The sequence below is a fragment of the Cynocephalus volans genome, chromosome 8 (genome assembly GCF_027409185.1).
Source record: "Cynocephalus volans isolate mCynVol1 chromosome 8, mCynVol1.pri, whole genome shotgun sequence".
In the NCBI taxonomy this organism is placed as follows: Eukaryota; Metazoa; Chordata; class Mammalia; order Dermoptera; family Cynocephalidae; genus Cynocephalus; species Cynocephalus volans.
The window spans coordinates 57,754,195-58,008,016 of NC_084467.1; the positions used below are offsets into that span (position 1 = coordinate 57,754,195).

The 253,822-nt window shown below is 41.1% G+C and overlaps 2 protein-coding genes and 2 pseudogenes across 5 annotated transcripts; 2 read left to right on the top strand and 2 right to left on the bottom strand.

The window, feature by feature from the left end:
• Positions 1-7,174: 7,174 nt before the first annotated feature.
• SERBP1 (SERPINE1 mRNA binding protein 1) lies at positions 7,175-23,095 on the bottom strand. Of its 4 annotated transcripts, none has more exons than XM_063106937.1 (8): positions 22,675-23,095; positions 18,752-18,902; positions 17,848-17,988; positions 17,650-17,721; positions 17,042-17,116; positions 14,003-14,180; positions 10,496-10,669; positions 7,175-9,326 (listed from the first exon to the last, which is right to left on the bottom strand). In XM_063106937.1, exons 1-8 carry the CDS (start codon positions 22,985-22,987, stop codon positions 9,270-9,272), a joined length of 1,161 nt encoding a protein of 386 aa, XP_062963007.1. In that variant the 5' UTR covers positions 22,988-23,095; the 3' UTR covers positions 7,175-9,269. The 4 variants fall into 4 exon arrangements, with proteins under 4 accessions (XP_062963007.1, XP_062963005.1, XP_062963006.1 ...); XM_063106935.1 differs by having other exon boundaries at positions 17,042-17,161; XM_063106936.1 differs by having other exon boundaries at positions 17,650-17,739.
• On the top strand, positions 21,904-85,022 carry LOC134384162 (large ribosomal subunit protein eL34-like; annotated as a pseudogene).
• A 9,404-nt stretch (positions 85,023-94,426) lies between these two features.
• LOC134384163 (protein YAE1 homolog) lies at positions 94,427-234,441 on the bottom strand (annotated as a pseudogene).
• Positions 234,442-234,523: 82 nt separating this feature from the next.
• On the top strand, positions 234,524-237,670 carry GADD45A (growth arrest and DNA damage inducible alpha). The gene is made up of 4 exons (XM_063105130.1): positions 234,524-234,856; positions 235,362-235,463; positions 235,711-235,948; positions 237,011-237,670. Exons 1-4 carry the CDS (start codon positions 234,813-234,815, stop codon positions 237,122-237,124), a joined length of 498 nt encoding a protein of 165 aa, XP_062961200.1. The 5' UTR covers positions 234,524-234,812; the 3' UTR covers positions 237,125-237,670.
• The last annotated feature ends 16,152 nt before the right edge of the window (positions 237,671-253,822 follow it).

The following is a 253,822-nucleotide window of genomic DNA, read 5'->3' on the forward strand; positions in this document are numbered from 1 at the left end:
TAGCAATGTAGCCTAAACTGAATGAAGGATTCCAGCAAAGCGGGGGGGGGGGGGGGGATTGGTCTTAAATGCCCTTCAGTAGGGAACTAGTTAAATCATGATATATTTGTACAATGAAACACTAAATTTCAAAGAATCTAAGACTCAACCAGTTTTAAGACACCCTACTATTTTATGTTCTAAGTAGAAAAAATTCTAATTAAACTGTAATATGCCATCAATTTCTATGATGCACATTTTTTTTTTTCACATTTTTAATATGCCTGAAACTGGAATGGATCTTAGAATTGATAAAAAGCATACTATACAGTCTTTTTAAAAAAGCATAACAATATTTGACATGGAAATGATCAGGCTAAATGGAATGATCTTACTATTACAAATCAATGCAAAAAAAAAATCTGAAAGAATATGCACTGAAGCACTAACAGTAGTTATCTCTTAGCCATTGGTTGTTTTTTTCTAAATATATTTTTGCATTCTTTTAATCACAAATATTCATTGCTCTTGTAATTGGATAGTCAATTAAATATTCCAATTTCTGTCCAAAAACCTTGGACAGTGGGTCTAGAGACAGACACTATTGACTACTTTCTTTGTGGCCCATGTTTCTTTCCACCTTTTGTGCCTGGCGCTTTCATTGACCCTTAATACTCCTGTCAGATGGTAGAAAAGGCAAAGTAGATGACAAAACCAGATGAGGTGGGGTCAGGGATGTTAAGGTCATAACTAAGGTAATGGATCTTTGAAATTCAGAGTTTATATAACATGCCAATTTTTGCCAAATCCCCATTCTAATAGAAATTGTTAATAATGATCAATAACATCTAACGCAGTACCTAGTGCATGCAGCTTTCAAGAGTTGACTCAGTTCTTACCCCCACCAGGTAAGGGAGGTGTTATTGCCATCCAACAGCTGAAGAAACTGAGATACAAAAGTTAAGTAACTTAACAGAAGTCACACAACTAATACCTGATACTAGACAGTGGGGTTTTGGAGCTTAACTTTTTTTTTTTTTTTAAAGATGACCGGTAAGGGGATCTTAACCCTTGACTTGGTGTTATAAGCACCACGTTCTCCCAAGTGAGTCACGGTCTGGCCCCTAGATACTCCATAATTCTATACAGATGACTTCTACAAATTTACATTAGGGTTCTGACTGTAGTTGATTATAATTGTGATTCTATAAAAATCTTTGAAGTCTACAAAAATCTTTGAAACAAATTCAGGCCAAAAAAGTTATTTTTACTAGGCAACCAAAACTAGTATTTCTATACTTCTCAAGTTCTAGTTCATTCTTAATTCTCGAGCAATCAGCCTAAAAACCTAAAGTTTAAAAAGAAATAAAACCAGGACGAAACTGGCACTCCCAAATTTGCTAACTTATCTACTCTAATAATACAAGACACAGGTAGGCCACAGAAGAGGAAATATCACTGCCAAGAAAGTATTATTTTAAGGAAACTGATAAATGGGGTATTTAAAGCTATAAATAACATTATGCCTTTTAAACACAAAAGTAATCAAAGAATATTATGCTTTGCCCTCTTAAAATAGCTATACCTTCACCCAATTTACCTACTGATTTTTTCTAAACATAAAGGCTATTTCTTAAGCAAAAAAGAATTAGGGCTGCATTCGACTCAATTTGTTGCTTGTATGAGTTGCTGAAACATTAATAAATGCCTTCCTTCATTCTGTGGTAATTAACTGCATACTCTGCAAGTAGTCATTTCTTGTTCTATTTAAAATGGTCTTATTCCAAAGTTGGTTCCTCTGAAACTCCACATCTCTAAGGAACAAACCTATTATGTACTGTCATGGGGTCCCTTTATGTCAATTCAGGCCACTTTTCAATATCCACAACTTTAAGAAATTCTTCCATTAAGAGACCCGGGCTTTGCCTATGCAAAAGAATGTCAAATGAGGTTCAAAATACCTTCCTTTTCCAATTTCTGGCATTTCGCCACCTATAGATAATAGGTGTAAGTATAGAAAACACTATAAAGGCTACTATAAGATTGTCACAAAGAATAAACCGCTCTCAAAGGTCCTGAATTTTAACTGGGAAGACAGGAACATTCACCCCCAGGGCATCGCACTAGTTCAAAAAAACTGTAAAAAAAAACACCTTAAAAATTGGATGAAAGTTAGTAACAAAACAAAAAACACTTGTTCCTTTATTAAAGAAAATCTCAATTCACTTGCTGAAATGGCAACTACATATCTCCCTACATATTAGCTCTAAGAATGTGGCCTTCATAACCTAAGGGCATCTTTCTTGGATGGCCCAAACCAGAAGACTCCCCTTATCCCCAAATCTCTCTAAGTGAAAATAGGACTTCCCAAGATTTCATTAAGAAACAGAAATCTTGGGCCGGCCTGTGGCTCACTCGGGAGAGTGCGGTGCTGATAACACCAGGGCCACGGGTTCGGATCCCATATAGGGATGGCCGGTTGGCTCACTGGGTGAGCGTGGTGCTGACAACACCAAGTCAAGGGTTAAGATCCCCTTACCGGTCATCTTTAAAAAAAAAAAAAAGAAAGAAACAGAAATCTTAACTTTATTCTGTCACAAAGGGAGTAAAAGACCATTTGCCACCTTTTCAAAACACTGTAAAAGATAATTGTTTCCTAAGTTTCTTCTCCACCTCTCATACTGCAACTCAATTTGACTGGATTCCTTTGCATTCCTGTAAACACTCAGACAACTCCTTTTAGTCTGTCTATGGCAGGGTAATTTTCAGAGCAGCTGCAGAGAAAGCTTTAAAAAAAAATCATATCAACTTTTGACCTGCTTGTAATAGATTAAAATAATTTATAAGGATAATCAAGTCCGTAAGTTATTTCTCCAGCTAAAGATGCAATCTTCAAATCAATTCAAAACTTTTTCCCTAAAAATCTGCAGTTATTTTTAAAGTTTAATAACCCAAAGTAGTAAGAGACTGATGATCATATAAAAAGAAAACATCCATGCTCTCCTGTAACTGGGAAGTGCTGGTAAAGTTCTTCAAGCAAGTTTATTGGCAATTTTCTCTTAATAAACTTTGTCCATTTTTCCTGAAGAGAAGTTCTTTCTCAGATGTTGTTTCTAAGTGACTTCACTTTGCATTACATAGCATCCAAAGTCTATCTTTACTTCAGTCAACATGACTTCCAGCTCTAGCACTGGACTCAAGATGCAGGGGGTCAGTCCAATTGTTAATAGGATATTGATATACAATGACTAAGTGCCACTCAATTTTCAAGGTATTCTGTAAAGAACAAAATACGGTGGAGTGAGGCACACACACTATACCTGCTAGGTATATTGATTTTTCCCCGTGACTAGTACCCAGTGAACATCTGCCTTAAAAATAGGCTTATCCGGGCCGACCCTGTGGCTAACTCAGGAGAGCGCGGCGCTGGGAGCGCCGAGGCCGCAGGTTCAGATGCTATATAGGGATGGCCGGTGCGCTCATTGGCTGAGCGAGGTGCAGGCGACACCAAGCCAAGGGTTCCGGTCCTTGTCGGTCCCCCCCCTCCAAAAAAAAAAAAAAAATTAGGCTTATCCAATCCAGGATTCCCATATATTCTTCAGAAGCTCCTAATTTAGAGTTAAGCACCTGGGGCTGGCCAGTTAGCTCAGTTAGTTAGAGCATCGTGTTGTAACACCAAGGTTGAGGGTTCGGATCCCCATACTGGCCTGCCACCAAAAAAAAAAAGACTTAAGCACCTACGTAAAGCCTTGGCGAACATGTAAGGAGTATACAACAAAACTTGGAAAACAAAATCAAGTTGAAACCGAGTATCTGTAGTTTTTAAGGAAACGTTCTTCCTTTAAAAAAAGAAAAAAGTGAATGTTTCACTGGAAATTCTGAATTCCCAAAGAGAATACACAAATAAACCAACTGCCTATTAATAAACAGAAGGCTATCTGTATTTAGTTCACCAGTCAACGTGGCTTAAATATGTTCAACCATTTTCTGGAGAAAAACAAAGACCACTCATCATCTTTGATGTATTTAGTCAATTTCTTTCCAAAACAACCTTGGCAGTCTGAGCCCTTTGACAAACATGTCAAACATGTCTAAACATGTGCTTATCCAAGTACTATCAGAGCACAGTTGCCAAATGAAGCAAGAATTCAACATGCAAAGTTCCAAAAATAAAACAAAAATTTTCTCGGGCATTATTCATTGGCTAACATTTTAGTCCCAATTCAACAAAATTCTAGGCGAATGTCAAGAACCAAGTTAACCTGGACTACTTTATGCAGAATCTTCATTCTAGGCATATGAAAATGAATGCTATTTCTTCAAATTAGAAATCTTCTTAGGTCCTAAAATCCAAAAATGAAATCAGCTACAATGGCAATCATGGTATCAGTGCAAACCAATACAACTGTCCAAAGATAAGCTACTTCCTATTTTCTCTGCTAATACAATGTCAAAATCCTGAATATAAGCCCTTCATTTTCCACATTTCCATACCAGTAACACAACTATTTATAAATAAATATGAAGCCACCACAAGTCAGTTCAGTGCAATTGTCTGATTGCCTGGTATGAATCAATCACCTAAATGAATTTTTTAAAGTCTGTAACGAATCAGAATTTCCAGATATAAAGTTATCACTAGGTTTCTTTTTTGTTTGTTTGTTTGTTTTTGGCAGCTGGCGGGTGCAGGGACCAGGGTATCTTTTATACACTTTCCATGCACAAGGCTTAAGAGTACCCAAACAGGCACAATAGGAAATGCCACACCCTCCCAAATGGGCAGCAAAGGGGACAAGTCTTGCTGATTTAAAACACTAGGTACCTACATACCTCAAATACATAATTTGGTAAGTTATTTTCTAACTTATGTGGGCCATTCCTCACCTTTTCTTTCCACTTAGAAGTGACCAATTAACTCCCAGTTATTTAGTACATAAGTAATCAATAGCACAAATAAAGCTAAATTCTGCCCAAATGGGTATTCTAAACTCCAAGAAATGCAGTCCACAGAAGCCATTCCTTCCTTCCCCAGCTGAACCTATGGAGTTAAAACAGTCATTTGTTTTCTTACCCATATAAAATGTTCAGAATTCTCATCTCATGGAAAGATCAATTAGCACAACAGAAAGAGCTTAGCAATAAGTGATTTGAGAAGTGCCATTAAATGTGTAACAAAAAACTATAATCATGGCATTAAGATTACTTTTATAGCAGACTTATACTTTCCTTAACAACTTTCAAGAAATCCAAGTTGCAAGCTACATAATCTTTCGTAAAAATAACAAAACCAGCTTTAACAAGCTACCAAATATCCTGCCTTTATTCTGACAGAGGTAAAAAGTTTAAAATTACATCTCATTTTACAACTTTCTGTGGGGTATGATGATTTAATTTGTACCTAGAACTTTTTAATTTAAAATAACTCCTATGTCTACCTGGGAGTGATAAGCTTAGATCAGAGGTCAGCAAACATTTTCTGTAAAGCACCAGATGTTTTAGGCCTTGTGGGGTACCCTAGATTCTTTGAGTTTCTTGCTTTTAACCCTTTAAAAACGTGAAAACCCATTCATAGGTCAAACATAAAAATAGGTTACAGGCTGAAATGTGCTGACCCTAGCTTATATATAGCACTTTGACACTTATTTCCAATATAGTACTTAAGCTATGGCCAATACCTTGATGGCTTCAATAATTTGTCTTTATACCCTAATCAGTTTCTGAAATTAAGTGTCTCATGTTTAGGTTACAATCTTGCTGTCGCATATTCTTGGATTTATTAAATTCTTCAGCCTGAAAGATCTATTTCAATAACTTCTCATATAACCTCCAAATTTGAGTTTAACCATCAAGTATATTCTCAAATTGTGAGAAACATACCCACGGTATAAGATAACCCCAGGGTGTGGCAAAGCACAAAGTAATTGAACCTAAATTTCTGAAAGCTGCCACTTAATATTCATCTCAAAAAAACCCAACAACTCATTTCGCAAGTGATGTCAATAAATTTCATTAATTACTAGGGTCTGGAAGTTTGACTGAGTATCATTTTACTAACTTGTTACTAGATATACAGTGCAAAGCATACTAGTTATCAAGTTTATGGGCTTTTTGAGTTAACTCAGAGATCTGGTTTAAGTGTTCAGACTCTAAAAACTTATTTACATATTAATCTCAGTATAACAAACATTTCGGTTAGAATCTATTTCCTAAGCATTTACTTTTTTTTAGAAAATGGAATTGCATGCACCTGACAGTCTTAGAATTTGCTCTACCAGTTAATTTGACTGGTAGATGGGCTACATACCCATTAATATATCTGCATCTTACCTTTAAAATCAACATCAGTTAGGTTCTAGCAGCTTCACATTTATTTATTTAAAATCTTTTAATACCTGTTGGTTCCTTCTACATGCTAGTGCTCTTAAGGATGTACTTCTAAAATCCCATATACAATATCTAGACTCTGTATGCAGCCCCCTATGTTTTTCTATTTCAATAAAACCATCTCTGGCAATTAAAAAGTTAACATAATCAGAATTAATGAGTAATATTCTCCCTCCAAACCCATACCAAAAATAAACCCTAAGTAGATTTACAATTGTGGAGATAGGTGTGTCCTGCTTCCATCTTTAAAATTAAACTGAGTAAATGAACTAGATGTATAGTACCTAGTGATATTTAAAAATCTTTCCTAACTCCACAGGGCTTAAGATAGTATTTAACTAGCAAAGAAGCCGCATGCCCAATTACTTTAATGCAAGCTGTAAATGTCTCAAAAATTTCAGCTCTAGAATCATTTCCATTTTAAAGCATCAAGATAAAAGTTCACTAAAACATCAGCCACCACTGTTTTAGGGATCTGTATCCATTAAGAGATTTATTTTCTCTTTCTCTTTAGAGTATTATACCTAGTTAATAAAAATGGCACTCTGTATGATTAACTTTCACCCTCAAAAAGTGATCAGCTAAGAGAAATGTCAATTGTCACATCCTTGAGATTCATATTTTTGTAGGAGTTTAACTTTCCCAATTATAATACTTAAGGTAGGTATCCCTTCCAAATGTGATTCAACAGCCTAGTTTATCAAAAACCCCACATAAAATTGAGTTTAAAAAGTAAATTTAAAAATTAAATATGAGCATTATCTTGGGTATGTACACACAGGTCAGAAACCAGGAAACACATGACAATGAATGGGCTCCTATTTGATTGTTTTGATTTTTAAGAAGTGAGCATGAAAATAAATCTTTATTTTCAGTTATTACCCACCAATAAGAGAAAGTTAGGTTCACAGTTTTAGCTCTCGACACAAAGTGAACTAGGAGGCAAATTTACATCCATCAGATACAACTAATGGACCAACTTTTTAAAGTTCAGGCTACCTTGAAAGCTTGCAACATATCAGATATTGCTGTGTATTCTCTGATGACAGCAATGGCTGACACTAAGCAGAACTTGTGAAGTGTTTTTAATAGGTGTTTTTTGTAATATGTTGCTGGAAACCAAGAGGTTTATAAATATGTTACACGTTCAGAAATGAGATACTTGAAAGTCTAAACACACTGATTAAGGAGTGCATATGTTGCAATCTCAAGAGGGGTCAACAATCCATATGGACTAAATTAATACTTGCCTCTGGGTAGCAGATATGTTTGTAAATATAAAATTAGACATTAGCACCAGTGCAGAACATGCCCCGCATCATAAGATCCAAAACACCAGCACAAGTTTATCCATCATTAAAAAACAATTACCTCCTTCCTAAAATATCAGACTTGCAGGTAACTAGATTAATAAATCTAATCCAAATGAATAACTCCTATACTATATAATTTCTTTCAGAATTATATGTGAGAACCAATCAGCTAAACAGCAGACATATTTAAGATTACCAATATTTTTTAAAACTGGGCATTACCATACATAGGTAGAAACTTACTGAAAACTGAGACAAAAGATCTTCAAAACTTTAAATAAAATTCCCTTCCTGTTTATCAATAAATGTGCCAGAATTAAAAAAAAAATCCTAGAAAACCTGTTTATTGATCATTCTCTCCATGTACGTTTTAATAAGTGGTGCTGCTCCCATTTAAGGAATCCATTACTAACCTAATTTTCTAATAGAGGTAAGAGATACTTATCACCTGTAAACATTCATCTATCAACTTAAGACCAACTAATAGCAATATAGGAAATTAAGAAACATTAATATTTTTGGTTTATATTTCATGGATGGTGCTGCTGTTCCAGCCTTATAAAGTAAAGCTGTCTGCTTTTCAAATTTCAAAAATTAAAATACCCGCCCCCCCATCTCACCATACTAACCAGTGCCCTTTGGTTTAGGACAAGAAAAGGTTAAAGGGTTGTTGATTATGGATGTACCATTTTGATTTTGAGAACTTCACACACAAATCATACCAAGTGGCCAGACACTTATTTTTACAGAACAGTTTAAATATTACGAACTAGCCAAGTCAACTAAACAACTTTCACAAATTGGTGTTTAGTTTGGCTTATAAATGGGAAAGTCACACATTTAAAAGTAAATGTAGTTGAAATTGTGAATCAGGTATAATTTGAACCTAATGAACCATGCAGGAAGGAGCAAGGGTTAATAAACCAATGTGCTTTGAATTTGTTCAAGTACTGATATTTCTGAATATAAAGATTTAGCATATATAACAGCTATCATGAGAAGTGAAAAAAGACTTTTCCCCAAAAATGAAAATATTAAAACTAAGTTAAAATACATAAAGTAGTTAGTATTCCACGCAGCATAAAATTCAACAAATCAAAGTTTACATGTCCCAGGTTGAACATGTGTGAAAATGCAAAGCAAGTATTAAAACCGATATTATGTCCAATATTTAAAACCAGTTTGTAATTGGGGGAACATCTAAATCCTTAATTAAAAAACACAAATGAAGTGAAAGCTTTAAACTGGTACACACTGTTCACACCTATATTTCAAGTTTGGAAATGCATATTTGCAAGCAGCAATACAAAAGTATTCATGAAGAACGCATAATCTCTGAAAATTATGAAAACATCCCTGCTACCAATACATTTCTAAATACAAAACTGACTACCATATTTGTTACTTCTGTGTAGCGAGAGAAGTTCATTTTCAAAACAGATAAAATTCAGTCTTTAGGTGTGAATGGTATGAATGACAGTCTTTTTTTTTTTTTTTTTTTTTAAATTTCTTAGTCGTTTGGGATCCTTAAGCATGCAAAAGCTTTGAACAGGAGGGTCCACAAAGGAACCAGGGTTGTCTTATGGCATCCAGTTAAGCCAGAGCTGGGAATGCCTCTGGGTCATCAACATCAGGAGCAGAAGCACTTGACTGAAAAAGAAAACAAACCACAATTAAATACAATTCTCAAATTTTGAAATACATTGCTGTGTCTATTTAGGTATGGAACTCTAAAAAATCTTGACCTTAAAATACCAAATATATCAAAGCTTTTAGTTAAAAGGCAAAATTATGTATCAGAATAGGACTACAGATACACAACAATGGCATTAAAAAAAAGTAATGTCAAAGGAAGAAACAAAGTATCACTACATTATCACAGATGAACATCATAAAATCTACAATACAAAGTTACTACTATAATCAAACCCTGACAGACTCTATTAAGCAAGAGGGTCCACAAATTTGTGTACTACGTCTTACAAATTCAGAAGGACATTATGGTTGTTTCCAAGCTGGACCATAAGAAACAAATGAAATAACCCAAAAGTTACTTCTAATACTTTAATACAAGGGTAATTCAAAAATCTCATGGAAAAACAGAACAAAAAGATAATACAAATCTTTCCATGAACTTTTTGCAGTACCCTCATATTCAGTCATCAGAAGCAAAGACTTTGACATCAGACAGATACAAATTCAAATTTATCAATTATTTGGGCATCTATCAAAACATTTAATTAAGAACTTGTTTAGTACCACACACTATGCAGAGCATTGAAGAAATTACAGAAAGTAGGACAAACACGAATCCCAGCTATTACAGAAGTCTAGTATAAAGAAATCAAGAAAAAAGGTTACTAATAATCCCGTGAGTGTCACACAAAGGTTATGTTAAGATGAGACCTAGAAAAGCAGTGAGGAACAAAGTAAAGGGAACACTTTGGTTATTTCAGGTAGACCTCAGCCAGCAAAGGCTGAGTTGAGTTGATTCCCTGTACCTGAATTTCCTTATCTGTAAAGACAGGGATGCCACCACAGTAACAATTAAATGACGTTAAGTACACAATATGCCTAGCACAGCACCACAGCCAGCACTTCGTAAGAATTTAATAAAGTGTAGTAATGTAAGTCTATTGACAGCACTATTCAAAAAGTCATTTAAATACTTTAAACAAAAATATAACCTACAATGTAGTTTCTTTAAGGCACAGCTACTTTTTCTTCTACTTTTCATGTCCGTAAAAAGGACCTAGCCTGTGATTTATCAGAAGAGGCCCTTGAATTACTTAAAGGGGAAAAAGAGATCTTAAAATAACCTTATCAGTCCTGCTGCCACGGTTTGGACGTCCACCACGTCCACGTCCACCTCGTCCTCCCCTGCCACCACGTCCTGGGCGGCCAAGGTCTCCAAAATTGATCTCCAACTGAGACGTTATATCATTTGCTGGCTTCCGGAAATGATGGTCCATAACCGAATCTTCAGCATGAGCCTAAAAATTTAAGTGAAGGCCATTGAATAACAGAAAAATAATGCTGCAAAATTTCTAAATAATGACCTTTCTCCTAAAAAGGCCAAAAATCCAAGCTGTTCTTTGTGTGAACAAATATATCAACACCTCTACAGGTAATAAGCAAGCTATGCGCTCAGCTATAGTGATCTTGGAGTAAGAATTCCCTTCACTTTTCTCTACCTCAAATTTCTCTCGCTTTAAATTGCAGGTTATTATCAGCAGTCCTTGATTAAAGGTATGTAATCACAATCGACTCAAAAGGCTGGTCTCCAACCCAGACCTACTGAATCAATCTTTGGCAGTGAAATCTGGGTAAATTCATTTTAAATGCCCTTCTATTAGGATTCCTATGTGAATCCCTAATGAAGACCTTTGGATACAAAACATTTAACGTTTCTACTAGTGATAATACTGAATCTTTTTTACAAGTTATAAAGAACTTGTACTCTGGGGAAAACACATTATGTGTAGATTTCTCAGATGGTGTTTCTGTTCATATACAACTGTTATGTTCTTCCACATAAACTGGTGAGCTACAAATTCAAGTGAAATATTACAAACTCTACACAAGAGGGGAACCTTGAAAAGCTATGTACAAACAAAACCATGCCTTAAGTGTACCAAAGAAATTTCTGAAAACTGAAGTCATCATGTTTATGAAATCCAGACCCTCTTTTGTATTTATGTATAAGCTAAATGACCCAGTGGGGGCAGTGGGTGAGGGGGTAGGGCAGCATGGGTGTGGTGGTGGAGTGAGTGGGACAAAAAGCCACCACAGAATTTTGTGCTGATTCATGACTGATGATTTCTTTTATGTTTGGGATGAACAGGTTTTTAGTCTTCTACTTGGAATCTCTTCTTATACTACCTCAAAGTACATTTTTCTTTTTCTAAATACATGTAAAATCCTTTTTTCTGGAGATAATGAACATCTGGTTCTTTCTAATCAATTTGTATTATTATAGCTGTTAATCACCTTAAAGAACAAGTGCATTCTTGTGTTTGTATTCATGTTTTCACCTGTTTCATCATCTCATACCCAAATTAAATATTATCCCTTTGTGTCATGCCAACCCACTTCAAAGGCAATGGAAGGTTCTTCTAATATTAACTTTGAAGGAGCCTAGAAACATAAATAAATGTAAATCCACAAAACCACTAACAAACTAAAATCAATTATACATACTAACTGTCTAATTTTTAAATGTTTGCTATTTCAAACCAACAATATCAATTCATTATTAGAAGTTGTTGCAAATTTCTAGAGCACAGAAGCAAAAAAGCATTAAGTTGATGCACTACTGAAATACCTGAAAGGTGTGACTACTGTAAGTAAGATGACGTATGGATATTCTATCACCACTAATCTTTACGGCAACTACAAGGATAAATTTGCAATAAAAAAAAATTTTCTAGAGCATCTAGAGAATAATGAGGAAATAAGGAGCTCTCAATCTCATCTCTGTCAATAACACAGTTACTCAGTTCTCCATTCCTAAAGAATGTTAAATTTCTTCTTTCCCCTACCTCATATTTGTTGTGAGGATGAAGATAAGCAAAAGTAAAAGGGTCCTTAAAATGTATATATACACACACAACAAACCTGAAGACCTAAATATTCAAATAAGGCCATATATATATGCCAATAAGGCCGGATTTAACCAAGCCTCCATAACACAAAGGCACAGTAACTGTAAGGTCCCAAACATATAAAAAGTGGTTTGGTAATAAATATGTCCCAGTTTCGACATTATTCATAAGCAATTTCACATTTAATAATTTTCAAAAATTTCTACTCATATACATTACCCTGTATAATGGTTATTTCTAAAAAGCTCAGTGTAGGATGATATTTAAAACTGGGATACCCAACCTGATGTCTATAAAAAGTATAGAGACTTCAGGGCATTAATGAATCCCCTGAAACTGCAACTACAATTTTATGTGTGTATGAATTCTATTCTGGGAAAAAAACTCTAGCCAGGACCCCAAAGTCACAAATAATTGTCTTAGGGAGCCTAAGTAAATCTTTTTTATATTAACCTAGCCAGCTGATAATCAGAGTTCAAATAAACAATCTCCCCAAGATGAACTTTCATGGTTGAATCAGGAATTCTATTTTGTTTTACTCAACCACACTAACAACTTTACCTACAAGAACTAAAAAACCAAAAAATTAACAAAAAAACAAGTTTTCTAATAAAGCAAATACTTTTCTCTATAGAATCTGACACGACAATGTCCTCATTTACTATTATGAAGTAACTGTTAAAAATAATCTGTTCTCTAAGCCTAGAAAAACATTTAAAGTGTATCTTCCATTTTATTTTAAAATGTTTCCAAGTTTGTTTCACAGAAACTTTTTGTTTAGAAAATTGAAATGCATTAAGATCTTATTGAATCTTTTCATTACAGGTTGCCTACATAACATTTTAATTTAACTTTACCCAAGAATGATAGAATTTGTACTCTGGATTCCTGACACAACCCTATATGACATGCAGAAATCAAACATAAATGTCAAAAGGTTGAAGAAAGCTAATAGAGACAGAGGATTTAAAAGAAGATATAAAACTTGTCTGGCTAATATTACCATTAAAATCTCATACTTTCATAAGCCCTAATAGGATGTAGCACTGGGACATTCCTCTAAGAACATGCCCCAAGGTTTAAACAGAAGCTACCAAATCAAAAGTTACCAACATAACTTCCTCAAATATTTTCATTAGTTTTCATGATTCCTAAGTAAAGAAAACCCTTAAATTAATTCTTTGGTCTTTACAAGGCATCAGGTAAAGAAGGATACTATCATTTACTGAGAGTCTTGACCATTATACTCCTATAATGGCATAAACAGTTTCAAAAGATGAATACTAAATAAAGCCACTTATACACTAGCTTAAACCTTCATATGGAACATTTCATATAACAACATTTCAACCTAATACAGCAGTCTTTTAAAAATTTCCACTTAGGTAAGATTTCAAAAAATACAACCACAACTTTTCAAAATACCAAATTTCTAAAACACTAATAATTCTATGATATACCATTGACTAACACCTTTTTTAAAAAAAGAAACAATATACCACATTAAATATAATTACAAATTGATCAAAACACTAAATTTCTTGGAATATATGGTATTGAAGTTTATTTTCCCTTTCAAGCAAGTTATCTGCCCTATGATCCTAAGTAAAGCTTTATTTTATAAACAGAATATAACGTAAGTGAAATTTTAAAATATATATATAAATACAACAAGTCACATCTGAACAAAACGTTTTCAAATACCACAAAACTTAATTTTACCTCTTCACTCTTTGATTTATGAAGAACAAATCCCTTCTTCCACTGCCCATCAGCACCTTCATTTGGTTTTCGGATATTAAATTCTACTTTTGCCCGGTCCTTATTTTGAATAGCCTTCCACTCATCCAAAGTCATCTCTTTTGGACCCTCTTCCTTTACCTCTTCAACTTCGTTCTCCCTGTGAAAAGACGTTTAAGTTTTATACCTGGTAGACGGCTGGTATAATTTACATAAAAATATTTCAAACTTATGATTATAAATAAGGAAGTTAATCTTAGATGATTGGTAATCTTACAGAGAAAAAAACATTATCCAAAAATGATGGTATCATAGTATTCTGTAACCCAATGGCTAACATGCAACTTGATAGAGGTCACAAATTTAGTGCTTGTTGATTAGTGGAAGTACAGATAACTGTGGAATATAGAATTTATCTTCATAAATTCTTAAATGATCATTTATCAGTAATACAATCTTGAATTGGTCTTACTAATCCTAAAATACACATTTCTTAAGATCACACTAGTTTGTTTTTAGGTGATTAAAATCCTTGGCTTGTCTTTTCCTAAAACACACATCTTTAATTTCCATAATTTCTCACAGTATATAACTCACGGTAACATATATGAAGGAGGGCTGGCTCAGTTGGTTAGAATGCAGCCTTGCAACACCAAGGTCATGGGTTCAGATCCCTGAATCAGCCACAAAACAAAAACCCACCACATATATGAAGGTAATCATCTAGGATGCCTCTGGTTTCCTATTCTGGAATATAAAAGAACTGTTCCTTTATTCTAGCATATAAGGCAAAGCAAAACAAAAGCCAATTTTCTATAAATCCTAAAATCTCTATGCTCCAACTTTCAAACCAAACTATACATGAACAGGAGACTGAGGTTTCACTAGTAATAAAATTGTTGACAAAACAAACTGGCTTCAATATTTAATACCAAATTAGTTATTTCCAAATATAATTCTCAAGTTATAACTATTGAATATCCTTCTCCTTTTTACAGAAACAAAGCACAGGCATAGGAAACCATTATTTTAGTCTGATCTCAATTTCCAATTGTTACCAAACAAATCATTTGCTATTTTCGGTGCTCTCCTTCTTTCCAAAGATAGCAGGTGATTAAGTTAGCTTTAGAGCTCAAGTATCTCCCTTGACGCTGCCCTTTACTGTCTGACAAATCCTACCTTAAAATGTCCTACAGCAAGTTTACATTGAACTGACCAGGATCTTGGGTATCAAGTCCAACTTTGGCAGCTTACAGTTGAGAAAACTAAGGATCTAAAAAAGGTTCTAGTTACTAATAAGTTATGACACGGACAGGAATAGAATTTAGCATACCTTTTATCACATCATTTTTAAATCACATCATGAAGCCATTACAACTACCTTTAAGGGTTGCTGTAAGGATCAAATGAGAACCAAACAGAAGCTCTTGGGAACTATATATAAGGGAGTTAATCAAAGTCAGCCAGAGCTGTGCTTCTTAAATTCATATTTCCACATGTAAGATATAATACTATGCTCAGATTCTCCCCTGTTCTGGAATAAGACTAGATAGAGACTGCTCCAATGTGATCATCATCATCTCCTTTATACCAAATATCCCATTTCGTTCCTGTGTCCAGAGCTAAGGATTTGCCTCAAATACCCTGTCAAGACACCATTCCCTTTTGGCAAACAGTTATAATCTTTGCAACTCACTCTGCAAGTGATTCAAACATGGGCTCATCATTAAAGGAACAGCTATGTCAAGCACTGTGGGGTACTTAAAACTTAGGATCACAAAGAATTCATTTATTTTATCAATCACGATTTCATTGTTTACCACACAAAATTATGATTCCATGTAGTCTAATATAAATGAATTTACGTTACCCTAAGTGCAAAACATCACCTAACACCATGTATTTTTATCTACTTCCTCCAACAGTGAATCATTTATCATTATCCCAACAAATCCATGATCTCCCATCATTAACAGTGAAGTTCACTACAAGAGCAATTCTTTCTGGAGAAAAGGAAGATTAGAAAAGAATATCCCCCCTCCCTGATTGATCTGAATATGTTCCAGTTAAGAAGCACTGCTCTAAATAATCTGTAATCCAAGACTTTAAACCACAATACTAAAACAAATGACTGGCATATAACTTATGCTTGGGTGGATGGCAAGTACAGACAGGCATTAATATTTCTACCAGCTTAACTTGAATCTTTAAAACAACCCACCCAACGTTCAAAAAACCAAAATCTTCAAAACCAAGTCCTTTGCCTAAACTCAGAAAATGAACATGATTAGAAAAGCTAGTGAACTAATAGCACACTCTGATCTTTGCTCTCCGCATATATTTTAAAACAGGCCAGTAATGCTATGTTCCAAATTCTATGCTGATTTAAAAAAAAAACTTAGAGGTGAAATTTTAAAATGGTCACATTTTCTAGCCATAAACTATCTCAGAATAAAATTTGTACAATGTAAAATGTCAAAATTACTTTCAACTATGAGTTCTAAATACAAGTTCTCTTATTCCAACCATTTGTTCTAATTTTTAAAAACCCCCAACTTCAGCTTCTATTTCCCACCTACTTGATGTCTTACGATAAGACAGCTATCACTAGAATTACCCATTATAACTTCTCTAATAAATCAGGTAATTAGGTCAAATGCATAGCTCTTTATTTCTACTCTCTATTCTCAAGTTACAATAGGTCATGTTTGTGGTTAGGGCTAATAATAGGTTTTACTAAACTATGAGTATTCCTTAACTTTCTAAGATGTATGACAATGGTAAAATGGGTAATCAAACAGAAATAATCACATCAAAATAGTCCATTTTCAAACCATTAGAACCAAATGTATACATGTGTAAAGCTCTCTTCTAAGTACTATTTGAAAAATGGGAGTATAATGAAAGTCTGTCATGTAAAAAGCCATCAAATACCAGCATTAAACCTATAGGTTATCTTACTGGTAAAATCCAAACTGCTTTCAATGCTGGAGCATTACTACTACACACAAAACCACTCACTTATTTTCAGTGTCTGCCACTGGATGTTCTTCACCTTCAGGTGTTTCCTCAGTCACATTTGATTGATCCAAGTCACTGCAATTATAAGATATTTGTTTCTGAATGTATTTGGGGGACTCTCTAAAGAAAGAAAGAAAAAGAAAGGCAACCAGGTCCATTTACATGTAGCTGAAGGGTTCATCCTATGAAAATATCAGAAGACCTCACATTCTCTAAATGTCTTTTACTACTAAATCTACTCCCCAGTAGAACTCTAAGAGAAAACAATGTTATCTACTGGTTAAGTCATTTCATATACTTAAAAAGTAACTGGACAGGGCAGTTAGCTCTAAAACAAAACTTTACTGGCTTATCAAATTTTTTAATGACCAGAATGTCAATAGCTAGAATAGGAACTATTAAAGACACAAACTGAAGTTAAAAAAAAAGGACATTTGATACAATATAAACACAAACTTATCCCATTAGACATTATCTTGTAAAATAGTAGCTCTGAGATAGTATTCATTCTTGTCTCAGGGAAAAGTAAAATTTAACAGATGAAACTCTAGTAAGATATAGGACCAATTTTACTAAAATTATTTATTTAAAAAAATCAGAATACCAACGTTAATTCATCTTTGACAGTTCCCCAGTTGTGAGATCCGCTACCACCGCGTTTGTCCTCATGCTTCAGGCCACTGTAATGTGAAAAAGAACTAACAAAACTGAGTTAACATAATACTCTTTAGTTCTAGAAATTCAAATTTTGTTTTTTATTAAATAAATACATTAAAGTATAAAAAGTAAAAACCAATAAGACTTACGATCTATCACTTCCACTATGCCTATCAAATTCACGTTTGCCACGAGAATCAAATCCATCTCCTCGGCCCATTCCACGTCCACGGCCTCCTCGACCTCTTCCAAGACCACCGCGGCCTCGGATAGGCCGGTCAATAATCGGTCTACAATACAAAAAAATTGTACTTCTGTTTTTTCTGGAAAAATGAATAAGGAAAATGCACTCAAAGGCTCAACAATACAGAACACGTTTACTAGCTCTTAATCCAACAGTTAAATACATCCTTAAGAAAATTCAAAATAGTCTATTTTTAAATACATAAAGGAAAACAGAACTAGGAAGCGTCCCCAAACAAGAAAATTACTTTGGTATTCCCTAAAATGTTACTACTAGTGCATATACTTTCTCATTGTTATTAACTGCACATTATAATCCAGTAAAACTGCTCTTCACCAGTATACTTCAAAATGAAAATAAACACACCACAGTGAGTAATCTGTTTTGTTATAATCAATTAACCAACAGTATTTTCCTTTTAACTCAACACCTGTGGAGAGCAAGGAAAAGAAACTCACCACCAGTTCAACTGAAGTATTTCATTACAAGAGATCTAAGTTTGAACTGTTACCCAAAGATCTAAATACATTTAGATGTTTCTCTGAAAAACTGAGAGAAGTAATCAACCACACTGCTGCCTAGCAATTATAAGCTGAGCATCCCTTATCTGATGCTTGGGACCAGAAGTGTTTCAGATTTTGAAAAATATGCAGAATACATACTGGTTGAGCATTTCTAATTCGAAAATCCAAAATGCTCCAATGAGTATGCCCACTTAACAGCTTAACGTTAAGATGTGACTCTATAAACTGACATAACATGAAGAAACTTTTCTCTTTGAGGAAGAAAAAAAAAAAAAAACACTTTACCTATCAACTGAAAATTCGCCTCCTTCACCCTTTTCTTCAAGCGGCTTTTCGAATCTTCGTTCACGAGGTGGTCGTCTTTCTGGTCTTCTATCAATTATTTTTCCTTCACCCTGAAGCTGTTGATCAGGTCTTCTTCCAACGCGTCTTATTCCTAAAATGATAAATAACCCGCATAAGCAAGTTATTTTTGCAACACAAAAAGTTTACACCATCAAACACAACAACAAAAAAGTTACTCTTCTTTCAGTCCAATAACTAGCACTTCCTGTTGAAAAAGGCAAACAGTGGGCATCCCTAACATGTAACAAAGTACTTCAGGGAAATTCTTAGACAACTTCTACTTTAGCTTGCCAAATTATCCCCCCACCCCCCCAAGGCATTCTCTATACCTAACCTGAAAGTCATTTGGGCAGCCATTATATTCCTCTCACTTTTCAAGATATCAGTCTCTTAAATTTTTTTTTATTTAAAGAAATTTTAGGCAAGTGATACATTTTAGCTTTAATAATACCAAAGAAAATAATACCAGTAGCCATTCATAAATAACCAAGCAAATCAACACACTGACTAGATAGGGCCTCTCAAAAAAAGAGTAAAGGTCACGCTATTTTAGTCTATATAATCTGAAGAAAAAATGCAATAGAGTAAAAAGACGCATAATTCTATGAAATCACAAATCTGAAAGGAAAACAAATGGCATTTAGATTGCTAGAGAATTTCCCTACAGTTTAAAATAGCCATTTAACCAGAAAAAAAAGTACTATCTCCCTCTATTACGGTTTTAAAATATATAACATATAAATGTACATTATGTGTACATACACATCTACATTCACATTCCCCCACATATAACTTTCAAATAATACTGTTATGTAACCACTAGGAAATAGTCCAGTTATTTATTGTTACGGATGGAGACAGCCTTTTTGTTAGTTTGTCCTTACAAGTATCTTTGTTTTCAAAGAATCTTTAAAAAGCACACACACGCAAAGGACCCCTTTTAAACAATATATAAACAATAGGAAACTAAGTGATTTATGAAGCATTTATTCATTTCCCCCCTTATTACTTTTTTCCTATTAATGTCTAAGCCCACAAAAGGCAACCAATATGAATTATTGTTGGCCTTAAGGAGAAACAGATCGATGGTTAAATTCATGACTATAAGATTTCAGGTGTGCTGTAATTTCCACACCACAATTTCTGACAAAGTCAAACAGCAGCTGAGGAATTGGTTTTACAAGATCTTAAGTTGCTTCACTCTGCTTCTTTCTAAGAAAGTGGAACACCATCAGGACACACCCAATTATTCAGTTGCCTGTAATCTCTTTACTAAAATTTTAAGGTTCACTCTCAGTAAACTCTCAGGATAGACCACAAATGTTAGACTTTACAATAAGACATTTAAATAAATTTCATCAGTGGTATACCGTATTGGGGTGGAGCTATAGAACAAGTCCTTTTAATGACATCCAAGCCAAACACACCCAAATGAACAAAGGCTTGCTTCTCCACCCAATATTCAACATCAGGCTTACAGAAAAACAAACAAACAAACAAACAAACAAACAAACAAACAAACCCCTTACTAAATAAACTCACCTAATGAGAAATGATTGATAGCTTAAAAATGCAAGCTTCTTTTTGATATACTTATCTGTACTTGCAAGCTTAATAACTGTATTAAATTCCTCCAGGCTTTAATTATTAAAAAAAAGAAACAAACAAAAAACCCCTTAGTCTATACTCTGACATTCTGCTAAGTCAATTCTCAAGTTCTTCAAATGGACAAAAGATAAGTTATAATGTTAATTTATATAACAAACATTAAGTTCCTATCAGAATTATGTCTAGCGTTGTGTCAGGACCAATTCTCAAAAGCACAGAACACATGATCAGGGTAACAATCCTTCCCACTCTTAAGGGGCAACGGACTTTGTTTATAGCCAACGCACATAACACTGACTGACAGGTGGTAGGATCTCAAAACGAGTATTTTTCGTTCAACATTTTTTCTACAAAAGCTTATGTTTTATGCAACTTAATAGTAGTCCGAAATACTGACCTAAGGGAAATGTTGACAGCTAACACGGAACAGGTTTCCCAAGGAAAGAATGACTTAAAAAACTAAAACCTGAAAAACTTAGTCCTGGTTATAAATTCATGAAACAATTCCCTACATTTATAACTTAAGACACTAGTTTCCTGCAAGATCTAATTTCATAGATGGGCTTCATGATCAAAACAAAAGAGGCATTTAAACCATGCTTCATGCTTTGAACATCCGAAATGAGTGAACACACCTACCTGGCACATTTCATATTTGTGCTTTAAACTCAACATTTTCATATACTTTTTTTGGATTAGTGTGACCAAGGAGGTAAACTTGAGCACAGTTTAAATAATTACACAGGCCAGTGTTCCTTAACACAAGAATTAAATCATTTGTTCAATAGTGCTAGATTGCCATAAAGCTTAATTGGCTGAATAAATACTTGGCCTAAGTGATGTATACATGCTTTCTAATGCTCCAATTGTGCTTTTCCCCAACCTATAATTTTAACACATAAATTAATTCCTTTGTTTTATTCATCACCTATATCCTAGGTTCTCCATTCCAAGCCTCACAAAAGTCCTCAAAAAATAAATAATTCCTAAACCAAAACCCAACACAAATAAATTGTTTTTATTTTTAAAACTGGTTGAATTGTACAGAATTCAACTACAGCTAATGAGAAACAACTCCTTTCAGAAGCACGTGGCAATAAGGGGTAATTTCAACTTTCAACACATACAAACAACTTTAAAGATTTAGAGCTTTAGGCCCTACACCTACTTGCTATTTATTTATTGATCATGCACGCTTTTTCTTACCCCCAATTGTTTTGCTACATTTCAGCCACAATAAACCAATGAGTGAGAATGCAAAAATCAAAACAACTCTATGAAATACACAGTACCCTGGAAGCAACTATTAACTGCCAGTGAAATCCTGACCAGGTTTCACACACACGTGGAGAGAAAGCTGCAGGCTCTAAAGAGCTCTACAGCGGCTAACGTTGTGACAGCCTCTGCACTCTCATCACCCACGAGGCCCAGGCCAGGCCACACCATATGAAACACTGAATTTGGGAAGTCGGGAGAAAGGACCGTGGTACGAGGGCGATCCCAGGCTTTCCCGCAATAACCAGTCTTCATTCAGAATTCCCGCTTCTGCTTCCTCGAGTATAGCCAAATTCCTCTGCTTCCCAACAGCTTAACTCACTCCAGCAAGTTATAACATTATAATAGCTGAGGGCAGCAATAAAGCACATGTGGCACCCCAAAACAGCAGCTTACTCCACAATTTCTGATAACCTCGAACACAGAAGCAGCTTGAGTGTAAATTCCCACCCCCAGATTTTCACTGGGGTACTCCGCGACACGGTGGGACAAGATGGCAGGACAGAAGCCCAATACAGACAACAGCACCCCAAAGGAGCACGCTGAGGAAGGGCTCTGCGCAGGAAGAAGCTGTGGATCCCAAGCTTCTCCGTAACTACGAAATGCTTCGGTAAGTGACTGGCTTCCCCGCACCTCAGTCCATGCGCTCGCCCGCCCAGGAAACCGGCGGGAAGGCAACAGCCTCCCAGGACGCCGAGCACGCTCGAGGGGCAGCTCGTCTCCTCACCACGCTCCTCCGCTCAGAACCTGAGGCGGGAAGGGGGTGGCTCCGGGAACCCTGCAGGCGGAGGCTTGAACTTGGGGCTACCATGCTCCCAGCACCTTCGCAGGACCTGGTTTTTGTCGCGTGGGGGAAACGTGAGGAAATCGGCGGCCACGTCTCCCGCGGACGCTCGGAGCTCCAGAAACAAGTGGCAGCGCAAGTCCCCTCTCGCCTTCCCTCCATCTCGGGTCTCCCCCACCTCCTACCCCAGCTTTACCTTCTTTCTTAAGCGCCACGGGCGGTTGCGTCTCCTCTTTCTTGTCAACCACGCCAACGCTGGGAGGCAGCGGGTTCTTGCGGTCTTTCTGGGACTCCTTACGCAGCTGTTTGCCCGCCGCGTTGGAGTTGGTCTGGGCCGCGGCCTGAGCTGCGCTCTTGGCCCCAGAGCCCCCAACGCCGCCCCCGCCGGTTTCTTTTTTCTTGTTCTCTGCTGCCTTCAGTACCTCAAAGGGGTCCGATTCGTCGTCAAATAACTGGTCGAATCGATTGGTGACCACGCAGCCGAAGCCTTCCTGTAAGTGCCCAGGCATGATGGTGGCTCGGCGGCGCGTTCCTCCACGGATTGCAGCGGGCCGCGCCGAGCCAAGAGCGCCTGCTTCAGCTCTTCCCACAAGATGGCCGGGCCGAAAGAGGGGGGCCGTCTTCTCTTCCGGCGCCAGGCACACATCCGGGAGCGCCTTGAGCCGCACGGCACCATGGGGTACGTAGGCCAGAGTCGTTTCTCCTGAGGTGGCTTCCTGCGCCAGGACTACAATTCCCAGAAGGCATCGCGCAACAACTGTTCGCGCGCGTCTAAGAGGCGGGACCTCACGGAGGGAGAGAAGCGTGCGAGCTGAAGGAGGGGAAGCGTGGTGGTGGGCGGAGTCCTGCCACCTGTTCGTACCACCCTTAAACTCTCTAGGTCTTCAGCTGCCCTGAAACCAGGAAAACGTCACTACGTGTTTTGCTCGCGAAAGTGTGCTTTGGTTTCACTCACCCGGCCTCCGGCCCAGGGGTAACTTTTCCCCACCTCTCTGAGAGGGTCAAGGCCACAAACTTCCGGGGGTGTGGGGGAGTGTGTTGTTGAGATGGCTTGCCGGCCGCCGGTAGGCTGGACCGGGTCTGTTCCAAGTCCCTAGCTGCTCAGCTGCTGGAGTTGTCCTCCTGAACCCTTCAGACCGAGTCGGGGCTCTTCTGTTTAATGTGAGGCGGAAGACACTTCCTCTGGCGGGGACATGAACTCGAGGAGCAGAACTAACCAAAAAGACAAGTTGAACTATCCACATGAGAAAGTTGCGCGCCTTTCCAGAGCAAGAAATGCCGTGTTGTGATGGGTGCTGTAAGAGCTGTTAACTCCTGACGGTGCAGCACTAGACACTGGGCAAGCCTCCAAAAAGCACTGTTTGTAGGAACACTTTCTAGAATCATTTAAATTAATTGTGCATCATTGTCCGGCAAGCCAAGGCTTAGGTGGATGTGATTTGTTAGTAAAATGTGCCCAAGAAATAACATTTTAGAGCATTTTGAGTATATGTGCTGGAAGGTGCAGCGAGAGGAGGAAAGTATGTCAGCAAATTAATTTAGTTATGACAAAGCATTGATAGTAATTGAGCTTATTAAAGTTCATGAAGGTATTACAGTTGTCAGTGCATATTCAAGCTCATTTAGTAACACGATAAGTGTTTATATCATAATTTTTAAATCTTTTTCCATTAATACAAAATACTTGTATAATAGAAAAATGCATCCTTACGTGGCAGGTGCTATGAATAACTTTCATCTCAACAACATCTTGTTAGGTAAGTAGTTTCCCTTTTTCACACATGATGAAACCATTTCAGAGGTGAAATGACTTACCAAGTTCACACATCTGTAAGTGCTAGTGCCAAGCATTAATCCAGTCTTCTAACTACACTATGAGTCTGTTGACATTCTTTAATCCAGACTGACCTGATAGAACTCAGACAATTATTAAATTTCCAATACTTAATAAGATTTAAACATTGTTGCATGTCGGTCAGGGTATGTAACATGGCTGAATGTAATCCTATCAATTTTTGTGCTGATTTGAAATCAATTAATTAAAGGGAAAATAGAAGATGGAATCATATTATGGGCATGTGGCAATAAGCCTCCTGGTTTTCTTATTTATCCTTCCCCACTCCTCAAAATCACTTATTTCCCTGTTGCCTTAGTACCCCTCAACACCACCACCCCCATCTCACCCTCCCTTCCACAAGCTCTGCCTCTTGTGGCTCCTACAGAGACAAGGAGCTTTTGACCATACTCTTCCCATCTTTTGAAAATAGCTGAAGAGTCTCTTCCAGGGACAGCTTCTAGAGGTACTCAGAATGGTCCAGCGTCTGCCATACTGTCATAGACTTTCCTGCAATACAACTTCTAACAAAACTAGACTGTCCTGAACCCCTGGAAATAGAATCATTTACCCTTCTACCAAGAAGGTTGGGAAAGCACCAAAATCTGCATGTGGCATATGTTCAGGCAGATTTTGAGGGATTCGTGCTGTGAGACCTAAAGTATAGAAGGTTGTCTAAAACAAAAAAACAAGTCAGCAGGGCCTGTGGTGGCTCCATGTGTGCTAAATGTGTCCGCAACAGGATCAAGTGTGCTTTCCTTATTGAGGAGCAGAAAATCATTGTGAAACTGTTGAAGGTACAAGCACAGAATCAGAAAGCTAAATTAAAAAATGAAGTTTTTTGAGAAATAAAAAAATCAAAAGGCAAAAAAAAAATAGCTGAACTTTAAGGAGGAAAATGAAGCACAAAGAGATTGAATAATTTACCCACTTCTACCACATTCTGGGGAGTGGGGAGGGACTGTTAGTCATTTTTCTGTTCCATTACAGATCTCTGGTTTCCTCAAACAGGTCTTCATGACCACCAAGCATTGTTACAATACGAATATTTGAAGATAAGCTACACGTAGGGGAATTGTCTGGTTATGAATTTATGAAGTTCATTTATGCTTCTCAGAGAAATTACATACTAAGGTAACATCCCTGTACTGGCAAAGCCTCCAAAAAAAGAGTTATTCCACAGTGTAACACTGGATTTAGGGCTCAGATGGTTAGAATGCAATGTTATAACACTAAGGTCAAAGGTTCAGACCCCCTACCAGCCAGCTGCAAAAAAAAAAAAAAAAAAAAGATAAAAATGTTATGAATAAACATTTGAGGAAAGGGGGTAGAATCTTGCAAACACTTCTAATTTCCTTCTTCCCCTTTCTTCTTTTCTGGAATTTTGGCTAATTCAGAAAAGTTTTAAAGCCCATTTGTAAAGTATACAAATAAAGCTCAAAATGACATCTCGCAATCAATTGTTACAACTATTTTCACTAATGTTTCCTGTATCCTAAGAAATTAAAATAGTCTTTAGAAATACTAAAAAGTTTCTGCTACTCTTAGTAGAAAAAAATGGCCAAATAAACCTCACAGGAGGAAGAGAGGAGGTTTCCTGGTAGACTCTGTTATTCAAATTAAAGGCATGATTTGTAAAAGCAACAAGTCTGTCCCAGGATACCACTGATTAAATATGTGACCTAAAATAACAGCTCTCTGTAGCAATACTTGAATCACATCTTATTCTCCGAGTAATACTCATGCAACTTGCTTTATCCATAGGAGGACTCTCTAAAGAGTTTTCTACCAATAAATGCTGAAAACTACTCAAATACTTTGACTAAATATCCAGTATAGTTGGCTAATGTTAATGAAAGTGAGAAACAGAATATTATACATCCTTCATGTCCCTATTTGTTTTTAAGATGCTACTATTCAATTCTCAGCCACATTACAACCTGTTTTCACCCATTTCTTAATAATCTCTGTGCCCTGTTACTAACTGTTGCTATAAATAATCATAATAACTAACAATTAAGGTAGTGCTAGACATTGTGCTAAGTACCTTACATGTATTATTTCCTTTAATCCTCAGAATAACATTATGAAGTAAATAATAATACTACCTCCAGCCACCTTTCACAAATAAGGAAACTGAGGTTAAGTGCCTCTCCCAAATTCACATTGACTGAAAGAGTCCAGGCAGGGTGATCTTAGAGCCTGGGCACCCAACTACCAGTATTATACTTGTGAGAGACATGGCAGAGAAAAAAGTTCTTCACCCTTACATTGCTACCACATGTAGCAAAATGAAACTCTTGTTCCCTTATAACATGCTGGAGACACTAGATATGGGCATGACATAAATGTAAATAAGAGACTCTAATTTTTAGCTTATTTTTAATTTATAATGCATTTTAAAAATAAAACCAATAAAGGAGGTTTTTGTGAAGAAAAGGGCAAATCCTCTATGTCTGGGGATGAAATATTAAGTATGATATTACAGGTCTAGGCTCTTGCTAAAGTTAGAATATCAAAGTTAAAAATAGAAATATTGCACTCCCTATGTTGCCACCTCAAACTTACTTTGAAGGCTGAGTCTGGATTTCAGACTTTTCCTTTTTTCCCCTATATTATGCTCTTTAAAAAAAACAAAAACAAAAACAGAAAAACAGCTTTATTGGGATATAATTCATATGCCATTTAATTTACCCATCTAAAAGGTACTTGTCAATGGTTTTTAGTATATTCACAGAGGTGTGCAACCATCGTTACTATCTAATTTTAGAAAATTTTTATCACCCCAAAAAGAAATCTGTACCCATTAGCATTCGCTCCTCATTCCCTCCTCCCCCAGCCCAAGGCAACCAGTAATCTACTTTCTGTCACATAGATTTGCCTATTCTGGACATTTCATATAAATGGAATTGTACAATGTGTGGTCTTTTGTGACTGGCATTTTCACTTATAGTATTTCCAAGGTTCATGTGTGTTGTAGTATGTATCAGTGCTCCTTTTTATGACTGAATAATATTTCATTGTGTGGATAAACTACATTTTATTTATTCATTCATTAGTTGATGGAAATTTGGGTTCTTTCTACTTTTTGGCTATCATGAATAATGATGTTATGAATATTTGTGTGGAAATATGTTTTAAATTCTAGAAATGGGATTGCTGGGTCATATACCAACTCTATGTTTAACGTATTGAAGATGGCCAAACCATTTAACAATCCCACCAACAATTATGAGGGTTTCAATTTATCCACATCCTCACCAATGCTTGTTATTGTCTCTCTTTTTGATTATAGTCAGCTTACTGGGTATGAAGCGGTATCTCCTTGTGATATTTAATTTGCATTCCCCTAATGGCTAATGATGTGGAGCATCTTTTCACATGCTTATTGGCCATTTTTATATCTTCTTTGGAAAAATGTCTGTTCAGATCCTTTGTCTTTTTTAAATTGGTACATTTATCTTTTTAATTACTGCATTGTAAGAGTTCTCCATATATTCTAGATACAAGTCCCTTTTCAGATATATGATTTGCAAGTATTTTCTCCCATTTTGTGGGCTGACTTTTCACTTTCTTGATGGTATCCTTTGCAGCATAAAAGTTTTTAATTTGATGAGACCTTAATGATGAAGTCCAATTTATCTACTTTTCTTTTGTCATGTGCACTTCCGTTGGCATATCTAACAAGGCTTTGCCTAACTCATGGTCACAAAGATTTACTTTTGTGTTTTCTAAAAGTTTTATATATATATATTTTTATAGTTGTTAGGTTTTAGGTCTTATGATTAGGCCACGACCTATTTAAAATTAATTTTTGTGTTCAGAGTATTCTCCTTTTTAATCTAAATTAATTCTGAATATGTCCAACCCCCCAAAAAATTAAAAGAGAGAAAGAAGATATCATTATTTTTCATCTTATTCTTCTTTTTAAAACATTTTATTTTGGACATTACAGTAAATAACAAGTTTTTAGGTTTATATACATCCACTGATGAAAACATACTTCACAGTTACTTATTTATCTATACATTCTAATAATAAACATTTACCTCAACTATTTATTGAACATCCACCAGTGTGTTTTTTGCACTGTTCTGAGCCCTGAGTATTCTGTGGTGAAAAAAAAACAAGTAAGGCCTCTGTTTTCATAGAGTTTGTATGCTGGCAGAGAGAAGCAAAGTGTAAACAAGTAAATACAAGTAAATCAGATCATTTTTAGAGAGTAATAAGTACTATGACACTGTGATGTGAATAGGGGACAACTTTTTTTAATTGTATCATCACAAAGCTTTCTGTGCTAAGGCCTGAATCATGAGAAGAAACCAGCCTTGCAGAGATTTGAAGAAAAAGCAGAAGTAACAGCAAGCAAGAGAGCATGAGGTAGGAAGGAACTTACAGGTTCCAATACAAAAGACAGAAACAAAAATCTCTGTGCATCAGTAGCTAAATAAGCATGAAGTTGGGGAGGTGAGCTGGAAGACAGATCCTGTAATGAATGCAAAGGTAATTAAGTCTGTGTGTGCTTTCAAGTTGCTTCTAGTTTTTTGTTTAAAGAAGGATCCTTCTACGGAAAATGTGGTACATCTACACAATGGAATACTACTCAGCCATAAAAACGAATGAAATACTACCATTTGCAACAACATGGATGGACCTCGAGAGAATTATATTAAGTGAAACAAGTCAGGCACAGAAAGAGAAATACCACGTGTTCTCACTTATCGGTGGGAGCTAAAAATTAATATATAAATTCACACACACACATACACACATACACACACAAACCGGGGCGGGGGGAAGAAGATATAACAACCACAATTATTTGAAGTTGATACAACAAACAAACAGAAAGGACATGGTTGGGGGGGAGGGGGGGAGGGAGAAGGGAGGGAGGTTTTGGTGATGGGGAGCATTAATCAGCTACAATGTATATCGACAAAATAAAATTAAAAAAAAAAAAAAAAAAAAAAAAGAAAAATTTTAAATTATGTTTGAAAAAACTTAAGTATGTAAATCTGTCTTTTCAGCTATAAAATTTTCTAAAATCTAAATACAGATCAAGCATTTATGTTGAAAATTTAAAAAAAAAATAAATAAATAAAAAAATAAAGAAGGATCCTTCAATTAATATGGTAATCAAGTTTGAAATTTAAACAAGAAACTATAATCAAAACTCTCATTTATTATTTCTAAAAGAGGCAAAATCACCACATTCTTGAAGCTTTAACCAGATTCCTTAGGTATTGAGAGGGCAAAGGTGTTTCTATTTGATCCAATGGGAGCTCAAACATTGCTTTTTTACTAAGGTAAGAGTTTCCTCTCCATACTAACTGTTCTTGGCTTCCGTGAAGTGGATTAGAGGCAATGATACCAAACAAAGATTGTCATCTGAAGCCGCCTTCATGACAATGTCATATTATTTATGAGGAGCTACCACAGAGCTGAGACAAATCATGTTCAGATAGTGTCCCTAGAACTGAAAATTGAAAGAGATAATTAATTGTAATCACAATGCTCAGCCATAGTAAGCACTTAATAAATGGTAGGCATTATCTCAATAGCACTGACTAATCTTCAGAGATATTGCTCTTGTTTGCTGGCTGGAATCGCTCAGATTTTTACTGCTTCCAGAGGGTAAAAGGGCAAAAAAGATGGAGCCTCCATGGCTGACATTCACAGTGAGGATTATCTGTACAAACTTTGGAGTAAATTGTGTGTGTGTGCAGAGATCTCAGGTCAGGCAGAGATACAGGAGTGAGGACTATAAGGTCTTGCTGCCCATACCACAGCTGAGAGTTTCTCCCTTTAGTGCCAACTTTGTAGAGACTGGGTTTGAGTTTATTAAGGGTATTTCTTTGTACGTTTTAATTTTATTTTATTTTTGGCTGCTGGCCAGTTTGGGGATCTGATCTCTTATCCTTGGTGTTATAAAACCACATTCTAACCAACTGAGCTAACGAGCCAGCCTTCTGTACATTTTAATCGGGTCTCTGACTTCCTAGAAATTGCATGCAAAATTTGTGCATATTTCCAGCATAGAATTTACTTTCATCAGATCATCAGAAGTATCTAAAAGCATCAAGTCTACCAAGACAAAAAGTTCATTAGGGTTGTGTAGGGCTGTAGAGGGGTAGTGAGAAAGAATGGCCAGTGATGGCTAATGGGTATAGGGGTTTTTTTAGGGGTGACGAAAATGTTCTAAAATTAGATTGTAGTGATGGTTACACAACTCTATGAATATATTAAAAAACATTCAACTGTACACTTCAAATGGGTGAATTATATGGTATGTGAATAATATTTCAATCAAGTTTTTTAAAAATAAAAAGCATTTAAGACATTCAGATGACTAAGAATCACCACTGTCTGGTGTGAACCTCTGATGATGTCTTACTTTCTAATCCCAGAATACTCACAACTATTATGTACTGAGTGCTTACTATGTGCCAGGCACTGTACTAGGCATTAATATACTATTAATATAATTAATAGTATATTATTAATCCTAAGAAACTGATGGAGGATTATTGTCCACACTAAACATGAAACCAACAAATTGTAGAGAATAGATTTGAATTCAATTATATGGAGCTCCAAAAACTCATATTCTATCCATTATGCTGTTAGTTTGTAAACTTTTCCAACAAAGTACTGGTAATGGCTAGAAGGATACAATTTTTGAAGGCAGTGTACTGCCTTTGATCCCACTGTAATCAGTCATTATGTTCTAATAGTTCTTCTTCCTGTTATTTCCCAAACATCTCCTCTTCTCCATGCCAGCACTCCAATGCAGGCCTTCATTTCTCACCAGGAGTATTACTGTATCTGGAGCCCTGACTTCAGATCTCATCTGGTCTGAATTATCTGATTGTATCATTCGCAGAGGTAAAGCTTTCCATGGCTTCCCACTACATATAAGGATAAAGTCCAAAATTCTCTGCAAAGAACCACAAGCCTTTGAAAAGCCAGTGCCATTTTCTTTCCAGCTTCTTCATCCTCTTTCTACCGCTGCCTGTGCACCCTAACCCTCAAGCCATGCGGGACTGCTCACTCTACCCCTTCCTGCTTCTGCATGTGCCCTGTGCACATGCACATGCCCCATGCCCTTTACATACCTTACAATTCACATTCTGTTCTGTAGTGCATGTGGCCAATTCCTTCCCATCCATCAGGTCTCACTTTGGGTTCGCTTCCTGTGAGAAGTCTCTTCTGAACCCCAAACATCCCTGCCCCTTATGCTCAAATATTACCCCCTTCTACCCCAGTTGTAGAATTTATCACACTGCATTGTCATTGTTTCGTTATTTACCTCTTCTAGTAGTTTGTAAATATTTGTGGTAGTGGGGAGGGGTTATTTAGCTGTTACACCCCCAGTGCCTAGTGCTTATCACATAAAAGTATCTATTGAAGGATTGAATGTGCTCTGTGTTTACCACTAGCTTACACCTCCTTTTGGTTCCTGTGCCTGGTGTATTTCTGTTTCCTAAATATTTGTTCAATGATACTTCATGCTTATTGAGCATTTAGTACGAGCCAGGCACTGTTTTAAATGGTTCATATGGATTAACTCATTTAAAACTCATCATTTTAAATGTTATCAGGGTTATAATCATTTTACATATGGGACCAGAGGCACAGAAAGGTTAAATAAAAAGCTGTATGACCTTGAGCAAGTAATTGGCAAAGCTACAATTCAAACAAAGCAGTCTGGTTCCAGTGTCTGCACTCCTAACACTATGCCATATTGTCCATGTGTCCGTAAGTGCTTGTCAAATAAGAGAATGAATAAATAGAATCCTTTCCAACTTCTACAGGAGTAGAAGCCCTGAGCCTATTTAAGGAGAGAGGATAGAAGATACATTAGGAACTGGAATGTGCTTAAGTTCTCATATGATTAATATCATAGATTTCATTGGGAATGGTTGAGATACTGTGAGAACTTCAGGTATATTACAGGCAGTGTAAGCAATTGTGAGTTGACTGTTCATTCTGGGAGGTGGCAGAGTCTGGTTTTGATCCGCAGGCAGTGCGAACTTGGCTCTACCATGCTGTTATGGAATAAAGACTCTCTATCAAACCATCACCCCACTTCATAGCTCTGTCACCTAGGGCACATTTCTTAACTTCTCTAAGTCTCAGTTTTCTTATCTGTTAAATAGGAATATAATTATTAGGGATCTCTTAGGACCATGAGGATTCAATGGGTTAATGTGTACAACACTTAAAACAGAGCAGAGCATGTAGTTAAGTGCTCAAAAAAAAAATAAGAAGGAAAACATTTTTCCCTTTGGGGAGAGGAACCAGAGCCAAATGAACATATCAGTGGTTTGCCAGTACCTTTTCCAAATGAGTAGAAGAGAAAAGAGAAAGTTCCAAACTTAAGCCAATTCTGCTACTTTTCAGCAAGTTCGGGGGTTCAATGTTAGGAAAGAGAAAGCCATTGTAAACATTTGCAGAAAGGAAATGTTGGGGACACAACACAAATAAACAATAACCTTAGGGATTCTTCACAGCTCATTAAAAGGTGCCTGACCATATATATATATATATATATATATATACTCAGAGAACACCTCCCTTTTGAGGAATTTAAGCAGCTTTTGAAATTAGAACCTTTCTAGCTCAAGCGCATTCTGAATTCTGTGAACAATTTTAAGGGCTCTGTTTCCTTCTTTCCCTCAATCATCTTTTTCCCCTCCTTTCTCTTCTAGCTATAAACTTTCCCTCACAAACAACTTTTGTAAATGCACTAGTAAAATCCCTGAGTTCCTTTTTGTTTATTTTGAGAGGAAACAGTTAAGAATGAAAGTAAGAGAAAACAGAAATACTCAGACCCCCTGGCTGCCTGCCAGGAAAAATGCCAAATGTCAGAAGCCTTGCTGAAATCGACCCAGCCACATGCTGGATGAGACATCCCACCACAAGATAACCCTCCACAAGATAAGCCTCCACGGGAATTCACATGAACAGCCTGAAAAGCGAGGCTTTAGGAACTCTTTCCCAACAAGGTTCTACAATGAGGCTTGATGGTAAAATATTAGGGCCTTAAGCTCCCAAATCAGTCACTACACAAGAACCTGGGATCTCAGGTCACATGTAAAGGATTCAGAAATGTGATGCTTCATCTATCTAGGAGGCCATATATCACAATGGGGATGCAACAGGCCCTGGGGCCAGAGAGTACTCAGTTTGGATCCTGAGGGCCCACTACTTACCACTTTGGTGATTTTGCCCAAATTGCTTATTCTCAGCAAGCTACTATTTCTCGTCTTTAAAATTAGAAACAAAACAATACCCACCTCACAGAGTTGTGGTGAGAATTAAAAATTTCTAACCCATTTAAGTACCCTGCTCAGTAAATGTTAGTTACCACTACTACTAGTTTTGCCAGCCCTTGACATCTACACGCAGAAACCAACACCTCATACTACAGCTTCCAGTACAGAGGCTTCTGGACCATGCCACTCATAGGTTGTGTCTATAACACTGTCACCCCAGAGAATCTGGGTAGGTTTGATATCTGAACCATGAGTTTCCAGGGCAAAAGAAACTTAAAAGAGAATAACCTGAATCAAAGACAAGTGATATACAGTACTTATTTACAACAGTACCTAACATCTTTTGAGCACCTAACACATTATCCCACTTAATCATCACAATAGCCCCTATGGGAGTATCATTCGTCCTACTTTATAATGAAACTGAGGCTCTCAGAGGCTTACCTACCTGGTAAGTGATAGAGCTGGGATTTATTCCTAGGATTATCAAACTCCAAACCTTCTTCTTTTTCATCTCCACTATAAGGTCTTGGAGCTGAAATATTCAAGATTTAGCAGTGTACTCTAGAAAAGCTCATTGTTTTTACTGGACATGAACCTATGGCAAGAGCTTAAAAAGTAATTCCTCCCAGTACCCCCTGGCCCCAATTTGAGGTTTTGAGGTCAGAGTTCTCCTTAAGCACACTTCTCATAGACACATGCTTGGTTTGAAGAGATTCTAAGCAAAACCTGTTTTTAATTATACTAGAAAGAAACCAAAAGACAGGGCTGAAACCCTGAAGCTGTCTTGTCTATCCACACATGGTAATGAATGCCTACCAACACAGCAGAGCTTGCAAGGAAGCCTGAGAGAGCCAGAGCACCCAATCAGAGCAATGACATGTCCCAAATACTCCTGTAGCAGAAAGTATTTTGCAAAGATGAACAAAATTATGTCTCATCCCACATGCTCTTCTGCAATGTGATCTTGCAACTCTCCCAGAAAGAGGTGGAGTCTCTGTAAGTATGTGTGGTAATGCATATGTTAGCTTGATTTAGCCCTTCCACAATGTATAGCTATTTCAAAACAACATGTTGGATGAGATAAATATATACAATTTTTGTTTGTCAATTGATAAAAAGGTGGCGTCTAATTCTCTTAGCCTTGAATCTGGGCTGGTCATGACTTGCTGGTACAATAGAATGTGTTGCAAGTGACATTCTGGGTCTTCTGAGGCAAGGTCACAGAAAACATGTCAGCTTCTACTTGGGTTTCTTGGACTCACTTCTGAGATACTCTCTCTGAGAGGCCTAAGCCACACAGACAAGTCATGTGTGGAGACTACCAGTGACACCTCAGTGGAGCTCCCAGTTGACAGCCAGCATCAGCCACCAGACTTGTGAATGAGGTGCTTGGATGACTACAGCCTCAGCCAAGGACAAGCTCCATAATTTGCAGGGCCCAGTGCAAAATGAAAATTCAGGGCTCCACATTCAAAAAGTATTAAGATTTTTGTAAGAAACAGTAGACCATTGAACCGAGCATGCAGCCCTTCTAAGCATGGGCCCTGTGTGGCTGCACAAGTCACAGGCCATGAAGCCAGCCCTGGCCCTAGTAGACTCTGACTGCAACAAGTTGAGAGACCCCAAGTGAGAACTTCCCAGCTGAGCCTAGTCATCCATGGAACCATGAGACACAAGGATAAACTGTTATTTTAATTCACGATTAAATTTTGAATATTAAGTTTTTTTTAATTTTGGGGGTGGTTTTTTTTGCAGTAATAGATAATCAGAACATTCTCACAAAACAGCTGCAGGTGGCCCCAACCAGAAAAATGCTATAAGTGGCAAGTTTATGAAAAGACCCTCTGCTCAGATATACACAAGGGGGTTGATTTTACACAATGAAACACACAAATCCCAGATCCAGGTGTTAGGCTTCCATGGGACAGGGCAGATTATCATTTGGGCAGACCCTGGGAGAAGAAGGCAGATATCATACCTTCCTCAGAAACAGCTGAAGGAAGAAACACTACCATTAAATACAGAAGTCAAACAAAACATAAAGTGATACTCCATATTAGATTTATTGGATCAATCGACAGAAATTAAAAATGAGGTGAGTAAAGCACTTTGGTTGTTTCTCTGAGGCCTCAGGGAGAAGGAAAAAGATTCCTGGGAATGCACAAAAGGTGAAGAAGTTGGGTTCTACAAACTACAGTTTAGTTACTTCAGTGTGCGTCCTGGGCTAGACTCTGGAACAGCACGTTAAAGGAATAGTTAATGAAATACTATAAGAGGAAGAATGGATCACTAGGATCCCACATGGATGCGTTAGGAATGAATCATTGTAGATACAGGGCTTGGCACGAAGTAGGCATTCAATAAATACTTGCTCCGTGAATTAATCGTATTTCTTTCTTTAATAGAGTTACTATACATTTCAAAAGGAATTCAAGGCATTTAGCACAGTATTTCATGAATTCCTTGAGGAAAAGAGAGAAACATGTGGGTCACAGGGTAGTTCAGTTTGGAAATTTGTAACTGATTCAACAATCAGTTACAAATGCTTTGTAAAAGTCAGAAGGAATAGACACCCTGGCCTATCTATGGATTTTGATGTTATTGTTCTGCCATTTGCTAGCAGTAAGACCTTGGGCAAGAGTCATAACCTCTCTCAACCACAACACATATGGAATAGACACGAAGTAGTTAAACAGAAAACCTGAGGTCAGTTGGCTACATTCAGCCCCCAGAGAACCAGGGCAGGTGGTTCCTTTGCCAGGGAGACAATTACAGTGAAAAGCAGGAAACAACCAAAGAGGAAAAGGTTTTTGAGTAAGTGGGAGTGTTCCGGGCAGTGCTTGCCCCAGGAGATAGCCTTTTCTTGGACAGACTTTAGACACAGAGGCCCTAACAGCCTGTCCTTGTACCACAGGTCAGAGCAGAGTCACTGACTTCTAGAGCCTTTGGAGGGATTTTGACTGAAGGAAGAGTCATGGCTCCTGCTCTATTACTGCTAGGTCCAGAAACAAAACATCAATAATATAAATTAGCAACAGAAATATGAAATGCAGGGAATACCCATGCTTGAAGGACCCAACATGGCGCAGCTTCAGAGACTAAGACTTCTGTGCAGTTGGCAGATCAGCATTAAAACAGGAAAGCACATAGTCCAGGAGTAGCCAGGAGGCCTGACACAGGACTACCAGGAGGGCCTTGTGGCCTGGACCTCCCATTCAAAGCCCTCTTTGTAGACTTCTGACTTATCTCCAAATGAGGTTATATATTTGTCTGTCCTAGAGATATATTTACAGAATTGAAAAAAAGTCATGTTCATTATGCAGTTTTAAACTTATGTTCCATTAGTGGACCACACCACCTGTAATGTGTTATCGATTAATATTTTTAATAATATTAATTATTTATTGATTAATTTAATAATATTATTAAATATTACATAATATTATTTAATAAAATAATCCTGTAATTATTTTGTGCATAGCACATATATGGTGCTTTTATCATATGTTAGCAGACCTGTTACTAAAAACCACTTAACGTAAGCATTACCTAAATTTTTTGTAACCTTATTTTAGCATTTAAAAAATACACTAAGATTCTCCAAATCCATACATGGCCTGGGCTTCTCTCAGCTTCTGAGTAGATGAAAGCCAGGCTTAGAATCATGACAGTGAAAGGAGATGATTCAGGCCAAGACACCATAGGTGTCCCTGGCTGAATTTCTCCAGAATCAGAAATATGAGGTGGGGATGCTGGCCCAGCTTCGTGAGTAACCATTTGTGTGTCTGGAGACTCTTACTCTATGGACATCAGTTTTCATCATTTAAAAAGGGGAAGACATTGGACTTAATGATCTCTAAGTTAATTTTTTCTTTAGCATTTTTATGCAGCTATGAATTCCTGAGATGAGAGAAAGATAGTCCTCAATTTCTTATCCAAAACCTTTGAGGCCAGAAGTTTTCAGAACTCAGAATTTTTCGGATTTAAGAAAGATAATAGGTGCATATAAAGTATATTATAAAACACTCCAATGAGGTATAGAGCAGATTTGTAATCATAATCAAATATTATTTCTGCAGTGAAACATGAATATTCATACTAAGTGGGAAATAAAGACTATATATAGCCACATAACATGTGAGCTCAGTTCAGGTTTTGCTACTAAATGAATTCAGGTCAGGTTAGGTCTTGCCAAGGAATGAGTTACAAAACAAAACAAAACAAAACAAAACATCACCAGCTTCCAGTTTTTAGAAATGTTCAAAGATTTCTGAGTTATGCAATTAACTCCAGTACCACTTTAAAGGTATGCCTTCTATTAAATGAAATTTATGCATGCCTAAATGTGTTTTAATTAATATTTACAAACAGTGAATTGTTCATGTTAGAGTGTGCCTTGCCCTTTGCTGCTTCTTCATTGATCATTTCTGTTTGTCTGTTTATTTGTATAAAGTCCCAAGGTAAGAGAAGCCCTTCAGATATGGAAAAAGAAAGGTAATTGGGAATTGCAAAATTAATTTTCCATGTACAAGGATACCACATTATTTTTAAATATCAAAACACCAGTGTACTTGGTGTATTTTTTTAAAACCCCAAATTTATTTAGAACTTGAAATTGAATTTGTTTTTTGAGATGTATCCAAAGAATTATACACACTGAGTTAAATCTCAAGTTGAACAAAGTTGTCTATTTAAAAAACGTTCTGACCACATCCCTCCCTTGTTTAAAAACTCTTCCAAAGTTTGTTAGTTTTGTTTTAAATTTCCATTTCCTAGGTTTCCAGAGAGCTTTGGCAGCTTTTTAAATGTGTATTAGGCATTTGTATTTCTCCCAGAGCCTGTTTCTGTCTCAGGGAGTCCTTTTAGAATGCAGGATGGGGGGCAAGAGGGTGGGTGGTAGGTAGATGGGTGAACAGAAAGGGAATGTGTTTGGCTTTGGCAGTGGTTGAGGGGGTGGGGTGAAAGGGATTACACAAGGAGGTGAGGAAGAAAATAGAGAGTTGGGGAGGAAAGTGTCAGGTCTAATTTCTGTCATTCCCGTAGAGCCTGACCACTTTTCTTTCTTTAGGGCTGCCTTCCTTCAACACTCCTGCCCTTTTGTCTTCCAGAGTCAGATTTATTTTCTCAAGCCTTGACTCTACCACAGACTTAGGATAACTTATTTAAATCATGATCTTCTTCCCCAGGTACAAGCATCCTACCTGGAGAGAATAAAGCTTCAAGAGGAGAGAATGCTCAGTCCTGGACCCTAGCCTTTTCCCACATGGAAGAGCATCTGAGGACAAAGTGTAGAAGACAGGGGTGACATACCTTGACCAAGTATGAAGATAGCAATCTTGTCATTTTGCCCTGGTGTTGCAATCCCTGTGATCTAGACTCAAGAACTGGCATTTGTCATCAATAGCCTAGTAGACCAAATAGAAGCCCAGTAGGTAAATAACCCAGTCTCTGACTCTTTTCACTAATTTATACAGATAAAGAGCATGAGCTTTGAAACCAGGCTGAGATAACTTGGAGTAGATATTAGGTCTCTGAGACTTTGTTTTCTCATCTATAAAATGTGGGTTTAAAATACCTGCTGGTAGTAAATTGGTAAGTGGTAGAGATAAAGAGTGTAAGGTGCCTAATACAGTGGAGATGTATATTAAGTGTTTACTGAATGTTATGTCCTTTCTGTTTGTAGCAACTTGTGGCACCAGCAAAGTGTTGGAGAGATTATAGAAGTTAGACAAAGGAGGGCAGAGAGCTCAGGCCCCTGAAAGCACAGGTCTCCTTAGCCAGACCTGAAAAGGAAGTTGACTGAGGTAACTTTTTTAGACATGAAAGGTGTTGGAAGGGGAGAAAAGGACAATTTACTAGAGTCTAATCATTTTCTCCAGTTTATCTGACACTTTAGACACAGCCCTTTCCTTTATCTCATTTCTGTTGCCTTCAAGACTCTTCTGACAGAAACGAGTCACAGCAATAAAGTATGATCTTTGTGATCTTCCCAGGAGGCATGAGGTCAGTGGTTAGCAATCAGGCTACAATCAGAGAGACTTTCCAATTCCAGCTCTGTCACTTATTGTGTGACCATGGGCACATCTCAGAACCTTCATCTGATCATCAGTAAAATAGTATAGTCTTATCTAGCTCATAGGCTATTAATTCACTCACAAATATTTTTTTGAGCACCCATCATATGCCAGGCACTGTGTTAGATGTTGGGAATAGACAGTTAACAAAACGAAATCCTACCATTACAGACCTGGCATTCTAATGGGAGAGACAGAGAATAAACCAAGAAATGTAAATATGCCAGATGGTGACTAGTATGCTATTGAGAAAAACAAAACCAGGTAAAAGCTCTGGAAGTGAAGGAGCAGGCACTCTTTTATATAGGTTGGTCTGAATAGCCTCCATAGTTGGGTGTCCTTTGAGTAGAGACTGAAGAAATTAGAGTGTTCCATGTTGTTATGAGATTGAAATGAGACAATGTAGGTGAACTCTTAACACAGTGCCTGGAACACACTAGATGCTGTATCAATGTTAGCTTTTGATATTAATATGAGGGTACTTCAAAAATTCATGGAAAGATTTGTATTATCTTTTAATTCTATTTTTCCACAAACTTTTTGAAGTATCCTCAAACAGAAGGTATTGCACTACAGAGAAGGCTACAGAGAGGCAAAAATCTTTCTAGTTCCACCTAAGACACTCCTAAAGGATCCTTAGTCATTGTGAAAGAGAGGGGTGATGGCTCAGGGGACTTCATACACATTACAGTTTGTTGCTGGCAATAAAATGCCAATTCTATGAGCCAAAATACTTCTGTGGGAGTGGGATGTTTTAATCCAGCAGAAAAGAGAGTGGGAAAAAGATGCTCCTTAGTAGAGTCTTCTGATTTACATTCTCTGTAACAAATATTCCCAACTCTGAAGTTGGCATGTGCATTGAACTATTCCCCATCATCAACAATAATAATGACGATGATGACATTAATTATGCTGTTTATAGGCTTGTAAATGCTTCTCTTCCAAAGATCTCAAATGTTTTATGAACATGACCTAATTCACCCTCACAACTTCCCCAAAGACAGGTCTAGCCCCATTTAATAGATGAGGAAACTGAGGCATAAAGAAGCTAAGTAACTCCTTCAAGGTCAAGCAATTGCCTAGACAACTCTAGACTTTAATTTTCAGGTCAGCTCCTTTTCTGCCTGCCTCTTGTCTCTCTTGATCTCAGAGATGACAAGATGGATGCAATGAGAGGAAGCTGTGATGTTAGATATTGAATTGCCCACCCCCTGCTCATGACATAGTAATCAGTAAATGCTGGTTTTTAAAAAAAGCTCTTTGAGAAGGGGCTTCTTTAGTGCTACCAAAATATTAACTAGCCAGCACAACTCTCTGCTCTCTGATAGCCACCTCATAGTTATAAGTTAAAATGGTGTAAACAAATACGAACCTTGCATGGTGAGAGAGGCCTAGTTTGGAAATATGCATACACTGAATTACACATATTTTGGTTTTTCTCTGTGAAAATAAACAGGAGCATAGCAAGGGAACTCATTTTTGTTGATCACCTTCTGTAGGTTAGCCCTTTTGCATACTTTATATGTTATTTTATCCTCACAACTAATTATTGCAGAAAAGATGATTAATTATACTTTAGGAAAAAAAATTAGAAAACAAGGTATTCAAAAAGTTAAGTCATTTATCTAATGCCACATAGCTAGTAAATGGCAAAGATGGGATTCAACCCTGCATCTATCTGATATTCAAGTCTTGACATCTTCCAAAAGGCCAAACAGCTAATTTATATTGCATTGCTCAAACTACCTGCAGTCTGATGATGTAGTGTGAGTCATTGATGACCCATTTCCTTCTTTCCATGAAATACTAGCAAAAGAATATCATCAGGTGAAATTTGAATAATTAAATTTTGCTATTTTTAAATCTTCCTCTTAAAAAGTTAACAGGTTGGTATATGCAGCTAAGATTTTGAATTTTGGAAGTTCCATTTGGATTTTAATTATCTAGTCTGTCTCTTTGCTCAACAGCATGGATAACTGGTAGTTTTCTAGATAAAAATTTCAGTGTACCTTTTTTTCCACTATGAAGGTGACAGCAGGTATCTCTGGAGACCTGAGGAAGGACTGAAATCTGGCCTCTATGACATCAAGATCTTCTCAGGTGATATCTTGTAGATGAATGGTATAGACTTCAGGAAAAAACTTCACCTATAACTCAATCATTCATATTATTCAAACTGGTAAAATTATGACACCAGTAGATAAGTTTTGTATATATAAACAATACCTAAGGCAAGCATGAAAAAGTTGTACAAGGAGATATACTCAAAAACACTATAGATAAATAAAAATGGAATTATCAAAAATGTTTGAGTAACTCATGGGAAGACTTGAAAAAGAAAATAGAGAAGTGAAAGCATAGAGAACAAAGTGAAAACAAAAATAAAATGGCAAACTTAAGATCTGACATATCATTGATTACATTAAATGAAAATGGTCTAAGTATACCAATCAATACAGATATTGGAAGAGTGAATTAAGAACAAGATCCAACAAAATGTTGTTTATAAGAAACTTATTTCAAATATAATGATATAGGCAGTTCAGAGTTAAAGGATAAAAATAGATATATCATGCAAACATTAATCAAAAGAAAGCATGAGTAGTGATACTAATATCAGATAAAGTAGACTGTAGCACACAAAAAAATTACCAAAGAGAGAAAGGGACAATATATAATGATAAAAGGAACACTACACGTGGAGGACATAGCAATCCTAAATGTGTATTCATCAAGCAACAGAGCTGCAAAATACATAAAGCAAAAACTGGTAAAACTGAAAAGAGAAATAGACAAATTTACAATTACAGTTAAAGACTTCAATACACCTCTCTCAATGATTGATAGAACAAGTAGACAAAAATTAGCAAGGATCTAGAGCTCAGCAACACCATCAACCAACAGGATCTAATCAACATTTATAGAATATTCCACGCCACAACAACAGAATACTCATGCTTTCTTTTTCAAGTGTCCATGGATCATATACCCAGATGGACCATATCTTGGGCCATAAGAAAATCTAACAAATTCAAAAGGAATGAAATTATACAGAGTTTGTTCTCCAACCACATGAAATCAAATTAGAATAACAGAAGCATAACAGAAAAATCCCCAAACACTTAAAAACAAAACAACATCCATATAAATAATTTCTGGGGCAAAAAGGAAATCCCAAGAGAAATTTTAAAAAACATTGAAATAAATGGAAGTACAGTATATCAAAATTTGTGGGATACAACTAAATCAGTGTTTGGAAGTACTCCTTCTGTTCTCTGAATTCTCCAGCACTTTGCAAGTTCCTTTAGCAAAACACCAACTTTCTGTTTTAAAATATTCCTTCTACATCTTTCTTCTTTCTTAGATTATGAGTGGACATCTTACTTATTTTTCTATGCCAGCATCTGGTTCAGTGCTTAGTAAAAGTTATTTAAACAAATAAATGACTGGACAGAGCAAGCTACTTAACTGAATGGAATTGAGGCCAAACCAATTCCTGCATGGAGTGGAAAGTGTTTATGGTGATCCAGAGCAAGGTACTTGGGCCCTTACACAGTGGGGACAACTGGCACAGGCACAATTCTGAGCAGTTGCCTGGTTTGTCTCACAGGACAGCCTTCTTGGATATATAGGTGCCAAATGTGGCATCTGCCAGTAAACAATGAAAGTAGAGAAAATTAAACATACATAATACTTTATCTCTGTCCTCAGTGAAAATAATCTTTTTAGTTAATTGAATCAGATCCAGACCTTTCCTCATTCCCCTGCCTCAACTCTCCAGCTTTTCCCATGCCTTCCTCCTTTCTCTGCTCTATTTATAGAACCATAAAATCTGAATGCAGAAAGACCATAAAGGTTATCTAGTGTAGCTTCTCATTCAATGACTGAATACCCTGTAGTCAGTACGGGGCTGAGCTGAAAATTTTTCTCAGAACTGACTCAACTCAGAACCCTCTGAGATCACTGGTATAAATCAAAATATATGGCATAAGCTCAGTAACTGAGGAAATGACCTAAGAGAGTCTGTGAACCCCCAAAGCAAATGTTTCTATGAAACACGTAGAAGCACTTTTATTCTTGAAAACATAGCTACTCAAAAGTTGGAAACATGCTAAAAGGTAAGTGTGCTAAAATCTGTCTCACGGGCTGGTTCTATTCCTAGAGAACTAAAAGTATGATAAAATCCCTAAGTATATGTAGTCTTGACCACATATTTCTAGGATTCTGTAGATGTATTTTATTTTTAATTCTTTTTTTTTGGAAGCTGGCCAATATGGAGATCCGAACCTTTGACCTCAATGTTATAACACGGCACTCTAACCCACTAAGATAACCAGCCTGCCCCTGTAGATGTATTTAAATCCTGTATTTTTTTCCTTCACAATTGATAATGCAGTCAATTGGCTGACATATCCAATATGTTGCACAGTTATATTTTTCAATGGGAATGAGTAAATGGCTCTCTAGTTTTTTATACATATGTCTCTCTCATGAGTTTAGTAAATTAGTCTCTTAGGGTCTGATCATCTCTTGGTGTACTTGTAATTCAATTTACAAGCCTTCAAATGGGATAACCTTTCCTGGAAATCTGGTGACTATATCCAGGTGATGCCACACTCTGGTAAACTCTCTAGATGGTCAGCCACCTCACCTTGCTTAAGTAACATATGACTTTATCCCAGGCTTTTCCATTCAGATGGCAACATGTTAACAATAGGTCATATTGCCTACCCGTGGCTCCTGAATATGGAGAAAACATGGTATTCACAAGGTTGCCCTTTCTTAGTGGTCTTTGGTGGGTGTCTTTAGAATGCTAAAACTTACCACTTTTTCCTTTTCTTCTTATTGATCCTCATTCTACTCCTTGGAGCTATGCTGAGAAAACTTAAGCTTTGGTTTAAGTAATCCAACGTTAAAAACCTAAAATGGCAAACTAAAATGAAATGAAATAACCGTGTATCAACAGCAATAACATTGTCTTTGCACTTTTATTTTTCTTTTGTGATAATTAAAAAGTACAAAAAGTACAGGTACATCAATGATTCACTCCCATCAAAAACCTCACCAGAGGGAACATCCCAGGGAGTCAGAACCTCAGGGAGCTAGAGCTGTGAGTCAGCGGCTATTCCCCTCCCCCTCTGAAGTCAGCAGGCTTAGCCTCACCAGCCTCATTCAAGAGCATAGCAACTGGCATTATTACAGTCTACTTAGTAACTCTGCTACTTGTCAGGATTCTGCACTGAGAAAGGGAAAGACCAGTGGGACCTGTTTGTCAACGTCCTTACACTAGAATTTTCTTGGTTTTATACACAACAATGAGTATCAGCAACATTAAATAGTGGCAAGAGCGACAGGATCAAAAGTTTGACTCTTGGCCTGATGCAATTATTAGATGATGTATCACCAAAGTCAGCTGGCAAAGTCACAATCCTAACTTAGAAACAAGCTGTCTCTTGTCTTAGCCTTACAGTGTATGTTTGGCTCAAGCTACAACCCCAAACATTTTGTTGAAGTTGATTTTACATCATTAGAGAGTGTTTAAACCTTGAGATGGTTATGGGCAAGCTTACAGAAAATGTGGATTCCAGAGCTAAAATGTTCCAAGCATCTTCTTGGAGGTGATGATTGAAAACAATAGGTTCCTCAAATAGGTGAGTCAGTCTCCTCTACATCTGAATTTTCTCTCTCCCTCTTAGCTTTTAATTCCTGTTGAGATGCTAAAGCAGTCTGAGTTTGGAATACTAAATAGCACTCCTGTGAGGCTAACTGTAGACTTTTAAGTATTTTTAACTGTTGCTGCTAGAATTATGGTAATAATTGACACACGATGACCTTCTAACAGACTGAAAATTTTTCCCAGTTCTGTCCCTTGGCATTCATCCCCTGGGCTCTTCCATGACACACTTTCTTCCCAGTCATCCAGGCTGAAAGACTGGGACTAACTTTCTTCACCTTCCTGTTTTCCCAACATCCTGTTGATTTTACTTTGAAACATTTTTTGTATCTGCTCCCTCCTCTCCAACCCAACTATCAGTACTCTTTACCTCCAAGCTAAAAAGGACATCAACTATTCACAGTTGCTATCTCTGGGTGAAAGACTAAGAGGCACTTCTACATTTTTAGGTACACATTTATGTAGTCTTTGAAACTTTAACATGAATTGCTTTTGTAATCAGAAAAAAAAAATATTTAAAAAAGGACATGGGAGAGGGATATGTTAATCAAAAAGTCCTCTATTTAAAAAAAAAAAAAAGAAAGGCCTTATTGATGTGATGGGACAAGGAGGGGATAGGAACATTTGAGAACAAAAACATTTCTGTAAGTTTTTAACATGTAACATAACCCAGAACCAAACTTTAGTTCCTGTAGTGTCTAAAGCAGCACAACTGTCTTCTATAAATAGAAAAACTCAGTTTGAATTCTTATACTTGTACAATATCATCTGACAGACACGATGGAAAAGTCATGTTAGAGAGGACTGAGAGCAAGAAAGAGGAGTGAGGAATGAGGGAAAGAGAGGAAAGTCCTAAACCACTCCTAATACAAATTAATTTTTAAAGAGACATGTCAGACATATGTAATAGGAACCATCATTTTTCCATGACTTACTGGTTGAACTCACAGGTTTACCATCACCAAGGAGAGCCAGCAGGCCCCCCTGACTACTCCCCTTTCACATGTCACAGGTGCTATTTATTTAGCTAGTTGCTGAGATGCCTGTCCCAGGAGTCCAGCCCCAAGGAGGCCTTGTGTGCTTTGTGACACGCTCTACTAAAGCTGGACAATTTTCAAGAGCTGCTACTAGTTTTTAAGAAGAAATGCTAACAGGGCAAGGGAGAGGACAACACAGAGACCCCTTGGGAAAAAGAGTTTTCATCTGGTCTCCTCACGTCCCAGTGGACCGAGGCTGGAAATGTACCGCACCAGCTTCTCACAAGTCCAGAGCCTGAAGGCTGAGAGGATTCACACTGTAGTCTTTGGGCTGCAAGACAGTCTCCTCTTGGTTCATCTGCCCCAAAATTAGTGATTGTGGGGACTCTGGGATAAAGCCACAGGCTTGTGTTTACTTCTGTGGTCAAATGAGTGGCTGAGGTATGAAGAAGGTTCTGGAAGCCTTTACCAGGCATGCCTTCACTAATGAGTGCCTGCTTCAGCAAGAGCACATGGATTATATTTATAATGAGCAAAGAACTAAGAAAACAAGATACATTCAATAAATGCCTGTTGAATGACTAGTAGAACATGGTGGTTAAAAGCACAGGCTGTGGAGGCAACATCACTGGTATTCAAGTCCTACTTAGCTGTTTGACTGTTGTAAAATGTAAGTTTTTTAAGTAAGAATACTTGGTTTCTAGTCTAGACTACAGTTTAATAACTGTGTGCAAATCACTTACCTTATCTAAGTCTCAGTTTTCTCATCCATAAAGTGGGATAATTATACCTGCCTTGTCTACATTACAAAGTTGTCAGTGGGATCAAATGAGACAATGTCAAAAAAGCCCTTTATAAATTAGAATATACTATACAAATGCAAGCTATTATTATGGTTAATTCTAGTGACTAATAAATAATAAACAGGTGGAACCAACAATCCCATTGTCAACAACCTAAATCTTACAGAGCAATTTCCGAATTCCACCCACTCTACCTTCTAGGCACTTCCACCTACTTCCTACTATGAGTTTAGTAAAAGGTAAGAGAAAGAGTACCACAATAATTTTCCTAATTAACTTTCTCAATCAGAACCCTGGGAAGATGTAGTCAAAAGAAAAGAGGAATGTGCAGTGGAGTGTGTCCTGTTTCTTTTAGATCAGTTCTTTATTCCCCTAAGTATTTTTCATTTTGCTTGTTTGTTTCAGTGCTCTGGGTCTGAGTTTATTTTCATGCTGTCATATGGGCATACTTCAGCAGGCTAAGGTTCTGGTCTCCATTTTGCCACAGTTGGCTACATGAGCATGCATGAGCTACATTTCTCTCCACCCCTTCACTTTTTCCTATCTATAAATCAGGGATTAAGGTAGATGACCCATGGGTCCCTTCCAATTCTAAGAGTCTGTAATTCTTTTGGAATTGGGTTCCCTGACCCCTCTGTCCACTCCAGTCAACTTTTCTCAACCTTTTTGGTAGTGGGCGTGTGTGATTTATGCTGGGATGAGATTAAGAGCAAAAGAAAAAGTCATGAACACAGTAATCACCAGAGGTGCCTTCTCTCCGCATCCCCTTCCCGTCCCCTCTGTGGCTGGTCTCTGGAGTGGATTAAAAAGGCCCATTTTTAAAGAGGTGGAAGCCAGCGCTGGAAGGTTGGAATGAATTTGAACTGAGAAACTGGATTAGATCCTCAGCCCCATTTATATTTTCTGCAACTTTGAGCAAGCTAATTAGCTTGACTATCAGTTTCCTCATCTTTAAAATGGGGCCAGCACCTGCCTTATCTATTTTATGGGCTGTAGTTAGGAATAAAAGAAATCACTTAATGTAAACGTGCTTTGTCGTCATTATTTACAACAACAACAGAGGTTAACTCTGGAATTTGAGAGTATAACAGAGCACTTAGACTTATGCAGACTAAAAACCAAAAATAGAATTACAGTTGCACAGAGCCTAGAATAAAAGCATTACAAGCTGCCTATCCATCCTTCCCTTAAGCAAATTCTTCCCAGGACCATTGTGTTGAGTTAGTTGTTGAACATTCTCATTCTCATATGATTCAGACTTGCTTTCTTCAAAATGCCTCAGATGTCTAACACATAGCTACCACTGTATTTAGAAACCTCAAAGCAGAGCTGTGGAATTTGGAACTGTTTCCTGCGGCTGAGCTCCATAGGTACAGACACAACTGCCAGCTACCTCTCATTGCAAATCAGCTTGAGCCAATTTCACAGACAGCCATAGGCTGAATATAGGCCAGAAGCAGGGTTCAAGTTGGCTCGGTGAGCCAGCTCACATACTTAAAGAGGACTAGTTTGGACAAGTCACTTTGCCACTTAGCATGATTACCCTTAATGGACCGTCTACCTGGAGGAAGAGAACCACTTGTGAGATTCTGTGAACATATTGTCCTCTTCTCACTCCACACTCTCTCACCTGGCTGATCTCGTCCATTCCCAATCTTTTCTTATGACTTCTAAATCTCTGTCCTCAACCTGGATGTTCCACCTGAGGTCTCAGCTACCATCTGTTGACTGATTGTCTCACTTAGATGTCCCACTGGCATCTCCAACTCAACAGGTTCCAGATTGATGTTCTCACCCACACATCCACAAACCAGCTTTTCCCCTCCTTTAGGTGCTTTCTCTCCAGTGATGGCTGTCCTGCTGAATGACACTTCATCCACCCAACTGTCTAAACAAAGGGATGGTCCCTGATATTTCCCTCCCACAGCAATCTTTCACCAAGCCCTAGCAGTTCTATTTCCTAAATATCTCTGGAATTCATCTACTTCTCTCCATCCCTGCTGCCACTAAGCCAAATTCAGGCCGTGATTATCTTTCACATGAATTATTGCAGGAGCCTTCCAACTGTTATTTCTTACTTCTTTTCCTGTCCACTGCCCCCCGTCCCCCTTCCATGTTCCACAAGAGAGAAGTTTGGAAGTCTGCGAGTCTGATCGTGCCACTCGTTCCCCTGCCTAAATGTTTAAATAGCCTCCGAGTGCTCAGAAAGAAAAACTCAAGCTCCTTGAAACAGTTTTGCAGGCCCTCAGTGATCTGGCCAAGCTTACATCTCCAGACTCATCTCTCACCACTCCTTCCCTTCATCCATGTTCTGGTTTAGGAACTGTCAATCCTGGCTGCACATTAAAGTCACCTGGGAAGACTTTAAAACATACCCAAGTCTGGGCTGTATCCAAGACCCATGAAATCGGAATCTCTGGCAGTGGAGCCATACCAGGCTGTTCTTAGTTCCTGTGGAGTGCCATGCACTCTCATCCTTTGACCTTTGTGCATGTTCTTGGCTTTGCCTGAAATACTTTCCTTTAACCTCGCTTCCCCTCCTGCCAGTTGGCTGACTCATTCATCCTTCAAGCCTTAACTAGGGCATCATATCCTCTAAGAAGCCCTCCCCAAGACTTGTGTTCCAGGTCTGGGTTAAATGTCCTCTCCCACGTGCTTCTAGAGGGAGCACTCTGCACCCTCCCTTCTTGCAGCAGCACTGTCATATGGCATCCTTGTCTGTCCACTCTGCTAGACTTTAAGCTCTATGAGAGCAGGCCTGGGCCTGCCGTGCTCACCCCTGTATCCCCAGCATCTAGCACAGTGGCGCATAGTATGTGCTCAGAGTATTTGAGGAAATAGTTAATTTTATAGTCACCCTGGTTACCCCAGACTTGACAATCCCTGTAGTAGCAAGGTATCTAGTCATATCCGTTTCTCAGTTCCTTTACTAATTCATTCATTCACTCATTCATAAGTTCTTCTAACAAATACTTGAAAATCTGGTATGTGATAGGTGCTAGTCATCCTGAAATAAATCTGGAGTTTCTTGAATAAAAAATTCCCCACTGTTGGAGCCTGAGACATATCTGAGAAGAGGTGAAGAGAGGTTTCACAACCCTAGTGTGCCTGGATCACAGAACCACAGCCAGAAGACCTAGACAGCTTCCTCTGTTTGTGTTTCCCTCCCCCTCTTCCTTACAGGGAACTAGGCCAGGAATTACTATCATTTCCAAGGATTGCTTCTCTGGATACCTGAGACCTTGAACAAGAAAGGCTAAAAAAATCAAGAAATTATAATAAACCCTGAGTTGATGACCCAAAATGGCAGAAACTGGCTTCTTAAGCATGAATAAGTAAAAGCACAGATGAACATCATCCCAACCCACCCTGTTCAGGGAGCCTCTGTCCTGTCCCCCTCCCTCAACAGCATTAAAGGCCCACCCATGGACACCAGACAGCCAGAGCCCTGAGACCCTAGGTTGATTAGTGTGTAGGGTTCCCAGGGAGCCTGGAAAGCTCTCAGCTGTTCTCCAACCTACACCGAGCTGGTTCTGTCTATCAGAATTCTGTACCACCACCAAGAAGATCTGGCAAGATCCCAACTTCACCTCATATGAATGAACCAAGGAAAGTAAAACTAGCCAAATGGGAGTGAAAGACACGAGAAGAAGAAAGGGCAGGAGGCAGAGGCAAAGAAGAAACTTTAATTATAATAGTGGTATTAATAAGACTGGCTAACATTTATTTATTGAGCACTTATAGTGTGGTAGGCATTGGGTTGAACTCATTAATCCTCACAAAAGCCCTCAAATCCTGGTCACTGCTGTGACTGCAAACCAGTGTTCTTCGCCATGATGCAAAAAATCTGTGCAGGGACTCAAATTGAGAGAAAGCTAATTGCTTGGGGATTTGGGAACAGCTGAATGATTGGATTGCCTACTTTAGTAGAGGTGGGGTAAAAGAGGCTTAGAAGATATGGAGGTTTTGAGGAGAACAGAGTGATTCCAAGCTGGGGATGGTTGAGTGGGAGTCCCAGAGTATGGTGATGAAGGCTAGAACATGGCTATGCTGTTCCTGGTGTGGAAGGGAGATAGGAAGACCTCAGGTGTCATCAAAGTAAATGGTGAAGTCATCAATGATGGCAGGTGGGGAAGAGTAGGGAGGTAAGAGTTTTATTCTTTCATCCACAATAGGATTTGAGTTCTATGTGTGAGGCTATACTCTACACTCTGTGGATACAGTAGTGAACAGGACAAAAAAGGCTGTGTGCTCATGGATCTCATGTCCTGCAGGAGTGACAAACAATAATCAATGAGCAAGTACACAAGAAAAATGCCGGAAAGTGGTTAAGTGCTGATGAATGATAGGGTGGGGTTTTTAGATTGGGTAGTTCAGGAAGGCCTCCTTGAGAAGGTGACATTCAAGAAGGAGTCAGTCGTGCAAACATCAGGAGGAAGAGCATCTCAAACACAGAGAACAGCTGGCGCAGAGGCCCTTTGTAAGAACAAGGCTGGCAGGAAGAACAAGGCCGGGGCAGGTGGAAAAAAATGAACAGCCAGAGCGTGGCATGCAATGAGTCTGAGATGTGGGCAAGGACTGGATCACGTGAGACCTTATTGTCCACAGTTTGTCATGTGGATTTTAGTTTAGGGACAAAGGGAAGCTGTGAAGGGTTTTAATTAGAGGAGAGATGAACTGATGTGTGTGTGTGTGTATGTATGTATGTATATGTCTATAAAAGTTATCCTAACTGTGGAGTGGCAGTGGATGAGAGAGGGGAAACAGGGCCCCCAGCAGAAATAAACTTTCTTTCACAAGCAGTTGTTGGGTTTTGTTTTGTTTTGTTTTTTCAGATCTTGAAGTAGAATGCATTTCCAAGGGTCAACTCCCAAGGTCAAGAGTAATCTGAGGAGTCGGTCTGCTCCCTGTGGTTGTTTGTGAGGAAGTCAAAGAGAGGCACAGACCAAACCTCTTATTATAAAGGAGAGGGTGTGCGTGTTTTTCCATTCTGCTGAAAAACAGACAACAAAAGGAGAAATGCATTTATTTGAATCTCTTTATGCAGAGGATGTGCCACCTACTGTCCCCCTCCCAAGGTACCTGAAACCCCTTGCCCAGTATTTTTATCCTTCTAATGGTTTGACAGATTAATTCCTGCCTAATTTCCTAAGCTGATTTCCCGAGGGCTCTGGCTTTGGGAGGCCCCTTTCCTGTCATAAGAACCAGCTGACTGACTTCACTTTCCTTTCCTGCCCCCCTTGGCTGGGGCAATGGGAGTGGGTGTGACTTTTCTGGCTTCACCACTCTCTGACCAGGCTGCATATTGTTCCTCTGCAGTCTCTGTTCCTCCTGCTTCTTTGGTGTCCAGATTCCTCATTTTCACCAGATTTCATCTGGACACCATGCTGGGGGGGTGGCCAGGCCTGGGCTTCCCAGATAGCTGCTGCCCTGGCTTCCCAAGCCCGGGGCAGTGGACACAGACTGTGCCTGGTCCCAGCCATGGTTCCATAAATAATCTGCCATGAAGTTGCCAGCAGAAAATGTGGATGATTCAGGGCAGGGAACCAGCCTTTCCTGACTCTTTCTTTAGTTCTGGTTGCTGTGACACTGTACCAAAGGATGCCATGCCAGAGTGGCTCGTGCCGAGTGATGACATACATGTCCCCAGCTCTGCACTAAGATCTCTATAGGCCCATTCCACAAGATGCTTACAATCTTCCTACAGAGAAGGGATTGTTGTGTTCTTTCTAGAGAGGAGGCTTTGTGGTGTTTAGTAACTCATCTGCCTGAAGTAATAGAGATGGAATTCTAACCCAGGTAGTCAGGCTCCAAAGTCTCAAAAGGCTGAATCATGACTTGCCTGTCAAGGCTTTAAACCTTCATATGTCAACCAGTATGCATTCAATCTCAAGATAAACTGATGGAGTTTATTTTCAGGATCACAATTACAAAAATTCCTACCATAGACTCCACTATCCATGCTAATATTCTTTCTCAGTATTGGACCTGGGAACATGTGGAGGAGGTTCTGATTGATGTTGTCCAATCCAAGGTCCCAAATTTTTCCCAAACTGTCTTGTTTTCTCAATTAATGGACTGTTAAGTGCCACGTGTGAAAATGTTAATGTTTGGAATTATCGATATAATGTTGTCAATACTTAACTGTTCTTTCCAGATTTTTTTGCATCAAATATGTATTTATTTTACAATAAAGAAGGAAGGAAGAGTAAGGGGGAAATGTGGGGAATAAGAGAATAATGGAATAGGAGGGAAAAAAGAAAAAGAAAAGAAATTGTTTAGACTTGATTCTAGCCATCCAAGCCAATAAGTTCCTTGTGCAGAGGATCTCACTGCAGGCACATAGACCATCCCTAGACCTGAATTCTTCCATTGTGGTCAGCATGCTGGAACAGACACAGAGCTCAGCACAGATGGTGGGTTGAGTTAAGTGGTCCAGGATACACAAGGAGTGTCAATATTAGGCCGCTTTGGATTACATGAAGTTAAGAGTCCCACAAGTTTATTCCCTTCTGAAGTGTGAGATCATTTTTAATGATACTCAGATTTTAGAGGCTTGAGAGGAAAACTGATGTTATGATTCAATGCAGTTCTTGAGGAAACACATGGAATTTTTTGGCCACATGTTCTTGGCTTTTTGGTTCATTTGGCATATCTCCATGCTAAATTTAAATGCAGATGACATACCAAATTATTATATATGCAGAAATTCACCTTCCAGGAACTTATGTTCCTCATCTGGAAAAATGAGGGTGGTAGACCAGATGCTCCCTAAATAGCTTTCCAACACTTGTGTTCTCTGGTTTATGTATTTTGAGCATTGTATTTCACTTTTTGTTTACAACAAACTGAAAAGAGTAAAAAAGGATAATAACCAGCCTCCAATTTCCCAACCATGTCACAGTTGACATATAAATCGAATGTCTAAAGGCTTATGTTACCTTGGACTAACAAAAAGGGTGAGTCAGCATTCTGAGAAGATACTTGGATTGTAGCCTTCTGTATAAGGCCCGAGCCTAGGCATTTGCAACAATGGCCCCATCTCACAGTAAAAAGGATTATTCCATGCCTTTTGAGTGTGTACATGAGAAGGAATGAAAGTAAGGTATTAAACTAAAACCAACTATGGTATTTAAGCAGTTCTAACTTTTTGTTTTCACCCAGAATGCATGTTTTCTTTTTCTTTAAAAAAATTTTCTTTTCAAATAAATATTTTTTATTGTGGAATTGACAGTTTATACTTGTATAAATTTATGGGGTACAAAGTGATGTTATGATTTATGAATACAATATGGAATAATTAATTCAAAGTAATCATATCATCATTGTAATCATCTAGAGGCTAAAGAGAAATCAAATATCTACATCTATCTGGGAAAAAGAAAATTTGGCTTTATCTACTCTCTCTAATGTAGTCTTTCTTATAGATAGAGTAAAAGTAGTAACAAACCGCAGAAGGAAAAAGTGCCATTTAAAGACAGGCAGGCTGTTACTCTGAAAGCAGTGCCATGGGATTACATTGCAAGCGGCTAATCGTGCTGAGGTCAGTCTATGCCCTGTAATAATGTTGCAGGATCAGATGGCAGGAATAAGGAATGCCATGCTCTAGGGTAAAGCAGATCATCTAGAACTGTCTTATTTTCCCCACCCATGTTTGCTCTTGCATATGCTACCAGATTTTTTTTTTTTTTTCCACAAGTATCCCAGTGTGTTGTTCTGAAATGGGTCAGGTAGATAGCATGGCTACAAGAATGAGTTATTTTCTTTGCCTCCAGTATAGTTTGAGAAGAAAATGTGCACCACACACAATTCTGTGGCATACTTTACAAAGTATTTTAGCTGAAGAATAACACTTTGGGTTGTTTTTCCCAGATTAGATATCCCCAGCCCTGACCTTCAACTTTGTACCAGCATCGGCCCCATGGGACACAGATAGGGACCCAATCAAAATGGCAGCCTAAGCCCTCATTTGCAATGACCACTGTAGTTAATGAGAGCCAGGGTATGGGTGAGGGTAACGTAGTGATGATTTCCACAATTGCAACTCTCCCCAGGGTCAAAAACCATTTTAGCTGCTGTGATTGCTGGTCTTCTTGCTTTATAGTTTTGTTTTGTTTTATTTTATCATTACACAATGTAAACATTTTTTGTGGCCTTTTACCAATTTCTCCCTAACTCCCCCTCCCCTCCTCTTTTTCCACCTTTGGTATTCTCAGTTTTGTTCTCTCCTTCTGAGAGTTCAAGTAATTATTGTGATTGTTGTATCTTTCTTCTTTTTTCAGCTCCCAATTATGAGTAAGGATATGAGGTAATTGTCTTTCTGTGCCTGACTTATTTCACTTAACATAATTTTCTCTAAGTTCATCCATGTTTCTGTGAATGGCAGAATTTCATTCCCTTTTATGGCTGAGTAGTATTCCAGTGTGCATATATATCACATTTTCCTTATCCAGTAGTCCACTGATGGACATTTAGGTTGGTTCCCCTTCTTAGCTATTGTAAATAGAACTGCGATAAACATGGGAATGCAGGTATCCCTTTGACATGATGATTTTCATTCCTTTGGGCACATCTAGCAGTGGAATTGCTGTATGGTATGGCAGTTCTATCTGTAGTTGTTTGAGGAGCCTCCATAGTGTTTTCCATAACAGCTGCACTAATCTGCAGTCCCACCAACAATGTAGGATAGTTCCCCTTTCTCCGCATCCTTGCCAGCATTTCTTATCCTCTGTCTTTTTGATAATGGCCAGTCTAACTGGTATGAGATGATATCTCAGTGTGGTTTTGATTTGCATTTCCTTGATGCTGCATGATGCTGAACATTTTTTAATGTGTCTGTTGGCCATCTTTTTTGTGTCCTCTAATTTCTTTCAGCAGTGATTTGTAGTTCTCATTATAGAGATCTTTCCCTTCCTTGGTTAAAATGATTCCTAGGTATTTTATTTTTTTGGTGGCTATTGTAAATGGGCTTGCTTTCTTGATTTCTTTTTCTGCTAGTTCATTATTGGAGTATAAAAAAGCTACTGATTTTTGCGTGTTGATTTTGTATCCTACGGTTTTACTGAAATTGTTTATCAGCTCTACAAGTTTTTGGTAGAGTCCTTAGGTTTTTCTATATGTATAGATCATGTCACCTGCAAACATGGACAGTTTGACCTCATCTTTTCCAATCTGGATGCCCTTTATTTCTCTTGCCTGATTACTCTGGTTGGTACTTCCAATATTATGTTAAATAGGAATGGTGAGAGTGGGCATCCTTGTCTTGTTCTCATTCTTAAGGGAAAAGCTTTCAGCTTTCCTCATTCAGGATGATGTTGGTGGTAGGTTTGTCATATATATCTTTTATTGTGTTGAAATACTTTCTTTCTATACCTAATTTGCTAAGAGTCTTTATCATCAAGGAATGTTGAATTTTGTCAAATGCCTTTTTTGCATCTGAAATAATCATGTGGTTCTTGTTCTTGCTTTTACTGATGTGGTGTATCACATTTATTGATTTGTGTATGTTGAACTATCCTTTTATCCCTGGGATGAATCCTGTTTGATCATGGCATATAATTTTTTGATGTGTTGCTGTATTCTGATTGCTAATATTTTGTTGTTATGTTCATCAGAGATATTGGCCTGTAGTCTTCTTTTATTGTTGTATCTCTGTCTGGTTTTGGTATCAGAGTATTTCTGGCCTCATAGAATGAGTTTGAGAGAATGGCTTCTGTTTCAATTTTTTGGAATAGATTCAAGAGAATTGGTATTAATTCCTCTTTAAAGGTCTGGTAGAATTCAGCAATAAAGCCATCCAGTCCTGAACTTTTCTTTTTTGGGAGACTGCTGATTACTGCTTCAATCTTGTTGTTTGTTATTGGTCTGTTCAGGTTTTCTATTTCTTCTTGGTTCAGTCTTAGTAGTCTGTATGTGTCCAAAAATTTATCAGTTTCCTCCAGGTTTTCAAATTCATTGGCATATAGTTGTTTATAATAGTCTGTAATGATTCTTTGTATTTCTGTGGTATCAGTTGTAATGCTTCCTTTTTCATTTCTAATTTTTGTCATTTAGGTCTTTTTGCCTTTTTTAGTTAGCCTAGCTAATAATGGTTTGTCTATTTTGTTTATCTTCTCAAAAAAAACCAGCTTTTGTTTCATTGATTTTTTGGTACTGTTCTTGGGGACTCTATTTATTTAGTTCTGCTCTGATCTTAATTATTTCTTTCCATCTACTAATTTGAGGATTTGATTGTTCTTGTTTTTATAGGTCTTTGAGGTATAACATTAGTTTGCTTATTTGAAATCTTTCTAGTCTTTTGATGTAAGCATTTATTGTAGTAAACTTCCCTCTTAGTACAGCTTTTGCAATATCCTATAGGCTTTGGCATGATGTGTCTTTATTTTCATTAGTTTCAAGAAATTTTTGGATTTCCTATTTAATTTCTTCTTGGACCATAGGTCTTTCAGGAAGTTGTTGTTTAATTTCCATGTGTTTGTAGTTTTCTGAGCTTTGCTTGTTATTGATTTCTAGTGTCAATCCATTGTGCTGTGAAAAGATATTTGAAATGATTTCAATTTTTAAAAATTTGTTGAGACTTGATTTGTGATCTAACATGTGGTCTATCCTTGAAAATGTCCCATGTGCTGATGAGAAGAATGTATGTTCTGTAGTTGTTAAATGAAATGTTCTATAGATATCTGCCAGGTCCAGTTGGTCTAAAGTATAGTTTAAATACTATGTTTCTCTGTTGATTTGTTACCTAGACAACCTGTTCACTGTTGACAAAGAGGTGTTCAGTTCCCCAGCTATTATCGTATTGTGGTCTTTCTCTTTCTTTAGGTCTAATAGTGTTTGCTTTACATATATGGGTGCTCTGGTGTTGGGTGCATATATATTTAAGATTGTTATGTCTTCTTGTTGGATAGACTCTTTTATCATTATACAGTGGCCTTCTTTGTCTCTTTTTATGGTTTTGGTTTAAAGTCTATTTTATCTGATATAAGAATAGTTACTCTTGCTCACTTTTGGTTTCCATTTGTGTGGTAGAATTTTTCAATCTTTTCATTATTATTCTGTGTGTGTCTCTACAGATGAGGTGAGTCCCTAGAAAAAAGCCAATAATTGGTTCAAGGCTTTCAAACCAATCAGTCACTCTGTGTCTTTTGAATGGGGAATTTAACCCATTTACATTCAGGGTTGTTATTAAAAGGTATTGTCTTACACCTGGCTTTTATTGATTTTTGTTTGGATGTTTTAAATATCTTTTGTTCCTTTTTTTCCTTATATTGTTTGTCTTTGATGTTGTTGGTTTTTTTGTGGTGGTAAGATTTCATTTGCATTTTTCTCATTTGCATTTTTTTTGTAACAGTGGGTTTTGTCCTTTCTTGTGTATTCATAGTAGTGATTATTGGTTTTTGGATTCCAGATGCAGGAATCCATTGAGGACTTCTTGTAGGGTTGATTGTGTGTTGGTGAACTCCCACAGTTTTTGTTTGTCTGGAAAATATACTAGTTCTCCCTCATTTCCTATGGAGAGCCTTGCTGGGTATAGTATTCCTGGCTGGGAGTTTTTTTCTTTTAGTATTTTGAATATATCATCCCATTTTCTTATGGCCTGTAGAGTTTCTGTTGATAAGTCTGCTGTTACTCTGATAGGGGCTCTCTTATAGGTGACTTGATGCTTTTCTACTGCTTCTTTTAAGCTTTGCCTTTGAGCTTTGCCAGTTTGACTGTAATGTGTCTTAGGGAGAATCTTTTTGGGTTGAATCTGTTTGAGGATCTTTGAACCTCCTGGATCTGAAGTTCCTGTTTCTCTCTATACCTGGTAATCTTTATATTGTTATTTCATTGAGTAGTTTTTCCATGCCTTTTCCTGTTTCCTCTCCTTCTGGAACACCCATGATTTGAATGGTTGTGTGCTTAAGGTTGTCTGCTAGCTCTCTTACATTTTCTTCATTTTTTAAAAATTCTTTTTTCCTTTTTTTTTTGTCTGCCTGGGTTATTTGAAAAGACTATCTTCAAGATCAGAAATTCTTTCTTCTGCTTGTTCTAGCCTGCTGCTTAAGCTCTTGTTTGCATTTTTTATTTCACTGAGTGAACCTTTCACATTCTTTTCTAAGATATTAATCTCTTTGTAAATTTCCTCCTTCAGATCCTGTATTCTTTTTCTCATTTCATTTCATTGTATAACTGAGTCTTCTCCTATCTCAGTGATTTTCCTTGAGGTTGTTGCTCAGAATTCCTTTTCAGTCATTTCAAGGGTTTCCTTCTCTATAGGGTCTGGTATTTGAGAATTACTGTATTCTTTTGGTAGTGTCATATTTTCTTGGATTTTCATATTTCTAGTATCTCTACATTGATGTCTGGTCATGTCATAGAGCAGCTACTTCTTCTATTACTCCAGAGTACATTTTGAGGAAAGAGACTTTCTCTTCTTTTTCTGGTCTCTGCTGGTGACTCTCCTTGTGTCAATGCAGCTGCGTGTCTGGTGGACCACTTTCATGATGGCTGTGGCTATTACTGTATCAGCAAACTGCTTTTATGGCAACCATGGTTGTGGCAGGAGCTGTGGTGGGCCACCCATATGGAAATGGTGTTTTTAGCATGTGCCTTGCCTGCTGCAGGTGGGGAATGCTGCCCCTGGCTCCTGCCTACAACCCTAAGTGTGTTCCTTGTCTGCTGCTGGGCAGTGGGGGCTGCCCTCAGTTCCTGCCTAAGACCCCAGGTGTACTCCTTGCCTGCTGCCAAGTGGTGGGAGCTGTCCTTGGCTTCTCTCTTTTTCCTTTTTTTTAAAAGCAAGTAATCTCTAAATGACATTTACTCAGGCATCTTTAATTTTAAAAGTCACTTAACATTGCAAATACTTTCTCCAATGCTCAAGTAGGTTTGAGATGATATTTAGTGACAGTCATGTAGTGGTTAACAGAGGAAGTCTTAGATCTCTGCTCTGCCATTTCGTTAACTGTGTAAACTTGTGCAAGGTACTTAACTTCTCTGACTCTTCATCTATGAGATAGAGATATTAATAGTTCTTTCCTTCCTCCTTTCCTTACTCTCTGCCTCCTCTTCCTTCTTTCTTTCCTTCATCAAATACTTTTTGAGCACCTGCAATGTGCAATTCAAGGCTCTGGAAATAAATATAGCAGTGAACAAAGACAGACAAAGTTCTTTTTCTTATGTAGCTGATAATCTAATTGAATGAAACAGACAATAAATACATAAATAAATATGGATGTTGGGTGACAAGTGCAATGAGCAAAGCAGATATGAGGGATGAAGGGAAGCTATTTTGAAGGGGTGACCAAAGAAGGCCCACCTGAGAAGGTGACATTTGAGCTAAGATATGAACCAAGTGTAGGGAATAAGAATCCAGGGTGGGGGAACAGCAGTTATAATGACTCTGAGATGAGACATGTGCTTGGAGTGACTGTTTGAGGAGAGTAAGAAGCCCAAGGGTGGCTTGAACATTTAGCCCATGTGACTCTTTTAGGTTTTACTCTAAATAAAGTGGGAAGTCACTGAAGGATTTGAATAGAAGAAGAATAACATGATCTGATGTATGTGGAAAGGATCTACTTTCCAGGTTATTTTAACATGTAATTTGACTGTGTTTAAGGATTGATTTCTCAGGTGTGTGATAAGACTGTCATGAGTTTATGAGGCTGTGTATGTGAAGTGCTTAGCCCACTGTTTGGCAGTAGACTACACTCAAAGGGTGCTTTTATTATTATGCTATTAGTGAAGCCGATCACTAAGGTTCTGCACTGATGATGATAGAACATCGGTCTTGGGGTCAAGGAAACAGAGAGAGAAAAACAACATTTCATGAGCACTTACTCTTTGCCAGGCCTATACATATTTAGCCCAGATTATGTAGAACAAAGCAGTATGCTTTGAAGAAGGGAAAACAATGACATCTCACCCCAAAATATCTTCTCTACCGTGCATCAACATCAATCTTGTCGTGATACTCAGAATTAGTCATAGCATTGGGCTAAGATCACTATTAAAGGGCACGTTTTAACCTGGGATGGTAACATCAGGCCCTATTCAACCACTTTCATCTTGATGTGATTTCACGGATCAGATTAACTAAGTAGCCGCCCCACTGGCTCTGGAATCTGATGGCCTGGGGTCAAATATTGCTCAACCACTAACTAGCTGTGTGGCTTTGGTAAGGAAGTTAACCTATCTGTGGCTCAGGTTTCCCACCTGTACCTTAGGGATTATAGTGATAACTATCTGTTGGGAGTTAATGTGAGCTAAAGTGAGGTAATGCATGTAAATTATTTATCAGACATAAATATGTTATTTGCATAATTGAGTTAATTAATGAGCCGATCATAAAAGCTTTGAAGAGTGGGACACAGGACTGGAAAGTTTCCAGGAGAAAGCCAAGAGCCAAAAATGTTATGGTTCACAGAAATAGGAAAAAGGCAGGGGCCATGTAGAAGCCATAAGCACCTTGAAAAGGAGGGGAAATCCTCTCTTTAAGTCCATGGCAAAGGGACAGAGACAGAAAGGGTGTTGGAAGAGTTATGGAGACACATTCTGTCTGATTTTCAATTTTACCAGAGACACTTTCTGTCAAAATAGGAGGTTCTTCAAAAAGTTCATGGAAAATGAAATTAAAAGATAATATGAATCTTTCTGTGAACTTTTTGAAGACTCCTCATAGTGTCTTCACACTTAAGACACCTGGGTATGGTACAAGGCCTTTGATTCTCTATAAGAAGACAGTCTCCATCTATGCTGTGTAGCTGCATCTTGCTTTAAGCCAGCCTGATGAAATCAGGTAAGAAAGGTTAAGAATAGAGTCACTGAGGCCAAGGGGCCCTTTAGTGCTAGCTCATCAGTTTAACACCTTCATTGAACAGATGAGGAAATTCCTGCCCCAGAGAAGTTAAAAAAAACTTGCTTCTGGTCATACTGACAGTTAATGACATGGCAGGGACCAAACCCAGCCTGCCTTATTTCCTAAACCAGTGTTATATCCACCCTCCCTTTCTGTCTTTGCCCAAAAGGTAAATTAATAGGTAGAGATTTGCTTGTCAAAAAGCATCATAGTAGAATTTCTTTTAAATGGTCGGTTATACTAGAGCAGAGTTGTCCTTTAGAAATACAATGCGAGCCACATATGTAATTTAAAAATTTTCTAATAGCCACATTTTTAAAAATAAAATAAACCAGTGAAATTAATTTTGATGACAGATTTTAACCCAATATATCCAAAATGTCATTTTAATATAAATAACTGCTGAGATATCTTACATTCTTTTCGCATATGAAGTCTACAAAATCTGATGTATATTTTATACTTAAAGAACATGGCAATTAGGACTAGCCACATTTCAAGTATTCAATAGCCACAGGTGGCTAATGACTACCATATTGGACAGTGTAGCCCCCTACAACATTAAGATGCTCTAAGTTTAATTGGTTTAATATGGTTTAATTTGCTTTAAAATATTTAATATGGTTTAATTTTTCTCTTACAGTTTAATTTTTTAAAATTCCACTTAAACTCAACTTTCTAAAAGCATACATATTACATAAAATGAGAAACAAACATCAATTTCTATGATTATGTTTCATTTATCATTTAGTCATTTCTTCAATTTAATTATCTGGCAAAAACATTTATTGAGCACTTCCTGTGTGCCAGGCACTGGGGACATAGAAGAAACAGAACTTCTATTCTAGGGGGAGATGCAGACAATAAACAAGTAAACTAATAAAGATGCAAGAGAATTTCAGATAGAGATCAGCGCTGAGAAGATCATAAGGCTAAGTAAGCCATGTAATCAGAATGAATTGGGAGGAGGTGGATGTCCTGTTTCAGTTCACATAGTCAGAGGAAGTATTATTTGAGCTGAGCCTAAATGACAAGAAGGAACCAGCCACATGAAATACTGTGAGACGAGCACTTCCAGGAATGGGAACAGTTGGTAAAAAGATGCTAAAACATGTTTTAGAAAAGAAATCTAACTTAAGTCTTTGCAAGTTTTCATGGTGGAGTCAGAAGATTCAAGTGACTCAGCAAGAAGTTTTGATAAGTATGCTGCGGGGTGGCAGATGACAGGGAGCCAAGGAGATAGGCCATGAGAGGAGTTCAAAAAAAGGGCAAGAAAAACAGATAAACGTGGGAGAGAACAGAATCGGAAAATTCATAGAGTAAAAAATACAACTAGAAAACAAACTAGTGAGGAAAATGTTTGCTGATCAAGTTGTACTAGTCCATTTTTGTTGCTTATAACAAAATGCCTGGAACTGGGTGATTTATCAAGAAAAACAATTTATTGCTTACAGTTTCTGAGGCTGAGAAGCTTAAAGTCCATCTAGTGGGGGTGACAGTGACCCAGGGGTCTCACATTGCAAGACGGTGGAAGCAGAGAGAGCAGAGAGTAACCTCACTCACTCACTCTCTTTTTAAAGCCCTCAGAACCACATCCGTGATCACCATTTTTAATCCACTCACTACTGCATGGACCTCCAACCCAATCACCTCTTTAAGGCTCCACCTTTCAATGACCATAATAGGATTTCCCACTCCCTTAACAGTCTCAGTGGGGACCAAGTTTCTAATACATAAAACTTGGGGGACACAATTCAAGCTCCAATGTGCTGTGGGGGACATAATTCAATCTACTACACAAGTTAACAAGGATTACAAAATAATACTAATTCCCTCACAATTATGGCAAAAATATGGGCTTCCTTATATGAGGAGACTTCAAAAAGTTTGTGGGAAAATAGAATTAAGATAATAAAATCTTTCCATGAACTTTCTGAAGTACTCTCGTATACTGCTGGAAGCAGTGTAAATCAGTAAAACCATTTGAGAAAGCAACATGCTAACACAGATTAAGCACCTTTAAAGAGCTCCCATTGACTCGATAGTTCCATTTCTAGATTGCTATATACTCATTTATTGATTTTTCTAGATTTTATTGATTTATTTGAAAAAATTAATTCTAGATGTAGAGTCTTCATAAAATTTATTGTAGCAGCCCCAAATTGGAAAGACTAAAATATCTTCAAATTAATGACATATTTTGCAGTGATTAAAAAAGACATTTGTATCCACATGCAAAAAATGACACTGGACACCTTCCTCACACCATACACAAAAATGAACTCAAAACGAATCACAGGCCTCAAAGTAAAAGTTAAAGCTATCAACATCTTAGAAGAAAGTACAGGAGAAAATGTTTGTGACCCTGGGTTAGGAAAAGACTTCTTAGATACGATACCAAAAGCCCAAGCAGCAAAATAAAAAATAGACAAATTGAACTTTATCAAAATTAAAAGCTTTCATACTTCAAATCAAAACAATGAAAAGGGAACCTACAGAATGGGAGAAAATATTTGTAAACCATTTATAAGGGATTTGTACTCAGAATACACATATTTTAAAAAAACCTTTTACAACTCAAAAATAAAAAGACAAATAATCTAATTAATCAAAGACAAGTAATCTGATTAGATAATTTAGTTTTCAGAACCTTTTTCTGAATAGATATTTCACCAAAGCAGGTATAAGAATGGCCAATAAGCATATGAAAATATGCTAAATGACATTAGCTATTAGTAAAATGCAAATCAAAATCACAATATGATATCATTTCACACCCACTAGCATGGCCTTACTCAAAAAGACAGATAATAGATGCTGACAAGGATTAGGAGAAATTGGAAAGGCTCATACGCTGCTGATGGGAATGTGAAAGGATATAGCCACTTCGGAAAAGAGTTTGGCAGTTCTACAAAAGGTTAAACATAGAGTTACCATATGACCCGGCAATCCCACTCCTAGGTATATACCTAAGAGAAATGAAAACATATACTTGTATACAAATGTTCACAACAGCATTATTCATACTAGTTAAAAACTGGAAACAGCCCAAATGTCCATAAACTAACACATGGATAAATAAGTAAAATGTATATCCATATAATAGAATTCTATTTGCAAATAAAAAGTAATGAAGTTCTGATACGTGCTACAATATGGATGAGACGTGAAAAAATTGTGCTAATTGAAAGAAGCCCGTCATAAAGGCTACATATTATAAAATTCCACTTATATGAAATGTCCAGTATAGGCAAATCTATGAGACGGAAAGTAGAGTAGTGGTTTCCTAGGGCTGGGGGTGGCATGGAGGTAGGAATAGGCAGTGACTGATAATGGGTATGACGTTTCTTCGTGGATAATGAAAATGTTCTAAAATTGTTTATGGTTTTGGTTGCACAACTCTGTATATACAAAAAGCCATTCAATTGTATACTTTAAATAGGTAGATTGTAAGAAATATAAATTATATCTCAACAAAATGATTAAAAATACATTTGTGTAAAGTGTATACTAGGGAAGAAATGTTCATAAATGTAGGAATGATTTGGAATTGTGTATTGTAAACTATGATTATTTGGAAAAGAGATTAAAAAGCTCTGACATCAATTCTGGCAAGAATCCACTGAAGTGTTCATGAAGGTTGCTTTTAGGTGGTGGACTACAGTTGATGTTTTTTTCCCTTTGATGAGCAGGTCTTACATTTATAATGCGGGAAATTTTTTAAAGAAAGAAATGATAAAGCCTTATTTCCAAAGCAGTCCTTGGGTGTAATCCTCATTAAATATGGCCAAACAGAAAGCAACTGAAGAGGGTTACAATTGTCATTCTGCAGAAAACAAAGTCTGATAGAGACCAAAAATGATGTTTTCCATACTTCCTTCCACCTCCTGTTCCTCCACTCCTCAGACCCATAAAAGAAAATGATTCAGAAAGTCCTGAGCAAGAAAAACTGTGAAAAGGGCCGTGCTTACATCTGGCAGCCTCCTGCCCTGGAGGGGAGGGGCAGACAACCACTGCAGGATTCTAACAGTGAAAGAGAAATGAGGGAAGCTCGTGTCCGCCTGTGGGTGTGCGTTACAGCAGTGCCAGAGACAAGCAGAAGTTTTATTTTTTTCCTTGACCACACAGCAAATATTTCTCTCTACTGAGAAAACCAGCTTTTCCTTCTTACTTCCTGAGAGGAGGGTCCTGTGCTAGGCTCAGGCCCCCGGACAAAGTTACGCTTCCCAGCTGACCTCTCTCCAGGCCAGCCAGTTGTCCATCTCTGTCTTAGAGGAACGGCTTTGACACATACCTTGGCCCTGTTTGCAAATCCTTTTCCCTTGCTCTACCAAACAAAATTAATTTGAAATGGTTGGGTTAATCTGACATTTTTCCTCTGAAGAGCATGAGAGGGAGGGATCTCCCTTTTGAGAGGGAGGGATCTCCCAGAGACAACCCTGAGGCTCCGTTTTGGAGTCCACATCCCTCCCCAACACTGAGGATCTGAAGTGCAGTCAGAGGCAAATCCAGGATGGAGGGTGGTCTAGGGGCCAGTTTTCTAGGGAATGGTTAAAGGACCTGGGGCTGCTTAGCTTGGAGAAGAGTACACTCAGTGAGATCCCAAGAGTTGTCTCAGTGAGCTGTTAACTCAGGAAAAGTTTATTTCTAGAATGTCTCAGAAAGAAATTGGAACCAATACGGAGAGGTTGTCAGGAAGTGAATTGCCTTAACATCAAAAAAATTTTAATAGCTAGAATTTTCCAACATGTAACAGGCTCCATAGTTGAAGAGGTGAGTTCCATCCCAGGAAGTCTGTCTAAGAAGTTTATTTCAGATATCATCAACCTGACAGTGCAAAAAACTTGTCAACAATTACATGGTTCTTATTGTGTGCCTGGCATTACTGTAAGTACTTTATATATGCTAATTCCCAGAATACTCATATCTACCTGCTGAAATAAGTGTATTATATCTCCAATTTACAGATGAGGAAAAATAAGGCTCAGAGAGTTTCAGTAATTGGGCCAAGTCACACTGTGACTCAAACCCAGGTAGTCTGGCTTCAAAATACATGCTCTTAACTACTGTAGTGAGGTGACATTTATATTAACACCTCAACATATAACAGTAGGTCCCTCCATTCAAATTACAGGGCTTTGTCCCTCTGACCCAGATGCCCCAGTCATTTCCAGTAGTCCCCATGGAGTGCCCTCCTATGCCTACACTTAGTGCATAAGGCTCAGGCCCCATTATGCACAGAGGCTTCCCTCTCAGCAATGTCTCTGCTGTCGACACTGATCAACAAGCTTGCTGCTGCCTCTGTCAACAATACTCATTATGAAGACGCCAATCTCTACACCCCTTGTCTCCAGGCCTCAGGGTGCCCATGTTTTGCTGGGTTCTGGATGGAGCTATGGGGAATGATCTCACTTCTGTGCCACACTTTGTCATCTGAGTCCCCAAAAAACAATACTTTTGGCTAGAGTCCACCATCTCTCATAACCAAGATGTCTCTCTCAGCTACTGGCCCTCATCTCCCTGATTCTAGAGTTTCAAAGATAGTCCCAAAGTTGGAGTTGGGTCATATGACATACCATCCACCTCTGTCACCTTTATTTCTCTCTCAATTATCTCCTGTCACCTGGACAATCAAAATAACTTAAAAACAGCAACAACAACCAAAAATTCTCTTTCCTCCCAGGCACAAAACACAGAGCCCCCATGTACCAGGGAGAGTCACTCTGAAGCAATGTTGCCACGCTTCTCCCCGGCCCTGCCCAGCCAGAAAGGACCTATGAGACTCGTCAGCAGAAGCAGGAAGACTGTTGGTCCGGGTTGCTGAGGAAATGGGTGCCATGTTAGGCTGGAGACTGGAAAGAATAGTATGGTTTCTTCGTTTCCAAGACGTTAGAATCCTGGGTCGCAAACAGTTTGATAGGAGTGGAATTGGTTCAGGAGTTGTTTGTTTAAATAGCTCCCATTGGGCTTGTTTAGGGAACAGTAAATGGTGTTTCTAGGTAAAGTTTTTCAGCAATTTCTGGAGTCAGCTTCATTTATGGAAGGTAAAGAGTGAAGTAACTGGGGAACGACTAATGGGTCTATCCAACAAGCCATTCCTTTTGGGAGAATGCTAGAGAGGAGCTTCCCATATTTGTACCTGATTCTCTCTCATGCTTTTCAGGAGGATGAAGTAGTAAGAATTCATTTAACTTTTTAATGTCCCCATATTAATGAGGGGCTCTTCTTATTGTCTTTTATGATTAATATTAGGGACATTCAGATTCTCTGAGGGTTCTATGATTACATTTAACTGAAATAGAAGAGAGACAGGGACAAGAGTAAGTAGTAAGTCACATCTCACTGTGGTTATGCAGAAAGGGTGTGGTAGCCAGCATGAAGATGGCCTACAGCAACCCTTGCCTCCTGGCACTCATGTCTTGCATAGTGTCTGTACCCATGTTGAATCCATGTTTGTCTGCGTGACCAATAAAATACGGCGAAACTGACAGCATGTGACTTACTAGGCTGGGTCATAGCTCCCACCTTGATCCCTTGGGTCATTTGCTCTGGGGGAAGCCAGCCACCATGTTGTGATGGACACACAGGCAGCCCACCTGAGGAGGAAGAGGGGTTCCCTGCCAACAGCCAGCACCAGCTTGTCAGCCAAGTGAGTGAACCACCTTGAGAGCAGATTCTCCAGCCCCAGCTGAGTCTTCAGATGACTGCAGCCCCAGCTGGTATCTTGACTACAGTCTCACAATAAATCCCGAGTTAGGACTGCCCAGTTAAGTTCTTTCTGACCCACAGAAATGGTGATAGATGCAGTTGACTTAAGCCACTAAGTTTTGAGATAATTTGTAGCACAGCAATTGATAACCAATGTGAAGAGCAAGTGTGACTAAGAGAAGGGCTCCTCAGCATGGACACTCTTGTACATGACATCCTTGGGAAGCCAGAGGGGCAGTTTCTTTGCCCTGTTGGCTAATAGGATTCATGAGCAAATATGGCCTCCCATGGACCACATTCGCCCATGCCATTGGTTTACATATTATCTGTGGCTGATTTCCTGCTACAGAGACAGAGTTGGAGGAGTTGTGACAGAGACTGGAGGACTCACAAGCTGCAAATGTATACTATTTAGCCCTTTATAGAAAATGTTTGCCTTCCCCTGTCCTGTAAGACAAAACTCAGTTCAGATGTCACCTCCTTCAAGCCATCTTCCTCCACTTCTTTAAGGTTGGCTTGTACATCACCTCCTTCCCTCATTCCCTTTAGCTAAGCAAATTCCAAGAGCAATCTTTTCATACCTCTTTTACAGCTCTAACTAATCACATTATGGGACTTTGTTTAGTGTCTTTCTCCCCCACTGAGCTATCAGCTCTTCAAGGGCAAAGACCATGTGTTATTCATTTTATAACCTCAGAGTAACATGCCTTTATGGTTGGTCACAAATACATATTGTATGCTTATTATTTGCTAAGTAATTGGCTGACACTGGGGTACACAAAGAATGAGTCCTTGAAAAGCAAACTGGTATTAGGATACAATGTGATGGGTGTATACACAAGCCTCATTGTGAGCATATTTGCTGTAACCATTATAAACATCTGTAAAAACTTTTTTTCATAATGCTATAAAAAAGGTTTCATAGCCTTAATTGTGTGTCAGACACAGAACGAAGCTTTTACAGGTATTATGATTTACTTAATATTTACAAATACTGCAATTATTTCAATCCCACAGAAGGATATGGAGACCCAGAGAGTCAAATTAGTTACCCAAGGTCAAAGAGCTAAAACATATTGAATGAATTTCAGAGCAACTATTTAGTTGACTAATTAATTCCAAGTTTCAGAAACAACATAAGTGCAAAGAATTGGGATAATGTTCTTCTTTTCACTTTGAACACTCAGTGTGTGGTTTCTGTCAAGCTGGAAATTCCTGCTCCAGAGGCTTTCTGATGACTTGGACTATGCTTGGCATTTTATTTCTGGGGGTTGTCATCTGTGAGATTCTGCTGTCTTAATGATCACGTAGCCTGGTTTCCTCATTGAATTGCACCATTTGCCACTTTGAAGTCATCCTGAGCTGTCAGTTTCACTTTCCCAGGGCTCCACAGGGAGAAGAATACATTCAACAGCAAAGTTACTCCCCTGTCCACAGCCATGTTTCAATATTTTTTTCTTTCCAAGGTCAATAGGACTATGGACTGTTTACAGCTGGGATGGTGGGATGGGGCCTGGTGCCTTCTCTCTGCCATCACTTGTCTTCAGCTGTCATTTCAGCTGTGGATTAATCTGTTTGAACCTTGGGTTTCATTGAACGGATTAAGAGATCTTGTGTACAGTTGTTGATGCTGGTGCTAGCTTAAAAAAAAAAACAAACCCATTGCCCCCTGTAGTGTGAATCACCAATTCCATTCTACTTTTCTTTCTAGGAATAAAGACTTAGAAGTTGCACAGCTGGTTCCTTTTAAAAACACATAAGTTGATATTCTGAGCCCTACACCTACTCTGCTCAGATCACTTATTTGTGCCCATTTCAGCTTTCCTGCCAAAGGATGTGAGTGCTTTGTGGTAAAGACTTGGGTTGAGGGGTGGGAGAAATCCCCTGCTGAGGACAGTGAGAGGTGCTGAAAGCCTGTATGTCCCTTGCCTTATCTCAGTAATTCTCTTCAAAGGGAAAAGTGCAGGGCAAAGTGATGAGGAGCAAGTGTCTGAGTGGGTGGAGAGGGAAAGGCCAGAGTACCCATTCATGTTTTTTCAACCCATTCATTCACCCACGCATTCAGCAAGTGCTGACTGAACCAGTTATGTACCAGGCCCTGGTTACAATTAGGCCCTGGAGTTTACAGAAACCAAGAAGACAGACATGCTCCCCTTCTGGAGCAGGGGGGAAAACTGAAAAACAAATAACAGATAAATAAAATGATGACAAATTATGGTAAGTGCTGATAGGAAATAATGAATAGACTGTTATAGAGAAAGTCAAGAGTGGAGGATGAGACAAGACATTTATTTTGAATGGAATAATCAGAGAAGGCCTCTCTGAGGATGTAAAGAATTAAACTTGAAGTATAGAGGACTGAAAGGATAAAATAGCCAAAGGAGAATTCCAGGCAGAGGGAATGGAGTGCTTGAAGGTGCTGAAGCTGAAGTCGGCCAGGCAAACTGAAACAAAGTAATCTGCTCTTGGGGAGCCTCCAGGTCCCTGCCTGGACTTCTCTCCCAGAAAGTATCCTCTTGCCCCAGACCCAGTGCCTTCCAGTGCTTCCTTCTGTTTCATCCAAACATAGTCCTGGTGAGAGCTTGAGAACTAACTTTGCTGGGATCTGCAGTTCATCTGGGGGCTCATCCTTCAGCTGTATCTCTGAGGCAGAGTATCAGATGTTCACCAAGAAAGAAGGACACTTTGGGACTTGAGGTCCCTCTTGTGTTAAGGTGAGCAGGCCTTGGTAAGGCTTACTTTTACGAATTACCTAGGGTCTCTGGAGCCAGACTGCCTGGGTTCAAGTCCTGGCTCTGCCACTTGGAAGCTATGACTTGGGGCATGTTATTTAACTGTTCTGTGCCTTAGTTTCCTCATCTGTACAATAGGCCTTTAAAAAAAAGCATCAACCTCATAGGGTTGTTATGAGAATTTAGTAAATATTAAGTGCTTAGAGCAGTACCTGGCACATGAACATTCAATAATTGTGTTGTTGTTATTGTTACCATGTGTAAGCTGCTGTACTGACCTGACACCTCAGATGGAAGTGCAGGTGATGTCATGCAATCCCCAGGCATGATAATCCCCTTGACTATATCATTCAACTCAGAAACCATTTTTATTCAGGTACCGTGTTGGACACTTTTCTTAAATCATTTCCTTTGATCTTCCCAACAACCTTAAGAAGCAGATATTATTCTTCCCATTTCATAGATTCAGAAATTCAGGTTTAAAGAGTTTGACTGAGTTACCTAATGCCATAAAGTTACTACTGTTCCTAGGCCTGCCTGTGAGATTCTGATTCAGTAGATCTAGGGAAGGCCTAGGAATCTGAATTACAGTTACCTTAACACACGCACACCATCACCTTTGCTTCCCAATTCTGATGAGGGTGATCCCCTTACCATACTTTGGATAAGCTTTGCTTAGATGATCTCTAAGGCTCTTGCTGGCTGCAAAGTCTGTGAGGATAAGAAAACCCATATGTGCCAAGTATACAGTTTAGTGAAGAAGGAAGTTAATATAAATATAAAAACATCTTTTAACTCAGTTCACATCATTGGTTCCCTGAGATAGTCATTCTCTAACAAGCACACTGGGGTTGAAAAATGTCCCCTGAGTGTTTTGCATTATGTAATCCCAATCCACAATTTCTCATCTATACTCCTCAAACAAATTAAAATTAAAATGCTCTGAAAACCAAAATACTTTTCTGAAGTTTGGGATAACTCATTTGGCAGTTAAAACTGACATGAACTGAACTAAGTTTATTTATAGATGTCATTTAAGCCACTTGCTGTGAATATTTATGTATTTCGGTGCAAAAATATCAATATGCTTGATTGTGAGGTTCTATTATTCATTGTTACATAACAGATTATCCCAAAATTCAGTGACTTAAAACAACAAACATTTATTATCTCACAGTTTCTGTGGGTCAGAAATTCAGAAGTGGCTTAGCTGGGTGGTTTTGGTTCACAGTCTCCTGTGTGGTGCTGGGGCTGTGGTCATCTGAAGGCTCGACTGGAGCTGAGGGATTCCCTTGTAACATGGCTCAGTCAGTGGCTGTTGGCAGGAGGAAGCACAATGCCTTGTATAACCTTGTCTCTGAAGCCTCACCTTGTCACTTATTTTTTCACCATAAGTTTGTTTTAATCAAAATTTTTATTGAGATAATTGTAGATTTACATGTATTTTTAAAATTATTTATTTTTTATTTTTGGCCACAAAACAAGTCTTAATACATTTAAAGTGACTAAGTTCATAGAAAATATATTCTATGACCGCAGTAACAGAAGGAAATTTAGAAAATTCATAAATGGGTAGAAATTAAACAATACTCTCTTAAATAAACAATTGTTAAAAAGAAGTATCACAGGGGAATTAGAGAGCACTTTGAGATAAAAATCAAAGCACAACATATTAAAATTTATAGGGTGAAGGGCTCATGCAGTGCTTAGAGGAAAATTTATACCTGTAAACATCTATATTAAAATGTTCCATTTTTTTTTTTTTTTTTTTTTTTTTGTCTTTTTTTTCGTGACCGGCACTCAGCCAGTGAGTGCACCGGCCACTCCTGTACAGGATCCGAACCCGCGGCGGGAGCGTCGCCGCGCTGCCAGCGCAGCACGCTACCGAGTGCGCCACGGGCTCGGCCCAAAATGTTCCATTTTTTTTAAGGTATTAATCTCTTTGTAAATTTCCTCCTTCAGATCCTGGATTTTTTTCTTGTTTCATTTTGTTGTCTAATTGAGTCTTCTCCTATCTCAATGAGTTTCCTTGAGACTGTTGCTCAGAATTCCTTTTCAGTCATTTCAAGGGTTTCCTGCTCCCTAGGGTCTAGTATTTGAAAATTACTGTATTCTTTTGGTGGTGTCATATTTTCCTGGATTTTCATATTTCTAGTTTCTCTGTGTTGATGTCTGGTCATGTCATAGAGCAGCTGCTGCTTCTATTATTCTGGAATGTGTTTTGAGGAAAGAGACTTCGTTTTCTTCTGATCTCTGCTGGTGACTCTCCTTGTGTCAATGAAATTGAGTGGCTGGCAGGCTGCCTGCATGGTAGTTGTGCCTACTGCTGTGGCATCCACTGCTTTTGCAGCAGCCATGGTTGTGGTGGTGGCTGTGGTGGACCCCTGCACAGAAGTGGTGTTTTTGGTGTGCTCCCAGGGATGCTGCCCCCGGCTCCTGCCTAAGGACCCCAGGTGTGCTCTGTTTCTTGCCTGCATCCAGACAGACGGGGCTGGGCCTTCGGTCCTGCCTTTCATACTGCCCCTTTTGCTCCTGTTTCTTAGAAGAGAGTCAACAACTTTAGTCCGCACTCAAGAAGGGAAGAATTAGGTTCCACTCCCTGAAGAAAGGAATACCAAATAATTTTAAAATAATATTTTAAAACTACCACAAGTGTGCCACCCATCCTTCACTGGAGGTATTCTATTATATGCTCTGTATGGAGCAGCAGTACCCTATTAAATAATTCAGTAAAGATTACTAAATAGTTATGAATTATATTTGGCATCAAGGGTTTTGGATAAAGGGTTGTGTTTCTGTGGTGTCATGATAAACTTGCGGTATGGTTCTTACCACCTTAAATAAGCTAAACAAATGTGGAATGTTTTAGAATATTTTCAGGGTGAAAGGAACCTCATGGATTATCCAGTAATTATATTCTAGCCTCATCTCCTTCACTCTGTAAATGAGTACCTTGAGGTCCAGAGAGGAAAAAAGAAATATTTGCTAAGGACATATTTCCTATGTTTCAGACACTGTGCTAAGCATTTTAACTATGCAAGTGTTATTTTATTAAATTCTACCAGCATACCTATTACTGTCTTTGCTTTACTGAAGAGGAAAATAAGGATCAGAAAGGCAAGTAGAATGTCCTAGATCAAATAGCTACTGAGTTTTGGAGACAAGGTTAAAATCCATCTCCCAAGTGTCAGCCAGAGCTCTGTCCATCTAACACCTCCCTCATTACTCCCTAGGATGTGACAACAGAGCTGGCTGAGTCCTAGGCACCATATCCCTGGAGGATCACGGTGAAAGTGATGGTCTTCTGTCAACACATCCAGGGTCTCTTTAGCCTGTAGATCTCACCCACCTTCTGCTTCTTCAGCCAGTGTCCCACCCAAGATTCTCCTCTGGTACCCTGACAAGAACCCCAGAAATGGCAGAAGACAGCGCCTACTGCCTGTTGCCTCACCCTCAAACTGGAATTGTGGATTTCAAGGACTGCAGGTGCTAGTGGGTTGTGACAAGATAGGTTCCTGCCTTGGGATGCCTTTACAGGTACCTTGGGCCTCTTGTAGATACATGTCATGTTTACCCTCTCATCTTAGGTGTTCAGGAACAGGACCTCCTCTCCAGAGGACCATGTCTGGAGACAGCCTTCCCTGAGGCTGTGGGCTTTAAACTCCACTAAAGCTATGCCATCATTTGGAATCTAGGTTAAAAGGTCATAATAACAGTGGTTGTAGTAATAAAATCAATTAAGATTCTTTTGGTAACACATGTCAGAAAATCCAATCCAAAATGACATGATCTAAAGGGGAATGAACTGAAAAGTCCAGGTGTATAGTTGATTTCAGGTGTGGCATAATGCAGAAAATCAAATATTCCAGAAGGTCTTCATTTCTCTTTCATCTTTCAACTTTGCTTACTCTATATTGACTCCATTCTCAAACTGTCTGACTTGGTCCCTGAACCAATCACTATCACCAGAAGGAATGCAGTGTCCTAATTGGCCAGGCCTGGGTCGCATGATACTCCTGCATGGGGGAATGGGGATAGTACAAAGCACCAAATGAAAACTGGAGGCTCTTCCTGAAAGTAGAATGAAATGGTATTACCAATAAATACCAACAACAAACATTTGAGCTCTTACTATGTGCCAGACTTGGCTCTAAGTACTCTACATGCATGATCCAATTTAATCTTTATAAACAACCCTATGAAATATGTATTAATACTACCCTCATATAATGGATGAAAAAACCGAGGCTCAGAGAGGTTAAGAAACCCTCTCAAGGTCACACAGCTAGTAAATGGTGAAGCTGAGTTTGAACCGGTTCTGTCTGATTCAAGAGCTATTCTGGTTCCATTTTATGAAGCTGCCTGGGGCATCAGCTTCCTCTGAGTCATATAGGCTGAAAACATCAGAGTCTTTTTCAATATTTCCTATTCATCTCCTTCTTCCAGGCAGTCATCAAATCCAGTTGATCCTACTTCCACCAGGCCTGAGCTCTCTGTTCCCATCTTTGGTTCCCATTGACATTGCCCTCGATAAGGACATGATCACTTCTCCCTGGACTATTACAATAGTTTATTCTTTCCTCAGAGACCCCACATAGGTGGCCTGAGGGCCATTTTAACTTACAAATTCATATTTAAAAGTTAGAATCACATAAAAATCTATGTTGTTTGACTTTCCTTGAAGAATAGAAAAATCTGGTAACACTGGACCCAGAATCTGCATGGCCGCAATGACTGCAATTGAGCAGCAGCTGCCCACTGAGGAGCAGAAGGTATACAAGGGTCATTGGCCAGGGATCTATTGCCTCTTTCCTCCAGACTGCCTTACTCATTTCAGTTCCTTGCCTGCCCTCTGTAGGCATGTGAATTCACAAGCCTAGTACCCAGTCTCTACCTATTTTAACCCATCCTCCTGTGGCCACAAGAGTTATCTTCCTAAACCATGATCTGATTATTCTGGATACTTCACATTCAATTTTGCATTTCATAGTATCTCACTGCCTGTAGACTCACTACAAGCTTGGTCCCAACCTACTCTTCAAAGACTATCTCCTGCTGAATGAGTCTCCACACCTTCTACTGCAGCCACACCCTTCTGGAATATGCCCAGCACACCTTCTCCCACTGGTGTTTGCTCAAGCCTTATTCTCTAGGCCTCTAATGTCCTTTTCTGGTCCTCTCTGTGCCTCCTCACATCTACTCTTTGAGTGCCCACACAACTGTCAAAGACCAGTTCCTTTTCTACCTCTTCCAAAGAGCCTTGTTAACTCCCAGTCGATATTAATGTGTTCCTACTCCACACTCCCCCAGCACATTTTTTGAGTTTCTATTGTGAATGACATCTATCATAATAATAAATAAATAATTCATTTATTTAATTATTTAACTAAATAATTGATTTTTTAAATAATCAATCAGGTTAATGTTTATGGAACACTACTATGTGCTGGGCACTTTTCTGAGTGTCTTACACTCACACCAGCCTTTTGATGTAGATTCTACTATCATTACCATTGTACCTCAAGGAATCTGAGGCACAGAGAGGTTAAGTAATTTGCCCAGTCTCACACAACTGGAAGCAGTAGAGTCAGAACTGAAATCCGGGTAGTCAGGTTCCAGAACCACTACCGTATATACATTTCGGCACACATTTGTCAGAACCTGCTGTGTGCCAGGCACTGTAGGAGATGTTGCAAACGTAAAGATGAATAGCAGCAAGCTCTCTGACTTCAAGAAGCTCACAAGCTAAGGATAGGAGACAGACATTACACAAATAAGTGGAAATAAGAATTACAGGTACCATGGTAGAAGCAGAGGGGTGCCGACAAAAATTTGGAAAGATGTACAAAGGAGGTCACAGCCATTTGAAAAGGTCAAGAAGGACTTTGTAGAGGAGGTAAGCTTTGAATTGAGTCTTAGAAGATGGGTTACACAAAAAGCCACATATCATGACTCCATTTATATGAAATGTTCAGAATAGGCAAATCCATAGAGACAGAAAGCAGATTGCCAAGGCTGGGGAAGAGAGGATTGGGGAGTGACTGCTTAACAGGTATGAGATTCCTTTTTGGGGTGACAAAAGTGTTCTGTAATTTGATAGTGGTAATAGTTGCAGAAGATTGTGAATGTAATGGAAGTGATTCAATTGTACACTTTAAAGTGGTTAAAACAGGGAAATTTATCTTATTTTACCTCAACTGGAAAAAAAAGTGAGTTGATGTCTATCAGGCACAAAAAGCAAGGCATAGGGCTGAGGGGTTGATTGGAGGTGGGGAGAGGATTTCAGATAAAGAAAGAAAGTTTGGGGAACAGGGAGCTAGTTCAGAATGCTGGTGTTATAGGGTCAATGGGGGTGGGACTGGGGTTCGCTGAGGAACAGCGAAATCAGGTTCCAGAGGCAGACTGACGCAACATAATGACCTTCCAGGTCATTCCCAGCAGCTTGAACCTTATCCTGCAGGGAATGGAGTACTAGTGACAACTTTCAGCAGGACTACAATGTGCTCAGGTGTGCTTCTTAAGGAAGATCAAGCTGATCCCCCTATGGAGGAGGGGAAAATTAGCAGAAATGTGGAAACAATAAAGAAATTATTGTAACAATTCAAATGACAGCCAATAATGCTGGAGAGCAGGATCTATGTCATTTTGTTCATGAATTTCATTCTTTTATTTTAAAATGTCTTCAATGAATAGAAGTGGGTTTCCATTTTGTGCCAGACCCATTATGTGCTGGTGCTGAGAACACAGCTGTGGACAACACAGGCATGGCTGTGGCCCTCCTGGAGCAGATAGATGGTCTGGCCAGGAAGGCAGACAATAAACTCATGACACAGTTGAGGAGTTACAATTGTGAGAGGTGCTATAAAAGGACAAGGTCAAAGTGCTAGCTCCTGCTGTGATTAGCACATTGTCTTGCAGTCAGACAGCCCTGAAACAGTTCAAAGCCTGATTCCTCCACCACTCAGGTGAAAGGCCTTGAGCAAGTTTCTCAGGTTTTTCAAGTTTTAGTTTCCTCATCTGAAAATGTGGTTAGCAACAGTACCCACCCATAGGATGGATAAGAAGGATTAAAGTTAGTGCTGTGATGGAAGTGCCTACCAGTGCCTCGCAGGCAGCAGAAGCTCCAGAGGGGTGAGTTGACTCTTCCACAAGGTGGGCACAACAAATCCTGGTTGGGTAGAATTCTGTAATTGACCTTGAACCCATCAGTCCCTGACAACATGACTGAAGACCCTGGGAGATGCTGATGTGCTGCATATAAAGTAGCTGATGGATCTGTGAAGTTGACCTTTAGGAAATGTTCATTTCTGAGAATAGCAAGCTTGTCTCAGCACTGTGTCACACCCACCCCCTGAACGAGGCTTCTGCCAGGCATGTAGGAAACAGCCCTGGGTTTTGGTATTTTCCAATAGTTCATCCTCCAAGGGAATGTCATTCCCTAATGTATTACAAAATATCTTTTTTTGCTCTTCAAATGCCAATGTGCCCATATTCCTTAGGACTCCAGTGGAATTTATACTTGACAGGGTCTTTATCTCGCAAGGTTCAAGCCTAGTCATAAACTCCCTTACACACTATTATCTTTATCCAGCAGTCATAGATTGAATGCTTACATGCACCAGTCACTGTGCTAGGTGTTGGGATTATAATATAGAAAAGAATAAGACCCACCGATGCCTCAAATGCATCCTAACCATGTGGGAAAGTTAAAGAGATGAGTCAGGGTTATCTGTGTTTTAGGGGCAGAATCAAAGTTGCACAGGCCATAGGGTAGGTGCACAGAGGCAAACCAAGGCACCGTGCCTGGAAGAGCATTCCAAACTGTGTCAGGCCAAGGCAGGCCTTGGTTTCCAGCCCTTGACCCTTGATGATAATAACTGTCACCAAGCACCACTGTGTCCCTGGCACAAAGAGCCAGACACTTATGTAACTTCACTTAATCCTCATGTGACAATTCCACAAGCAGTATATCACATGAATTAATACGTGAACAGCATTTAGGAGGGTGCATAACTTATGATAAATGTTTCATATGTGTTACTTATTATTGTCATTGTTGTTATCTCCATACCACAGTGGGTAAAACAAACCAGACGATGCAAGTTTACAAGTTCATAGGGTCTAAGCATATGTGTTAGGCAAATTCCGAAGGAGGTCCAAAAGCAGTTTGGGTTTGCATCATAGGCAGAGTGAATAGGCAAAAAAGATGTGGATTCACACAGGGGTGCTATATAGCAAATAGAAGCAACAGATTAGCAACATACAAAGTGCTCATATGAGTAGGAGGACTTGATCACTGGCTTCTTCTTAAGGGGGCTTTTCAGCTCCAGCAGATGGCAGCCCCCATATGACAGATACAGCAGAATGGCTCACTCAGCATCTGTCCCTCCTTCCTCCTCATGCCTTCCTGAACTGCAGAGGCTGGAAAGGTAAAGTCCACTTTCTCAGCCTCCTTTATTGGTCTGGGTATGATTAGAGTCCACCATTCAGATGAACTCACAGGAGACACAGAATGAGAATCGAGTTAAGTGGGCATGAAGGTGGAGCTGCCCAGGTCCCCCATGTTTTTGTTGCATTCTGGCTGACTCAGAGACAACACTGAAAATGGCAGCTCGCTGATCCTGGATTGTGGTTGAGGTGGTAGGAGCCTGAAGTCAGCAGTTGGGATACCAGCTCGGCCGGCTGGTCTGAGTGTTGCTCTGGGTGCCATTCCTGGGGGCCCAGCCTAGAGCCTGCTCCTCCAGCTCTTCCACTGATTTTGTAAACACACAAAAGATTTCCTGTAATCTTTTACTGCTTAACATAGCTAGAGCTGTTTTTATCTTTTAATTTTTTTTTCTAGATTTCAATGTGAAATCTTCTGATTTATAAATATGGACTTGGACAAAATACCTCATCTTTCTGAGCCTTGGTTTCCTCACCTGTAAAATGGTTGTATGAAACCACTTCCCACAGTGCAGTGGGGAGGATTCTGTGGAATATCATTTGCAAAGTGCCCGTCATACAGCAGCTGCTCAATGACAGAAAACCGTCTAGTGTAAAAAGCATGAATTTTGTAGAAACTGGGTTCAGATCGTAGCAACGCTGCTTACCGGCTGTAACCACTTAAAACTTTCTGAGGCTCTGGGAGATGCAGCTGATAAAGCATCTACTACTGTATGGTCTTTTGGTTTCTGTGCTTGTTCTGGTGAGGATTAAAGAGCTGACGTGTACAGTTATATGTTGCTTAACGACGAGGATATGTCATTAGACAGTTTTGTCTTCACGTGAACATCATAGAGTGTACTTACACACACGTAGATGGATAGCCTACTACACACCTAGGCTATATGGTATAGCCATTATAATCTTATGGGACCACCATTGTATATGCGGTCCCTTGTCGACCAAAAAGTCGTTCTGTGGCACATGACTGTATAAAGATGCACACCACAGTGCTTGTCTGGCACATAGTAGTCTCTTTTCAAATGTTGATTCCCTTATCTCCACTCCCCTCCAATTCATAGTAGGTGTTTAATATGCTTGCAGCTGATGAGGATGGTTGGAAAGCAACTAACTAGGTAAACAGTTACAAAGGATACAGTTACACAGTCAGCCATGTGCTCCCTAATTGGAGACTGACACTATTTTTTTCTCTAACACACGAAATAAAACTATATCTGCCATTTTGCTGGGTGTGTCTGGGTGCTCTGGAGTCTGCTCTGCTCACACCTATTTCCTGCCACTAACTGTCCTTTCTTCTGCCACTGGAGCCATGGCTTTGCTCTGTTTCAGAAGATAGGACTGTCTCTCTGAGCCTGTGGGGACTGCCAAGTGAGATAGGAGTGGATTGGGGCAGGGGATGCCACAATCTGCGATCCTGAGGAGGATAAAGGTCAATAAAGTGGAAAAGAGAGGAGGAAGGGATGATGCTGGACACATAGCAGGTGGGCTGGTTTGCTGAAGTGTGTTGGGAGCCCTGGCATTATCTATAGAAGGAAGTGGTCAGGTGTGGAGCTGATGAATGCAGGAGAGCTGGAGGGAGAGAAGAGCTGAGAATAAGGGAAATAGTGGCTATTTTAGGACCATGCTTTAGCCTCTTTTGCTGTTAGACATACTTCTTGGCAAGAAGAGTACCAGTGGAATCCATTGAGAAGCATTTGTGGAAATCATCAATAAACATTTACATTGGGTCCTGCTCACTGGGTGCTCCAGTAAGCACCAGAAGGAAGGACAGTGGTTTTGTTTGTTTGTTTGTTTTATGTTTTAATCCCTCCCAGAGTCTTGCAGTGGTGACTAGCATACAACCTGTAATTGACTATTAACATAGGCAGGGCATCTTGTGGAGAGACCAGGCCATCCGGCAAACATTTGCTGAATACCCACTGTGTTCCTGCCAGACACCCTGCTAGAGTCTAAGGATGTGAAGATAAATAACATAGTCCCTGCAGCCGAGGTGCTTACATTCTAGAGACAGAGGCAGAGGCAGGCATTCAGCTAACAGTAACTGAGTAGCCACTTTGTTCAGGTACCTGCTAGATTCTCGGGATATGACAGGGAGCAAGACCTAGTCCCTGACCTTAAAGATCTTATTGGTTGTAGGGGGTGGAGGATGCAGAAGGAACTATCAGATGGGCAGGCAGTTACACTATCGTGGGCTTCAAGCTAGGATGGATAGAAGGTCAAGGTACTATGGAAGATCTGGTAGGCCCCTCTATCCAGAATGTGGGGGCATTGGTGAGGGGGGGTTGCTGTCCAGGTGAAGTGTTGGGTTAAGAGGGGGTCAATGCAAATTATCAAGGTGACAAGGAGGGGGTAGTGTGTGTGTGTGTTTCTGTCGTTGAGGGTGGGGAGAGGCCATTCCAGTCATAGAAAACTATCCAGGCACAAGAAAAGGCCTGGAGGCCCAAGAGAGCAGGGCAAGTTCACTACTGCTGGAGGGGAGGGTACAAGGCTGGTCGGGAGTGCTGGGAAGTGAAATTTGAAGGAAGTTGGGACTGGATCTTGCAAAAATTTGTTTGTCATGCTAAGTAAAGAACTTGAACATCATTCTGAAGGCAATGGGAAACCAGAAAGGTATTTTAAAAGTTAGGTTTAATTCATTAATTCCACAGATATTTATTGAGTGTTAACTATGTATGTATTCACTATTGAATAAAAATTCTGAGATTTTGATGGTGTGTAATATAGTTATGGCCCATGTGGAGTTCATGATTAAATATGAGAGAGATAGATTAAACAAATTTTCTGTAAGAAGAATGTATTAGGGTAATACTTACATAATTAGAAATCAATTAAAAAATCATCACGCACTAAACAGTCATCCAAAATAAATTCAAAAGTTTTGAAGTATGACAGTGCTGTGAAGGGAACTCTGAGTGAGGTGGTGGTAAAATGCCATAAAAATGGCCAATAATAATTGTCACAGACATTTGGCAAGTGATCACTATGTAGCTGTCATTATACTTCATGCGGATTATCTCATTTAATCTTCAAAGCAATCAGATGAACGAGCATTATCTCCAGCTAGGGATGTACGTCTGACTCCAAAACCTGAGCAACTCATGGAAGATGGATTTTGATTTTCCTCTTCTTAGCAACTGTGGTAGACTGAATAATGCTCCCTGCTGGTGTCCTCATCCAAATCCCTGTAACTGTGAATATGCTACACTGCACGGCAAAAGGAGCTTTGAAGATGTGATTAAACTGACGACCTTGAAATGGGGGAGAGTACCCTGGATTAGCCAGGTGGATCCAATGTAATCATAAAGGCTCTTATAAGAGGGAGGCAGTTGAGTCAGAGAGAGAAGAGGAGAGAGAGCGGGGGTGGGGGGGTGGGGGGGTGGAGATGGTAGGGAAGAAGAGGTTGGAGTGACATGCTTTGAAGATGGAAGAAGGGGCCATAAAATAAGAAATGCAGGAGGTTTCTAGAAGCTGGAAAGGCAAGGAAACGGATTCTTCCCTAGAGCTTACAGAAGGAATGAGGCTCTGCCAACGTCTTGATTTTAGCCTGTAAGAACCATTTCCATCTTCTGAACTCCAAAACTGTAAGATAATATATTTATGCTGTTACGCCATTAAGTTTGTGGCATTTTGTTACAGTGGCAATAGGAAACTGATAAAGCAACTTTTTCGGATACCTACCTCAGAACACCTGGATCAAAAGCCACACATCAGAATATCCTACTTTGTATAAAAGAGGGTAAACCAAGTATTTGAGAATGTTGTAGAAGATCTCCAGCAGGGGGCAAGAGTCTGAAAGCAAAACAGAATGGGAGGGGATGGGGGAGAGGGTGTAGCAAGCAAAGGGACCAGGAGGAACAAAAGCCCAGGAGAGGGACGTGGGGGCATTGCAAGGGAGGACTGGCAGTCTGCGTGTGCTAACACGATCAGGCACATCAATGGGGCCCAGTGAGAATTAAGGCTGGCAATTTTGGCTGCAGTCAGATCACCAAGCCTGACCCTTAGGCGTATGAGCCTCATTGACCAGGCAGTGGAAAATCATTTGAAAATTTTGAGGAGGGGAGTGACGTAATCACATAGTGTTTTATGAAGAATTCTCTCCATGGCTGGGAGTGGTGGGAGGATAGGGAAAAGGGAACCAGTTTTGAGGCTTTTTGTTGGAGTCTGCCCGATAAAATGCAAGTCTGAACCAGGCGGTGGCGGTGAGAGGGGAGAAGGGAGTCTCCCCGCTGAAAATAACACATAGATAAACATTCTTGAACACCAGCAGTTCTCCAAGTGTGGCCCCAGGGACTCTGCAGTGTCCTCCAGATGCTTTCAGGCAGTCCTCAAGGTTAAAAATAATTTTTTCTCTCATTCTCACAGTGCATAGTGGAGTTTCTCAGAGGTTATGTGACATGTGAAATCATTCTGGACTCAGTGCAAAAGGAATATTTAGCTCTTTTCTATGAAGCCAGACATTAAAGAGATTTGAAAAAAAAAAAAAAAGGTGTTTTTTTTCTCTTTGGAAATTTTTTTCACAAAAATGCTATTTATGTTAATGTATGTGACTTGCTATTTTTAAATGTTGATATATTTTAAACATTTCTCAGCATTAATTTCTAAATAGTAAATATTGATAGATATAACCCATATAGAAACAGCTCTTTGGGATTCTCACTGATTTTTTTTTAGGAGTACAAAGGGGTCATGAGATCAAAAAGTGTGATATCAGCTGTTGCACACAAATCTTTAGGCACGTGTCTGTTTATTTGGAATAAATTCCTAGACTTCAGTCAAAGGTTCAGTCTTTTTCTAAGCCTGGAATAGGCAAGGCAGATGCGACCCTTCCCAATTCGCAGATGAAACTCAGGAGGGTTAAGGGACGTGCACAAGCACACTCACCTCCTAAAAGCAGAATAAAAGCTGAAGCCGATGTGTTTGCCTCCCAGATCTTGGGCTTTTCTAATGCTGCTGGAAGGAGGCCTGGGGAGGACACGTTCCCGGGCTGCAGCAAGCCAGGGAGGGCCCGCAAGCCGCGGCGCGCTCCAGGCAGGCGTTTCCCAGCCCGTGCTCAGAGCTCCCTCTACAGGCTGAGAGTAGATTCTACACCATCCCTGCTTGATCTTCCCACTACTCCAGCTGAATTTCTAGCCCAGGAGGAGGGGGAAATTCGTGGCTTCATGACGCCTTGGAAAAGGTGATGGGCAGCAAGTGGAAGCTCTATTTTCATAGGAGGAGGTTGAGGAATAGAGAAGCAGAGTGTTGCAGTGGCGAAACAACTAACATGACCTGAATCTTGCTCCAGGCTCGGTTCACAACTAGAGGTGGGGTCACTTGACCTCTCTGGGTTTCAGAGAAACAGCCTGCAGTGATCCAGCCACAAAGATCCTTCCCGCGCTAGGAGCCTATGATTCTATGTGCTAACTGTTCCCAGTCTCATACCAAGGACGGGACTTGGTTCCCCTGGCTGTCAGGGCTCTCCTTGCTTTCATGGGGTTATGCTCAACATGAATCTGACTTTAAGATGGGTCCTTACAGTTACGGAGCTTGTTGATTCTGTCCTTTAACAAGTGCATTTTTTTCCTCTACAGTTTGCCCATCTACTTAGCAAATAATAATAAACTGGCATTGACTGAGGTATGTGTCAGACACTGGGCCAAGGGCGATACATGTAGTTTCTCATCTTATCCACCCCACAACCCTATAAGGTAGGTGTTGTCATTATTCCTACTTTACAGAAGAGAAAACAGGCCCAGGGAGCTTAAGTTACTCGCCAAGATCTTGGAGCAACTGTGTGGCAAAACCAGAATTGAAAACCAAGCAGTCTGGCTCCACGCCACAGCACTAAAACTATCCCTGGTAAGTTCGCATTTTTTGAGGTTTGCTGTGTCCTGGGAGCTTTACATACATCATCTCATTTAATACCCACAATGATTCTATGAAGTAAGTACCATTATTTCAGTTTTACAAGGAGGACGCTTATTCTAGGTCACCTAGCTACTGAGTGGCAGGGCTGAGATTTGACCTCTGGGACTTCAAAGCCTGTGGTCCTTATTATTATTCAGAACCATTTATGTGCCAGGAAATGATGAAGAAGACCAACTGAGTCATTGAGGAGCTTATACTATAGTCTCCTCATGAGGCAATAGTTGTTGACATTTATTGAGCACTGTTCTAAGCCTTTACATGTGTGAACTCATTTAATCCTCAAAATGACCCATTGAGATAGATCGGATTACCATCCCATTTTGCAGATGAAGAAATCAAGGTATGGGGAAAGGGGGACTAAATAAATTGTGTGAAGTCCATATTTGGTAAAAGATAGAATTGGATTAACGCTCAGAAAGCCTCGCTCTATTACCCATGTTTTTAACAACATCATTCAGAGAGCAAATAGTCCTACAGATACACAGAAGCCACTGACTGGGGTTGAAGACAGCTGAGGGGCTCAAGCCCAGCCTGCAGAGAGATCCCTAGGTGGGAAGGGAGGAGTCACCCCCGGACCCTGTTCCTCTCCAGTCCTGGTGTTCTAGCTGCCTATGAGACTGCTGCACTTGGAAATCATGCCTTTTCAGCAAATCTCAGGGTTGAAAGTGGAATTCAACATATTTTCCAAATAGTTCTATTCCTTGACAATGATACCATCATTCTCTCACACTAACAGAACCCAAGTCTGATTGATAATTAGTTGGTGATGGAAGATTATGTTAAGAAAGATCCTGAGATGTTGTCCTGTCTAGCATTAGCAAGAAAGAGTGATATGATGAATTAAAACATTTCTGAAAGAAAAAGAAAAAATTTAAAAAGAAATAATAGTTTCATGTTTTTTAAAAAAGGCAATTGGGAATATGAAGGGATTGATTTTAATTTTTAGATCAATTTGTGGAGTATTGACATCTTAATGATATTAAGTATTGTTATCCTTGAACACTGGATGTCTTTCTATTTATTCAGTTCTCCTTTGATTTTTTCAACAAAACTTTTTTGTTTTAGATTTTTCATTGTAAAGGACTTCTACTTTTTTTGTTAAATTTACTCTTAAATGTTTCTTTGAAACTATTATGAATGGGAGGTTTTTTTTAAATTTCATTTTCAGATTGTTTATTGCTAGTATATAAAAGTAAAATTGAATTCTGTATGTTGAAAGAAAATCCGTCATGGGAATAATGGGAGTAGGGGGAAATGACAGCATGTGCCATGTATCTGCTATCTCTGGAATGGGCTCTGTCCTAAGAAGAGCTAAGGAACTGGGTCCTCAGAGCAGGTGCTGACAGGTGCCAATAGGAATGCACAGGTCAGTGAGGGCCATGGCTGAAAACACGGCTGCTCCTGGGCAGAGAAAGCAGATGCTAAGTCAACCTGGCCAGACTTACAGAAAAGAGAATTCTGGATAAGAGGCATCAGCCTGGGGAAGGATGGCACAGCTCTACAGGAAAGACAAGGTGCAGATGATTTCTTGGTCAGAAAGCCATGGCAAGAGAATCAAGATGGCAGAATAGAGGGTCCCCAGTGTCACTCTCTCCCACAATAGACCAATTTACAACTATTGAAAAGCAAAGACTGCCAAGCTGGGGCCACTAGAGCTCAGGGGAGGAGGAGGAGAGACCTACGGAGTTCATGAAGGTGGGAGAAGCTGCAATGAGATAAAGAAGGGACCACTCCGACTGTTTCGAGCCCTGACCATTTCAGGCCTTGCCCTGGTGAGCACATGGAGCAAGAGCTGGCAAAAACCACAGCTGTGCCCTTTGTATGAAGTTGCTTGGAGACTGCAGGGGAGAGGAAGGCCTTAATGGCCCCCAGACCAGCAAGACCACTGACAGGGTTCCTGTGGACCTAGATAAGAGTGAGGGGCCACAGACAACTGAAAAAAGGAGGTACTCAGAGGCTGGCAAGTCACTGCAAGGGACTGGCACACGGCCCTCTCCATGGGGGAGTCTTTGGAGTGTGAGAGATAGGGGAGACTGGCCCAGTGGGGGAACATCGGGGCACAACATGGACAGCTGATCTGCCTCCCATCAGTGCAGGACAACTCAGTGGAGACCGGTCAGGAGTATAGAACTGCAGGGGGTGCAGTCTGCTGAAAAGACTCAGGCTTGGACCAGAGTTTCCACAGAACCCAGGTGTATTGGGCCTCACAAGAACCAGAAGTGCTTGAAAGGTCAAAAATTAAAACCTGAGCTGCACAAAAAGCCTTCCCCAGAGAATCAGCAGTAAAGCAGCCACTTAGCTCAACTACAGGGCTCAAGTGCTGGTTCCCACAGGGAGTCCCCTCATTTTCAAAGTAAGTAAAGGAAACAAATTAGTTCCAGTGCAGAGTTTAAGTGGTAGGAACAGCAAATAATCCAACACAGAACTGAAAGAAAAAACAAAAAGCCCCCAGATCAGAGACAAAGTTCTGATATTAACCAGTAAATGTCTACCACCTCCAAAGAACACCTATAAAACCTAGAAGAGCTGGAAGCCCCCCCAGGCTCCCAAACTGGGATAAGGGGGGCCCAAGGGCCTCAGTCACACCTTCCTGATGTCCTCATCCAGTCCAGTGATGACTGAGCTACCACCAGAAGCTTCCCAGGCTCCCAAGCCTGTTATGGAGCAGTCAAGGATAAGCAGTATCAGTGACCATTTGATTACAGAAAGTCCCAAAAAAACATTTAGAAAAGACTTCAAGAAGCAAGGTCGTGAGGAAATCAGATTTCTATGGGTTGAAAAATGGGTTGGTTGTATTTTTATAGGTAAGTATAAAAATGTGAGTTTTAGCTGTGCTGTCAACTTTGGAAAAAGAATACCTATCCTGTGTTGAGCTGGCATTACTCAGAATTTAACATATATTGGCCTAGAAACAGTAAATTTCAGTCCTCCCCACCCTCAGTCTTTACTGGGGTAGCACACTGTATTAAATTTTAAAGTTCTTATCTACGTAGTTTAGATGACAGAAACTAATACATGTACTCAAAACAATGTTAAAAAAGAGGGGAGATGGAATCCAAAAGACCAATAGACATGTAAAGATGGGCCCGACCTTATTTGTAACCAGGGAAATGCAAGTGAAAACCACAGAATTATATGCAGCAGAATTGTAAAACCACCAGATCCATAAAACCATAAAAGTCTTTTAGTAGAAAATTCTAAATGTTGGCAAGATATGGAACAATGGGAATACTTTTTAAAAACCACTCATGGGGTGACAAATTGGCAGAGCCAAAAGTTGCCAATTTACCTTATGTTCATTTGAGAGGGTGTTATTTGCATAGAACACATGGGGTCATGGTGGCCCCTCCAATTGTTCAATGAGGTGGCCTGCTTTGGAAACAGCTTGGGAATTTTTAATTAGGTTGATGTTCTAGTCCGTTTTCTGTTGCTTGTAACAGAATACCTGAAACTGGATAGTTTATGAAGAAATAAAATTTATTTCATATAGTTTTGGATTCTGGGAAGTCCATGTCCAGGGGGCGCATCTGGTGAGGACCTTCTGCTTAGTGGGAACTCTCTGCAGGGTCTCATGGCAACTAGTGTGTCACACGGTAAGAATGGGCTGAGCAAGAGAGAGCTAACCTGCTCACTTGTTCTCCTTATAAAGCCATCAGAATCATACCCATGATAACTCATTGCTTCACGAATGGATTAATCCATTCATGATGGCACAGTCCTCATGATCCAATCACCTCTCACAGGCCCCACCTTTCAAATACCATAATGGGACTGCCCACTCTCTTAACACTGTCACAGTGGAGATTAAATTTCCAATACATGGATTTTTGGAGGACACATTTGACCCATAGTATTCTGCCCTTGACCCTCAAAGTTCATGTTCTGCTCACAGGTAAATACATTAATTCCATCCCCCAAATTTTAACTTGTTTCAGCTCAAAGGTCCAAAGTCTCATCTATGAAATTAAACAAGTTACCAACTTCCAAGATAAAATGGTAGGATAGGCATAAAACAGAAATTCTCATTCCAAAATGTATAAATGAGCCAAAGGAAGGGGTAACAAATCCCAAATAAGTCCAAAAACCAGTAGGACAGGCATTAAATTTTAAAGCCGGAGAATAATCTCCCTTGACTCAATGTCCAGCATCCTCTGCACAGTGGTGTGGGGGTTGGCCCTTCATGTCTTGGGTGGCCCTGTTCCTATGGCTTTCCTGGACTCAGCCCACACCTCAGTTCTCCCAGGTTGGTGTTCCACTCTGGGGTCTTCATGGCAGTCCCACTCTCTTGGCTCCACTAGGCATGGCCATGGTGAGGGTTCTCACCATGTGATACTCTGAGTTGTAATTTCAACCCCACATTTTCACTCGGCGTTGCTCTAGTGAATGCTCTCAGTGGTGACTCCACTCCTGTGACAAATTTCTTTCTGGGCCCCCAGACTTTTGAATGCATCCTTTAAAATCAAGGTTCCACAGCTCTTGCATTCTGCGAGCTTGCAGATTTAATGCCACATGGGCTTCACAAAGGCATCCGGCTTATGTCTTCTGAAGCTGTGGATCCAGCCACACCTGGGACCAATTTAGCCATGGCTGGATCCGCCGGAGCAGCCAGAGTGTGGGGAGCAGCATCTCAAGGTGGCCCTGGACAGAGAGCCTGTGGAGGGCACCCGGGGCCTGTTCCCTGAAACCATTCTGCCTCCCTAGGCCTCTGGGCCTATGATGGAAGGTGCAGCCTTGAAGATCTCTGAAATGCCTTTGTTTTCTTTTTGTTTGTTTTTTTCCATCCTCTTGATGATTCTTTCTTTCTGTCCCAACCTCCTTAGCAAATGGTTACTGGGCTATACCCTTGGTCTTCTCTACTGAATACACTTTTTTACTTCTTACGTGAACAGGCTGAGAGTTTTCCAATTCTTTACCCTCTGCTTTCCTTTTAATTATGCATTTTGGCTTTACATCATGCCTTTTCTCAGTGTAGGCTCTTATAAGCAGTCACACAGCTGCCTAGATGTTTTGCTGCTTAGAAATTTCTTCTGCCAAATATCCTAGTTTATTAGTTTTAAGTTCTACATCCCATAAAACTTTTGGGCATGAACAAAGTGCAGCCAAGTTCCTTGCAACTATATAACAAGGTTGACTCTTGCTCCAGTTTCCAATAAGCTGTTCCTAATTTCCATCTGGGACTCGCTCAGAATGGCCTTTACTGTTCATATTTCTATTTGCATTCTGGTCATCACCACTTAACCAATCTCTATGAAATTTCAAACTTTCCCTGGTCTTCTTGTCTTCTAAGCCCTCACCAGAATCTAGGCTTTTTCTAGCCTGCTTCTCCAAATTCTTGCAGCCTCTGCCCATCACCCAGTTCCAAATCACTTTAGCATTTTCAGGTATTTGTTGTAAGCAACACCCCACTCTCATTACCAATTTTCTGTATTAGTCTGTTTCTGTTGCTTATAACAAAATACCTGAAACTGGGTAATTTATAAAGAAAATGAAATTTATTTCTTATAATTTTGGAGGCTTGGAAGTCCAATGTCCAGGGAACACATCTGATGAGGGTCTTCTTCATGTGGTGATTCTCTATAGCAACTTAGGGTAGCACATGCCAAGAATGGGCTGAACAAGAGTGAGTGAGCTAACCTCACTTGTTCTCCTTAAAAGCCATCAGAACCATGGGCTATTATAACTCATTACTTTGTGAATGAATTAATTAATTCATCCATTCATAAGAGCACATTCCTCATGATCCAATCACTTCTCAAAGGTCCCACATTTCAAACACCATAATTGGATTTCCTACCCTTTTAACACTGTTACAGTTGAAGATTCACACATTTTATCATAGAGTAGTTTCACTCTTAGGTACACAGCTAGAAAAATTTGTGTACATTTGCACAGAATACAAGTCCCACAATGTACACAGTACGATTATGCAGACTAGACCTGTTATGGACTGAATGTGTCTCCCCAAAATTCATATGTTGAAGCCCTAATCCCCAATGTGATGGTATTCGGAAGCGGGACCTTTGGGAGGTAATTGGGTTTAGAAGAGGTCATAAGGGTGAGGCCCCCATGATGGGCTTAGTGCCTTTAAAAGGGGAGAAAGAGACATCAGAGCTATCTCTCCTCTGTGTGAGGATATACCAAGAAGACAGCCATCTGCAAACTGGGAAGAGGGCCCTCACCAGACACTGAGTCTGCCAGCACCTTGATCTTAGACTTCGCAACCTTCAGAACTGTGAGAAATAAATTTTTATTGTTTAAGCCACCCAATCTACAGTATTTTGTTATAGCAGCCTGAACTAAGGTGAGACCCAAACTGTGAACAATCCCATGTCCATCAAAAATACAATGAAGGAAAAAAAACTGTTGTGCACTTATAATGGAATACCAGATAGCAAAGAAAATAAGCAAATCATAGCTACCACACAGCATGGATACATCTCACAAACATAATGTTGAAGGAAAGAGGCAAGACACATAAGAATACAACAGCATGTTTCCTGTTAAAGATCAAAAAAAGGCAAAGCTAAATTATGTTATAGGGATGACTACCACAGAGAAAAGTGAAAAATAAATGAAGCAAGTGAAGGATTTTCACAAAAGTCAGGATGGTGGTTACCCCTTTTCGTGGTAGGGCTGGGATTGGAGCGGGGCCCACTGAGTCTCCTTAGGTGCTGGCAGCATTCTGTTTCTTGACCTGGGTGTAGTCACATGGACCTTTGTTTTATAATTTTTCATTAAGCTATACTTGTCTATTTTATGTACTTTTCTCTATTTATGTTATATTTTTAAATTAAAGAATAAAAAAGGGGGTAAGGGATGAAGTGCAGACTTATGAGTAAAGATGGTGGATTGAGCATACACATTTTATTTTTTGCTCTGTTCCAGAACCCAGCTAAAAATGTCCTGTGAGTATGAATATTTTTCCATAGACTTATGAGGTCAGAAGAGCAAGAGAGGAGAAAACAGATGAATGAGTGGAGAACGGCTCGACAGACTCAGTGAAGCAGAATCCTAACACAGCAATGAAAAAAGCTGAGAACCAACCTTATTTTCTCTGCAGAATCTTTTTGTTCTTCTTTCTTTCTTTCTTTCTTTTTTTTGAAGATTAAAACAGGTTCAATGTAACAAATAAGAAATACAGACTTAACAGAGAAAGTGTGGTCTAGCTCCAGAAACTGAGCAGGGCCCACACCAAGTTTAATATAAAAGTAAGAAATACACACTTAAAGTTTAGTACAGAGTGCAGGCTGGCTCAAGAGAATGAGCTGCCACTTGCTGAAAGAAAGTTTGATACAAAAGACAGCATAAACACCTCAGCCAGTGAAGTGCAAGTTGGCCCCAGGAAACGGAGCAAAAACCCCACCTTCTGTCAGGATTCCGCTTTTATATTTTTACTATGTATTACATATTCATGCTGTCTAATGAATATTTAACGAGGTGGTTCCCAGTTATGTAACGTAGTCTTGCTCAGTTGGTCTCCTTTTAAGGCATATTCATTGGTCAAATTCTATTATATGCACTAGACATATTCAAGAATATTCTGTCTGTTAGCACGTCTAGTGGAAGGCCATTCAAAGAATAAATTTTGTAACCTATTAGGGTTACATAACCCCTTTCTACTGAGCATGCCCAGCCACTGGATTTGCATAAGTCTGCCCCTTGAGGTCTCAATTTCCCTGTGTTGGTGCTGAAAATAGGTCCAATAAGCAACAGTAACTCTTCTCTAGGGGAAGGCCTCTACAGGAGGAACCTGAGACTTTGGGGTGTGGCTTGAAACTCGGAGGTGTGTCCTGAAACCTGAACCCAGGGAAACTGAGGACCTCCTATCTCATCCCCCACCTCAGAGATTCCATTCTCTTAATCTTAAGGGAAGATGAAGCGTGAAGGTCCAATACCTGTGCTCCTTCAGGCTGGTTGGACTGTAGGCCCTGGCCACCACTGCAGAATCTTGATGAGGTTCAGGAATTCGTGGTACCTAGAGTCTTGGGAAATAGTGTTAAATAGGAATTAATATGAAGGGGATTTGTTCCCTCCCTCACCTAGGACTGTGGAATGGCTTAGCTTTCTTCTCCAAGCAGAGGGCTGGAGGTTTATTATTTGGAGAAGGCAAAACACAGTGTCTTTGGGTTGGGAGACACCAGGCACAGGTGAGGATGGGGGCATCATGACATGACATGGAAGGCTGAGGCCCTCATCTGCATTTATCACTCAGCTCCCAGAAGGTTGGCTGCCAGCCTGTTACCATCTGTGTCTGCCAGTGGAAAGAATCTATTCTGGGAAATATGACCAGCCCAAGTTAAAAGACCTAAAGATAATGATATGAGACGTTTCCTATCAAATGGCCCGGGCAGATCACTTTATAATAAAGCCCATTCAATAAAAACCACAGCTAGAACTTTCAATTATTTTTGTATTCCCTTAATCTCTCAATCTGTCTCTTTTAAAGAAGGTGTACTCTCTCTCTCTCTCTCTCTCTCTTTCTCTCTTTTAAAGGCTTGTCTTATATTTAATAGTGTTAACTTTGAAGACATTTCAAACTTCCATGAAAGATAACTTTACAGGTGAGGTGTTCAATGCAGAAACAGTACAAATTCTGGTTACCTTGTTAGGCAAGAAAATGCTCCAAGAAAGGTTCTAAACATTGTTTTCATTAGAATCAGGACCAAAATTTTTATAGTTATTTGAGGTGCTGTAATACGTCTATGGATATTCCCAGCTGTTTAACTGTCTGTTTGAAAATCCAAGTGAGGCTTGGGTTTTCAGAATGTGCATGCTCCTGTGTTCCACAACATTTTAAATATGAACAATCTATTCCACTGCAACTCTTACTACAGTTTTAGTTAAACTCAGCATTATTTTCAGAATCTTTCATCTTTAGCTTCATCAATCTTTTTTTCAATTGGAACTACATGACCAAGGTCCATATCCTCAATGGAGTCCAATAAATCTACAACATGGGATTGTGGAGTGATTGATTTCAGATGTTTGAGCACATACTCTTCACACTGGCCAAGTGCATCCGGAAGATTATTTATTTTGCTCATCAAAGTTGAACTGTTATCGTGAAGGTGACACCAGGAGAACAAAGCACTCAGTGTTCCTTGGAGTTGTCCATAGTTTATAATTACTTTTGCACCTTCCTTGTAACCTTGATTGAAGCCCTGTTGAAGAGCAACTGCTTTGCCAGCATCTATTCCATCTCTGCAATCTTCTTTGACTCTTCTCTGCATGTGACTCTGCCATTCCTGCTGCACCAGGAGCGACTTGTCTACTCTCTTTCTCTCTTAAAAACACTTTATTATGGAAGATTCCAAACATAAACAGAAGTGGAGAGACTGTGTAACAAATCCTCATGTACCCACTGTCCAGCTTCAACAAGGATCAACTCTCGGCCATGCTTTCTTTTTCTATGCCCCCATCAATTCTTCAGCCCTACTCCAGGTACTTTGAACCAAATCCCCAACCTCATATAATTTCATCTGTAAATGCCTCTCTATGAATTTCTAAAAGACAAAGACTGATCATTTAAAATATAACCACAGTACCAGTATCAACCTAAAAAATTCATTAATATCATCAAATATCTAGTCAATGATCGTGTTTCCTTGATTTTTCTATGAATATATATATTTTTTCCTATAGTTTGTTAGCTTGAGTTGGGATCCCACTACTGGGTATATACCCAAAGGAATGGGAATCATAACATCGAAGGGATACCTGCACTCCCATGTTTATTGCAGTTCCATTTACAATAGCCAATATATGGAAGCAACCTAAATGTCCATTGATGCATGACTGGATAAAGAAAATGTGGTATATGTACGCAATGGAATACTACTCCGCCTTTAAAAAGAATGAAATTCTGCCATTTGCAGCAACAGGGATGAGCTTGGAGAAAATTATGTTAAGTGAAAAAAGGCAGACACAGAACGGGAAATACAGCATGTCCTCACTTATAAGTGGAAGCTAAAATAGAAAGAAAAAAGAGAGAGATAAAGAAGCAACAATCACAGTAATACATTGAAATTTCAGAAGGAGAGAACAGAACTGTGGTTACTAGAGGTGGGAAGCAGGGGTTAGGGAGAAAGTGGTTAATGGACACAAAGAATGATTACATGTTGTAATGATGAATATGCTAATTATCCTGATTTGATCACCACATATTGTACACAAATATTGATAGTCAACTTTTTTTTTTTTTTTTTTTTTTTTTAAAGATGACCGGTAAGGGGATCTTAACCCTTGACTTGGTGTTGTCAGCACCACGCTCAGCCAGTGAGCGAACCGGCCATCCGTATATGGGATCCGAACCCGAGGCCTTGGTGTTCTCAGCACCGCACTCTACCGAGTGAGCCACGGGCCGGCCCGATAGTCAACTTTTTACCCCACAAATATGTATAATCAACTGTTTTAATTTAAAAAAAATTAAAAGGTTTACAATTTGATTAATATGTCTTCTGATTGTCTTTAATCTCTAAATTCTCCTATTTATTTTTATTTTATTGATTGATTGATTGACTTTTTTATTTTGGCAGCTGACGTACAGAGATCAAACCCTGGACATTGGTATTATTAGCACCTTGCTCCAACATACTAAGCTAACCAGCCAGTCCACCCATTTATTTTTTAACTAAAAAGGAACTATGTTGCTTACCCCGTGGGGTTTCCTTCAACTTGAATTTTGCAGATTACATCCTTGTAGTGTAATTTCCCTGAATTTCCTGTTAAATGGTGGCTAGCTCTAGAGGTTTGATAAGTTTCATTCTTTTTCAAGGCTATTCCATATATTGTGTTGTATACTTCCATCACAGGGCATGTAATTCATCTTTGTTTCTTTTTTTTTGTGATGTTAGCAGCCACTGATAATCACTGAATCAATCTATTATTTTATTAAGAGTTCAAAAATAATGGTATTCTAATTCTAAGGATGATGTTCCCATTCATCTTCCTTTACTAGCTGGATTATTTAAACTGTCCTTATGTTGCTGTCTCTTCAGCTGTTTCGGTTGCCTGATGCTTTCTCTAATGGATTCCTCAGAGAAGTCTCCTGGAAATACCATTTCCCAAGTTCTTGCTTGTTCACCACAATGTGCTGCCTTTATACTTGATGATCAGTTTACCTGGATTTAAAATTCTTGGCTCCCATTTTCTTTGAGTATCCTAAATATATTACTCCATTGGTTTCAGTCTGGCATGAAGCATTGATGTCAAAAGTCTAACAACATTCTGATTTTCTTTCTCTTATAAAACACTTGTTCTTTTGCCTGGTGGCACGAAGGATTTTTTTTTTTTTCATTTTGTCTAAAATCCAATAGTTTTAAAGTGGAGCTGTTGTGGGCTGATTTTTTCCCCAATATTTGCAATGTTGTTACTGAGCCCAAGTCCGGCTGCCAGCCCCAAGCAAAAAGCCTGGCTTGACTCACCAAAATCTGATACCCCAGGGCATTCAGCTCCTGGCTTAGACTTGCCAAAATCTTGTTATCAAACCCAAGTCCAGCTGTCTGCTCCCAAATAAAAACAAACAATTCAAAAGTCAAATGTTGGTGGAATAGGAAGTCAGCTTTTATTCAGGAATACCAGTGACCTGAAGAGAGATGTTAAGCTAGCCCATCTCTCTGGTAAACCTGAGGGAAAATGGCCAGACTACAGCCATCTCGAAGATTCAGATTTGTGGAGGAGTTTTTAAAGAGGGGGCTGACGGACTGGAATGTGGAAAATATAAAGCAGAAGAGAGGGGGATGTGAGCCCTGGGGGCCCCATGCAAGGAGCCAGGCGCAAGGTCTCATCAAGGCTCCATCTGGTCTTTGTTCCCGTCCTTGCTGTTATCTCAGGGTCCAGCTGGAGGGGATGTAATCAGCACAGCTTTACTGATGTCTTCCTTGGTTTCTCAGGGTCTGGATAGTACGTGACTTGTGGCAAGTTTGCAGCTTCAGGCTGACCAGAAAACAACTTTACACTTACGTAAATAATGTCATATTGCTCCTTAACCAGGTTTCAAAATATCAAATAACCATGGGAAAAGAGGGAACTCAGAGAAATACATGCTAAGAATAAAGCTGTGCCTTTTAAAATATTTTAAAGCTCATGTGGTTTTGGGTCCCAACATGGCTTTTGTCCTGCTCACTCCAACAATGTGTCTGTTCAATACATAGTTATAATTTTTTTTTTTTTTAATTTCAAGAAACTTTTCTTGAATTCTAGTTTTTAGTAAATATTTTTTGTTTTGTTGCTTTGGTTTTTTTTTCTCTGAGGACCCTTATTATATGTATATTAGATATTCTTTGCCTATTTTCTGTATTTATCACTTTCCTGCAAATCCCTTTTTATCTCTTTCTTCTTTTCTTTTTGGTTTTTAAACTTTTCCCACTTTTAATTTTTTATTTCTCTCAAGACATTTTCCGTTTGGTTTATTAATTCTCATATTCCTTCTAGTTTAGCCTTCATGTCTAAAATGAGTTTTCTTTTATTTCTAATTCTTTTTTTTTAACTATTTCATTTCTTTTTTCAAATTTTCCTTTTCTTTAATCATTCTATTTTTGAGTTTTTCTCATTCTGAAATATGTTGTTTTATATAGTTTCTATTATGTTCTTATTTTTTGGCTTATTTTAAAGACCGAGATCGCAGTTTTTATCTATTTTGTGGCATTTGGGAGGGGGGATTCTTTCATTGTCTGTAGTGATATTATTCTATTTCTTATTCGCTTTTTTTCTTGTAATGATATAGTTGGTATTTGACCACAATCCTTTCCTGCTGCTCATTTTTCAGTAAAATGAGTTTCTCTCTACTTTCAAGAGGAAACAACAACACAAGAGTTTCCAGTTTCATAGATCTCGAGCTTCCTCTTCTGTTGATTTCATGAAGTAATTTTTGAAATAGAACCTCATACTTTCCGAGTTCCTCTTCCTTGCTCCCCTCCCTACCTTTTATTATGATCTCTTCTTTTCTTTGCCCTTGTTGTTCCTGACTTGCTAAGCTTGGATTTTATTCCTAGCATTTACTTCTCAGAGTGGGATTTTGTCCTGGAAGATGCTTTGGTTTGTTAGTTTTGAGAGCTTGTAGGGCCCAGACCCCTAGGCCACTCCTGCATGGTTGGATCTTCCCGTAGTCTTCCTTACATTCATCCAAGTATTAGAACCTTTCCCCAGAACTCCAGCTTTGCTGCTCTTCTTCAAATGGCCCATGACTTTCTAGTGAGTTCCTTTGGTGATTTGGGATCCTCTGGTTCTTAGGGGCATCACAAGTTCCTTTACCTTCCCTCTTCTTCTTTTCACAGTTTCTGATATCACGTGGGTCATGCAATTATTGGCAGCTTGCCCCCACTCACTCACATTTTGGAGCTCAAGGAGGTACTGGTTACTTGGTTTTGTTGTAGGTGTAGTCCATGGGTTTTTGGTTTTGCTAACCTCATTGCTGTAGATGTTTTAATGGTGGGATTCAAGGAGATTCAAACACTGTTCCCTCACCTGGTTGCACAATTTGTTAAATTTACCAAAAATTACTGAATTGCACACTAAACATGAGTAAATTTTATGATGCATAATTGATGCCTCAATAAAGATTTTTTTTTTTTTTTGTCTTTTTCGTGACCAGCACTCAGCCAGTGAGTGAGCGCACTGGCCATTCCTATATGGGATCCGAACCCGCGGCGGGAGCGTCGCCGCGCTCCCAGCGCAGCACTCTACCAAGTGCGCCACAGGCTCGGCCCTCAATAAAGATTTTTAAAAAACAACTTTTACCATTACCATTGACATCTTCCCAGAATTGACCCTGCCTCTAATCATGTCAATAACTCTGGATCAGCCGACATCAAAGGAAAGTGTCTGTAATAGAGATCCCCAATCCTCCTGCACATCCCATTCTCCTGCCTGGGCACAGGGAGAGATTTCCCAGCACTAGGGACTAGTTGTAGCCAGTGAAATTTGACCAGAAGTGATACATGAGGCCTCTGGGCTGAGGCGGTTAAGAGCGGGTGTGCTATCTCAACACTGATGTGCCCTTACCCTCTGCCACTGCATCCCTGTAAGCATGGCAGTCCAGCCTATTCTAGACTGAACAACTCAACTTCTGGCTGGAAAGACAGAGATCAAAGCAGACAAAGAGAAAGGGCAATTTGGAGGAAACAGAAAGGATTCAGAGAGAAGAAAAAGATGTTAAAAGTCTCTTCCAAACATTTCCATCTTTTCCCATTTGTGTCATCTTGCAACTCTGAATATTCATCTCCCAGATTTGTTCTGCCAAAGGTACATTGATGTAGACCTGAGTAGATAGCTTCTCTGTTTTAAAGACCATTATGCCTCCAGCTAGAGGAGCACTGCCCTGTCAGTGAGGCTGTCACCTGCACTAATTGCTCCACCAAGCAGCCACTGTCACAGAGCCAGCAAGATTGGTCACCACTGTTTACGCACTGATCAGTTCTAGGAGAATGAGTAGATCCAGAGACACCTCTAATGAGTTTCTTCATGGCCAAGACTTCTGCTTTTCTAACACTGCGTAGATGATAGGAAACCACACACATCCTTTTTGGTAGAACAGACAGCCCACATGTAAAGAACAGCAAGTGTCAAAGAGGGCGAACCAAGGTAGAGAACTGGGAATTAAATTACAGCAAATAGATTGCAGTCATATCATCAAGGAAGTGAAATCCTGGACTGACAGTGGAGGGGCAGTTCAGCCTAGTGGTTAAGCACTGGGAACTGGGGTAAGACAGGTTTGATTAGAATCGCATCCACATCATTTATTAGCTGTGTGGTGTAGGCAAGTTCCTTACTCTTTCTGAGCCTCATCCTCCCTGCCTGATTTTTAGTTCTGAGGATTAAATGAGATAGTACATATAAAGGGTTTAGTGTGGTGACAGGCATTAGCAAGCATTAGTTAAATACTGGGCTGGGTCTCCAAAATTGTAGGTTACCTGTTAGAACTCCCTGCTGAGAAGGAAAATCATTCATCCTTGCACTTGGACTTCCCTTGTCTAAGGTAAGGGGATTGGGTGGCAGCTTGCTTCAGGTCCTTGGAAGAGCCCACATAGAATTGGTACAAAATAGAATTCCAGGGAAATGTCTGCAAGGGGCAGACTTGCAATGGAGAAAAGACTACATCATTATCAGTGTTTTTGACACAATCACATTCATTAGCTATTTTCACTGAAATGACTCTTCAGTTAAACAAAAAACACAAAAAACAAGCTTGCACACTGTGACCAAATGTTTTATAGAAACCATTGCTGACTGGGTGGATATGGTCATTCTGTGCTGTGGATACACACCTTTTGTTTCCCGCCCAGGGAGCCAGATTTGGGGCGAGGTCATCAGAGCTGCTGGCTTGGAAAGCAAACCAGAAAGGGCAGGGAGTGCAGCCTGAGGGCTTCTGTGGGGTGTGTGAGTTTGAAAGTTGCTGTCTCTGCCAGTTGTTTTCATCTTCCAGGCACAGAACATTCGGGTGCTCTTTGCAAAAACCTTTTTCAGGACTCTGTATTGATGATGAAATACCACTCCACAGAGGCCATGAACAAAGAAACTTGGCTGGACATGTGGATGGGACCTAGCTCAGGCTTCTCTACCCCAATGTGTCCTTAACTACACTCATCACCTACCTGCCTCCCAAACTGGTTCCTCCTCCTCCTACGTTCTCTAGCTCAGTGAATTATGTCACCAGTACTCAGTCACCATGCTGAAAACCTGGGTGTCCTCTCTCCTCCTCCCTCTCCCTCTCCCCCGTGTCATTCATGAGATCTGGCTGACTCTACCCCAGGGACACACTAGTGTTCACTTCTCCACCACCAAATGAATTGACTATTCCTCCTGCCTTGACCTTGGCAATAGCCTCTCTAAGTAGACACCTGCCTCCGGCTATGTGTGTCCCATCATTTCTCCACAGTACTCCAGAGCCATCTTTATAAAACTAGGCTCACATTCCACTAAAACTTTGTGATAATATTACTAAAGAAAGAAGCGGAGACTAGATTGTAGGAAACATAGCTGTCTTTGTCATATACAATATGGGTCAGGCACTACGCTGAACAATTTATGTAAATTTCTCACTTAACCATCAAGATTGCATGAAATAATGCATGCAGACCCCAACTCAAGGCCATTTCCTTTCCCTTTCCCCCAGTAAACCTTTTCTTGGGCATAACTTCCTCGTTTAGGTAGCAGACAGGGCCTGAAGACATTCCCTTATGCAAAACATCATCATTACTTCTTATTTAACAAATAAGAAAACAGAAGCTCAGAGAGGTTATTTATCTTGCCAAATGTCACACAGTAAATGATGATGGCTTAGTGCTATCTCAGGTAATCTGAGTCCCCAGGCCTCATGTTTAAGTACTTTCGAGTAACAAGGTCCTTATATCTCAGGAACCCTTGGGCTGCTAGGAGAGATAGATATAAACAAATAGCTACTATAAAACATGATACCTACACTAATTGGGTGTGACAGATATGCTGGAGCCCTGAGGAAGAAGTGGGCCAGTTGCTTTTTTGTTTGCTTTTTGGTGGCTGGCTGCTATGGGATCCGAACCCTTGACCTTAGAGTTATAACGCTGGGGTCTAACAAGTCAGCTAATTGGCCAGCCCTGTTTTGCTTACCTTCTCTTCACGCCTCACAGTCCAGCTTTTGCATTCATCAGCATAGTCTTTACAATCTTCAGTTCTAAATATTCCCTAACAAATATTAGAAAATACCATACAATTGGTGAATGGACCCAGTGGAACAGTTGTTCCTTACCTATTTCTGCTCCTGTGCCCCCAAATTACATCCGCATTCAGTGCAGCATCTTTTGATCTTGCTGTTGCAATCATGAGCAGATTCTGACAAGCTCTGATCTTCGCTCACTGGTGAAGTTGTAGACTCGTAACCCTTTGTGGGGTTACAGCAGAAAGTCTGACAACTCACAGAAACAATCCCTCACTGATCTGACCATTGGCTCTTCTCAGAAAAACAGTCATTTACTCCACGGGCCCTGGCCTTTATTTCCACGGGCAGCAGTGTGGGTGTATGTATGCTTCTGAAACTGGTGTCCTTTTTCCTCCCTTCCCCCTTCCCTTCCTCCTCCCTTCCTCCCTTCTCCCCTCCTACCCCACCCTCCACCCCCTTTCTCTTTTCCTTCCTTCTCAAACATATATTAAGCATCTACTTCTGCCAGGTACAGAGCTGGGAGCTGGGGTACAGGGATGAATGAGACACAGACTGTCCCTAGAGAGGCAACATTCCCACAACAGCAGGGAACAACATAGATTTTAGGGCTTAAGTGTGAAAGTCTTAACTCCAGCTCCACTACTTACTAGCTGTGTGACCTTGGCAAGTTCCTTAACCTCTCTGGGTCTCAGTTTCTCCCTCTGTAAGATGGCATAACACAGGAATCTACTTCACAGGGTTGTTGGGTGGGTCACAATGAGAGATTACATATGCAACACACTCAGACTGGTGTCTGGCACATAAAAATACTATATAGGTGTTTATTGTTATTATTTGCATCCATATAGTGCAGTCCTGAAAGCTGTATTCTGATCATGTATAATCTCCCAAGAGAAATCCCACAGCATGTTACGAGTTGCCTGGCACACAGTAACCTCTCTGCCAATGAGATTAGCAGTCCTCCTCATCATTGCTGCAATTCAAATGGAAAACTTGGGATTATTTTGGGTAGGGTGTTATTTCCTTCCTCCTTGCTGAAGTGTGAAGAAAACACAAACTTATCTGTTAAGGGAATTTTCTGACATCTTTTGTGTCAAGAGACAAAACAATGATAAAAACCTAGTGGTGAGGAGAAGTTGAAAGGCTTAACTATGAAAGGAAAATTGCCGTCTTTGTTGACCTAGAGTGAATTCTCTCCCCAGAGGGTCCAAAAATGGTGATAAACCATGAGTTAAACCTGACAAGACTGAATCCTAGGCCTGATGTGAGCAACGTGCTGCAGAGTTCACTCTGGCTCTCAGCAAAGGGGAAAGATCAAATAAGTTTCCACCAAGCTCCACCATCCACCACACATTATGTGTGTGTGGTGTGTGGTGTGTGTGTGGTGGGGGCAGGTGAGCAGAGAGCCTAATTCTGCATTATCAGTGAGGACACAAATATTTTAAATTATTTTTGGATTGGGCATCTTCATTTCTGTTAGACCATTTTTTTTTAAAGGTGCAATTAGGAAATAATTATTACTCTCTTGGGGACTTGATTTTCTTTTTATAAAAATAGATAATCAAAAATATTTTTAAAAATTAAGTAATTGTATGTGTGTTTGAAGTAGGTCAACAAAGAGGAGGTATCTGGTTTTGCTGTCTAAGCAAATCTGCCTGTATTGCCATCTGCATGACTTTTTAATTAAAAGTTCCTTCCAAGTTCACAAGAACTGTTCCTCCTGCCTGAAACTGCTAAATTATTCACACCACCAGATGTCTCAAAACTGGCATGTCACCAACATGGACAGACAAAAAGATGGTGCATGTTCACATAACTTAAACCTTTGATTCAAATGATTTTATAAAGACTGGTGGGATCGGAGCAGGCAATATTGTTTCTGAAGTAATGATATTTCTCAGGGGTTGGTAGGACTCAGGTAACTCACTCGAATAAAAAATTGGAACAGAATGAGGCCATGAGTGAGCCAGGCAGATGGATGCAAGTTCCAGTTCAGCTGTACCACTTACTTACTATGTGTCTTGGGCAAGTTTCTTAATTTTTCTGATCCCCAGTTTCTTTGTCTACAAATTAGAGCAAATAATACAGCCTTACAATTTCTTACCTACAATCTCCAAATCCAAAAGCTATGAAACTGACCTCCCTTCTTTAACTCGTTTAGCAATGAAATCTAATGTACCTGAATTAATTTGGCCATAAAACCCTATCCTGAACTGACATGAGGGTTTTTAAAGCCTGTGTTTGTTTTATTTAATGTTAGTCTACATGTTTTGCTACAGAATTATAAAATATTAGTTATGAAGTGCAGCCCCAGACCCTGTTGGGGTAGTATACAATATATGATACTTGAAACACATTATTTCTCTAAAATCCAGAATTTTCTGAATTCCGAAACACATCTGGCCCCAAAGATTTCTGATAATGGACTGTGGATTGGGACCTTTGTCATAAGATTGTGACTTCAGCATGAGATAATGCACACGGGACATGTGGGACAGCCTGTGTTGATGCCAGTTCCCTTCTCCTCTGCCCCAAATGGGCCTTTTCTTAGGAACAAACTTCCTCCTCAGGCAGCAACCAGAGATCTTTGCTCAGCAGCTGGTGAAGTTTTTCTGCACTTTTGGCATTGCACCTGTTTGCCTGGCTGGCTTGCTAGTCTGTAAACTCCATCAGGCAGGGATTGTGTCACAGTGATTAGCAACACAAGGTCCACGTTTAACATTTTAAAAATAAATTCAACAATCATTTATTAGGTATCTGCTGGGCCTCATGGTCTCCTGATCACATTCAGGGGAGAGGTGCATCCTGGGAGGGGAATTTACTTTGGAAGCAAAAGAAGAAGAGAGAAGTTTTGGAGTCCTGGGGAGGCCAGCAGACGAGGACTGCCAAACAGAGGCAGTGGTAGGGACTCCCTATGTCCAGTTTTGCCTGGCATTTCCTCATTTATGCCTGTTGTCACAGGATAATCATAACCTATCACTTTTACTCATTTGCTCTCAACTGTGTCCACATTTAGATAATAAATCATGTGGAAACCCTACGCAAGGAACAAACGGAGTCTCAGGGTGCGAGGATTGCTTTTGTGGCGGGGGGTGGGGGTGCGGCAGGAGAGTGAACAGCTTCACTGAAAGGAGAGAAGATGCCTGAAATGGTAAGCCTGAGGGGTAGCAGAGACACAGAGGTGAGGGTTGCTAGCAATAAAATTGACACCCTCACCCCCACCCCCACCCCAGTGGTTAAGAGCATAAGCTTTGGAGCTAGACTTGAGATCAAATGCCAGCTCTGTAACATAGTGTAACATAGTATAGTGGGTTGAACAGTGGCCCCTAAAAGATATGTCCACATCCTAACCCCAGGAAACTGTGAATGTGACCTTATTTGGAAAAAGGGTCTTGGTAGATATAATTAAGTTAAGCATCTCAAGATGAGATCACCTTGGATTATCCTGACGGGCCCTAAATCCAGTGACACATATTTTTATAAGAGAAACACAGAGGAGAGACACAAAGAGAAGTCCATGTAAAGATGGAGCAGAGACTGGAGTTATTCAGCGAAGGCAAGGACTGCCTGGAGCCAGCAGAAGGTGGAAGAGGCAAGGAAGGACTCTCCCCTGGAGCCTTCGGAGGGAGCGTGGCCCCGCTGACACCTTGATTTCGAACTTTCGGCCTCCATAACTGAGAAAAGAAATTTCTATGGATCTAAGCCAAGTTTGAGTCAACTTGTTATGGCAACCCTAGGAAATTAATACACATAGGATGAGTTACCCAACTGTTGTGAGCCTCAGTTGCCTCGTCTTAAAATGGGAATAAAGAGTAATGAGGGGTAATAGAAATTATACATGTAAATTGCATGGCACGTCTTCGGTCCTTAATAGATGGAAACTGTTATGATGGCTGATGGACATCAGCAATGAAATGTTGGATTCATCCAGCAGATGGCAGAAGATGGATTTGCAAACAAAAGGACTTCAGAAGGTTTTACTGCCTACGAATGCAGTGCCAGACCTAAAGCAGCCCTCCCCGCTCAGCAGCTGGTGAGGATTAACTCTCATCACCTCAAAGCGAGCTCTCAGCTGTGTAGAAACTAAACTGATTCTGTTTTCTTTTGGCCCCTGTACACAATAGAGGCTGGCAGTAGTCAGTACGAACAATGAAGTGCAACAGAAAAATATCTGAGTTCTAGGTCCAGCTCTGTCACCTCATTGGGAATCAGTTTCTCCATATGTAATAACAATAAGACAACATACCAAGTGCAGCATAAATTAGAGGACTATTGTGAGATGAAAATAACATCATGTGTGAAAGGGCTGAGAAAACAAGATGCCATAAAGCATAAAAGGGGCCCTGTAGGGATTAATTTATGAATTACTTCTGCAGGAATCCCAGGTTCATAGTCAATTTGTTCATTTGTTTATTTATTCAGCAAACATTTACTTGTGCCAAGAATTGTGCTAGGTTCAGGGAATATGGCTCACATTCAAGAAGCTCACAGTCTAGTTTAGGGGGGACAAACGTGATAAGTGTGTGTACAGGGCATGAATTGCTCTCACATGTTGGGTTAACATTCCAACTCTGTGTTTCAGCTTAAGAAATACATTTGAATGAACAGTCAGTCTCCTTTGTAAAAACATTTATATTTCCTTCTTAACTTCTCTTTAAAAATTACTATTAAAAAAAGCTATTTATGATTAACTGAAAAAAGAGAATTGCAGGACAGAATGCACAGAAAGATCTATCCATTTACCTTTCTACATAAAAGCTGGAAGGATACACACTCGTACTATTAATAGTGCCTACCTCCAGGGAAGGCGTAGAGTGGCGTTTGGAAAATGAGGCTTTTAGCTTTTATTTTTTATACTCTTATATTATTCACATTTTTAAACAAACACCCATTGCTTTTCCCATTAAAAAAAGAACAATTTTAATATTTTAATAACCGTGTCCTGGAAAACTCTTCTGCACTCACGTGGCTAATTCAAACACTGTGGAGAGCACTAATGATGGAGCTCATTGTCTCCCTTTTAGAAAGAAAATTGAAAGAAGAGAAAAGTCCATATTTGCTCTTCCTTGTATTCTTCTAAAGAACTCATCTAACCGGAAGTGATCCAAGCTATTTTACAGCCCTTCTCTTTAAAGTGGTTTACAAACATTAGCTCAACAACCCTCAGGGCCTCGGAGTGAGGCGGAGGTGAGTCACGAGGAAGTGCCAGGCTGTGGATGGTCATGATAACACTCTCGTGTGTGTCCACGGATTTCCAGTTGTCAAGGGCTTCCTCCTGCACTGTTTGCTATAACCCTTCCATGCCCCTTAGGAGGTGAGGTCAGTATTGCCGTTCCTGTCTTATAAATGGGGAATGAAGGCACTGGGAAGTGAAATGACAAGCCCAAGATGGGGAAGCTAATCAGCAGCAGGGTTTAAGTTCATTTTTATGTCAATTACTGCAAAGCACAGAAAAGATGATCACTAATGTCAATCCTCATTTGGCATATGTTTGGCATTGGGGGTTGGGGGAGGGAGAAGAGGAAGCAGACTTTCTGTCTGATCTTACCTTTCCTTCCTTCCCTCCTTCCTTGCTATCCTTCCTCCCTCCCTCCTTCTACTCTACTGGAAAAAGAGAAGAGCCTAGCAAGAGGACTCTGTCAGAGAAGTAAACAGGTAATCACAATTCAGCAGCCAAGCTTTAAGCAAATTTAAATCAACCTCCAGATTTGAAGTAGTGTGGTAGAAATATATTAATCAAGTCTCATTTATGTGCAAATATTGAAGAAACGAGAAGCTTCTCAATTGTAAATTAGTCAAGAGTTGCTTAAATTCAATCCCAACAGGCCGAGTGACTTGCAGATAATGTTCACACTTTTGCCACACGGGGGCGCCACCATCGTTGATAGACAGACATACCTGCCATGCTATCAGGGTTGAATATGGGAGCTTTGCACAGTACAGGGATTTCAGAGAGTCTTTCTCTCTCTGGGCACCACTCCCACTCCCTTACCCTCATCACTCCACTTGATATGACCATTAACTCGCTGTCTCTCCCACTAAACTAAATTCCTCAGGGGCAACACCTGGACTTATTCTGCTTTTAAACCCGACTTAACTCCCAGGCCAGTGTCTGGCATATAGTAGCTTATTAATAAGATTGATTTACCTTTAAAATATCTTTAACATGGAAAATTTCAAATATATCCAGTACTACAGAGAATAATATAACGAGCTCCCTTGTACCCCTTATCCAGCTTCAACAATTACCAACTCATAGTCAATCGTTTTTCCTCTATACTTCCCATTTTTTAGAAGTAAATACATAAATGTGAATGTTTTGGTGTGTTTAAGACATCGTGAAAAATAAATTTAACTGGTAGGTCTCTCTCACTGCTTTTAAAATGCCTGGGTGGCTAGGGGTGAGCAGAGAGGAGGACTCTCCTCTAGAGATCTAAAGCTTTTGTGGAACAATTCCTTATAATGAGAAAAATTGAGAAGGGAAGGAGGAAGGAATACTGATTACATGTGCCAAGCATTGTGCATTATTATCTTATTTTATCCTTCTGGGAGATACAGGTATTACTTTCCCATTTTATAGATAACGCTCAGAGAGTTTGAGTGCTGTATCTTCAGCAAAGTTGGGATTGGAACCCAGCTCTGTGTGGCTTCAAGGTCTGTTCTTAGCCCTCTGATAGGATGACCCTGCAGTGCAAACCCAGCAAAACCCATCTGTAGTCTGAGGACTTCCTGGGCTGCTGGCTCTTGAATTCCCCTCCCCCGAGCACCTAAATCCAGCTTAATTCGCAGGACCCCAGGGGACAAGGCTTGCACCTTACTCCAACACTGGGAAGAGGAAGGGTTTCCATGCCTGGGATGTCAAAGGGGAATTAATTTCCTTATTAAAAAGGTCATTTCCGGGCCGGCCCGTGGCTCACTTGGGAGAGTGCGGTGCTGAGAACACCAAGGCCCCGGGTTCGGATCCCATATACGGATGGCCGGTTCGCTCACTGGCTGAGCGTGGTGCTCACAACACCAAGTCAAGGGTTAAGATCCCCTTACCGGTCATCTTTAAAAAAAAAAAAAAAAAAAAAAAATTAAAAAGGTCATTTCCTCCTGTTGCTAGTCCCAAGGAAACGACAGCCAGGAGTCCCGAAAACTTGTAAATAAATCTGTAAAGGGTTAAACCACAAAATACACGTGCAATGGTTGGGATAAGCCGTTTGTGGGAAAAAATCCAAGAGATTACGTTTAAATGTGTTCGTGAATAGATGAAACTGGATTTGATGGTGACAATAAGAGCATAAACACAGCCCCAGTTACTTTGCAGGAGAGGGACCACACTGAAAGAGAAGGAAATCAGCCAGCCATGGACGCTTAGAAAATGACAAGTCTCTGGGGCAAATGCTGGCACCGTCTGTCCACTCAGTGTCCAGGCAGGAAGAAGCCTGGCAAGCAGACGAGGTTTACTGGGCAGAGCCACCCCTGCAGTGGGCAAGAGCGCCCCCAGCGGCTCAGCTGGGAGATGCGCGTAGGCTCAGCCCTTGCCCCATTCCTTGCTCACTCAGTCTCTTCTGGGTCATTTGGCTTCTTGGGTATTCACTTTTCAACAGGAAAAGAACAAGTTGCTCTGACTCAAATGAACTTCCAGTACTCTTGAAAGTTGATTTTCTCATTATAAGCGAATAAATTGGCTTTCTGGTTGTAACTTGGCTTCTCTAGTAACTTGCCTTCAGGGAGGGAATGATCTGATCTCCCTATTAGAGCATGCTGTCTGCTTGCCAGCTTTACTGCCCTTTGTACAATAATGAACGAGCCTCCTCTAGCTTATATTGTCAGCCTCTTGTGTGTGCTGGGTTAGTGCCTGGCTGCCGGAGGAAGAAGGATTGGGGTGGACGGTGCCAACAGAGTCAGGTCTCACGGTGGAGAAAGAGCAGGCCCTGCAGGTGGAAAAATCACCAAGGCAATGATTGCTACCTCCTGGGGTCTCTTGGGACAGAGCTGGACTCTGAACCACAGTGATGCAGGGGCTTTAATGCAGGGAACTGAAACCCTTCATGCTCCAAATGAACCAAGTTTGGAACTTTCACCCCCAAACAGGTTATTCCAGTTCAGCTGAGGAGCATCCCTGCCTTGTTACCATTGACTCGAGACAGAGAAGTTCTCAGAAGCAAAATTGTGCCCAGTCACTCCTTCCCTCCAAATCCGTGGAGGGCTCCTTGCTACCTGTAGCATAAAGTCCAAACTCCTCAATAAGACTTGCCCTCACGGCAGCAAAAATGAAAATATTATTGCTGCACTATTTTATCAAATCAAATCCCTTTATAATCACAGGGAATGAAGTAGTAAGAACACTGTCAAATAAACTGTGATAGCCCATTGGATATAAGACACATCCAATATCAGATCGATTAAAATGTGGAAAGTATTTGAGTCTTAAAGTCACTGAAATAATGGTATTTAAAACAAAAGCTGAGCATTGAAATTTTTCCCTCTTAGGACAGAGACACAATTCATTTTAGAAAAAAGAATTCTGCTATTTAGGGAAATGCTGTGCTGGACTTATTTATCTTTTAAGAAAGTCTGGTCTAATGTGTCAGAGAGGAATGCTCTGCATTACAGGGGACAGAAATCGGAGCTCCCCTTGGCTGCAGGACAGTGGGGATAGGGAGGTGCGAGGAAGATCCATCAGTATTCTAGAAGGTCAGAGCAGTGTTCTCTAGAATCACCCAGGAGCTTTCAAATACATACCCATCTGGCCCTACTTTCATAGTTTTAAACTTAAGTGGTTTGAGGTGGACTCTGGGCATTGGTCTTTCTAAAAGCTTCTAAGAGACTCTAAGTGGTGAGACAGAAGATGTGGTAGTCCCAGGAGCCTAAGAAGAAGAAGTTAGCTGGTAAGAGCCTTCTTGCAGTGGAGATGGCCCAGGCAAGTTGGGACCACCAGGGCTAGTGTTTAATGACAAGCTGTTTCCAACTCTGTGCTGGGGTCTTCTGCTCTCCTAAGCCTGCCATGTGAGCCAGCCAAGCCTACAGTCATGTGTTAGTGATGTTTGGGGGAACAGAGGACAACAATTTGGTGCCCAGAAAGGAAGATGCAGAGGACAGGCTGCAGCAGCAGAGCTGAAGGCAGCGGTGAGTGTCAAGGGACCAAGCGGCCTGGGAGAGCACTTCCTTACCCCACCACCGGATCCACACACAAGCCTCAGAGATATCAGGGTTCCCGCTGCCTGTTCATCAAGCTTCCCCTTATTCCATTCGAATAGTGAACAGAAGGATTATGCTAGGGGGCCTGAGGAATTGGGGGACATTCAGGACCAACACTTTGGTTCCTGCCCACCTTATCCCATCCCCTCCACAACCAATAGCCTCATTCCCAATTCCACTCCAGGTTGCTTAGAAAACACCTAGTCACCTTCAAGACTCAGCCCAAGGCTTAATAGCTCTAAAAAGCACCTCCTCCCAGCCCCCGCTGAAGTGGAGATTCCCTTCCTCTCCCCCTGCAGCATGTGCAGAATGCCTGCACAGTGCCTCTGTTCTGCATTGAATTGCATTCCCCCAAAAGATATGTTGGAATCCTAACCCCCGAACCTCACAGTGCAAACTTATTTGGAGACAGGGTCTTTATAGACGTAATCAAATTAAAATGAGGTCATTAGGGTGGACTCTAATCCAATATTATTCATGTCCATATAGAAGAGGGGAAAATTTGGACAGACAGACAGACATGCACAGGGAGAATGCCATGTGAAGATTGGGGCTGTGTTGCCACAAGCCAGCAAAGTACCAGAAACCAGTAGAGAGGCCTGGAACAGATCCTTCCCTAGCCTCCAGAGGGCGCATGGCCCTGCTGACACCTTGACCTTGAACCTCTAGTCTCCAGAACTGTGAGACCATGCACTTCTACTGTTCTGAGCCACTCAGTTTGTGGCACTTTGTTATGACAGCCCTAGTAAACTAATACAGCCTCTAACAGGTCAATGCCTTTATCTTTTTAGGTCTGACTCTAGGGTTTATTGGGCTAAATTATAAGCCCCCAAGAGCGGAGACAGCCATACTCATCTTTGTACCTCACCTAATGCTTCAACATTTGTTGAATGGATTAGTGTTTGCAGTGCATCCCCTGTTTCCTGAATCTGCTTTCAGAAACAGTACCTGGTGGAGAAAATGCCTTGGGCTTAGCTTGGTTGCTGTTACCTGCTCTACTGTCAGCCATCCATGATCACCATCAATATCCATAGCAATGACAATGACCACATTTTCAGTGAGGATTCAGTGACTATCATCTGTATCAGAATGCATTCCTTCAATTGGTCACTCAACAACACTCACTGAGTACCTCCCAGGGGCCAGGTTCTGTGCTGGGAACTTGGGATAGAGTGGTAAACAAGACCAGCATGGTCCCAGCCTTCATGGAGTTTATAAACTAACAGGTGAGACAGATCAAGAAATTATGTAATTACAATGGTGGTAAATGCTAGAAGTACACGTTATCGAGAGAATAATTAACAAGGGAACCTGGCTAATCCCAGAAAACTTCTCAAAGAAAGTGATGTTTGAGCTGAGCAAAGAGGGATTTGTAGGAATGAGCTAAGCAAAAAGACAGGGGAGGCATGTTCCTGTAGAGGACCTAGCCCGTTCATTCCACATTATCTGCTGAGAACTTACCGTGGGCCAGGCAACTGTTCTAAGTCCTGCACACAGCAGAGAAACAACCAATTCAAATCCTGGCTATTGTGAAGGTCACATTCCAGACACCAGAAGGGACCAAGCGGGAAGAACTGAGGAAAGAAAAAGGCATGGTGGGTGTCCTTCAAGAAATGACCTTGAAAAGGTCTGACCCACTGAATCTGTCTTGGTCATTGCTGGGCCCCCACACCTAGAACAGTGCCAGGCACACCGTAAGAACTTAATAAATTATTTGCTGCAAGTGAATTAGAGTCCTTAAGTGGGGTGGAGTTGGGGTGTGTGTGGATTAACCTGATCTGATCTAGCCTGGGTTAACCACTAAACTAGAAAGTGCTTTAGAGTTTGCAGAGAACATTATGAAGACCTTCCACTTTCACAGCCCTATTTTTCACTGCTCTTAAGTGGTACAGTTGGTCTCAATAATCCTAAGAACTCTTCTGGTAGTAAAATGTTCTTGGCCTGTGAGCGGTCCAGTTTTAAGCCCAGATTTTCTGCCATTGGTTGGCATTCTTCACCTAAGCCAACTTGTATGGTGCCAGAGTTGACTGTGCTTAGAAATCTCACAAGGAAGGGATTGTGCCCTTGCCCTTCTGGTGGCTGCCTCCCTAGTCCAGGTCATCATGACCTCTTGTCTGCGCTATTAAGTGAGGGCAGAGCCACAATCCAACTCCAAGGTGGATGATTCTATTGTTTAGAAAAATCCTTTGATGGATTTTTCAGTTGATAGAGGCAGATTTCATCTCCCTCCCTCTCTCTCTTGTTTTTTTTTAATCAACACAAGGAAATGTTCATTGTAAGAAATAATATAAAATACACAAAATCAGATGAAAAATGAAAATCATTTATAATCCCACCAACCAGAAATAACCAGTGTTTATATTTGGGTGTATTTCTCGCAGACTTTTTCTCTGCAGATATACTTGGTGTATATATGCATATTTACATTTACAAACATGAGATTATATGATACATATCAATTTGCAACTGATTTAAATAAGCTTCCATATTTATAATAAGTGTTTTTCTATTTTAATAGAAATTCATCAACATCACTATTTTAAATTCTGGTCTGACCTGACATTACAACCTTCTGTATCTTCTATTTCCAATTTTTGCCTACCCTGTAACCAGATTAGTCCTCCTGAAGCATAACCTTGATCATGTCACTTTCCTGCTGAAACGCTTTCAAATGTTTCCCACTCCCCATTTTCTACAGATAAAGTCTACTTCACCTGAAATTCCAGACCCTGCATGACATGACTCTGCTCCCAACCTGCTTTTCCATTTTTTTCTTCCATTACTTTCTCAGATGTATTTGATGCTGTAGTGAAAGCCTGATGTTTTCCTAGGTCGTTGCTACTTTTTCCCAGCTCTGCTCAAGCTATTACCTTCCACCTGGGATGCCAGCCCTACCCTACTCCCCAGCTATTGGAACCCCATGACACCTTCTTGCTTCTTTGGACATGCATGTGCATACACACAGAGACACACACACACACCACATTATAAGTTGTGCAAAGGGAGGATTAGTTCCAGGGCAGACTTAGACTTTAGGACTTAACTCTTTCTAATGCTTTTCTCATTTACAAAAATTATTTGTACACATTTACATATCCATATAGGTATACACATAGATATGTATATGTCTATATGCATGTGTATGTATGTGTATTTGCATAGATATAAAGACTCTTGCAAATTATTTTGTGGAGGCTACCACATGTGAGGTACAAGTTACCTTCTTATAGCATTTATAGGTTTCAGTTGACCATGCATTTTACTAGGGAGCTTGCAGGGAAAAGGCACCTGAATCATGCCCTGCATAAACCTGTTGGCCTCCAGAATCTGGCTCCTCCTTGGTTTTGTGCTATTAAATTGACAAATAGCTCTTCATAAATCCACCGAGCTTACATAATTCAGTTTTGGGACTGTGAGACTTGACAACTGGATGGGATGTTAGAAGGTGTGCTGATTGTGGAGGAGCTCATATTGAACCAACTTGATTTCCTGGATTAGCTCTTCTATGCAAGCATTGGCATTCAAGGAGCAGACTCTATGTAATATCTGAGAAATTAGATTTCTTCAGCTTCTGGAGGCAACTCTGTAGGTGCATGGCATTTCAAAGCTGCAAAAACAGCAGGGAGTAGGACAGGAAGGAGATTTACATGGAACCTTTTACCCAAGAGAAGTTCGGACTTCTCATAGTGCTTTTCTTGGAAATTGGCTTAGTTAGGGGCTATCAGGTGTAACATGCAGTTCTCTCCCTCCCCCTGAGGCTGTCTTGCCAAATTGCTTGGTTGACCTTCATCTATTGCTGATCCCATAAGCTTCGAGCCCTTTGAGAAAAAAGCAGTGCTGGGCACATGTGACCATCTCTGGGCTCTCCCTGAACCTTTGTCGATGTTGATGACAATGTCATGAAGACTTTTGCTGGACTCTGGCTCCTGTCGGGTTTAACTTTCTCTTTTCACTCTAGTCTCTCCCTAAAGCGATCTCATTCACTCCCATGGCTTTTAATGTCACCCATATAATGATAACTCCCACTTTTATATCTTCATTTTAGACCCGTCTTCTGGGCCCAGACTCATGTATCCAACCACTTACTTGTCATCATCATCTGAATGTTGGCCTGGCACTGCAAACTCGACTTGTTTAAAATGAATTCATCAGCAGCCTCCTCGACTCACTTTTCCTCTGGGGTTTTCTGTCCAAAGGGTGACACCACCTGCCACTTAGATATTCAAGGAAGAAATCTGGAAGGTGTCATCATTGACACCCCTTCTCCGTTTCATCCCCCCACCCCCCGCACTCCATCCTGAAGAGTCATTGCTCTGCATTTTTACCACCAGCACCCTACTCCAAGACATCATAGTCTTTTGCCTGGACTACTACAAAAGCCTTCTGACTGGTTCCCCCACATCCATTTGGCGGTGGGGGGCTATCGCCGTACTTGCTCTACTCAGTCTTTGCAACAGACTTCCAGAGAACATCACCAGGATGCTCTGACTCTCAGCCCCAAGTTTGGAAAGCTGGGTTTACATGCCCCAATGAGCAAGCCTAGGTGTGTGGTTTTGCTAGAATAATTCCCTACATGGCCTTTCCAAGCCTGAGACAGGCCCTGAAAGAAGTCTCCCTAGGAATGATTTTCTCAATATTCTAAAATCTGCTTTTCCTATATCCTCTCAATGGGTATGGAGTGAGAGTGACACAGGCATCTAGAATCCTATGAGGCTGAGCGTACCAACTAAAGACTGATGGGCCTTAGGCAGGCACTGCAATGTACATGCTGGCCCACATATTCAGTCTGCCCTGTCCCCAACATTGTGACCTACCAGTATCTTTTTCCAAGCCCATTGCTCCTGCTGCTGCTTCCTCTCCTCCTCCTCCTCCTTCCAGCTTTGCTGAGATATAATTAGTGTACAAAACAACTGCACACACTTAATGCATGTAACTTGATGTGTTTGGACATAGGCATACACCCATGTTCCCCACATTCATTCTTGCTGTTCTCTAATCTATTTTATACATAGCAGCCAGACAGGTTTTTTAAAAACACAGATATGGTTATGTCATTCCCCTGCTTGAATAATAACAGTGGTTTCCCATTTCTTTTATTAAAGTCCTTTTATTCAAATCCTTTGCCATGGTTCACTGTGCCCTTCATGACCTGAGCACACCCTCCTCTCCAGCGTCACCCAGAGTCACTCAGTGTCACCCTGTTCCTTTCTCTGTCCTCTCGTGCTCTTGCCACACAGGCCTTCTCCAGTTCCTCAGACTCATGGACAGACAGATCTCCTTCCTACTGTTGCAGCAGTTGTTTCCTGTTTGTCTGGTTAATTTCCATTCATCTTTTAGATTCCAGCTTAAATGTCCTTTCCATAGGAAAATGTTCGCAGCCCCTGAGACCAGATGATCACTGTTACGTGTTGGCACAGCTTCTTCTCTGTACTGCTTATCACAATGGCTGTCCTTTGATCAATGATTTGTTTGATATTGGTTTCCTCTACTAGTGTGTAAGCACCATGAAGTTAGGAACTGTATCTTCTTCAGTGATGTCTTTCCAGCACCTGGCACAATGCCTGGCATTTGGCAAGTGTTCAATATATATTTGTTAAATGGATAACAGATGTTCTAAATCTAGATATTTCTGATATAGTAGAACAAATTAGCAACTTTGGTTGGTGTCATTCTAGTTTCGAATGACTCTAGCTTTGCTTATTGTTCGTCTGTTGATTAGTTTTACTTTTTCATAGAGTGCATAAGCTTCTGCTCTAGCCAGGTAACACACTACTGGGAGTCAAAGTTGAATTAGATTTTGATCCTGCCCAGAAGGAGTTTACCAATTAGCAGGATCTGGCTCAAGTTTATATTTTCATGGAAGAACACAGACAATGGAGGATTGGGGATTTTCATAGAAGTGAGAACACCTACCTCTGTTCTACTCAAGGAGATCGTTCATCCCAGAATAGGCAGAGTATCAGAGAAGGGGTTATGAGCCCTCTTGGCTGAGCTACTGTGGCTATGGCCTGATTAATGAGATTCGGAGCACGGCCTAGATCAGGAAGTCTCAGCCAATCCACCCAGTACAGACAGCAATCAGGAGTCAGGCTGGGTTAGCAGGTTGAGAAGTAGACACAACACCATGGGTGCTCAGACTCGGTTTGTCAAATACCTGGCTGCCCCTGGTGGCATCTCCCTGTCCACCATAAAACCCACTTGCAGCTGAAGACTTCTGTGTCCAGGCTGTAGTTTGCCAGCAAGGGCTGAGCTAAGGTCTCCAGGCAAAATGTTGAGCAATAAGCCCTCTATTCGAGCAGAGTTGGGCTTGAATCTGGCACCACTTGGAGCTGTGTGATTCTAAGTGAGTTATGTCAACTTTCTGAGGCTCAGTTTCCTCTGGTAAAATGAGTAGTGATGCCTATTGCTCATAGGAGAGATGAAATAATGTACAGCTAGTGCTTCTCTGTAGTTGATATTCATTACTTCTGTTTCTTTTCTCAAATTTTATTATAGCTGTGGGTTTTGCTTTGGTGGCCTTTTATTCCCTTTCTTTACTGCTTGGTCCCCTCACCATGTCCTCCCTCTTTCCTCACACGTCATACTTTCTCCAATTTTGGGAACCTCCAGTTGTGGTGTGATGGGTAGGCTCTTCCTGAGGAAACAGGCAGGCTATGGAGAGGTTCCTGGAACCTAGAAGCCACTCAGTAAATATTTGAGAGATAAATAGTCAGACAAAGGGATGGACGGAGAAATGAACAAACCCTCCATTAAAAGGCTTCTATTGCCACTATAGTAACCATGCCAACAATGAAATCACCATAGAGAGCATTTTAATTTGTAACTCACCTCTGCCATAGACAGCCAACAACCTCTGACCGTCAGCTCCTTCAGGGATTGCTTTGTCACCAAGTCACCCTGCCCAAGGTTACTCTTCTTCCTAGGCTGACCCACACTCAATGAATGATCAATACTGGTGTATAAATACCTGGTCATCTCACCCAACTCCAGTAACTCTGGAAGGCCATTCTAGCTCTAGGGAACCTCTGGGCTTGGCTGAGGCTGTTGTCAGGACTGCATTTGGCTGAGTCCTCCTTCTGCATCTTCTGGTTCCTTCTCCTCCCCTACTCAAGTGTTGATCCCTAGAGCACTCCCTAATAATTATCCTGCATCTTAAACTGTCTCAGAGTCCACTTTCTGGGAGATGAATCTGAAACATATTGGCTCACCTAAGTGAAAGGGCTAGGGGCTACCAGGCATGGCTGGGTAGAACGCTAAGCTAGAGATGATCCCTGCCCTCACAGCCTTACAGTCTAATGGAGAAGAGATACTTCTAAACAAATAAAGGCAGATTCAATATAGTAATCACAGTTACACAGAAGATGCTAAGGAAAAGAAAGGGTTACATGAGATTTTACAATTAAGATCTTTACTTGGCCTCAAGGTTTGGGAGGCCTCCCTGAGCAGAGGACCTGTAAGTTGACTTTATAGAATGAGTTAAAAGGAGCCAGGCAGGTCAGGGTACAGCCTGCCCAGGCAGAAGGGACCACACACAGTAGGAAAGAATCTGATGTGCTGGAGCAACTGAAAGGGCAGCGTGGCTGCAGCCTAAAGCAGCACAATTGTGATGTAGGAAAGAGCTTTGTTTTTGGGGGTTCCTTCCTTTCTTTGCCTGATCCCATCACTCTAAATCCTCCATCTTCCTGCTGCCTGTTGGGTGCCCAGAGCGCGCGCGCTCTCTCTTTCTCTCTCTCTCTACCCACCTACTGCTTTCCTCACATCCACCCTGGCCCTCTTTTCCCCTTCAAAACTACTACTCTATTCTGTGCCCCTTTGAATCCCCTTGGATTTCTTTAATGAATCTGAGAAATGAACGACAATGCGGGCCCCTTCTCAGATCTGGTTTCTGAGGATCTTTGACGCAATAACTTGGTGCAGGTGTGTGCAAGGATTATGCAGAAAGGAAACAGCAGAGGCAGAGGCCTGAGCCAAGCGGAGAAAGGAAAGCCTTTGCTGAAATGCCACGCCAAAGGGGGTGAGGTACAGGAGCCAGGTCCTGGCATGAGGGAGATGGACCAGCACCAGGAAAATGGTCCAATCAGAGGCCCAATTATCACAGCGTCGGAAAGTGGAGTGTGAGACAGAGTCAGCTGGAAGATGGTCGGTCTGTGGTTAAGGAGCATTTTGTAGTCCTGCCCTGTCTCCACTCGGGAGCCGCAGCCCAAGGCCCGTCTGCCTGCCGGTGTGAGTAACGCTGAGAATGCCAGGCACAGGGGAGGGCGGGGGGGGGGGGGGGGGGAGGGCGGGGCAGGAACGCTGGAGGAGGGAGCCTTCTGGAGCCAGGAGCCACACCTGTCTACAGCTTTCAAAGCTTTATCACCTCTGCAGTTTAAGTAGTTTCATTTCCACTGAGATTAGAAGTGTGAGCAATTAGATAAATTATGCCTAATTTACTACTCCCTAAGGAAGTGTGAGAGAATAACCCTGAACTTCATCCCACCCACCAAATATCCTGGCCATAATAGCCTTTTTTGTATATCCTTCTTAAGAGTTTTGATATACATAGAAAGAGAGTTTGTGTATATATAGTAAGGATGTTTTTATGTTTTGTTTTGCAAGCATCTGGTTCAACTACCTTTTCTCCCTATGACACGTTAGGTAGGAAGAGACCTCTCTCCCTCTCCTGCAGTGGCTAGAGGCCGGGCATGTGTTCACTGTATGCGCCTGTCGTCCTGCCAGTAGCTCTCTCTGCCTCTCCAGGCTCCCCTCGCCCCAGCCTCTGCAACTGCCATTCATCCTTCAACTTTCAGCTTAATGCCACTTTTTCTGGGAAGACTTATGGCCTCCTGAGTCTACACTGGGTGCCCACCTTTGGGCTTCGGTATGGTAGGTGACATATCCTCAGTGCAGCACTTACCATACCTGTTGTAGTCGCTATATATTCGTCTCTCTGATCTACCAGGCCTGTGTTTTTCAGACTGCCTTGAGACCTGTTGATGGGCTGTGAAACCAAGGTAGTGGGTCATGACCAGCATTTTTGGTTTTGTATTATGTATTTTGAGATATTTCTCTATGTTACATTTGAATATTAATGCAATTATGTTTGCTATTTAACTTTGTTATGTTTTTACTTGATCATATGTGGTAAGAGTATTTTTTCATGAAACTTTTGTTTCAGGGGTGTGTGCGTGTGTGTGTGTCTGTGTATCTGTGTCTGTGTATACCACAGTGAAGACAGACATAAGCCCAGACATTTTGGAGCATCTGGTGTAGGGCAGTGTTTTTCTTCAAATGTTTAATTGTGACCTACAGTAAGAAAAACATTTTATCCAGTACTACAACACAGTATATATAGACACACACACACAGTTTTCAAAGCATTTTAATATATTCTATTTAATTTGATGTGCACAACTCATGTGAGGTAGATATTAGTAATTCATTTTAGATATGATGAAATGGAAAGTGAACAACAGGTCACACAGCCTCATAAGGGTTGGAGCTCAGGCCCTGAATCCAGGGATTCAGATCTAGTACTCTCTCTCACACATGTAATTTTGAAACCTGCACACAGACAATCACAGTATGATGAGCTCTAATATCTAATCAATATATACAGAATTGTGACTTACTATATAGTATATCACTCAAAAATCTAACTGCACAACTGTGGAAAGAGGAACGCTATGAAGCAGCAGACCCTGGAAAGCAATGTAGGGAGTTTAGCAAATAGTGCACTTGTTTTAGGACAATTTTTGTGTCCACCTAGAAAAGTTTATTCTGCTAATTTTGGACTTCCTGAATAGAAGTAGACTATCTAGAAGGAGGGAAGTGATAATCTTGCACTCTCCTAAGAGCATTTTATTTCATTCTGGGCAGTGCATTTGGAGACTAAAAACAAAAAATAGGTTGTTTTTAGAAAAAAAATAGCCCTTAGATGAGAGAGGGCCCACAGCCGGCCGTATTAGAACAGACAGAAGAGCAGGACTGGAGGGAGCAGAAGGGAGTGCAGCGGGGCTCTTCAGTATGTGAGGGCTGTCCTGTGAACAGGGCTTAGACTTTGCTTTGTGTGGCTCCGTGGGTGGAAGCAGCAAGGAGTGTGAGTTCCACATGGCAGAACTTTGTGGTGTTCATCTGCTTGGTACCTGCTTTCCTTCTGGTCACAGAACCCATGTGTTGCTCAGGGAGCAGCCCCTCAAGGTCTGTTTTGGTGGGCTGACTCTGTCCCTCAGCCCAGATCTTAAGACTCTGGCCAAAGCTCATCAGCATATCCCATCCTCTCTGGGCACAATGGTAAATCCAAGAATCAGCTTGTGATGCAAATTAGTTTAATGAGAAGTCAATTTTGAACTTTTATAGGTCAGGTCGTTGGTAAAAAGCTTCCTCCCTCCCCCCACTGGACTTAGGGCTGCATGGATGCTTGTGGTTGCTGGGGACCACTCTGGAGAGAGCCTACCTGACAGCAAAGTCAACACAAAGGAGAGCAGAGCCAACAGGAGCTGACACCATGTCCTGACACTTTCATCCTTAGCCCCTGGAACCAGCTGTGCCTGAGAACCCCCAGGCTTTCGGTTAAGTGAGCCGATATGTCACAGGTTTGTTCCCCAGAAAGAAGACTCTGAGATGCGGTTTGGGGTGCAGGATATTTTTTAGGGAGTGCCCTAGGGATCAACACTTGAGGAAGGAAGGGGAATGGAGCAGAATATGCAGACAGAGGACTCAAGCCCAGTGCAGACCCAACGACAGCCTCAGCAGAGCCTGGAGGAGCTGGGAGCTAGAATGGCCTACAGAGTTATTGGAGTTTGGTGGAAATGACCAGGCATTTATCCTCGGGCATCAATCACTCATTGACTGTGGGTTGCCCCTGGAAGGGCTGCTATAGCTGCGGCAAAGCAATTCCGGAAGGGGTTGACAGTCAAAGGTTGTCTACTGGCAGGTCTCCAACAGCTGGTGCCAAAAGTCCTTAATTGGAAGGTGATCTGAGTGGTACGAGATGGGTCCACTACACAATTTATTCCTTATTTATTTGTTAATTTATTTTTTACTAAAGACAGTTTCAGTTGTGCTTTTTTTTTTTTTTTTGCTGCTGATAACTGAAGGAATCCTGACAAACATAGTAAGGACACATTTTCTAAAATTCAGAGCTGTCCATATATGTCAGGGTTTGCCATGGGAGGTAGCAAGTTCCTCATCAGCAGAGGTGTCCCACAGAGCCTGGCAGACCATTTTGGAAGGGAAGTTTCATGCACTGAGGGAAAACTTGAGCTGGATGACCTTTCAGTCTAAGATCCCATGACTCCAGATCCTCTGGAAGACAAAGCTTAAGGAACTTCTGGTCACTTTGCTGGACTGACACATGAACATCCCATGAACACATCACATAAAAATTCAGAGCATTCCAGGTCAAATATTTCTCCCAGCTGAGGGAAGAAAGGAAAGACACTTTTTTTGCCATTAGATGGTATCCTAAAGGAATGCTTTAACTGACTCTCTCACGGACAAGGGAGTTCTCACTTGGTGCTGGCCCATTTGTGGGCAAATTTCAGAGAACCATCTCGAGTTAACAGTCCTTCACATCTCTAATTTCTCCAGCTTCAGGAAATATGCACCTGGCAAATGTGGAGAAAGTAAGATTTCCTGTTACTTAAGATGGACTGGAACACATATACCAGGAACTTGATTCTGAGATCAACTTTGAAGTAACAAAGCCTGACTGGGATCAAACTGATCGGGGCACCATACAAAAATGACTCCAGTGTCCACAGCCCTCATCCTGCCACATAGCCTCTGCCGTCACCCCGGCCCGCTGTCCACATGCAGGCCGGAGCTCCTGACACCTCTGTGCTGACAAAAGCACACTGTCCCCCTGACCTCCAACCCTGCCCCAGGAACAAAAGCAGATGCTGAAAGAAGGGTTATTCCTGCTCATCCAAACAACATTCAAACATGGCTGGAAGAATTACGGAAATGCTGCTGGAGACTGACACCTCCCAGCTGCTGCACATGCGGAGAGCCGCGCGTTTCTCCGCTGCAAGGTAGAATGAAGCCATGATGGTCCCATAGGCTCATCATGCTCAGAAAGCTGCCCCGAAGGTGGGCATTGCTGCTGCTGCTAGACAAGGAAAAAGTGAGTCAAAAGCCAAATAACCCCTCATGCAATTCACGCCAAGCTCGCAAGACTTCCTAGCTTGTCCTATGGACCTCAACACCAAAAACCACAAGTTACAAATGTAATAGTCATTTTTCATTTTGTATCAAAAGGTCAATTATGAAGGGCCTAGAATTTTTCAATTATACAAATATATTTTCTGGGTTCTGCTATGGCCCAAATAGTGTTAACTTTTTTTTCTATTGGATTTTGATCTCCTACACCCCACCCCACCCCACACACCAGAAATTGGTTTTATTTGACGTACCCAAGTCTTAAGTTTCTCCATAAAGGAAAAAGAAATCTCCATTAAGTGCTGGCCTGTGGCTCACGTGGGAGACTGTGGTGCTGATAACACCAAGGCCACGGGTTTGGACTCCTATATAGGGATGGCTGGTTCGCTCACTTGGGAGAGCATGATGCTGACATCACCAAGTCTAGGGTTAAGATCCCCTTACCGGTCATCTTTTAAGGAAAAAAAAATCTCCATTAAAAAAATTTTCAAAGGGCCGGCCCGTGGCTCACTTGGGAGAGTGTGGTGCTGAGAACACCAAGGCCCCGGGTTTGGATACCATATACGGATGGCCGGTTCTCTCACTGGCTGAGTGTGGTGCTCACAACACCAAGTCAAGGGTTAAGATCCCCTTACCGGTCATCTTTTAAAAAAAAAAAAAAAAAAAAAAATTTTCGAAAATGACTGGTGTCTTGGCAGCTACTGCTGGAGGTTGTAAACCACGCAGCTGACAACAGGCGGTGGCGCCAGAGAGGCAGGCAGGTGGCAGGAGGGTTGCACAGAGCTGGAGGCTCCTGATCTTGAGTCTTCAGTTTTGAGGTGCCAGGGTTTCGTTTGCCAGGTGCTCTGCATTCCTCAGGTGTCAGCAGCCTGAGTGTTCTTGTAATGAGGTGTCCTGGGCTTGTCCCTAGCTGGTCACCCAGAGTCCATCAGGAAGTGAGAGCAGTTCCCTCCTGCTGCAGGGACAGAATGCACACTTCCTTTAGGAAGACACACAAGGTCTCTACAAATGGGTTCCTGAAGTACCTGGCACTTGCCACTATCAGTGCTCCAGTCTGTGATGTTCCTTGCTGTTCCCAGGTTTGTCTTTTCCTCTATATTTATAGCAAATCTTTATGGAGGGCTCATGCTGGCCCATGCAGAATCTCAGTGCATTTACATATATCAACCCAGAACTTCCTAACATGGCATACCAGAGTTACAGGTGACAGTCATACCTCAGCTTTGATCCCTTCATTTCTGGCTTTGAGTAGATGCATCCATTTATGCCACTACAATTTGTATTGTGTATTATGCCAATACATAATATGAATATTATGTATTTTCTCTGGGTGCCATGACTTGAAAAAGTTGGGAAACACTGCCCTCATTGAATCTTCATGATAACTCCTAGGGTAGTTCCTATCAATATTCCCATTTTACATGTGAGAAAACAGAAGCTTCCTAGGGTTGCTTGCCTGGACCAAGGTCCCATAGATAATAAGTAGTAGAGCCAGAACTGGAAACAAAACCCTCTGGAGTTTCCACGCTTTTGACCCTAGACCAGAAGTTCTCAACCCTGGATGCATATTAGAATCTGAGGAACTTAAAAAAAAAAAAATACCAGAGCCAAGAAATTGTCAGTCAAAAGATGCCTGATAAGGAGACATAGCAACTAAATATAATGTGGTACTTTGGATGAGATTGATTCTGGGACAGAGAAAGGACATTAGAGAAAAAATTAGGAAATCTAAATAAGGTATGAACTTTAGTTAATAACAGTGAATCAATATTAGTCCATTAATGGTGACAAATGTACCACACGGATATGTGGAATATAGAGGAACTATATATTATCTTTGTAATAATTCTGTAAGTTTAAAAGTGTTTGAAAGTAAAAAGTTACTGTTAAAATAACAAACATAAAAAAAAAGCTGGGGGATCCACATTATAGCAATTAAATCTGAATCACTGGAGGTGAGACCCAGACATCAGCAACTTTTTGAAAGCTCCCCAGGAGATTAAAATGTTTACCCAGGATGGAGAACCCCTGCACTCCTCCCCGATGTAGACTGTAAACACCTGGGTCTATGTCTTATTCATGTTCATACCCCTAGCACCTAGCATAGTTTCCTGGTGCAAGCTGGGCATTCAGTACATATTTGATGAATAAATAAATGAACAAATAAACAAATGAATATTTCAACGTCTCCTCCATTCAACCCTGAGTTAATCAATTCTGAAGAGATGGAAGTATATGAAAACATTTAATGTTGCCAGGCAACACGCCTATCAGTGGCTACTGATTATCATAAGCAGGCTTCTAGGTGCCAGCCACAGTGGGAAGTATGACAGGAGGTGATGCCTGTCCTCAAGGCATATTCTATAAGGAAAAGTTGAGGCCCTGTGGGGTAGTGGTTAAGCGGGCAGGGTCTGGAATCAGATGGTCTACGTTCAAATCCCAGTTCCACTACTTAGTGGCTGTGTGATCCTAAGCAGTTCTCTAGCTGCCCTGGAAACTTTGGGAGCTGTGAAAATGAAGCAGAAACTGACCCTGCTGCTGGGTGAAGTCAGAACCCAAGTGTGGAAACCCAAGAGAAGAACTTAGTCAAAAGGAGCATAGTGCGGGCTTTTGCTTTCATTGCTATGCTCTCTACCAGAGATATTTCCTGTCACCAAAACTCCACCTGTGCCCTAGTTCCTTAGTTGGAAATCACCTGCAAAAAGGACAGGAACCTATGCTGTCCTGATGTGAGCAGCTGGGATCCCAGTGGGGTCATGAGCTTGGGAAAAGAGGAAAAAAGAGAAGTTGGGTCTGGAGTAATGAGGAATTGGTCTCCTCCTAGACCTGCTGGATTCTACCAGGGTGTGGGGGAAGGATTCGGACAGAATGGTCATTGCTAGTGCTCACAGACGGCTAACTCTGCACCAGGAACTTTTCCAAGTGCTTTGCTTGCTAGAGATCCATGGACATTTTAGTGTCCATGACATCTGTGTAAAGTGATCATTCTCTTTTTATCACTCCCATTTTATTAATGATGAGACGGAGGCCTAGAATTAGATATCTCATCCAAGGTCACACAGCTAGTAAGTGGCAGGACCAGCACTTAGCACAGGTAGTGCAGCTCAGCATGCTTGTGCCTAAACACTACCCCACAACACCTGGCAAGGGGACATTGCCTGGTTTTGCAGGAAAAGCACAGACTTTAGAATTTGGCAGAGAGAGGATCTAATCTGGCTCTGCAGCCTTGGATGTGACACTCAACCGTCCCCATCTGTAGAGTGAAAGTCATACCAGGGTGTTCTGAGGATTAAATGAGATAGTATATGTAGCCATTCCCTTCCCCTCTTGCCGTGCTCAGGATTTCCTTCCTCGCTTCCTCCCATTCTCCTCTACCCCTGTTTAATGTTCACACTTCTTTACCTTTGATTTCAAAGCTATTGAAGAAAAGAGAAGACTTTCCAGGTCTTGATCCGCTCTCATGGAACAAAAACGAGGGACGAAGTCTCTTAAAGAATTATGTGCATACACGTATTATACAACGGGTCTTCAAAAAGTTTATGGGAATATTCATCTTATCTTTTAATTCTATTTTTTCCACCAACTTTTTGAAGTGCCCCCATTATGTATATAAATTGGCTGAAGGAGTCATGGCAAGTTTCTCAGAGGAGGTGACACTGCATTGGGGGGCAGAGTTTGGTGAGGCAGAGGGCACCAGCCTATGACATGGAGAAGGCTTTTCAGAAGGTAGTGGAAGGGACATGCCACAAAGCTACTGGTCAAATGCATTTGTGAGAGCACCTGGTGAGCCGTGGCATGGAAATGAATGTGGCCCAGGTGCCCTACCCATGCTATCTCCTTTGATCATCTCAACAACCTAGATTAGTATGTCTATTTTACAGGGACGTTCAGTCACTTGTCCTACACTACATAGTTAAGGAATAGAGGCACCAGGGTATGGCTGGTGCCACACAATCTTCTATCTTGAATATATAAATGTGAGGGGGCATGCTGATATGAAAAAAGGAGCCAGGAAAACAGGAGGACTGAGTTTTAGTGCTCAGTGTTCTTTGTAACCCACAGGGTTGTTGTGAGTTTAAATGAGATAATGCATTTTAAAATGCTTTATCTGTAAAGTTCTATGCAAATGGAAGATGGTATCAGAAAGTAGAATATAAAGTTGCATCCACCTAAGTTTCAGAAGAACATCTAGTGCAATGGTGCAAACCGTGGAGGCTCACAGGCTCCTGAAAATTGGGGGGTAGTGGAAAGTGCATGAATTTTGGCATTAGACAGACCTAGGTTCTGGTCCTCGCTCTACTTTACCACTCACTGGTTGTGTGGTCCTGAGCACATCCCTTCTCTGGACCTCAGTTCCCTTATCTTTCAAATAGAGAGGTTCTACCCATTGTGCTCTGGGTTCTCATCCAGCCCTGACCTGGGGACGTTCTGCCCTCACCAAGCAACACAGCTGGGCTCAGATTCACCTTCACATTGCCTTATAGTGACTCCAAAGATAGCCAGACAATCTCAGGAAAGGTAACATTAATTTATCATAACTTAATAAAAAAACTTAACTATTCTATTTATTGTGAGAGTAGCATATGCAAAACTTTGGAAATACTGAAAGGTATAAAGAAGAATATAAAGTTGCAGAAAAATTCAATGTTGCAGAAAAATATAAAGATGAATATAAAGTTCACCTAGACCTAGACACTGTTAACTTCTTGGTGTGCATCACTGCAAATTTTTGATTAAATAAAATCAATATGTATAAGTCAGTATTTAAAATCCTGATCCTTTGTTTTTGTAAAGTTTTATCTTGTTAGTTAAAGTTAAGGGGTTCTCTCTACATATGGAAACTTCTTTTAAAAATTTCTGGTTGCATTCAGTTAACCAATCAAAAAATTTTTTGGAAAATTAGTTGAGTATTTTGATGTCAGTATCAATTGTTTGTTACTATATCTGCCAAATAGAAAGTGAAAAGCCTGTTAGGTTATAGAACTAATTATTCTTAAAACTCTTTACAGTGTTTTAAAAAAACAGTCAAATACAAATCTGGTTCATTAAACTTTATGTCACTAGTGTTAGGAGATACTCTTGCTAATCTAATCATAACTTGCTTTGTGAAAATCTCACTCTTTATGCAGTATTCTATTTGTTAAGAAAAACTAACACAAGGCAGCGCTTTTGGGAGGGGGTATCTGTGTATCAAACCAGCATAGCCAAGCTGTCAATGTCTGTCTGGAGCCTTCTGTCAGGAGCTGGAATTCTACAGCTGTCTTCCCTTCGTGCCGTAAATGATCCAGCTCATTCAATCAGACGAGTCCAGCTGGGGGAGAAGTCATTGGTAAGCAAAACACTCAGGTATGCAGGGTTGGCTGAGGCTAGGCAGTGTAACAGGGCTTGCATGAGGCACTTGGTTACCTAAGCTCCTGTTCTTAGCCCCACCCATATCAGTCAGGAGAAGCCAGGGTCTGCTAGGACAACCCCCACCCCAATCTCAGTAGCTTACCACAATAAAACTTTACTACTCAATTAATGCTAGCATAGGCTAGGCAGGTGGATTCAACCCGTTCTAGTCTCTCAGGGACCCAAGCAGACAGAGTCTTTGTTTCAACATATCCTTCTAAGAAATGTGACAAATTCTTAAAGCTTCCATCTAGAAGTACTATGTGCAACTTCCACTCACATTTTATTGGACAAAGCAAGGTGTGGCTACACCTAACCCCAAAGGGGGAGCGGAAGTGGAATCCTGTCACGTAACTGCCATGTTACCACTGAACCAGCTATGTGACTTTGCTCTATCAGCCTCAGCTTCAGTATCTTAAAATTGGGGATTCCCTGGCCTCTGTATTTTGTCATTCGTCACTAGTACATTCAGTCAGTGAGTACAGGATTCTGGTTAGGAGCCCAAACTCTGGAGCCATCTACCTGGGATCATTCTCAGCTAAGTCACCTACTACTTGTATTAACTTTAGACATGTTTTTAAATATCTTCTGGACCATTTTTATCCGTAAAATGGAGATGATAATAGTACCCAGCTTATAGAGTGGCACTGTAGATACAATGCATGTATTATATACATTACATAGAACAGATAAAGTGCTTAGAACAGTTCCATGTGGTAAGTGCTTTGCACATGTTAGTGTTATTATTCATGCATCTATTTAGCCATTTATTCGATGAGTATTCATAATCTTTCCTGGATTATCTTTGAAGGCTCTTATGAGGACTGAATGAAAAAACAGGTATAAATCCACATTCAAGTGACGTGCTACTCACGGGGAAGCATAATAAGAGGAGTATTTTTTAAAGACTTGGGTTTATTTTTGCTACCATTTAATGAGCACCTATTTTGTGCTAGGCTCTATAATAAATGCTCCTCAAAAGGAGAAGGTGTTTCCCTTTGTTCCTGGTGTTGTTTAGTTGCCCAGTACCACACCAATGACACCATGGGGTGTACCTTGGAAGAGGAGGAGAAAGAGAGACAATGAAGCCAAATATCAGTCTTGGATTAAAATCCTGCTTCTTCCCAGCTGGCTGTTAACCTTTGGAACATCACTTCTCCTCTTGAGTTTTTAATTTCTTCACTGTTAAATTTTGCAGTCCTTTCTGTCCATAAAGACTGCATGATACCCTGTCTTCAAACACTTACAGCTTAATAGATACTTGTGGACTTGACAAGAAGGCACTACCACACTTAGAAGGCTATTTATTATCAATTTCAGGCCATTTGGTGGTTGGTTTTTTTTTTTGGACACACTTCAAAGTTAGAGAAGAAAAGATATTATCTGACATTACACATCTTTCTTCACCTGAACACAAATTTTCCATTTTGCCTCTGGCTTTGCCAACAAACTAGAGCTCATGAGCCGTTGTGCAGTGTGTCCAGAGGAAATTTCCCCAAGCCAGGGCCCTCACTGAGTAAGAAAGCAGACCCAGTCCAACCTCTGGAGGAAAAGTCTGCTCAAGACAATGTCATGGGGTCATGCAATTCTGGGTCTCCAAGGCAAAACACACATGCTGCAAACACAATGGGCTTGGGCTAAACCAGTCCTTCCTGCAGATACCAGCCTGCAGAAAACACACTTTGGGAGCTGCTGGCCTGGGAAACAGTACATGCTGCTCCAGGAGAATTCGACTGTCATAGCAAGTAGACTTGCTCAGCAAGTGAGCAGGGAAGACCTGGCTGCACTTATAGCCTCTCCAGATGCTGCGAGCTCCACGCATGGGTTTTTCCTTCCCTTCCTCACATCATAATAGCTGCCACTATCGAGCACCTGCTTGGTGTCGTGACTGTGCTCAGCACTGTGGAGATTCTAATTCTCTTACTCTCACACCAGCTGTCTGAAGTAGGTACTGTGCTCCTTCCCATTATGCAGAGAGGACCCTGAAGTGCAGGAAGGCTTTGGTCACACGCTAGTGAATAGCAAGGTCAGGACTCTAAAACATGACCTGTACTCTAAGTCCATTCCTGAAGTGGGTTGTAGTTCAGAAATCAAGAGACAGGGGAGACATTGGTGCTTCCACACCTAGCTTCTCTCACCCCAGGAGGCTCTGAGGACCCTGGGGCTGCCTGTGATTTTCTACACTGGCTGGATGAAGACGTGTGTACATGCTAACTTCCAGGGAAACTACGGGGGCCCTAGTTTTCCATGAGCTGAGTCATCATAGCTTAGCCCAATGTTCTTAGCTGGAACAGTCATAGGAAAGTGTCTGGAAACTCCCCCAGGTCTTATCAGCAAAGAATTTGTTGAAGACAATTCAGCTGCATTCCTCAGCTTTCTCAGACCTCACCTTACCCTTCCATGGTGGGAAAGGCCTGGAAGGCATGAAGGTGCAAATGAGCCCTGGATTTAGGAAAAGTTTTCAGTGCCAATGCAAGGAATTGGCAGCTCCTGAACACACACCACTGACAACAGCTGGTGTGTGAGGGCCCAAGGACAATGACCCTGTGCTCAGTGCTGCACCTCCTTTGAGAGCTTGCCAGCCCCTGCCCCACACCATCCTTCTAAATTAACAACTAGTACTGAATACCTAAGGTATGCAAGGAACTGAGTAAGGCACGATGTTAGTACAAGAGCCCAGTGGTTGAGAGTGTGTTAGGCAGATCTGGACCCAAAGTTTGGATCTGCTGTTTACTGGCTGTATGACCTCAGGCAGGTTGTTTAACCTCTCTGAGTCTTATTTTCCTATCTGTGATTGATCAAAACTCAAGAGTTTGCTGTGAATTAAATGAGAAAATGTATATGCTCGGCATAGTGTCTGACATATCATAAGCATTCAAGTAGTAGTAGCTATTATTAGTAAGTATAAAACAATCATGTACACCTTAATGAATTCAATTCAGTCTCACAGCATTTATGGAGCAACAGGTATGTATCAGGAACTGTGGTTGGCTCTGGGGGAGGTGGAGAGACAGATCCAATCCCTATCTTCAAGGGGCTCACAGGACACAGAACATCAGCAAAGTGTTACAATACTGTGAAGGAAGCAGACAGCAGAGTAGAGACACATGAGAAGCATCAGTACAGGTTCCTGGAGAAGGGGATGCCTGAGCTGGGTCCAGAAGGGAGTAGGAATTTGCCAGGTGAAGGGGAGAAGTGCTGGGAGGTGAGGGTAGCAAGAGATGCCAGCTTGAGCAAAGGCCTTGCTCAACACATGGTATGAATTGCCAGAGGGATGGCCCAGGGCAAAAGGACTCAGGGTTTGACGTAGAGGAGCTGGATGCAAAAGGGATGTCCTTCCTTTTCTAGCTATTCGCGTTTGTCAAGTCTCATCACCCCTCGAAGACTTAATTTCCTCATCAGAAAAATAGAGAGAACACTAGCTATGGAACAGGATGCACTCCATTGATAAATACTACGGTGTTTGCACAGCCACAGGTATGTTTGTGGCTGTGTCTCTTAAACTCCACAGCTGGGTCACCAGTAGTCAAGACTTTTGGATACACCAGTAGTCAAAAGGGCCTCATATAGCTTAGTGAGCCATGTGCCAGGCACCTTGAGAAACAGTATGAGTTTTACCTGGTGAGCCCTCACGATAGAGAAGCTAAGCAAGATCATTACCCCCTTCTAGGAATGTGTAGAACTGAGGGGATTCCAAGCATTTGGAAAATCCTGGGAAAACCTGGAGGAGTTGGTCATCCAACAAACAGGGACATAGGAATTTACCCAACGTCCTGCAGCAGGCCAGTGGCTGAGCTGGAATTTGAACCCATGTGTCTTTGCCCTCAGCGCCTGAGTTTTTAACCACTGCACTATTACTTAAACCCATAAATGAAGTTCTTTCAAAACAGAGTAATCACTGAACTCTGATTCATTCCCAAACAGACCAATTAGTCTCCCCTGTCTTTAAACTCACTAATTCTCCTTCTGCACAATGGGCCTGGCATTCAGTCTTGGGCTGTGACGCTCATATTTAGAATACCTCAAATATTGTCTTGCGAATAGACTGTAAACAGAGAGGCAAGCAGGGGGAGGAGAGGAAGGGGAGGGTGAGGGATGAGTCCACAGCCGCTAGCACCTGTCCTTCCGGGACCACAGCCCAGCACAGTCTCAGGCTTTCTGCCCCCATCACCCAGCTCCTGTCCGGAGCCAGGGGCACCAGACCCAAATATTTGGCAGGCTCACCCTGTGAGCCCTGCAGTTGAGCAGCAGCTGTGAAATGGGGGGTTGGGAGGGACACTGAGTTGAGCAGGGAGCAGAAGCCATCAGGACCTTTGATTTCTTTTCCAAAGCACATGTTAAACCAGCAGCATGCTGTGCGAGGCTGTTGGCCCACAATGAGGGATGAACTGGATGCCGGCTCGGCGACAGGCAGGCGTTATGACACAAGGGTAAAGTATTATTTACTCCCTGGGAACAGGTGCTGCCCAGGACTCACAGTCCTCTCTTGCCTGCCTTCTCCTCTGCCCACATGTGCCATCCCTTGTCAGAGGCAGCTCCCTGCAACGCCCCATGCAGCCCCAGCTCTCAGGCACTGCTTCCTTCTCAGCCCAGGCAGCACACAGCTCCCAGGCGCCTGGCAGATGCCAGCGGGGGGCCAGCTCCTGCCTGGGACATGTGCTTGCTGGAATCAGCTCATTTTACATAAGCTGTTGGCACAGATGTCAGGTGATAACAACGTTTCGGCCCCAGTTAACCTGCAACCGCCCTGTCTGTGCCCATGCAGATGTAACAGCAAAGGGAAAGTCATGGAAGAGCGAGAACAAAAGTTGCTGCACGCAAGAGGCTTTGTGGACTGGCAAATGCACCTCTGGAAGAATGCCCTAGACTATGAACCACTATCAACTTTTCTATTAGAGGGAAAACAACCATGCAGGCAAAATCCGACTACCACCAGCTGGTTTTTCCTCCGCTGATTATGTGTTATTTCCTGAACGCTGTGGTTGGTAAACACGCGGGAGAAAAGGTTTGGACTCTTCTGTTGATTCACAAAACAATACAGAAGGCAGTTCAGACATTTCTTTGCACAGTTTGATTAAGGGCAAATAGAGAAGGGGGGCTGAGTAGCAGAGGGCCTGGCGGTCTTGCCTGGCTCATGAACTGACCACATGCTGCGCTCACCCCAAGCCCCTATTCCTGAGCCCATGACCTCAGAACACATCGGAGCCCACTGTGAACCAGTTCCTCGTCCTGGGGATGCAGGGAGGAAAAAGTGCTCCCAACCTATCAGTGGAGGGAAAACAAATCTGCAGATAATCATAACACATGATGGTTCAGGATCACAGGGCCACAGAGGAGGGAAGCCGCATGCTGTGGACTGAGAGGGGGACAAGATTGTATGTGGCTGAGGAGCCCAGGAGCAGAAGGCCACGTTGTTTCCTCTGGGCCTGCCCCAGTCCAATGCTCCTTGCATTGTGCTGCCAGGAGTCTAACTTGAAAATTGGATATAGTCCTCCATTCACTCAAAACCCTTCATTGGCCATCATCACTCCAGGATAAAGGCTCACATGGCCCCTCATCGCCTAGCCCTGCCTCCCTCCCCAGCCTCATCTCTCAGACTCATTTTTTCCCACCATTTTTACTCCAGCAGTGTTGAATGTCTATGTCATTTCCCCTTCCTTAGATTGGCTTCCTGATGAGATCCTATTCGTCCTTCGAAACCCACCTTCGCGTGACCATCTCATAGTAATAATCATACTGTCTTCTGTGCTCTCTCTCTCTTCTTCTTACTATAATTATTTGAGTTATAATGATTTATTTTCCTGCTAATGTCTGACAAAAAACTGGAGCTTCTTAGGGTAAGGGTCATATATAATTCAAGGCTGTATCCCTGGCATCTAGCACAGTGCCTGGCACTTAGCCATGCTCAACAAATGTTGGTACCCTCCCTTTCCACCAGAGGAAAGTTGACACCCTGCCGGGGGCTGGCCATAGTAGCCCCAGTGCTCACCTCTCCCTTTCTGGGCCCTTTCTCTGTTGTCTTCACCACACCCTTTTCCAAAGCCCTGTGCTCCCTCCACACTCAATAACCCTCCTCAGCCCTAACCCCACCCAAAACAGCATGGCCTCAGGGGAAGACCATATAAGCTCTTCCAATGATTTAATTCTATTTATTCTCTATCTCCAGCTTACAATCCATTCCTCATTATAAAGATGTGACAGAGCTCCTTAATCTGGAGGGCCAGAGCGGAGGGCCACAAAAACAGAAAAGGGATTGATCTTAACTGATCATCTGGTGTCTCTCATGTACTTGTTCCTTTGGTCTCATGACACCCAGTGAACATGGTATTTTTGCCTCCATTAGAGACTCAGAGACAGCAAGTGACTGTCCCAAGGTCATTCAGCAGCTAAGTGGATGAAGCTGGGATCCCAACTCAGATTGTCTGACTCCAAAGGGTTTGTACCTTTTTTTGTAACATGAAATTGGGTGTGTGTGTGATGTTTCCCAGCCACCCTCCACACAAAACAGTGGAAAGCCACTGTCATTATTTCCCTACCCTGAAGGTCCCAGGTTGAAAACCTACTTCTTCTGAGAAGCCCCGCCTCCTTCACCCAGCCCAGGTTGATCTTCCAGTTTCCTGACCTCCCGTCCTTCACTGTGCTGCATTCTGACTTGCATTGGTCTCTAGTTGTTTCTGTGTACACATCTTTTCATTCCAACCCGAAGGCCCGAAATATGTCTCATGTTTCCCAGGTCTAGGACAATGTCAGACACATGGCAAACAGCCAGCCAATAAATACTTTTATTCCAGAGATTTACTGATTCACAAATGCAAAGTTCCCAGTTCCACCTCCAACTCTTTTTGTGACTTTGGGCAAGTCACTTCCCTTTCTTTGGACTTCAGTTTCCTTATCTCTAAAGTAAGGAGGTTGAATTAGAATGATTTGTTATGATATTTAACACTCATATTGAGCCAGGCATTATTCTAAGTGCTTTATATCTACTAACTAATTTAATCTTCACAACAACTCTAGGAGGCAAATACTCTTATGATTTCATTTTATAGATATAGAAAACCGAAGCACAGACAGTTTAAGTAACTTTCCCAAGGCCATGCAGCCAGTAGTAGTAAAGCTTGGATTCTAAGCCAACCAATCTGATTCAAATCAATGTTCTAACCATTATATGTTCCTTCTCTCTTAGATGTCTTTTAATGATGTACATATCTTCCTCATTTACTTCACAACCATATACCAACCCTCCACTCTGTACCAGTCACAGATGTGTATTGTGATGAGCACCAGAGATAAAAAAATCCAATAAGCTCCTGCTCTTTCCCTCAGGGCCCCCCAGGTGTGGTGGGGAGTAGCTGAGTAACCTGGGTGTCCTGCTGGACATCTGGACTGGCTATGTTACAGGCACACCTGTCATATGAGTCTCCCAAAGTGGCACTAAATTGGAATGGTCAGTACTGTGTTTTATTTTCTCATGGATTCCCATTATGAACTCAGAGGTTCTTTATCAGGAATGGGGATTAAGTGATGCTGACCTGAGGGTGCCTCGATCCTGTCACCTGTAAGGTGGTTTATTGTCCCCAACTGCTCAGGCCTCATTCAGGGGCCCCCACAGTGTACCTCCAGTTTCACCTCTAACCTCATTGCCCCACTCCCCCCTCCACACCACTCACTCCCTTGGTCTAGACTGAAGGCTCTCCGGTCCCACACCCATGTCCCTCCCTCACCCTCTGGCCCCCGTCTCCACCCATGCTGGTCCCACTTATCCCTCTTGGCTCATCACGGAATCCACCTCCATGAAGCCTCTCCTGATTCTCCTAGCAAGATGTAATCACTCCCCCTAACCCTGCCTTGCAGAGTTCAAGTTCCTAGCAGGCAGGAACTTGTTTTATAGGCAATTTTCCAAAGCACGCAACACAGCAATGCCTGATAGAGAGTAGAAACTCTGAGGCATAGTAGAAACTAACTTGGCTGTGAAATCCTAATTTCTAGCCTCCTTACCTCTATTTGATACTTGTGTGATGTACAAGTCATTAAAATTTTTTGTAGTGTTTGTTTTTTCTGACTACTAAAGAATACAGAGAAGTACAAAGAAGGTCTAAATTATCCATTTCCACCATCCATTGATAACTAGTATTGTTATTTTGGTATATTTCCATCTTATCTCTTCTCTATGCATGTAACACACATGAAAATAAATATACTGTAAATATTGCTTTGTAACCTTTTCACTTAATATTTTATGAACATTGTCCTTGATACAAATGTTTTCTATAGAATAATTTTTTTTTTAATTATTAGGGTATAATTTACATAAAATAAATTCACCCATTTTAAGTGTATGGTTTGATGAGTTTGGGGAACTTTGTGAACTCATATATCACCACAATCAAGATTTACAACATTCCCAAAAGTTCCTGAATACCCCTTGAAATCAATGCCTCCCTACCCCTAGGACCAGGTAACCACTGATCACCTTCTACAGCCTGATTTTTAATGGCTATATAATATTCCATTCTATAATATGTCCTTATTTGTTTGGCATTTTCCCAGTTGTTGGACATAAGGATGGTATTTAATTTTTCCCTGCAATAGATTATAATCCAATGAACAATCTTTGGTCATACCTCTGATTATTTCCTTAGGATACATGCCCAGACCTGGAATTGTTGTATCAAAGGGTAGGCACAGTTTTAAAGTTTATGATAAATATTTGTGCAAGTCATTTTTAATCCCTCTGAGTCTCGGTTTCCTCATTTGTAAAATAGGGATTAAGAATTCCAACCCCAAGGAATTGTGAGGATTACAGGAAGCTGTAGGATTACTAGTGAAGGATTACTAGTTATTACTCAGAATAACTAGTGAACCAATCCACAAATACCTGGGGAGCTGACTAGTAGGAAGAGCCTCTTAGACAGATGTGGGTTCTAGCTGTTGACCTTGAGTAAGCTATGTAACCTTAGCAAGCCTCAATTTTTGCATTGTCAGATGGGAATAACAGATCCCATTCTCTTAGGGTTGTTATGATAAGGTGCAATGTTCTGTGTGAAGAACTTGGAATAATTCATGGCTCCTAGCTGCTCGATAATTTGCAGTTGTTAGTTCTGGTCAGGGTTCTTGGTTACAAATAAATAGACACCAATTCTGCTTAACTTATGGAGAACAGGAATTTATTGGAAGGATACTGGGTGGCTCATGGAATCAACAGGAATGCTAGAAAACCAGGCATGGAAAATGGGCAGGAACCAAGGTACACTGGGCAGCTAAGACACAGCCCAGGCCTTGCCCCAGCATCTGTCTGGTTAGGACCTGGTGCTGGCACCACTGCCTGTGAAGGCTTGCTGCAGAGGCTGCCACCAGACACCCAAGTTGTTTGGCTGTGATCATCTTGGGCCACCCCCGTGTCTTTGTACCACTTGCTCCAGATTTAAAGTTCCAGATAGAGGCCTCCAAATGGCGAGTCCAGCACATGGGACACAGACCTGGTTGCCGAGGAATGGATAAAAAGATGCCTACTTTTTTTCAGCTTCTATGGAGGGAGGAAGGCCCCTGCCTTTTCCCCAAGACCCACAAAATGAGGAAACTTCCCCAAATAAGAGATGGGCTCAGATACCAGGTAGCTAAAAATGTCAAGGGTCCACTATGCTATTATTTTTAATATTATGATGACTGAATGTTTAGTGAATTATATTTATTCTGTAAACACATGCTAAATGCTACAGAGCAAGCATTTTAAAGAAACTTTTTGCTAACATTTATTTGTACATATTTGTGGGGTACAGTAAGTTGTTTCAGTGCATTTCAATACATTGACTCAGGATACAGAGCATAGTTGTTTTTTGGTTATTTTTAATTTTTAGTTTTTTTGTTGTTGGCTGGTACAGGGATAGAACCCTGGACCCGGTGTTATCACACCACCCTCTAACCAACGAAGCTAACCGACCAGCTTTAAAGAAACTTCTTGATGTTTGCTTCGATAAAAGATATGTCAGGTTTGTACCTTTAGATGGTGTCTTACTGGGTTTTCTTCCTGTGAGAAGAGGACTTCACAACCTTCTGATGGTTTTATGGGGTGTGTGTGTTGTGGGGGGTGAGCTTGGAGAGGATAGAGTGAAAAGGTGAGATCTGTGATTTACTGAAAATGAACACTCTAGATCAAATCTAGAAATCCCATTGTTTATTTCCTGTTGGTTTGATTTGATAAGATTTTTTCACTAAAATGGGAGAAGTCCACCAAGTAGGAGGAGGTGCATAGTCCAGCTGGCCACAGCTCGGGATAACCTGAGGGCTGATCTGATTCCAGTGGGGAATCAATTCGAACACACTCAACTGCTGATTCCTGTTATTTACGTTTCTGTTATTTATTTAAGCTATGACTTATTGAGCACTTAATGGACATTACCTTATTTAATTCTGGCAATCATCCTGTGATGGGGAACTGAAGCTCACAGGATAAATAAGTTTTTCAAGGTCACACAGCTAGTAAGTGAAAAATTTGGGATTTGAAGCCAGGTCTGCCTGCTTTTGAATTCAGAGCATTTAGCTACAAGTATAGCAAAGCAAACAGCATGTACATGACTGTGGGGAGCTGGCCACAGGGACCCTAAACAGGTCTGAACAGACATGCTGGCTGGGTGGATATAGCACTGGGAGGAATGGGAGGTGACTCCTCTGGAGGTGAGTTCCCCAACAGTCAGCTCAGGTATCTGGAGATCTTTCTTGGAGAAAGATCTTGGGCATCTTTCCATGATGGTAATGTGTAGCTTTACCTTATTTTTAGAAAGTTGCATAAATTTCCATAGTGTGACCACTGTATGAATATATCATAATTTACTTAACTGCTACCTTAATAAAGATTTGGGTTACTTCCTTTTTTTTTTTTTTTTTTTGCTATTATAAACAATGCTGAAATGATCCACAATTGATTTTTCTGCTTCTGAAAATATATTCAAAATGATGGCATTTATATGTGCAACCAATCTCATTGATTTGTAGGTTTACCTCAAGAAGATCGCAGGTTTAACTCAGCTTGTCCCTTCCTCCGAGCAGCCATCCCAGACTGGCCACTTTCCTTGAGAACACTTGTGTTGCCTTTGTACTCTCTATGCACTTTAATCATTCTCACTCTGAAGTGTAATTATTTACACACTTGTGTTTTTCCTACCAGACTGTGAGTTCCATGAAAGCAAGGACTGCACTTCCCAAGTTTCCAGCTCAGCACCTGCCACATGGTAGGATCAATAAATATTTGTTGTAGGGCCGGCCCGTGGCTCACTCGGGAGAGTGCGGTGCTGATAACACCAAGGCCCCGGGTTCGGATCCCATATACGGATGGCCGGTTCGCTCACTGGCTGAGTGTGGTGCTCACAACACCAAGTCAAGGGTTAAGATCCCCTTACCGGTCATCTTTTTGAAAAAAAAAAATAAATAAAAATAAATAAATAAATAAATAAAAATAAATAAATATTTGTTAAATCAAACTGAATCTATGTGCTTGACACTCTACCAGCCCCCTCACAAGTCTTAAAGGTATGAATGTTCTCTTTCTCTTTCCAAATCACACATATAATACACATACAACATAGAGAAACTAAACTATCCTGTAAAACCCTAGAATTCACCAATGATTAGGAAAGACATGGATGGGTTTGTCTTTTCTATGTCTAAAGAAGAGTTGCTGTTTATTTCTGTATTAGTTTGCTAGGGCTTCTGTAGCCAAGTACTATAAACTGAGTGGCTTAAACAACAGAAGTGTATTGTCTCAAGTTCTGGAGATTGGAAGTCCAAAATCAAGCAGCAGGATGGGTTCCCTCTTAGGGCTGTGAAGGAAGGATGCATTCCAGGCCTCTCTCTTTGGCTTGTAGGTGTCCGTCTTCTCCTTGTGTCTCTTCCCTTTATGCCTGTCTGTGTCCAAGTTTTCTTTTCTTATTAGATTAGGGCCCACCCTAATGACCTCATTTTAACTCGATTACCTCTGTAAAAACCCTACCTCCAATAAAGTCACATTCTGAGATACTGAGGGGTTAGGCCTTACACATATGAATTTTTCAGGGGGTTACAATTCAACCCATGACACTCTCCTTCTGAAAATTATTTTAAAATCATATCAAGGAACTGTGATCAGCAGGAGTCTTCTGGGACTGTAAAAATAAAAAAAGAAAGGTCTTTGAGTATGTGATTTACGTTGATCAAGGCTGGTGAAACATTCCCTTCCCAGCCAGGGATTGAGAGTCACCCCTACCCCCAATCTGGGCCCACAGCATCTGGAGCCCAAGTTCAGTCCACCCTTGAAAGTGGGAGGTGTTCCTCCTCTCACTGCTAAATTACGCTGCCTGCTATTCCCTAAGGCCCTTGAAATATTTCTCTGATGTTATCAAATCTGAGCTCCTGTGACTGATAACAGCTTTGAGTTTCACAAGGCGTTGGTGCTCCAGGTACTTTTCGGCTCAGTATAAATCCAGTGGATTACTTGTGTCATCCGTGCATGCTTTATTTAGGATGAAGCTCTATGACAGAACCTACCTTTGGGTCTAAGGGGAACTCCTGCCCCATGTGTGGGTTACGGGCCATCTTCTGTGGCCCCACACTCCCTGGGCTTTTCTGACCACGCTCCAATGCAGATGTGATTGTTTCTCATTCATCCGCCTCCTCCACTGGCCTGTTTGTCTTGTTCGTTGTGTCCCCCTTAACAGCTGACACCGGGACAGCTGATCTTTCTGGACTAGTCAGCAAATCCCCAACTGCTTGTGCTAGAAATCTGCCTCCTGAGACACTGCATGGCTTTGGCAAACTGGGCCAACTGAGGGGCGGGGGAGCTGGGGAGCAAGTTTAGGCACAGAAAGGGAGTTAGAGGAAGGGCTGCATATGAGGGAATGTGATTGGGAGTTTGTAGAGGGGAAGGCTGGTGGAAATGGACACAAAAGTCTCCCAAAAGGGGGTCTATTCACTCATTCACTCACTCATTCATTCATTCATTCATTCATTCATTCATTCACTCAACAACTATTTCTCAAGCACTTGCTATGTGGCAGACACTATACAAGGCACTAGGAATGATACAGTGAATAAAACAAAGTACCTGTTTTCATGGGGGTGACATTTGTGTGGACACACAAAAAAAACAAAGTTAGGCACAAATACTATGTCTAGCACTATATGACAAGTGCTTCAGGATGAAATCCAATGCAGGTCAAGGGCTATGGTCTTTTAGATAGGGTCTAAAGGCAAGGCTTCTGAGGAAATAACATGTTAGTAAAGACCTAAGTGAAGGGAAGGTATATGTGCATAGCTAGGGAGGAGCACGCCAGCCAAGGGGAAGAGACGTGCAAAGGCCCTGAGACAAGAATCGGCTGACAAAGGTCCTGAGACAAGACAGCTGGGGACAGAGGAAGTCAGAAGCAAATGATGACAACTTAAAGAGCTGACTCTCCTAGGGTTTGTGTTTTGTTTCTTTAGCTGACACTTACTGAGAGCTTACTATATATTAGACTTTAAGGACTTTAGATATATTAATTCATTTATTTCTCATAAAACACTACTAGATAGGTGTTATTACCATCCTCTTTTATAAATGAAGAAACTGAGGCACAGACAGATTAAACAGTTTTCCCAAGCACACAGCTAAGTAAGCGCTTGCACCTAGATTCATATTCCGAGCACACACTCATAACCACTATGCTATCCTTGGATTACAGCCTCGCTTTGTTTTTGCTGCAATAACCCACTGCTCCTCACCTGCATCTCCCCTAGCATTTTGAGGAGCAGCCAGTATTCATTCATTCACTCAACAAATTGGTTAACCTCCACTATGTACGTGCAGTTGGGAAGACAGGCAAGTAAAGAGGTGTTCCTTGGTGCTCAGATCCACAAAGGAGAGAAGTGCAAGAGGTTACAAGGACACAGAGGACGACCACGTATCTGTGTTTGGGTGGGCTAGGAGTCACAGAAGCCTTCCTAGGGAAAGGCATCCTGGAGCCAGGACATCCCATGCCCCACAGGACAGGCCATGAACAGCCTTTCTCCCACCTCCTCTCTCCCTGGGAGAACGTCGCATGCAGCAAGCCCCACTGCTGCCATATGCCCCATTGGTCTGCCCCTCTTGCCAACAAAGCCACTTTTAACTATGCACTAATCACAATCTCTTTTATTCATTCCCTTTCCCAAAACATGCCTGCTTTCCTCCTACCCTCACACTCACCCCTACCCCCAGCTGGGATTCCAAGTGCTGGAACAGCTAAAGAGTGGGCTTGTCCCCAAAGGAGAGGAAGGCTAGAGAGCTGCGGAAGTTTGGATGGATGTGTGTCAGGCTTTACACACTGGCTGGGAGAGGATTTTGGATGCGACAGCACCTTTTGCAACCCCCCCGAAGTCACAGCATGAGGGCAGCTGCGGCAGCAATGATGAAGGGGTTGGGAAGGCCATGCCTACTCATCGAGCTGGTCCTGGAAGGAAGAGAAGCAGGCAGGAAGGAACCACGAGGCCTTGGAAGCACAAGAAAGGGAAAACCGACAGCTGGGTTCAGGAGAACCCCCGCAGCCTGGCCCGTGCTGAGGACTTCTCTGCCAACAATAAATCTCGGGGATACTGTGGCCCACAAGCCCTGGCCCTGACTTTCTTCCTTAAAGGGGAAAAAAAAGGTGAGGAAGTGGGTAGCTCTTAGAAGACTGTTACGGTTTTAAAATAAAAAGGAGTTGTTTTTGATGTCTGCCCAGAGATAGAGCCAGGTCCCAGGGGGCTGAATTTGTGGTTCCAGTAAAAGGAGAGATGTTGACATGGAATTCTTGGACTGGCCTTATTTCATTAAAAACAAGCTGCCAAACCAAGTGGGAAATGGAGTTCAGCAGAGAAGTATGTACACTCCCCCTCAGCCCACCCCATCCTCCAACACCAGTCAGCACACGACTTAGGTCCCAACAAAGGGTTCTAGCACCAGGGAATTGTGCTGGCAGGCCCCTGAGGTCACAGGACATGCAGTTTGTTCCTGATGGGCTGTCTCTCAGCAGGGTTAGCCTGTGCCCATGGCCTTGTCACCTCTCACCTTTGTTTAGTGGAAAAAGAAAAAAAAAAAAAAAAAAAAAAGACTAGGCAGAGGGAGATCATTAGAACCAGCTAGCTGCTCTAAGAAGATGTCCCAGAATCCAGAGATCTCTAAAGAAGTTTCAGACTTTGAGTTCCTACTTATTATAGAACCTTTAATGGGATGTTAGTTATCTACTTTTCATTGCCTGCTTCCAAGGTTAAAAGTCAAGCCAGGTTCTTATGCATTAATCATTAAAGATGGAAGATCGATTCTACTCCACTTGACCATCTACCAGCTCTGTGACTTTGGACAACTTGCTCAATCTGTGTTTTAGTTCCTTTGTCTGTCAAATGGCAATAAAATATCTATATTATTAGGTTCCTTAAAGGATTAAAAAAGAACATGCACATAAAATGTTAAGGCATAGTGTTCATACCCACAAGCACTTGATAAATTGCAATGCCTATTATTATTTTTATTATTAATATCAATGTATGTTCTTAGTTGAGGTTCTTTTGATTACAAACAGCTAAAATCTACTCTAACTAGTTTGAGAAAAAGATAATGTTAGGAGAGGTGGGGTGGTAGATTATTGTAAGGGTGTAAACTATCCCATGGGATATGGGGCAGGTGGTACAGTTGAACTTCAGGTGAACTGGAATCAGGAACTGAAAAACCTGGAACTAAGATTTCTTATTCTCAATCTTAGTGTGTCTTCTAGGCCAGCGCTGTCTGTTTGAACCATCTGCAATAAAGGAAATGTTCTATATCTGCGTAGAACAATTGAGGAACTGAACTTTTAATTTCTAGTGTTATTTAGATAAATTTAAATTTAAACAAACTAATTTAAATCAATCAATTAATTAAGATTATGTAAATAAAGTCACATAAGCATGTGTGGTGACTGTACTGTCCAGCCCAGTTCCGTACCATTCTTCTCTCTCCTTCCGCACTGCCTTCCTGCCTACCCCAACCTCCTCTCCATCCTCATTGGCACGTAGCCTACCAGTGGCTGGCTCCACCTTTACTGCCCCTCTTCTCAGTCCAGGGCCCACTATTGACTACCAGTGCCTCTGGGTTTTAGTTCCAAATCCTAGAAGAGTAACTTGATTGACTTCACTCATCTTTTCATGCCAGGCTGCCAAGCAAAGGCCACTCTGCATAGGAAGTTCTTTGGGGCCAAGGGTTGACTCCCAGAGCATAGGACCATGGAATTTTATACTGTCTCAACCATGGCTGGGTGGGAACCCCCCAGGAAATGCTGAATGGGGCAGCAGCTCCAGGACACTGTGCTTTTTATCTCAGGAGGGCCGTGACCCAGTGGTTGGCGTCAGTGGCTCAGGAACTGGATAGGTAAGGACAGGAAGTATGACCATGCCTTCCCCAGCTTGTGCGGTGATTCAGGCCCTGTTTGCAAGGAAAGCTCAAAGATCCCATGTTAACTAGTGAATATGGGAGGAAGCAGATAAAGCATGAACAGCACCCTTGCCAATGTTCCCTGATCCACATCTGAGCCCAAGGGTGCTCCTGTTATGGCTAGATGGTGACAAACGATGAAGAAAACAGTTTTGAAAAAGCATGTTTTTGTTTTTCTCCAGATTCCGGGAGGCAGCACTGAAACGCAGCTTAGTGTTAGTGAGAGAGAACAATGGCAGACTTGGGGGACTCTGTGTCATTATGAGCTATTGGCTTCACCCTGTTGATTGAGCTTGACAAGGCTTCTCGCTCAACCAACTGACCAGCACCGGCAAACAGCTGGTATGTCTAGTGTTTGTTCCTAGGCCTTTTAATTGGCTTTTCTGATTCTTTGAATAAACGGAATCAATGGATTGTTTAAGTTGTTAATCAAACATCAGACATTATTAAAGAGGCAGACACATGCCCCAAACTCTGCTTGGCTTTGTGAATGATGTATAAATGGGACCCTCATGGAAAACGGGGGGTAATCATGCCCACCTCTCATGAGGCAGTGGAGACTGATTACAGAGCTGGAGTGGGAGGCGGCTGTGGGTTCTCATCCCTGCTGCCACCCTGCCTGCTCCCCTACCCCAAATCTACCCTTTGCACAACAGCCACAGTGACTGGTTGTGTAAATACACAATGAGGTTACTCTCCTGGTAAAACCTTCCAATGATTCCCAATTTACATAGAATAAAATCCATGCAAGATGAATGCTCTGGCCCCAACCCACCTCCCTGACCCCCTTTGCTCACCCCACCCTGGCCCCACTGGCTTTGGCACAGGAAGGCCCCTCCTCCTGGGAATGCTCTTTTCCTAGATTTTTTTACGTGATTGGCTCTTCTTGTTTTTCGCAACACATACTCATAGAGCTCTTTTTTGATCATCCAATCGAAAATCTTTCCCCTGTCACTCACCTTGTTTTATTTTCACCTTAGTGCTTACCTTTCACTACTTGACATTCTCAGGGTGGTGGTGGTGGTTGTTTACTTTCCATCTTCCTCCAGGGCATCACCTGGAGATAAAGCAATCTATGATTGTAACAGAGGAAGATAACAGATAAGACAACCTGCCAGTATTTATAGAGCACTGGCTAAGTAAATGCCTTTTCACATTTGACGGTCTCAACCACCCTTTGGAGGTAGATACTGTTATTATATAAAAACCTTGTCAAAAAAATTATTTTTATGGCAAAGTAGTATTCCATTGTGTAAATATACATTTTCCTTACCCAGTTGTCCGACGATGCACATCTAGGTTGTTTCTAACTCTTGGCTACCGTAAACAGAGCTGCGATAAACATGGGAGTGCAAATGTACCTGCGACATGATGATTTCCATTCCTCTGGGTATATACTGATATGTACAGTCAACTATGTTCTAATAAAAATACAAAACAAAACAAAGCAAAATAAAAAAATCATTAAGTGAGACTTTGTTTTGTTCCCCTTATATATTTGCAACTCCTAGAACTGCACAAAGCACAGACAGTCCTCAGTTATTGTTTGAATGACTGATTGACTTAATGAGAGAATTGACTGGTGGTTCAGAGTAGCAGTTTTGCAAAGATCCATGGTTTTATGTTGTGTTTGTGTGGTTAAGACTTTCATTTTTGAGTGAAACTAATTGATTAGCCCTCTAACTTCCCTGAGTGCAGGTTTTGGATATTTGGGGTCCTCAGTTTCCTTTGTTGTAAAATGGTGATTACCCTATCAGCAACCTAATATGATTATTCAGAAGGGTGCCTAATCCACTTTTTAAAACTGCTTTGGAAAGACTAATTCTGGAGTGAGTACAAATCCATAGGCAGCGTACGACTCTCTCAAATATCTAGTTGCTTCCTGAACTATTTGGATGTTTTGCGCCTGTGTGAATATGAGCACAGCATCCTCCTCATTCCTCCCCAAACTCACTCCTCCTTCCTTGTCCCCTGCCTCAGTTAATAGCACAGTCGTCCTTCCAGGGCAATAGGCAGAAATCTGGGCCTAATTCTCAATGTCTATTTCTCCCTCTACCTTCACGTCAAAGCAGGTGATTCTAGCTCCTGCCATTTGAATCTATCCAAATCTGTCTTTTTATCTCCGTCCTCACTATGCCTACCACCGTCCAGGCCCCTTTTATTTCTTGCTTAGATGACTGAAGCAGCGTCTTTATTGGTCTCCCTGCCCCCACTCTTCCCAGTGTCCAGTCCATTCTCCATAGCACAGACACCATCCATTAAATGTTGAGTCACATTATCTTTCCTTCCGGGGTTCTCTATTGTCCCTGCATGGAGGGCAGAAGTCCTCACCATGGCTGGTGAGCCCTGACATCTCTTCCTTCATCCACCTCCCTTCTTGCCACTTCCCTCCCCCACTTCACCCTCAGCTTCTTTCTGTTCCCCAAACGTGTCTCTCATCTTTAGCAGTGGTGTCCATGCTATTTCTCTCTGCCCAGAACATTCTTGCCCTTCTCTTTGCCTGGAAGCCTAGTAGTTCCTTTAATCTTTCATACCTGTCAGGATTTCACGCTTCCAGGTCTGAGATAGGTGTCCTTCCTTGGTGCACCATAAATCATCGCGAATACTAGTGCTACTAACATTAGTGAAATTAAGAGGGGTATCAGTTAGACTATGCGACAGCCGCACGGGCTTAAGCAAGATAGGCCTGCATTTCTTTTTCATGTAACAGACTGGAAGTTGGAGGCTAGGTGAGAGGTCATGTCTCCTTCTATCATTGTTTCACCATTCACTGGCTCTTGTTGTCGTGGTCGCAGATGGCTCAACGCCACACCTAACATCCCAGCCATCCAGCCAGTGTGGTGGTAGAAGAGGAAGCAAAGAGAGCAAGTCCCCTTTCCCTACTCCTTTAAGAGCATCACTTGGAGATAAAGCAATCGATGATTATGACAGAAGAGGAGAACAGACAGGACAACTTGCCAATATTTATAGAGCACTGGCTAAGTAAATGCCTTTCCTCATTTGGCCCTGTCAACCACCCTATGGGGGAGATACTGTAATTATTCCCCCTCCCTTTTTAAGCAGATGATATCTTATCAACAGCCCAACTTTGCAAATCTGAGAAATAATATGAAGGGTCAGTCAGGAGCCTGGGCATACCACGTGACAGCAGTTCTTTCTCATAAAGGTTTTCCTGTGATGTGCACGTGACTTTTTTGTTTGTTAACAAACACAGCAAGGTATTCCAGCACTTTGTGTTCTTGTATAGCTATTGTTTTAAATTTAGTTTTATGATGATCCAAATTATTTGTACATGTAGTTAAAGACTCAAACAGTTCTACATACTTTGATACAAAAGGTAGTCCCTGATTCCTTCCCCAAACTCCACAATGTAATTTCCCATGGTCCAAAGACAACCACTTTCAACACTCTAGCATATTTTTTTTACCTCCATATCTCTCAATAACATGTTATTACCTAATATTATGAGGGTACTTCAAAAAGTCTATGGAAAAGGCCGAGCCCATGGCGCACTCGGTAGAGTGCTGCGCTGGCAGCGCGGCGACGCTCCCGCCGCGGGTTCGGATCCTATATAGGACTGACCGGTGCACTCATTGGCTGAGTGCTGGTCACGAAAAAACAGCAAAAAAAAAAAAAAAAAAAAAAAAAAAAGTCTATGGAAAAATAGAATTAAAAGATAATACAAACTGGGCTGGTTGGTTAGCTCACTTGGTTAGAGAGTGGTACTGATAATATCAAGGTCAAAGGTTTGGATCCCTGTACTGGCCAGCTGCCAAAAAAGGAAAAAAAACAGGTAAAAGATAATACAAATCTTTCCATGAACTTTTTGAAGTACCCTTGTATTGTTACTTTATGATTTCTATTATCTATTGGCTTTGCACCCATGGAAAATGAGGATTTAGCTCTGCCATCGACCCCCACCCCGTGTGTAAGACACACACACACACACACACACACACACACACACACACACACACACACACACACACACACACTTCTCCACATCTCCTATCTTCCTAATATAGATATAACTTCATTTTAGCCAGATCAGTATTTTCACAGCTGTCTTCTAACACACTAGACTTTTTACTTTTCCTGCACATTTTTTTGTTTAATCTGGAATTATTTTTCTTAGTTTTAAAGTTTGCTTCATTTTCTGTGTACTTATCCCTAATTCAACTTCAAACCTGTCTGCTTTTGCATAAATACTTTCCAAATATTTTTGGATACATTAGGTATTCTACCAATTTCATCTTCTCGCAGCCATCTCTCTGGGAGCTTTCTAACAGGCTCCCATCTGGACAGGTGGCCTCTCTGCCTGGTGCACAGCTGTCATCCTGAGATCCCTTTGCCATCATCCTAGGCTTTCCCAGGGCCTCTCTCTTAGGTGGGAACTCCTTATGTCTGGGTTCCATGCTTGCCTCTTTCTTAGATTATTCTTTCATTTCGGAGCGTGGGAAAGAGGACATGGGAAGGTTTTGTTTGTTTGTTCTGACCATATGTGCACATGTTTAACTTGCCATCTTTAACAGGAATTCTTAGCCTCACGTCAGAGATGAAGCAATTGAAATGCAGGATTATTAAGCAACTTGGAAGTTGTCGAGTTGGTCTAGTAGGGTATTTTTCCTGTCAGATCTCCCATTACGTTGTTTTCTTATCTATCTTCCCTATTGGGCTGTAAGCTCTCATATGGCAAGGACCATAATCTACCTTGTTCTCTCTGTATCTCCAGGGGCGGGCCCATTCTAGGTGCTCCATTAATGTTTCTTAAGTGAATGTGATGGATCTGATTTTTGAGGATATCGTTTATTACATCCAAACAACATTTTGTTTCTAACCTCCCAAACCCCAATTATCTGCAATTGTTTCCCACTTCTGCCACTTTGTGTTTGTTGTCATCTTAGGACACAGACATCTGTCTGCACCTGAAAGAGCTGCAAAAAATTCCCTGAGAAGGGAATTCCTGAATCATAGCACACTCTTCCAAACCTTATTTTTGTGAGATGCACAAGAGTATAATCACAGAATATTTTTTTTCCTAAAGAACAATTTACTCAAGTGAAGGCAATGCTACGTTTATGACCTTTTTTTTCCTGTTTTCAGGGTACTTGGTAGAACAAAGGATTTATTTTTATTAGGTTAAATCTGTATATCAGGTACTGTTTGCTTGCTACGCATTAAGTCTGAACATCTCAACTTGGGAAAAAAAAAAAAAAAAACACGCTTTGATTAATAAAAACAACCTGAAACAGATCCCTTCTGTTGGGTGACTCTGTATTATGTTAAAACGTAATGTAACAAACACAACTCCAGTGCCCTCACAGAACCCAAACCTACCACAGCTAAAAATAGCCCTCAGTCTTTCCCTGCAACTCAAAAACAGGAACAGCATAACTTGTTTGCCTCATTATGTGTTCTGCATAGGATCCAGCCCCTCTCACATCCTGGCTTTTGCATACTTGAGCAAATTCTAATCAGCCTATTACAAATCCAACAGGTCTAGCGATAGGAAACAAATTCTGCACAAACACGGCTGCCTTGGGTCCTTAAACAATGCACTGTTCACCCAGGGGCTCACGGAAGAGAATAACAACCACAACCACCACTTAGCAGAGGTCTCTCAATATTTGCCGGGTTCTATGGGCAAGAACGTGGGTACTCTATATGTATTAACCCTTTTCATCCTTACCACCCATGAGGTAAGTTGTATTATTATCACCATGTTACAGACAAAGGGACTGAGGCCTCAAGAGATAAAGGATCTTGCCCTCACTCATCCAAGCTAGTATAGGAGTGGTAACCAAACCCAGCCGTATTTGACATTAATGAGCAGCACACTAAGCTGCCTCACCTGTACTCCCATAATGCTATGGCCAGGTGAGTCAGAGCTCCACTCAGTAGAAGGAGATGGAGGAATGTCTAACTCTAATTACTATTGGCCTATGAGGATAAAGGCAGAAACTATAGACTCTGAGTTGGGAGGGATTATGAAGAATCTATCTTGGAGCATCTTTCCTTCTACAGCAGATCTGACAAGTTCCCACCCAATTCCATTGTGAAAAGCACAGGCTTTGGAGTTAACCAGGCCTGGTTTCATGTCTTAGCTCTCTCATTCATTACTTTTGTAATACTGGGCAACGACAACACTGATAGTAATGAACAGGTGATGAGTGCACTCATGCACAAGGCACTGGCTAAACACTTCTCAATGCACTATCTCTTGCAATCCTCACAACAACCCCATGAAGCATTTTATTGTCATCATTTTGCAGCTGGGGACCCTGAGGCTCAGAAAGCTAAAGTAAGAGGACCAGGTTACTGTGGTAGTCAAAACACAGGCTCTGGGGGCCGAGCCCGTGGCGCACTTGGGAGAGTGCGGCGCTGGGAGCGCGGTGACGCTCCCGCCACGGGTTCGGATCCTATATAGGAATGGCCGGTGCACTCACTGGCTGAGTGCCGGTCACGAAAAAGACAAAAAAACAAAAAACAAACAAACAAAAAAAAACACAGGCTCTGGAATTCAACATCTCTGATTCAGATCCCACTTTCTGCCATGTGACCCTGGGCCAGTTCTTAACCTCTCTGAGCCTGTTTGTCCATTCGTGGATGAGGATAATGATGCGTACCTTGCAGGGTTGTTGTGAGGACGAAATGAAACAACACTTTTGTAACAGCCACTTAATAATAGTTCCTTGAACCTCCTTTCTAGAAAAGCCCAATCCATCCTCAGCTCTAAGTATGTGGAAAGCCTTTTTGTACTCATATTTCATCCAAAAATCTTTCTCTTGATTACTCATGCGTCCTCTCACAGCAAATCTAGCTACAGAAACTGATTCTGAATTTTGGAATGTGAAACACATAGTTTATAATTCATTCATTCAACAAGAATGTTTTTGAAATCCAGGTGCTCTTCTAGGCTAGGGAACAGGAAGAAGTGTAGCTTACAGCCTAGAGTGTAGGGGGGGGGTAGGAGAAAGGGGTAGAGTAGGGACAGACACTAAGTATACAGACAAATAAATATGAAAATGTCAGGTAGTGTTTTTTTTCTTCACTAACTGTGAAGAAAATTTAACAAGACATTGTGAGAGCAAATGCTGTGTGTGTGGTGGCGATGGCAGTGGGTGATTCTTCAGGCTGGATCTTGAGAAAGGCTTCTCTGAGGATGGAACACTTCAGCTGAGACTTGAGAAGGATCCATCCCTGCAAAGATCTAGAGGAAGAACATTCCAGGCAGAGAGTGAAGCAAGAGCTAAGGCCCCATGACAGAACAATACTCCAAGTCCAGAGCACAAAGAATGTCCCTGTGAGTGCTGCAGAGAGAGGATGGGAACAGGGCTGGGGGGCTTCGTAAGCTGGGACTAGAAACAAGAATTTTACTCTAAGTCAGGTGGGAAGACACTGGAGGCTTAAGGAGGGAAATGACATATAATGCTTCACTTTTTACACAGATAATCCTCGCAGGTGTAATGGAGAATGGTTTGGAGGGGAGGGAGCAAGTGAGGAGGCAAAGTCTAATTAGAAGCTTTTCTGCAGTTGTCCTGGCACAAGATGCTGAGACTTGGTTGGGGAGAGTCCTAGAGGCAAGGCTGAGAAGTGAATGGATTCTGGAGAGCACTTGCTGATGGAGATGCAGGAAGGGAGGAAATCAAGATAACACCTAGGTTTTTAGCTTGAGCAACTGTGTGAGTGAAGGTGTCATTTTCTGCTAGTAGGAAGCCTGGTGAAGTTCAAGGTGGCAGGAAAACAAGAGCCATGCTCTTGATGTCAGAGGTAGGGTCCGGGGGGGGGGGGGCCTGATAGTCGGCCTCAACCCACCCAGTCCTCTCACCAGGTTCTTGACTCTGCCGCAAGAAAGAATTCAAGGGCAGAGTCACAGTAGAAAGTGAGGACAACTTTAATATAATAGATAAGAAATATAGATTCCACAGAGAGAGCATGGCATAGCTCCAGAGACTGAGCAGGGCCCACATCAAGTTGAACACAAAAATAAGTTCAGTACAGATATGAAGTCTAACACAAAAACAAGAAAAACATATTTAAAGTTCAGTGCGAAGTGCAGGCTGGCTCAAGAGAATGAGCAGCCACTTGCTGAGAGTAAGTTTGATACAAAGTAAAGTACACACACCTCAGCCAGCAAAGAACAGCTGGTTGCTTACAGGAAAGTTAGCATCAACCTCCCCTTTGCCTGGGATTTGGCTTTCATAGTTTCGCTATCTAATGAATATTCAATTAAGAGGGTGGCTCCCAGTGATGTAACATTTAGTCTTGCATATGCTCAGTCCGTCTCTTCCTGGACCCAGTTCATTGGTCAGACCCTATCACATGCACCAGGCATATTCAAGAATATTCTGTGCTCTCTCTTGAACATGCCCAGCCACTGGATTTGCATAAGGCAGCCCCTCATGGTCTCATTTTCTCCATGTTGGTGCTGAAAATAGGTCTAACTGGCAACAGTAACTTTCCCCCAGGGGAGAGCTCAGAGGAGGGGGTCTGGAGCCTCAGGGAGTGGCTGGAAACCCAGAGGTGTGTCCTGAAACCTGAGCCCAGGGAAACTGAGCAGTTCCTGTATCACTCTCAACACGTTAAATGTGAGAGGTCTGGTTGTTATCCACGTTAGGTGTAAAGGAGGCAGTTGGATATATGAGTTGGGAATTCTGCTGAGACGTCAGTATTGGAGATATAATTTGGGAAGCATTGATCTAAACTGGTATTTGAATCAGTTTATAAGGGATTGTTTCTCGTTTTCTTGGTCAAGGCCAGGAGTGAAGGAAGGAGAGGAGCTGTAGGAAACTTGAGGAGAGATGATGTGTGAACAGTAGTTTGGAGAGAGCAAGACGTGAAGACACTGGGGACATGTTTGCCAGTCAATGGTAAGTGCCATCTTGAGATTTGCATCAGAAAATGTAAAAGGAATCCCCTCATCATACTCAGTGGATTCTGCAAAAACATGCAGCTGCCTGGTGCAAACATGATAACTGGAAAGTTGGACCTTGGAAGGTGAGGCTGTTGGAGGTAGTTTGCAGGAGAGTGATTATAAGAAAGAACCGTGACTCTAAGCAGAGGTGACAGCCAGGTAACTGATGAGAAAGTTAATAATAATTGAAGGTCTCTATGAGGTTGCAAACAACTGGAGGACTAGAGAAAGTGAGCTGGAAGCATAGAGACTGGGATATTTGAGGCTGAAACTTCAGAGGGGGTGCGTTTAAAACATGAAAGGGCAGGATGAAGACGGAGGACAGCTGGGTGGGGTGGAGGAGAAGGTTATCAGTGTGAGTCGGCTGAACAACGAGCAGCCAGGATGGTGGACAGATAAGCCATCTGAATTTTGAAGTAACCAAGAATGACGGCAATTGAAGGAAATGAGAGGATGCTGAAGTCATTCTGAAAGGAGTGAGACAGGGTGGCAGGAGAGGGCAGCACCCAGAGCGGCAGGGTGGGGGGCAAAGCTGAAGACATAAACTTCAAAGGAAAAGTGGGGCTAAAGGAGAAGGGCACCAGTGGTTTGGAAGTGGCAATGGGAAGCAAGGCACACACATGTCTCATCTCCTGGTACCTGAGCAGGGGGTGAGGAAACAAACAAAAAACCCCCCATAAAACCTAAAGTAGCTGCAATGGAAGCAAAAGTTTTAGGGCAAATCCAGGCACTAGTCAGGGCAAGAGGTGGGTATCATTCTGAGAAGGGACTGACGATATATGAGGGGAGGCTGCTGAAAGCATGGGCAGGGTGGGCAACTGGATCGGATTCACAGGTGTGCACAGCACGGGGGGCTAAGGGTTGGGTGATGGTGGATGACTTGGGAGGGGGCCTGACCTTCTAGAGGTAATTGAGGTGTACGGGGAGATGGGAATTTATGGGATCAGTGTTGATAATCTCATAAGAATCTGGTTATGTAGCAGGACTTTAAATAAAAACTATTCATTTCACTTCTCTGATTAAAACCCTTCAATAGCTTCTCATTGCCCTTTGGATCAAGTCCAGACTCCTCAACACTATGAACAAAGTTGCCATGGTCTGGCCCCTCCTGCCTCCTCAGCCTTACCTCTGAGTTGCCACAGCATTGAATTCAACCCAATCAAACTTTTTTTCCTGCTCTCTTGATATTTCAGGCAGTACAGCACAGTAGTTAAGCACAAAGATTCTGTCTGGTTCCAGAAAATCTCGGTTTGGATCCACGCTCTACCACTTTCTAGGTACGTGCCCTTGGACAAGGCATTTGACTGCTCTGTGCCTCAGTTTTCTCATCTGCAAGATGGGGCAAATAATAGCACTTACCTCAGAGGGTTTTATACTTGCAAAAGATCTCTGTCAAGCTGTGTGGAAAGGGGAGGGGAGGGGAGGGCAGGGCAGGGGCATGCCTTAGCCTGAAATGATCCTGCCATCCTTGCTGTCCCCACCCCCACACTTGCCTCTACCCACCTACCTCCAAGGGTCACCTGAGACATCCCTTCTTGCAGAAAGCTTTCCCTGTCACCCCTAGAGAGGTCACAACCTCTACCGCTGTACTCCTGTGGCTGCCTGGTCCATCATAACACCACTGTGCCAGGATGCATTTTCCTGGTTTATTTACCATTCTCTTCTCAGCACCTACCATTCAGCCAGCACATAGTAGGTGCTCATAAGTGTCGAATGAACGAACGACTCCTCCAGAGGGAGAGGTAGCGGGCCCTAGGCTGAAAGGGTGTGGGCTTGGCAGACATTTGTGGGGCACAAGCCCAGATCTGCCTCTGCCCCCGTCCACGTGCAGAACTTGCTTATGTAGGGAGACTTCCTTGGCTTTTTATCACTCTTCCTTTAAAAATTGTATTTTGGCTTGGAAAAAAAAAAAAAGATTCTACCCTGAAAAATGTGAAAACCATTGGTCTTGGTGCTCTCTGAACTCTCTTCCAGCTTAAAAGGTTGTAATAAGCTCAGCAGCACCCAGCCTTTGAGTATGAGGACCTTGAGGGAAAACATTTGTTCCTTTAGGATCTATTGATTCAGATGTTGACAAAGAGTTTCTATGAAGTCAGTAACACAATCAAAGTAAATTTTATTCATCTATAATCATACAAAGCATGGTGCATGCATATGAAAAATGTTTTTTCTGTCCATGGACAATGCTTGGTGTGTATGTGAATTCAGGTCCGGCCTGTCCAAAAGCAGTGCCTCCTGGGCTGGGAATGGGCCTATCCTGAGTTTCTAAAGACCAAAGTTCTCTGCTGTCCGGAAAGAGGAGTATAGACCTGAGGCTAATTCCAGAGGCCTGGCCATGAGAATGTCGGCTGCCTGTAAAAGTTTGGCTCTGATTAAGCAACTCACCCTAACCTCTAATGCTGTGGAGGTGCTGCCCGCCACCCTGGCAGTGGCTTGTTGCAACAGGTGTGGAAGAGACTAGAACTACCACAGGCTCAGAGCAGACATGCACTGTCTGAGCCTGCGTTAGGTTTCTGTTACAGTGGAGAGAGAGCTTGAAGAGAAAGCATAAACTATGAACAAGTCATAGAGTCTAAGGCAAAGTATTGATTTAACAACTATCAGCTTATTTTGATAAGTATCAGTAGCCTCTAGTGATCAGAAGTAGATAGAGTTAGGGTGGGGGGCATACATCCGATCCCCCTTACCTTGCTATCTGGAAAGCAGGTCTTAGACCAAGTTCTGCCAGACTTGTATTTATTAGCAAGTTAGGCACAAAAACCACAGTCAGTTCTCTAAGTGTGAGGCATAAAAGGAAGGAGACCTACAGGCACTCTGCATGAAAGATTCACTCCAAGAGAGACCAATTCACCACATACACAGGTCAAGCATAAAAGTCCTGGGAAGAGGGAGGCACAGGACTTAGGGTGCTCAGGGCCTCCAAGGCTGCCCCAGGGTACGATGCTGCTGAATGTGCTGATTCTCGCACCTTGTTTTGCAAGGAAGCTGACTGAGCTGTGTAGTCTTTCTAGCTAAGCTACCTTGAGCACTGAGCTTTCTCTACCAATGAATAATTATTTTTGACATTCCTGTTGCTAATTAACAAACCCCTGGGGTAGATTTATGTATTTGAAAAGCTTAAGCAGTCTCCTCTAGAGTGTGGATTTCTGAGTAGGGCACTTTGAATATTATCTAACTGCCTTGTGGGTGTAGATTAAAGTTAATATATACACTACACTTTTTACAAAGATCTTTTTTAAGCAAATTGTCACACATGCAAAATGATATAAACACAAAGATGAAAGGGGCCTGAGAGACTCTCTAGTCCAGTTGGTTTTGTTCATTCATTTATTCATCCATTCATACAACAATTCTGGAATACCTATATTTTTATTAGCACTGTTCTAGGCACTGGGATTGCAGTGGTGAACAGAAAATAAAGTTCCTGAAAGTCTGGAGCTTCCATTTCAGTGGGAGAGGCTGATAATAAATAAATAAAACGTAAATATATCATTTAATGAAGGAAAATAAAGCCGTGTCCAGGGCTACCACAGCTCTGTCCAATAGAAATATAATGAAAGCCACATATGTAATTTCAAATTTCCTAGCAGTCACATTAAAAAGAGTAAAGAGAAACAGGATGCATTCATTTTATTGATCTATTTTATTTAACCTAATACAGCATACCCCAAATATTAACATTGCAACAGGTAATAAATATAAAATTACTAATGAGATCTTTTACATTAATTTTCCCCCCGAAATGAAGTCTTAGAAATCCAGCGTGTATTTTACACTTACAGCACAACTCAGTTTGAACCAACCACATTTTAAGTGCTCAGTAGGCACCGTGGTTAGTGGCTACTGTATTGGACAGCACAGGGCTAGCACGTGAAAGGACAAGGGTGATATTTTAGATAGGGTGCTTGGAGACTGCCTCTCTGAGGAGGTGACATTCAAATGCAGATCTGATAGAAGAGGAGGAGCAAGCCCTATGGCTATCTGAAGAGAGGCTACCAAGAACAAAGGCTGTGAGGTGGGAATAAAGTGGCGTGGCAGACAAACAGCAAGGAGGCCAGTGTGACTCAGCTGGTGCTGCCTTTTGCCCTTCACCTTTCCCTTTCTCCTTGGAATGCAGATACAGAGCCTGAACGTGCAGCAGTTATGTTTCAAAGCTGAGGACAAGCATAGGCTCTGTAGTTAGGCTGTCTCTGTCAAATCCCAGCTCAGCTATTATTGCTAGCTGTTTCTTTGTTTCTCAAACTATCTGTGCCAAAGAAGCAGTTGTCTTTTTCCCCCAATCCCTTGCATATCAATACTTTTATTACAAAAAAAAAAATAAAATGTTTAAGAATTACTTAAATACTTAAAAAGAATTAAATTTTAAAAAGAAATAAACCTATGAAATGCAAGACCAACTTTTAAAAAATAACTTCATTCAACCAATATAAAATTGCTCTATCAGATTGGTACAAGACACTTATACTCAGTTTCTGCACTCATTTTCTAGCAGACCACTGACAAGCAGTTATGTCCAAGGACAACACTTTGAGAAACACCAAGTGAGTTATATTACCATAGGATAGTTTTTTAACCCATCTAAGCCTCAGTATCCTCATTTGAAAAATGGAGATAATATTAGTACTTCTTTCACAGGCTTTTGTGTGTGTGTTTGTGTGTGTGGTATGAATTAAATAAAATAATCTCTGAAAGCTAACCCAGCAATATCAGTAAATGTTAGCTCTTACTAGTTAACACATGTTGATCTCCCCAGTAGGCTGCAAGCCCCCTAAAGATTTTATAAACCCAGCACTCTGTGGTGCCTGCAGAGTAGATATTCAATAAATTATTGTGGAATTCTTGAAAAATGCTTTGAAATCCTCAGGTATGCTAAATTAAGTTTGGCCTAAAGGTTTCTTTTGAAATAGTGAGCTGTAACCTAACTTGATATGCAGACTGTAACCTATTCTTGTAACAAGTAGCTGAGTCTCAGCTAATTACAGGCAGCCAACTGCTCAAACCAGGTTCAAATGAGGCAGATGCCCAAATGTAAACCATCCAGCTGTTTCTGTCCCTCACTTCCGTTTTCTGTACATCACTTTGCTTTTTCTGTCCATAAATGTTACCGGAACAAGAGGCAGCCCCCAAGTCTCTCTGACCCTGTTCTGGTTCTGGGGGCCGCCCGATTTGCGAATCATTCTTTGTTCAATTAAACTCTGCTAAATTTAATTTATCTTAAATTTTCGTTTAACCGGAGAGAAGAATTTGGAAATAACCACCTCGATTTTCATTAATTGATTCATTATTCATTCATTTCCAGTGTAGCATAAGCAACTTTGGACAAGAACTAAGTTCAAATCCAGTTTCTTCCACTTGCTAGTTTCGGCCAGTCACTTTACTTACCTCTTTGAACTTCAGTTTTCAGATCTGGAAAATAAATAACACACACCCTATTAAGTTGTTGTGAGGATTAAATGAGATAATATTTGCAAACACCAGGGTGTCCATAAATGGAAGTTGCTATTCCTGCTCTGCAGAGAGTGCTGACCAGGATGGAGGCCTGGCATTTCTGGCTTGGTGAGCATTCCTGAACCTTTTATTGGCAGCATTCAGAGATTCGGGCAGCTGGTAGAAAACTGGCACCAGTGTCTGGCAGAGACATAAAACTGGGGCCTCACCCTGTTAGGCCCCATTCTTGCCCTGCCCCGCCTGGAAGCTAGTTCCAAACACTCCCTGGGACTGTGGGTGGTGAGAAGTGTCTGCTTTGAAGTCAGCAGTTGCACCCGAAGTCCTCCCTGCTTTTAAAAAATCTAAAACATATACGCAATAATAAACCTCTCTGCGTGGCCTGCCACACTGGATAAAAATCTGAAAGTCTCACCACTTCTTTAGGGCCAAAGGTGTAGAAACCCTCCCTTAGAATGCAAGGTCCCACTGGCCAGTCAGTTGGTTGGAGTAAGTGTTACAACACCAAGGTCAAGGGTTCAGATCACCACACCAGCCAGACGCCAAAACAAACAAAAAACAGAATGCAAGATCCTGAGGGAGACCCTAAGGTATTTGGGCCATTAACCCCTTAACTCAATGTAGTTTATGAGCCAGACTCTATCTCATTTGACCTTCACAACAGTCCTCAGAGGTAGATTAATTTATTTGTTTTTTATCAGTTTATTTTTTAAATTGTGGTAAAATATACATAACATAAGCTTTACCACCGTAACCATTTTTAAGTGTATGGGTGAACTGAACCGATGGTGAAGTATAAACACACTCACCATCGCTACCACCATCTCTAGAACTGTGCATCTTGCAAGATGGAAACTGTACCTATTAAACAACTCCACATTCTCTGCTTCCCCCAGCCCCTGGCAACCACTATTCTACCTTCTGTCTCTGTGAATTTGATGATTTCAGGTACCTCACGTAAGTGGAATCATGCAATATTTGTACTTTTGTGACTTATTTCACTTATGTCCTCAAGTTTCATCCATGTTCTAGCACTTATTGGGATCTCCCTATTTTTATGGCTGAATTCTATTCCACTGTGTGGATAGACCACACTTTGTTTACCCATTTATCCATTAATGGACATTGGGTTGCTTCCGCCTTTTGGCAATTTTACAGAATGCTGCTGTGAAATGAATGAACGAACATCTCTTTGAGACTGCTTTCAAGTCCTTTGGGCATATACTCAGGGGTGGAATTGCTGGATCCTATGGTAAGTCTATTTTTTATTTTTTTAAGAACCACCATACCATTTTCCACAGCAGCTGCATCATTTTACATCCCACCAATAGCGTACAGGGGTTCCAATTTCTCCACATCCTCCCCAATATTTATTATTTTCTATTTATTATTATTATTTTTTTTTTTATAGTTGCCACTCTAATGGGTGTGAACTGGTATCTCATTGTGGTTTCTATTTTATGGTTTATTCACTTTTAATCACCATTTTGCAGAAGGAAAAATTGAGAAATAGATCACTTACCCAGGATCATGTGGCTAATCTGTCGAGCAACAAGCCTGCACTCTGTTCTGTTCCTGGGCAGTTCTGGAGCTGAGCAGCTTAAGTCCAGAGGCCTAGAACATGGCCCCTACTGCACTCAACCAACTTCTCCCTCTGTCTCCAGCCAGCCTACCCTCCACCTATACCAGTCTGCAAACATCCCTTTAGGCAGCATGGCAGAAAAGGAGAGCCGGGGACTCTGGGATCTGACCATGTGATCTGAGCAAGCATCACTCTGCCTCTCTTTGGCTGTAGAATCAAGTCAAGTCACAAAACTCATATTCTTCATATTCCTCCTCCACGAAATGTGCTTGGTAAGAGCACCCACGTCACAGGGGTGCTGTGAGGATTAGATGAAGTACATGTAAAGAAAGCTCTTAGCACAGCCTCCAGCACACTCAGAGCTTCAGCGAATGCTGCATGAGCCAGGCCGGGGAGGTTCAACCAGCAGCCCAGCTTCAGGGTTCCTGCCCTCGTGCAGCTCACGGCCCAGTAGGGGAGACAGACTTTATTAAATATTTACACCCACCTGTGCTCAGCAGCAGTGGCGATAAGTGCTGAGAAGGGGAAGGGCTGGTGGGAACCGGTCTTTCTCACAGTCTCTGGGAACAGGACAGTTTCTGCCCCCCTTCCTATTCCTGCCAGGCTTCTATTTACATAACAGGTAAAACAGTGACTCTGGGTCTCATCTTGTGGAATTGAGGGGAAAGGTCAAAAGACTTGCTCCAGAATTTACGCTTAAAATTCTCAACTCCTTCTTGGCTAACTTGGGCTGTTCTAATTTAGTAATCCCCTTTAATTCTTAGAGTGGAATCAACTGTCTTTTTCTTTCAGGCAAACACACCTATGAGCAGGGTTTAGGAATTTTTTTTATTTAAAAAAAATAGTCAAGTGATGCCTTTTCAGAGTAGACACAAGGCATTGATGGAGGATTTGGGAGTTTATGAAGGTCATTATCTGATATACAGTAGTCCCCCCTTATCCCAGGGGTATACGTTCCAAACCCCCAGTGGATCCCTGAAACCAAGGGTAGTACATATACTATGTTTTTTTCCCACACATATATATCTATGATCAAGTTTAATTTATACATTAGGCACAATAAGAGATTAACAACAATAATAATACAGTAGAACAATTATAATATGCTATAATGAGGGTTATGTGAATATGGTCTTTTTTTCTCTCTCTCAAATATCTTATTGTGCTGTACTCACCCTTCTGATGATGATGGAGACAGAATGGAGTGGGATGGTGGGAGATTTCATCACACGCCTCAGAATGATGTGCAATTTAGAACTTAGGAATTATTTCTGGAAATTTCCATTTAATATTTTAGGACCATTGTTAACTGTGGATAACTGAAACCTCAGAAACTGAAACCATGGATAAGGGGGGACTGCTGTACATGTCAGATCTGTGAGTGACTGTGTCGGTGTGACTCAACATTTTACACCCAGGGTAACAATGCCAATATTCCCTGGCCCATATTCATCATGCAATAAATATTTGTTGAATGAAGGAGTTCAATTAAACCAATATTTCAAGCACCTATTATGTGCTAGGCAGTACTAATATTGATTAACATTAATAAAAACATCCAGTTATTTGGGTACCCTGTGCCCAGCACAGACAAATCCAAACCTTATAACTCCATGACGTAAGAAGTTATTATTCCCATTTAGGTGAATGACGAACCTGAGTCTTGAGGGTACTAAGTGTTTTGCCTAGGTTTCCACAGCCAGTCCCCCTCAAGCCACTGCACAATTCACTTGACTTCTGCACTCTGCTTGCCCCGCTATGTGTCATTAACCCCTATTCATGTAGATCAGCTTGTGCTGAGAAAAAAGGATGAACATTGCACCCTTTCCTCCCCCCAATCAGAGTGATGCATGTCCGTCCCCCCCCCCCCCCCCCGCCCAGCTGCATGAAGCATGAAGAATCACAGAATTCTAGGGCAGGAGGAAAATGTGGAAGATTCTTCTCTCAATACTGAAGGCTTAGGTGGAATTTCCTTAGGTGAAATTTGCAGAAGCCCCTCTTGGGAGCTATCACTAGCTCTTTGGTAAGTACAAGGGGCAGAGTCTGCCCACGCAGGCCTGCCTGCCTGCCTGCCTGGGGTCATTGCTGGCCTTGCTAATTAGATCCCTTTTCATCTACTGAGCACCAAGAGTTTTCCCCCACATTAACTTGTTAATCTTAGCCCCTTCCCTCTGATGCAGATGACAAGCATAATTAGTCCTAGTCAGGAGACAAAACAGAGCCAGGAGACAGCAGCAGAGCCAGAAGCAAAACGCTGCATAGTTTATTCCTCGTTCTCTCATTGTCTTTCTTGCTGAAAGAAGTGTCTTCAGTTTTGCCTTGAATTGGCTTCAGCCCTGCTTTTTAATATCCCAATTCTGAAAATAAAGTGTAGTCTGTTTGAATCTTAATGCACAAATTTGGGTGTACAAAAGTATCATGTTGCTTTCTTTTTAGCTTTAAGTCCAGCTTGATCTGTCATGGGTCCTCCATCTCTCTGGGCTTACGGGAGACTCAGACTCAGCTTTTATTGGTGCTAACTGCACCCCACACCCTCCAAAAGCAGTATCGGTTCTAGGGCCCATAAGCAGAGAAAAACTTCCCTGTAGTCTTGGATAGAAACTGGCAGTTGCTGAGATGCCTATAATCTATGCTTTAAGGTCCCATGGCTTTATTGCATGAGAATTTTGGCCTAGTCAGCCAGACCAGGTATCCAAAAGTCACTCTCTGTGGTGCTGCGAGGAAATGAGGCTTACCGGGGACAGGCTTGAGTCCCCCCTGGTGGCACCCTCAGATCTCCAAATACCTCTTCACCTCAGAGAAGCTGCCTCTACTACTTAAGACTCTGTCTTCCCTCCAGGACATACTGCACAATCTTCTTAATAAATTCTGGCTCTTACAAAAGCCAGGAAGAGAAATTGTCTCCTAGCAGCTTTGGTTCAACAGATGCCCCTGAGGCAGGGGAAACAGGAGTTTAGCGATCCTCTTGAGAGGTGTGTATGTCAGTGTAGGGAGAGGAGGACAAAAAATATTTCATTCCCTTTTGTTTTACAGCAGAGTAAATAAAACACAATTAACAAACACCCCCTAAATTTTCCCACCATCAAAGCAATGTCCCCAGAGAGGAAACAAAGTGTATTAAACAAAGTACCACAGGGGTGGGGGTGGGGGATAGGGGATGGGGAGTGTGCTTAAACATCAGAAATTCATTTTCTCACAACTCTGGAGGCTGGATGTCCAAAATCAAGGTGCTGGCAGGTTTGGTTTCTCCTGAGACCACCCTTCTGGCCTTGCAGACTGCTGCTTTCTTTCTGTGTCCTTACATGGCCTTTTCACGGTGCACGTGTATCCCTGGTGTCTCTCTCTTCTCATCAGAACATGAGTCACATTGAATTAGAGCCCACCATGAAGGACTCATTTAACTTAATCACCTCTTTAAAGACCTTATATCCAAATATGTGGTTACATTCTAAGGTACTGGGGGTTGGGACTTCAGCATATGAATTTAAGGAGGGGACGCAATTTGGCCCATAACACAAGGGTTAAGTGTGTTTAAAAAAAAATCCAGGGCTGGCCGCTTAGCTCACTTGGTTAGAGCATGGTGCTGATAACACCAAGGTCATGGGTTCAGATCCCTGAACCAGACAGCTGCCAAAAACAAACAAATAAAAAAAAAGTTCCAGTCCACCCCCTTTGCCTTTTGTAAACAGCAACCAGCTCCTTTCAGGGTTTGGAGTCTACAGATCTGGATTCAAACTCCTGCTTTCACATTTCCTAGCTATGTGGCTTTAGGCAAGTTATTTAGTGTTATTTAAATAGAGGCTTCAGTGTCCCCATCTGTAAAATGAAGATAACAATAGTGCCAACCTTGGGAGGTATTGCAGGAATTAGATGAGACAGTGTCGGTAAAACACCCAAACATAGTCAGTGCTCCGTAAGGAGAGCTAGCTCCTATCCACCTCTCCCCTGACTAAATCCAGTTCTACCTTGAAGTCTCAGCACAGCGGCCACTTTCTTCAGGAAGCCCTCTTCGATGTTTCAAGCTTGAAATGGGAGCGTCTCCTTGGTACTTCCCCAATCATAACACACTGGATTGAAAAGGTCAGCTTAAGTGTCCCTATTCCTCAGTGCACGAAAACGTCTGTGAAGCAGGTCCCCAGTCTCATGTCTTCCTCATGGCCGACTGTGAGAGGTGGGCATGCTGGTTATTGTCAGCTGCCAGGTGCCCAGAAAATGTTATAAGAAAGAAGGAAGGGAAGACTGGATGGATGTAGGCAAGCGGGGATAACTTAGAGCAGGGTTTCTAAACCTTGGTGCTACTGACATTTGGGCAGGATAACTCTTTGATGTGGGGGGGCTGCCCTGTGCATAGTAGCAGCATTCCTGGTCTCTACCCACTAGATACCAGTAGCACCTGCCCAGCTGCAACAACCATAAATGTCTCCAGACACTGCCAAATGTCTCCTGGCGGACAAAATGGCCCCAAGTAAGAACGACTCACTGCCTTAGAGTAACTCTAAGGCTGAAGCCAGTGATTCTCAGACTTTAACGTGCCTAGGAACTCCTGCATCAGAATCTTGGAAACACAGATTGCTGGATCTCATCCCTAGAATTTCTGATTAAGTATGTCTGTGGTGGGGCCCGAGAATTTGCATTTCTAATGAATTTCTGAGTACTGCTGGTGCTGCTGGTCCGGGGCCACTTGGGTACCACTGCCTTAAAGGCTGACTAAGCTCTGGTCTCAGTAATATTGAGACATATGTTGAGGACTTTTTGGCCTGAGACGAGAGTTGGCAGGGTAAGAGAAATCCCACAGACTTGGGCTCTTGAGGAACACATTTACACAAGATCGTCCTCAGTCTGCAGGCATCAAGGCCAACTGCAGGGACGGGGGTAGGGAAAAAAAGACAGCGACTTTAACTGGGGTCAGCCTGTGAGTCAGGAGTGACACTGCTGGGCAAGGTGGTGCCGCCACCCCACCCCGGTCCCCTACCCCCACCAGTCTTCCCACAGAGTCCCAGCATTTGCCAACCCATGCCATAAAGATTTACTGAGCACCAGCTTGATGCCAGTCACTCTTCTGGGTGCTGGGAATATGAGGGCACTTCAAAAAGTTCATGGAAAGATTCATATTGTCTTTGAATTCTATTTTTCCACAAACTTTTTGAAGTACCCTCATTCCATGAAGGACATAGCAGAAAAATGTCATGCCCTAAAGGAGCTTACATTCCGATGTGGTGGGACAGGAAATAAGGATATTAAGTAAATTGTGTAACAGGTTAGAAAGCAATATGTTCTATAGAAAAAATAAATAGGAGTAAGTGGAGCAGGAGTTGGGAAGTCGGTTGCTACTTTAAATAAGGTGGTTAGTAAGGTGTGCTGGTAAATGTTTAACAACTGGCTTTCTGGCAGGCAATGGGGAGCCCTAAGTTTTAGAAATGGCCAATTTCAATGTTGTAATCATTCCTGTCCTGGCAATTGCAAGCTACAAATTTGACATCATTAGATGCAAAATTGGGAAGTGCACAATAGCACAGCATTATATAGTATTCTGTCAAACAGATAAAATAGGCATAAATAACCTTAAGTATAGATAATAGTAAGATGTAGAATAATTAGGAAGTTATGAGTTTGGACTATTTTTTTATCCTGGCTTCTAATAAGATTTATTTAATTATGAGTTTATATAATTTAATTTTTATCAATGACTGTGTCTGTTAACTAGATTGTAAATTTCCTGAAAATTCAACCATCAGCTTTAGTGAGCTGATACTAGCAGGCTCTGGCACACCACTGGTGGTTAGGGAAGGCCTTGTTGAGAAAGTGACATTTGAACAGCAACCTGAAAGAGGTGAGGGACTAAGGTATGAGGACACCTGGGGAGCAGTGCTCTGCTTCCTTCCTGGGAAAATGGCATCTCGGGCCCATCTGGCCACACAGCCATGCCCTTGCACCTGTGTCTCCTGAGCCTGGACAATCTGTCTTCCTGCTATGCCTAGCGGCAGCCTTCCGGGCCCATCTCACAAATGACCTCTTGGGTAGAATTCCTTATTTCTTCCAGGCCTCCTTACTTAAATTGTTTCTGGAAAAACAGGTGTCTATGAAGGTGGTATAAATAAAATGAAGGACCACAAGTAAGCATTGTCTCTCCGTGATCCCATAGCCCTTTGAATCCAGTTGTTTTAGCCCTTTTCATTATTATCTGTTACTCTGTCCATGTCTGTCTTCCCCAACAACCTGTGGAGCCCTTTCTCCAGTGTGTGAAAGTGCCCGTCTCTTAGTTGATTTTCATGAGTGCTTAGTTATTGAATGTGTAAACGTTGATCTTAACCTGGGATGGTTTAAGGCATGAGTGGGTTTTAGTGACCGCCCTTCTGTTGGGTGAAGTCCACAGTCTGGGTTCCTCGTGCTGTAGCAACCTTGTGAGCATGACCTCTGCTCCCTGCCCTGAACAGGTAAGGCAAAGGGGAGCCTGGTCAGATACACCACAGTCACAGCAATTCACAGCAGCCAGCACCTGTCAGGCCTCATGCTCAGGGCTTTTAGTTAATCCTCACAGCAACCCCACAGGCAAGTGGTTTCATCCCCATTTTACCTATGAGGATAATGAGGCTCAGAAAGGCAAAAACACCCAAGGTCACCAGGGTGACAAGTGCCAAAGCTTTCACTTTGCTGCATAAGTTTGGTAAGAACTGGTTCCAGGTAGTAAGGAGGTCAGACCTGTAGAATATTAACTGTAGTAATACTAGGCGGTATGGATAAGTGCTCATTAGAACCAAAGCCACGCTTGGGAGCACAGAAGAAGAAACCAGTGAGTCCATCCAGGGCAGGTGGACAGGGAGCACTTTGATACTGTAGAAGTGGCAGCCTGAGCTCTGACTTCTCGGGGGGAAAGGCGTGGGGGCTCTGGGCCCTCCTGTTGGGAACCTAGGTATCAGTGGGACCTCAGAAGAGAGGGTTTTCATAAAGAGCCTTGGCCCATACCATTTATTCATTTATTTATTCATTGAAACAAGCTGGGATAATAGTTTTAAACATTAACATTTTTTTTTCCTTTCTTGGTATTTACCCCTTGAGGTAACAGGCTGATCTGGGTCCATGCCTCCAGGGAAAAATCTGTCAGGGAAGAAGGCACAAAGAGCCTGCCACTGTCTTCCTGCTTTGCTTTCCAAAACCTGCATCCTCAAGGGAATGGAGAGGACTGGGGTATACACAAAATGTCTGGGAAAAATACAATAAAGAGAGAGAAATCCCCCCAGTCCAGCTGGGTTTGGAGAGATGGAGGGGGACGTTAAGGAGAACAGGGGTGGGCTGGTCTCCGAATAAGGAGATCCAGAGGGCTACAGGTCCCCAAGAAGCTTTGGGAAGCTCAGGGACAGGGGTGCTCTTCTTCCCAGACAGAGCCCCTGGGGAAGGCAGAAGGCCCTGTGAGGGAGTAGCTGCAGAGACAAGCCTCAGACAGACGCAGAGACTCCCATGTTCCAGCCTGGTGCGGAGACAGCAGAAGGACCCTGTGTCCTGGTGAGGCATGGGAGGTGGTGGGGGGGAGTGGGCAGGGGGTGGGGGAAGCCCCACCAGACCTCAGCAGGCATTAGACAGGAGCAGGCCTGTGGGAACTGCTGCTGTAGGACAACCAGGACACTGGGGGTCTCACCAGAAGCCTGGGTGGACCAGTGGAATAAGAACCAGCTCCTGTGATTCTGCTCTGAGTCTTGGGATGACATGATTCACTGAAATCCAACCACCATCCCAGGAAAAGGAAGAGAAAAAACCCAAATTGATAGTGTTTCTATTTTCTGTGAGCCTGGGGGTATGGTGGATCAAAATAAAAATTAAGTTGATTTATAGAGTCATAAACTGCAGAAAATATTCTAAGATTATTTAGTGCTACTAAGATCTGGGCACTAGGCTAGGCACTGGGCGCGGAGATAGGGGGAAAAAGAAGCAAAATGGGGACTTGTCAGTGGCCCCTGTGTCTACGTTCCTGAATTAGAAGCAATGCCAGGGCTTGGCTTCTATAGACAGTCCTCTGTGCACACAGCAGTAATCACTGATGTTTATTAGGCACTTACTTTCTGCTAATCCTTGCACCAGGGGTACTGTTTGTCCTATTTCAGATAGGTTCCTGGGGCTAAGAGACATTAAGAAGTTTTTTCAAGACCACAAAAACAGTAATTTTCCCAAGACCACACAGCCAGTACGCAGCAGGGTTGTGATTCAAACCAACATGGCTGTTATGGCTTGAATTATGTCTCCCCAAAAGATATTAAAATCCTAACCCTAGTATCTGTGAATATGACCTTACTTGGATAAAGGGTTTTGCAGATGATGAAGTTAAAATGAGGTTATTAGGGTGGGCCTTAATGCGATATGACTGTGTCTTTATAAAAAGGAAAAATTTGGATATAGAGACAGACACGAACACAGGGAGAACGCCATGTGAAGATGAAGGCAGAAATCAGGGCGATGCATCCACAAGCCAAAAAATGCCCAAGATCGCCAGCAAACCACCAGAAGACAGGAGCGAGGCATGGAGCAGAGCCTCCCTCGCAGTCCTCAGAAGGAACCAACCCTGCCAACACTTTGATCTCGGACTTCTAGCCTCCAGAACTGTAAGACAATAAATTTCTGATGTTTAAACTACCCAATTTATGGTACTTTGTTACAGCACCCTAGGACACTAATCGAGTGACTGACTCAAGACCCTGTAACCTAAACCACTGAGTTACACAGCCTTTTTGCTAAACTGTGTGCTGTTGGTCGTACAGCTGACATCTACAGAAAGAACTGGTCTCTTTTCTCTCTGTTCTAATAACCTTTCTTTATTTCTTCCCATCTCCTTTGCATTGTTTTTGTTTTCTTCATATTTTTAATTGAAGTCATCTCTACTCTTTCTTATCAAAGACCTGCCTCAAGTACCCTGGGTCATGGGAATTCCAGAAACATATCTCGTACTGTCAGACCTCTGGAGTGTGGCTCTTACCGCCCCTGCCTGAAATGCACCCCACTGTCTACCAATGACCACCTGTTAAGTATTAATCACCCTTCAAGTCAGATTTACTGTCTCCCTCCTCTAACATCGACAGCATTAAAACATTAAAGTTTTTCACACTCAATCATTGTTGATAACGGACCTGGTTGTTTCTTTAGTACCTGGAATGCTTCTTGAAGGCCCAGCACCAATAGGTGCTTTAAAACTTTCCCCTCTTCCAAGACATCTCAATCTGCAGATTTAACCTGGAAGTTCCTCACCCTTTCTTTTTCTTCTCGTTTCTCAAATTCTCCTTCCCATGAAAAAGAAATATCTTCAAATGACTCTGTACTTGGCATCTATCTATTCTATTAACAGATCTTTCAATCCAGGTTAGAAAATCTTATCCTACTTTCTTCCTACCTTGTGCCTGTATATTAGCAAGGTTTTGTCATCTCCTTGAGCTAGCCTCAGCAGAGATGATTTGGCTGGGTGAGCATTTTATTTTGGCATTTGAGACAGTGTTGGTTGGAGCCTTCTATCTATATACTGTAGTAGAACACAAACAGAACAAAAACATTCAGTTTTAAGCCATGGATCCTCTCCAGTTCCAGATTAAGGCAGAATCCCTGCGGCTCCAGGACTGGTGTGCTAGCTGGCTCTGCGAGAGAGCAGAGGCATGGGGGGAAGGACAACAGTGCCGCCACTGCCCAGTGGACACCAGCCCCTGACGGCTGAGGGTTTTTGGAGGAGCTGCTGGCCCAGGCCTTTGCAGGGGCTGCACTGAGAATTCTCTCTTTTCAGGAAAATAAATCAAACTTCTGTGAGGAAACCTCCACCTGGACAGATTTTCCTTGAGAAGAGTCCATTCTGACATGTGCATCTCCTTGGTGGCTTTCTGCCTCAGACCTTTGAAAGTCAAGGCCACTCATGCTGCAATGTCCTGCTGCTCTGAGGAGCCTCAGAGCCTCTGAGAGTTGACTGAAGAAGCCTGCACTTGCCTAAGGGGAAAGATGACTTAATACTCTTGTCTTGTCCACCAACAACACCCAATGAGTCTACAGGCACAACTGAATCTGACAAGTATGATGGCGCTCCTACGGTGTGTGTAAAGCGTGGGCTAGTTAGGGGTAGGAGAGGGAGGCTGTGGGAGCCTTCTTTCTTGTTTGCTTTTTAAATTCTGTGTGAGACAGGTAGTACTCTGCTGATAGAACAATGAGACTAAAGAACAGTAGCCTTTATAAGACAGACATTTAGTTCGGCTTCTTAGACTAGTCCAGAGGTAGGTAGTCTGAGGGGTGGTCCCATCACCCTCATTGTGTATCTTCCTTCTCGGGGTTCCACCCAATCCTCTGTGTCCCAGTCAAGGGGTAGGGAGAAATGAAAGTGGCTGCCCAATGTCTCTTTTGTGTCCCGTTAGTCAAAACTTGGACAGCCACCAGTAGTTGCAAGGGATATTAGGAAATGTAGTCTCCAGTGGATACCCGGCTGCCCATGAGCATGAACCCCAGAACTCTAGGTAAAAAAAAAAAAAATCTGTTATTGAAGAACAGATATTAATGGACATGTACTAGTTTCTGCCACACTTCTTTCTTTTCTTTTCTTTTTTGGCAGCTGGCTGGTTCAGGGATCAAACCCTAGACCTTGGTGTTAACAGCACCATGCTCTAACCAACTACCTGCCACCCCTTCTTTCACTTATACACCCACTCAACAATTATTTAAAGTGCCAGACATATGTTTGGCACTGTCTTTACTCAGTTGCATATAATCCAACAACGTATATGAACATATGCTCAGCTAAAATTGTTCCGTGTCCTGTAACAGGATTTGGAATGCTGTGGTTCATCAGGGAAGGAAAGGCTTACTCTGACTAGAGAGATTCATCTATTTGTTCAATATACTTACTGAACACTGTGGTAGGCAGCTCTAAGGTGGCCCCAGTGATCCCCACCTCCTTGTACAGTCTCCTCCCTGGTGTGTGTGCTGGACCTGGTGACTCACTTCTAACAAGTAGAATACAGCAAAAGTGATGGAGCATAATCTCTGAGATTAGGTTACAAAAAGACTGTGACTTTCTCTCTCTCTCTCTCTCTCTCTCTCTGCCCCCACCCTCCCTCCCTCGTGCCCTCATTCTGGGGAAATCCAGCTACCATGTTTTGAGTAACACTATGAAGAAGCTCATGTGGCCAGGAAATAATGTCCTAGTCAACAACCAGCAAGAACCTAAAACCTGCCAACAGCCATGTGATTGAGCTTGAAAGCAGATTTTCTGAGAACTTCCAGCAGCCACGTGAGTGAGTTTGGAAGCAGATCCTCCTGCAGTTGACCCTTGAGATGACTGTGGCCTGGCTGACACCCCGATGGTGGCCTTGTGAGAGACCCTGGGTCACAGTCACCCAACTAAGCTGTACCTGCACCTGAAATCCTGACCCACAGAAGCTGTGAGATAATAAATATTGTTACTTTAAGCTGCTAAGTTTGGGGGCAATAGATGACTGATACGAGTGCCTCCTATTTTCAGGTAGTATTCGAGGCCATAAGAATGTAAAATATGAGTGATGTCTACTCACTGTGTCTGAGGAGAGGGGAGACAGGTACGTACCCAAACATGCCACTTACAATAGAAGGTGTAGGTGTCATGATGAGAATGTGCAGAGCGTGAAATAGGAGCACAAAAGAAGGGCTCCTTATCCGGAGGAGGAAGGGAGGTGAGGAAGGGCATCTTGGAGAAGACCATACTTCCAGGGAAAATCGAGGGAGGGGCCATTCCATGGAGAGGGGACAGCATAAGTAGTGCCTTCAGGGGAAATGGTGTGGTATCTGCTTGAGAATGGAGCACTATAGTTTATGTGTAAAGCAAGAGAAGTGACTAGAAACTAATCTAGTTTCATGCCAGTAATTTATTTTTAAATAATCAACATTGTGAAATCCTGCTCTGAGTGAAAAAAGGTAAAAACAAGAGTGAATAAGGAACTAGCATATTCTCAACAGTTCAACACCTGAATTTTAAGAAGCCAAATTCAATTACCTACAGAACACAGACAAACGTAATTTGTTTCATTGTTTTTGCTCATAAAATTTGAACCGGGAACAGTTGACACGTTTCCATGGAGTAATTACGTTTTCTATTGAGAAATCGGCTCAGATGATGTTGATGCATTTACAAGTGGGAAATCGGCCCTTCCAGCTTTAGGGTTTTACTAATCTATATTTTTAAAATTTGAGGAGAGGTTTGGGAAGAATTGTATGGCTTTTGATTGATTGACCGCCGTGTCCTTCCCTCCTTCCTTCTTCCCTCCTTCCTTCCCTCCTTCCTTCCTTCCTTCATTCCTTCATTCCTTCGATCCTTTCCTTCCTTCCTTCCTTCCTTCCTTCCTTCCTTCCTTCCTTCCTTCCTTCCTTCCTTCCTTCCTTCCCTCCCTCCCTCCCTCCCTCCCTCCCTCCCTCCTTCCTTCCTTCCTTCCTTCCTTCCTTCCTTCCTTCCTTCCATGTTGAAGGTTCATATTTCTAGGCTGTAAGCATCAGGTTTGTAAGAGATGAAAAGGAATCAAAAGCATTCTCCTGTGAGGAGGATTATCCCTCAAGATTTTTAAATTGGTTCTCAGAAGGCTCTGGATCATTACTACTCATGAATCTAATGACTCAGCATGTAAAAAGATTATCTGACACAAAATGACTACAAAACTATACTTGTGGATATGGTGATCCAGAATACGAGAAAATTAAAACATTTAAAAATTATCTTTAAAAATTAAATGTTTTATAATGCCATTTCAAAGTGATTTTTTGCATCTGGAATCCATAATTATTAACATGAAATCATGGTCATGTGCCCCCCACACCTGCCTCTAGATTACACAATCCCTTGAATCTGGGGTCTATGTTTGTACTAATGCTTGTGAGAACAAGGGTTTTGAGTAGAATCCTGGAAACAAAATAACACCTACTGTGATGGGTTTTGCTGGAGGCTGCATACTTCCCTTCCAAATCTAATTGAGTACTCTTCTCATATTGTGAAGAAGTTATTCTCTTCTCCTTCCCCCATATATGAGTGAATTGTGCCTCTGTTACTACCCACAGGAATGATACTAAAATATTATCAGCAAAAAAGGCAAAAGCATTAACCAGTCAGGATGAGCATGGTGCTGGAAGAGTATTCTGGAGTCGCTCTTCTACGAGTAGAGAGGTCTGGGTATTCCAGAGGAGAAACTGAGTGGCAAGAGGTTCCTTAGGGGCTCAGGGACTCCTTGGGGTCTCCAAGTTGTATAGGCTGAGTAATGTTTTAATATGTCTTCCTCAGCAGACTGCAGGCAGTTTGAGGGTATGGGCTCTATCACTCATCTTTGTTTCTCTATTACCTAAGACAACATCAGCCTGTGTAGTTGCCTCATAAATAATTTTGTGCAAAATTGAAATATACCTGTTTACTTAAATATTTGATATTTATTGAGGCTCCGCCTTAAGCTCCACCCTGGGCTAGGCCATTTGGGGGACATAAAGAGAATTAAGAGTTGGCTTTTACCTTTGATGCATGTTAAGCCTAGTTACTAGACTGGTAGAAACTGTCTTATTCGTCTTAGTAACCCCAGTGCCTGGTGCAGGGCATGCAGCAGTCACTCAATACACATTTGGTGATTAACTGTCCCTTCACATGTCTGGGCTAGAAAAGTTGCTTCAGACTGGTCACTCATTGTCTGCCCCTCCAAATCTGCCAGCCCAGCAAATTCAGTCCTGCAGAATTACTCCCAGTGATCCAACGAACTGTGATGGTTAGCCAGGAACAAAAGCCACTAGGAAAATAACACATCGCTTTTCATCTGGTGTTTCAAAAGGAACAGAGGTATTAAAATAAGGTCACAGTTGTCCCAATCAGATCATCTTTTCAGAGGAATTACAGGGTTGTGAGCCAGCAGTGACCACATACACCTTTGCAGTAATCAGAACCAGTGTTCTCAACACTGAAAGCAAAATCAAGTAAACAGGGTCGTGTTGTGGACTTCCTTGACCCGGACTTTCAGGAAGGAGCTGACACACTGCCCAGACTCGCGCTCACCCACATAGCTCAGAAGCCAAACAAACTCAGAAGCTCGTGTTTTCCCAGCTGTGTGATGCACTCACTTCACCGAGCGACTGGCCAGAAAACAAGGAGAAGAAAAAAATATGCCTCACTCAAACCAAGCAAGGAAAGAAGAATTGCTCCAGCTGGCCTTTGTTTTTTTACTTTCATGAAGTATCAAGAAATATAAAAATGGAGGAACTTAGGTCTACAGCTTTCAGTTACTGAAAAGGAAACAAAACGTCACTTTTCGTTTAGAGATCTGATCGTGTTATTACTCTGCTGAACAACTTCTGTGACTTTTTACTATATAATCTTCAACCCCCCTGGTATCACTTCCAGGTCTTTCACAACATGTTTAAAACAATCTTTCTAGCCACATCTGCCTCATTTCCGCCCTCTCAAAGCTGTTCTCAAGCTTTGCCAGGCTCCCGTTGTCTTAAATACTGCATGTGCTTTCTTGCCTACATCTTTTGCTCGTGCTATTCCTTCTGCTTGGAGGACCCTTCCTTGCTTTAACCAAGGAGACTCCAACCCATCTTTCAAGACCAGTTGACAAAGGCACTTTCTCACTGGTATTCTCCCCAATAGCAGAATTAACCATTCCTTCATCCGTCTCCCCACAGGACTACTTTGTGTGTATCTCTCATTGCTCTTACTCCCTGTAGGGTTCATTCATTCATTCAACAACATTCATTGTCTTGGTACTTTACACCAGATACTAGGCTAGGCACTGGGGATCCAGTTGTAAAAGTGCCTATCTAATGGGGCACTCAGACGAGTAAATCACCTATTACAAGACAGAATTGTAAATTTTTTGATAAAAGTAAGCACAGGGTGCTTTGGGAGATCAGAGGAGGGTCACATACCCCAGTCTGACTGGTGGGAGAGGATCCAGAAGTCTTCCTAGAGGAGGTAGCTCCTGAACAGCCTAAAGGACAAGGAGTTTTTATGTCCATCTCCTCATTCTTGGCAGAGTGCTCCTTGAGGAAAGAGGTCAATCAAAGATCATACCAAATCAGGTTATTTATTCTCACGAGTTTATTGGGTCCTTTGTAAGGAGACAAATACTGTTACTCCCAGGAGTAATATAGGGACTACAAAGTAGCAGTCAAGAGGGAGAGAAGTGAATGAGGGAAATATTAGAGGAAATTAAGATGACTCCGGGTTTCATTTAGGCAAATGAATGGATAGTGATCAGGGCTGCCACGTGCCATTGTGCAAGCTGTAGATTGATGACAAGCAAGGCAATGTGGAAGGAGGGGCATGTTCAACAGGGAAGAGTTTTATTCTTCACACCACAGCACCAACACTTGATATGTGATGTTGGGATGGATTAGAATTGAGAGATTTGTTTTGTTGTTTTGTTTTCTTAAAAGTGAGTCTTTTGTTCTCTCTTGAGTGGGTCAAGAAATCCACTTTTCTGCTATGTTTACTTGGCTCCTCATTTTCAGACATCAGAAATCACTACTGTGAATCATTCATGTCTCTCACATCTCTTCTGTCTTCAGGCCATCTTGACACATCTACCAGAGGAGATTTTAGGATTTCTGGCTTACGTGAAACTGGAAAATTAGATGAGATACTGAATAATTTATTCAGTTACTAATATTAATTATTAATCAATAATAGTGTTATTAATATTTTATTAATAAAATCAATTATTATTATCATTAAATTAATAACCAAGAGTTGGACTTTAGTTATTAGAATTATTTCAAGCTACAATTTAATCATCTCACAATGGTAGTGATGCCATTTTAAACTGAAATTTTATTTTCCTTACATTTATCCCATTTTTTCCTTTTATATATTGGAAGGAATCTAAACAGGAGTTTTGACCATCAAAGATTATTTACTAAAACAAATAATCCCTTCAAAAAAATTTTAATGCATCCTTACTACATACTAAATAATTTTTCCCTTAAAATTTGGCTCACTCTAAAACATCCCTTGGCTTACCATTTGACTTCCTGTTACATTTAGACAGAAACATAAATCTTTTAAATGTGCTACTTTAAAAGGTATCCAGGCCTCTTAATAAAATCAGTGCTTCATTATTCTTGATTGCTGTTCTTTGCCTTTTCCATGCTTTCTAGAACTGCTGAGCCCCAAGTAGAAAATACAGTGCACATAAGACAGATAGGGCAGAAATTTAGCAGTTGTCCTTTGCCCTGCCTATTTTTCCTACTTAGCCTCACTGAAGGCATATTTAATTTGTTTTGTGTTACAAGCTCTATCCTCTATTTTCTTTCTTTCTTTCTTTTTTTTTTTTGTATTTTGTTCTCCAAATGTATTTCTCTTTTAAGCTATTTGATTATGGACTGTAATGTGTGTGTATATATATATATATGTGTGTGTGTGTATACATACACACACACACACACACATACACACACACACACTGTATAAATTACCTAAAACTAGGTAATTATAAAGAAAAAAAAATATTTCTTACAGTATTGGAGGCTGGGAAGTCCAAGGTCCAGGGAGTACATCTGATGAGGGCCTTCTTCTTGGTGAAGACTTTCTGAAGAGTCAAGAGGCGGTGCAGGGTATCACATGGAAAGGGGGGAAGAGTGCACAGACATGCTTCTCCCACGGCTTGTAAAGCTGCTGGTGCCACTCCAGTGAAAACCCATTCATCCATTAACCTATTAATTCAAAAATCCGTGAATGGATTAGTCTATTCATGAAAGTATAGCCCTCATGTCCAATCATCTCTTAAAGGCCCTACTTTCAAACACATATTGAGGATGAAGCTCCAACATGGTCTTGGGGGGGGGCGCTGGACAGTCAAACCATAGCACAAAGTTTAGATACAATCTTATTAATAGATTAATAACTTTGACTTCTAAACATCTGTCTTGTGATTAAGTGGAAGAAAGATAGGTGGTGAAGTTTACCTTAGCATCATCTTATGTATAAAGGTTTGCCAGGTACTTGTATAATATGTAAGGTAGTGATTATAATTAGACTTTTTAAGAAGAATGAATGGTTATTAGCAAAAGCAACATTTCTATAATATCATTCTTAATTACTTGACATTTTTATCTATTCATGAAAACAGATCCTCTAAGGCAATCATCTCCAAATTTTTGCTGCATATGCCTCAAAAAATTTTGAAAACTATATACCCCTCCATCCATTTTTTAAGTAAATATCTAAAAAGTTTCATGATAAGTTTAAGTAGTTGCAAAGGATGTAATTTCTGACATATTATTAATATTGCCATTTATAAATAAAGCTCTTACACTACTATCTTAAATGTTTCCCCAGAAATTCTAAATACCACAGCAATTTGACACCAACCACCATGATTTTATATACATCATCATCTAGTTAAAATTATATGATCAAGCTCTTCTTTAATAAACGTTTTCACCATTTTTCCTTCATTCCACTTCTACAACAGAATTTTATTCCAAAATAATGTTTTAATGCTGAAAGTCTTTTATTGGTCATTCTATCATACTTTTCTATCTCTGTAACAAAAACAAAAAAAGACACATAAGTAACTTGAAGCCTTCAGTGTTTTAAAATTTTTTTTTCTGGATTTAGTTATGATTAGCACAGAATTAGTCAAAACAACAGACAAATTTCACAAATTTTGATGCATAATCATTAAGCATAAAAGTAATTTTTATTAGAATTGCATTTATTGATAAGCTGAGTAGCTCTTTTTCTCAATTGCTTTTTATATCTATGGATGAAATATTTATTACTAGAATGAGACAGTGTACAGCATTCATTTGATTCCTGTTTATTATTTTTACAGATAATACAGGCATTGGGAGACTGTTCACATAAATAAGGAGGTGGGAACGGATTTAATAGCATCGTCACTCAAGTCTAAACTATTTCAGGAATATAAGACAAAGATCACAGTAGTTTATCACAAAAACTATTTTTAATGATTTATCAGCTGAGAATTCAATTAGGATGTCCTTCAATTACATTTGAAGCAAAGAACTGGGAACCACATGACTTGCAAAAGAATATATTCGCCAGTCATTAGAATCCAGTTAAATACCGATATTTGAACTTATCCCTTTGTAGTGCAGAGATTTCCACACGTTGGAGCAATGAACCAGTATAAGCCTGGTCAGCAGAGAGGTGTGCTTTTCTTTGGTAAGGTAGGAAAATGGACTTGATGAGAGGACAAAAGGGAGAGGAGGACTATAATGAGGAGTCCTCAGACATATTAATTTTTAGAAAGAGAACTTATGGGAGTCGAGGATCTGAAATTGATTCTTTAAAATTCTCCTCTTATATGTATCTTTTGGAAAGCCCTCAAATGGTATACCAACTTGAAAACCACCGTTAAAAAGATCTCTGCCAGGTACTATCATTTGTTCACTTGACAATGGAGCTTTTTCTTTTCTCAGAACATCTATTAATATCTGGAAGAACCAATGTTCTTGGAATATTTTCTGAGATATGCTACCTTAGAGATTTATTTAATAAAATTTAATGGGCTTCCCAATTAGATAATAAAATCTAAAGCTACAAGCTGAAGATTGTTGCAGTTATAGGAGAGCAGATATGATGATAATGATGACAATGATTATTATAGCTTTTAAGGCCCTACACAGTCTGCACACTGTCCCACTCCTTCTCCTCCCCCTCCCTCTTTTCCTCTCTAACCCCACTTTGTACTACTTTTGCCTTCTCAAGACATTTTCCTGCCTCAGGGTCTTTGCACAGATTATTCCCTCTGCTGAGACCACTCTTCTCGCAGATACCCAAATGGCTCCCTCATCTCCTTTAAGGCTTTGCTTAAATGCCACTTCTCAGTAAGGCCTACCATGACCAGCCTGTTTAAAAATGACACTACCCTCTCTACTTCCTCCCCCGACATTGCCAGTCCTCCTTACCCTGCTCTTCTTCTTCCCAGGGCACCCACCACCTGCTAACTATGTGTAGCATTTGTAACTCATTTGTTTATTTGTTATGCCTATAGACTGCCTCCACCATGTGGCACAGACAATAATTCTCACCCAGCATTCCATGTGCTTTCTCAGATTTTCTAGTCTCTTTGTTGTTAGGTGAGGTCGTGTGATTAGTATTGAGAGAAACTGTTGTGGGTCATTTCCAAGCTGTAGCATTCCCAAGCCCATGGGAAGTTCTTCAGTTTCTCTTTCTCTTCCTCGGCCATAGCAACCAAGGAGCTTCAGATTTAGATGGTGAAGCCTCTTGGGCTCCTGAGTCACTGCATGGAGGATAGTGGCCTTGGAGAACCTTGTGTGAAAGAAAAATAAACAAAGCAGTGTTCTGTTAAGCCACTGATATTTTGCAGTCACTTATCAAAACAGCATAATCTAGACAATGCTGAAAATATACCCCTTTCGAATATAAGGTCCACGAGAGCAAGATTTTTGTCCGTTTTGTTGTCTGATGTATCTGAGAGCCTGGATCCGTGTCTGGCACATAATAGTCCCTCAATACATTTGTTGAATGAATGGACTCCTGGACACAGGTCGGAATCCCCAACCCAGTCCAGTTTCTAACTTCCTCTGGAGTGTAGCTAATTCCCAGGACCTAAGCTTGAAAATAGTAGTAATTAATCCACAGTCATCCTTGTCTTCAGTAACTTGCATAAGGTATTGTACATTGTTAATGCTCAGTAAATACTGTGACTGACTAATAGCAATAACAAAATGCTGGTTCAAACTCTCTCCTGCGGTCCTCAGGTGAACAAGGATGGCCAGTTCCAGTACATGTAACCCTACAGTCCTAGCACATCATATAATTTCATCACAAAAATTAAGGCTGTTTTACCTGATCTTCCCCAGCTCTTCCTTCTCTGACCTAAAATCTGGTCTATCTATCTATTTATCTGTTCTCACCTCTTCACTGCCCTTGTCCTGTTCATGGGCAATCCTGTGACGATGCAGGTTGCAGTGTTCTTTCCAATTTCCTACCTCCTTTTCATACCTCAGGCCAATATTCACTGGCCTCTGACACCACAATTCTACTGAACTTCCTCTTGCTGATGGTACCCAAGACCCCCCAGTTGCCAAACCCAGCAGATTTCTTTTTGATATGTGATGTATTGGAGAGCTTCAACCAACCTCCCTGTCACTTGCCACCACTTTGGCTCTCATGGCACCACTTTCTACATTCTCCTTGTCTCTCTGATCATTCCTGGGCTTCAATGAACCCCTCTTCCTCTGCCCACTCCCTAAATGTTCCCCAGGGTGCTATCCTCCCCTCACTGCTCTGTGTCCTCAGCACACTTTCCTCATGTTCAACTAACACCTGTATACTGACTGATGATTCCCGAATCTTTATCTCCAGTGTTGGCCTCCCTCCAGAACGTTAGATGATTTTGTCATCTGCCAACTGGACAGGCCCACCCGGATGCCCTATAAATTGGCTGCCTCTTGTGCCCTATCTAATCCTCTTGGCCTCACCTCTGAGTCCACTAGTGGCTCTGGTGACCAGTCCTGCCCTGGCTTTGACTCAATTTGCGTTGATAGTGACTTTCTTCAGCAAGTGGCTTACACCTTGCTTCGTGTCTGGGGGCCTCTGTGATGCCCCTGGACCTATTCATTCTTTGGATTAGATGCCTGTGGAAGTGTCTAATGCTTGTGTGTCTGCAACCCAGGTGGGAGGGGTGGGGATAACACTCCATGGGGAAGCCCTGGACCAATGAGGGGCAAGAACCAGTGTGTGAGTGCACATAATAGTAATAGTGGTGATGGTGACCATGACTAACATTTACTGAGCACTCGCTATGTGAGACCATGGAAGCAGAAGGCACCTTGTGAGAAGGTCATGGCTCTGCTACGATCTTAGTAATGTCCTCTGAGTAAGTCATTTCTTGTGTCTTGACCTCAGTCTCACCCTGGAAACAATGGGGCTGAACTAGTTCAGGGCTTTTGGACTTGGTGGTCACTAATATCCTCTACAGCTATGAAATTCTGAGTTTATGATCTAGGACACTGAGCTTTTGCTTTTCCCAAAGTGGGCTGAGCATCGGTCTCCTTTTTGGTCTGACATGCTTGCCGGGCGCACACAGCGCCTTGAAGGTGACCTCACCAGTGCTTACATCAGCCTCCTTCCCCTGTGTGTTGGGGAGAAAAGGGCTGATTGTATCCTGAGCTAGAAAGTGAGAGATGCTGCATCTCTTGCACTATTTTTGTCCAGCACAGAGTAACAATGAGGGTCATTCTGTCCAAAAAAGCAATCAAGTTTTTTGGCATGAATTATGCTGTTCAAATCCATGGAATTTATTGTCATATCGCCGCCAAGTTGGATAGATTCTTATCAGAGCCAGGTCAAATCCAGCGAGAGGCCAAGGCCGTCGTCCCCCTGCACGATGTCTGATCTCCTCACATGGACTTCCCCGCCAGCTGGTGTCCACACACCTTCCTTGGGGCCTAGTGACAAGGGGGACAAATGCTGCTACTCGGATCCGTCTCTAAAAGCGTGCCTTTGCTGTAATCGGACGGTTTTGACCAATTACAGCAAATTATTTGTTAATTCGTCTTCTCCCATCCTTCAATATCTTATTATTATTTTCCATTCTGAAGTGAAAATGTGATGGAATCAACATATTCTGGATAGTTTCTCCTTTCTGTTACTACTGAAAACCATACTCCCTGTTTTTGACTCGTTTCTTTTCCTAGCTGATCATATTTACCTAATTTTCAACAGCCTGCTGCTTCCTATATAATTGAGGTAGTCAGAATAAAAAGCCCCAAAGTGAATGTGAATTGAAAGACACTTATTTGGCCATAGTGAGAGTAGTCAAAATGTATCCCTGCCAAAGAAGCCACAAAGCTGGCTGGAGCTATTGTCCCTTTGAAGTGTCTCCCAAAGCTGGGGGTTTATGGAAGGGGGTGTCTTGGTAGGTTTTTCTCAGAGGGACAGCTAAGGGCAGAGAATCTAGGAGGACATTTGGCCTTCATCCGTTCCTTGACAACTTATATCTCCGGCATCTCGTTGGCTGTTGGTAAAGTGGTGGAAGGACGGGATGGGGGAAGAGATTTGCCACCTCTGACTTTCCCTCATGACTCTCGTGTCACATGAGCATCAACAGGCTATATTTGAAAGCGCTTTATTCATCTTTTGCACCAATAATCACTGAGTGCACCCTGTGTGTGTGCCAGGCTCTGTGCTAGACAGTGGAGGTAAAATGCGAAGCAGACATAAGCCTTCCCCCGCAGGGTGTTCACAATCTGACCGTCTGTGCATTCGATATGCCAGGCAGATGTGGAAAATGCCAGATGAGTTCTGTAGTGTCTGGCCCACTTGGGTCTCTTATCTACAGCATTATTGCTGCTGTAATTAAAGAACTATTTGAGCAATTATTTGTTAATGTTAGTCTTCCCTTTTAGACTGAAAGTCCTATAAAGACAAGGACACTGTTAACACTGTAACCACTTGCCCCCATGAGTAAGGTCTCAACAAACATTTGTGAGGAAGGAAAGAAGAGAAGGAAGGAAGGAGAAGGTAGGATGATATAGAAAGAAAAGAGATAGAAAGAGAGACGGGGAAGGAGGACAGAGGGGAAGGAGGGAGAAGATGAAGGGGGAGGGGAAAGGTAGCGTGGTATCTGGACGAAGGGCGAAGTGGCATTGTGGATAAACTCCGGGCACGTGGAGGGCAGCTGGGTATTTAGAAAGAAAGGAAGTGGTTAAAAGTAAGCGGAGGTCAAGGTGGCCGGCGCTAAGCTGTACAGGAAGCGGGATGTTTCATCTGGGAAGATTCTATGGCAGAATGTCTGGAAGCTGACATTCTGAGCCTGGGGACCAGCCACAAGTGTGCCAGCTGAGAGGCATCTGACCCTGCAGAGAGCCACACCTCCGGTGGGAACTGGGCGTGGCCGGGAAGCCCAGACCTGTGGCTGGAACTGTGCCAAGTGGGGCTGACGACTCTGGACTCTGAACTCAAACAGACCTGATTTGCTTCCAGCCTGTGCTGCCAAGAATCTAGAGTTAGGTTTCTCTAAAGAGCTGATGGGGTGAGGGGGTTGTGCTAGAGAGGGCCTGGTCAATGCCTTCCGTTGGAGACAGCCCCAGATTCCCTTCATAAAGATGCTTTTTATCATAGCTAATTGATCTTCATGAACCATTGCTCGAGTTTGCTGTTTCTCATCCTTGGCAATAATAGCACTATAATTATACTTTTCTCCCTGTTTCTTAGATGCTTTCCATTTCAAATTGAACTTTGGTCTTACCTATAAAAACCACATTTCCTAAACAAAGATTGGGATGGATGGTCTGAAAATCACAGGTGCACTTATATGGAGAACTCTGGAAAAAATAGACAGCACTTATGGAGAACATGAAATGTGCCAGGCCTTGTGCTAAGTGCTTTCATTGCAATATTTTATTTAATCTTTGCAACGCCCTTGCAGGGCAGTACTATTTATCCCCAGAAGACAGGGAAAGAAACGAGGCCCAGCAGGCTTAAGTTGCCTCTGCAGTCTCTCAATCACAGATGGTGGAAACTGGACCTACATGCAGGGCTGACTGTAGATTGGACCCAGATACTCTGGTCCCAAGTGAGGCCACAGGGAAGCAGGCAGGTGAGCAGCTGCTTTAGATGAGACACGGACAACCGAATTCCACTGCAGTAGTTAAAATCTATTTTTAAAGCTTCCTTTATTTTTGACAAGTGATTCTTGTTTATCATTCACTATAATGATACCAGGTTTTATTTAATTAAGTTAAAAAGTGAATTTTTAAAAGAAAAACATTTAGTAGGTAATAGTTCAGTGGCAATATGGGTAAGGAAAGGAGAGTTAAGGTGGACACAGATGACAATCTGTGGAATCCCCAGGCAGCCCTCAGGCTGGTTTTGATGTCTGCTGCTGGACTCCATGACGCTGTCAATCTGCTAACCTCATGGGACGTGCAGTGGGAATTTGTGCATCCCATGGGCCTTTCCTAATTTGTCTCACCTATGTGGGTCTGTCTGGTCTTTGGGCCATGGCCATGGCTTGTCTTGACAAGATAAACATCAGGAATTAGGTAAAAGGTGATTTGGCAGAGGTCAGGAAATGAAATGTCTTCAGCTACAATTAGCACAGGACACATGAGGGCTCTCTGGGAAGGGACACCAAAGACGAAGATCCCCTCTGTCCTCAGCACAGGACCTGGAGCAAGTCAGGAGTGAGTGAGGTGTCTCTGGAGGGGAAGGCTGTTGGCTTTACCAGGAGGCTGCAGTCTCAGAGATTTTCTGCTGTGTCGCAGTGAAGGTGACCTGCTTCAAGCTGGTGTACCTGTGATGTTGACATTTTTGCATTCTGTGTGCATGAGGCCTCATACTTGCTAGGTACTCATTGAATCTGTTCTGAATTCACTTCCCTTGCCACTTCACCTGGAAGAGAGCACCCTGCACAGAGGAGAACACTTGGGGTCCACTGAGCACTAAGACTCAAGCTCCTCCACTACCAGAAACTAGATTCACAGCCATCTCTTTCCCACTGATTGCTGGAAGTATCTTTTACATAAGAGTTCTCCCAGGCCATTCCCTGAGTGAATGAATAATCAGGTCCCAGACCTACAAGGTTTTAACCAGTTCTTGGAAGATAAATTACAAAGCTGTCTCTTGAAGTGTTACTGCCACCTCCTCCGCCACTCCCCCTGTCAGCTGACTAGGTAGAAAAACTGTTTTTGTGCAGTCCACTCAAAAGCAACAATCCTCTTATGTTAACAATTGTTAAGCCATAATGTTTAACAATAGGCCAATAATGCCAAGTAACTTGGTTTCCTAATTTGAAAGTTGTCTGATTTTATGTATGGAAAAGCTAAAGTTCTGAGCAAATATTTTTGAGCAGATAATTCCTGCTGCTATAATAAACAATATTATGCTTAAGGATGGGGGCTGTAGTTTGAGTTCAAATTTCTGCTCTGCCAGTTAGCTGTGGCAGTTTGGGCAGGTTACCTCTCTGTTTCTTCATCTGCACATGTGAGTGCTGAGTCTCTCAGGTTTCACGGAGTGGAGATTTTTTTCAGGCACACTCTGGTAAAGAGGTGCTGATAGGCCTGGCAAGGGAGAGAGGCATCTCAGCAAAGCTGAGAGAAGGAACCATTCGAAGGGGGGCTTCCAGAGACTGGGACTGGATGCCAGGGCAGGAATATGGGCATCCTTCCTCCAGTGCCCACCACTCATGTGACTCAGCTGCTCTCCAGGTGTTGGCTTTCCCTGGGTCTGCTTCTCTTTTCTCAGTGGAGAAGCTTCTCTCTCTCTCCCTACCTCATGGCTTCCACTTACTTACGCCTTTGGCTTACTCTGGCCCGCACCTCACTCGGGCCCATCTGGTCCCTCTGGCTTCTCATTTTTCAGCCTCAGTTTCTGCAAGTAACTGATTTCCTCTACCTATCCCAACTTGAAATTTCTGAAAGCAAGAATCTATTTGGACAAATCTTTTTGATCTTTTTGTCTTATGATACCCTATAACCTGCTGGCTCACCAATGCATAGGTTGCTGATGGGTTCAGGGCCACCCCCGATCCAGTCAGAGGTATGTGCATTTTGTGTGTGTGTGTGTATGAGAACTAAAAATTTCATAGAGTTGTTGTGAAGATTGAGATAAAACTTGTAGAGGATCTAGCATAGGGCTTACACACAGTAAGTGTTCAAAAAACAGTAGCTGTCATTTGTCTTCTTATTATGTGTGATTGCTGTTATCCACAAACTTTTTTTTTTTTTTTTTTTTCCATGAACTTTTTGTTTTTTAGCAACTGGCTGGTACAAAACCCATGACCTTGGTGTTACCAGCACCATGCTCCCAAGTGAGCTAACCGGCCAGCCCTGTCATGTGATTGATGTTATCATTATTATCATCTACCACCAGTGGAGACTTGGTTTCAAAGGATAATTTGTAGGTCACTAATAGAAGATGCCCTGGGTGATTATTTTCTTACATTTAGTTCAACTTTGCTAACGGGAGGAAACACAAAGGGAAGAGGGACCTGTACATGTACAACCCCGGGGGTTAAAAATACTTCCTGGAAGACACATTAAGAGTTCCCCTTAAAGTTATCTTTTAAAACCCCAAATATTGTCCTGTAAGCCTATCTGAATTCTTTTAATGACTTCCCATTTTTTTAAGTTAAAGACAAAAATTCTTCACAAGGCCGGATGTGGTCTGCACCTGCCCCCGCACCAAATGCACACACACATGCACACGCACACGCGTGCGGCACACACACTTCCCAGCTCCGTCCAGCACCATGAACACCCTGCTCTGGGGGCTGCAGCCACACTGGCCTGCTTCTAGGAGCCAGCACACCTTGTGTGCATTCTACACAGGGCCCCGTGACATGCTGCTCTGCCTAGGACACTCTTCCCCTCCCTCCCCCAAACCTTTTCCTAGTTAACTTGCAGTCACCCTTCAGCTCTCTTTCGAATATCAGGACAGCTTTCCTTAGGACAGAAGTGTGTGGGATATGCACTCACGGAATCAAATGTGTTTTCTTTGGCCCCCTGTTTCACTAGTGGGTGGGCCTGTGTGAGTTGTGTCTGCTTCTCCCATGGGACTGGAAACTCACAGGGCAGGACCACATCGGTTGTTCTCACCTTTGCGTCCCCCTAAACCTGGAATATGCAGGCACGCAATCAGTATCTGTTGAATAAGTGAATCAATGATAGTTTTGCTATCAAAGGCAACTAAATTATTGCCTGTCTCAGGAGCTACAACAACACTGGAAGGTAAAAGTAATGCAATATTACACTGGTTTTTTTTCTAGTTAAAAACATGCAAAGTTCACCAAATTTGTCTCTGTTCTATGCCCAAAGGAAATAACAACACATATTTAAAAACTGTTATTATACAGGCCACATTCATTGACCAGAATGCAATAAATTTAGAAATTAATGAACAGGGAGCCAAAAAAAATCTATACTCCTGAAATATAAAAACACACTTCTAAAGATCTCTTGGTTTAAAGAGGAAGTAAGCTACTTGGACCTGGACCGCAATGAAAGCTGCACACATCAAAACCAATGGGATATGGCCAAAGCAACTTTCAGAAGAAAACTCTAGACTTGCATTTATTCATTAGAATATAAAAAAGATTGAAAAAAATAAATAAATAAAGCCAAGGAAGGAGTAAGAAATTAATTAATATAAAAGCAGAAATTAATGAAATAGAGAAAAAACTCAGCAAAACTGACAAATAAAACCACAGGTTTGCTTTATTTAAGGTAAAAATTATTTGGCTAGAACAATTAATTAAAAAAGAAAAAATTCTTAATAGGAAATATCAGTCATAAAAAGGGATATGTACAGATATAAAGGATAATTTTTAAAGGAACACAATTCACGACTTCATAGCAATGAATTTGAGACCCAGGTGAAAAGTATGATTTTCTAAGAAAATATAAATAAATAAAATTTGTCTCCAAAGAAGTGAAAAACATTAATAAACTAACAACCATTAAAGAAATTGAACTGTTAGTTAAAAATATATCTCTTTGCAGCCCATGCAAAGGGCATCAGGCTCAAAAGGCTTACAGGTAAATTCTCCTAAGATAGAAGAACAAATAATATGTTTATGACCTTAGGTACATAGAAAGCCTTCTTAAACTAGTCATAAAAACAAAAAGTCATAGAGGAAAAGATGAGCAAATTTGACATATCGAACATAAAAACTTATCTATGACAAAAGACATCATTAACAAAATTAAAAATTATGGTCCAGGAGAAAATATTTGCATTTGCCTATATACCCATATGTATGAATGTATATATGTACATGTACAGTATATACACACACACACACACACATACAAACACATATAACAGGCAAAAGAATAGTACTTCAGTGCTATGGACTGAATTGCGTCTCTTCCAAATTCATATGTTGAAGCTAAACCCACAATGTATTTGGGGATAAGGCTTTTGGGAGGTAATTAAGGTTAAATGAGATCATAAGGGTGTGATCCTAATCCTATAGGATTGGTGGTCCTATAAGAAAAGGAAGAGATATCTCTCCCTTTCTCTCTTTATCTCTTCCCTTGCACACACTGAAGAAGGTCCTTGTGAGAGGGCACAGCAAAAAGGCATCGTCTGCAGCCCAGGAGAAAAGCTCACACTGACACTGACCCTGCTAGCACCTTGATCTTAGACTTCTAGCCTCCAGAATTGTGAGAGATTAATTTCTGTTGTTTATAAGCCACCCAGTCTATGGTATTTTGTTATGCCCAAGCTGAGACACCTGTCTTTTCCATAAGAAAAAAGACAAAAAAACCCCGATATTAAAAAAAGCAGTCAAAGATATGTACAGGATATTCACAGAATACATATGGTCAACAAACATTAACAAATGTTTGGCAATATGAAAATACCTGTTAACAACCATTAGATTGGCAAACTTTATAAAGTCTGATCATCTCTAGAACTAGCTAGGGTGAGTCAAAGTAAAATGTAAAAGTGACAACAGCGACTTTGGAGGTAAATATGAGACCATTTTAAAATATAAAAATGTGTAAAACCTAAAATCCCACAATCTATTTCTCTGTATCTGTTCCTGGAAAACCCCAGACACACACATGTTCACCAAGGCATTATTTGTGAAAGCAAAAACTTTGAAAGGATGAGGGATGGCACTGGCAGCATGGTCAGCCAGAGGGAGGCCAGACCCAGAAAGGACTGAGAGTTGGGCCACGGAGAGTACCAGAGGGGTTGCTGTAAAGGAGTGAGGTTGCTCAGAGAGACAGCCCAGAGTTGACTGTTGGGTTAGGATAGCCAGGAACCATGTCCAGACCACAGAATGGCCACAGTACCCACAGGAACAAAGCCAAGGTTGAATCAGGCAAGGGCAGCACTCTGCTGCCCAAACCCAGAAAGGTGAAAAGCAGCAAGTGGGTAGATGAGTGCTATGATTTGAATGTCCCCCCAAGCTCATGCTGGAGTTGAATCCCCCTTATAACAGTATTAAGAGGATGGGAAATTTGACTAGTATCTGAAAGGTGTGGCCTTTAAGAGGTAATTGGATCATGAGGGCTATGCCCTCCTGAATGGATTAATCCATTCATGGATTAATGCGTTAATGAATTAATGGGTTATCATGGGAATAGACTGGTAGCTTTATAAGGAGGGGAAGAGAGCATGTTAACACACTCCTGCCCTTTTGCTGTGTGATGCCCTGCACCGATTTGGGACTCTGCAGAGAGTCCCTACCAGCAAGAAGACCCTCATCAGATGCACCCCCTCGACCCTGGACTTCCCAGCCTCTATAACTGTAAGAAATAAATTCCATTTATTTACAAGTTAACCAGTTTCAGGTATTCTGTTATAAATGACAGAAAATGGACTAAAACAATGAGGGATATTACTCTGGAGATCAGAAGAGTACCAGACATTGTGCCCAAGAACTCTCTGGCTGTCCCATTTGTCCGGGAAGCACCGGTAGCCATCCCGTCTCCCTTATACCCAGATACCATCTTAGGGAGGAAATCAGGAGAAGGGAAAGGCTGTCTGAGAGACAGAGCATTATCCAAGAGACATGGTACACCAACTAAAAGGGACTGTTTAGATAATCAGATTAGATTATTCTTTAAATCAGTTTGAATCTTGAGCCAATCTTTCCTCTCACTCACCAGTGGGTATGATTTGGTGAGGAAGCACAAATCAGCATGGAAATGACATTTTTGTTTGAATATCTGAGTTATGAAGTGAGCGCATTTTGTGACCCTACTACCCTCCGCTTCTTATTTTTCTTTCATGAAAGTACATAATAAAATCTCAAAGTTCAAAGAGAGAAGGCATTAAGATTTCCCAAGAAGCAAAATGCTGATTTCCTCACAGCAAATTGCAGAAAGCTCTTGGATTTCAAAAGTGGACCCCAAAGACAGTGATGACCTTTCATGCCAAGAGTCACACCTCAAGAAGGAAGTGGGCACAGATGCAAAGACCGGAAAGCCCTGAGTATTCCTGGGAGGCCAGCCCTGGCTTGGGCCAAGAAGAACAGGAATTCTTGTGTTGATTCCAGTGCCCTCTGTGGTGATGATCAGCACTGTGTTGATCTTATTGAATAAGGAGAGAGAAGAGAATTTCAAAATGAACTTGAACAACTTCCACCCTGATTAGAATAAAATAGCAATAATAACAATATAATAATAATAATTAGAATCATGATTAGTGCACATCTTCCATGAGTTATCATATTTCATCTTCACTATAATCTCATAAAGATAGCTACTATTATTATCTCCCACTTTACAGATGGGGAAACTGAGGCTTAGAGATAGGTTGTCTGCAAATATAATCACCCAGTATCCACATGCCCCTCCTACCACCAAGTGTTGGAGTCTATTTCCCGTCTAGCTGGGCCCCACCAGCCTGTGGCTGCTTTCAACAAAAGAAGAGATTGGAAGTGGTGTTGGGCCCGTTCTGGCTTATGTCTTAAAAACACTGGAAATTTCCATTTTCCCCCTCCTGGAAGCCAGTTGCTGTTTAAAAGTCTGACCAACCTGTTGAGAGAGAAAGGCCATGTGGAGAAAGGGGCCCAGTTTTTATGAGACTAAGAAGAAAGAGGGAAAGACCCAGCCGGCCCCTAGCGATTCCAGCCACCCCAGTTGAGGTGCCAGACATGTGAGTGAGTCCAAGAAGATCATCTGAACCCTAGCCAAGTTTGCTGATGAATGCAGCCATGTGAGTGACCCCAGCCAGCACTGTGTAGAATATAAGAATTGACCCAGCAGACCCACAGAATTTTAATAAATAATAAAATTGTCATTGTTTTAATCCACTGAGTTTTGGAGCACTTTATTATGCAGCAATAAATATCTGAAACAAGAGATTAGAAGCTTGCTCAAGGTCATACTTGTAAGTGGCAGGGCCAGGACCTGAGGCCAGGTCCTTCTGACGCCATTGCCCATGATCTTAACAGCTGCGTGACCAAAGACTATAAATCAATAAAGACATAGAAATTATTAGCAAAGATCTCCCGTATCACCGCCTAGGAGAGCCAAGGGAAGAACAAGGAAGAGAAGGAGCACACAAGAGTGGAGAGGAGCTTTTAGCAGCTTGAAAAATATCTTACGTATTTAGTGAGACTCTATAATGCTTGAGGCAATTTTATGGGAGCTCTGAGGGATTCAGAGGTGAATGCAACAGGGTGCTTGGTCTCAAGAAGACTGCAACCTAGTTAGAGAAAAGACCAGTGAACAAAATTAGCACCACACCACGTAAAATGGTGCCACCACTAAGGAAAATACTTTTGCAGTTCCTAAAAAAATTAAAAATAGAATTATCATATGACAGCAATCTGCTTCTGAGCAGGAGAATTGCTCAGACAGGTATGTGTGCACCCATGTTCACAGCAGCACTATGCTCAAGAGCTAGCTAAAAAGGTACAAGTAACCCAATTGTCCATAGATGGGTGATGGGTAAGCAAACGGCGGTATACACATGCGATGGAACATTACTCAGTCTCTAAAGGGAAGAAAATTCTGATATATGGTACAGTGCAGATGAACCTTAAGGACATCACCCTAAGTTAAATAAGCCAGTCACAAAAAGACAAATACTGTATGATTCCACACCCCGAGCAGTCAAATTCATAGAGACAGACAATGGAATGGTGGTTGCCGGAGGCTGGGGGAGGGGAAATGGAGGGATCTTGTGCAAGGGGTGCAGGGTTTCAGTTTGGGCAGATGAAAGTTCTGGAGATGGGTGGTGGTGACGATTGCACAACAATGTGAATGCACTTAATACCACTGAACTGTACACTTAAAAATGGTTAAAATAGTAAAGCTTATGCTACGTATATTTTACCACAATGAAAAAAGAAATTAATTCTTAATTATAAAAGAAAAACCAAAACACTATACAAGGCAGAGAGTGGTTAAGGAAGCAAAGCCAGTCGGGGACAGTAGTGAGGGTGCATTGCCGGCCAGTCACTCAACTAGGTTCCTCAGGTTCTTTGTGTCACCCAGACTTTCCAGTAACCAGGAAGGGAGTACAATCACCCCACATGATACCAGGAAGTGAGTTTATGAATTTAATTGCCCACACAATGTGTCATAGACAGTTGCAAGTTGGTTCAAAAGTTTTAGATAAAGTCAAGTGTGACAAATCCAGAATAAATATTTAAGGAAATATAGAGCTGTTGAAGGTAGAGGAGACTTTTTTTTTATTAAGTGTTTAAAAATTAATTCCACAGAGGAAGATAATTCCCCTACACCAAATTTCTTTCAAAAGTTTGACTTTTTTCTTATTACAGAAATAGTAAACAAATATTTTAAAACTATAGAGTGTGAAGAAGAAAATAAAGTCATGCACAAAACTTCACCCCAGAGGTACATCATTAATATTTCAGTATTAGTAGTATTAGCAGTCTTTTTTCTCTGCCTATAATAAATAGATGTTTCCTCCATGTTGAAAACATATATCATGTATATTTTTGTATCCTGATTTTAAAATCTTAGCATATAAGGGAAACATTTCTCACATCACTAAATATTCTTTAAAACTCAATTTGTAATGATTTGTCATCATATGAACAGGCCCAAATTTTCCTAAACCTCTCTTATTCAACTTTTAAAGGGTTTTCTTTTTTCTCTCTCTCTTTTAAATAACACTGCGATGGCCATCAATATATATAAACCTTTGACCATTTATCTCTGATTATTTCCTTAGAATGGATTCCTAGAATTACACCAAATGTTTGAATGCCACTGTCAGAGACAAAAAATTGGTCCAGAGAGACTTTGGGTCTGAACCAGAATGGCAAGTATACTATTATTCTATGTAAAGATGCATCTTGGGTTATGCTCTTAAAAATTATCTATGCCTCTCTTCACCTCCTATAGTTTAGATAAATAAACACATGACTTATTTATAGGTCAGCTAAATAAGTAATTTATGTATAGTTCAGACCAATAAATCAGCATGTACTCTATTATTTAATCTGGGCACCTCATATTGCCTGGCACATAGCAGGTATTCAATAAACATTTGGTGAATGAATTCTAAGGAATGAAATCCTTCAAAAACAAAGGTACTTTCGGCTTGAACATGAGGACCTAAAATTGAAAATGTGCAATTACAGTGCATTCACTTCAATGTGATTCACAGGCCCAGATGGTTTCACGCATGTTTTGTGGGAAACAGTGAGAAGCGCTGCTCTGTAATTATTGCCATCTAGGGGAACGTTCTCAGCGGGGTTAGGGCACATCTTTCGGTACAGGGTCCAACAAAGCAACTGCTCTCGGAGCCAGGGGAGTGCTGAGCTTCTCTGGCCAGCAGGGTTGGTGGCTGCCATTTCTCTGCCTTCCTCCAGTTGTGCTCATATTGCCTACATTGCTATTGTCTGTTTTGTGTCACAAGAGCCCTGGAGATAGCAAGAAATCTGCCCAGAGGTGTAAAACCGCCCTTTTTCTGAAAAGAGAACTTTCAAAACGAGAGCATTCGATGAGCTGACCGGAGAGCTCAGAAAAAACACCCAGAAATAGCAAAATATGAAACAAAAGGGTCATCTGAGATTTGGCTTCCTAAATCACTTACTTCTCTCCATCAAAGGGTGCTCCATTTTTTTATAAGTCTCTGCTTTTTACAGACCCTCAACACAGAGGCCCCTCCCTCAGAGTGTGCAAAGCTCACTTCCATGAGGAAAGTTTCTGTCCTACAAGTGGATATAAGAGCATGACCAGGAAGCACAGTGTGGTATTGAAAAGGCTACAAGGAATGGTGGAAAGGAAGAGGGAGTGGAGAGGGAAACTGAGACTCGGTCTTGAGTCTTTCTGAGTGACCTTGGTCAAGTCACTGAACTCATGCATTCATTCAACAAACATTTGAATGTTTTCTATATACTAGAACAGAACTGTCCAAGAGAAATATAGTGCGAGCCACACATGTAATTTAGAATTTTCTAGTGCCAACTTAAAAAAACAGTAAAAGAAACAGGTAAGATTAATTTTAATAACATATTTTATTTAACCCAGTATGTTAAAAATATTACCATTTCATCATGTAATCAATATAAGAAATTATTCAAGAGATTTTTTTTTTTACTTTCTTTTTTCCCTACTAAGCCTTAAGAATCTGGTATATGTTCTACACTTACAGCCCATCTCAATTCAGATGCTAAATTTTCACTGGAAATAGTCAAGCTATATTTAGGTTTCATAAAATTTATGGTTGAAAAAGTAGATTCAAATACGTGAATTATTCCAAGCATACTTAAAAATTGTGGCTAGAGGCTACTGTACTAGCTGAGGACAAGTGTTTAAAGACATTGAACCCTACCATTTCAATCCAGCAGGAAATTCAGGCAAAAAAAACCCCAAAACTAATAACTGCAGTACAAGTAGCTTTCTTATCTAAAGCAGTTGGGACTAGAAGTTTGTAGGTTAATTTTTAGCCAGTTTAGTTCCGGAGAGGAGTCGTAAAAATGGTACCTAACATAAACATGTTTAAAATGTAAAACATATAAGGTACATTCATTCACCCATAAGTGGGGTATGGCCAAGGGGCTTTGCTGATTAGAATTTTGAGTTGCCTTCTTTGCATAAGTCAGATCCATTATGTAGGAGTAATAATTTTCAAGAAGCGATAAAATGCAGAGCTATAAATGAAGGCCGAAGTCAGTTGCCAGCTACAGCCAGTGGAGGAGCCCCACGAGCAGGGACAGGTAACACTGGCGGATGTGGCAGACAGTGTCACTGTCTCACCCATTACCTCCACTTCTTCGTGAAAGAGAGCCCTAGCTTTATTCAGATAGTGAGAACAGCCCCGTGGATCTCATGAAAGCTGGGTACGGTCTATCCTAGGCCAGGGAAGAATCAACATTGGCTTAAGCCTTTGCCAGTAATTGGCTAGAGGTAGGCGTATAACTCAGCTCCAGTCAGTGAGATTTCAGGGTAAATCTGCTGGAGTGCTTCTGGCGAAGACTTTCTTCCTAGATGGGAAGACAGAGCTCATGAGGAGAAAGCCCTCGGCCCTTGTCTCTTCCTTCATGCTTCAGCTGCATTCTGTGAGGAGTTGTAGCTGCTATCTTGTGACCGTGGGGAAATCAGCCTACGGACACACAAAAAAATCCCACCGAAGATGGCAAAGTGAAAGAAATAGTCTGGGTCCCTGGTTATGTATGTGGGAGGCTACAGCAACCGTGGGCTCCTTGTTATATGAGATAATTAAACACCTTTATTGACTCTTAATCAAGCATCCTTTGACTGGAAGCTGATCACACCCTAAGCAAAGAACACACCCTCCAGAACTATACTACGGGAAGGACAGAATCTGGAACACACCACATCTGATTAACAACCCCAACAATCAGAAACTGGATGTTTGTCATTGGGTCTTCCTATCCTCCTGTCATTGGAGGTTTTGGACGATGGAATCATGCCCCAAGTTGATTTCAACTTGAGACTGCTATTCTACAGTTTGTCACTTATAATGAGAACTTAGCAAATCATCATTAAGCATGAGAATTCACTTTTTCCTTTACAATCTTACCTACACATCGGGCTTCCTTTGAGACCCATCTTCTCCGTGAACCCTCTGTGATCCCTGAGCCTGCAGGGTAGTCCCTCATGAGGACCCATTGTACTTACCAAATCAATTCTTAATCATAGACTCTCTTGCAGTGCTCTTTGTTTCTTTATGCTAACTTAACTTTTTTTATGTGTCTAGCTATCTTGAGGGCAGGCCCTACATTTTGTGCTTCTTTGTATCTCCCATGGCTTCTAGCAACAGGCAGATATCAGGACAGTGTTCTAAAATGGGTCAGAGAAAGAATGAAAGAGTAAGGCCAGACATTCTCACTCTCAAGATCATGGAGTGGTACCCTAACTGGCATTTAAACCGGTTGTGAATTGATGATCTAGATTACTATTATTACATCTCACAGATTCTTATGTTCTGCTCCAGTATTTGACTCAATATTTATCCCTATTTTTTTGAGACCTTTACCCATTTTGGATCTGTGGTATTCTTAACCACTTGATGGATGTTCTAGTTTTGTCACAGAAGTTTTATTCTAAATCTCTTTCCAGTCCTTGAAAATTCTTTCTTCTCACATTTCTGCCAACTAGGGACAAGCATACTTCAAGTATTCCTTGGGAACTCTGTTTCACTACCCCTTCCTCCTCCCAAACTTGACAACCTCTGAAGGCCTGGATGGAGAGGGAAGGCCTGACCACAGTGTCTATGTTTGGTTAGCTCAAAATGGGACCAAAGCTAGGGTGGGGTGTTCCGCCTGGGACTGCCAAGAATTGAAATAGTCTAAGTCCCCAGGGAGTGCTGACGTACAGACACAGGAAGACAAGGGCCTACACCAGTTTCTAGAGGCAAATGGAATCAAAGGTCAGCAGCTCTGCAGAAGTTGGAACGAAGTGGAAGAAGACGGGACATGGAGCCAGGAGGGTCCAGGGTGTTTCCAAGAAGAGCTCAGGAGGGGCCTCGCTTTTCATTATCAGCCAGAAGCCACATGGCACACGGAAGTGTTGCCCTCACACATGCAAAAGGAGGAAGACACTTCCTCCTACATCTTTCTCTTTCCCCAGCCCCACCTCTTTCACAGCTAATTTTGTCTGGCTATTCTATTTATTAAACAAAGTTAATTCCCTCTACGTCCTCTGAGAATTGGGCTCTCCCAGAATGGGCTGCCTGCACATTTGCAATTGAAGGACCCTGTCAGTCTGGACACTTCAAGGACACCAGTAGGACGGTGGTTTCCCAAGGCTGCCTGCCTGCTGAAGAACTTCTAACATGCCTGCAAGGAGGGAGAAAGAGAGAAAAAAGCAATAAAATCTGGACAGCAAAATGTTAGCGTAAGAGGCTGCTTAGAAAAACAAACAGATCTATATCTAGTCCTAGAACAGCAGCAATGTCCAGAGGGCGGCCAAAGCCCAGTGAAGCAAGTAAAAGACAACAGACAGAAAGCAGCAGGCAGCAACTGGCAGATTTCTCAGAGTAGGCAGGAGGTAGTCTGAGCAATTATACAGGGATGAAGCTGAGACCCACATGTAAAGGGCTGGAACAATGCCAGCCAAGTTAGCAGTAAATGGGGCATCCGAGGGAAATAGGAACAAAGCTTCATCTTTGCCATTAGGTACCAGATACAGAAAGCTCCAGATCAATAAGACATATTGGGTCATCTAGGAGGAAGAGAGGAGGAGGAAAGGAGGAGGAGGGGGATGGGTTTTTTTAGGACAATTGCTTTAAAAACTTCTGATTATTTTAGAAAACAAAGATGAGCTCAAAATGAGATCACTGAGGACTGTCACCTCAGCCCACAGCTGCCCTAGTAAAGTAGGAAGTGCAGGGACTTCTGGAAGTGCAAAGTCACCCCACTGACTCATGGAGGGCCTCCGTGAGGTCTTAGATACGGTTACTGGTGGCTGTGGGTCAGGCTGCTGGCTGCAGCAGGTGAGCAATGAGGCATGCACAAAGGGAGGATTCTGCTTGCTGAATGCAACAAGGAGGACCTTGACCTATAAGAAAAGTTTGCACAGGCGAGAAAGACAGTCAGTCTCGGGAGAGAAAGGGCACACAGCAAGGGCAGGCTCCAAGCAGACACTGAGACTGATCTGACAGAGTAGCTGATGGTACCTATGTACACGGCAGCGATTCCTTATTTTTACCAGGAAACCTCTATGAAGGCATGGGTTTGTTTAGGTATGCAATGCTCAGCTCTTCTTTGGCATTTAGCCTCCCTCTCTTTCCTTGACTTTCTGCCACATCCTCTGGCCCATTTCCACGCCTGGATCATTTCCATGATTCATTTTCTCCACCTTGCCCTGGAGCCCCCAAGTCCATCATATGACCTAGCCCCCCCCACCTGTCCATCCCACTGGGCCCTCGCAGACATCCGAGAGCCTTCTAATGATTTATTGTCCATTTCTGAGCACACTGGCCACAAACTGTCTTTACTTCCTGTCCTCAAGTGAGCTTGACTTTAATAAGAAGTAGTTTTTCCTATTACTACCCCTTCTACAACACATACATGCCACTGGGTCCTTTACTTGTCTGTAACCTTCTATCATCTAGCCATCATCTCCCAATTGCATCCCTCTCAATAACTGCAATGAAGCTTCTCTTTCCTCAACTCCAACCTCACTCTCCCCCCACCCCTGCTCTGGTCAGCCGATAACATCATCTCTACTTAAGGAGTCAGGTCATCTGACGTCTTCCTTTTCATGGTCCTGTGCTTTTCCTCTCTTCCTCCTGCCTGTCTCCTCCTGAGCCTTGCACCATCCCACATTCATCCAAATCCCTACGTTCCTCATGATCCCCTTTTCTCTCTCCTCCTTTGCATGAAAGAGAGGTTTTTCAGCCCTAGCTGTGTTTCAGATCACCTGAAGAGCCTTTAAAAAGTATGGATATACCCAAAAGAATTAAAAACAGGATGTTGAAGAGATATTTGTGTATCTGTGTCCATAGCAATATTATTCACAGTAGCCAATAGGTAGAAGCAACCCAAGTATCCACCAGTGGATAAATGGATAAACAAAATGTGTATATCTATACAGTGGAATATTATTCAGCCTTAAAAAACAAGAAAATTCTGACACTTGCTACAATGTGGATGAATCTTGAAGACATTACACTAAATGAAATAATTCAGTGACAAAAGTACAAATAATGTGTGATTCCACTTACATGAGGCACCTAAGTACTCAAATTCAGAGAAGAAAGTAGAAGGGTGGTTGCCAGGGTCTTCAGGGAGGGGGCATAGAGAGTTCTTGTTTAATAGATACAGAGTTTCAGTTTTGCAAGGTGAAAAATGTTCCCTGGATGGATGGTGGTCTGTTTGCACAACGTTAATGTGTCTAATGCCACTGCACTGCATGCTTAAAAATGGTTAAAATGGTAGATTTTATGTTATGTATATTTTACCACAATTTTAAATAAATATATATTTCTAAGTATGTGTGCCCTTTCTCCACCCCAGATCCCCTAAATCATAATCTCCAGAGTGGAGAATGTTTTTTGTTCATCCAACAGACTGTGACTCTGTGCCAGGCACTGTGCTGGGGCTGGGGACACAGATATGAACCACGCAGCTTCCCCTCCTGCTGTGGTTTCAATGTCCCCCCCCCCTTCCCAAGTTCATATTGGAACTTAACCCCCAATATGGTGGTGGAAGGTGGGTCTTTAACAGGTGATTGGATGTCACGGACTGTGCCCTCCTGAATAGATTGATTCATTCATAGAATAATGGATTAATGGTTTAATGGGTGGTTATAGGTGTAGTTCTGATGGCTTTATAAGGAGGGCAAGTGAGTTTAGCCCTCTCTTGCTCTTGCTATTCTCTCCATGTGATAATCTACCTTGCTGTAGAGAGCCATCATCAAGAAGAAGACTCTCACCAGACATGTTCCCTGGACTTTGAAGTTTCCAGTCTTTGAAACTGTAAGAAATAAATTCCATTAGTTATTCCAGTTTCTGATATTCTGTTATAAGCAACAGAAAAAGACTAATATACCTCCTTAAAGAGTTCACAGCCTAGTGAAGAGAGGGGGGCTTCCCATACAGTTGGCACGATGGATGAATGCAGAGGGGTTGTGGAGATGAGGGGGTCAGAGGGTGCGGGGTGCACAGCTTCCCTTGCTCCTTGCAATATGACTGTGTGTTCACTCTCCTAAAACATGTGACGGCCCATCCTTCCCGCACCCCACATATACACTTATCTTTTTGAAGGTTTATGATGCGTTCCTAATTGCCAAACACTGTGGCATGTTCCACGTGTCAGACATAATGCTCTGGGTTGACCCAGTGCTTTTTCAGGAACAGATCCCTTCTCCCCCCTGCCCCTTTGGCTGGGACCATGAGCCCAGGTTCTGGCAAATGAGGTGTGGGAAGAAACGATGCAGGCCACCCGTAGGTCAGGTCCTTAAAAGTCCCCCCATGTCCGTCCTCCCATTCTCTCCTCCCTGTCCTTGGCATCAACAGAAACTTCTGCTTGTATGGACAAGCCACAAGGGAGAGGAGGATCTCCTGACCAGGACTGGTCCCTGCTGTGATCGAAAAAGAAACCTTTACTGGATCAAATGAATGGCAAAATAGGGGTTTTTCTGTTTCAGCTGCTGGCATAGTTCTCCATCTCTGTTCATTCATTCAATCAATGCTTTTTTATAGCACTGATCCTGTGCCTGGCATGTAGCTGTGAATATTCTCATTACCCTATTTTCTCTTCAGAATCCAACCAGAGAATGTTCTGCTGAAATTTGCTCTTCCTAAGTCTTGGGTACAGGGTTTTCTGCTGGTTTTCCTCTACCTCCATAGTGTTTATCTACAACTTCCTCACTTACAAAACAAAGGCATTCCCCGAGTTCTGCCCTTGGCTTCTCTCCCTCTCTAACTCTATTGTGTGAGTGAGAGGAGAGGAAGCAGTAGTGGATGGGAGATCCTCACACAGCCATGCAGATCTGAAACCTGTCAAAAGAGACGGAAGGAAGGAGGACTGGATAGGAAGATCTCCAGGCTGCATGCACCTCTAAGAAAGTGGGGGTCAGGCTGACCAGCTCCCAGGCAAAGAGTGCCTGATAAAGGAATGACCTAGCTCTAGGACCTTTGCCAGGCTCTGACGTTAGATGGGAACAGCCCCTAGATGGGAACAGCCCTGGGAGAGTGTCACCTCGGTGACCCCAGGGGGCGGCAGCTGGAGGCTGTCAACTACTCCATCTTCCCATCTGGTTCTCTCTCTCCAGGAAGAGCCAAGGGTGCACCCCCATACTTACCACATCCATCTGCTCTGCTCTCGGCTGCACTATTTCTCCTCTCGGGAGGCTCATTAGTTCCAGCGTGTCCACTAATGTGATACTCTGGGAGAGTTGAGTGTGAGACTCAGCCCATCTGTAAGAGTGTACTCTGCATACGTGGCTCAGCTCAAACTTTGCCTTCTCTGGGAAGCTGTTGTCCCCTCACCCTCCCCCATTCCTAACACTTGTGCACCCACTCCCACCTCTGCACTTGACAAACCCTGTTTAAAAAATGAAAAAGCCTACTTTCTCCAATGGTTTGTGAGCATTGCAAACATATCTATTGTTGCATCCCGACAGCCTGACACTCTACGAGACAGACAGTAGGTGCTCAATTGTTTATTGCATGAATTACACAGAAATAATGATTGGGCTGATGATGTAAAGTGTGGAAAACTGAATGAGCTGGGAGCAAAGGAGCTGAGTTCAAGTCCAAGCTCCAACTCTTCCTGACTCTGTGAACTTGGGCAAGTTACTTAACATCTTTGACCATCATTGTCTTGTCTATCAAAAAGGAGGTGATTTTAATGAAGCACTTACGCTGAAGTAGGCATTCCACACATGGTAACTCACTTAATAGGAGCTACCTGCCCCCTCTGATGACAAAGTTATTGCAAGGATCAGCAAAAATCTTGGACAGGAAAGCACTGGGCAAACTCTAAAGCTCTGTGGGAATGTAAGATATGATATTTTTACTACCTCTATGCACACAGATCCCAAATCTTCATTTCTACCCTAGCCTGTGTCACAAGTTCTAGGCTGGCACATCAAAACAAAGACTCTGCTTGCTCACAACAAACTTGCATGCAAATGTCTTTTTCCAATATTTAGTTCTTTCCGTATCAGGCTCTAACCAGTCTTTTCGGACCTCATCGTACACTGTTTCCCTATAGGCAGACCCTCTGCAGAGGGCCTTCCCAGACTGGACTTTTGTTCACAGTTACCCTCTGCTTTGGAAAGCCTTCATCTCTCTCTCTGCCTACAGACGTCTGGTCCCACTTAAAAGCCAAACTCAGATCCCATCCAACAAAGTGATCTCTCTTTACTCCTACTTCTACTACTGCTACTAGGAGTGTTGCTGCTACTACTACTACTGCTGCTACTACTACGATTACTAACATCTAGTTAAAAGACTGACTGGGTTTGTATCCTTTTGTTCTACCATTTCTTAGTTGTCTGATCTTGAAAAAATTAATTAATCTCTCTATATTTTAGTTTTCTCATTAGTAAAATAGGCCTAAAAATCTTCTCATCTCACAGGATTATTATGAAGACCAAATGAAATAATATAGATAATCCACTTAGTATTGTGATAGCACAATTCCCATAAAAAACCCCAAGAAAGTATGTGCAATTGTGGTCTCCATTTGACAGATGAAGAAATGACTGCACTTCAACTGCAGCACTTAATTAACAACATATTTTCATAGGGTGGGTTTAATTTTATTGAGCTCTGACTATGCTCAGATACTATGCTAGTCACTTTACCTATATCGTCTTATTTATTTCTCACAAGGATCCAAGCCCCACTTTTTGAAAACAAACCAAGGCCCAGAAAGTAAATCAACTTGCCCAAGGTCACAAATTTAGTTAGTTTCTATGGACTTCAAATTCAACTCCAGATTCTATACAATTGATACTGCATCACACCATTTCTTTAATATATGTATGTCTTACCAACCAGATTGTGGGTGACCTGAGGTCAATGTCTGTCTGCACTTCTTGCTAAAGCCTGTCTCTCAAGTACCACAATAAGTATTCAGTAAATACATTTTGATTAATTGATTAGTTCATTCCACATTTATTGATTAGTACAATGGCAGACCAACAGGAAGGTAAAGCACAAGTTATATCATAAGTAGGAAATGCTATTATAGTATATCATGTACTATAGCAAACATACACACACACACACACACACACACACACACACACACACAAGCCCCTGTATATGTATACATGGTATAACCTATATTATAGTATAGGATAGCACAGAGAGTGGGAGCATTACGAAAGTTGCAATTAACTGATCAAGTCAGTTCACATCAAATATAACCATGTATAAATGCCCAAAACAAAAACTACCCAAGAAAACACTGTTTAGCAATGGCTTAGATAGAAACATCAGATTAGCAAGCAAAACTTGCAGAAGAGGCCTCCCTCACCCTTCATGGATTGCAAAATGCTGTAAACAGATCTCTAGCAATGTTTTCGATGGCAGATCCTGGACAAGGAGCCTGCCAGGAAGGCAGCTGCCTCCTCTGCTGACTCTTACTCATTACCTACCGACTAAGTGCATTCCCATCCAGACCACAGCCACAGGAGTAAATAACCCTCGGCCCATGCAGGCACTGAGTTTAGCTGAAGTGGGTACGCTAGGCAGAAGGAAGGGGTGTTATATACCATACACTTAGCAAACACCCCTTCAAGGGGTCCTCACCACCCTCTGCAGATGTCCGTTTCAAACACTTTCCTCCTATCCTTCCCCACTTCCACTGATGGCCTTAACTATATTTCACTGAGAAAACAGACATTTGCAGAAGGAAATTGCTTCATCTCCCACCACTAAGTTTCTAAGCCTACTGAATCTGTATCCTTCTCCTCTTTATTCCTTCCTGTAGCCATGGAGGAAGGGTCCCTCCCATAAAGGTGGATACCTCCACTTGGCTCCAGAAGCCATCCACTCTTGTCCTCCCAGGGACTTTGCTCCTTCTTTGCCCCCTTCTTCTTCCATCATTAATTTCTCTCTCTCTAGCAAGTCATTCTCATTGTCATAACAACATGTTCCAGCATCACCTATATTTAAAAACAAACAAACAAAAGCCTTGACATGTCCTTTTTCTCTAGCTGCTACCTTAATTTTCTAAAGTTGTCTGTGCATGTCCATATCTCTTCCCCCATTTGCTCATTACCCCCCATTATTTAAAGTTCAATTTAATATACAGAAAAACTACATATGCATCACCAATATTCAAGGTTCTTATGTGCACCCCTCAGATTCTATCTCCCTACATTCCCCTACAAAAGTAATCACTATTTTGAATTTTGTTTTTATCATGCCCTTGCTTTTTTCATAATCACATTTGCTATCAAATAATTTATATGCAATAAATTCACATAATTTAGTGCAGACAGTCCCCAACTTACAATGATTCAACTTTGGATCTTTTGACTTTATGATGGTGTGAAAGCAAAATGCATTCAGTAGAAACTACTTCAAGAACCCATAGACCATTCTGTTTTTCACTGTCAGTACAGTACTCAATACATTACATAAGATAGTCAGCACTTTATTATAAAATTGGCTTTATGTCAGATGATTTTACTCAACTGTGTACTTATCTGTAAGTGTCCTGAGCAGGCTTAAGCTAGGCTAGGCTAAGCTATGATGTTCAGTAAGTTATGTTTACTAAATGCATTTTTGACTTAAGATATTTTTAACTTATGATTGGTTTTTTTGGGACATAACCACAGCAAAAGTTGAGGAACATCTGTACAATGCAATGAATTTTGTTAAACATATACTATCATGTAACCACCACCACGGTCATAATCTCGAACACTTCTTTCACCTCAAAAAGCTCTCCATTGCCCCATTGCAGTCAACTTCTACCCCCGCCCTCGCCACTAGCAACCACAGATTTTTGTTAAGTATAGTCTTGCCTTTCCTAGAATTTTATATAAATGGAATCATATAGAATGTAACCTTCTGTGTTTAACCTCTTTCAGTTTGTATAATACTTCTGAGATTTATCCATATTGTTGTACGTATTAATAGTTCGTTCCTTATGCTAAATAGTATTGCATCGTATGGATATACTACAATTCATTCACAGTTGGAGGACATTTGAGTTGTTTACAGTTTTAGGCTACTATGATTAATGCTGCTTTGAACATTCAGGTACAGGTCTTTGTGTGAACATATGGTTTTATTTCTCTTGGGCAAATGTCCAGGGAAGGGATTGCTGGGTTGTATGGAAAGTATATGTTTAACTTTCCAAGAAAACCCCCAAGCTTTTTCCAAAGTAGTTGCACCATTTTTTCATCCCCATCAGCAATGTATGTGGCTCCATATCCTCATCAACACTTGGTATGGTCAGTATTTTAACTTTAGCCATTCTGGTCTGTATGTAGTGGTATCTAATTGTGGTTTTAATTTGTATTACTCTATTGATGATGTTGAGCAACTTTTAAAGTGTTTGTCATCCATTTCTTTTCTTCAGTGAAGTATCTCTTTATATCTTTTGTCCATTTTTCAAGTTAGGTTTTTTCTTCTCATTATTAAGTTGTAAGAGTTTTTTATATATTCTGGATACCAGTCTTTTATCAGATTATTTGTTTTGCAAAGTATTCTCTGAGTCCATGGCTTGCCTTTCCATTTTTTGAAATAAGGTCTTTTAAAGAACAAATATTTTTAATTTTGATAAAACCCAGTTTAACAATTTTTTCTTTTATGGTTTGTACTTTTTGTGTCCCATCTAAAAAAATCTTTTCCTACCTCAAAGTTACAAAGATCTCCTCCTAGCTTTTTTTTCCCCTCTAAGTTTTAGCTCTAACATTTAGGTCTATGATGCATTTCAAGTTAACTTTTGTGTATGGTGTAAGGTTAGGGCCCATTGTTGTAGCACCATTTGTTGAAAAGACCATCCTTGGCCCATTGAAATACCTTGGCACCTTTGTCAAAAATTAATTGACCATATAGGACTGCATCTATTTCTGGACTCTCTACTCTTTTCAATTGATCTTTATGTCTCTCATTACGCCAATACCATACTAGCTGTGTAGTAAGTCTTGGAGTCATGCAGAGTAAGTCTGTTTTACCTTTTTAAAATTATTTGACTATTTTAAGTCCTTTGTATTTCCACATGGATCAACTTGTCAATTCCTACCCCCAAAAAGCCTGCTTGGAGACTCTACTTTCTATAATGGTAGCATGAGGAAGAGGTAGAGAAATTTTTCCCCACAGCAAACAAGTATAAAACTAGACAAAATTATCAAGAATGACCATTTTGGAGTACTGGAGAATGACCAAAATCAGGCAACAACCTGAGAAGTTTTACTCATGAAAACCCTGACTTACCAAATAAGAAGATGAGTGCATGGCCTTCACGTGCTGGACAGAGGGAAGGAGGCATTTCTATGCACATATCCTCATGTTGAGTGGTAAAAATCTAGAGTTTTATTGGCTGGTAGTGGTTTTCTTAGCTTGGGGAGGGTGGCAGAACAGCAAGTATGGGGAAATCTTAGAAGTGAGAGAGGCATAGGGGAGAGGGGCAGGGGAAGGGGAAGGGAAGAGATTCGTTAAGGGGCATAAAGAATAAGTATGATTTGTCACAATGAATATGCTAATAAAAATAAATAAATAAGTAAAATTTAAAAAAGAAGTGACAGAGACATAGAAGCACTGATATAATAAAATCTCATAGCTCTGGATGATTGCTAACCTACATGCACATCCCAAAGAGCCCACTGAAAATGAAAAGTCTGCAGAGATTTGTGAAACCACTGTACCTTTAAATGTGCTCTTCAACACACACACCACTCAGGCAGCAGAGAGCAAAAGCCTTACTTTTGAGTATAACCTCTTCCAAAATCATTGGCTTACCAATGAACTAGTTGATGCAGGGGAGACCCTCAGGAGCCAAGCATTCCTCCTCCAAGAGAAAAACAAAAAACGAAAAACAAAACAACTGAGCAGAGATAATCAATGGCTGCACACTCCAGGAGAGGCAGATTTTGCAGTTTAAATACAGATAAGTTACTTACCTACTGAACCAAAAAACAACAGTCATATGAAGAATAAAACAGAATCCAAATCAGTAGACATATTATTTACAATGCTCACTTTTTAACCAAAAACATATTAGATATGCAAGAAAACAGAAACATATTCAGGGAATAAAAACCAGTCAATAAAAACTGATTCCAAATTGCGCCATATGTTGGGCTTAGCCCCTCCCCCCCAAACACTTCAAAGCAGCTATTATAAATATGTCTAAGAAATTAAGCAAAGTATATGTTCAAATAATTAAGGGAAGATATGCTAATAATGAGTGAACAAATAGGGAATCTCACCAAAAAAAATGGATGTTATAAAAAAGATCCAAATAGAAATTCTACAACTGAAAAGTACTGTAGTGAAATGACAGATGTTTTAGATGAGCTCAACAGATAGATAAACAGAAATTACAAATCTGAAGAACAGAGAGAAAAACAATTGAAGAAAAATGAACAGAATCCCAGAGACCTGTACAGTAACACATGAAACGTGTAATCAAAATCCCAGAAGGAGAGGAAAGCAAAAGGAGCAAAACATACATTTGAATGAATAAAGGCTGACAACAATACAATTAATGGCTGACTTCTCATCATAAACAATGGAAGCAGGATAACACTGGAATGGCATACTCAGGTGCTAAAAGAAAAAAAAACCTGTCAACCAAGAATTCTCTATTCATACCATTCTTGAGAAATAAAGGCAAAATAAAGACAATTCCAAATAAACAGAAATTGTGGGAATTTGTTGCTAGCACACCTGCACTGTAAAAAATGCTAAAGGAAGTCCATCAGGCTAAAGGGAAATGATGCCAGATGGTAACTGATCCACAAGAAGAAATAAAAAGCACTGGAAATGGTAGATATGTGCACTAATATGAAACATTATACTTGTTTATAAATTTTTTCTTCTATTCTCTTAATTTCTTTAAATGACATATGACTCTTTCAAGCAAATCTTATAACACTGTATTGTGGGATTAACAACATATATAGATGTGTGACATCTATATGAATATATATGACAGTGTATATCATATATGAATATATACAACAATAAAAACATAAAAGGGAGGGAAATGCCACTATACTAGTGATACATTTCTATTATTTTATCATAAGCACATCAGTATTTACTCATCAGCTTTAGATAAGTTAAAGATGCATATTGTATTTTTAGAGGAACCTTTATAAAATAAAGCAAAGAAATATAGCTATCAACTCAAAAGAGGAATTAAATAGAATACAAAAACTAAATTTTTTTTTTAGCACAAAATGTAGCAAATGAGGAACAGAGAAGCAACAAGGACAAAAAAGATGAGATGAACAGAAAAGAATAGCAAAACGGCCTCCCTTATCCAACCATACTGATAGTTACATTTAGTGTGAATGAACTAAACACTCCAATCAAAAGTCAGAGATTATCAGACTGGACACAAAAGCCAGATTCAATATATGGTTTCTACTAGAGACACACTTTAAATTCAAAGACACAAATCTCATCCAGTGAATTTTTCACTTTGGATATTACATTTTTCACCTCTTAAAGTTTGATTTGGGTCTTTTTCACATTTTCAAATTCTCTCTTCATTATGGTTATATTTGATTCTACCTTTTGAACATATGGAGCATATTTATAACAGCTGTTTTAATGTTCTTATCCACTAGTTTCATCATTTATATCGTTTCTGTGTCTGTTTCTATTCCTTGGTTTTTGTCTGTGTTCTGGGTCATTATTTTCCTGTTTCTTTTCATGTCTCATAGTTATTTTTTTTTTTAATCAGATACTGGGCATTGTGAATTTAAGCTGCTGGTTGCTAGATTTTCTTGTATTCTTTTAAAAATACTCTACTTTTTTTCTGTCACGAGTTGTTTGGATCACAGCTGTATCCTTTCAAACTTGTTTTTAAGCTTTCTTATTTTGGGTCCACAACAGCCTTTAATAAGTTTTAGACCCACTACTAAGGTGTTTTACTTCTAAGTTTTCCTGCCTGATCCTCCATAAATAATGAGATCTTTCTACTTCTACTTGTGAGAACAAGAACATCTCCCAGTCCTATGTGAGGTCCAGAAATTGTTCTGCCTATTCCTTTCCAGTAGGTCTTTCCCTGACCTGGTTTAATTCCCTCACTCAAGTACAGATAAATATTCTCCCAAAGACATTAAGGGGATCTGTCTGCAGACCTCTGGAGTTCTCCCGTGTAGCTCCCTCCTCAGTAGTTAGTACTCTGCCTTGAAAATTGGGACTACCTGGTTCTCCCCCAATCCCAATCTATTTCCTTCACTCAGCAAGACCACTGGACTCTGTCTGGGGTTCTTTCTGTGCTGCCACCTGGAAACTCCATCCACGGGGTAAACTGGTGAAATTATTGAGCTCACCTTGTTTGTTTTTCTTGACTCAGGCATTATGGTTCTGCTCTGCCTGTTATCCAATTTCCAAAAACCATTGTTTCATATATTTTTCTAGTTTTCTAGTTGTCTAAGGCAGAAGGGTAAATTTGCTCTCTGCTCCAACATCTTGGCTAGAAGCAGAAATGTCCATTCCCTTGCTTTTTAAAAATACTTTTATAATATAATGTGTCCACGAAAATATTTTTAAATTTGGGGGTATTTTGGATTATTTTAAATGCACGTAAATAATACCGTAAGTTGTTTTTTAATGATTTGTTTTCTCCATTCAAAGTAATATTTGTAAGATTAATCTTTGTTGGTCTGGGTAATTATACAGTTTATTCATCTTCACTGCTGTTTATTCTCTCATTGTGTGAGCATACCAAGACTTACTTATCCTGTCTTCTGTCAGTGTTTGGATTGTTTTAGTTTTGTGCTATCATGAACAAAGGTTAGTGCTACTTGGAGTATTCTTATGCTTGTCTCTTAGCAGACATATGCAAGAACTACTGTAGGATATATATCCAGGAGTGAAATTAGTAAGTTTTAGGGTAGACAGTATCCACTTTTTAGGATAATACCTTCCTTTTCATTTTGCAATCTACTAGGTTATATTCAGTTCCTCAACTTTTTCTTCAACAGCTCAGGGCCTTTGCACAAAATATTTCCCTTACCTGAAGCACTTTCCCACTAGCCATTTACAAAGCTTTCCCTTCGCATTCTTTAGATGTCAGCCCAATATCACCTCTACAGAGAGTCCTCTCTGACCACCTGCTTGTCCCCTCTATTTTTCATCATAGTGCCCTGGTCATTCACTGCTTCTCTCTCTCACCAGGATGCGAGGTTCATGAGTGTAGGAACAGTGTTGAACGTTATTTATCTAGTGCCTAGCTCAATGCCCAGGATGCAGTAGGGATTTAAAAAAAAAAATGATTTCTGGATGAGTGAAGAATAAAGAAGCAAGCTTATGAAAGACATTATTATCTTCATTTTACAAATAAGATATGTTGAGGTTCAGGAAGGATTGTATAACATAGCAATGTAATACACATAGTAGCAAAAGAAGCCAGAATTTGAATATAGGATATATTTTTCAAGGCTTTGGATAACACAGTTAAAATAACAGAACTTTTTCAGCACAGTAGCAGGATACAAAATCAACATACAAAAATCAGTAGCATTTCTTTTCTCCAATAGTGAACATGCAGAACGAGAAATCAAGAAAGCCTGCCCATTTACAATAGCCACCAAAAAAATAAAATACTTAGGAATTGAGTTAACCAAGGATGTGAAAAATCTCTATCATGAGAACTACAAACCACTGCTGAGAGAAATTAGAGAGGATACAAGAAGACGGAAAGATATCCCATGCTCTTGGATTGGAAGAATCAACATAGTGAAAATGTCCATACTACCCAAAGTGATATACAAATTCAATGCAATCCCCATCAAAATTCCAAAGACATTTTTCTCAGAAATGGAAAAAACTATCCAGACATTTATATGGAACAATAAAAGACCACGCATAGCCAAAGCAATGCTGAGCAAAAAAAATAAAGCTGGAGGCATAACACTACCTGACTTTAAGCTATACTACAAAGCTATAATAACCAAAACAGTATGGTACTGGCATAAAAACAGACACACTGACCAATGGAATAGAATAGAGAATCCAGAAATCAACCCACACACTTACTTCCATCTGATCTTTGACAAAGACACCAAGCCTATTCACTGGGGAAGGGACTGCCTCTTCAGCAAATGGTGCTGGGATAACTGGATATCCATATGCAGGAGAATGAAACTAGATCCATACCTCTCACCATATACTAAAATCAACTCAAAATGGATTAAGGATTTAAATATACACCCTGAAACAATAAAACTTCTTAAAGAAAACATAGGAGAAACACTTCAGGAAATAGGACTGGGCACAGACTTCATGAATACGACCCCAAAAGCACTGGCAACCAAAGGAAAAATAAACAAATGGGATTATATCAAACTAAAAAAGCTTCTGCACAGCAAAAGAAACAATTAACAGAGTTAAAAGACAACCAACAGAGTGGGAGAAAATATTTGCAAAATATACATCTGACAAAGGATTAATATCCAGAATATATAAGGAACTCAAACAACTTTACAAGAAGAAAACAAGCAACCCAATTAAAAAATGGGCAAAAGAGCTAAGTAGGCATTTCTCTAAGGAAGATATACAAATGGCCAACAGACATATGAAAAAATGCTCAACATCATTCAGCATCCGGGAAATGCAAATCAAAACCACATTGAGATACCATCTAACCCCAGTTAGGATGGCTAAAATCCAAAAGACTATGAATGATAAATGCTGGCGAGGTTGTGGAGAAAAAGGAACTCTCATACATTGTTGGTGGGACTGCAAAATGGTGCAGCCTCTATGGAAAATGGTATGAAGTTTCCTCAAACAATTGCAGATAGATCTACCATACGACCCAGCTATCCCACTGTTGGGAATATACCCAGAGGAATGGAAATCATCAAGTAGAAGGTATACCTGTTCCCCAATGTTCATCGCAGCACTCTTTACAATAGCCAAGAGTTGGAACCAGCCCAAATGTCCATCATCAGATGAGTGGATATGGAAAACGTGGTACATCTACACAATGGAATACTACTCAGCTATAAAAACGAATGAAATACTGCCATTCGCAACAACATGGATGGACCTTGAGAGAATTATATTAAGTGAAACAAGTCAGGCACAGAAAGAGAAATACCACATGTTCTCACTTATTGGTGGGAGCTAAAAATTAATATATAAATTCAGACACACACACACACACACACACACACAAACGGGGGGGGAGAAGATATCACAACCACAATTACTTGAAGATGATACGACAAGCAAACAGAAAGGACATTGTTGGGGGGGAGGGGGGGAGGGAGAAGGGAGGGAGGTTTTGGTGATGGGGAGCAATAATCAGCCACAATGTATATCGACAAAATAAAATTTAAAAAAAATAAAATAAAATAACAGAACTTTCCAATAGTTACGAAGGTGATCTCTCTGTTAGTTTCTGGGACCCAATCAACATCTAGTGTTCCAGGACTTTGGGGAACTTCTTGAGAAGAAACCAACTAGAATTTATCCACAGGCTATTGGGTATCTCTTATTCTAGCTTGTTAAACATAGGTACTTTGTAGATTGTTGCCGAATCACAGAAGGGTTTCTATGCAGGGTGGGTGATGGAGTTTGGATGTGTTGTCCCCACAAAACTCATGTGGAAATCTGATCCCCAATGTGGCAGTGTTGGGAGCTGTTTGCATCATGGGAGCAGATCCTTTATGAGTGGATTAATGCTCTCCCTGGGTGGGGGGGCAGGTAGAGAGTGAGTTCTTGCTCTGTTAGTTCCCTCGAGAGCTGGTTGTTTAAAATACCCTGCCACTTCCTCTCTCTCTCTCTCTTGCTTCCTCTTATCATGTGATCTGCTTGTACCCGTCGGCTGCCTGCTGTTTTCCACCATGAGTAGAAGCAGGCTGAGGCCCATGCCAGATGCAGCTATCCCTGAATTGTAAGCCAAATGAAACTCTGTTCTTTATAAATTACCCAGCCTCAGGTATTCTCTTATAGCAACACAAAGTGGACTAATACAGCAGGGAAGAGAAATACCTGGATATATTTCACCAATTAAACCTGGACTATTCCACTGATGTAAAATCAGCTTTATCTGTGCTTTAAACATAAACTAGAATGAGTTATTATAAATTCCTTGTGTACAAGAACCATGTCCTTACCTGTTGGTGTCCTGGATGTCTAGCAGAGTATCTAATTTACAGTGTGTACTCAATACATACTAGATGAATGAAAAGTGACAGAAGCTGGGTCATGAGAGGGGACACCATTTCATCCAAAAGGTAAAATAATGCCACTGCACTTATATGCACAAATTTCTTATATATTTGAATTTATGTACACACACATACATATATGTGAATGAAGTAAAATGATATAATAGCATATTCTGAAGACTATTTCAGAAAATAAACATTATAAGTTATCAAAAATGAAGTTACACAGCAAACCAGCATGTCCTGGGCAAGAAGACTATTAAACTCATGGAATTATTAGTAGAATTCTTTTAATAGTAGAAATAACTACAGCACATAACACATACACACATGCACACACACACATCCCCCAAATAATTCCAGCAAATGCAATTGTGGTAGAAGCATGAAAGCACAACTAAAATCTAAGAGGTAGCAACACAATGTCAGTTGTTATTGTAGAAGGCTACATGGCATCATGGCTAAAAATAGGGGCATGAGCATCAAATCTGGGGTCAAACCCAGCTCTGTCATTTAGTACTGTAAGAACTTGGCCAGCCACAACCCTGAGCTTCAGTTTTTTTCATCTGTCATGTGAGGAAACACATGACACAGCACCTACCTCATTCAGCAATTGTGAAGATCAAGCAAGACAATAGGAATATTTAAAATAGCTCCTGGCAGATGTTAAGTGCTCAGTAAATGAATGTCACTATCGTCATCATTTTCATTATGGTATTGAGAATTCGAGTAACACACTCTAATGGTCATCTCCTAGAACTGGAGATCTACCATGTTTGTGACAGTACAGAAAGTTTTTTTTTTTTTTTTTTTTTTAATATACTTGCCATGACCTCTTTTCTCTACTTGAACAATAGATCATTGTAAAGTACTTGGCCAACTGGATTGATCTGTTATGATAATGCCAGATGTATTGGAAATACAGACAACAATGTTAATGCCCATTCCAGGGGAGGAATACTGAGTCCCCATGATTATGGAGCATAGATCTTGATCAACAATTGAAACAAAAAAGACAGCAAAAGGCTGGAGAGTGGGAGAAATACTCTCTTGCACAGTAGAGAGGAAGGAAGTTGGGTAGTCCTGTGGCTGAATCCTAGCTCCATCCCATCACTTAGGGTTCTTAAAGCTAGTATCTTTGTGAGGAGCAGTTTCTTCATTTATGAAGTCGGAATGAATTGGCCTGTCAAGATTTCTGTGAGGACTAAAATAATATAATCTCTGCTAAATAGCCTAGCAAAGCACCCAGCACAAAGTGGATACCAAACAACAACAGCAGTGGTGTCCTCTTTCCTTCCCAAACCTTTTGAGTATTCTAGAGTCTTGGTGGAAGGAAGCTAAAAAAAAATCCTTTCTGAGAGTATGGGGCAGCTGGGTGGGAGTGGGAGAGTCTTGTCTGAGGCTTAGAGATCTTCCTGTTTTTACAAAAGCACAAATTAAGGAAACAATAGATAATGGAGCAGCAAAGGAAGAGGCATTGCTGGGTGCCCTCTCTTTGATTTTTCTTTGACTTCCACTCATCTTCCTCATGTATCTTCTTATGGTTGCATTGTGGACTAGATGCTTTAAGAATAAAATGTCCAGGAAACATGACCATACACATTAAGAGCTCAGTATTGGAAGCTATGTTAAAAGTATCACATTGGCATAAATCTTTAGTGGTTATGCATTTTTGTAAGGGTTAACAGATTCCATGAAGCTTCTTTCTTCTTTCAACTCACAATTGTTATGGATCAAGGCTCCATTAGGAATTATGCCAGATATTAGTAATGCAGACTTAACACAGTCAGTTCAAGTTGTTTGCATTCTAAATCCTTTCCTCTTACCCCCAGCTCCACAAATGTAACTGCAAGCAAGTATATTTACACAAAGACAAAACTCTTTCATACTGATCTATGGCAATTGTCAGCCTTTATAATGCTAGGAAGTCAAGGGAGGGGGGGGAAATGCCAGAAAGTTATAAAGACAAAACAGACAGGCCCATAAGGAAGAGAGAAATGGTTAATCAGGGCAGTAAAATGTTAATTTTAGTCTCAATATCGTCACTGATTCTTTTTTTGTTTCATTGTACGTGTTTATGGGATACAGTTTGTTGTTTCAATACATGCGTATGTTGCATTATAATCCAATCAAAATAGTTAACATATCACCTAAAATTTATCATTTCTTTATGGTTGTAACATTCAAGATCCTCTTTTCTGGCTATCTTGAAATATATGTATGATACAATATGATTAGCTATTGTCATCCTAGAGCACCAGACCTTATTCTTCCTATCTAACTGTAACTTTGTACCAAACATTCCCCTCATCACTGATTCTTTTAATCATTTCTAGACAGTATCTGAAAACTGCTGTGAGTCTTTTCACTTATAATAATTAAATCAGAAATGTCAATTACTTCAGTTTTCTTTTTGTACATAATAAGAACTCAAGTATTGGTTGGCTTGAGTGTCTTGAGACACATAAACTTTCTCACATGTTGCATACTGATCTCATGCATGGATGCCACTGGAATCTCTTGCACTCAAATTCCCTTTGTCCCATCTTTTGTAGTTATTCTAAATGAATTTTCCCTTGCTATATTGTTTGCATTGCTCCATGCTACCTTAAATCTCTTTGGAATCAAGGAAAAATAAATAGAAATATGAAGGTACTTCAAAAAGTTTATGGAAAGGTTCATATTATCTTTCCATTCTATTTTTCCATGAACTATTTGAAGTACCCTTGTATATACCTTTGGCTATTACACTAAGCGTGTTGAAGAAACATCCCCGTTTCGTGTATTCTTTCAGAAGCACCAACTCTCACAACAGTCTTTAACCTGTGACAGTAAAAAGATAATGATTGCAATAACAAATACCAATTTTATAGGATTTTAATTATTTTCTTAATAAGGATAGTAAGTCTGGGTATTTATTTTTAATAATAGCCGAAGTTTTAGAGGCTTTTTCACCTAGTTACAAATAAAAGACATATTAGAAATATTTACAAAAATACCTATTACTATATTTATATCTAAAAACATTAAAATGTGTTTCTTCCAATCACTTTCTTGCTGTTTGATTTGTAACCGGCAGGATGGTGAAAGGCTCAAAACGCCCCCTGGAAATCTTTCTTTTGGGATACATCCAGTCCATAGCATGAAACAATACAGCTGCATAAATTAACACCACTTTGATCCTTGTTTGAAACTGCAATGTGAAGCAGACTGTTTTACTGTGTAAGCCACACCATGGGAGCATATGAAGCACCTTTAGACATTGCTCTAATTCTTTCAGCACTTAGCACAATGCCTCTGAGCACAATAAGGTCAGTTATACATGTATTATTTGCTGGGTTCAAATCATTTGGGTGCTATTTGATACACTAAGTCATTAGTGGCTAAAGTGGGATACATAGTCATTTCAATCCAACAAGCATTTATGGAGCAGCACCTATTGTGTAATATGATCGTGTCACTCCCATTCTTAAAATCTTTCAATTATTCCCTATAGCTTTCAGGATAAAATCCAACATTCTTAATACAGAATACGAGGCCCTACATCATCCATCCATAATGGCAGATATGTGACATGGCTCCCACTCCCCTCTTCTGCTCCCACAACAAATGGAGTTAATGTATTCCACCACTCTTTCCTGCTGAGACTGCATATGGCTTCAGGATCCTTCACAACACAATGTTCCAGAAGATGCCACCAATAGACCAGAGTGAAAATCTATTTGCTAGTCCTTCCTGACTCTCTAGCCACCCAGAACATCACCAAACACCATTTACTGCAGTCACATAGAATGACATGTAGTTCCCTAAACATGCAAGAGTTTTTCACACTTATGTGCCTTTGCATATGTTTCCCCTACCTAGAATAATCTTCCTCCTTTCCATGTTTAGCTAAACTCCTACTCATCCTGCATAATTCATATCAAGCTTCATCTCCCCAGTCTGACTCAAATGGCTTTCTTCTGTGCTCTCGAAGTACCTTGCACTTCGCATTTTATCACTGGACCATGATTGTTAATGTTCGTCCCTCTCCCTGAATGAAGTGAAATTCTTTGAGAGAAGAGGCCATGTCTTATTTTACTTTGTATCTCAGGCAGCTGATACACAGCCTGGCACACAGTAGGTATTTAATAAATGTCCAGGAATAAAGGTTCTAGCCACTGCACTCAGTTCTAGGGACACAAAAAAGAATAATGTATAAGAACAGGTAATATTTATTCAGCACTTAACTATGTGCTGGGCACTGTTTCAGGCAGTTTACATGGATAATCTTATTCAAACCTCACAACATCAATCCTTCAAGGTAGATTCTGGGATTATCTTTCTTTTGTTAAGTTAGGAAGCTAAGACACGGAGAGGCTAAGTGACTTCTCTAGGGTCACACCCAGCCAGATTGTCTTGTTCCAGAGTTCCTAACCACTATGCTCCACTGTCTGAAGCCTGCCTGTATCCTGTGCTCAAGGAGTTCAAAGATCGATAAAGGAAGACAGGCAGGTAAGTGATTAATCACCATATAATACAGAAGTACTATCATAGATGCATGTGCGACATGAAGGAGTAACACAGAGGAGGGAGTGATTAACATGGTAGAAAGTGGAGGGACAACAATGCGGGGAAACTTTCACTGAAGAACTGGCATTCAAATTAGGTTTGAAAGAGAGAGAAGAATGCAAAATGGAAATGAAGGGAAGAAGAAAGAAGGGAAAGATGAAGGGACACTAGGCAGAGAGAGGAGTACAAGCAGCACAGCAGAGTGAAACAACATGATGTTTGGGTACTAGGGCTGGCTGCATTGTTTGCAGAACCCAGTGCAAAATGAAGATGTGGGACCCCTTGCACATAAATTATTAAGAATTTCAAAAGAGTTCAGCAGAGCATTAAATCAAACTAGGAGCCCTTCTAAGCACAGGACCCTATGCAACAGCACAGGTTGCACGCCCATGGAGTCAGACCTGTTGGGCACCATAAAAGCTTCAACATTGCTGGAACAAGAAGTACCTGGAGGAGAAGAATTTTATGAGGCAGGAAATGACACCGATGAAGTCAGCAGAGGCCAGATCATATGCCATGCTAAGTAGCCTGGACTTTGTCCTGTAGTTAACAAAAGGGTTCTCAGCAGTGATGCAATCTGATTGGATTAGTTTGCAACGGATACTCTGGCAGTCCTATTGGGAGTAGACCAGAGGGTAAGAGAGGGAAACAGGGGAACAGCACAGCAGCAGTGGCAATTGTATGGGCCAGAGATGCTCAAGCCTTGAACTTGGCCTTTTCAGTGGGAATGTCCAAGAAAAGTAGACCTGAGAAATGAATAGGAGGAATGGCTTGCAGGAGTTAACTCTCAAGTTTCACAAGGAGCTTATGAGGAAAGAGGAATGGACTAAAGTCTCGACCAAAGGAGTGGAGTTCAACAGAAATCTTCATCATTTTGCTCTGGCCTCCCAGACCAATTTAAAGCAATGCTTGACATAATTACTTAGCATCCTTTAGATCAGGGATATCCCCATCCTGGAGAAGGCTAATGAACAAACTACAAGAAATGAAGTCGTTGTGCAGATTTCCATTTCTGTAACTCCCACAAGCAAAGAGGCACATGAAGAGTCTATTTATTCGTTTCTTGATCTCCTTCCAAAGAACCATAGCTTTTTGGGTCACTTGAGTTTTTCCCATGAAATAGAAAGAAATGATCCTTACACCCATCTTATGAGATTTTTTCAGTGACCAAACTGTTCCCAGGAAGCTTCCTGAGTTCTCTTTGGTTTACTAGCACATTTGAATGTGATCGCCAATGTAATGAAAATAAATAACACATTAGTGCTTTGGATGTTCAGTGTAAATATGAGAACAGCAATGTTGGTTTCATTTATATGAAGGCAGTAAACATCTAGATCCTGGGAGGCTGACAACGGTTCACACAACTAACTTACCTCTTCTTAATTCTCTAACGGTGGGTTCTTCTGTTGAGTTTTTCGAGGTTCAGTCCATTGTGGAAACTCTCCTAATCATGCTAACTTCCCTTTCACCTCTTTGCTGATAAAACTTAGTGAACTAGAATGTCAACATACACAAATTTAAATAGCCAAAGTGTGGATCTGATCAGGACTCATAATCATCTTTGTTAAATAATAATTTGTAAAATTGGGAACATAGCAGATTATACTGTGGTTTACTTTCTGGTCCCAGAGATAACTGTCACTTTTCTTTAATGTTCTAAGTGTTCCTAAAGAAGACAGCAGTCTTTTAACAATATGCTAACAACTGGGCAATTTGATGTAGCTGAAAGATCATGAGCATTTGCATCTGATGGACAAAAATGGTACAGGTGTGACATTGGACAAGTTAATTAACTTCTTTCACTTTCAGCTTCCCGGGGGTAAACTGGGATTTATGTCTGCATTATAAGGTTAATACAGGATTGAGTGAGCTCACAGATGTGTAAAACAGTTGTCCCAAAGATACCTTCAATAAAGTTCCTGAGTAGCCTGTGTGTGCCTTTGGTAAGGGAAATGAAATGATACTTAGTATCTTCATAATTCTCTCCCCAATTTTGACTGGTTGGTTAGCTTGCAAGAGTGAGTGGGTTTTCTCCCTGTGGGTAAAACCAAGTGGGAAGATTTTTAGTGATCCCAGCTTCAAGAACATCACCAACAAGTCCCTGAGGCCTGAAATCAGCTCTCCTGGGGTCAGATCCTGAAAGACCCCCACCAGCGTTAGGAAGCTCAGAATCTTCCTCCTACAAACAGCTGGGGAGTTCTTCTCTTCTTTCCACAAATTGCTTTCAGTCTTCATATTCAGTGCTTCAGTCGTTTCATCAGAAGTCTCCCTGACCTCCCTGACCTTCCCACTTGATCAGATCTCCCGCTATAAACTCTCATAGCAACCTGTGATTGTTTCTTTGTAGAACTCACCACTTATAATTGAGCAATTAATTTTGCAATTAGTTGTTTCAAGTGCATTTCCAATGTTCATTCCGCTGGAACTCTGTGTAGTTCATCACTGTAGACCCAGCACCTGGTACATTCTCTCATACATAGTAGGTACTTGACAACTGGGTATGACTAAACCAATAAATGGATGCTGGGCCCTTGTTAACTAATGTGAATAAACACATATATTATTCACAGATATAAGTGATACAGGTTATTTTGCTTGATTCATATGTGTGCTCTTCAAACTGAGGACTGGTCTTCATATATAAGGATGTTTGTGATTGGTAATCAGTAGAGTATACTTATTGACTTGCTTTTATCATGCAGGGATGGATTCGTGCAGATCCAGCCACACTCTCTCCCTTAATAATTATTGTGTCCAGTGGTATACACTTACATCTTGGTGAGACAAATGACCAAATCTCAAAGATGTCATATCCTCACAGACTGGGAAAGTAGGGAGGGGAATAGAGATGAGAGAAACACCTCCCCAATCCAACGTGGTGGTACCATTAAGCTTGACTTGAGTATGCTTGAGAGTGACTCCCTGAGTCTAGGACTCGCAGCAACAGAGCCAACAAGAGCATGGTTGACAAAAGCAACTAATATTGAGAAACTACCATGTGGAAGACTGTATCCGTTGACATTGATATTATCCCCTAATTGTAGTTAAAGAAACTGATGATCAGAGATATTAAGTAAAATTTCCAAGGTCACAGAGGTAGGATCCAAAATAAAGACAACTGATAGGCAGAGAGTACAAAGAAAATATTGGAAAAGGGCAAGAAAGAAAATGTAGGGAAAATAGAGAACAATAAGATGGGTGTAGCCACACAGGCCTAAGGGCAGCCTCCTTTCTCCAAGAAGTTAGGATGGTAATGATTGGCTCTGTGACCCATCCTACCCCCCAATATCCATCTCACTCCTCTCAAAAGATAAAGACTCAAGTATGTGAGGGTTTGGGAGGTGGAAAAAAGGCATCCCCACCTTATGGCCACAGTAATCAAGTAACCACCTTAGTAAAGATGAGTTATCCGATACCTGAAAAGGATATGAAGGTTGGCAGAAGAAAGGGAGGAACGTAGGCAAGAGGAAGAAAAGGAACCCAAGAGAATGGGTGGTGGGCACCAAATAAAGTCCTGCTAAGTCACCATTTTGCCCTGCACCAGCCATCATAAATCACTGCTTTTGCCTCTCAGGTGTACAATGGACACATTAGAGATCCATCTTTTGAACTGTGGCCAACAAATATCTGACCCTCACCACAGTCAATCCATGAGCTTGGCCTCTTTTGCATAATGATCTGAGAGAAAAAATTAAGTGGTTCTACGTCAACCAAGTTGCTCATACCAGGAACTGTAGGCACTTTTGACATCTCCACCCGTTTATTCATCCCAGCCAATGATATGCAAAGGCTCAGTTCTACCTCTGAATATGCCTGCAGGCTCACCAAGCTCCTTCCTCTTTAAACTCTCATGGTGTTATTTTATCTGCCTCTTAAACATTGTTAATATCAGTTTTCCCCACAAGATACCATCAAAAACTCCATGAAGTTAGGTACCATGTCTATCATTTTACCATTATACTTCCAGGACTTAGCGCAATCCATGGCACATAGTAAGAGCTCAATAAATATTTGTTGGAGGAGTAAATAAATATTTGTTGGCTAACTGAATAGTGTCCACTTATTCAGTCCACAAATATTTAGTTTGTCAGTACCCTCTGCCTGGTAATATGTAAGGCACTGAAGATGCAGCACACAAGATAAACACAGTCCCTGACCTCTCAAAGCTTATAGTCTAGTAAACTTTCCCCCTTGTTCTTCTAAAATGACATAATAGATCTCAGATCTTATAAAATCTTATGTGCTTACTGGTCAGCCACAGGAAAAACAAAAACAAAAACAAAAACAAAAAACTTACGTGATTATCTGGCTCTTTTCTGAATTCTCTTGAGCTTATATGATTTAACCCTTAAATGCTCTCTCCTAAACTCTCTCTATATTAATTTTCTCCTCTCACCAACAAGACAAGATCCTTTAAGGCAGGGAACTGTTTCAAGTTTTGTGTATGTGTGTCCTATCTGAGCCTACACAGAAGCTTCTTTTAAAAAACTGTGTTGTGTTTTTTAATCAAAAGGTGATACATGCTAATCTATGCTAACAGAAGTCAGAACAGTGGTTGCTTATGGGATGTGGGGTTGACTGCAAGGGGGCAAGAGGGAGCTTTCTGGGGTTATGGAAATTTTATGTATCTTGATTGGGAATTCATTCATTGTGTTTATCTCTTGATTGGGTTACATGAATATATATATTTGTCAAAATTCATCAGATTGTACACCTTAATGATCTACTTGTTTTACTGAAAATAAATTTTACTTCAATTAAAAATATTTTTAGAGCTGGCCAGTTACCTCAGTTGATTAGAGCATGGTGCTGATAACACCAAGGTTCAGGGTTCAATCCCTGTACCTGCCAGCCACCAAAAATAAATAAATTATGCTTAAAAAATTTTTTTAAAGTAACACAGGCTTATTAAATAAAACATTACCGGCCCCATGGCTTGCTCAAGAGAGTGCGGTGCTCGTAGCGCTGAGGCCTTGGGTTCGGATCCTATATAGGGATGGCCGGTGCACTCACTGGCTGAGCGTGGTACAGACCACACTGTGCCGAGGGTTGCGATCCCCTTACAGGTCAAAAATAAATAAATAAAATAAAATAAAATAAAATAAATAAAACATTACCAAATAAAAAGTAAGCAAAAATTAGAAAATCAAAATGACTTGTGATCCCATCAGTTCAAGAACACTTGCTTACATTTTCACAAATGTCCTCCCAAATTATTTATGTTACATACAGTAAAATAAACACGTACACAGTATGGATTCACACAGAATGTAGTGCCTTCTCATTTTTTTAAACAGAATACTGAGAACATACATATGTTTCTTTATAATTACCTCTTAAAAGATTAACTTGCTAAACTACATAAAACTTAGGATTCTAAATTTGTTTCCAAAACCTTTGGAGCCTGTGCTATTCGATCATCATGACCATCAACAACACTTATTGAATGTGAAATGCCATCCCTAAAGAGATTTCTTGACCAAGAATAATCCTCAGGCTATGGTGCTAAGATTGCTAAACCTTAACTACTAGACGATCACTAACAGTAAATCTTTAAGCTGCTACCAGATTTACAATCAGCTTTAACTAAGAACATTCTAGTGACTAAGTACACCAAGCATCACCTCAGAATTCATTATTCTGTCCCCCTCAGATTATTAAACTGTTATAAGATCCAATTTATGGCATGTTCCTTCTGTATTTATTGTTTAATTTGAGTAAATTCTAATTCAATACAGGGACCCACATAATTGTATGGCTAGACTGTTGTGATCCACACTCTCATAAAATTTACCACCGCATGAGATCATCCATGCAAATCTCACATTTATATCAGAAATTCAAACCACATCAAACTTAAGACATACTATTTGAAGTCAACAAAGCCACAGCCCACCTCTAACACTTCCTTAATAATCTATTGCTAAATCCAGTTCACCAAGAAGAAGACACGTGAGTAAATATTCCAGTAGGTCCTTTGTTAGTTCCCTGATGGTGGTACACAGAAGACAGAAAGAGAATTATTTGGAACTACTCAGAAAATTAGAAAAGCAAGGACAAGAAACAAAGATCTGTGAGAAAGAAAATGTCTTCAGCTTTACACTTTTGGCAAGCGATAAAAGGCAGCTCTAGTGACAGCGGCCAGATGGAGATCAAATGACAACTGTGAGTTCATAACGGTCTCCAGCATTCTGGCAAGCACAGGGGCAGTAGGGGAAGTGGGAGGGGTCAGCTTTACTGGTACTACAAGCTGATCTGGTGCACATCAGTGTAACCTGACGTCAGCTAAAACCAGTTCTGAGGCACTACATCGGGTCCAGCTGCTAGATACTGAAAACACCCTGCCTCTGTGCACTCCCTGAGCTCCCGCCCATAACGTTTACAGGATGCTACCAGTGAATTTATGTTCCCTACATCGTGGAGGATCCAGATGTTGAGGCTGCAGTTGCTGATCTGAAAGGAGTTCACAAATACAGGAAGCTCTCAGAGGATTAAAAAAAAAAAAAAAAAAAAAAAAAAAACCACAAGGGTATTCTACAGTGAATTTGAGAAACTCATTGTTCTGTATTAAAAAACACACACATGAGAAGGGTTTGAGTAACATCAAGCCCTGTTTCTTAGCATGAATAAATACATCATTCATGTTATCAAAACTGGCTAAAGATCTAAAATGCACAAACGAGGAAAGTTTGGTTCATCCAAACTTTAGGGAGGGAACACATATATTGGGTTTATCTATGGCTGCATTTGAATTCAGAGGAATTTTTCACAGCAATAGGTGAGGGACCAGGAAGCTCAGTACTTTTGCCATCAGCAATGATGCCCCAAATGTTAGAGAAAAAAAAAAAAAGGAAATAAATGCAATATTTTACCTAGATTAGAGAATTAAGAACAAATAAAATTAGAAGGAAAATTGGAAAATGGGTGCCATATTATGAATGTTTATTGTGTCCCACTACATGCTGTGCACTAAGTGCTGTACGTATATTATCTCTTTTAATCTTCATAATAAACTTATGAGACAGCTTTTATCAGGAAGGAAACAAAAGTAGTTAGGTGACTTGCCCTAGCCAGACTCCAGAGTCTGCATTCTGAACACGACTGTCTCATGCCACATGAACTACAGCTGTTCTTAGAGGAGGATAATATGTGGTTAAGAATATGAGATTTGGAATCTCATAGTGTTTGCATCCTGGCTCAGCCACTTAGCTATGGGTCCTTTGAGCTAGTAACTAGCTGAACCTCTCCAAACTACAGCTTACTCAGCAATAAAATGGAGATAATCATATCCACCTCATAGATTATCATGAGGGTCCCGTGATGTCATGTAAATACAAATTTTATCATAGCTCCAAGCATATGATAAGCATTTAACAAATTAGCAATAAGTCTAGTCAGAAAAAATGTGTCTTTAAAGAAGCTTCCAGGCTTTGAATCTATTGTAGTGTTGGTGACAACACAACTTCTGAATATTCTGAAACATCTCTGGAAGCCATCTCGCTGTTGCACACAGATTTTTTTAAAGAAAATCTTCTAAAGGGGTGCATATGGGTTGAAGTTTTGACAACTCTGATTTTTGGAAACTATGATAATAAGTGTCTTAGGTTAAAAAGAAGTTTTTATTAATAAAAAATTAGAAGAATGAAGGAAAATACCCATATCATGGATGGCAAGTAACCTGAGAAAAAGTAAATCACAGAGCACTGTAACAAAGCCCAGTGTTTAAGGGATCCTCACATCTAGAACCAAAGAAATTAGGATTTACACTGTGGTTAGATTCAAGGCTAGTATAGCTTCAGGATCACAGATGGACTTGTTTTGATAGTTTATGTAAAAGATACAAATCCAAACTTATAAAATGGAGTAGAGGGTCCAGTTGCTAGGGATAATTAGAGACATGCCAAATTAACCAAACTTAATTCAGATGGTCATTAAACAATGCCCCCACCTGGTTTTTAGTCGTTTTACCATCTGTTGTAGCTATTTCTTCTCAGATGGGAGAGTTCCCACTAGCTCCCAGGTGCGAGCTGTTTATTAAGACACAGTGCCAAATCATACCCCATAGTATTTGGTAACTAGACAATATATTAAGGTTAATAAGACAAGCTGTAACATAACCTCAACTAACCTATGGAAATAGATTGAGATTTTTGAAAATTGATATCAAAGCAGAGGAACATGAATGTGTTTTTAATTCTTTAGACACGTTATCCGGTGGTTAAATTTTTAAGGCTCAGAAAAATAACATTTTTTGTGGTAATGTAAGGTATTAGAGGTTTTTCAGTGATTGTAGAAAATTACAGAATAATTATAGAATAACAAAATTATTAAGTAGAAAAAGGTTAGAACTGGAAGGGTCTTAGAGAACAAATTTTTCCACTTCCAGTTGTGACCAATGTGTGTCTCCAGGGCTATGAGTGAGTTGGGGAAGGGGAGCGAGAGGCCCCTTGAACCTGCAGACCTCTGCCCCTCAGCCCCATTCCCATCTGGCTACTTCAGCCAGAACAATTCCACTTTTATCTCTCTATATATGGGGATTATGCCTCCTACGTCTTTTGGGGAAAGGGTGCACTCTTAAAAAAAAAAAAAAATTCACAAATATTTGACAATTGAGGAAACTGAGGAATGGAGAGAGTAAACAACCTGCTTAAGATCACATATCATTCAAGTCACATTCTTGGAGGGACATCAAATTAGATTTATCATAGTTGGATGTGTATACAAAGTAGCCACATAGACCTTAATATTACAGCATCATTTTAAAACTTCTTTAAATATAGACCAGATATAAAATATAAACAACAAAATAAGTTTACAAACAGGCCTTCCTGTATTTGATGGTGATGCTTTTCTAAAATAGGGAGGCAGGCTTGCCAAGGGTGAGTCTCCAGTTGAAAAAGCAAAATCCCTGACACATTTCTGCTTAGAGGCCAGTGACACTAATAAGCCTTCCCCCTTCTATATCTCAAAGGGATGAGCTGTAACATATGACAAAAATCCTTATAGGTCAACAACAGAATGTTAAACACAATCCATCACTTTGCCACAAACTGATAAGGTCCACGAAGCACAGGAGTAAAGTGTTCATAATGGACAGCCAGATAACATTCTGCTTACTGCATTCTTTGGTTACTAAAAATGAGGCTACTTTGGATTTTTACAATATAAAGTCATACAGTAGCCAGAAAGAGTACTCTCAGACAAACATGGCTGTGGCCAACCTCCAAGACCAGCCATCCAGAGATGAGCACTTTAAAAGACCATATCCTGGCTCTTCAGAAGATCACAGTCTTACAGGGCTTAATCTTAAATTATCCTTTTTTAATATTTAATATCTTCCAGACCTTGAGACTGACAGTTCATTGCCAAAGTAAGGAGGACCAAACAGAAATATAATACAATACATATTATTCACAGAACAAAAGAAATCTTATGAGCAATTTCAAAGTATAAGCTTTACTGGTAGAAATTTCCAGTTAACAATGATTAAATGCTTACAAACACTAAAGCCAGAGAGAGAGAGGTAAAAGTTCAAATAGTAGTAAAGAATGCTCTTATTTTCCTACACTCCTTATTTCTTTTGTTTTCAGTCTCCTAAATATTACTCAATTTATTGAATATCATCTATATTTGTCTTTCTCACATATTGCTTCCATTAAATCTCCCACTTCAAAACTCACCTTCATAAAACCTTTCAAGGTTGTTTTCCTCATCATTATAATCTCTTTATGCTACATCGAAAGAACGAGCCTTAAAGCTTGGCAATTAAGAATATTTTAATCCATTGGGTTTTATATATGTTATACAGTACAGACTGGTAGAGGTCACAAATCCTTCGGTTACCAAATGGTCCAGTTTATAGATCTTGAAAAAAATATATAAGAAAAACAGTTGGAAAAAGGAGAAAAAGAAAACCAGCTGGGTAGGGGTGGAAGGAGCAGAGATAAGCAAGCACAACCCTCTATAATTGAAAAAATACAAGCAACAAAATAGCATTCAATCAAGACATCCTCCTTTCTAATACACGAAAAGAGACCGGAAGGTTTATAGCTCTATGTTCTAGTTCATTATTGACATCTTTAAATCTGTATACCCTATGTATTCAACAATATGATTTAACAAATATTCATTAGGGCTCCACTCTGTACGAGGCACTGTACTAGTCACTTAAGAATCAATCAGTGAACAAAACAAAATCCTACCCCATTGAACTTATACTTGGGGACTGGGAACGGGGGCAGGAAAAAGGAGTTGGATAACAAACAATAATATATATAAGTAAAATATATGTAAGAAGGGGATCAGTGATGTGATTTTAAAAAGAGAGAGAATAGGGTTGAGGGAATCAGAAATGTCAGGGAGTAGAGTGATCACAACTTAAATATAGTGGGCAGGGCAGGCCTTATTAGGAAGAGGACTTAAGGGGAATCGGTAACATGGGCATCAGGAAAAGAACATTCCAGGTGTGCAGTCAGTACAAAGGCCCTGAGGCAAAAGGAAGGCCAATGCAGCTTGAGAGGAATGAGCCTGGGGAGACTGAAGTAAGGATCAGATTTTTATTTTATAATAGCTTTATTGACATATAGTTCTTGTTCCATACAATTCACCCTAAATGTACTATTCGGTGGGTTTTACCATATGAGTACTAACATAGCGGTGCAATTACCACCACTATCAATATTAGAACATTTTTATCACAGGGAACAGATTTTGTAGGGTGTTTTAAGCCATAGTAAGGACTTTGGCTTTTGCACTGAGTGAAAAGAGGAGCCATTGGTAAATTTGGGTCAGAGAACAGATCATGATCTGACTTGCTATTAATAGGACCACTTTAGGGGCTTGAGGTTAAAGGAGGAAGGGCAAAAACAGAGAGAGACCAGTTGTTACATTTATCCAGGTGGGAGGTGATGGTGGTGGTGTTGGTGGTAGTGGCAATGAGAAATGGTTGTTTTACATTTTGAAGTAGAGCCAATAGGATTTGCTGATGGACTGGATGTGGGTTGTAAGAGAAAGGAGTCAAGGATAACATCAAGGTTTGGGGGCTGAACAACGGGAAGAATGGAGCTGCTGTTGACCCCTACCAGGGACAGATTTAGGAGGACAATCAGGAGGGTACCTTTTGTTATTTTAAGTTTGAGATGTTTATTGTATATTGACACAGAGATGATGAGTAAGCTCTGAGGTTCAGAAGAGATGACCGACCAGGTTAGAAATATATTTCAGAGTCATCAGCATATAAATATTTAAGGCCATGAGATCAGACCAGGTCACTGGGAGAGTGAGTGTAGACAGAGGAGAGAAGAGGTCCAAGAACTGAGCTGTTAAGAAGTTAGGAAGCAGAAAATTTTGCATCCCATTTCAGGGATAGCACACTCAGAAACCTGTTCAAGGTGCAAGAACAAACTACCAATGGTCAATCACCAACTCAGACCACCTACCTTCTTTACCAGCAATTAGCCCACCCAGCAGAGACTCTCAGAACATCCCTCCTGTGACAGAAGCCTTCTGATGCACACTTACTAGCAGGGAAGTGGGGAAATGGGTGGGGTGGGGGATGGGGCTCTTGAAGAATGTCTTAGTGAGTCTCTTCATCTGACACCATGACTGGTTGGGTCGTGCTTGGCTGGTGAAATGTGGACAGCTGGTGACAGCACAAGGTGGTTAGCCCCAAGTTCAAAACAACACCATGACTCCACTACTACGAATGTTAATAGCTGAAGAGAATTCCCACAGGGTAAGGATTTACTAAACACACAAAAAGGTGGCATTAGGGGTATTATATTAGTTTTCGATGGTAGGTAACAAATTACCACAAACTTAATGGCTTAAAACAGCACTTATTTATTATCTCACAGTTTCTGTACATCAAAAGTCTGGGCATGGCTTAGCTGAATTCTGTTCTCAGGGTCTCATTAGGCTAAAATCAGTGTTGACCAGGCTGCATTCTTATCTGGAAGCTTGACTAGGGAAGGATCTATTTCTAAGCTCCTTCAAGTTGTTGGAAAAAATTCATCTCTTTGTAGCTATAGTTTGCTTTTTCAAAGCCAGCAATGGAGAAATAGTCCATGTTTCCAGTCTCTCTTCAGAGAAAGCCTGGGCAGTCTTCTAAAGGATTCACCTGATTAGGTCAGGCCTGCCGAGGACCAACTCTCTTTTGATTCTTTGACCCAAAGTCACCTAGTGAGGCACTTTAATTACATCTGCAAAATCCTTCCACCTCTGGGTAGTATGCAATATAAACTTAGGTCTGATAGCTCAACACTATTGCCATTTTCTATAGTTAGAAGCACATCGCGGGTTTTGCTCACACTCAAGAGGAAGAAGTTATACAGAAGGTAACATCAGGGGTTAGAGATCACGGAGGCCAACTTAGAATTTTGCCTACTACAGTGATGGTCCAAGAAATTAAACCTTCCACTTAAATTCGAGCAGAAGTCTTGATCCTAAGAAAAGACTCATTTTTAGTTGACAGTAAATCTTGTCCGAATGATCTTCTCTGGGAAAAAAATAAGAGCAATTCACAGGCCTGCCTTGAGAAAATAAATTCACCAGACTTAAGCAAAAAAAAAAAAAAAAAAAAAAAAACTTCAGGAACCTTATGATTTTTAGCAATAAAATATATTACAATCATAGATAGGTGGTAAATACATCTGTCATAGTCTAACTGATCTTCCCCTTTCATGTGAACCATGATCTGTGTAATACTGAAAGAACAAGCATCACAATGCTTTCAGATGTTACAGCCCTGGCTGTTTTTTGAAAGAAAGAAATGTTACAATTCTGTATCACAGAACCATAGTAGGAATGTATGTATGATAAGAGTGTAGAAAATATAAAAAAAGATCTTTAGTATGCAAAGCAGGTGGCAGTGCTAAAATAACTTAATGATTCTCAAGTACATATTTCCATACAATTCCCAATTTAACCATTTGGCATTCTCACAGGAATTACTACAAGATCATTCTAGTCCTGTGTACTTGCAGTACTCAGAGCTACCTCGAGTAGTTTGAAAAATGATTTCACATATTGGAGTTATTATACTGACTATAAAGATACATCTCTATCTGTCTGTCTATCTATCTATCTATCTATCTATCTATCTATCTATCTATCTATCAATCAATCATACTGATCTAGGGAAACTGCTCTGATTTACCATTGGATACCGACCCCTGAACCTTCAGGGCCAATAAGCATTTATGAAATAAATCATCTATACCCATTCTAATGCATAACTGCAATCTAACCATGTAGCTAAATGCAGTTTCTACCTCCAGCTACAAGGCCCAACTTGGAAGATAATCACTGATGAAACATTCTAGATAGACTCAGCAATGAGACAAAATGATGTAACATATCTGAGTCAGAAAATATGACAAATGAATATTTTTGAATACTGGAAGCCTGAGCTTATCTCACAGAGAAAACCTCCACAACACTTGAACAAATAACTTTCCCATGAGGCCAATTATAGCATGCACTATAGTTTTTGAGTGAGGAACTACACCTATACTAAGAAGTAAACATTCTCTACCATGTTTTTACTGCATATAGTTGACTTGGGTGGGGCACTATTAGAATTGTGGTTCATTTGAATTGGTGTAAACAATACACGGGTTCTACTATCCTACAGCTTCCATTCAGATGACTAAAGTCATGGGACTTTCAGCATAGCTAGCTGATGACAGTGCATACTATTTTGTCCCAAAATGCAGTTCAAGCGTGGACATAGCAATTAGATTGTAAGTTCCTTAAAGGCAAAGAACCAGGAATTGTACAATTCTTGATATATGGCAGGACATCAAAAAGTTTTTTTGAACTAAAGTTAAATGTATCTTAGAGAGAATTCATGCAATGCACAGGACTGTAGGATTCTGAGATCTTGTTTAACTCTCAGATTCTATTCAACTCAAACATTGACTGTGCTTCCACTAAATACCTGAATTTTTCTAGGTGCTGAGGACACCAAGTTGATGAAGTCACAGTCCCTGCTGTCAAGAAACTCATATGATTCCCTAATTCTTTGTTAGCTTGCTGTAATCACATTTCCTTCCTTCCAAAGGATCTCGAAGAAATGCCTAGTGGAAAGAAAGAAACTTGGAATTCCAACAAACACAGTTCAACAATCTCCATATGATGACTCAGGCCAGATTGCATAATTCAGGTTTTGTCTGCAAAACTAAAAATGCTTCAGTCCCTACCTAAATTTCAATGTTGAGAAATTCTTTAACAAAGACATCACAGGTTAAGATTTAAAGTATAGATATGAGATACACAAGCACCCTTAGGTGAATTATGCAGTGACCATGACCATTCCTTTCCTCAAAAATTGTTCCTTGTTGACAATGCAGTTGAGGATTAAGTTCAAAATGGCAGCTCAAATAAATGAACCAGAAAACTGACCTGTCACTTTTCTTTTCCACTAAATTAAGATCAAGAGAGCTGGAGAATATCTTGCCTGGAATGATAAAAAACATAAGGGTGCAAAACTCCCATGTACCTTTGCAAAAAATTACTTCTGTGACCTTTGGCTGTACAGAGACCTCAATAATGCAAGCACTGTTTTGAATGCAAGCATGTGGGAGGCATTTTCGCCACTTTTGGTGACCTCAGTAGCTTTAAGAAATGTTTTTGCATTTATTACATAAGCTCCTAAAACGAAGTAAGGGAATTTTGAACTATTCAGTGTAAGTCTATACATTAAAGTTTGTTTTTCAAAAATGTGTAACTACTGCTTGCGTTACAAAGGTCTGCTTTCCACCTACAAGTTGCCATTATCTCAAAGGTGAAATTTTAGCATGTGACTAAACCATCCTATAGCTACAACTCCATGATTCAGCCTCTAAGATCAATAATTCATAGTGAGATCATAGGCTCTTTGTGAAAAGTAGTGACATACGCACTTGCCTTATAAAAGGAAGCTTAAGGCATATAGAGAGCATTTTGAATTTAGACTTGTGGCTTGTGTGGGTGTCAGATATTTGTCTCTCAGTTGGTGCTAGTGCAGAAGATCCGTCTTTGGGAAAGGCTTTTCGAGAAAGGTGAATTTGGGCTGGAATCCACACATGTGGTCACCAGCTCCCCAAGTACACCAGCTCACGATTTTCCAGAGTTACACTGGGCAGGTAAGAAGCCTTTCTGCTTTCTGTGGAAAAGAGTCCAACTTGGTTCCCTGCCATCACTGAACACAAATGTGTTGGTTTTTCTTTTTTGAGCTTCCAGCCCTTGCAACCTTCCAAAAATAAATCAAACCAGCCACCAGGGCACCGAAATAATACTTCTACTAATAAGCAGCTTTGCCTAGATTTATATAAACAACACTCTGAGGCAAACTTTGCCCAGAGGTCTGGACATACTTTTTTTTTTTTTTTTTTTTTTATATAACCTGCTTACTAATAATTATTAAACTTGGGTGCATTAACCCTGGAAGTAGATTTTAATAGCAACTCCTTAAAACAACAGACCTAAAACGATAGTAAGAAAATGTGCACAACCTAGTAAAACTCTAGGCAGCCTGCTTCAGCCCAAATTGAAGGCACCTCCCGCCACAGCTAAACTCTTCACTCCAGCTGGCCCCCACCAACCGGATCAGACAGCCGGCTCGGGACGCCGCCTTCCGAAGCCTTGCTCTGCACCACCCCCGCCACTCGGTCCCCTCCCGGGTGGCTCCTCCCGCTTCCGCTCCCCTCAGCCTGGTTCCAGGAGCTGGGGTCAAATTGCCGAAGCAGGCTGATTTGCATAGCCCAATGGCCGCGCCGTATGCAAATGAGGCAGGAGGTGGTTGGCTGAGTGCTGGCAGGATAACCCCGGCGAGTGGGGCCTTTGTCCTCCAGTGTCTGTGAGGCAGCTGCCGAATTGGTGTCGCGGCTAGTGGCGAGGCGAGGGGCCGAGAGCGAGCGAGCGAGAGAGCGAGCGGGGTGGAAAGGGAGGACGGCAGCGGCGGGCGCTGGAGGAGGAGCCCGGGCGGGCGAGGTGCGGCCGGACAGCGCCGGGGCCGGAGCTCGCCGCAAACGGCGCCTGCGAGCTAGTGCAGAGAGCGCGCCCGCGCGCGCACGGTGGCAGGAGCATCCCGCACGCCGCGCTCTCTCCGTGGGGGACTTGCAGTTGCAATATGACTTTGGAAGAATTCTCGGCTGGAGAGCAGAAGACCGAAAGGTAAGTCGGCCTGCGCACTTTACCTGCCCTAACGCCTCTCGCTCTCTCCGCGTCCCCCAGTGCAGCCGGACTGTGGAAGGTTTGCAGGGGAGCGAGCGAAAAGTTTGCAGAGGGTATCCTTGCTCCCTCGGGGACACTCTGTGGGGTACCCACAGTCGGAATGAGCGTGCCCCCTAACTGGCCGAGCCTCGCCGGGGACTTTTGCAAAGGGCAGAAACGGCCCTCGGTGTCCGTGCGGTCCCTGCGGCTGGCAGCCTGTGGCAGTGTCCCCCGGGGAGGCTGGCGGGGGCCACACTAGGAGCTTCTCACCGGACGCCCGGCCTCTGGCCATGAGACGGGTCATCGGGGTTGACGGGGCCGGGGACAACCTGGGTTTGCAGAATGCCCGGGTGCGGGCGGCTTTTGCATTGGAGAGAGCGAGTCGTGGTGCAGGGTGAGGGGGCGGCGGCGACGACTCCGAGGGCACCCGGGCTAACTGGACCCCCTCACCCTTGCCGGCGTGTAGGATGGATACGGTGGGGGATGCCCTGGAAGAAGTGCTCAGCAAAGCCCTGAGTCAGCGCACCATCACCGTCGGGGTGTACGAGGCGGCCAAGCTGCTCAATGTGTAAGTGGGGCCCTCGCGTGTCCCCCGGTGACACCCCTTCCCGCCCAAGTCCGCGGAGGTTGCCCTCGCGGGGCGACCCTCGTCCTGCAGCGCAGCTACCTGCTGCTTTCCATCTGCCCCCACGGCTGCCTGCCCCGGGGGGAGCAAGAAGGATGGTGGCGACTCCCGGGGACCTGGGCGGGGGTTGCGGGCGCCCACGCGGGCCGGTCGTGCCTCTGCGTTCACTCGCCCCTCCCGCTACCCGCAGCGACCCCGATAACGTGGTGTTGTGCCTGCTGGCGGCAGACGAGGACGACGACAGGGACGTGGCTCTGCAGATCCACTTCACCCTGATCCAGGCGTTCTGCTGCGAGAACGACATCAACATCCTGCGCGTCAGCAACCCGGGCCGGCTGGCCGAGCTCTTGCTCTTGGAGACCGACAGGAGCCCGGCGGCGGGCGAGGGCGCCGAGCAGCCCCCGGACCTGCACTGCGTGCTGGTGACGGTAAGGGAGAAGGGGACTTCCTGGGAGGAAGGGAGCTGGGGCTGAGCGTCAGTCACCTGACTGCAGACCTGCAGTGGGTGGCGGTCAAGAGCGTGGCTGCCTTTGCCCTAGTAAAGAGTGTAGCTGGACTTTCAGCCGAGCTGTACTAGTTTCATCATGAGGATTCTGTCTGGTACAGAACATGCCTAAGCACGTTGGAGGTTGCCAGCGGCGGAAGAGATCCCTGTGAGTCAGCAGTCAGCCCAGCTACTCCCTACCTACATCTGCACTACCTCCCGTGACTAATTCCTTTAGCAGGGCAGATTAGATAAAGCCAAATAAATTCCTGGCTCACCCCTCATTAAGGAGTCAGCTTCATTCTCCGCCAGTCAAAGCTAAAAATAGAAATGGTGTAGGAGACAGACCTTATTAATTCCCTAGAAATACATTAAGAGGATAGAGTGGAATTTTTTTCTTTGCAATCTTGCATTTTTTTAAATGAACCTTTTCCCCCCTGATACAAGCCTTTAATAGGTAGATAAGGTAGGTTTTCAGAGGTAAATGTGCAGGCTTTGTCTTCTAAATTTTACTCCTTTTTGACTGGTCTAGTGGAGTGGCAGCCTAATTATTTTGCTACTCCTGAAAAGTACTACTCTATCTTTTGGGAAGATAACCGGTGGCAGTTTCAGTTAACTGCTCTGCATCTCTCATCTCATTGTATACATAGCACAGAAAAATTTCTCAAAACTGTTTTACTCAGGGTTCTGCCAGGGTACAAGTTTGGTAAGGCAAACCTGTGAATGATACTCATGCAAAACTGAATAGATAGCAAACACATGGATCTGGCTCAGTGTGGGTTGCATGTGTTCAGACTTTGCAGAGTATAGTTTAATAGATAATTACTCCTAATGAGTTTGCAGGAAACCCAACCACCTATAAGAAATTTTATTTTTTTGCTTGTAACTTGTCTCCATGTTACCTAGCCCAAATAGAGAATGTTTAAGTGTCTTCCCCTCAAAAGTAGTGTAATTGTTAGCAAATGCTGATTTTTTAAATAATTTATTTGTCTAAATTTGTTCCCAGAATCCACATTCATCGCAATGGAAGGATCCTGCCTTAAGTCAACTTATTTGTTTTTGCCGGGAAAGTCGCTACATGGATCAGTGGGTTCCAGTGATTAATCTCCCTGAACGGTGATGGCATCTGCGTGAAAATAACTGAACCTAATTGCACTGAAATTTTGAAATACCTTTGTAGTTACTCAAGCAGTTACTCCCTACACTGATGCAAGGATTACAGAAACTGATGTCAAGGGGCTGAGTGAGTTCAACTACATGTTCTGGGGACCCAGAGGTAGATGACTTTGCAGGTGGAAAGAGGTGAAAATGAAGAAGGAAGCTGTGTTGAAACAGAAATACAAGTCAAAAGGAACAAAAATTACAAAGAACCACGCAAGAAGGAAAACTATGTATTAATTTAGGATGGTTGAGTTACATTAAAATAAACCAAATATGCTTTGTTAAAGTTTAAATGTGCAGTAGTAGTTTGGGTATTTTGGGTTTATATGCCCTGAAGTAAAAGAAAAGCCAAAAGGGTTAATCATATTTCAAAACCATATTTTATTGTACTTTGACGATGTTAAATTCTCAAAGTTTTATTATAAATTGTACTAAGTTATTTTATGATGTGAAAGGTTATTTATGCTATAAATTTTTTGAAACACAATACCTACAATAAACTGATATGGAATAATTGCATAATTTCTTAATGTGTGCTTTTGTTTTTTTTAACTTAGACTTTATTAATAGACATTTTACTGATACCCTGCTCTACACTAGGTCCACAGTCAGAAAAATGGGTGATTTAAGAGGAGTTGGGGTTAGGGGAGAGTAATGGTTAGAGACTCAACTTGCAAAATCTGAATAAATACTTATAGTTTAGTAATTATAGTTCAATGATATTAGTGCTATAATATTTATGCAAAATGTTGAGGAAGCAGGGAGGAGTAAACAAAGCACAACCTGCAGGACAAGTGAATTTTTTACTAAGGAGGGATCATCTTATTTGAGTCTTAAAAAATGAGTTTCATTTCCCTGGCTAGAGAGGAAAGGGATATTGCTAGCAGCTGCACTAGTTTGCAAAGACGTGGAGGCCTGGAAGATCACAACTTGTTCAGGGAACATCAGGCCATTCTGTGTGTGCCTCTGGTGTAGAAAGATAAGGGAGAGAGACAGCAGAACATGTAGGTGGGGATTAGGTCAGCCTGAAGGGCATTCTGTGTCATCCTTATGCATTTGGGCTTCCTTTGGTAAACTATGGGCGGATGGCAGAGGCCTTCATGAGGAAGTAGCATGATCCCAGTGGGGGCTGTGAAAGATGGTTATTGGGATGAGCAGCTGTAGGTAAGTCCAGTTAGGAAGTGACTGTGACATACAAGGCTGTGCATTTTGCCGAACCATATTTAGGGAGTAAACAGGGAAGTGGCCTGGCAAAGTTTTTTGATGCCCTTCCTAGAGCTTTGTGCCTGCCACCTTAACATGTCTACTATGGTTCTGTGGGGTCTGGTTAAATTATATCAGATGGGAGAGATGGCAGAGAAGAAAGAAGCAAAAGAAATGAAAGGCTTCAGCAGAACAATCATCTTTTAGTTGGAACAGTCACTTGATAATTAACTGCAACAATCTCATGCAGGCACAGCCAAAGAAAGCAAAAATGCTTACTGAGGCAGGCCTAGCATAGCTTTAGCCCACAGGATTTTTCTTTGTCTACTTCTCAAACCATACCCCCCATGGCTACCTTGCCATCTGTCTCCCATCCTTGTCATGACTACATACAATTAGGAAAAAGTAGAGAAAAACCAACCAATAGCAACAAAAAGCTGTAAGTTTCTGCATATCTTTAAATAAATCACATAGGCCTATGAGCCTTTCACCTTGCAATTAAGTTTCTGTTTTTCCACATCTGCTAGAAATGTGGCTTTTTAGACTCTGTTTAGGTTTGTATCTTTTATTTAAGCCAGTGCTCAATCCAAAACATAACTGGTATTTAATATTTGTTTTTTACATTACGAAAAGATCTGAAGTAGTGAGTTTTAAATAGCAGGATTTTTTTATCTTCCCACTAAAGTAAGGATTTTCAGTCATTTTTTTACAACTACTTGATAAAAACCCTTCTACAAAGATGAATGAGTTGAACTAGGTAGGCAGAGAGAAGAAAAGCAGCTTTGTTTGGTGGAAAGAGCATGGGAGCAGCAGTCTGGATTAGTCCTCCATCCTGTTTCCTTCATATGTAAAAGAGTTTTTGCCTCTCCTACAACTCTGGAACCTCCCGGAAGGCAGGAACTAATATCTGGTTCATAGTTTTAGTCCAATAGTTAGCACATGTTCCAGCAAGCAGGAGGTGCTGAATATATTTGTTGAATAAATGAATGATTAGAAGTAATGAATGCAAACTACCTGGCACATGAGAGGTGCTCAGTAGAGTCTATTACTAAAACCCGGGTGACAGAAATAGGAAAACTTTTAAGGCATCAGATCTGCCTATTGCTTACAATAATTATATCTATATATATGTATTTCTAAAAAGGAGTTTTAAATCTATTCTCAATTTGTAACACTTAAGAGATGTGAAGCAGAAATATATATTCTTCAGAATGTTTTCTTTGAGGAAAATCTCAACAATTAATGCAATGCTGTTGTGGGTTTTAACTGTTCTTTCCTGAATGAGCATGATACAAGATTAACGTAGCATTGAAAAAAAACAATCATGAAACAACGTAGCATTGAAAAAAAACAATCATGAAACAGTTGAGTTAATTGTAAACAAGTACAGTTACCTGAATGGCTTCTGCCTCTAACTGATGCTAATATTCTTCAGTTGTTGCTGTAAAAACCATTAAACCTACTTATTGCAAGCTAGGTGGAAATGTTATAAGAACAAAAATCCCCTTATCTACCTAAGGTGTATTGTATGTTTAAAAAGTGGAAAATATCTATTTTTTCCACTGGCAAGTTCATCTCACTGTCAGAAATAGCATTGCCTCGTCCTTTCTACAGTTAACCAAGTCCCTCAGTAAGTTAAACTTTTATAATGAAAGGACCCGTGAAATTAGCTAATAAAGAAAAAGTGTCATTTCTAGGAAAGAGCTGTTTGTATACTGTCAGAAGTATTTCCAGAGCAGGTTTTGAGATGCCTTACTGTAATCTTTGTGAAACAATTGTTTTCTTAATTTTCAACTATATGGATTAAAATTTATTCCTTGGTACATGGTAAAAGGCTGCCAACTGTGAGGTGTGTTTCATTCAGATGAACAAAACTCAATGGCATGATTTGACACCAAGCCAGGGTCCCTCAACTTTTTTTTTCTTTTTTCTTTTTAATAATCCTTAGATAAACATAGGAACCTCTGTGAAAAGGTTGTATTTATGAAAGCCATCTTATTTACTGGGGGCAAGGGACTATGCTGCTTATACTGAAGTCTGCATAAAATCAGATATATACTCTGGCCTCAGGAGCTAATGGTCTAGTGAAGCAATGAGATATGTACATTCATAAAAACTAGTGCAGTCCAAAGCAGAAAGTGCCCAGCAACGTAAGACAGGACCAGAGAATTGTTATGGGAATTCAAAGGGTGGAAATCTCCAGAGGGCATATAGGGATGAAATGGAGAAAAAGGTAGTAAGATCAGAAGCTAGCATTGTATTTTGCAAAGATCACAAAAATGATTGATTGATTGAATATTGAATATAATTCTGCTAGGTACTGAGAGAATACAAAGATGTAGCCTATGGGAACAATTGTCCTTAAGAAATTTACAATTTATAAAGAAATCAAGATATGCACATTCATTCCTTTGATGCTATTTATTGAACACCTATCACATACCTGGCACTGTGTTAGGTCCTGGGTCTACAAAAGTGAAAAAGCATCTGCCTCCAAGTGTGTGCACAATTTAGTGGAGATGCCTGATACCTGTAATGCTGGGAGATGTGACAATGGGGTACATTCTAAACCTAAGTGTTCCTGTGGCCAGGGGATGTTTGTGAGATCCAATGAGACCTGAAAGATGAGGAGATCTGCTGGGGGATGTGAAGGACATTTGTTTCAGGAGGAGGAACTACAGCTCAGGAGGGAACAGATTCAAGGCATGTTTGGGGCTAGCTTCTGGGGGCCACCAACACTTACAAAGGGCTTACTACATGCCTAGGTGCTTTATCTATACAACTTATTAGCACTCACAACAACCCTATGGAAATAGATACTATTATTGTCTCCATTTTGAAGGTAAAGAGACTGACATAAAGAGAGATTAATTTGCCCAGAATTGTATTGTTAGTAACGGCAAACCCAGGAGGCAAACATGTCCTCCAAAGACGGGTGATGAAGTGGGAAAGATGGTAGAGCAAGACTATGGTTTTCCTGCAAGCCAAACTTTTTTCTACTGGGTGACAAAAAGCCATTTAAAAGTAACGGGTAAAACTAAGAGGCAGGATGATATCGACACCATGAGAGAGCAAGGGAAAGATGATACTACGGCTCCTGAAGTTCTAATGTGAGGTGGAAACTGGTAGCCATGAGAAATCTGGTTCACACAATGTTTAACAACTTCTTAAAATATCAGTTGTAACATTTAAACATGGGCAAATTTCTTAGAAAAAATCCTGATTTCTATTGTCTCTTAAAAATTTGCTATATGTGGCAAAAATAGGTCCACATTCTGCCTGGCAGCAACTGGCTGGAGCTGAGAGGAGGCTGCTCCCTTTTAGACTAGGATTTCCAGTTTGCCAAAAGCTTCACCCTTTCTTATTGTTAACTCTAGTTTGCTGGACTCGGGAGGCTTACCTCCCTAATCCATTTAGGGGAGTGTAGTCCACCTATCACCCTCACCCTCAACAACTAACATTTCTCAGTCTGGAGCTCAGAATCTTCCTGTGTAAAATGCCTTCACTATCAGAATTTCTCAAACTGTAATGATAAGGCCTTGGGGTACTCGTTAAAAATACAGCTTTCAAGGCCCCTTTCCAGAAGCTTCAGATTAAGTGAGAATGGGATAAGGCTCAAAATTTATTTATTTATTTATTATTTTTTTGGCGGCTGGATAGTAAGGGGATCAGACCCTGGACCTTGGTGTTATCAGCACCATGCTCTAATCAAGTAAGCTAACTGGCCAGCCCCAGAATTTATTTTTTTAACAAGCACTTCAGGTAACTCTTATTATCAGGGAAATTTGAGAAACACGGCACTCTTTCTTCTGGCTGAAGATTCAGGGGTTTGGGAGGGAGGGTAATGCTTCTACATCATCAGTTTCCTGTCTCCCTTGATTTCAGCACACTAGGAGCTGAGATACACATTTCTCTGCAAAGGTTGCAGAGATTCCCAGGGAAGAGGTATACCAGAGCCATTTGCTACCTGGAGACAGAGTTCAAATTTACTGATTTACTAAGAGTTAGAATTTACTAAACAAGTTATAAAAACCACAAAAGGTGGCGGAGTCTGCAAACAGAATTCTTCTTATCTCTGCCATGAACTGACTGACCAACAGACCTATTATGTGTCAGACAGTGCTAGGCACTTTAAAGACACAGTGCTGGACACTTTAAAGAAGAAAATGATCAGCATGATAAAACAATCTGCTGTTGTTAGACAAAGAGTACTGGTCAGTGTCAGGCACGTAGTAGGTGCTGGGAAGTAAGTAGGGCTCCTTTTCTTTTTCCAATAGAATGCATAGAAAGCACTTAGCTCAGTTCCTGGAAACAATATATGTAAACTAATAATGATTACATCTTCCACAAGTAGGTAATTTTCTATGTATGTATATAAGTATTCTATGTAATTATTCTGTGTTTGCAAATCCACTGGTGCTTTCTGTCTTACAATGTGCTTTCATATTTATTAATTTATTTGATTGGTTGCTGAAGCAACTGAGACTCAGAGAGGTCAAGACACCTTTAAGGTCCCATGCAAGGAAGTGAAGAATCAGAATTTTACTGTGAACTCTTTATACTAGAGCTGTTTCTCAAAGAGGCAAACCAGACAGCAGAGATTAGCCTGGGGGAGGATGAAACTAATTGAATCTAATCTTTTACTTATCCAATAAGTGGGACAGAGCCTCAGGAAAACTAAAGGAGACAAAAAGCAGGGATGAGAGAATTCTAAGAATTGTCTCTTTTATCTTAGAACCACATCATTGGAAAAGTGATCTTCGCGTCCCTGTGTGCTTTTATACGAACATCTTTTCTAGAATTAAGTGTCTAAGAAAGAATTTATGCAGAGAAGCAGCAAACTTTCTTAGTATCATCACTTAAAACATAATTATATCACCGTATTTTTATGGTGATAAAACATAATTATCTTACAATCATCAAAATAATCACTCAGCAAGAAATGGCTCACCTGGAGGAGTCATGTGATTTCATTTTCCTTCTCTGTGCCTATTACGGAAAAACAGGGCTGGCAAAAGATACCAAGCAAGAGCACAGCAGTTAAGATAGTGGGCTTTTAGAGCCTTTAGAAAGACCTGGCCTCAGATCCTAGAACTTGGGAAAATTAGTGTAATTTCTCCAAGACTCAGTTATTTCTCCTATGAAATGGGAAGAATAAACAAGGCTTATATCATTGGGTGGTTGTGGAGACTAAAGGAGACAATGCATAGAAAGCACCGAATAACAATTACGTTTCCCACAAGTTCGGAATTTTCTATGCATGTATATATGTATTCCATGCAATTATTATTTTTTATTTTCGGTGCTGGCTGGGAACCCTTGACATTGGTGTTATAACACCACACTCTAACCAACTGAGTTAACTGGCCAGCCCCATGTAATTATTCTATGTTTCCAAAGTAGAGGGTTTATACAAATAAAAAAAAGAAAAGCCCCAGTAAACTTCATAGCCCAACATAACTGAATTCAGCAAAACACCCTCCTATTAAATTACGTTAATTTTCACTAATCTAGTTTCTTCTCCCCATTTTCATTAACATAATTTAGTTCTTTATCTCTCATTTGGAGTATCAGAACAGTTTCTGTTCAAAATCAAGGGTAGAGGGTTGGCTGGTTAGCTCAGTTGATTAGAGTGCTGCCTTATAACACCAAGGTCATGGGTTTGGATCCCCGTACCGGCCAGCTGCCAAAAAAAACCAAACAAAAAACAAAATCAAGGGTTCAGCACATACTGTGTGCCAAGTACTGTGCTAGAACTTGCTATGTAAAGATGATTATGGTACAGTTTCCACCTGCAGTCAGGTGTAGGAAGTATAGGAAGCTGACAGACACAGATCAGTGAGTGTGGTGTCACAGCAAGTTTGGGCATGCACAGTGTGTGTGTGCATGTGCGTGCATGTGCGTGTAGGGTGGTGGTCAGAAAGCCTTCCAGGAAAGGGTGATGCTTGACTTGCGTCTTGAAGCATGATTAGTAGCTCATCAGGGGAAAAGAGTAGGGTGCCTGGGGACTCTTCCAGTATGTGATGTTTGCCAGAGGATTAAGTGTTAAGGAAGGGAGTGAAGAAAGGATGGCTGGAAAGGTAGATAGAGACTAGATCACAGAAGGCTTTGTGTGCCCTTCTCAGGAGCAGTGACTTTGCCCTGAAGGCAATGAAGAGGCTCTGAAAATTTTATGTAACAAAGATGCTCAAATTTGAGTGTTCTATGGTTCACTCTTCTCAAATGGATTCAGTTGCCCAGGGCACAGTGTGCTAGTAGGGATTCAGAGAGCATAATGTAAAGAGACAGCTATTTATTGTTCCTGTCTGTCCTGCTTCCCTACCTCTTCCTTCTGTTAACCCTCTTTCTTAGCAACCCTCATCCCAGCCTCAAGGGTAAACTTTTCATACAGGCCTGGCCAATCCTCCTGGCCATAGTGATTGGTTCAGAGATAGATAAGTAACTTCAGCTGGTCAATCCTGAGACTTCCTGAGACTTCTCTGCCAGAGTAGAGAATCTCTTCTGGAGTTGCCTAGCTGATAGATGTGTGTAGGGTTGCTGGCAGCCATCTCACCTGCTGCAGAGAATAAGCTTCTTCATAAAAGGGCAGAGAAACCTGAAAGCAGAGCTCCTGAATCTAGCTGTACCTGAAGTTGGGCCTGTGGATATTCAGTTATGTGCTTAAACTAGTTTCATTTGCAACTAGAAATAGGGTGAGCAATGGGGCTGGTGGATTTCTAGGATGCAGGACTTTCAGTGCTAAAACTGGTGATGGGAAAATAGAATAATTTAATTAGGCCCCCTTTGCCTTAGGTCAGGTTGAGGGTGGTGCAGCATTCTTTGTGAATAGGTTGTGTGTGGGTGGAGATGGTGCACCTGTGCGGCGCCACCACCTTGGCTGGCATCTGCCTCGGGTGTCCACCCATGCAGCCATGCTTTCCAACCTATGGCTTCCAAGGAACTGTTTGCCAGTTACCTAGCTCATAGACCTGCGAGTGAGGGGTCTGGTGACCCAGCCTGGTGTGTGAGGGGTCTGGAGACCCAGTCTGGTGTGTGAGGGGTCTGGTAACCCAACCTGGCATGTGAAGGGTTGGTGACCCAGTGTGGACTTGAGGGGTCTGTGAGCTCCAGACCCAGTCCTAGCATGACAATAGTTGGTGTCATCAGGATTCCGACATTATCCTGAGTGCTACAATTGGCGTAGTCTGTGACAGGATTCTGAGCAGGTACAGGAGCTGAAAGCCTTTGGAAGAAGGAGGAAATGTGGCTACTTTTGAATATGCTCTGCCCTATGGCCACCTTCCTGTTGACCGGGATCTAGTTGCTGCACACTGTACTACAAGGCAGCATGGACCAGGCACTACAACGCAAAACCCCTTGGGAAGGGGAGGAAATGTGGCTATCCTTGAACATGTGGTGCCCGATGGCCACTTTTCTGCTTACCAGAGCCTGGCTGCTGATAACTATGCTGCAAACTGATAGAGATTTGTGGCAGAAAGCAGAGTTGTTGGAAGCATGGATGAATGTCCTGGAGGATGACGTGCAGCAACTGGCCACGTTGGTTGGATGACGTGCAGCAACTGGCCACATCTCTAGGCGAGACGACTAGTCCAGTGGTGAGATGGGGGACACTATGCATTTCCAGGCACAACCTGTTGTGCACGAGAAATTGAGACAGTAAAACAGCGGAAACAGGGAGAGCCCCTGGCTGCTACAGTTATGGGACCTATGGGTGGATGCTGTAATGTGCTCCAGAGACGATATAGTAAACGCGTGTTGCATTTGTCTGAAGGCAAAAGGCTCAGAGGGTGCCACTTAAATCCGATGGCCAGACAGGTGCCGTATAAACCTGAGAGAAGAGTGCGACATGCAGATGGGCTGATTACCCGAGGACAGGTGCCACTACAGAATTTCAAGTATGTTTTCACCTGGTGAAAAGGTGGAAAAGTTAGTCTCCATTACTACGTGCCTGTCTCGGTGGTAGCAGTTACAGGAGAGCTGCAAATATGCACAGGAGCAGAGCAGCCACTCCCTGATGGACTGGGCAAATGCAGCTGTTTGAACTGTGTGGATGAATGCTGCAGAACTGCCCAAGACTGAGTAGCTGGTGTAAGCTGAGCTGATTCAAGTAATTCAAAAGCCAGAAAGTAAAAGGGAAGCAGAGCATAAAGATTTGGAAAATTTGCAGCCTGGCCATGCAGTAGAGAAGCAGAGAGCTGGAGAAAAATGCAAGGGTGAAGCAGATAAATTGTTTGCTAAAGACATTATCTTGGCGGTGAGGCAGCCAGATGCTAAAAACCAGGACAATGAGGAAAATGCCCTAAAGGCATTTGAGAAGTCTGCACGGGTGCCCCACCCATTACAGGCCCTGAGGACATTTGAGAAGTTTGGAAGAGCGCCCCTCCCATCCTAGGAGGACTGAGTTGTCCTGGAGGACAGACATGGGTTGCAGCTGCCCTTGGCAAACTGCTCCCTGCATCCCAGCAGCTCTGGCTGGAGCAATCCTGCCTCAGCACCTCCAAAGAGCAAAAGCTGAAAACCTTGGTGGCGTTCACATTGTGTTAAGTTTGCAGGCCAGCAGTATGTGAGAGCAGTGGAGGCATGGCAGCCTCCACCTAGATTTCGGAAGATGTATGAAAAAGCCGGGAGACTCAGGTGGAGACCTGCTGCAGGGGTAGAGCTGCTGCGTAGGTACTCTACGGAGCAATGTAGAGCGGAAAAGTGGGGTCAGAGCCCCCACAGAGAACCTCCACTGAGGAAATGTCTAGTGGAGCCAGGATGGTGGAACTGCCGCCAGGACCCAAGAACTCTGGGAACACTGGTAACGTGCAACGCAGGTCTGGAAAAGCCACGGGCACCAGCGTGGCCCACTGGGCTGCACTTGGTCGAGCTGTAGGAGTGAGGTTGCCCAACACTTAACATTTGCCCTGTTTGGGTTTTAGATTTATTTGGGGCCTGTTTTTCCTTTCTATTCCTCCCTTTTGGAATGGGAATGTGTACCCAATGTCTGTCCCACTGTATCTTGGAAGTAGATAAATTTGTTTTTGACTCTTTACAGGTTCACAGCTGAAAGGAGTTTTGCCTTTAGTCTCAGATGAGACTTTGGACTTTTGAGTTGGTGCTGCAACAAGTTAAAGACTTTTGGGACTGGGAAGGAATGTGTAATATGTAAATTAAGGGTCCTCTATCCTCGTGGAAGGTTCTGAATGCATAGATTGTATGGCAAGAGGCCCTGAAGGGGTGGATTGTAGGGAAAATAGAATAATTTAATCAGGCCCCCTTCACCTTAGGTCAGGTTGGGGGTGGTGCAACATTCTTTGTGAATAGGTTGTGTGTAGGTGGAGTTGGTGTGCCTGCGTGGCACCACCACCTTGGCTGGCATCTGCCTTGGGTGTCCGCCTGCGCAACCATGCTTTCCAACCTTGGTTTCCAAGCATCTGTTTGCTAGTTACCTAACTCATAGACCTGTGTGTGAGGGGTCTGGTGACCCAGCCTGGCATGTGGAGGGTTTGTGACCCAGTCTGGACAATGGGCTTAAGGGGTCTGTGAGCTCCAGACCCAGCCCTAGCACAATAATAGTTGGTGTCAGCAGGATTCCTACATTAGCCTGAGTACTACAACTGGAATAGTCCCAAGTAAACTAAGACAACTAGTTACCCTAATGTCAGGGGCAAACATGGAGGCTGGAGTCTAGATGGGAGGCTTTTGCAGTAGCTCAGCCAAGGGATGACCTGAGACTGAACTAGCTGCAGTTGATGTGGAAAGGGACGGATTTGCAAAATATTTGGGAAATCAAATATGCAAAACTTGGTGATCAGTGTAAAGAATGAGAGGGTGATTCTGAAATGCCTCTCAGGTTTCCAGCTTGGGTAATTTAGTGATAATCGTGCTACCAATTAAGTTTTAAAGAGGGGATATGGGTTTACTCTTGGACTCATTATGTTTCAGGTCCTGTGTGAGTATCTGTTAAAAATTGTCTGGTAAACAGTAGGAGAGATAAATCTGATGCTTGGACAAGAGATTGTAGCTGGATGCTTGGATCTGGGAATCCTCAGCAATATAACAACTATGAGAGTGGATGAGATCTTCAATAAGAATGGGGAAAGCAGTAGGCCAAGAATGGAAACTTGGGACTGAGTGTGGAAATTTAGGGGACGGACATAGGAAGAGACAGAGGAGGGAAAAAAGAAGAGTCTGATGTCACAGAAGTCGGTGGTACAGGAGGGTGAGTTTACAGGAGGGGATGAGTCACACTGTTGGAGGCAGGGACTGAAAGGCTCCATTGAATTTGGAAATTAGGAGTTCACTGGTTATTTTGTTTGGTGAGGTCAGTTTCATTACAATGGTGGAAATAAAAGCCAGATTGCAGTGCCTTGAGAAGATGGGAGATGGGGAAGAGGAAACAGGAAGGGAGACCATTCACTGGGAATTTTTGATAAAGAAGGGGAGACGAGGAGGAGGGGCTTAGGGAATAGCTGGAGGGCTTGGCCTTGACTGGGAAGTTGCTTCTCAACCCAAGAGTCTGATGGAAGATATTTGGATGGGTGTGATGGAGACGTTTGGATGTGGAGAGGTTGGAGGTTTCAAGAATTCAGGCCAACCCACAATTTTTTTGATGGCAGGATTATTTGCACAGTGGAAAGGAGATAAAAGGGGGGGCAGGGAAGGGGCTGAAGAGGGTGATAAGGGGTTTGGAATGATAAGGAGCTGAACAAGGGCTAATAAAAGGATTGTGAAATATCGTTGGGAGCCCCAGCAGAGATTAGGAACTCTACCACCAGTCTTTCTCCACTACCGTTTATTCACTCTAATTATTTTCATGATAACAAAGGTTATTATGTCAAGACCCCGCTTAAAAATCTCTACCAACTCCTCCTCCTCCTCATATAATTCAATACAAACTCTTAGCCTTCTATGACTTGACCCAAACTTCCTTCCCAGCCGTAGCAACATTCTCCTCCCCATACTTCTATCACCAAGACCCCTGCTGCCCTGACATCCCAGACTGCTTTAGAACCTAGGACTTTTTCACACACTGTTTTCACTGTTGAGAATATCCTTTCCCTATTCTTCACCAACAAACTCCTACTCATTCTTCAAAGCCTTACTTATATATTGCCTTTGTGAAGCCTTTTCTGACTCATTTAGGCAGAGCAACTTTTTATAATAGCATTTACTGCATTGAATAGTAATTTAACTGTTTATCTTCTATTCCCTGCACCCCACTGCTTCCACCCCCACTATACAGGGAGATCCTTTTTTTTTCTGGGTTAATCCCAGAACATATCTACCACAGTGCTAGTAGGAGATACTACAGTCCTAGTAGGAGCTTAACAAGTGAATGAATTCCTCTTTGTCCTGCTTCTAAAAACCAAGTGCCTTGTCATTCACATTTAATGTTTGAGTGGGCTATTTTCTTTTTGTAGTTATGTTTTATTAAGTCATCTGATAAGTTATTGTTGATACTTCACTTTGTTGGAGAACTTTGCTCACTTAATTCTATTAATTGTAGGCAGTCAATATTCAAAATACCTTTTTACAATTCATTTTTCCTTAAAAATTCTTTTCAGTACTACTGATGAGTCAGTAGCTAAAGTATCAGGAAGTGGGTCTTTAAATATCTTTTAAATACCTATAATTATACACAGCAACCCTACATACCCTTCTGTGACTCCATACCCTGGGCTTTGGCTCTTCTCCTGATTTTCAATTCAAGGAGGAAAATGTAAAGTGACTTGGGGTGGAGATGACAAAAAACAACTGAAAGTGAATTCCTCTCCTTTCTCAGATTTATATACAATTTAAAGCTAGAGGAAATGTTAAAAATTACCCAGCCCAAACTTTTTTTTTTTTTTTCAGTAGATGAGGAAACAAAACTAGAGGTCACAGATGTCCTAAGGTCGCACAGCAAATTAATAGCAATCAGACCAACCAGAACATACATTTCCTGATTCCAAGACATATATTTTCTCTTACATCATATTGACTACCATAAAAAAATTCAGGTTTTTTTGAAAAGCATATCAAATATACTTTTGAATCTCTTCAAGCTTCTATTTCCTCATATGTAATGTAGAGATAATAACAGTAGCTATGTCCTGGATTTGTTGTGAAAATTACATGAATTAATACTAAGAACAGTATCTAGTCATAGTAAATGCCTGGAATATGCTACTGTTTATTCTTAAGGCAGAGGATATTACACTCTTGATTACTGAAAGAACTTATTTGTTCACCTTACCTGACTTGATTAATTAAAAAATTCACTAAGTTAGGTTTTTTTTAACCCTCTGTTCAAACCATGCTTTACATATGAAGACAGTCCATGAGCTGTAGAATCTGGCTGACCTAGGTGTATAAACTGAGGATCTGCATTGTTTAGTTGTAGGATCTGGTGCAACTTTCTTAACTTCTCTGAGCCTCAGTCTTTTCATCTATGAGAAGGGATTAAATTACATCTACTTTCTTTTATTTTTATTTTATTTTATTTATTATTATTATTTTATTATTTTTTAAAAATTTTTATTTTATCGATATACATTGTGGCTGATTATTGCTCCCCATCACCAAAACCTCCCTCCCTCCTCCCTCCCCCCCCCCAACAATGTCCTTTCTGTTTGCTTGTCGTATCAACTTCAAGTAGTTGTGGTTGTTATATCTTCTTCCCCCTCCACCCGGTGTGTGTGTGTGTGTGTGTGTGTGTGTGTGTGTGTGTGTGTGTGTGTGTGTGTGTGTGTGTGTGTGTGTGTGTGTGTGTGTGTGTGTGTGTGTGAATTTATATATTAATTTTTAGCTCCCTCCAATAAGTGAGAACATGTGGTATTTCTCTTTCTGTGCCTGACTTGTTTCACTTAATATAATTCTCTCAAGGTCCATCCATGTTGTTGCAAATGGCAGTATTTCATTCGTTTTTATAGCTGAGTAGTATTCCATTGTGTAGTACATCTACTTTCTTTTAAAGAGTTGTTGTGAGGCATAAATGGGAGAACACATGTAAAATGCCCAACCTGGTGTCTGGAGTTCAATGTTGGGTCTTTCCTTTCCCCAGTGCCTTGCACAAATGTCTATAAATACCAACAGAGGTTGTATGGCCCATATTGAAACGTACTTCATTGTTTATTTAGAACGAAGCACTTCTAACGCATTGGCCATGGAAAAATGTTTCTAAGTTAAAAGGAGAAATGTGAACCTGTCTGCTCTACCACGGTGATTCTTGGAGTGCAGGTCTTGAAAGGGATGCTCACCTTCTAATATAGTAATGCTTCTTTACAATTTTTGTCACATCCAAGTACAAGTTGTGCTATTATACAATTACATTTTAAAAAATATAAATTGGGGGCTGCCCAGTTAGCTCAGTTGCTTAGACTGTGGTGCTGATAATACCAAGATCCAGGGTTTGATCCCTGTACCAGTTGGCCACTGGAAAAAAAAAATAGTATAAAAACAAAACAAAACAAAATATAGAAATTAACTTATTTTTACTTAAATATCTTTTAGAAGGAAATTTTATATCACAACTTGTGTAAATTCTACTTTTCTAAATACATACAAGGGTACTTCAAGTAGTTTGTGGAAAAATAGCATTAAAAAACACTAATTTTTCCATGAGCTTTTTGAAATACCTTATAAGAATACACAACTAGTAAAATAATGTTAGAAAATTAATTTGTGCATTACCTACATCTCACATACCAACCTTTACTTAAGGTTGTACTTATCCTGATCCCAGGGGACATTAATGACCAAGTCTGTCAGTGCCTGGCTTGGAGGAGGTGCCACTGCCCACATTTGTTCAGGGAGTGACTGCTTTATGCCTGCTCCAGTACACAAACTTATGGATCCACAAAGCCCTTGTGAGGTCACGTGGTTAATGTCCTTTGTTAGGACCACAGTGAAGGTCTTTAAGTGGATGAAGGTCTCCCTTTTTACCACTAAGTGGGGTGTGTGTCTGTGGAAAGGTGGGGAGTGATTGTCTGGAGACCACAAGTAGCAACCTGCACATAGATGTCTCAGCTACAAATTTCTTAGACTTTCAAACTTGGCATCTTACCAGTATGTATCTCCACGATTTCAATTACTTGCTTTCATAACTGAATAGACTGTCTAGGAGGATTTAGAGGGTATGGGAATGCTTCACACGTAAAATTAATTCTCAGTGATGCCTAAATCTTTATCAACTTTCATTCCTTTGTGCTAAGCATTGCTGCTCTCTCTTCATAGTTCCATTTTATAGTGCCAGTGTTCTTCTACAGGCCAATATAGTTAAGTCATTAGCACTTTAGCATGAATTTTCTTGGACTGCATTTTCCTCCACAGCAGAGAAAATATTCATTTCCGAGTTTTTTTTTATTGGTTATGAATCATTTCTGAAAAAATTGATAGTTGAGGTGAAGGTTCCTTAGACAAAATTCACATGGCTGCCCAGGGCTGACCTATAGTTAAAGATGGCCTTAATAGATTTGAATGATTCCAGTGAGGGGACAGTCAATAGAGCAACAGAGGGCTCATCTGGAGGCAAAGGTTATTTGCTGCTCACCATGGTGAAGCGGTAGAGTAACAAGTAGGACCATGATCTGAAAACAAGCTGAAGGCACTGGCCTTACCAGGTTGTGCAAAGATATCTGGAGCTGATGGTAGGACCAGGTTCTATAAAAAGGATCAGAATTGTAAACCAAGATTGTAAACTGGGCATAGGGAGGGAGAAATACTCAAAAGACTATAAAGCCTCAAGTAAAAAGGCTTATAGTGAAAGTCCATGTGTTTATGTGTAACTGATCCTCTTGCCAATGAAAAACTGGCCATGGTCCACATACATCCAGGAGAGCTGAAAGGCCGAGTGACATGTGTCTCCACACTAAGCCTCCACCACTGCCTGCAGCCAGGAGTGTCTAGCTCATAACATTTAGGTAGTGTACATGTCACCTGCCACATTTACTTAACATATTCTATCCTCTTCAGCCTCATTACCCTCCCTTCCCCCACTTTTTAAAAAACTCACACACACCCAATCCCATCCACAATCTCCAAGACAGAAGTCCTCCACTAAGCGTCACAAGAACTTTGGTAATTTGGCCAGAAGTGGTGAAAGTGCTTGTCAGTTGTCTATTTCTCATAACCAAAGTATCTAAATTCTTCAGTCCTTCTTTAGAAAAGGTTGAATGACAATTTTTTCTCCTCCCCTTTGGTCCTCAGAAGTGGGGGCCATCTCTGTTGCTTGCCTGGTTCATAACCTGGTACTTGCTGGCTGCCTCCCTCTTTTGTTCCTTTTTGGGTGATGTTGCCCTCCCTTCCTCTTTGTAGGAATCCCAGCCCTGGGGGGAGGGACAGAGGAGGAGGCAGGGCACCTTCAGCAAACACTTGGTGAATGTGAGTCACCAGGAGTCTAATGACCTTTCCATTTGTTATCTGTTTCCATGGTCACAGCTTGGTCTCAGGATGGGAAACAGCCCTCCACACATCAGAAATCCTTACGTCA

Bases quoted from the DNA above. Each gene is read 5' to 3' on its own strand.
- GADD45A (XM_063105130.1), top strand. From the start codon at position 234,813: ATGACTTTGGAAGAATTCTCGGCTGGAGAGCAGAAGACCGAAAG. The intron at 235,464-235,710 runs GTAAGTGGGGCC...CGCTACCCGCAG, and splicing joins GCGGCCAAGCTGCTCAATGT to CGACCCCGATAACGTGGTGT. The intron at 235,949-237,010 runs GTAAGGGAGAAG...ATTTGTTCCCAG, and splicing joins TGCACTGCGTGCTGGTGACG to AATCCACATTCATCGCAATG.
- SERBP1 (XM_063106934.1), bottom strand. From the start codon at position 22,987: ATGCCTGGGCACTTACAGGAAGGCTTCGGCTGCGTGGTCACCAATCGA. The intron at 10,670-14,002 runs GTAAAATTAAGT...TTAAATTTTTAG, and splicing joins ATAAATCAAAGAGTGAAGAG to GCTCATGCTGAAGATTCGGT. The intron at 9,327-10,495 runs GTTATTTTAAGA...TTTCTTTTTCAG, and splicing joins GTGGCAGCAGGACTGATAAG to TCAAGTGCTTCTGCTCCTGA.